This window comes from Staurois parvus, unplaced genomic scaffold (assembly GCF_062004578.1).
Source record: "Staurois parvus isolate SC_StPar_1 unplaced genomic scaffold, SC_StPar_1.0 ptg000698l, whole genome shotgun sequence".
NCBI classification, from domain to species: domain Eukaryota; kingdom Metazoa; phylum Chordata; class Amphibia; order Anura; family Ranidae; genus Staurois; species Staurois parvus.
This window is the reverse complement of record NW_028318494.1, coordinates 7,455,899-7,736,353: the sequence shown is the minus strand read 5'-3', so window position 1 is coordinate 7,736,353 and position 280,455 is coordinate 7,455,899. Positions and strand designations below refer to the sequence as shown.

General features: G+C 42.9%; 2 protein-coding genes and 1 pseudogene across 3 annotated transcripts; 2 read left to right on the top strand and 1 right to left on the bottom strand.

Annotated features, from left to right (window-relative positions):
• Positions 1–38,635: 38,635 nt before the first annotated feature.
• PEX11A (peroxisomal biogenesis factor 11 alpha) lies at positions 38,636–68,076 on the bottom strand. Of its 2 annotated transcripts, XM_089653106.1 has the most exons (5): positions 67,940–68,038; positions 66,076–66,130; positions 52,580–52,670; positions 52,266–52,381; positions 38,636–42,927 (listed from the first exon to the last, which is right to left on the bottom strand). In XM_089653106.1, exons 2-5 carry the CDS (start codon positions 66,098–66,100, stop codon positions 42,356–42,358), a joined length of 804 nt encoding a protein of 267 aa, XP_089509232.1. In that variant the 5' UTR covers positions 66,101–66,130; positions 67,940–68,038; the 3' UTR covers positions 38,636–42,355. The 2 variants fall into 2 exon arrangements, with proteins under 2 accessions (XP_089509232.1, XP_089509233.1); XM_089653107.1 differs by lacking the exon at positions 66,076–66,130 and having other exon boundaries at positions 67,940–68,076.
• Positions 68,077–68,123: 47 nt separating this feature from the next.
• WDR93 (WD repeat domain 93) lies at positions 68,124–173,440 on the top strand. The gene is made up of 16 exons (XM_089653105.1): positions 68,124–68,261; positions 69,446–69,779; positions 74,400–74,601; positions 77,125–77,189; positions 77,913–77,991; positions 79,838–79,944; positions 87,577–87,658; positions 90,281–90,464; positions 98,357–98,424; positions 102,250–102,336; positions 126,560–126,694; positions 126,792–126,987; positions 134,776–134,836; positions 138,959–139,115; positions 153,787–153,949; positions 172,793–173,440. The coding sequence occupies exons 2-16, from the start codon at positions 69,516–69,518 to the stop codon at positions 172,893–172,895; spliced, it is 1,953 nt and encodes a 650-aa protein (XP_089509231.1). The 5' UTR covers positions 68,124–68,261; positions 69,446–69,515; the 3' UTR covers positions 172,896–173,440.
• LOC149446055 (U2 spliceosomal RNA) lies at positions 120,812–120,982 on the top strand (annotated as a pseudogene).
• Positions 173,441–280,455: the final 107,015 nt, after the last annotated feature.

Genomic DNA, 280,455 nt, shown 5'->3' with positions numbered 1-280,455 from the left:
CATTTACTGATCTTCCTCACATCTACCCATCGGCACACACCATGCTGGTTCTGGGTTCGTCGATGGGCGTAGAACCTGGAAATCCAGTGAAAGGAGGAGCTAAGATTGTTGGTGGGGGGATATCAGAAGAGAAGGTTTATAGCCACCTTTTAGGATTAGTTCACCTTTCCGCCAAATCTGTCAATGCATATGTTCACCTTTCACAAAAAAAAAAAAAAAATATATGCAAATATTTTTTAATACGTTTTAATGGCTTTCATTTTTTTACTCTTTTTCTATTTAACATCTAAAAAAAAGGAGCGTGATTGGCCGGCTATAAGGGGAGGAGGAGGCCGGATATTTTTTTTTTTAAACCATCTTGCATAAAAGAGAAAGGAGCATGATTGGCAGGCTTCTTACTTCTGCACCCCCCCCCCCCCCCCACCTAATCTGCCCACACATTAAAAGAAAGGGAGAGCCAGAATAGAATTGCCAGGCTTAGTAGTTGATAAGCTGGAGGATGGTAGGGCGGGATGGCTTACTAGTTGGTGAACGGAAGGGAGGGCAGAAAGTGCCAGCGCCATGTGTGTGGACACTGCACCCTCCCCATTCAGAGGTGCAGAGATAAAGAGGCTAGTTAGAGGTGAAGCTGCAAGAGCTTAAGTCACTGGAATGAATAATGTGAGTGCCGTGCATTCTGTCTGCACTGTGTGCAAGGGCAGGGAGAGCTGTAGGGAGCCGCCCGCTGGGTTAGCTCAGCTGTGCTGTCACAGGGGAGCCGGGCAGTAGATAGTGGTGAGCACAGGGCTAGTGTTGGAAGTAGCGGAATACCATTCCGCCATGTTCCAGCTGAAAAAAAGCCCTGAATATCTCACATTACTAGTTTCTTCCCTGGCCAGAAACACCAGGACCGGGAAATTACATTTTACATGCCACAGAGAATAGGTGGAGGAACTCAATTCCGGAGTGTGGGGGGGGGGGGTTGAGGGGTGAAACAGAAGTAGTGATGTGGTCTGCATCATCGAGCGGGTGTGACCTAATTGTACAGTGGGAGTTAAAGAGACATTGTTCCACCAATGATCTCTGTATGCTATTCTGTATGTATGCTGTCCCTGCCTACCAACTAAAAATCTTCCCCAGTGAAAACTTTACAACTTTTATTCCCTAAAAAACCAACACCCATCACTCACCTATGCAACTCCTATCTGCTGCTCACTTCTCCCCCATGTCCAAAGCTCTCCTCTGTACCACTGTTCAAAGCTCACACCTGTCCACAGCTCACCCCTGTATCCCTCTCCAAAGCTCACCTCTATATCTCTGTCCAAAGCTCACCCCTGTACCCCCGGCCACAGCTCATTTCTGTACGCTTCTCCAAAGCTTACCTCTGTACCCCAGCCCACAGCTCACCCCTGTACCATGACCACAGTTCACTTCTGTATTCCTCTCCACAGCTCATCCCTGTATCATGACCACAGTTCACTTCTGTACTCCTCTCCAAAGCTCAGCCCCATACCCTGTTCACAGTTCACCTCTGTACCCTACCCACAGCTTAACAATGTACCCGTCTACGGCTCACCCCTGTACCCTGCCTGCAACTCACCCCTGTAACCCTGTCCACCTCTCACCCCAATACCCTGCCCATAGTTCACCTCTGTAACCTGCCCTCAGCTCACCTCAGTACCCAGTCCACCTCTCACCCCAGTACCCTGCCCATAGTTCACCTCTGTAACCTGCCCTCAGCTCACCTCAGTACCCCTGTCCACCCCTCACTCCAGTACCCTGCCCGCAGCTCACCCCAATACCCTGGCTGCAGCTCACCTCTGTACCCCTGCCACAGGTCACCCCTGTACCCCACCCACAGTTCACCTCTGTACCCCTTTCCATCACTCACCCATGTACCCTGCTGGTAGCTCACATCTTTACCCCTGTCCAACCCTCACCTTTGTACCTTGCCCACAGCTCACCCCTGTACCCTGCCCACAGATCACCCTGTACCTTACTCGCAACTCACCCCAGTACCCTTCCCGCAGATCACCCCTGTACCTTACTCGCAGCTCACCCCAGTACCCTTCACGCAGATCACCCCTGTACCTTACTCGCAGCTCACCCCAGTACCCTTCCCACAGATCACCCCAGTACCTTGCCCAAAGTTCACATCCTGTACTCCTCTCCAAAGCTCACTTCTTCACCCACCAGCAAAAGAAGAATTTACTTTTATGCTAAAATAAATATAAAAGTTAAACTTTCACCAGTGCTCATCTCTGCCCTCCACTCATTTCTCATCAATTCTTACTTCTGCACCTCCCCACCTAATCTGCCCACACATTAAAAGAAAGGGAGAGCCACAAAAGAATAAATAAAATATATGCATATATTTTTTAATACATTTCAATGGCTTTCATTTTTTTACTCTTTTTCTATTTAACATCTAAAAAAAAAAGGAGCGTGATTAGCCGGCTATAAGGGGAGGAGGAGGCCGGATATTTTTTTTTTTTTTTTTTAAACCATCTTGCAAAAAAGAGAAAGGAGCATGATTGGCAGGCTTCTTACTTCTGCACCCCCCCCCCCCCCCACACCTAATCTGCCCACACATTAAAAGAAAGGGAGAGCCAGAATAGAATTGCCAGGCTTAGTAGCTGATAAGCTGGAGGGTGGTAGGGCGGGATGGCTTACTAGTTGATGAACGGAAGGGAGGGCAGAAAGTGCCAGCGCCTCGTGTGTGGACACTGCACCCTCCCCATTCAGAGGTGCAGATATAAAGAGGCTAGTTAGAGGTGAAGCTGCAAGTGCTTAAGTCACTGGAATGAATGATGTGAGTGCCGTGCATTCTGTCTGCACTGTGTGCAAGGGCAGGGAGAGCTGTAGAGAGCCGCCCGCTGGGTTAGCTCAGCTGTGCTGTCACAGGGGAGCCGGGCAGTAGATAGTGGTGAGCACAGGGCTAGTGTTGGAAGTAGCGGAATGCCATTCCGCCATGTTCCAGCTGAAAAAAAGCCCTGAAAATCTCACATTACTAGTTTCTTCCCTGGCCAGAAACACCAGGACCGGGAAATTACATTTTACATGCCACTTCTGGGTCATTAACAGAAAAGGAAGATCCATTTACTGATCTTCCTCCCATCTACCCATCGGCACACACCATGCTGGTTCTGGGTTCGTCGATGGGCGTAGAACCTGGAAATCCAGTGAAAGGAGGAGCTAAGATTGTTGGTGGGGGGATATCAGAAGAGAAGGTTTATAGCCACCTTTTAGGATTAGTTCACCTTTCCGCCAAATCTGTCAATGCATATGTTCACCTTTCACAAAAAAAGAAATAAAATATATGCATATATTTTTTAATACGTTTCAATGGCTTTCATTTTTTCACTCTTTTTCTATTTAACATCTAAAAAAAAAAAAAGGAGCGTGATTGGCCGGCTATAAGGGGAGGAGGAGGCCGGATATATATATATATTTTTTTTAAACCATCTTGCATAAAAGAGAAAGGAGCGTGATTGGCAGGCTTCTTACTTCTGCACCCCCCCCCCCCACCTAATCTGCCCACACATTAAAAGAAAGGGAGAGCCAGAATAGAATTGCCAGGCTTAGTAGCTGATAAACTGGAGGGTGGTAGGGCGGGGTGGCTTTCATTTTTTCACTCTTTTTCTATTTAACATCTAAAAAAAAAAAAAGGAGCGTGATTGGCCGGCTATAAGGGGAGGAGGAGGCCGGATATTTTTTTTTTTTTTAAACCATCTTGCAAAAAAGAGAAAGGAGCATGATTGGCAGGCTATAAGGGGAGGATGAGGAGGCAGGATTCTTTTTTGTGACACTAAATGATATCTATATTTTTCAAAACAATCCATACACATCTATTACTTAATGTCTGTATAATCAATTTTTCTGCCTCCATGTAACATCCTCTGTGAGCTCCAAAACATCTCATTTTTCCTCTCACTTCTGTTTTTGAAAAGAACGTGAGGTGGGACCGGCGTTTTCTGAGATATGTGGATCGATCTGGCAGAAGTGCTTGAGTGTAACTAATTTTTTTACATGTTTTTTACTAAACTTTCTAAACTTTTTTTCTATCACATAGGGACAAAAGATCCCTATGTGATGCAATTTTGGTGACAGGTTCTCTTTATTGAGACATTAGGGTCTAAAAACTCCCTGATGTCTCACCTGCGCTTCAATGACACTAATAGAGTGCAGACTGCACTCCATTAGTTTCTTCACCAGCCATACTGGCTGGGGAAAGTGACATTTGATATGTCGCTTCCATGTCATTAACAGGAAGGGGAGATCAGCAAGCATTCTGTTAGGACTTGGGTCTGAGACTGCGACTTCTGCGATGTTCAGCTGTGGCTCTTCTCGCTGTTCTACCCGAGATGCTGGACAGTTTCCTGTCTGATCCTATGGACAACCTTGCCTTGCAGCTTGTTTCTGGGGAACCTTGAACTCCTTTCTCTACCCATGGACTTCCTGATTTAAGCCATGTCCCTGCACTTTCTATTAGCCAGATTATTGTGCTCTTCTCCAGCCCGTATGTTGCTTCTTTCACTACTGTTGTCTTCTGTATCTTCACTAAATACTCGTTACTGACCTTGGCTTGTATATCAACTTCACTTCTGCTTGATCCCAAACTGAAACCATTCATTATGGACCTTTGGCTCATTGCTCGACTTCGCTTCCACCTAATCCCAAACATAAACCACTTCTTACTGACCATTGGCTTGTTTACTGACTAGCTTTCTGCTTGATCCCTACCTGCTACATCTGCGACCAGACTCCGGCTTAATCACCTCCTGGTGGGGTGATTCTGAGGAGCACGAGCTTGCACTAGCATGCAGCAAATACTATCTCCACAATCACACGTATATTAAGATTAAGAGAAACCATACTGGCAAATTTAAAAAACAACTTCAGAATTTAGTTATGAAAGCAAAAGATGTGGGAATCCTAGATGAGAAGGAAGCAAAATATCTTATTCCTTCCAAATGTAAAATCCCAGTGTTCTATTATCTGCCAAAAATCCATAAGAGTTTAAGTCAACCTCCTGGGAGACCCATTGTCAGTGGGATAGGGTCCATACATTCCCGGATTGGAGAGTATATAGATTTATTTTTGCAGCCTATTGTAAAACAAATGCCTGCCTATTTGAAGGATGGACAGGATCTCACTGAATTGATTGAGAATATAGAGGTCACACAGAATACCATACTAGTTACTATTGATGTAAATTCATTTTATACTAGCATCAGACATGAAGAGGGTATTGGAGCAGTTAAATGGGCTCTAAAGAACACACTGAGATCCACAGGAGGCAGAGGAAATTCATCATTCAATTACTAGAGTTCGGCATGCTTAACAATTATTTCTGGTATGCAGGAGATTTTTGTCCAGAAAAAAAGTGTGGCAATGGGTGCAAAATTTGCACCTAACCTAGCAAATATTTTCATGGCGAGATGGGAACATGAAGAAATGTTTGGGAAGGTATGGAAAGGGTTAAGAACATGGAAGAAATGTATAGATGATATCCTGGTGATATGGAGTCACTACAGGTTTTTTTTTTAAAACACATAGAAAATAATCCACAAGGATTGGGTTTTTCCCGGACAATAAATATCGAATCAGTAAATTTTCTAGATTCATGTATTTTTAAAGATAAGGAGAGATTATATACGAAAACATACTTTAACCCCTTCACGCCTAAGGGTAAAACAAATCTAAATGCCTAAGCACAATTCTGCAACGTTGACGTGTTAGTAAAACCGTACATATCGTCACAACTACTTTGTACATCCAGGTGGATTATACCTTGTTTTTTTCAGGACAAATTGGGCTTTCATTTGGTGGTAAATGGTCATGGATAGCTCCTAATTTTTTTTTTATTATTAAAGGAAAACTGGGCCAAAATAGTAAAAAAAATCATTTTTTTTAATTTAACTGTGTGTTTCTTGTTACGACCATAACCTACCACCAAAGAACAACCCAAAATACATTCTCCAGTTCTTGACGATCACAGCCATACCATATATGTGTATGTTATTTGTTGTTTGTACCCGTAGTACAGTCCAGAAACAACAGTGCGTATTTTGTTTTTGTCTTTTTTTTTATTTTTTTTTTTTACATAAAACACACTGTCACTGACATTGACATTAACACTAACTGACACCAATTTTTTTTTAAATCCTGACCTTTGCCCTTGACCCTGACCTTTGACCCTGACCTTGACCCAAACACTAACCCTGGTACTGAACTAGATCAAACCTTGATCTAGGTATTTTTCTTTATTTTTTCTTTTCTTTTTTAATATTTATTTATCTTTTTTTTTTTTTTTTACAAACTTTTTTTTTTATCTCTCTATGTCAGGAGTTCGAGAGATACAATGTATCTCTCTTCTCCATTCATAGAGAGAGAGAAAACAAGGGGGCCGGGCTGCACAGTGATTGATCACTGTGATAGCCAATCAGAGGCTATCACAGCGATCACGTGACCCGGAATCGGGAGTCCCGGGTCCCGATCGTTAGAACGGGACCCGGGGCTCTCAGTGACACCGCGGTCTTGGTGCTGGGAGCGCACCGAGCGACGCGCTCCCAGCACAAAGACAGGTACGCAAATATGCGGCCCCACGGAAAAAAGCCCAGGTCCGTGAGGCCGCATATTTGTGTTACGTCGGCGTCAAGGGGTTAAGGAGACAGATAGGAATGGATACATTCCTACCTCCAGTTGTCACCATCCACAATGTATTCAGGGGATACCGAAGGGGCAGTTTAGTCGCATAAGGAGAAATTGTTCGACGTTTACGGATTATATTGATCAATCTGAACTGATTAAACAAAGGTTTTTACAAAAAGGGTATGATCCAGGTAGATTGGAAAAACTGAGATTTGAAATCAGTAAAGGATACATGGGAAACAGAAAGATAAAAACACAAAGAAATGACACCTAAAAAAGACGATAAGAAGCTGGAATTTGCTTTTATTTCTAACTTCAGTTGCCAATATGGAGATGGAGGGGATTATGTGTAAGTATTGGCCTGTATTAAAAAGGGATACAATTTTGGGCTCATTGTTACTGTGAGGGATCGTCCCCTTGCTGATGAACATCTTTATGCCGGTGCCGGATCCCTGTCAGCCGAGGCGGTGCGCGGGATTGTGCGGTTATGCTCATGCGCACCGGCGTGCATGTTATCGCAAGGCGGGCTATTTAAATCACCAGCACACTTTAGCCCAGGCCTTGAAATTAGATTGGCAAAATACTCACCATGCCTCTTTTTAAATTCCTTGGGGTGCTATCCTGGCATTTCAGGGCCTCCAAAACTGTGATAGGTAGTGAGGAAGTGAAATCAGGAAGTTACGCACCGTCAAACTTTCAAAGTGGTCATTGGATTTCAGGCTCCTGTATGTGGCTAGGCTCCCAAAAAGTCTCAAACATGTGGTATCCCCATACTCGGAAGTAGCAGAATGTATTTTGGGGTGTAATTCCACATATAGCCATGGCTTGTGTGAGCAATATATCATTTAAGTGACTAGTGACTGGTATTTTAGAACCTCAAGAAATGTGATGGGCAGTCAGAAAGTAAAAGCTGTGTGAATTCCATTCTCTATACCATAGTTTGTAGATATTATAACTTTCACACATAGCAATCAATATTCACTTACTGGGATTTTTTTTCATCAAAAACATGTAGCAGAAAAATAGCACAAAAAAATAAAAAGCACACAGGTGATCAAATACCACCGAAAGAAAGCTCTATTTGTGGGAAAAAAAGGAAGGAAATTTCATTTGGGTACAGCTATTTTCTTCTTGTAGTAGTTAATAATTTAAAAAAAAAAATAAAATTAAAAAAACAAAAAAATTATACCATTATTGTTTATATTATTAATATTATACACTTTTTTGCTTTGAATCTAGGAGCCAGCTAAAAAAGTTGAGAGACATTTTTTTTTAGCTTAGTGTGCGTTGCCAGCACCTGGGACTTCACGCAATGGGATTTGCCATGTGGCAATCATTGCATAACAGCACCATGTTTTTAGGTGCCATTAAAAATGGAACCTGAACCTGCACTTTGCGATCACAGTGATTCTACTGCAATCCCAAACGCCCAGATGTGAATGGAGTCACCTTAATTCACATATGCAATTCTAGATTAAATCCACACGCACTGTGTTTTGGGTGCCATTATGAAAAGGGTCCTGTGCGTTCCAGACTCGCAAGTGATAGAGCAGACTGGCATATGGAGATAAGTGTTCACATAGGATTGCTATTGACAGAAGTTTTCCCATTAATGTCCGTGGGAGGCGTTCTCCCATAGAAGTCCACGGGAGATGTTTTTCCACTGAAGCCCACGGGACGCGATTTCCCATTAAAATGCACGGGACACGATTTCCCATTAAATTGCATGGGAAACGATTTCCCATTAAAGTGCAAGGGGCATGATTTCCCATTAAAGTGCAAGGGGCATGATTTCCCATTAAACTGCACGGGGTGTGATCTCCCATTGAAGTGCAGAGGTCACAATTTACCACTGAAGTCTATGAGGTGCAATTTCCCATCGAAGTCTACGGGCGTGCAGGGGCAGACTGACCATTTGGAAACTCGGGCGCAGCCCGAGGGCCCGGGGTCAGTAGGGGGCCCCATGAGATGACCCTGGTACCTTTTTCATAGGCTTTGAGTTTGGGCAAAGACACAGGGGCCCCATGATCCCCTATTGCCCGGGGGCCCCATGAGTTGTCAGTCCGCCCCTGCGGGCGTGATTTCCCTCTGAAGTCTGCAAGGTGGGATTTCCCATTGAAGTCAATGCAAAGCAGTGTGTGAACCTAAGTGCAAGGAAGCAATTTCTAATCCTGGGCCTAGGATTTGTTGAGCCCTGTGCAATTGTAAATCTTATATCTCCAGGGCTTTTTTTCCTCAGAAAATAGGTGCAGGAACTCAATTCCGGAGTGGGGGGGGGGGGTGTTGAGGGGTGAAACAGAAGTAGTGATGTGGTCTGCATCATCGAGCGGGTGTGGCCTAATTGTACAGTGGGAGTTAAAGAGACATTGTTACACCAATGATCTCTGTATGCTATTCTGTATGTATGCTGTCCCTGCCTACCAAGTAAAAATCTTAACCAGTGAAAACTTTACAACTTTTATTCCCTATAAAACCAACACCCATCACTCACCTATGCAACTCCTATCCGCTGCTCACGTCTCCCCCATGTCCAAAGCTCTCCTCTGTACCACTGTTCAAAGCTCACACCTGTCCACAGCTCACCCCTGTATCCCTCTCCAAAGCTCACCTCTATATCTTTATTCAAAGCTCACCCCTGTATCTATCTCCAAAGCTCACCTCTATATCTTTGTTCAAAGCTCACCTCTGTACCCCCGGCCATAGCTCATTGCTGTACCCTTCTCCAAAGCTTACCTCTGTACCCCTGCACACAGCTCACCCCTGTACCATGACCACAGTTCAATTCTGTACTCCTCTCCACAGCTCATCCCTGTACATGACCACAGTTCACTTCTGTACTCCTCTCCAAAGCTCACCCCCATACCCTGTCCACAGTTCACCTCTGTACCCGACCCACAGCTCAACAATGTACCCCTGTCTACGGCTCACCCCTGTACCCTGCCTGAAGCTCACCCCTGTACCCCTGTCCACCTCTTACCCCAGTACCCTGTCCATAGTTCACCTCTGTAACCTGCCCTCAGCTCACCTCAGTACCCCTGTCCACCTCTCACCCCAGTACCCTGCCCGCAGCTCACCCCAATACCCTGGCTGAAGCTCACCTCTGTACCCCTGCCACAGGTCACCTCAGTACCCTTTTCCATCACTTACCCTTGTACCCTGCTGGTAGCTCACATCTTTACCCCTGTCCAACGCTCACCTTTGTACCCTGCCCACAGATCACCCCTGTACCTTACTCGCAGCTCACCCCAGTACCCTTCCCGCAGATCACCCCAGTACCTTGCCCAAAGTTCACATCCTGTACTCCTCTCCAAAGCTCACTTCTTCACCCACCAGCAACAGAAGAATTTACTATTATGCTAAAATAAACTTTCACCAGTGCTCATCTCTGCCCTCCACTCTTTTCTCATCAATTCTTACTTCTGCACCCCCCCCACCTAATCTGCCCACACATTAAAAGAAAGGGAAAGCAAGAATAGAATTTCCAGGTTTAGTAGCTGATAAGCAGGAGGGTGGTAGGGCGGGATGGCTTACTAGCTTATGAACGGAAGGGAGGGCAGACCCATCGGCACACACCATTCTGGTTCTGGGTTCGTCGATGGGCGTAGAACCTGGAAATCCAGTGAAAGGAGGAGCTAAGATTGTTGGTGGGGGATATCAGAAGAGAAGGTTTATAGCCACCTTTTAGGATTAGTTCACCTTTCCGCCAAATCTGTCAATGCATATGTTCACCTTTCACAAAAAAAAAAAAAAAAAATAGATATGCAAATATTTTTTAATACGTTTCAATGGCTTTCATTTTTTTACTCTTTTTCTATTTAAAAACTAAAAAAAAAAAAGGAGCGTGATTGGCCGGCTATAAGGGAGGAGGAGGCCGGATATTTTTTTTTTTTTTTTCTTAAACTATCTTGCATAAAATAGAAAGGAGCATGATTGGCAGGCTTCTTACTTCTGCACCACCCCCCACCTAATCTGCCCACACATTAAAAGGAAGGGAGAGCCAGAATAGAATTGCCAGGCTTAGTAGCTGATAAGCTGGAGGGTGGTAGGTTGGGATGGCTTACTAGTTGATGAACGGAAGGGAGGGCAGAAAGTGCCAGCGCCTCGTGTGTGGACACTGCACCCTCCCCATTCAGAGGTGCAGAGATAAAGAGGCTAGTTAGAGGTGAAGCTGCAAGTGCTTAAGTCACTGGAATGAATAATGTGAGTGCTGTGCATTCTGTCTGCACTGTGTGCAAGGGCAGGGAGAGCTGTAGAGAGCCGCCCGCTGGGTTAGCTCAGCTGTGCTGTCACAGGGGAGCCGGGCAGTAGATAGTGGTGAGCACAGGGCTAGTGTTGGAAGTAGCAAAATGCCATTCCACCATGTTCCAGCTGAAAAAAAGCCCTGAATATCTCACATTACTAGTTTCTTCCTTGGCCAGAAACACCAGGACTGGGAAATTACATTTTACATGCCACTTCTGGGTCATTAACAGAAAAGGAAGATCCATTTACTGATCTTCCTCCCATCTACCCATCGGCACACACCATGCTGGTTCTGGGTTCGTCGATGGGCGTAGAACCTGGAAATCCAGTGAAAGGAGGAGCTAAGATTGTTGGTGGGGGGATATCAGAAGAGAAGGTTTATAGCCACCTTTTAGGATTAGTTCACCTTTCCGTCAAATCTGTCAATGCATATGTTCACCTTTCACAAAAAAATAAATAAAATATATGCATATAGTTTTTAATACGTTTCTATGGCTTTCATTTTTTTACTCTTTTTCTATTTAACATCTAAAAAAAAAAAAGAAGCGTGATTGGCCGGCTATAAGGGGAGGAGGAGGCCGGATATTTTTTTTTTTTTTAAACCATCTTGCAAAAAAGAGAAAGGAGCATGATTGGCAGGCTATAAGGGGAGGATGAGGAGGCAGGATTCTTTTTTGTGACACTAAATAATATCTTTATTTTTCAAAACAATCCATACACATCTATTACTTAATGTCTGTATAATCTATTTCTTTGCCTCCATGTAACATCCTCTGTGAGCTCCAAAACATCTCATTTTTCCTCTCACTTCTGTTTTTGAAAAGAACATGTGAGGTGGGACTGGCGTTTTCCGAGATATGTGGATCGATCTGGCAGAAGTGCTTGAGTGTAACTAGTTTTTTTACACGTTTTTTACTAAACTTTCTAAACTTTTTATTTTTCTATCACATAGGGACAAAAGATCCCTATGTGATGCATTTTTGGTGAATGCTTCTCTTTAATGAGACATTAGGGTCTAAAAAATTTCTGATGTCTCACCTGCGCTTCAATGACACTAATAGAGTGCAGACTGCACTCCATTAGTTTCTTCACCAGCCATACTGGCTGGGGAAAGTGACATTTTATATGTCGCTTCCGTGTCATTAACAGGAAGGGGAGATCAGAAAGCATTCTGTTAGGACTTGGGTCTGAGACTGCGACTTCTGTGATGTCCGGCTGTGGCTCTTCTCGCTGTTCTACCCGAGATGCTGGACAGCTTGTTTCTGGGGAACCTTGAACTCCTTTCTCTACCCACGGACTTCCTGATTTAAGCCATGTCCCTGCACTTTCTATTAGACAGATTATTGTGCTCTTCTCCAGCCCGTATGTTGCTCCTTTCACTACTGTTGTCTTCTGTATCTTCACTAAACACTCGTTACTGACCTTGGCTTGTATATCAACTTCACTTCTGCTTGATCCCAAACTGAAATTATTCATTATCGACCTTTGGCTCATTGCTCGACTTCGCTTCCACTTAATCCCAAACATAAACCACTTCTTATTGACCATTGGCTGGTTTACTGACTAGCTTTCTGCTTGATCCCTACCTGCTACATCTGCTACCAGACTCCGGCTTAATCACCTCCTGGTGGGGTGATTCTGAGGAGCATGAGCTTGCACTAGCATGCAGCAAATACTATCTCCACAATCACACGTATATTAAGATTAAGGGAAACCCTACTGGCAAATTTAAAAAACAACTTCAGAATTTAGTAATGAAAGCAAAAGATGTGGGAATCCTAGATGAGAAGGAAGTAAAATATCTTATTCCTTCCAAATGTAAAATCCCAGTGTTCTATTATCTGCCAAAAATCCATAAGAGTTTAGGTCAACCTCCTGGGAGACCCATTGTCAGTGGGATAAGGTCCATACATTCCCGGATTGGAGAGTATATAGATTTATTTTTGCAGCCTATTGTAAAACAAATGCCTGCCTATTTGAAGAATGGACAGGATATCACTGAATTGATTGAGAATATAGAGGTCACACAGAATACCATACTAGTTACTACTGATGTAAATTCATTATATACTAGCATCAGACATGAAGAGGGTATTGGAGCAGTTAAATGGGCTCTAAAGAATACACTGAGATCCACAGGAGGCAGAGGAAATTCATCATTCAATTACTACAGTTCGGCATGCTTAACAATTATTTCTGGTATGCAGGAGATTCTTGTCCAGAAAAAAGTGTGGCAATGGGTGCAGAATTTGCACCTAGCCTAGCAAATATTTTCATGGCGAGATGGGAACATGAAGACATTTTTGGAAAGGTATGGAAAGGGTTAAGAACATGGAAGAGATTTATAGATGATATCCTGGTGATATGGAGTCACTACAGGTTTTTTTTTTAAAACACATAGAAAATAATCCACAAGGATTGGGTTTTTCCCAGACTATAAATGGTGAATCAGTAAATTTTCTAGATTCGTGTATTTTTAAAGATAAGGAGAGATTATATACAAAAACATACTTTAAGGAGACAGATAGGAATGGATACATTCCTACCTCCAGTTGTCACCATCTACAATGTATTCAGGGGATACCGAAGGGGCAGTTTAGTCGCATAAGGAGAAATTGTTCGAGGCTTACGGATTATATTGATCAATCTGAACTGATTAAACAAGGTTTTTACAAAAAGGGTATGATCCAGGTAGATTGGAAAAATTGAGATTTGAAATCAGTAAAGGATACATGGGAAACAGAAAGATAAAAACACAAAGAAATGAGACCTAAAAAAAGACAAAAAGGAGCTGGAATTTGCTTTTATTTCTAACTTTAGTTGCCAATATGGAGATGGAGGGGACTATGTGTAAGTATTGGCCTGTATTAAAAAGGGATACAATTTTGGGCCCATTGTTACTGTGAGGGATCGTCCCCTTGCTGATGCACATCTTTATGCCGGTGCCGGATCCCTGTCAGCCGAGGCGGTGCGCGGGATTGTGCGGTTATGCTCATGTGCACCGGCGTGCATGTTATCGCAAGGCGGGCTATTTAAATCACCAGCACACTTTAGCCCAGGCCTTGAAATTTCCACTTGCCTGCTCGCCAATGGCAAGTGGAAATTATGGGGGGGGGCGAGCGTGTCACCCAGAGGCGTGTTTGCCTAGGGCGGCACTTTTTAGGGGGCGGCGCAGCGGCAACGCCGCCCCTACTCTTTCCCACGGAAGGGACACTTAGTACAGGGGCGGGCTGCTGTGTCTTACCTGGGTCCGCGACTCCATGTCCCAGTCCCACGTCGATCCGGTCCATGAGGCGCTGTTGGAGTCCCAGTAGGGAGGTTGTCAGCGGGTCCGGTGTCTTCATTTTCTTGGATCATGATGTGTGCCGCCCGTCATCTTGCCACACCCCTGGGATCACTCAACAGCCTATGGCAGCTTGTCCCTCCCTGTGCAAGCTCCGCCTTCTCGCTGATGATTGGCCGCCGGAACTGTAACTCAGGAAAGGCACACACGCGGCCAATCACTGGTGAGGAGGCGGAGCTTGGAGAGGAGGAGCCGAGCAGCAGCGCAAAGATCAAAGAGCAGCCAGCGCAAGTGAAGAGGAGAACGGCCGGAGAAGGAAGACAGCTGACCGGTAAGTGTCTGTGCCGTGCAGATGGTGCTGCTGCTGGCTTTGGATGGGAGAGGGAGGGAGTGAGCCCAGGCTGGAGCAGGGCTCAGCAAGGTAAGTATCATTGGTGTCAGTGGGAGGAATAGTGCCCCATCATTGGTGTCACTGATACCAATGATGGGGCACTATTCCTTCCACTAACACCAATGATGGGGCACTATTTTCCCCCCACTGACACCAACAAAGGGGCACTATTCCTCCCCCCACTGACACCAATGATGGGGCACTATTCCTCCCCCCAATGACACCAACGAAGGGGCTCTATTCCTCCCCCACTAACACCAACGATGGGGCACTATTGCTCCCCCCACTGACACCAACGATGGGGCAGTATTCCCCCCCACTGACACCGATGGGGCAATATCTCCCCCACTGACACCAAAGATGGGGCACTATTTCCCCCCCCCCCACACTGACACCAATGATGTACATGTGTCTGTGTGTGTGTGTACATGTGTCTGTGCATTTCTGTGTATGTACATGTATCTGTGTGCATGCGTGTCTGTATGTGCCTGTGTGTGTATACATATGTCTGTATGTGTGTGTGTGTGTACATGTGTCTGTGCGTGTGTATTTCTGTGTATGTATATGTATCTGTGTGTATGCGCGTCTGTATGTGCCTGTGTGTGTATACATGTGTCTGTATGTGTGTGTGTACATGTGTCTCTGTGCGTGTGTGTACATGTGTCTTTGTGTGTGTATGTGTGTATGTACATGTGTCTCTGTGTGTGTGTATGTGTGTGTGTACATGTGTCTCTGTGTGTGTATGTGTGTATGTACAGGTATCTCTTTTTGTGTGTGTTTGTTGGTGACGAGTAACTCTTAAGGCCTGGCTAGTAGCTCAGGAAAATTTAAGCCCTGCTTTAGCCTATGCCTTCTGGTCTACAGCGTCCTGCACTCCATAACCTGATTCTGCTGCTTGTATCTGATCTGACCCTAAGAAAGAAATCTGCCTGCACCGACCCGGCTTGTTCCTGACTATCCGCTTGCCTGCTCCCTTGTACCTGATCTGCCCGATTGATCCTGACCTGGCTTGTCTGACGATGCTGCACCTACATTCCTGAATCCGCACCTGGCCTGTATCCTGGTTACCGCCATACCTACCTGCTGCTGCACCTACGTTCCTGAATCCGCACCTGGCCTGTATCCTGGTTGCCGCCATACCTACCTGCTGCTGCACCTACATTCCTGAACCCGCACCTGGCCTGTATCCTGGTTGCCGCCATACCTACCTGCTGCTGCACCTACGTTCCTGAATCCGCACCTGGCCTGTATCTTGGTTGCCGCCATACCTACCTGCTGCTGCACCTACGTTCCTGAATCCGCACCTGGCCTGTATCCTGGTTGCCGCCATACCTACCTGCTGCTGCACCTACGTTCCTGAATCCGCACCTGGCCTGTATCCTGGTTGCCGCCATACCTACCTGCTGCTGCACCTACGTTCCTGCATTCGCAACTGGCCTGTATCCTGGTTGCCGCCATACCTACCTGCTGCTGCACTTACGTTCCTGCATCCGTACCTGGCCTGTATCCTGGTTGCCGCCATACCTACCTGCTGCTGCACCTGCGCTCCTGCACCCACACCTGGCCTGCACCCGGGTCTTCTGGGTCATCACCTGCCTAGAGTCATCTCAAGACCCACCAGGCACTCGTGCCACTCCTTGCTCGGTGCCCTCTGTCCCTACTATCAGGGGCAAAGAGCGGGAGTAATAAAAGGACGCCCTCCTCTCCACATCAGGCTCCCCAACCAGGTACGTGACAGTACCAGAAGGCCATGTTACAGCCTGAGAGAGGGGCCTCTCCTCTAGAACAAATCTGTCAGCACATTGTGGCACTGACACAAGCCGTCAAGGGCCTGCAAGAGGGATATAACCAACTTGAAAATCATTTTCAGACACTATCTGCACCCGCACCTTCTGCCAGTGCCACAGCGACATCTGCTCCAACTGTCGCTCCAGGAGCTATGATGAACCCTGCAGTGATGATGCTGCCCCCGAAGCCAAGGGTCCCCAAACACGAAATGTTTTCTGGTGATCACAACAAATTCAGGGCAATTCGCAACGCATGTGAACTGTATTTTGTGTTATAATCTCGCCTATTGTGGATAACCCGGCCATTATGTATGAAATTGTCCCGCAAAACTATGTAAGTCTCTGACTACCCTGCCTGCTAAACTACCACCTGCAACCATCAACCCTGCTCACATTGCCATTTCCGTCTCATTCCAGCTTCCGGGAAGAACCCTGCCAGTGTCCGCTATCGTTGATTCCGGGGTCTGCAGCTGCTTTAACGACCTAACTTTCGCCCTGCAACATCAGATGCCCTTAAAAGCCAAAAAGCAGAGACTGACAGTATACTTGGCTGACGGATCCAACATTAAATCTTGGCCTACTGCCACAAGCATTGCTTACCTCAACTTGCTGCTCAACCTTTGCCCCAAATCGTTCCTGCAGCCTACCATGACTTCCTGGACGTGTTTAGTAAACGTGGTGCAGACAATCTCGTACAAATCCGGGAGGGAGATGAGTGGAAGACGGCCTTCCGTACCAGATTTGGGCATTTTGAGTACATAGTCATGCCCTTTGGACTATGTAATGTAAAGATACACATATAAAATTATAAATAAACCGTAATAAAAAAGAAATCTTTATTGCATCTTAAAGTTTCCACCATCCCTGAGATAGGGTTTTTATGAAGTACATTTTATAATTATAATTGATGTTTATGTATATTATAGAGCACCTTTTATGCCGCGGATGGATAGCTATATAAATTTATTTAGGCATTTTAGGTACCCTACAGGATTACCATCTCTTGTTATATGCACTATATATTGGGGTTATGGTCTTGGTGTTTTTTTCCACCTTTAATACTCGATTTGTTATCCTATATGACAATAATCATACCATTGTCAGTTTTATATGTATTCCCCCCTGGGTTTCGGCCACTCGCTTGTGGCTCTGTTTGTTGTTTCTTTCATATTCTCCACTATATCCAACATCCAGAGGAGGGAGCCCTGTATCCCGGTTGTTCACCCACACATCCTTAAAGGAGTCCTCTGAGTCCAGCTGACCATCACTTCACCCAAGCTTGATGACCTTTTCTCCTGAGGGATGCCTCACCATCTACCTGCTGTTTTACACTCGATGGTTTTACATTTGATGGTTGCTTTTATGCGCATTTCCTATGCGCGGTCGGTGAGTGCGCATTTCTGCCATTTTCCTGTCACAAGCTTTTAGGAGATATCTACAGCTGTGGAAGTTTTTATTGGTGCTATATATGAGTTTTACTGATTGCACAGACTTTTAAACAAACTTTTATCCATTTATTTATTTTCATTTCAGCGCTGCACTTCATTTATTTATTATAAGTATATGAGGTTATTGTGATTTCCTCAAGTGTTTTAGCCGCAATTTCCTTTATGAGCGCTCGCTTTACCTTCCTTTGCATTGGGAACACTACACATTCTATTCCAAATCCAAACATGAAGAAAATTATGTCAAATTTGTGTTGTTCCTCTAAAAAAAATTGAAGAAAAGTGAATATTAGACTGTTCAAAAAAATAGCATTGTTTGTATTCTTCTTTACAAACTCAAACATCAGTATATAAACTGAAAAATGTTTGAAGATTTTGCTTTCCTTTGAATCAATTAATATTTAGTTGTATAAGCACTGTTTCTGAGAACTGCTGTACATCTGTGTTGCATGGAGTCACCCAACTACTGGCCCCTGTGATCAGGTATTCCAGCCCAGGATGATTGGACTACATTCCACAGTTCTTCTCTATTTCTTGGTTTTGCCTCAGAAACTGCATTTTTGATGTCACCCCACAAGTTTTCTATTGGATTCAGATCCGGGGATTGGGCTGGCCACTCCATAACGTCAATCTTGTTGATCTGGAACCAAGATGTTGCACGTTTACTGGTGTGTTTGGGGTCGTTGTCTTGTTGGAACACCCATTTCAAGGGCATTTCTTCTTCAGCATAAGGCAGCATGACCTCTTCAAGTATTCTGATGTATTCAAACTGATCCATGATCCCTGATATGCGATAAATAGGCCCAACACCGTAGTATGAGAAACATCCCCATATCATGATGCTTGCACCACCATGCTTCACTGTCTTCACAGTGTACTGTGGCTTGAATTCAGTGTTTGGGGGTCGTCTGACAAACTGTCTCCGGCCACTAGACCCAAAAAGAACAATCTTACATTCATCAGTCCACAAAATGTTGCACCAGTTCTCTTTAGGCCAGTCAATGTGCTCTTTGGCAAATTGTAACCTCTTCAGCACAATTCTTTTTTTCAACAGTGGGACTTTGCGGGGGCTTCTTGCAGATAGCTTGGCTTCACATAGGCGTCTTCTAATTGTAACAGTCCTCACAGGGAATTTACACCTTCTTTGATCTTCCTGGAGCTGATTGTTGGCTGAGTGCTTGCCATTTTGGCTATTCTTCTATCCATTTGAATGGTAGTTTTTCGCTTTCTTCTACGTCTTTCAGGTTTTGGTTGCCATTTTAAAGCACTTGCGATCATTTTAGCTGAGCAGCCTATCATTTTCTGCACTTCTTTATATGTTTTCCCCTCTCCAATCAACTTTTTAATCAAGGTACGCTGTTCTTCTGAACAATGTCTGGAACGACCCATTTTCCTCAGAATTTCAGAGAGAAATGCACTGTAACCAGCATGTACAACATTTGCTGCCTTCCTTCCTTAAATAAGGGCAATAATTGCCACCTGTTTTTCAAAGAATGAATGACCTCACTAATAGAACTCCACACTGCTATTATTTTGAACATGCCCCTTTCAATTAGTGATTCAATTACACAGAATCAGCAGCATGCATGTCATGACTGTTGGGTCTGTTGGATTTCTATTACTCTACTACACCTGCTAGGAAATTATTTGCCATGTAGAAATATCGTTTCTACCAAAAACAGAGATTGATTCGGTTAGTGATGTCTGACTGCTATTATTTTGAACACAACTGTATATAATACAACTCTCAAAAACAAGAACTGGACGTGCCCCAACTCATGCACATGCATAAGCACATTAGCATGGTCAGTACACTCACACACATTAGTATGAGCGAGCATGGGTGTTTGGCACCCACTTGCCTATTTAAAGCTGCTGTAGAAACCAGAGGATTGCTGAGTGGTCATCAGCTCCTACTGCCTGTGACCTGATTCTGTGCTCACTCCTGTGTTTGGCCCGACCTGTTTGACTCCGCTTGTTCCTGATACTCTGTTGTTGACTCCGGCTTGTGACCGGACTCTGCCTCCTGCCAGCTGTTCCCATACCTTCTCTGCTAAACTTTACTTTCCCTGGCCTGGCTCTGACTACGCTCTGGCTCTCGATTCTGTACCTCGGCTACCTGGCTACTACCGACTGCTGCCCACCCGAGATCCTGCATCCACCTGCTCACCAGCTTGACTACTGCCTGCTCTTCTGCACCTGCTACAGTGCCTTCTGTATCTGTAAGTTCACCAGTCTGCCTGCTGTCCGGCATCTCTTCCAGCCAGGATCTCCAGCAAGGCACCCATGCCCCTCCATGCCCTCTCATCAACCCCAGGTGAAACAGGACAGGAGGTGTAAGGGAAAGCCCTCTCGTCAGCTTGGTCTCGACCAGGTACGTGACAGTCACCTAGGAGGAGATGCCATTGAGGGACGAGACCATTGAAGGAACAGTAAGGTTAGCTCCATTTTAAATGCGAAAACAGGAAAATGTTTCTTAAAAACAAACAAAAAAACACTGCTTTGATAGTGATTTTTATTCTAGGGCCTCATATTCTATCACGTTGAGGGTTTTTTCTTTAGAAAATATACCGTATTTTTCGCTCCATAAGACGCACCTTACCATAAGACACACCTAGGTTTTAGAAGAGAAAAACAAGAAAAAAAATATTCTGAACCAATGGACTGCAGACATAGTACAGGAAATGACCAGAGACTGCGGACATAGTACAGGAGATGACCAGAGACTGCGGACATAGTACAGGAGATGACCAGAGACTGCGGACATACTACAGGAGATGACCAGAGACTGCAGACATAGTACAGGAGATGACCAGAGACTGCGGACATAGTACAGGAGATGACCAGAGACTGCGGACATAGTACAGGAGATGACCAGAGACTGCGGACATAGTACAGGAGATGACCAGAGACTGCGGACATAGTACAGGGGATGACCAGAGACTGCGGACATAGTACAGGGGATGACCAGAGACTGGACACAGTACAGGAGATGACCCGAGACTGCGGACACAGTACAGGAGATGACCAGAGACTGCGGACACAGTACAGGAGATGACCAGAGACTGCGGACACAGTACAGGAGATGACCAGAGACAGCAGACAGTACAAGAGATGACCAGAGATTGCGGACATAGTACAGGGGATGACCAGAGACTGGACACAGTACAGGAGATGACCAGAGACTGCGGACACAGTACAGGAGATGACCAGAGACTGCAGACGTAGTACAGGAGATGACCAGAGACTGCAGACGTAGTACAGGGGATGACCAGAAACTGCTGGCCTAGGGAGGGAGGGGGAGCGGGTACCTGAATTTGACAGGTACCCCCTCCCACTTCCACGGAGTTGTCCTCTCTTTAGTGTGGGCTCTCGGCATCGGAAATACCGGACCGGCCGCTTATATTCGCTCCATAAGACGTACTGACATTTCCCCCCCTTTTTGGGGGGAAAAAGTGCGTCTTATGGAGCGAAAAATACGGTAATTTTTATTATTATTATACAGGATTTATATAGCGCCAACAGTTTGCACAGCGCTGTACAATATAAGGGAGACAGTACAATTACAATACATTTCAGTACAGAAGGAATGTGAGGGCCCGGCTCATGGAGCTTACAATCTAAAGGAAGGAGGAGGGGATACAAAAGGTGATAGCTGCGGGGGATGATCCGGTGGAGGTGATTCAAGTACAGTTCTTAGGTGGAGGTGAGGTAGGCTTCCCTGAAGAAGTGAGTTTTCAAAGATCGCCTAAAGGCAGACAGGGTGGGGGCTGATAATAAAGATATATATCTTCTATAGATCTTGTCGGGTGATTCATTTAGATATTTAAGCCTAATTATACACTCAACGGCCACTTTATTAGGTAAACCTGTTCAATTTCTTGGTAACACAAATTGCTAATCAGCCAATCACATGGCAACAACTCAATACATTTAGGCATCTAGACATGGTCAAGACGACTTGCTGAAGTTCAAACCGAGCATCAGAATGGGGTAAAAAAGAGAATGAAGTGACTTTGAACGTGGCTTGGTTGTTGGTGCCAGATGGGCTGGTCTGAGTATTTCAGAAACTGCTGACATACTGGGATTTTCAGGCACAACCATCTCTAGGGTTTACAGAGAATGGTCTGAAAAAGAGAAAATATCTAGTGAGCGGCAGTTGTGTGGGCGAAAATACCTTGATGATGTCAGAGGAGAATGGGCAGACTGGTTGAGTGACATTCAGATGGTAGGGTTAGAATTTTGCATAAAAAACATGAAAGCATGGATCCATCCTGCCTTGTATCTATGGTTCAGGTGGGTGGTGGTGGTATAATACACACACACATCAATTCAGGGAAGTCAACCCTCTTGCTCTATATGTTGAATTTATTCCAGGTAACAACTGCACAACAATGGTTGAGCTTACCTGCACCTGGTGAAGAGTGGGGACACTTGAGACGGTTGTGCAACTGTTAAACCTGAAATTAAACATACTGAGTGAGACATTTTGGAATGCAACGACTTTCCTGGATTGATAGGTCTATGTGACAGTTTGGACCCTGTCAGTTACCGGCTATATTTATATATACTGTATCTCTAATCTTAAAAATGTATTCCCCCCTTATGTATTATACATGTAGATCATATCCCCCCTTATGTATTATACATGGTGATCATATCCTCCCTTATGTATTATACATGGTGATCATATCCTCCCTTATGTATTATACATGGAGATCATATCCCCCCTTATGTATTATACATGGAGATCATATCCCCCCTTATGTATTATACATGGTGATCATATCCCCCCTTATGTATTATACATGGAGATCATATCCCCCTTATGTATTATACATGGTGATCATATCCCCCCTTATGTATTATACATGGAGATCATATCCCCCCTTATGTATTATACATGGAGATCATATCCCCCTTATGTATTATACATGGTGATCATATCCCCCCTTATGTATTATACATGGAGATCATATCACCCTTGATCTCCCCTTCTCAAGAGGGAATAAATTCAGTTCTTCTAATCTTTCCTCATAGCTGAGCTCCGCCATGCCTCTTCTCAGTTTGGTTGTCCTTCTCTGTACTTTCTCCAGTTCCCCAATGTTCTTTTTGTGAATTGGTGCCAAAAACTGAACTGCATATTCCAGATGAGGTCTTACTAATGATTTGTACCGGGGGATGATATCTCTCTCTCTGGAGTCTATACCTCTTTTAATACAAGAGAGGATTTTGCTCACTTTAGAACCCAGAGCTTGGCATTGCTGCCATTATTAAGCTTGTGATCTACTAGAACTCCCAGATCCTTCTCCACCATTGATTCCCCCAGTTGTACCCCCCTAGTATGTATGATGCATGCATCTTCTTAGCCCTCAAGTGTAGAACCTTACATTTATCAACATTAAACCTCATTTACAAATGAATGAAATAGCCTTTTTGGTTTGTAGTGCTCAGATGCAGTGCAGTTTTTCAATTTTTAAAGACCTCTAAGCCCACCATTGGGAGATCTTTCAAATTCCTGGAGGCAGGGTTCAAGAGCAATCCTATCCATATAGTAGGTGGGGTCCTTAAAGTGGTAGTAAACTCATTTTATTCAGTTGTACCTATAGGAAAGCCTATAATAAGGCTTACCTGTAGGTATAGGGAGTATCTCCTAAATGTGTACTGTTTAGAAGATATTCACTGTTGCTGCAGCCGATGACATCACTAGCGTAAGCGCTCTGGAGGAATGACATACCCATGCCGTTTCTTCAGAGCTCTGTGCCGTTCCCATAACGCATGGGAGTGACGTCATCGTTGCTCGGCCATTCAAAGGACCTGAGCCCGCAAACCTGGAAGCAAGACTGGGCAAAGATGGAAGCCTCTACAACAGTGACAACATGCCACTGGATGGCTTTATTATAAGGTAAGTATTTCATAAAGTGTTAGTATGCGATGCATACCAGCTCATTATGGCATTGTCTTACAGGGGATTTCTTAATTTTTTTTATGGGAAGAGTTTACTACCCCTTTATAGTGATCTAAAAATTAAATCTGGGCTTAACAAATATTGCCCAAATACAAGAGCCATGTGTATTCTAGATATGTGCATTTGGATTCGTTTTTCAGACAAAAATTACATTTCCTGAGACTGGGATGTATACGAATCTTCGAACTGACATAGGAACGAATGTCAACAAACCTGAAAAACGTTATAACGAAATTAACAAATGCATTTATTTCAACCGGATAATGTCACACGATGCGATTGTAGTTTGGGCCCATTTCTTCCATAATTTGGATAAAAAATGTATCTGAATTTCGTTCCATTCATTAATTCGGATGCACATGATGCCTGTCGATATTGTCCAATCAGCTCATGCCATTTCTTATGGTGGGTTGTACTAGTGTCCAATTAGTCAATATATCAATTACACAGTAATCTTCCGGAAAAACTGCTAATGTTTTTCGAATCCCCCCGGACCAACGAATATACAAAATGAATGCGGAAGATACGAAACAAATCCTGAAAATGAACCGGTTCAACATAATGACAAATGCATCGGAACAAAATGAACACTTTTGGCGTGCACGTCTAGTGTATTCTTACTTGATTCTTGGTGTGCTTTGTGTATTTCTTCAAGATCTGTGTATCAGTCCAGCATGACCGCCCACCATACAGATTACCCTCCCTGCCCACATCCAATTCACCCAGCTGACTGAGCCCTCCTGCTGGCCTGGGTCCTGTACAGGAGGACTGGTGGTACCCCCTTATCCACTGCCCTGGGTATTGGTGGGGAAAGTAGTGCTCCAATCATTGTAAGTCAGTGGGAGAACTAGTACCCTATTAGTTCTCTTGCACATGCCACATTGTTTTACTGAAATTAGATGCATTGTTGTCTATGGAACAATGCTCAAAGCTGAGTAAAGGCCAGTAATACAGCTATGATTACCCACTTGACCTCCAGAAGGTTTTACCCCCTTTATGATAATTTTCTGCTATTCAGCACTGTGCTACTTTAAGTGGCAATTGATCGGTCATGCAATACTTTATCTAAATGAAATTTATATCCTTTTTTACCACACAAATAGAGGTTTCTGTTGGTGGTATTTGATTGCTATTTTTTAAAATTATATAAATAAAAATAAAACTGGAAATTAAAAAAACAATATTTTCAACTTTCTGTTATAAAACATATCCAATAAAATCACATTTCTTCTTAAGTTTAGGCCAAAATGTATCCCATTATTTGTCTTTGGTAAAAAAATAAAATAAATCCCAATAAGTGTTTATTAATTGGTTTGCGTTAAGGTGATCGTGTCTACAAACTATGGTATATACTGGCTGCTTTAGTAAGTACATCTGTAAAATTTTTTGGTAACACAAATTGCTAATCAGCCAATCACATGGCAGAAACTCAATGCATTTAGGCATCTAGACGTGGTGAAGATGACTTGCTGAAGTTCAAACCGAGCATCAGAATGGGAAAGTAAGGGGATTCAAGTGACTTTGAACATGGCATGGTTGTTGGTGCCAGACATGCTGGTCTGAGTATATCAAAAAATGCTGATCTACTGGGATTTTCACACACAACCATCTCTAGGGTTTACAGAGAATAGTCCGAAAAGAGAAAATATCCAGTGAGTGGCAGTTGTGTGGACAAAAATGACTTGTTAATGTCAGAGGTCAGAGGAGAATGGGCAGACTAGTTCGAGATGATAGAAAGGCAACAGTAACTCATGTCAATATGGACCAAAATCTCTGAGGAATGTTTCCAACACCTTGTTGGATCTATGCCATGAAGAATGAAGGCAGTTCTGAAGGCAAAAGGGGATGCAACCCAGTACTAGCAAGATGTACCTAATAAAGTGGTCAGTGAGTGTACATGTATATTTGAAAATCAATCTTGATGTACTGACGGCCTATCTCATTTCTTGAGGCCCTTCAAATGCTAGGTACAAATACCCCCCAAATGACCCCTTTTTGGAAAGTAGACAGTCTGACGCATTTAAGAGGCATGGCGAGCTTTCTGAAGTTGTGATTTTTTTTTTTCACAATTTTTTTGAAAATTAAATTAAATAAATGAATAATATAATTGAATAACCTTTTTTTTTCAATTTGTTAAACTTTTTGTTCTTGTAAATTTTTACATACTATCCTTAGAGTAGTTCAATGTCACCATAGTGATACTGTACTACTTTGGGGGTTGGGGTAAGGGATCAGGGATTGCTGTTACAGTGATGAATGCCGTAGCAGCAATTGTTTGAGCTGTCATAGATGGGATTCCATTCATGACAATTTGCTTTGTGTTGACATGCTGTGATTGGCTACAGCTAATGACATGGTACAGGGTGCTGTGATTGACCCAGGTACCATGTGATAGCTATGGGTTAATCACAGCATCACTAAAAAAAAAAAAAAAAAAAAAAAAAATAATCACAGCTCTTGTGAATGAAACTCATTCATAGCAGTTGTATACACATTGTGATCATGTGATTGCATAGTGATCACATGATCCCCAGGGCGCTCAAATCGGCTGGGTACCGGGAACCATAATCCATTGTGTCCCCAAGAGGGGCACACCAGTGCACATGTGCCAGGCAATGAATTTCTACATTGCTGAGCGTGGCCACGCCACCCTTCCACAGTAAATGTACTGTGGGTGGGCGGCAAGTGGTTACAGAGCCGTAAAACAAAAATAGAAAATGTTACATTTGAGCCCAGTAAGTTACGCACATAAAAGTGCTTATGTGTCTGTAAACATTTTTACATGAGCATAAATGAGTATATTACAACACTGGCAATGAAGAAAAATTTTACTTGTCTATACATTTACGCAACTTTGCCTATTCGCGTGTTTGCGCAAGGTCTTTATGGAACATTTTACTCAAAATCTGTCAACAAGATCCTGAGTATAAACATTAGTAAATTATTACGCCCTTGTGTAACTGGCCTTCGTGGTGTCAGCGGGATTTAGCAAGTCCCATTCTAATAGTGCTTGGTGGTCACAGATCTTTATATATTTTCTATATGGAACTCTGCGCCTCCACCCGCTCCCACTCTGCATTCAACATCTGTGGTGTAAAACGAAAGGGCAATGCACGCTTGTAAATGGCAGACAACTGGCTGTAGTTTGAAGACAGATGCTGTTTGGGTTGGACCCGTTGGGTCTCTCACAGCTCTATCAGTGCACAACCTATGAGCATACACTGATGACGTGAAAGCTTCCACTACAAGGTAATGTTTGGCTATTAAGGAATATATTTATTTGACAGTTTTTGTGCCTAGAGTTCAACGGTAAAGTATAACTAAAGGCAGAATTTTTTTGGAGTGGAGAGGGATTAGACCACTTGTCAAGGTTTTATTGCCATCTGTCCCCCGTTAGGGAGATTCACCCTCTCAGTTTGTCCTGTTTACAGGTATTAAAAAGAATGAATGTGAAAGAAAATCCAAAATTTTTTATTTTGCGCACCACCACAGCAGGAAAATACGGGAAATCTTCCAATGGCGACACTATTTCTGGTGATAACCAGGGTTTCCCTAGTTTTGAGGAATTTCCTCTAACTTTCTGTTTTGGCCATGGGACAGGAAGTGAAGGGAAATCTCCCCATTGAGACAGATGGCTAAAATAAAAATTACGGGTTATGACTCTATCACTCTATCCAAAATGAAAAAAAAAGGTTTTGTCTTTAGCTCTGCTTTAACACTACGCCTTAGGTGAATGAAGTGCACCCTACCCACTGTGCCTCCTGGGATATGTACATCACATATCCCAGGAGGCATAGCCTTTCATTGAGGAAAGGAGGAGGTGGCAGGCCTGTCGGTGCATCATCAGGAGCCGTGCCACCTGAACCTGGAACACCCGGCAGCCTAGCGATGAAGTCACAGGAAAACATGGCAGTGTGGGACTGAGCGATGCCTAAAGAGAAGAGGCTCTCAGTTGGACAGCGCTGGATCTGCTGGGTGGGTGAGTATCGAAAGTTCGTAGAACTCACCATCAGGTAGGAAAGGATTAAAAAAATATGAGGGGGGGGGGGGAGGGTAAAGTTCTGCTTTAAAAGTGTATTTCTAAAACATTCTTTTTAGCTTTGTATAGAGAATGGAAAGGTCCCTGTCAAGTTTTTCCTGCTGTGTTCCCACTGGGAAGTTTCACCTTTTTTTTTTTTATTGGCAGCCAGTAGAAATGGCACTTTTTTCAACTCACAGCGGGACTGCGGCAGGCATTCTGACACTGGGGGAGGACTGACTGCCACTGACATCCCCAGGGACACCAATACAGTGATCAGTGCTAATAAAAAGCACTGACACTGTACTAATGGCACTGGGCAGAAAGCTGTTAACATCTGGGCAGATCAAAGGATTAATAGTGTGCTGTGTGTGTTTTACATTGCGTGCTGTTTTACTTGGGAGATATGCTGCTTTGTATATCTCTGTTGATACAAAGCAGCATGTCCATGCTGACAGGAAAGAGACCTGTGTTGTTCACACACAGGTCTCTCCCCTATCAGCTTTGCTGACAATCACCGAGTCCCGGCCGGGAATCAGTGATTGACATCTCCAGCCACCAATAGCTGCGCGGGTAAGACAGCGCACACATGCCCCCTACCCGTAAATGCAAACCATGTATATATGTGATTTTGCGCAGCCGTGCCGCTCTGTAGCAGTACTTCTGCTATAGGGAGGATGGCAGAGCAGAACACTTTGACCGAGGTTGGTTGCGGGTGTGGGGATCCTGTACCCACAATCACCTGCGATATAGCCTTATATTGGTTAGAACACTCTTACCTTCACAGTGATGGGCCAATATCAAAACTCAGGAGACAGAAGGCTGTTTACACAGAAAGTGGTTGATTTTTACATGTCAGAGCATCCCAGAATTCAGTGGTTAATGGATGCACTCTACTGAAAGTCTGGCAACAGATTCTAGCCCAAGGAGATGCATACACTACACTGTAGGTTCCATTCTGTAATTATATGTATAATTTGTGAGAATTAAATGTGAAAGCGCCAACCCATAAAATGTGCTGAAATTCCAGATGATGTGCGGATGCGTGAAAATGCATTGAAGCTTGAATCGCTGACGTAATTTCCAGTCTCCACCCGTACGCCATATCTGGTCTATGAAATGCATGCTGGCTCTGAACATACAAGCTGCGGTGTGAGGGACTGGATCCCCTTAGTGAGCAGCTTGTGTTGGTGTCCCCTCTGGCACCTTTTACAAGTGAGTGCATAGCGATCTTTACTTTTTATTCTCCTACTTTTTTTTTTTTCCTTAATAAACTTTTTATTATTTCCCAAGAAAATTACAAAAATAACATATAATCATACATAGACTAAATAGAAATACAGTAGAAGTACATAAGAAAAACCGGAATAAGCAATGTTAAGGTATAGGTATCAAAATAACAATTTCTTTTGACGTTTCAAGAGACCGTGTTTTCTATAACATAACCTTTTATAAAGAAGCATCTGTATAATGAATTTGTGAATACGAGTTTTCATAATAAAATACTACACTATATTGTTTTTGGGCTTTTTCCTCATTTATCCTTGAGCTTAGGAGAATCTTCCATTCAAGAAAAAAATGTGCGAAGTGGTTTAATATATTCTGCAGAAGAGATTATTCCTTAGACACAGGATTTCATCCAAACTGCTTGTTGGCTGCTGCAATTTGGTGAGTTGGCAATTTAGCTGATCACACGGTGGAGCACATTTGGGTTATCTTTTGAAGAGTTGGTCACCTTTTAGGAGATATTGGTGATTTGGGGCTTTTTCTAATCTTGATGTGGATATTGGAACAAGTATGTTTGGATATGTTGCTATGTGAAACTTATTATCATGGTTTATATATAACACAAAAAAATCTTTGTTTGGCACATTCATTTTTGCACATCGAGTTAAAGAGCCAGTGCTTTCCTTATGATATATAATTTACTTATAGAATATGTATAATTTTAGTTTGAAGTAAGTGAAAACTACCAATTATTTAAGTAACACAGGAAACCTTTACCACATTGGTAAAAGTATTCAGAACAGGGGTGGACTGACAACTCATGGGGCCCCCGGGCAATAGGGGATCATGGGGCCCCTGTGTCCTTGCCCAAACTCAAAAAAGCCTATGAAAAGGTACCAGGGGCATCTCATAGGGACATCTCATAGGGACATTTATTAAAGATAGTTATTAAGAGGTCGTACAATAAATTACCGTATCACCCAGTAAATGGTCTCCATTCAGTAGCCAAAAAAGGCATGCAAAAAAAGGGGGTTGTGAAAAGAAATTCACAAAGAAAGCGGCTACATTATGAACAGAATGTGATACTCAGAAAAATTTCCAAAAATTATGCTTTATTACACATACAAATTTGACATATGGGCAATCGCCCTGGTTTACCATCACCTCAGTATGAGACAATACACACAGACCTAAAACCATATAAAATGACACCAGTACCGGTCTAAATGCATGTGCAACAAGGACAATGACTACGAGAGTCTAAAGTCCCTGTAGCACTGGCGCATAGGTGAACACTTCCCAAAGGAAGTGTATACAAAAATTATACCATAGGTATACCATAACACGTGTTATAAATATGTAGACTAAGCTACTACCAGAATGGTTATATCCCAAACAGGGAGTTTCAAAAAATTATACCATAGATATAAATATCACATGTATGCAATGCAGCAAGCACAGTATGCGTCAAAAAGAAGGCATGCCTCTAGGCCTATAAGAGACAAAACATAAATGTCATGTAAATGATGCAACACATTCCTATGCCGGCACAAGTGGTTGGGGCCCATTCATCTGTGATTATTACCAGCTGTTTCCTAGGGCTCTTGAATAAAAATATGCCCCATTTTTTACCAGGATGGAAGGATAGATGCATAAAGCAGCGCACTGCTTGAAATGGTTTCTTCACCACTGCATGTGGACTACATACCACTTTCTGTGAGAAAAACAAGACACATCCCAATAGATCTTCTGCCTGTTGAAATACATGTGGTATATCTTGTTTCTTATATAAAGCACCATGATGTCCCCATCCTGTAGTGAAACAAACAATATGTGGAAAGTCACTGAAAGAGCTTTCACTCTATATAGGATATATAGGTCATATATGTCACATAGGACCATATATCTAGTGTCCCGCAACAGTCCACTCACCACCTGTGTAATGGATAATAGGAGAGGAAAGAATATCCTTCATAGGTGCTGCCATACAAGGCCGGGGAGGCCAAGGAACCACCGCTGACATCCGCCGATATACCGCAGGTTCCAGCCTCTTCTCGGCGCCTGTGCTGCCTAGGCTTGCCTTTGGGAAATGTTCACCTATGCGCCAGTGCTACAGGGACTTTAGACTCTTGTAGTCATTGTCCTTGTTGCACATGCATTTAGACCGGTACTGGTGTCATTTTATATGGTTTTAGGTCTGTGTGTATTATCTCATACTGAGGTGATGGTAAACCAGGGCGATTGCCCATATGTCAAATTTGTATGTGTAATAAAGCATAATTTTTGGAAATTTTTCTGAGTATCACATTTTGTTCATAATGTAGCCGCTTTCTTTGTGAATTTCTTTTCACAACCCCCTTTTTTTGCATCTCATAGGGACCCCTACTGACCCCGGGTCCTCAGGCAGTGCCCGAGTTTCCAAATGGTCAGTCCACCCCTGATTCAGACCCTTTGTAACAACACTTGAAATTTAGCTCAGGTGCCTCCCATTTCTCTTGATCGTTGCTGAGATGCATCTACACCCTGATTGGAGTCCACCTGTGGTAAACTACATTGATTGGACATAATTTGAAAAGACACACACCTCTCTATAAAAGGCCTTACAGCTGACAATGCATACTGTATCAGAGTAAAAGCCATGAGGTCAAAGGAACTGCCTGTAGAGCTCAGAGACAGGATTATTGCAAGGAACAGTTCTGGGGAAGGCTACAAAAAATTCTGCTGCACTGAAAGGTTCCCTAAAGCATATTGGCCTCCATAATTCTCAAATGGCATACCCAAGACTCTTCCAAGAGCTGGTCATCCAGCCAAACTGAGCAATGGGAGGAGAATGGAATTAGTGAGAATGGTGACCAAGAACTTGATGGTCACTCTGAGTGAGCTCCAGAGATCCTTTGTGGAGATGGGACAAAGTTCCAGAAGGACAATCATCACTGCAGCCCTCCACCAATCTGGGCTTTATGGCAGAATGGATAGATGGAAGACTTTCCTCAGTGCAAAGGTGGACTCCAATCAAGGTGTAGAAACATCTCAGCAATGATCAAGAGAAATGGAAGGCACCTGAGCTAAATTTCAAGTGTTGCTGCAAAGTTTCTGAATATTTATGTCAATGTGATATTTCAATGAAGGGAATTTGAATACTTTAGGAATGCACTGTATATGAAATGAATACCATATATATTTTATCAGATATTATTAGCGGATCTATATTAAAAAAAACACGCACAAATTGGTAATTGTTACAGAAATAGTTTATTAGTTTCTATCCAATTTCCACATGCATTTTTTAAAGATCTAAATATATTAAAAATATTAAAACATTAAAAACTTGTTCATAAACCAGTTAAAGAGCCCATACTAGTACAAAGCAGCTCTTTAGGTTCTATAAATAATAATTACCAAAAATCTTCACTATATTAAATACAGCATTCATTCAGAAAAATACACGCACTCTCTACAAACACCAATCTCTCAATAAGGCAGCAATCTATAACTAAAAAATATTCTGCATAGTTTAAACAATGGGGGTTATTTACTAAAACTGGAGAGTGCAAAATCTGATGCAGCTCTGCAAAGAAACCAATCAGCTTTCAGGCTTTATTGCCAAAGCTTAATTAAACAAGCTGAAGTTAGAAGCCGATTGGCTGCCATGCACAACTGCACCAGATTCTAAGTGTTCCAATTTTAGTAAATCTCCCCCAAAGCATGTTTATTCCTGAATTCCATTGTACTAACCTACTTCTATGTAATAGGTTTTTGTTGATATGTATATTATTACTAGAGTCTGTTGGAAGCAGGATTTCTCTATGTAAAGAGTTTACTCCACTTCCATCAGCGCCCTCTTGTAAACAGCAGCAGCATCTGCCTCTACAGAGGTCTGCTTACAAAAAGTCTCATTTGGCTCACAAAGAACTCAGGTCTTAGATCACATTGAAGAGTGTGCATATAGGCGTGATGCTGTAATGTTACTGAACCCAGGACCCTGCATTCACTATATCTGGTCTCCCCGGACCCTGCATGCTCTATATCTGGTCTCCCCGGACCCTGCATTCACTATATCTGGTCTCCCCGGACCCTGCATGCACTATATCTGGTCTCCCCGGACCCTGCATGCTCTATATCTGGTCTCCCCGGACCCTGCATGCTCTATATCTGGTCTCCCCGGACCCTGCATTCTCTATATCTGGTCTCCCCGGACCCTGCATTCTCTATATCTGGTCTCCCCGGACCCTGCATTCTCTATATCTGGTCTCCCCGGACCCTGCATTCTCTATATCTGGTCTCCCCGGACCCTGCATTCTCTATATCTGGTCTCCCCGGACCCTGCATTCTCTATATCTGGTCTCCCCGGACCCTGCATTCTCTATATCTGGTCTCCCCGGACCCTGCATTCTCTATATCTGGTCTCCCCGGACCCTGCATTCTCTATATCTGGTCTCCCCGGACCCTGCATTCTCCATATCTGGTCTCCCCGGACCCTGCATTCTCCATATCTGGTCTCCCCGGACCCTGCATTCTCCATATCTGGTCTCCCCGGACCCTGCATTCTCCATATCTGGTCTCCCCGGACCCTGCATTCTCCATATCTGGTCTCCCCGGACCCTGCATTCACTATAACTGGTCTCCCAGGACCCTGCATTCTCTATATCTGGTCTCCCAGGACCCTGCATTCACTATATCTGGTCTCCCAGGACCCTGCATTCACTATATCTGGTCTCCCCGGACCCTGCATTCACTATATTTGGTCTCCCCGGACCCTGCATTCACTATATCTGGTCTCCCCGGACCCTGCATTCACTATATCTGGTCTCCCCGGACCCTGCATTCACTATATCTGGTCTCCCACAGTACACACAACATGGAAATGCAGTTATTATAGTAAATATAAACTGCTAAACACCTTTTCTCATCAGCAGTATATAGCAGTCTTGTGACTTCTATCAGTGTCCGGCTGAACACTGGTTAGAGGAGCTTCTTGTAAGAGAAGCTTTCATTCTCCTCTCACTGTCCTATGAGGTTGCATGACCCCTGACCTTCTGTCTGGACAGTGCTGATTGGCCCTGTGCTGATCACATGCACCCTCCCAAAGGAAAAAAAAAAAACTTCTCTAGCAATACACACTAAACTGAGCATGCGCAGAGTGACTCCTAGAGCTCTGTATTATCAGCAGATGGATTAAGGGCAGTAGAAGGGGAGGATCAGAGAAGACAGGATCAAACAGCCTTTTTACACAATGTGGAGGATTAACCCCTTAGGTTCCATAGTGAGTATAACAAGCATGCTTTACTGTATATACAGACTGATTTTACTGTTGTGGATTTAGAAACACTTTAAAAAACAACCAGAAGATGTGGCTTGCCACGAAACGCCTATTTCATGACGTCATCAAGCACACTGTCGTCGGTGGGCGTCGCCATTTTACATGCCTGTATTTTACTATGTTTTTAAGTACCACAATATAAAATAAACATATGCTGTGCTAGATATTGGGCCATTTTATTTTTACACTGGCACTTTCCCTGGAACTGAAACTGTTCAGAGATGTGACTTTTAGTGCTGTTCACATGAGATCGCACTGAAGGGATCGTAGGGACGCACTGAAATTTCGGTGGCCGAAATGTTTCGGCAGAAAACATCCCTTTTGGCCGTCAGCCGATATGAAAAAAAGAACCGATACAGGTACAAAAAAAAAAAAAAAAAAAAAAAACGCGCTCCTCGCCGCCGTTTCCGCCACCCACGGGCTGCCGCTTGGTAGTTCTCAGCCTTACCTGAGAAACCATCGAACAATCCCGGCACTGGGCATAGAGATTAGTGAAGGAAAGATGCATTCAATTTGATAAGAATAAATGTGATTACATTTTTTTTTTAAAGGAACAGTGCAGAAAAAAAAAATGTAAATACATTAAAAAGAAAAAAGTTTCAAGTGCCCCCGTCCCCCCCGTGCTCGCAGGTAGTGGTGAACGCATACGTAGGCCATGCCCACATATGTAAACAATGTTCAAACCACACATGGGAGGTATCGCCATGAACATCAGAGCAAGAGCAATAATTCTCGCACTAGACCTCCTCTGTAACTTAACACTGCTAACCTGTAGAAATTTTTAAAGCATCACCCATGGAAATGTTTAAGTACCGCAGTTTCACGCCATTCCACAAGCGAGCGCAATTTTAAAGCGTGACATGTTGGGTATCTATTTATTCGCAGTAACATCCTCTTTCATATTTTACAAAAAAAATGGGGTATATATTGTGGGTTTTTTTAATCAAAGTGTATTTTTTTCCAAAAATATATATATTCATTTTTAAAACCTGCGCATTTCGGTTTCAGTTTTTGGCGCAGTGCATTTTGAATTTTCGGTTTCAGCACCAGAATTTTTATTTCAGTACACCACTAGAAAAAGGCATAGATACCAAACCAGCCGCCATCCAAAATATATAATATATACAGGGGTCAGACCAAAAAAAAATCAAAACACTACATGATTTGCAGGTATAAAAGTGACGACATGTTTCGCGTTGAAAGGAGAAGGAGCCATACGCGGTGACGTCACGCTGCCGCCGAGACCAGGAGGAGGTCCGGCGGCCATCTTTAATACCGCACATAGTCAGTGCTGATTCCTTTTGCTGTTCATACTGAGTTGCTATACTTCGAAAAAACGTTTTGGATGTTTAAATACTTTACTATGGGCATTCTTCTTTCTGGCTCTTTATGAGCCAACACCATCGCAGAGGCCATTCCTGAAGGACGATAGCGGTGGGGCAGAGTACCAGGGAGGAAGGAGAGTTCTTGGACCTGACCAGGCTGACCACCTCTTAAGGGGGACCTCCGGCTTTATCTTACATACCATGCACTACATGATCTTTCTTCTGGTGAGTGTGCATTTTTAACATCCCTTTGACACATCACCTGATTGATCTTCTGAGAAGCACGGATCACTCACTATCAATTACCTTGGAGCACATCAGTCACTTTTTATGTGTGGACTGTTCACATTTTTTACGCTTTATTGATGCATATTTATGTCACATGCACGGCATCGGAGCATATGTATACAATATAATTTTGTCATCTCATCTGGACATTTTATCAGTTTTAGCATATATTTCACATATTTAAGCGCTGCACCTTTTGTATTGAACACCTGTTCAATTGCTTAGTAACACAAATTGTTAATCAGCCAATCACATGGCAGCAACTCAATGCATTTAGGCATCTAGACATGGTGAAGACGACCTGCTGAAATTCAAACCGAGCATCAGAATGAGGAAGAAAGGGGATTTAAGAGACTTTGAATGTGGCTTGGTTCTTGGTGCCAGACAGGCTGGTCTGACTATTTAAAAAACTGCTGATCTACTGGGATTTTCATGCACAACCATCTCTAGGGAAATCGAGACTCATCAGACCAGGCAATGTTTTTCCAATCTTCTATTGTCCAATTTTGGGGAGACTGAAAATTGTAGCCTGTTTCCTGTTCTTAGCTGACAGGAGTGATCTTTGTCACCTGGTGTGGACATGTTGTGCGCTCAGAGATGGTATTCTTCATACCTTGGTTATAACGTGTGGTCATTTGAGCTACTGTTGCCTTTCTATCATCTCGAACCAGTCTGCCCATTCTCCTCTGACATCAACAAGGCATTTTCATCCACACAACTGCCACTCACTGGATATTTTCTCTTTTTCAGACCATTCTCTGTAAACCCTAGAGTTGGTTGTGCATGAAAATTTCAGTAGATCAGCAGTTTTTGAAATACTCAAGACGTCTGGCACCAACAACCATGTCACGTTCAAAGTCACTTAAATGCCTTTCTACACCATTTTGATGCTCAGTTTGAACTTCTGCAAGTCGTCTTCACCACATCTAGATGCCTAAATGCATTGAGTTGCTGCCATGTGATTGGCTGATTAGCAATTTGTGTTACCAAGCAATTGAATAGGTGTACCTAATAAAGTGGCTGGTGAGTGTATAAGGTGCACTATGCCAGGTTAAATTCAACACTTTGGTTTGCACTGTTTATTGAAAACAGGTCAGTTTTGTTACTATATTGTATATTTTATCTTACAATGTCTGCAGTGCCATTCTAGGAAAAATTGTCCCTGATAAACAGCAGCCCTTTGTTTATAGGACATTATGCAACATCCAAAACAGGTAATCAATAAATGTGAATATCCTGACAGCTCTAACTTGGTAAACTCTAGTTTGGTTAAGATAAGTAAAGACTAATCTCATGATGTAACAGCGCAAATAATAAAAAATAAAATTATAATATACAAGTCCAAGAAAAGTCCCAAATTAAAGTCCGCTTTCCCAAAAAAAATGTGATATAAAAGTGAAAGAATAAAAGACTTTCATAAATTTTCCAGCGTGCTCATATGTGAGCATGCTGGAAAATTTATGAAATAGTCTTTTGTCTTTCGCTTTTTTATCAAATTTTTTTGGGACACTGGACTTTCATTTGGGACTTTTCTTGGACTTATAATAAAAAATAAAATATATAAAATTATAAGTCCAAGAAAAGTCCCAAATTAAAGTCCAGTATCCCAAAAAAAATTGATAAAAAAGTGAAAGACAAAAGACTATTTCATAAATTTATGAAAGTCTTTTTTCTTTCACTTTTATATTACATATATTATAATTTTATTTTTTATTATTTGCGTGGTGTTACATCGTGAGTTTTGTTTGATGTTTTGTCATTTTTTGAACAGCAGCATTTATTTTTGTTTGTTATTTCTTTGGCGCAAGGTTTCAATTTATCAAGTAAAGACTAATGTTCACTGCTTTTTGCATTGCCTTATTAAATTAGACCAAACAAATGGTAAAATCCAATATGTGTCCTTAAAAATGCTGTCATTAGAAATATTTGAAATGCCTACTGTCTGCTATAGGTCAACACTCGGGGATAACTTGGTTTTTGATTATTTACTTGTATATTCTCCCTGTCAGAGGAGACATATAAGCCAAACGTCAGACTGTGCTATCAGTGCTCATAGCAGATGCCCAACAACAGTCATAAAAGTGTTTTGTTAAAATGTCATTAAATCCACATCATTAAAAACTATCAATAAATGACGTATTACATGCTGTTCATACTCACTCATTCACTATGGGATTTGCTTCCTGTATTCTGGAAAAAGCCTGCTTTATCCTGCTGTTCTCTGTCTTCGTCATTTAGGCACAGTGTTGTATGACCACGTAATTGTCAGTAAGTAGCACAGTGATGAATAGCAAAAAAAAAAAATCCTGATCATCCTGGTCATGAAGGGGGCAAAACCTTCTGGAGGTAAAATGATTATTGTGCATTAACAATTCTATAGAGTTAATATGTGTTTCAGATGCATTGCACACGCACACTTTTTTTTTTCCTGTAATCAAAGTCAGTGACGGTGGTTGCAAAACTTCCACAGCCACCTGTCAGACTCTGCAGGCAGCATTACTTTAGCTTTACCATGAGACAACCCGAAAGCATGCATGTGTACAGCTCTATCCATGTCCCATTTTACACAATAAAGACTGCTGCTAGACAGTAGGGAAGCGTAAAAAAAAAAAAAAAAAAAATAGCTGCAACATAATCAATTCCTACAGGAGAGTTAGATACTCAAATGTTTATGCTCTTGACCTACATAAACACACTGCTCAAAGTGATTAAAGGAACACTTTTTAATCAGAGTATAGCATCAAGTCAATTAAACTCCTGAGGTATTGATCCCTCCTAGATTGTAAGCTCGAAAGAGCAGGGCCCTCAATCCCCTCATGTTTTGCATTGTATTGGTATTGTTCTGTCACATGTTCTGTCCCCCTTTGTAATGTACAGCGCTGAGCGAACCATTGGCGCTTTATAAATACTGTATAATAATAATAATAATCTGGTCAGTTAAGTAGCAGAGGGGGTTGTTAGTTTCAGCTGCTTTGGTGTTAATGAAATTAACAATAGGTGCACTAGATGGGCAACAATGAGATGACCCCCAAAACAGGAATGTTTTTACAGGTGGAGGCCACTGCCATTTTTTCCCTACTCATCTTTTCTGACTGTTGTTCACTAGTTTTGCATTTGGCTAGGGTCAGTGTCACTACTGGTAGCATGAGACGATACCTGGACCCTACAGAGGTTGCACAGGCAGTCCAACTCCTCCAGGATGGCACATCAATACGTGCCATTGCCAGAAGGTTTGCTGTGTCTCCCAGCACAGCCTCAAGAGCATGGAGGAGATTCCAGGAGACAGGCAGTTACTCTAAGAGAGCTGGACAGGGCCAAAGAAAGTCCTTAACCCATCAGCAGGACCAAGTATCTGCTCCTTTGTGCAAGGAGGAACAGGATGAGCGCTGCCAGAGCCCTACAAAATGACCTCCAGCAGGCCACTGGTGTGAATGTCTCAGACCAAACAATCAGAAACAGACTTCATGAGGGTGGCCTGAGAGCCTTACGTCCTCTAGTAGGCCCTGTGCTCACTCCCCAGCACCATAGAGCTCGATTGGCATTTCCCATTGAACACCAGAACTGGCATGTCCGCCATTGGCACCCAGTGCTTTTCACAGATGAGAGCAGGTTCACCCTGAGCCCATGTGACAGACATGAAAGGGTCTGGAAAAGCCATGGAGAACGTTATGCTGCCTGTAACATCGTTCAGCATGACTGTTTTGGTGGTGGGTCAGTGATGGTCTGGGGAGGCATATCCATGGAGGTATGCACAGACCTCTATAGGCTAGAAAATTGCACCCTGACTGCCATTAGGTATCGGGATGAAATCCTTGGACCCATTGTCAGACCCTACGCTGGTGCAGTGTGCCCTGGGTTCCTCCTGGTGCAGTGTGTCCTGGGTTCCTCCTGGTGCACAACAATGCTCGGCTTCATGTGACGAGAGTATGCAGGCAGTTCCTGGAGGAAGAAGGAACTGATACCATTGACTAGACCCCATGCTCACCTGACCTAAATCCAATAGAACCCCTCTGGGATATCATGTTTCGGTCCATCTGATGCCGCCAGGTTGCACCTCAGACTGTCCAGGAGCTCAGTGATGCCCTGCTCCATATCTGGGAGGAATTCCCCCAGGACACCATCCGTGGCCTCACTAGGAGCCTGCCCCAACGTTGTCAGGCATGCATACAAGCACGTGGGGGCCATACATACTACTGAGGACTATTTAGAGTTGCTGCAATGAAATTTCAGCAAAATGGACTAGCCTGCTGTATAATTTTTTTCACTTTGGTTTTTGGGGTGTCTTTCAATTCAGTCCTCTGTAGGTTGATAATTTTCATTTACATCTAATAGATATCCAGCAGGAGATTTTTTCCCCATTGAGATCTGATGTGTTTTTAACGTTTTCCTTTAATTTTTTTGAGCAGTGTATTACTGTATGCAATGTAATGCTCCTTGGTATGCCGAGGAGCAATTCTATTTCAATTAGGGATGCACCGATACCCTTTTTTGATCGATTGAGCGAATACAAGTACCAATATTTTCGGGGAAGTACTTGCCAATATCGAGTATCAATACTTTGCGGTGCAATTTTCATCAATCCAAAGTGTATGGACACAAACTGCACTGCAAAGAATAGCATGCAATTTGAACAGGAACGCAATGTCCATGCGGTTTCACCACTGCTCCTGTGTGAACCCGGGCTCGTCACAGCAGGAAACCTCCCTGCACTGATCCCATGCTGTCACAGAAGGAAAAACTGGGGATTTGAAATCCCTGCGGCTCTCTCTCCTCTCAGTGCAGGGGTGACATTACGGGCTAGATGGCTTTGGCCAGCACCACCACGGTGCTGACCAATTAGAAGCTGTCTAGCCCATACAGTCATCCCAACAATGAGAGGGGAGAAAGCCGTTTCACAGGTCTAGGGATTTGAAATTTCTGCAGTTTTCTTTCCTCTCCTTGGAGGGATAACAGTATGGGCTAGACGGATTCTAAATGGTCAGCACTGTGATGGTGCTGACCAGGGGTGGACTGACAACTTATGGGGCCCCTGGAAAATAGGGGATCATGGGGCCCCTGTGTCCTCGCCCACACTCAAACCACACCCAAAAAAGCCTATGAAAGGTACCAGGGGCATCTCATGGCGCCCCCTAATGACCCTGAGCCCTCGGGCAGTTCCCGAGTTCCCAAATAGTCAGTCCGCCCTGGTGCTGACCAAAGCCATCTAGCTCGTGCTTTCATACCTGCACTGAGAGGAGAGACAGCCGCAGGGATTTCAAATCCCCAGTTTTTTATTCTGTGACAGCATGGGATTGGTGCAGGGAGGTTTCCCGCACCGCTCCTGTGTGAACTCAGGCTGTGACAAGCCTGGGTTCACACAGGAGCAGTGGTGAAACCGTAGGCGATTTCGACCATGGCAGTGCCAAGCAATAAAAAGCTGTCTAGCCTGTACTGTCATCACTGCAAGGAAACGGGGGGGGAAGCCGCTTCACGGGTCTGGGGATTTGAAAGCCTTGCAGCTTTCTCTTCTCTCAGTGCAGCGATGACAGTACAGGCTAGATGGCTTCTGATTGGTCTAGCCCAGGGGTAGGCAACCTGCGGCTCTCCAGCTGTTGCAGGACTACAAGTTCCATCATGCCTCTGCAAGTCATAGCTGTAACTGTCAGTTTTGTAATGTTGCAACGCCTCATGGGAAATGTAGTTCCACAACAGCTAGAGAGCCGCAGGTTGCCTACCCCTGGTCTAGCCTGTACTGTGATCCCTGCACTGAGAGGAGAGAAAGCCACAGAGGAGTTCAAATCCCCAGCTTTTCCTTCTTTGACAGTATGGGATCCCTGCAGGGGGGTTTTCTGCATTACCCCTGTGTGAACTCAGGCTATGACAAGCTTGGGTTCACACAGGGACAGTGGGGAAACCGCATGCGTTTTGGACAGGAATCGCATATTCCTGTTCAAATCATATGCTATTCTTTGTGGTGAAATTTGCGTCCATACATTTTTTATTGACGCAAATCGCACCGCGCAGTATCGGTTTCAGGTATCGAGAGCATTTTCATGAGTTCGAGCAATAGTGAAAATACTCAGTATCGGTGCATCTATAGTTTTAATCTGTTATAATATACTACAGCAATGTTTTTAGTCAGATCTGAGTTTTTTTGAGCATGTTAGAATTGTCACTCAGGAAGCCATAGAGGCTATTTCCTCTCATTATCAGCGGAGGTTTTCTCAAAGTTAATTTAATGCATGTTTTATACCTGAATGTAGACTAAATGTGGCGTATGAGCAAACTAAGACTGGTCTATGGCACTAGTTGCTGTCCCTCCATTGCCCAACATTTTTCTTTAACCCTTTATTTAGTACACATTTTTATAGATCTCATTTTCACCATTAGTAATTAGCAGCATTGGGAATCTCATTGTGCACCAATTATTTTCCTCTTTCTTGGTTATATTAATTTTTAAGTTTTAATGCAGGTTGTGCTACTGTAATAATGCCTATAATGGAAGACACCAGGCCACATACACCAATGAAGCCCTGATTGGTTTGGTAGACTCCTAGCCGGTCAAGAGGACTAAGCAGGTCACAGACATTTTTGACTGTGTCCAGTAATACAGGTGGGTTGTTTCCAAGGCTCAGGTAGAAGATGGTTAAAAACTTCTCAAGGACTTTTCGGATGGAATTGCTGTGGTTGAGATCCGGTCCTCTCTCACAAACATTACCATTTTCATTTTGCTTCCTCCCTTTTCTCTTGTCCTCCATGCACCTTTTAATTACATATACATCCCTGGCCAGGTGAAAGAGGAGAGAATAGAAATAGCAGCGGGTAGCTCGAAGCCTCCATTTATCCTTGCTGAGGTCGGACACCAGCCCCACGCTGATTGCCCAGAGCACACTGTCGCAGATGAAGTAAAGAACTCGGTTTACATTGGCAGCCGTCAAGCAGTAGCACAAGGTAGGATCTGAGAGCTGGATAGCGGCTTTTGAAGCTTCGATGGCATGGATGAAGTTGCCCAGTCGGAACACTGAAAGACAATAAACACATTTAATCATTTATTTGTTAGATCTGTAATGTGAAAATGTTCAGCACAGTGCAACCAGGTTCACTGGATGCGTCCAAATAATTTGAAGTGCATTCTCATGTTATAAAAGTGGGTTGATGCAAACACTATACAGAACGAAGAGGAAGAAGTCTACAAGCTTTAGCCCTTTCGCTGCCAGAGCCATTTCTGCACACATTTTAAAAATCATTTTAGGTCTGGAGATTACATAAAACCCCCAAAACATATTTTCTGAAAGCAGACACGCTAGAGCACGTGTGTCAAACACAAGGCCCGTAGGGTCCTCCCACCTCTCCTGCAGCTGGGGCACCCTCAGGGGCGGACTGACAACTTATGGGGCCCGCGGGCAATAGGGGATCATGGGGCCCCTGTGTCCTTGCCCAAATTTAACAAAGCCTAAGAAAAAGGTACCAGGGGTATCACATGGGGCCCCCTACTGACCCCGGGCCCTCGGGCAGTGCCCGAGTTTCCAAATGGTCAGTCCGCCCCTGGGCACCCTTCATCATCTCAGCCCCCACCTTGTCTCAGCAGTAAAGCGGTGGACAGAACTCCTCCACCAGATCCTGTGATTCTCTGTGCAACCAGCTCCTGTTTGCCTGTCTCAGCAGTGGGCAGCAAAGAGGAGAACAGAACTCCTAGTTCCTGCACCTCTCTGTGCAGCCCCACCACTCCCTCATCTCCATATCCCTTAGTTTCAGCAGTTAGCAGACTCTGACAGCTAACTCCAGCCCTCCACTGGTCCCCCTCCAGACCCTGCAATTTCTGCTTCCCAGCTCTACTTCCAACTTCTTCGGGGCGGCAGCACAAGGTACGGGGGACTCTTGACTTTTGATGGTGGGAAGGCTCTGATGTAAGGGGTGGGTGCTCTGGACACCTAGTCTTATAAATACAACCGGCCCTTTCATGGCAACCATAATGTTGATGCTGCCCACAAAGGAGTTTGACACCCCAGCCTAGAAAATAACGTAGCGGTAGTTCCAATTTTTTTTATGTCACACAATATTACCGCAAAGGTCTAGGAAACGTAAAATTTCAGTAAAAAATACACTAAAGGTAATTTTCTGGCATACAAACACAATAAATTACCCAACTGTTTGGTAAAATATAAAAGAAGAGGTTGTACCAAGAAAATAGATACCCAACAAGACAAACTTTAACCATTAGCTGACCGCAGATAGCCGAATGACGGCTACACTGCGGGGGGCCAGTTCTGGGAGGGCGTCATATGACGTCCTCCCAGAACGTGCTCTCCTGCGCACCCCCGGGGCGCCCACCCGGCGATCTCTGTGATCGCTGTGTCCTACGGACACAGCTAATCACGTGATGTGGTAAAAGGCCAATCACAGCGGCTTTTTACCACGTGATTAGCCATGTCCAATGACACAGGGAAATGCAATTGACGGTTCTCGGCTGCGCTTTCCTCACGCTGTCAGAACGTGGGGAAAGTACTGCCAAGAACCGGCAGTTGTCAGAGCAGGCATCGGCACCGATCATCAGGGCACTGATGATCAGTGCCCTGATGATCGGTGCCCAGCAGTGCCACCCACCAGTTCCACCCACCTGTGCCCAGCAGTGCCGCCCACCAGTGCCCAGCGGTGCCACCCAGCAGTGCCACCCACCTGTGCCCAGCAGTGCCACCCACCTGTGTCACCCACCTCTGCCCATCAGTGCCACCCACCTCTGCCCATCAGTGCCACTCATCAATGCAGCCCAGCAGTGCTGCCAGTCAGTGCCCAGCAGTTGTGCCAGTCAGTGCCCAGCAGTTGCGCCAGTCAGTGCCCAGCAGTTGCGCCAGTCAGTGCTGACTATCAGTACCCATCATCAGTGCCGCCTATCAGTTCCACCTATCAGTGCCGCCTATCTGTGCCACCTCATTAGTGCTGCCTATCAGTGCCCTTCAGTTCTGCCTATCAGTGCCCATCAGTGCTGCCTATCAGTGCAGCCTCATCAACGCACATCAGTAAAGGAGAATAATTACCGGTTGCAAAACTTTTATAATAGAAGCAAATAAACCTTTTTTTTTCAAATTTTTTCGCTCTTTTTTTTGTTTATAGCGTTTAAAATAAAACCCCCGGCGGCAAGTAAATATCACCAAAAAAAAGCTCTATTTGTGAGAAAAAAATTATAAAAATTTCATATGAGTACAATGTTGCATGACAGCGCAACTGTCATTCAACGCGTCAGCGCTGAAAGCTGAAAATTGGCCTGGTAAGGAAGGGGGTATAAGTGCCCGGTAGGCAAGTGGTTAAATTTGCGTGCACCCATGAAATGGCAACAAACCTCAATACCCCTGGTTTTTCTTAGGTAATACTTTAACCACCTTCCGCCCGCCCTATAGTACAATAACGGGCGCAAGGTGGTTCTCTCGTTCTGATAGGACGTCATATGACGTCCTACCATTCTCACTGCGCATGCACGGCTCAGGGAGCACGCAGAGCGGCGATCGCTGGTGCGCTGTGTCCCTCGGACACAGCGGATCACGGAAAGAGCCGAAGAGCTGTGATCAGCTGTGTCCAATCACAGCTGATCACATGTAAACACGGAAATGCCGGTTATCGGCATTTCTCTCCTCTCGAGCTGTCACTGCTGGATGTCACTGCTATCCCTAACAGTCGGAGGGCAGACCATCTGGGAGGGGTGGTGAAGGTAGTGCAGGAAGGCCTAGACAGCTGGTGGTAGTAGGGGATTCTATAATCAGGACTGACAGATTAATTTGTCACCAGGATTCCCTCAACCGAATGGTTTGCTGTCTCACTGGTGCCAGGGTTTGGCATGTGGTGGACTGGGTCGATAAGTTACTGGGAGGGGCTGGGTATGACCTAGCTGTCTTGGTCCTTGTTGGAACCAATGACAGAATACATGGAAGGTGGAGGCTCCTTTAGAATCAATTTAAAGAACTAGGCTGCAAGTTGAAGGGAATGACCTCCAAGGTGATATTCTCTGAAATATTACCTGTGCCGTGCGCAACTCAGGAGAGACGGGGAGATTAGAGAACTCAATGCATGGCTGAAGACCTGGTGTAAGAGGGAAGGATTTGGGTTTCTAGAGCACTGAGCTGACTTTTCATTGGGGTGCAACCTATATGCTAGATATTTTGCACCTAAATGAAAGGGGGTCTGCTGTGCTGGGGGAGGGGTTTATGGGAAGGCTGGAGGAGTATTTAAACTAGGATTGAGGGGGGAGAGAGAATTATATTATAATGGGGTAGACAGATCGGACCGGGGTCAGTACTTATTGGTGGGTGGAATGGGGGAGGGCTATGGCAGATAAGAATGTTCCCATGTTACAAACAACCAGTAGAATTGCTACCATTTGTATGAAAATAAAAAATATGCAAAAGACATTTGCACAAGGTGTCAATGAATTAAAGTGTTTGTTCACCAATGCAGTAGCAGTATTTCTGTTATAGGGCGGTGGTTATAAGCAGGTGAACATTTGTGTTTGCAAAAATTTTAAAATTACATTCCAAACCATATAAAAGCTGCTATAGCTGACTTGTTCCACAGTCCAAAATATTAAAAAATGAAGAATGTTAAAAGGGCATTTGTCAGGTAAAATGTTTTAACTTATGTCTGCACTTGACAACAAGGGGGAGATTTAAAGTGTTACTACACCCAGGACCCGGCATTCGCTATATGTGGTCTCCCCGGACCCGGCATTCGCTATATGTGGTCTCCCCGGACCCGGCATTCGCTATATGTGGTCTCCCCGGACCCGGCATTCGCTATATGTGGTCTCCCCGGACCCCGCATTCACTATATCTGGTCTCCCCGGACCCCGCATTCACTATATCTGGTCTCCCCAGACCCCGCATTTACTATATCTGGTCTCCCCAGACCCTGCATTCACTATATCTGGTCTCCCCGGACCCTGCATTCACTATATCCGGTCTCCCCGGACCCTGCATTCACTATATCCGGTCTCCCCGGACCCCGCATTCACTATATCTGGTCTCCCCGGACCCCGCATTTACTATATCTGGTCTCCCCGGACTCTGCATTCACTATATCTGGTCTCCCAATTAACCTTTTGCAATAAAACCTGAAAGCGGATTGGTTTCTATGCAGAGTTGCACCAGATTTTGCACTCCTCCATTTTAGTAAATGAACCCCCAAGTGTCAGTATAAACCCAGGAAAGAGAAGCGAATGTACAACACATTTTTAAAATCCATCTGTGTATTGTACTTTGTTACAATAATCAGCATATGATCTGAGAATAGGACATGCTCCTCTTCTTTACAGTACTGGCTGACCTTTCACTCACTTAGTTAACCTGTGCACGTCATATAACTAACTGATCCAGCCCGGCACACAGATGACAGAGATGTAATCAGACATTCTTTCTCTAGCAGCCTCCCCTGTGAAATGAGACAAATGCTTAATGTGACTGCAGCCTCGGTGTACTACAGCAAGGGGGAATTGGGATGGCAGCGTTGCAGAAGATCAGAGCAGATGCGTATTTGCACACATCACTGCACAGGAGTTCCTCTGAGGACACAGGATGTAAGAATCTGAGTCTACATGTGTAGTGAGATGAAAACTGGGAACAATGGGTAATAAAAATAATAGCCACAAAAAAGTACCCCCCCCAAATGATATTTTTACAACCAGTGACGTATCGTCCATGGGTGCATAGTGTGCAATGCACATGGGCCCCGAGGGGGGAAAGGGGCCCACTGTGCTCTGACCCACTCTGCACCCATTGATGATACAAGTCTCAGGCACCACAGCCATGCCTGTCACTTCCCTCTCTCTCTCCTGTCACAGAGGATCTGTGCACCTCCATTCTCACTCACACAGATCCTGTCACTGGAGTGGAGAGCGGCTGTCTGCGGACCTGTACTGATGTCATCCACTGGAGTCCGGAAGAAAGAAATCTGAAATTTCCTTTGACAGATGTGCCTGAACCTGGTGAGGTCTGCGAGTTTGAGGAGGAGGGAGGGGGGGGGGGCTGTGCAGAATGCAGATGAGCTGGAGGGGTGCTAGGACAAAAGAGGATGGGGAAGGTTGGGAAGCCTGAGAATGGTGGAGAGGGGCTGAGAAGACTGAGGATAGGGAGGACTGTGAAGCCAAAAGGTAGGGGGGACTGTGAAGCTTGAGGGTAGGGGCGCTGTGAAGCCTGGGGATGGTGGGGTGCTGTGAAACCTGATGATGGAGGGGGGGGGGACGGACGGACGGACTGTGAAGCCTGAAGATGGTGGGGCAGGGGGGGGGCTGAAAAGACTAAGGATGGGGGGGAGGACTATGAAACCTGGGGATGGGGGAGGGGACTGTGCAGACACTGCTCTGTCTATTTTCAGTGTATCATATGTAATAGAAGAGTTTTAATTTTTTTAAATAATTGTGCTGAGGTTTCTACATGTCTGAGACCTTACTTGTCGCACAGCATATTTTATGGGTACAAGGCGGCTTTTGTTTTAGTTGGCAACGCCCCTATAAGTCCCACCCACTGTTAACACAATTTGGCCGCACTCACCATTCGCTGCGGCACGCTATGCACACAGCATTACTACTCTACAGCTATGCCCCAGGTCTTTAACAACCCTAGCAGCACCCCAGCCACAATAAAAACCATGCCCACTCTTTGCCACAGTGCATGAAGCATGCCATATATTTTTTTTGTTTTATCAAACAATAGGCCCAGCTTATGATCTTTCACACAGGCCCATTCATTTTATAAATCATGCCTTAGATCAGTGGTTCTCAACCTTCCTAATGCCGTGACCCTTTAATACAGTTCTTCATGTTGTGGTGACCCCCCACCATAAAATTATTTACCCAGAAATTATAATTCATGAGTGTCGTTTTACCTCCAATACTGCTGCTTTCAACACAGTAGCTGCTTTTAACAGAGTAGCTGCTTTCAACACAGCAGCTGCTTTCTACACAGTAGCTGCTCTTTACACATCGGAAATATGTGTTTTCTGATGGTCTTAGGCGACCCCTGTGAAAGGGTTGTTTGACCCCCAAAGGGGTCGCGACCCACAGGTTGAGAACCATTGCCTTAGATTAAATCCTACAGTCTCTGATAAGGAATATCCACTGAATTTTATATGTAGTCTTTTGGTGATGTCAGAGGCTGCACTTGAGGTGCGCCCCCCGTATATCAAGCAAGTTGACCACCACTGCTCTAGGGGCTCATTTACACATAGTGCAGTGACTGGTGTGTGTCTGTTCTGGATGAACTACAGTCACTGCTAGAGCACAAAGAAAACAATAGTTTTCTATGTGTCCCCTGTTAGCACTGCAATGCAGCGCAGAGGTGTGGTGCAGTGAGCTGTGGTAAAATGCAGACATGATGCATTTTATGCCAGCACACAGCTAGGCACCGCATGTCACCACAGTAGCGCAAAGCACTGCAACATGATTGAAGTGTCAATATGAAGGGAAAAAAAAAAAAAGAAGGAAATTGTGTGATGCGCTGAAATGCACACTGTGAAGGACCCTAAATGGCGATGAGAAATAAACGATACCGTACATAGGGGTTTTTTTTTTACTACAACTGGAGGGCAAAATCTGGTGCAGCTCTGCATAGAAACCAATCAGCTTCCAGGTTTTATTGTCAAAGTTTAAAGTGATATTAAAGGTTTGGTTATTTTTTAATACTTGCCTGCTACATGCAACGATTTTGCACAGAGCAGCCCCAATCCTTTTCTTCTCCTCTTCAATTTCTTGCTCCTGGCTGCTCTCCCTTGACCAGTGCCCCCAATAGCAGACTGCTTGCTATGGGGGCACTGGTGTGTGCTCGCTCCAAAGGCCCACTCGATGCGCCATAAGACACATAAAGCCACGGCTCAGCCCCGCCCCACTCTCTCCTCATTGGCTGTGATTGACAGCAGTGGGAGCCCATGGCTCCTGCTGCTGTCTCAGCCAATGAGGAGAAAGAGTCCAGGGATAGCCGAGGCTGCCATGCACATTGCTGGATTGAGAGGGGGGCTCGGGTGGGTGAGTATTAGGGGGACAGCACACAGAAGGTTTTTTGCTTTCATGTATAGAATACATGAAGGTAAAAAACCTTCAGCCTTTACAATCACTTTAATTGTACAAGCTGATGCTAGGCAGGCCATAGATCAGGTGTAGGCAACCTTTGAGAGGTGGAGATCTACCTGAACAACATGAAAGATCAAAGATCACCGGGGTTCAGCGCCATTTAAAAAAAAAAAAAATAGCAAGGCCTAACTAAATGGTAAGGAAAATGTAGAAAAATATAATAAAACAAATGTCACTGTAAAAATACAAACTTAGCCTACCTTAAAAATGGACAATATCAGTCAGTAGGGCAGAGGTTGTTGTCAGCCAGTAGGGCAGTGGATGGTGTCAGTAGGGCAGAGGTTGGTGTCAGTAGGGCAGAGGTTGGTGTCAGTAGGGCAGAGGTTGGTGTCAGTGGAGTAGTGGACAGCATCAGTAGGGCAGAGGTTGGTGTCAGTAAGGCAGTGGATGGTGTCAGTAGAGCAGAGGTTGGTGTCAGTCGAGCAGTGGACAGCATCAGTAGAGCAGAGGTTGGTGTCAGTCGAGCAGTGGACAGCATCAATAGGGCAGAGGTTGGTGTCAGTAGGGCAGTGGATGGTGTCAGAAGTTTTTATTTTTACATTTTTATACTTTTCACAATTTCTTTAGGAGCCCTGTTGAATGGGGAGCATTTGGGGGAGGAGCCAGGCAGGTCTACCTGCCCATGGTTGACAGGTGGACCGCGATCGACAGGTTGCCAAACCCCGCCATAGATGATGCAATTTTCTTTCCTGCAACCACAGGTCAGTGTTGATGGGGGAATCCCTCCCACGGAGCTATTGTGTTCTCTTGGCCAGAGTTGGTTGCCGAAGGGATTCGTCCCTGCCGGGAGAAGAGTGATTATTGCTAGCTGCTATAGTTGCTGGCAATAATCTCCTGTAATAATCTCTCATGCTCATTGTACCAAAGTCGATCAATGGATCAACTTGGGTACAATCAGCCTACCTATACATGGTTCAAATATTGACCAGTCCCTGCTGAACCAGCTGAGGTTCAAACCATCTATGGCCGGCTTTAAAAGATGAATGGCTACCATGCACAGCTGCAGCAGATTCGGAGTGCTCCAGTTTTAGTAAATCTAACTCATAATTTATTTATTTTATTTCAGGTACTTATATAGCGCCGTCCATTTACGCAGCACTTTACATATATATTGTACATTCACATCAGTCCCTCACCCTCAAGGGGTGTACAATCTATATTCTAACAGCTTCCTCACTGACAGCTCTGGATGTTTCCAAATCTGGTATCACAACTGCATCTACCTCAGCAAAGGCCAAGGTGAACAAGCCAATGACCAGAATGTAGATTACAACACAAAGGGCATTGACCGAAGGATTTTGGGGGGGTAGCAGGAAAACATCTGGCACAACAGCATAACAGATGTAGTGACATTTAAAGCCTGGTACACACAATGAGAATATGCATGCTAGTCTCATATGGAAAATGAAGAGGTTACTAAAGTTATGAAAAGTCTCATAAGACAGAATACAACTTCGGAAGGGATGTGATGTATTGTATTGTAATGCATTCTTTCATTACTGAACATGTGCGGTCTTGCTCAGTCAATTTTTTTTTTTTGTTAGCCTTGGTTCACACTGATGCAGTGTAGAATTTGCAGCAGTTTCAGTGCGAATTCCGCACCGCATCAGAATCGCACCCCATTCATGCGAACCGCTGCGGGTGTGTATGTTAAGGTAACACTCTGAAATCGGTCCGCAAAACACAGTGCGACGTGCAGAATCTGATCGCATAGGTGTGAATACCCATGCGATCCGATTCTAGTGCGGACCCAAAAAAGGGTTCTGCACATTTTGGTGTGGTGTGATTAGAGGCACACAAATCGCATGTGATTTGCACAGGAATGAGGTGCGGTTCCTGTGCGAATCACATGCAATATACCGCACCGCACATATGTGAACACGGTCTTACAGACGAATACTGTACTGATTAAATGAAAATTGTTTGTTCTGTTCTCTTCCGAGTCATGCTTGTCCCTCCAGAAAATTTAGCATGAACTGTTGTGACCGGATCTCGAAATCCGAGTACGATCGATCAGATTATTGGACGACCGCTCCATAAACCTTTTCATCATCCGATTTTCTCATCGTGTGTACTAGGCTTTAGTGCAAGCCTGTCTAATTATTTTGCGCATATCCAGATTTAAAAGCAGAACACACAAATGCAAAAGGGAAAATCACAATCAGGTTTGGGAATGCAATGATTAGAGAACAGGGGATTATTTATAACTATGGCAACTAAGGGAAAGTTCCACAGCCAATTCTAGTACTTACATTTACGGCCAGAGCCCATGTTAGATTCCACTCGTTTGAGCTTCATTACCACTTTCTCTCTGCCAGCTTTATTCTCTAACATATAACTAAGCAACATGCATGCATACTGAGTAGCTCTGAAATGGAAAAAAATGAGTGATGGTTTTCATGGTAAAAAAAAAACAAGAAAAAGATTTACTGTTTGTTAGATCAAAACTACATCTACTTTATAAAAGGCCTAACCAACCTACCGATGACATTACCTGACAGACATGACATGACATTACCTGCACACTGACAGATCAGACAATGAGACAGGTCCTGCAAAGTTGTACCTGAAAAGCCGATCTCTTCCTTGGCTTTGGTTCATGAACTTCACAAATCCATCCATAGTAGCCGCTTGTGTCAGACACATTCTGACTACGACTGTAAGAAATGAAAGGAAAAACATTTATAAAGGCCAAGTACTGAAATTTCTGTTTTGTTAAAGCATAGCCGAACCCTTTTGATACCCTTTTTTTGATCGGTGAGTATGAGTACTGATACTGAAAATGTGGAACAGACTCCCTCAAGAGTTAGTTCTGGCCAGCTCAGTGGATTGCTTTAAAAAAGTCCTGGATTCTTTCTTAGATACACAGAATATAACTGGATACTAACATTTATAGATAAAGTTGATCCAGGGAATATCTGATTGCCTCTCGGGGGATCAGGAATGAATTTTTTCCCCTGCAGGAGCAGATTGGATCATGCTTTGCTGGGTTTGTTGCCTTCCTCTGGATCAACTGTGGGTGTAGGATTATAACTTATTTTTTTGGTAGAACTGGATGGACTTTTGTCTTTTTTCAGCCAGACTAACTATGTAACTATGATACTTTCTGTCAAGTACACACAGATACCGAGTACCGATACTTTGCTGTGTGATTTCGTCAATACAAAATGCATGGATGCAAATTTCACTGCAAAAGAATAGCATGTGATTTGAACAGGAATATGATTCCTGTCCAAATCGCATGCAGTTTCCCCACTGCTGCTGGGTGAGCCAGGCTGTCATAGCCGGAGTTCACATAGGAGGAAGTTTCCCGCAGCGGTGAGTGGGCAAATGGGCGTGTGGGGATGTATACCATGGAGGCAGATGCTCAACAGCTGGAAGGCCACCAGTTTGACACCCCTGTGCACAGCAATCCAAAGCAGTGTGCACGAGCTGACAGGGAGGAGAAAAGTTTTGTTTACAAACAACTCTCCTCCAGCTGGGACCCGGTGATTGACAGCCACGAATGGTGGTGTGGGTAGGGCGGGTGCGCCCCCAACCGGAAATGCGAAATCAAGTATACACACATGTGATTTTGAGCACCCATGCTGCCCTGTAGCAGTATTTCTGCTATAGGGTGGTCAGGAAGCGGTTAAACAGCTCTCTGCCTTCACTTACTCAATAAAAGAAGTTAAAGTGCCACTAAACCCACATAATTAAAAACGAACAATAAATGCTGTATTACAATTGATTTCTGTGTTCTGCAAAAAAACAAATCCTGGTTGATCCTGCTGTTCTCCATGTCCCCCTCCTCTCCATGTCCCCACTATAGTTTGGGATTTTGCAAAACAGTGTTGGAAGCTACTGCACATGCTCAGTTTCTATCCCTCCCTATCACATCTGAGCAGCCCCTGTGACTATAGTCACACATGTGGGAGTAGTATACACAGTTGTAAATGACAGCCCACTCCTTCCCTCCTCCTCCATGCCCACTAGCCAGATAAACACAATGAGGGCAGATGTCAAGGATCCGGATGTGACCAGAGATGTGTGGACTGACACAGGGAATAGCAGGCTTCAGGAGTAATGTAATAATAATATAGTTTATTTGTGTGACACACCAATATACAAACGCACCGTCCAAGTAAAAACCAAATAATCAGAAACCTTCACCCAATATATACAGAACAAAAGAGTAGTCAGGGCTAGCCGGGGTCATACACAGTTGATCAAGCATGGGGTAGGGAGAGGCAGACAGGACACTGAGCAGATCACAGGAGCAGGTTCAGGAAAACAGGTTATCACAGGCACATGGGAACAAAACACCAAGGCACTGGTTACAGGCATGATTGCTGCTTAAATACACCTCCTGCAATCAGCCTCAGGTGATGGCTTGATTGCAGGAAGTGAGATCCTGGCTGCTGAAAAGCACCCGCTGGCAAGAACTGGTACTGCAGCCCATTAGCACCAGCTGCGATGAGTCCTTTCCTGACAGCAGGATATTACATCTTGATTAATAAAGTCTTCGCCTCCATTTTTCCAAGACACAGGCTGCAGGAGCATGACATAGCCTGTGACTGGTAGAACTCCATTCACAAGTTAGTTCAAAGAAATAATAAAGAATTGATTTCAAATATACATTTGTCTGACAATTTCAAACAGCTTATTGATATTAATAAATTTATATTTTTACTTGTTATTCCAAAGGCTGTTATTTTAATTATAATTTTGAACATATGACCAGCAGCAGAGGACTAGAAGCTCCTCCTGCCACTGTTTCCCTGCAGACAGCCTGTGGAAGAGCTGGGTCATGTGACAACTGTATATTGATTAGGAAAAAAGGTACTTCTATATTTTTTTAATTAAAATAATTACAGTGCCATCATCCATATACAATAAGAGAAGGGATAATGTAAATGTAAAAAGCTGTGTGTTTAGTATCACTTCATGCTCTTTACAGAAGCAGGGTAATTACTATTCAGGGAAGTCTAGCCTACAATCTGAATGCTGCTGCAATATTGTATGCTGTTGGCAATATTTTATGACATGGCTGGCTTAACCACCAGTACCCGTACTTATAATACCCTTTCATTACCAGCCAGTTTTCAGTGATATGATTTGACTGACAATTACTCATACAAAATTGTACCCACATTCAGAAAACAGCTTTCTTTTGGTGGTATTTATTAACCACTGTTTTTTGTATTTTTTTACCATATAAAGGAAAAAACAAAAAAGACAAAACTAGTGGTGCACCAAAATGAAAATTCTGGTGCCAAAACTGAAAACTCAGGATGCACTTGGCCGAAAACTGAAATGGACTATATTATATATATATATTATATATATATATATATTCCAATATAAATCAATTTGAATTTAAAAATTACAATCCAGTAACGTAAAATACCTTTTATTGAAAGGAACACACAAAAATTGGATAGAAAATAAAAAAATAAACAGAATGCCAGAAGGCCGTTATTCTGTTTCACGTAAACATATTCATTGAATCAACTTATTGTGCAAAATAATAAAGAAATTAATCAACGACCGCAACTGTGCCCCATGGACCAGGGCAGCTAGCAAGTTAAACGCCTCATGGGGACGCATATGACCGGGCACCTCTAGTCTGTGTCAGTGTACCCGTGGCCGTCAGCCCCCCACTTCAGTGGGGAGAAGGATCTATTACGGGAGCTACACCCGCACATTTTGCTGGATCAGTAAGTAGCGGCCCCTCTCCAGGACGCGTTGTGGGGCGTGGGTTCTCCCTAGGGTGGACAGTCCTGCGGGGTCCCCTGTCACCTTACCCATCCTCCACCCCCCCTCCCTGTAGCAACGTCCTGGGAGACCTGGCTGTGGGGACGTTGCCAGCCACAGTGGAAGCGTGGGCTTAGGCTAGGTACCTTATTACTGGCATGATCCTGGTAGTGTGGGCTCCCTGCCAGTGGTCTGGTCTGGGACTCACCTGGGGATGAGGGGGCTTTCTTTTGCTGTGGGTGGAGGTGTCTACTATTGATTCTGGGCCTACCTATACTTAAGCTGCACGGGTCACGCTGACATGCGGCTCGGATGGCTGGCAGACATATTGCAGCCGTGGTGGTCATTTTCATGGAGGTTTTTGGCTGGTGGCCTATAGTGTCCAGCGCAGAGGCCATTTTCTTTGTGTCAGAGGGCCTATCAAGGGATTGAGGCTGGCTGGGGGAGGTCCTTATTTTTTCATTTTTTCCATAGTCCGCGGCAGGGACTTCCCTAATGCACCTCGGGCGCAGTCACTACCATCCTAAAGGAGGATGGGGCAGCGCAACCCACATCTCCCCAGTAAGAACGGAGCAGGACGGAACCATGCACCGGCCAGCTGGTAGCGGCTATTTTCAGCACCTGTATCAGTTCCTATTTTCATATTGGCCAAATGCAGATAGGGCCATATTTGGCTGACACGTTTCGGCCACTGAAAGTTTGGTGCATCCTTACAAAATCCCTCATGTGGTATATTTCTTGGGGCCCTAAAATTGTTTAGGACATAGGTCATAAGTCAACTTGGGTACAATCAACCAACCCATACATGAATCAAATCATGGCCAATTAAGCAGGGACTGGCCGAGACTCAATCTATCTTTGGCTGTCTTAAAGTGTTCCTAAACCCAGGACCCTGCATCCAATAAACAGGTGAAACTCGAAAAATTTGAATATCCTGCAAAAGTTCATTTATTTCAGTAATGCAACTTAAAAGGTGAAACTAATATATGAGATAGACTCATTAGATGCAAAGCAAGATAGTTCAAGCCGTGATTTGTCATCATTGTGATGATTATGGCTTACAGATCATGAAAACCCCAAATCCACAATCTCAGAAAATGAGAATATTACATTCAATCAATAAAACAAGGATTGTACATAGAACAATATCGGACCTCTGAAAAGTATAAGTATGCATATGTACTCAGTACTTGTTTTGGGCCCCTTTTGCAGCAATTACTGCCTCAATGCGGCGTGGCATGGAAGCTATCAGCCTGTGGCACTGCTGAGGTGTTATGGAAGACCAGGATGCTTCAATAGCGGCCTTCAGCTCTTCCGCATTGTTCGGTCTCATGTCTCTCATCTATCTCTTGGCAATGCCCCATAGATTCTCTATGGGGTTCAGGTCAGGCGAGTTTGCTGGCCAATCAAGCACAGTAATCCCACGGTCATTGAACCAGGTTTTGGTTCTTTTGGCAGTGTGGGCAGGTGCCAAGTCCTGCTGGAAAATGAAGTCAGCATCCCCATAAAGCTCGTCTGCGGAAGGAAGCATGAAGTGCTCCAAAATCTCCTGGTAGACGGCTGCGTTGACCCTGGACTTAATGAAGCACAGTGGACCAACACCAGCAGATGACATGGCTCCCCAAATCAACACAGACTGTGGAAACTTCACACTGGACTTCAAGCACCTTGCAGTGTGTGCCTCTCCATTCTTCCTCCATACTCGGGGTCCTTGGGCCTCTCCATTCTTCCTCCATACTCTGGGTCCTTGGTTTCCAAATGAGATGCAAAAGTTGCTCTCATCAGAAAAGAGGACTTTGGACCACTGAGCAACAGACCAGGTCTGTTTTTCTTTAGCCCAGGTCTGACGCTTCTGACGTTGTTTGTTGTTCAGGAGCGGCTTGACAAGAGGAATACGACATTTGAAGCCCATGTCCAGGATTCATCTGTGTGTGGTGGCTCTTGATGCACTGACTCCAGCCTCAATCCACTGAGGCCGGAGTCCAGCGGGACTTGGCACCTGCCCACACTGCCAAAAGCACCAAAACCTGGTTCAATGACGTGGGATTACTGTGCTTGATTGGACAGCAAACTCGCCTGACCTGAACCCCATAGAGAATCTATGGGGCATTGCCAAGAGATAGATGAGAGACATGAGAGACAGGAGGCCGAACAATGCAGAAGAGCTGAAGGCCGCTATTGAAGCATCCTGGTCTTCCATAACACCTTAGCAGTGCCACAGGCTGATAGCTTCCATGCCACGCCGCATTGAGGCAGTAATTGCTGCAAAAGGGGCCCAAACCAAGTACTGAGTACATATGCATGCTTATACTTTTCAGAGGTCCGATATTGTTCTATGTACAATCCTTGTTTTATTGATTGCATGGAATATTCTAATTTTCTGAGATTGTGGATTTGGGGTTTTCATGAGCTGTAAGCCATAATCATCACAATGATGACAAATCACGGCTTGAACTATCTTGCTTTGCATGTAATGAGTCTATCTCATATATTAGTTTCACCTTTTAAGTTGCATTACTGAAATAAATGAACTTTTGCACGATATTCTAATTTTTCGAGTTTCACCTGTATCTGGTCTCCCCGAACCCCGCATTCACTATATCTGGTCTCCCCGGGGCCTGCATTCACTATATCTGGTCTCCCCGGGGCCTGCATCTACTATATCTGGTCTTCCACAGTACACAGAACATGGATATGCAATTATTTTAGTAAATATAAACTGCTATAAGCTTTTTCTCATCAGATGTTAGAGCAGTCTTGTGTATTTTACCAGTGCCCAGCAGAGCACATGTTAAGGCTTGTAGGAGGAGTTTTCTTTCTGCTCTAGGAGGATGCAAACCCCTGACTTCTATCAGAACAGTGCTGTTTGGCCCTGTGATGATCAGATGCACTCTAAAGAAAAAAAAAACTTTAGCAATACACACTAAACTGAGCATGTGCAAAATGCATATGGTTTAGTCTGTCTTATCAGGAAATAAGCTGTGGTCACTTGAAAAAGGGAAGGAACAGAGAAGAAAGGATCAAACAGCCTTTTTACACAATGTGAAAGATTAACCCCTTAGTTTTCCACAGTGAGTATAACAAGCATGCTTTACTGCATATACACACTAATTTTACTGTTATGGGTTTAGTAACACGAAGTCTAACTAGTTTTAAAGAATATGTAAACCCAACATTTCATATTCATGATATATGTCTGCTGTACCAAAAAAAGTATCCTGTTCTCTTTGTATTGCTTCCTTTGTGTGAAATCCCTGGTGTTCCTACCAGTTCCACTGCTTTCCTATTAAAAACTGACCGCACTAGGCATGAGAGCACAGCGTGGTCAGTTCTCTAGCTGTGCTGGGAACTTAGCCTGTTCTCCTTGAATGATCACACTTTTGTTGAAACAACCTTCCTGCACAGGCATTCACTGGGAAGATCAGTGTGCTGCTATTTCTCCTCTCCACCTCTCTAACCTTAATATGCAGCTGAGAACAGAGGGTATGTGATCACTTATAAAAAAGGGAAAATAAGGGTATTTATGTTTTTTATATATACACACAAATGTTTTGCCTTTCATTTCTATTTTAATCTTAATTGTTTTACAAAGAGATGGTTTGCATACAGTATCTCCCAAAAGTGAATACACCCCTCACATTTTTGTAAATATTTTATTATATATTTTCATGTGACAACACCGAAGAAATTACACTTTGCTACAATGTGCCGTAGTGAGTGTACAGCTTGTATAACAAAATAACTCAACACACAGCCATTAATGTCTAACCTGCTGGCAACAATGCAGGGCCCGGGGAGACCTGATATAGTGAATGCAGGGTCCGGGGAGACCTGATATAGTGAATGCGGGGCCCGGGGAGACCTGATATAGTGAATGCGGGGTCCGGGGAGACCTGATATAGTGAATGCGGGGTCCGGGGAGACCTGATATAGTGAATGCGGGGTCCGGGGAGACCTGATATAGTGAATACAGGGCCCGGGGAGACCTGATATAGTGAATGCAGGGCCCGGGGAGACCTGATATAGTGAATGCAGGGTCCTGGGAGACCAGATATAGTGAATGCAGGGTCGTGGGAGACCAGATATAGTGAATGCAGGGTCGGGGGAGACCAGATATAGTGAATGCAGGGTCGGGGGAGACCAGATATAGAGAATGCAGGGTCCGGGGAGACCGGATATAGTGAATGCAGGGGCCGAGGAGACCGGATATAGTGAATGCAGGGCCCGAGGAGACCTGATATAGTGAATGCAGGGCCCGGGGAGACCTGATATAGTGAATGCAGGGCCCGGGGAGACCTGATATAGTGAATGCAGGGCCCGGGGAGACCTGATATAGTGAATGCAGGGTCCTGGGAGACCAGATATAGTGAATGCAGGGTCGTGGGAGACCAGATATAGTGAATGCAGGGTCGGGGGAGACCAGATATAGTGAATGCAGGGTCAGGGGAGACCAGATATAGTGAATGCAGGGTCGGGGGAGAACAGATATAGTGAATGCAGGGTCGGGGGAGACCAGATATAGAGAATGCAGGGTCCGGGGAGAGCAGATATAGAGAATGCAGGGTCCGAGGAGACCGGATATAGTGAATGCAGGGTCCGAGGAGACCGGATATAGTGAATGCAGGGTCCGAGGAGACTGGATATAGTGAATGCAGGGTCCGGGGAGACCGGATATAGTGAATGCAGGGTCCGGGGAGACCGGATATAGTGAATGCAGGGTCCGGGGAGACCGGATATAGTGAATGCGGGGGCCAATGTTTAGTAACACTTTAAGGCCTCCCATACAGTGGAGTACTGCGATGTATACAATAGAGCATTGTCCTGCATAATTATCATGGTCTACTTGAAAGATGAAGATTTTTTTCTTGTACCACGGCTTGAAGAAAGTGTCTTCTAAAAACTGGCAGTAGGTTTGAGAGTTGATTCTGAGTCCATCCTCAACCCGAAAACATCCAACTAGATCATCTTTAATACCACCCCATACCACTACCCCACCTCCACCCTGCCGGCATCTGAGTCAAAGTGGAACTCTGTGTCCCCGTTACTGATGCAGCCACAGGCCCATCCATCTGGTCCATCGAGAGTCACTCATCTCATCAGTCCATAAAACCTTTGAACACTTTGTCTTCAGATATTTCTTGGCCCAATTTTAACATTTCAACTTCTATGTCTTGTTCATTGGTGGTCGGGTTTCAGCCTCCCTGACCTTGGTCATGTCTCTGAGCACTGAACACCTCGTACTTCTGGGCACTCCAGGTAGGTTGCAGTTCTAGAATATGACAGCACTGGAGGATAATGGGTTCCTGGTAGCTTCACATTTGATTCTTCTCAAATCTTTGCCAGTTAATTTGCGTCTTTTTTTTCTCAACACGTTTCTTGTGACCCTGTTGACCATTTGCAAGAAAACGTTTGATGGTTCTGTGATCACGCCCCAATATCTTAGCAATTTGTGCTGCATCCCTCTGCAAGCCTTTTTACAATTTTTGACTTTTCAGAGTCAGTTTAAACTCTTTTTTGGCCCATTTTGCTGCCTAATAGTTATGCACACCTTAATATAGGGTGTTGACCTCCTTAGGCCACTCCCACCCACATTACACAAGTACACCACCTGATATGCTTACATCCAATAAGCAGTCACGTTTATACAGCTTGAAGTTGGACAATATGCTTAAAAATGATGATTTGGTCAAAATACTCACTTGCCTAATAATTGTGCCCACAGTGTATGTCATATGAGAACACACCTATACAATCCAATCAAATTCTATCCAAACACACAGGCTCCTATATTACACAGGTGTTTTTAGATGCAAAAGTGATTGTACAATCAGATTGTATAGTCAGCTTTCTATAAAATTGCGTGACCCATTTCTGTTGCATTTTGCAGGCTTTTGTACTACATACCTGTTGATAGATCTGTAGGAGATTGGACAATCAGATTGTATAGTGTATGCAGGGTCAGGACTAGGTGGTGGGACGCTCCTCCTGCTCCTTACTGACAGAAGTGTGTGCAGTGTCACTCCTGTCAGAAGGAGCAGTGGCTGATAGCTGCTGCTGGAGGGAGGATTTGGCTTTCTCTTCCCCCCCAGCCCTCCCCACATCACCTGATAATGCTTACATCCAATAAGCATTCAAGTTTATACAGCTTGGAGTTGGCCAATATGAATAAAAACGATGATTTGGTCAAAATATTAATTTGCCTAATAGTTGTGCACACAGTGTATGTCATATGAGAACACACCTATGCAATCCAATCAAAGGCTCTTGTACTACATACCTGTTGATAAATCTGTAGGAGATCGGACAATCAGATTGTATAGTGTATGCAGGGTCGGGACTAGGCGGTGGGACGCTCCTCCTGCTCCTTACTGACAGAAGTGTGTGCAGTGTCACTCCTGTCAGAAGGAGCAGTGGCTGATAGCCAAATCCTCCCTCCAGCAGCAGCTTTCTCTTCCCCCCAGCCCTCCCCACATCACCTAATAATGCCTAAAACCAATAAACATTCACGTTTATACAGCTTGGAGTTGGCCAATATGCATAAAAATGATGATTTGGTCAAAATACTGACTTGCCTAATAGTTGTGCACACAGTGTATTTACTATTGCTTGCAGCATAAGGATTAAAAATAGTCAATGCAGACTGAAAGAGCGATGTTCCGCTTTAAAGGCCAGTTCACACCACATGCATTTCAGTGTGCTTTTCCTCCTGCATCCAAAAACGCACAAAGTAGGTCATATGGTAGTCAATGTCAAAGTTCACATCAGTGCTTGCAGCTACAGTGCGTTCTGGTTGAAGAAAAGAAAAAGTAGAACATGCCGCATTTTTCCTGCACAGAACTGTACTGGAACGAGGTAAAACAAACACACGTCCCTATTTGCATTGAAAAAAAAAGAAAGGGGAAAAAAATGAACCGGAACGCATCAAAAATGCACCAAAAACGTGCATACGAAGATGCATCTGAACTGCGTTTCTATGGTGTGAACCGGCCCTAAGTGGTTATAAATGCTGAGGACGGGTTGTTAAACAAAATACCCTACTAAAAAAAACACACGTATGAGTATTTGAGTCAGTACCATTGAAGTCGACTGAGTCAAAAGCACACCACAAACTTTTTTTCAAAAACGCACTGCAGGAAACTGCATAGAAGTGAAGGGGTCTCATAGTGAAAAAATGTTAGGTGGATTGCAGAATGTTTCTGAAAGTTTGCAAACACACTAAATTACACACAGATGTGAACCTAAGTTTAGGACAGGTTCACATCTACGCATGTCGGGAATGCATGAAAGCTCATGAGCTTTCCTGACACGCACAGAACTGAGCGGATCTTTAGGAAATGCGCGGCAGTGCCATTAATTAATAATGACACCTCCAAGTGTCTGCGGACGTGCTCTGTGAACGCGTTGGAAAATATTTGGAATCAAGGACTTTTTCTTGTGTGCAGGACAGCTCTGTGTGTGACGCACATGCGCACCTGTAGATGTGGACCTAGAGCAGGGGTGGGCAAACTTTTTGACTTGAGGGCCGCAATGGGTTCATATATTGGACCCGGGGGCCGGACCCATAGTAATTCATCCCCCCTATAGTAATTCATCCCCCATATAGTAATTCATCCCCCCTATAGTATTTCATCCCCCCTATAGTAATTCATCCCCCATAGTAATTCATCCCCCCTATAGTAATTCATCCCCCCTATAGTAATTCATCCCCCATAGTAATTCATCCCCCATAGTAATTCATCCCCCACTATAGTAATTCATCCCCCACTATAGTAATTTATCCCCCATATAGTAATGCATCCCCCATAGTAATTCATCCCCATATAGTAATTCATCCCCCATAGTAATTCATCCCCCATATAGTAATTCATCCCCCATATAGTAATTCATCCCCCATAGTAATTCATCCCCCATATAGTAATTCATTCCCCATAGTAATTCATCCCCCATATAGTAATTCATCCCCCCTATAGTAATTAATCCCCCATATAGTAATTCATCCCCCCTATAGTAATTCATCCCCCCATAGTAATTCATCCCCCATATAGTAATTCATCCCCCATATAGTAATTCATCCCCCACTATAGTAATTCATCCCCCATATAGTAATTCATCCCCCATATAGTAATGCATCCCCCATAGTAATTCATCCCCATATAGTAATTCATCCCCCATAGTAATTCATCCCCCATATAGTAATTCATCCCCCATATAGTAATTCATCCCCCATAGTAATTCATCCCCCATATAGTAATTCATCCCCCATATAGTAATTCATCCCCCCTATAGTAATTAATCCCCCATATAGTAATTAATCCCCCATAGTAATTAATCCCCCCTATAGTAATTCATCCCCCCTATAGTAATTCATCCCCCATAGTAATTCATCCCCCCTATAGTAATTCATCCCCCCTATAGTAATTCATCCCCCATAGTAATTCATCCCCCCTATAGTAATTCATCCCCCCTATAGTAATTCATCCCCCCTATAGTAATTCATCCCCCCTATAGTAATTCATCCCCCATATAGTAATTCATCCCCCATATAGTAATTCATCCCCCATATAGTAATTCATCCCCCATATAGTAATTAATCCCCCATATAGTAATTCATCCCCCATATAGTAATTCATCCCCCATATAGTAATTCATCCCCCCTATAGTAATTCATCCCCCCTATTGTGTCAATTCACTTACCTTTGCTCCGCGCGTTCCTCTCGCCGTGTTCCCGCGCCGTTCCGGTCTTCAGGGCGGACTGTGAGAGGAGCCTAGCTCCCCTCACGTTCGTCACGCTGCCGCGCCTACATCCTGACAGCCAATGTTTGCCACGCTCCGCGGGCCGGATTAAAAGGTCCGCCGGGCCGTATACGCCCCGCGGGCCGTAGTTTGCCCATTGCTGACCTAGAGTAATACCTGTGCGTTTTGCAGAAACAGACTACAATCCATTTCCTAAAGATCTAACAACCTAACAACTAACCTCCTCCACTCCTCCCACCACTCCATCCCCCACAGCCATCTCCTCCTGTGCCACCTTCCCCTCCCTCCTAGATTGTAAGCTCGAAAGAGCAGGGCCCTCGAACCCCTCGTGTATTGTACTGTTACTGTCTTGTCTCATGTTCTTTCCCCCTTGCTACTGTACAGCGCTGAGCACACCCTTTGGCACTATATAAATACTGTATAATAATAATAATTTAACATGATTTTCTATGGGACAGGTCCACATCTCCGCATTTTCACCCGGTGCGTATTTTGGAAAGGATCAGGGACTTTTTGTAACCTCCCTAGCGGTCTGATTATGTCTATATTTCTGTGCTCAAAGCGGTACTTTTTTTGCATGGAATATGTTTTTTTTTTTTATTGTAGGCCTGTAATTCTTAGGAATAACTCACTGAAATCTGTCCGAACAAGAGTCTAGTAAACATCCCGGGTATGATAAAATTTGGAACACGTAATCATAAATTATAATATAATAAATAATCATAAAAAATAATAATATAATAATAATACATTTAATTCAATAATATAATCAAACCAAAAACACTGAAATTTGAAATATAGCGCCAAGTTCGCACATCGCTGAGCAAAGTCGCAACATCGTTTTCAGTGTCTGATGACGAATTTCCCCCACGAATCATTATCACTCAATTCTGCAAGTGGTTCTGATTTACTATCGCTGTTCTCTAGCCGGTCTAAAACCGCTTTTGACCTAAAGGGACACTTTTTGGACGCCATGGACTTTTCTCAGTTTCCAGGCAGAAAGAACAGTAAATATGCAGGCAGGGCGCAGGACAAAGCACTCGGGACAAAATGTATGTGAAATGGTTTGATACAGTAATGTTATACTATGTGATTTTAGTGAATGTCACTTTTTGTCATTTTCAAATTTCCCGCCGTTCCGTCCCTCATATGTCCCGACGTCGCAGGGAACGGAACCCAGATGACAGATGCCGGCATCGGCCGGAGGACATTGCCGGGGACACTGCAGGAGGGACATTACGGGAGCGCAGGACAAGATAAGTGAAGAAACTTTACCCCGAGCGACACTTGGGAATACCTCCAGGGGAGGTTAAACGCAAAATGTTGCGTTTTGGTACAATACACGTCAATGGAGACGCTACAGAAATGCAAGTAGTGAGCTTTTGATGCGTTTTAATCTGGCCAGCAGCAAGTTGGAATAAAAAAAAAAAAAAAAAAAGCAAAACGCATCAAAAACATGTCAAACACGCATGTGCAAAAAACACAAAATGCACCGCAAAAAGCACTTCAGAAAGTGATCAAATGCAAACTGCATAGGTGTGAACCTAGACTAAGGATGGTTTCCTGGTTTACCAATATCCTGTGTGCTTTCATTCATATGACGGTCTTCCCCTGCTGCAGTGTTAGCCTGGGGAAAAAATAAAACCTGCGATAAAACAACATAAAAATGTGTGTCCAATCACACTCAGAGCTCTGTGTTTACAAAACACACAGAACTCTGTGTACAAAGAACAGTGATCTGGCTGTTTATTCTCCCTGCAAAGCTTGGAAGATAAACAGCCAAACTGAAAAGCAAAAGCAGCACATATTACACATTGTTAGGCGCACAATGAGCCCCTTGATTGCCCCTAGATGTTAACCCCTTCCCAGCCAGTGTTGTCAGTACAGTGTCAGTGTGCCGTATTATTACTGATCACTGTATTAGTGTCATTAGCGATGCCAGTGTCAGTTAGTGATCCTCCCAGATAGTGTCTCCTAGCGCCAGATTTCCCGCCACACTATCACAGTACAAGTCACTGATCATTGTTATTACCAGTATAGCAACACAGCTGTGTAAATTCCAGTATCTATCCCGTAGTTTGTAGACTCAGAACACACAAACCAATTCATATACACCTTACTGGGAATTGGTTTTCTTCCCAAAGACGTGTAGCAGAACACGCGTTGTCATTTATGAAGATGTCTGATTGGATAGAAGTATCAAATATTTATGTTATTTATAAAATATTGTTTTTTTTTCCAAAATTGTTGGTATTTTTACATTTATGTTTTAAAAATTGATCAAATACCACAAAAAGAAAGCTCTACTTGTGTGCAGAAAAGGACGTACATTTCATTTGGGTACAGCGTTGCATGACAGTGCAATTACCAGTAAAAGTAGCACAGTGTTGAATAGCAAAAAATGCCCTTGTAATGAGGGGGGGAGGGGGACCTTCCGGAGGTCAAGTGCTTACGTAAGGTCAGTTTTTTAGTGAATTAAGTACTATTGGAGACAAATGTCGCAGGAGCAGTTTTAGGGGAAAAAAATCCTACGTTATTCACCTGTCAGTGACATGTGCCCTCTGTGTGTACAGGACAGGACTCCGCACACAACCAGCTCACATGTCTACTCCACATACTGCAGCCAGGAAGATCCTCATCATGCACATAGAGCCCCCCCCCCCCCAGATCAGAGTCCCCCCACTTACAGATCAAAGTCCCTGCTTACAGATCAGAGCTCCCCAACGATCGGAGTCCTTTTACATATTAGAGTCCCTCCCTAAAGATTGGAGCCACTTTACATATTAGAGTTCCTCCCTACAGATCAGAGTCCCCCCCATGATTGGAGACCCTTTACATATTAGAGTCCCACCCTACAGATCAGAGTATCCCCCCCCCCCCCCCCCAACGATTGGAGCCCTTTTACATATTAGAGTCCCTCCCTACAGATCAGAGCCCCCCCAACGATCGGAGCCTTTTTACATATTAGAGTCCCTCCCTACAGATCAGAGCCCCCCCCCCTCACATAATCTGGAGACCCCACCATACATAAGCGATGGGATGGTGTCTTTTGGTCAGATGCTCAGTTCTCTTTTCCTGATCACAAGCCATGTGTGGGGAGAATGCGGGGCACATACATCACCATCCGTCACACCACTACAATACATATATTTTTTTTTTCTGCCACAACCAATCAGATTGGATCAATCACACCTGTCACAACCTATCCCTGCCGCCACATGTCTGCCTGGATGGATCAGATTGGATCATTGGGTCTCATCGCAGCATGTATGCCCATTTCCTCTCCACTGATTGGCTCAGAGCTCCGACAGCTACAGGTCTTCTCCATTATATAACCAGAGCCAACCACTCCACACCTCCTCACCGACCCCCTCCGCTCAGACTACCTGAGAGAGACAGAGGTGTCACCAGGAATGTACCCCCGGTCTGTACTCACCTGCACGGTGACACCTCCCACCACATTCACAGCCGTGTCACCGGAGCCTCTCACTGCATTCCCTGCCTGCGCGGCCACGCCTCTCCACCTGCCCTACTCAGCGTGCGCGCTCCCGGGAGGAGTATCATGTGACCCGACTCCGAACCTGCTCACTGGTGCGTGCTATTTCCTAGCCCCGCCTCCGGTGCTCATTACTCCGGAAATGGGTACATGCTGCTTCCGAGATCGCGTGGTTACCATGGTGACAACCATCAACAAGTCGGGACTCATAGGGATGTTGTGTAGAGGAAATGCTGAGTGTGGATGAGAAGAGCTGTGACGGGTGAGAGACGTCCAACTATTCTATACCATCCCCATACAGTGACGGGGGAGAGACGTCCAATTATTCTATACCATCCCCATACAGTGACGGGGGAGAGACGTCCAACTATTCTATACCGTTCCCATAGAGTGACGGGTGAGAGACGTCCAATTATTCTATACCGTTCCCATAGAGTGACGGGGGAGAGACGTCCAATTATTCTATACCGTTCCCATAGAGTGACGGGTGAGAGACGTCCAATTATTCTATACCGTTCCCATAGAGTGACGGGTGAGAGACGTCCAATTATTCTATACCGTTCCCATAGAGTGACGGGTGAGAGACGTCCAACTATTCTATACCGTTCCCATAGAGTGACGGGGGAGAGACGTCCAACTATTCTATACCGTTCCCATAGAGTGACGGGGGAGAGACGTCCAACTATTCTATACCGTTCCCATAGAGTGACGGGTGAGAGACGTCCAATTATTCTATACCGTTCCCATAGAGTGACGGGGGAGAGACGTCCAACTATTCTATACCGTTCCCATAGAGTGACGGGGGAGAGACGTCCAACTATTCTATACCGTTCCATAGAGTGACGGGGGAGAGACGTCCAACGATTCTATACCATTCCATAGAGTGATGGTGGAGAGACGTTCAACTATAATATACTATTCCCCCCCCGCTTCATCAGGTGACCCCAGCAGAGTTCCCCTCCCCTCTTTGCATCAGGTTTTCCCAAAAGAGTTCCCCTCCCCCCGTTGCATCAGGTGTCCCCTGCAGAGTCCCCCCCCCCCCATTGCATCAGGTGTCCCTGGGAGAGTCCCCCTTTACATCAGATGTCCCCAGGAGAGTTTCCCTGTACATCAGATTTCCCCAACATTTTCTATTCTATTCTGCAGCCTAAATAAGAATTATCATCTTATTTCATTTTTTTTACCTTACTGTATTTATTGTAATATATTTCCATTTCTAATTCGCATTTGACTATTTTATTAAGAATGCGTTGAAATTCATTACTGTTGTGATTTGTAAATTCGCAAACATCCAAATCTCTGAATAGTGAAAATTTTGTCCAAATTCCGATTAGTAACAAAACGAATTGCACATGTATATGCATAAAATTTCCATACCTGTAATTCTTCCACTTTCTATGTTTTTCCATGTAGAACTTCTTTACCTATTTTTTTTTTTTTTTTTAGGTAACATCCCGTGAATTTCTGAAGGGGTCAGTTTGCAGACTATTGTATTCCCAGATCTCCAGCCTGCAGGATGCCGATTTACATTAGGAAGGGGCCCTTAGAAATCCCTCCGGGTTCCGAGAAGGACTGGGCCAGTGAAGAACATGAGGATTATTTTTTGAGGGATCCAGACCAAGCACGAGATTTGCTGCCACAGCCGTATCGCATGATAGCAAAGGTGGTAGAACTCTTGATTGACCAGACCATTGAGGTCATCGAGATACGGGAACAAAACCGTGAAGAGGAGAAACTCAAAAAGAAAACTGACATCTTACAGCCAGCTTCTGAAATCCAAGTAATTATGTTTATGGCACTACAATTTTTTTTTCAAATCAAATAAAGTTTTATTAAAAGTAAGAGAAGATAATTGTGCAGCACTTCCAGAACTTCCTCTCAAACATGATATAAACATCATCAAAAACTTGGGGCAGAACAAAAGGCCAAAGGAATACGACTCCAATTAGCAGAATTCTTACAGGTCAGAGGTAGATAATTACAGTGCAGCTGCTGCTATACCAGTTGTTTCCGATGGGCAGGAATACCACCCATAGGTACCTATTATAGAGATACAGACTCAACTTATGAGAAGTCTATCCATAACGAAGTCCACCAACTCAAACCTGGAATTTCCAACAAGCCCCAAAGATTTTCAGATTTACGGAAACAGCCTTCGTGTTGGTAAATGTACTTCTCTAGGGTTTCACCCATGCATTGTACCCACTCCATATGGGAAGGGGGGGTCAGATGATTTCCAATGGCACAGTGTAGCCCTCTGAGTTTGTAAAGTGCTCTAGCAACAGCCTCCCTAATGAGAGCTTGTAATTGAAAATCGCCTAATATACAATCTACAGGGTGTAGGATCAAGTGGGATGGAGGTTTCAAACACTGTATTTAACGTATGCACCACCCGTGCCTAGTAGATATGTAAATGAGTGAAATCCCCATGATCTCTGGAACACCTACTACAGGTGGGGGAGTCCAAGATACCCATTCTATATAGCCTGGCCAGGGTGAAGTGTGCTCTCCAGATTATGTATAGTTGCCTAAGCCTTTGTGTCACATTAAGAGAGCATTGGGGAACTACACTGCAATTTTAATATGAATTTCAATATGAATCCCCTGTATCATGTTGCTTTTAAGCCAAGTGATAAGCTGTCTTATGCTGGCTGTAATGAAACCGTCCCAGCCTGCACTTGGGTATTACCACTTCCTCGTCCCCACACCGTCCACAGACACCACCGCTGACCATACGAGACTAGACAAGACCAGTCTTGAAATAAATCAGGAAATAGACTACTTTATATTAACACAGATACAAGATATATACATTCAAGGGAACAATTCCCCCCTCCCTGCTTAACGACACAGGGCGGGGCAAACCACATCTAGCAACAAAAGACACATCAGCAGACACCCCCCCCCCCCCACCAAGCCAATACACAAACACATACATCCCATAATAGTTTGCTCCTAAGCAAGACACACAATAGAAACATGGGATACAACCACATGGCATTAAACAATGAACAACCCCCCCCACCCCAATATTAGGACATTTCACCCTGTATCCCTAACAGACACAGGGTGACTTACACATAATAGGGATATGGGGAGCTGAGGCAGGAGTCTCCCCACCTCTCCACAGTGAGCTGTGTTCCATGGGCCCCCCACCCAAAGTGACTCCCGTCACACTGGCCATACACTGCAAGATTTCTCTCGTTCAGTCCCTCAACCTGAATGATAAAAATCTACTGCTTCCCCCATCCACGCTAAACAGTGTAGATGGAAGAATCTTCTGCTATTGTGCTCTACCACCGCCAATGACTGTTAGAATTACCAAACAGTAGCTTCATCTCATTGGATGCAGCTGCTGTTCAGTCAACATTTTTCTATCCAAATCCTTAGATTTTCATATCAATGGCTGTCAGGTGGGAGGGTACCAACATGGCCACCCATGCCTTGAAATTTAACTTGCTCATCAAGAACCATCCAAAATTTGCTTTGTGTATGACCATCTTTAGGTTGATCTTACTTTTCCTGGCTTCTTCTGCTTGCTATGCCATCTCTTCTGTCCTTACCACCCTAACAACCCTTTGTTGGCTGGATGTCTCCAATCCATATGTGTGTGTCCTGTGGACATATACAGTTTGTTTCATTCTGAATCAAAATTCGAACAAAATTTTTGTTATTCAAAGATTCAGATGTATATGAATTTCCGAATTACAACTAATTTAAACAAATCTAGCATATTGCTGACTATTGTTGATTTCCTTCAAAGACTGCGTGTATTAGTGTTAGAATAGAGCTGTCTTCCAAAATTCGAATATTGAAAAGAATAGAATGGAATAGAATAGAACAGAAAATAAAGAAATAGAAAAGAATAAAGTAGAATATAATATAGCTGTCTTCCAAAATTTGAATTTAGAAAAGAATAGAATGGAATAGAGTAAAATAGATTGAATTGAAATCAAAAGAATAGGCAATAAAATAATAGAATAGAATATAAAGGAATAGAAAATAATAGAATAGAGAAAAAATTTAATAGAAAACAAAAGAATAGATTCGAAAAGAATAGAATAAAAAAAAAAAAAATACAATCGTAAGTAGCCATCTTCCGAAATTCGAATTCCGAATACAATTGAAAAAAAGAAAATATAGTTGTCTTACGAAATTTGAATTTCAAATAGAATAGAAAGACTATAGGAATTTTCCCAAATTTGAATTTCCGATAGAATATAGCTGTAGAATAGAACCAGCTATTCTTCTATAGAAGAGAACCAGCTATTCTTCACAATGAATTTGCATTCATTCTATTTTTTTTTTTAATTCAAATTTGACTCGAATATTTCTAATCCATTGGAAAAATTCAAAACTAGTAAACAAAATTAAATTTTTTTACGAATGCAACTAAACAAAATTAGTAACTTAACTAATCGAAACGCAGGTTTTTGCTATGCACATGTCTAGTGTCCTGCTGAGGCTTGCTTCCACCAGTCTCCTCTAGCTTTGACGTTGCCTTGTTTAATGCTGCTAGTACTTATCTCTGGCTTTGCACTTTTTCATACTTCTTTACAGCTTCCTTTGTTGCTCACTAGTTTCATCGTTCTTTGTTTAATTACTTCCGGCAACCTTTTTGCCTAGAGGTACCACCCTTGAGCATCTACTCCTATTTTGGTACAGCTGGTGATCACCTCTGGCGAACATTTTGCCTGGAAGTAGCACCTTTGAGTGTCTGTTCCTTGGCTTACTCTTTGTTGATTCTCCTTTACCTATCTGAGATGACGTTTGTTTATTGTTTCCTTTAGGGAAACCATTCTCAACCAGGGTTCTGTGGAACACTAGGGTTCCTGCAGAGGTGACTTGGAGTTCCTTGAGCTGTGGCTAACTGACCTCCCATCTAATGATGTGTTCATAATTCCAGGTCTAATGCCACTTGGCTGAGCCAACAAGGGTGATATTCTGGCCATAACTGGAAGTAGTACATCCTCACCAATATAAGGGGCATTTTTCCAATGACACCTGATGAGCAAATATTAGTGGGGTTTACCTGAGGCATGAAAAATATATTAAGGGTTCATTTTGGGTAATAAGGCTGAGAAAGTCTCCTTTAGAGTGTCCTGATCTGGCCAAAGCCTTTTTTTGCCATACTTCTCTTCTGGATCACAGGAATTCACTTATTTCTGCACCCAGATTTAGCCAATGGGTGAAGTCTGCTGACGTTACAGAACCAGTCCAAGTTCAGCACAGATCCCAACAATAATGTTGAGATTCCTGTAGATGCCTGCCCAGCAGCTGCCTTAGCCTTTCACCGCGTCACTGAAAGACTAAGACAGCCACTCCTGCCCCTTCCACAGCATGGTGTGCCAGTGAGAGCTGGAGGGGCAAAGCAGAGAGTGTTGACTGACAGTCTCTTTTCAGAGAAGACGGAGAACTGAGCAATCAGCGGTTATTTGATCGCTCAGTTCTCAGTCTTAGAGCTGGTGGGGGACAGCTGCAACATTGGACTGATGCTGCAGCCACTTAGGTAAGTATGTATGTTTCTCCTTTAATTAGTTCCTCCTTCTGTCTTTACCCTTAATGTTACCTAGACCTCATTCAATTAACTTGTGCTCAGTGGCTGTCCAGTTTTCCGTAGGTTCTAGGATCCTTGGCTACCAAGGGTTGAACAGTCAGACCTAAGGCCAGCAGAGTACTGTTGAAATCTGGTAGTTCATAAATCAAGATTTGCATTGATATGCATTACACTGCAAATTTGCACTATAGAGCAGCCATTCTAAATCATTTTTAACATGGAGGAACCCTTGAAATAACTTTCCAGTTTCAGGAAACCCCTGCTAATAGTCTCTATATCTACAGATCATGGTGCATGAGCGTGATGGTCACTGGGAAGGATGTTCCTTATATTTGTGGTTATTGGGAAGAAATCCACCCCCCCTTTCCCCTTCCCCTTCCAGATAGCTAAAAACAATTGTTGCTGTCAGTACTCATTGCTCAAGGAACCCCGGGCAACCTATATAGAAATCCACAGAACCCTGGTTGAGAAAAGCTGCTATAAAGTAATACTGTGGAGAGTGTTCCTCCCAAAAAGAGATTAGAACTATAAGAGCCTGGTGAATCCCATCCATCCTCCGAGTTCTCAGACAGCCATGTATTCCTGGCCACACTGTGTTGCTCCACAGATTAATCTCCTGAATATCATATCACGGATTGCACATCCTAAATATGCCAAGCTACTTGTTTTATGGGGCAATAGATGCTGTATATTGGTCGATCTATTATTTTTAAAGTGCATATAATCCATTTAGCTTTTTTTTTTTCAAATAAAAAAATCTGATACATGATTGTGTTCCTTTTTTTAATATATTTTTTTCGCTTATATCTTCACCTTTTGAGATGTTTCTTTCATTACTTTTAGGTATCCAGAAGAGTTAATTGTGTTTCTGCAGGGACAAATGGATCGTTTTTATTTGTCGGCCTTTCTGAGGGTTTGATGGTTTACAGCTTGTCCGGTGGAGACTGGATTTGCGGCTGGGAAGCAGATAAATTGGAAGTGTGCAGCCTGAGTGTGTGCCAAGTGAAAAATCAGACCTACCTTGTTGGCACGGTGGATGACATGGGTAAACATCTGTCCTACATACTGTTAACATGAATACTTAAAGTAATACTAAAGGTTCAAATTAAAAGAAAACAAACAAAGAAAAACCAAACAAACATGTTATACTTACCTGCTCTGTGTAATGGTTTTGTACAGAGCAACCTCAATCCTCCTCTTCTCAGGTCCCCCGCCAGTGCTCTTGGCTCCTCCCCCCTGCTGAGTGCCCCCTTAGCAAGCTGCTTGCTTGGGGGGCACTCCTGCATACTTGCTCCCTAGCTGGCCCTGTATGTCCATAAGACCTATAGAGCATGGCTCGGCCCTGCCTCCGCTCCCTCCTCACTGGCTGTGATTGACAGGAGCGGGATCTTTGTCTCAGCCAATGAGGAGCGAGAGACCCAGGAGAGCTGCTGCCCTCGTGCATCGCTGAATCGAGATTTTTTTTTTCCCTTCATATATCTTTTGCTTAAAATGCATAAAAACCTTCAGCCTTTAGAACCACTTTAAAATATGGTTTAAAAAAATGTTTCCAACTACAGTCAGATTTTTAAAGGCATTTTTATATTTCAATGGTTTTTATTAATTTTAATCAGTATAAAACAGAGGCAACAAAACACGCCCCCACAGGGGCTATCAATTGCACCGATAAGAAAAAACATAATAGAGAAACAGTGCTCTAACTCCAACAAGGCAGAAGGTACGCCCACATAGATTACAACAACATTAATGAAACTCTGACTATAACAACTAAAGGCAGCTGTCCACTGTCACCCAAAAACTAACAGAAAAAGGGAGAGAGAGAGAGAGAAAGAGAGAAGAAATAAAAAACAAAAAAAAAAAAAACGGGTCCAAGAGCGCCACCACCGAACGCCAATGCCAAATGCCATTACATCCCCATACTAGCCAGAGGGAGCGTGGGAAAGGCATATTGCAACCACGGTTCCCATATTTTCGAAAATTTACGTTGAGAGTCGTTGCATATACTCAACATCTGTTCGTTGAGCATCATAGTGGTCATACGATCCCGCACCCCCCTGAAGAGGGACAAACGGACTCTTCCAGGCCTGAGCAATTTTTCTAGTGGCGGATAAAAACAAATAGGATGCCAACTTCTGCTGATGAGCCAAGAGGCCTGGTATAGGGCAATGAAGCAAGGCATACCGAGCATCCCGGCGTATAGAGAGATGAAACAAAGTGAAAAGGAGGCCAAAAAAACGAGACCAAAAACAAACCAGTTTTGGGCATGACCACCAGATATGCAAGACATCACCACGATGGCCACAACCCCGAAAACATTGATCACTACAGGCAGGGTTGGCCTGGGCCAAATGAGCCGGAACCCAATACCAACGAAACAATACCTTATAGGCTGCCTCCAGCGTGGTCGTATTAAATGAGCATTTAGCTATGAGTGACCAGGCCTTATTCCAGTCCTCGGGATCCACAGCCACTCCCAGGTCACGCTCCCACTGAACAACATATGAAAGAAGTATGCGACGAGCGTCTGTTCAAAGCTGCATAAAGAAGGGAGATAAGGCCTGGGGCGCCCGGACGCTGCTGGCAAAGCTGTTCAAAGGCAGATTTCTGGTATGGGAAAGTAGAAGTGCCCCGCAGCGAGAGCAGCCAGTGCCGCAATTGAAGGTATCGAAAAAATTCCACCGGGGGAACATCCCGGGACTCCCGAAGAGGATCCCAGGTGGGGAAGGACCGAAAAACCAAAAAGTGTCGCACCTGCGAAAAACCATTAGCCACCCACTAAGAGAACGCCCCTGGGTGATCCAAACCTGGTGGGAAAAGAGGATTATTAACAATTGGGAGCAAAGGCAGAAAGGGTGACATCAGGCCACTGGAGTAACGTACCGAGTCCCAGACTTGTAAGCCATGGAGCAACATCAGGCTCAGCGCCATAGGGCGCATTTAAAGGCATTTTTATGCGTTTTTGGAGCAGTGTGCCATGGAGGAGCTTCTTTGGGGCTGGTGTCTTTTTGGATCTATTGACTTTTATTGTGAGAATGTCTGGACAACATACATGACATGCATTTTCGAGCATTTTTTTCAGGTATTCCCATTGATTCCGTGGGGCCAAAGATTCCCAAATCTGTCCGAAAATAAGCTGCTGGACTATTTCAAGTGACAGATGTGAACAGGCATGGTTTAAAAATATTAGGATGTTTATCATGTTTTCAGTTGAATCTTAGGGCTACAAAATGCTCAGGTGTGGAGGGGGACCATGGGCTAGCCATATACTATGCAATTTTCTTTCCTTCAACCACAGGTAGAAGGGAATAAAATCGCTGGATTCCCCAATCAACACAGTTAGTTTTGATGAGGGAATCCCTCCCATTGTGCTATTGTATTCTGATGGTGGGAGGTGGGAAAAAAACCTGATAGGCTGGCTGTACTGGAGTCAATTCTGCTGTACTGGCCAAATTTTGATCTGTCTATGCCCAGCTTTAGTGTATCATGAATATCATGGATTTTTTAAACATTATTGTATTGCTACTGTGATAACTTCTATGTAATCAGTATACTTTTCTTCTGTTATCAGGCATTGCTCGTCTCTTTTACTTTTCTGAAGACAACCTCCATTTTGTGAAAGCCATAAATGAAACCGTAAGAATTATTTGTTCTACAATTAGATGTAGATTAGATCGGTGGGAGGAACACTCCTAAAGTTTGTGGTCAGTAGGAAGAATCCCCTTAAAAATACCTGAAAAGACCTTTGGGGGTTTATTTACTAAAGCTTGAGAGTCCAAAATCAGACTCCCTTCTGCATAGAAACCAATCAGCTTCTAACCTCAGCTTGTTCAATGAAGCTTTGGCAATGAAACCTGGAAGCTGATTGGTTTCTATGCAGAAGGGAGTCTGATTTTGGACTCTCCAGCTTTAGTAAATAAACCCCTTGATGTCAGTGGTTACTTATCTGAGATAAAAAGTTGCTCATAGCTCAAGGAACCCCTAACAACCTATGGAGGAACCTTGGTTGAGAACTGACTGTCTAAAACAGCCTTAGAGGTTCGTCTATTGTGTGTGGAGTGGGGTGGTATTCTGGCCTAGATCAGGGAGAATTGAAGACCTGGAAAGAAGATCTCGGTCTTGTTCTAACATATGCATGCTGAGAGCAAAGCTGCATTTTCCAAATATTCCCTATAGAGAGTCCACCAAAGGGTGAGGATATGCTCTTTATGTGCCCTATGTCCTCCAGTATACTCTGTCACAGTTGTTATGTACAGAGTTTTATTTGTTAGTGAATGCTCCTTTTTTCCTTCAGAGTTTAATGGAGTTTTAGTCCTGTAGAGATGATCTTACTAATGATATGTTTAATGTTTTTAACAGGAAGATATAATCAAGCGCACCGTTTGTATTACATTTAAGCTGTCCCATGGAGGTGACTATGTTGGAGTTCTTTTAGAAGGTATGCACTTTATAATAATGATAATTAATAATAATAAACTGTATATAACATTCTAATAGTACCAACTACATTGGTTAGTTGTGTTAAAGTGATACTAAAGGTTCAGCATTTAAAAAAAAAACAAAAAAAAACAAACATGTCATACTCGCGTGTTCCGTGCAATGGTTTTAGACAGAGCAGCCCCAGACCTCCTCCTTCTCAGGTCCCCTGCTGGTGCTCCTGGGTCCTCCCGCTTGCTGAGTACCCCCAGGGCACACTGCTTGCTCTTTGGACACTCGTGCATGCTCGCTCCCGATACTCCTGTGTGTGTCTATAAGCCTCCCGCTCCCTCCTCACTGGCTGTGATTGACAACAATGGCAGCCAATGGCCAGTCATATGATGACACTGAACTCCATTGGTGACAGTATGTTAAAAAAAAAAAAAGACAAATTTTATTTAACTTCTTAATTTTCCCCCAAAAATTACAACTTCAAAAAACTCACCATTCCTCTTAAAGTTGAGCTCCAGGCTCCCCCCAAAGAATTTAAGGGCAGCAGCTACAGTACGTGTAGCAGCTGTCAGGGATCCAGCTCTATCCTCACCCCTGCTGATTCTTCAATTGGCTTTGGATGTGTAGAGGCCGACATCTTAAGTAAGGGGAAACCAGCAGATTCCTACTGTACATGCATCCTTTCACCCCCAGAAGGCTGTGGGGGAAGGAAGGGGGCTGAACGTCCGACTCAGATCACTGCAGCGCATCTGACTGGAAGTGGAAGCGGGTACCTGTAAAAACAAGGTATCCGCCGCCCCCTCATGGGGGGGGGGGGGTGTAATGCAGACAGAAGGAACTTCCCCTTTTTGGGTGAAGTTTTGCTTTAAATACCTCAGACCATCTGCTTTCCAAAAAAGGATCATTTTGGGGGTATTTGTACTGTCCAGGCATTGTAAGGGCCTCAAGAAATGAGATGGGTCAGTACACCAGGACTGATCCATTTTCAATGATACGTACCATAGCTAGTACACTATAACTTTCACACAAACCAATTAATATACACTTATTGGATCTTTTTTTTACCAAAGACATGTAGAAGAAATCATTTTGGCCTAAATTTATGAAGACATTTGACTTTTTATTGGATATGTTTTATAACAGAAAGTAGAAAATATAATTTTTTTCCCCAAAATTCAGTCTTTTCATTTGTATAGTAAAAAAGAAAAAAAAAACGCAAAAAAGATTATATACATTTCATTTGAGTATAGTATTGCATGACTGAGCAATTCCCAGTTAAAGTAGTGCAGTGCTGAATAGCAAAAAAAAATGCTCTGGTCAAGAAGGGGGGTTAAAAACCTTTTGAAGGAGAAGTTACCTTGTGTGGTCATATTTTGTTTGCTTTGTTGTGAATATCTGAAGTACACTTTGGGGTTTATTTACTAAAGCTGGAGAGTCCAAAATCAGACTCCCTTCTGCATAGAAACCAATCCGCTTCTAACCTCAGCTTGTTCAATGAAGCTTTGGCAATGAAACCTGGAAGCTGATTGGTTTCTATGCAGAAGGGAGTCTGATTTTGGACTCTCCAGCTTTAGTAAATAAACCCCTTTGTGTCTATAGTAGATATTTGTGGGTTGTAAATCCTGGCAATTCTGTTTGTTTCATTAATCAAAGCCATGTTATTATTTTATACAGAGATGTCTTTTTAATTAACCTCTTACAAAAATATAAATGTACAAACTGTAATTACGTCTATGATTTATAAATGAAACCACCTCCTCTGACTTCCATAACTTGTATGTGTGATCATCGGTTGTCTTTTATGTAATATTGGTTTAAATGGTTTGTTTTTCTCCAAATACAAATCTATGTTCCAGGTTCTGGAGAATGTTGGTTGGAAGTGTACAAGCTCCCCAAGGATTCCTGGCTGAAGGAACTGGATCATGCCCATACCACTATGCTGAGTACACCTTTAAGTACCGAGGTGGGCTCTCTAACACACATATTTGAAATGCTTTTCTAAATAGTAATATTTACCAAAACTGATATTTTTCTTATGGGGACAGTGCTAAGCTGAATCACTTTTGTTAATGCTTTTCCTAGACTCCAGAATTGTCGCCACCCCATCAGAGTTATGGTTTTGCAGTCCCTTGCCATGAAGACAACCTTGACCTGATGCAATTTCAATAATCTGAAGTCCCGATAAAAACTTTATGAACATTTTTGGGTAGATTACAGAAGACTAAGGCCTTCTGACAGGTCATGACACTATTGGGAAGATATCTCTTTTGCTTTCTGTCCCTGTGACACATGGAAATAAGAGAGAACAGGTGTTGCTGAGACAAGAAGGCACTGACAGCAGTAGAGGTTCTTACTCTTCCCCACCCTACTTAAAGGGGACTTTCACCTGGAAAAAACATTCAGCAGCTACAAAAACTGTAGCTGCTGACTTTTAAAATACAGCCACTTACCTGTCCCTAGGTCCAGTGATGTCCTCACCATGACTGGTTTCACCGGCCGTCTTCTCTCCCCGGCACCGGCATCTTCAGTGTGGCAACCGGCTGTGACAGCTACGGCCGGGTGCCCACTGCGCATGCGTGAGAAGCGCTGCACTTTGTGAATGGCCTTGTAGTCTTCTGGGACCTGTCGCATGTCCCAGAAGACTACGGGGAGGGAGGACAACGTCTGCTTCCTATCTCCTTGGCGATCGCAGCGGAAGTGGGAGCGGGTACCTGTCAAATTCGGGTACCCATCAAATTCGGGTACCCACTCCCCAAAGGTGCCAGTCCTTAATGGGGAGCGGGGGACAAAGGCTTAAAGCGGAACTTCCCCTTTTGGGTGGAGCTCCACTTTAAGAACTTTTTTTTTTTTTTTATTACCTTTTGGAAAGATTTCACCTCATGTTTTGTCCTTCTATCCCTGGAAAGGAAGTGAACATCGTTTCGATAGGGACACAACTTTTCTTGTATGAGGCTACGCAATATATGTTGTCCTTGAGGCAGGAATATTTGGGACAAATATATGGTTACATAGATCAGATTTACTGTGTATAAGGCAGTCTTCCAAGACCTCATGCTGCATTCAGTAGATTATTAGTCAGTTATAAATTGGCCAAATTACTTCATAAATGCAGATCAGTTATTGACTAATCTAATTAACCACAAAACCTGTATATATACACCGTGCATTCATAAAGTATTCAGACCCCCTTAACGTTTTTCAATTTTGTTTTCTTGCAGCCTCATACTACAGTTAATTAAATTCATTTTTTTTCTCATTATTCTACACTCAGTAACCCATAATGACAAAGTGACAACAGGATTTTAGAAATGTCTGTGAATGTATTAAAAAGAAAAAACAAATATGACATGTACTTAAGTGTTCAGACCCCTTACTCAGAACTTTGTTGAAGCACCTTTGGCAGTTATTACAGCCTCGAGTCTTTGGGTATGATGTGACAAGCTTTGCACACCTGGATTGGGGGATTTTCTGCCATTTTTCTTTGCAAATCTTCTCAAGCTCACTCAGGTTGACCACCACTATGCTTTACTGTTGGGGAGGTATTGGGTAGGTGATGAGCAGTGCCTGGTTTCCTCCATATAATGTTTAGAATTGAGGCCATACAGGGAACCCCTGCTAATAATTACTATATCCACATGTAATGGTCAGTGGGAAGGATGCACTTTACATTTGTGAACACTGGAAAGAATCCCTCTTTTTGATAAAACTAAAAGGGGTATGGAAATTGAAAAAAAAAACTACTTGCCTAAGGGACTAAAATGGGGTCCCAATCTACTTGTCTTGATAAAAAAAATATTTTTTTTCCCCAGAGTGGAAAATATGAAGGGTTGATGTTTCTTATTAGGCAGAGGTGCTTTTAAAAACGAAAACGGGCTTTATGGTGACTTAAACTTTTTTAATATTTTTTAGTTTTTGCTGAAAATGTCCTAGAACCCTCAAACGTTATACATTTTTTTAAACATCCCTTGTGACAGCAGTAGGCAGTAAGAGGTACTCCTTATGGATCCCTCCTCTGCCCTTAAAAGCATTTGATCACACCAAACTTGGGTGATCAAATGCTTTCCATTTTTAAAAATGGTGCCGGAGAAACCAGTGGTGATGTATGCTCATTGCTTCCTTTTTTTTCTATATCAGAGGCAGACAGAGTGGTTCCGGTTCTGAGCCGGCTGGTTGCTCGGGTGCCCCGTGGGACGGGAAAGCTCACCAGGGCTTTTTTTTTGCTCACAGAATAGGTGCAGGAACTCAACCACACCCTCACTGCACCGCTGCCTAACAGTGGGAGGATCCTAATGGAGAATTGTTAAATACCAGTAGTGCATATTGCACAGGGCAGACTTCAGGAGTGCACTGCAGACAAAGTGCAGAGTTGAGGAGAGTGCTGCGTACAGAGTGCAGGGTTGAGGAGAGAGCTGCGTACAGAGTGCAGGTTTGAGGAGAGCGCTGCGTACAGAGTGCAGGGTTGAGGAGAGCGCTGCGTACAGAGTGCAGGTTTGAGGAGAGCGCTGCGTACAGAGTGCAGGGTTGAGGAGAGCGCTGCGTACAGAGTGCAGGGTTGAGGAGAGCGCTGCGTACAGAGTGCAGGGTTGAGGAGAGCGCTGCGTACAGAGTGCAGGGTTGAGGAGAGCGCTGCGTACAGAGTGCAGGGTTGAGGAGAGCGCTGCGTACAGAGTGCAGGGTTGAGGAGAGCGCTGCGTACAGAGTGCAGGGTTGAGGAGAGCGCTGCGTACAGAGTGCAGGGTTGAGGAGAGCGCTGCGTACAGAGTGCAGGGTTGAGGAGAGCGCTGCGTACAGAGTGCAGGATTGAGGAGAGCGCTGCGTACAGAGTGCAGGGTTCAGGAGGGCGCTGTGTACACATATTGCCATACATGTTTAAGTTGGCCAACTGTCAAAGTAGTCCCTCTATGGCCAGTCCTACTCTGCTCTGCAAATGTTAAAGTGGTTGTAAAGGCTCAAGGTTTTTTTACATTCATCCAGTAAAGCTGGAGATCAGCTTTGAAGAAACCTCTGTCATGTATTGTACTCCAGGAAATAGGTTGTACTGTAAGTAAATTATCTTTTTTTTTCCTAAACACACACTTGCTGACAAATCATAGTCCCCTACTGCTATATGTCATGTTTTATTCATATTAATTATGTTTTCCTTGAGTACAGCAGATGTCATCACTTATCTTAGTAATAATCAGAAATGTAAATCTCCAAAGATTTGAAGTGAAATATTTTATGCTAAATGTTATCTTTTTGAACCTTGGGACTAGATTTCTGCAGCTGCCACATTATTTTGTTATTCCAACACGATAGTTTGGAGAAATTCAAGACCTATACAGCTAATTCCAAGCATGTTCAGTTTTTTTCACCTGTATTCTGTGTCCACCAGGTGGCAGGATTGTACACAATTTTGACTTGTATCATAATTCCGGAACTACAGTACATTCATAAAGTATTCAGACCCCTTCAATTTTCCAGTTTTGTTATGTTGCAGCCTGATACTACAGTTGATTAAATTATTGTTTTTCTCATTAATCTACACTAGTACCCCATAATGAAAAAAGTGAAAACAGACTTTTAGAAATGTCTGTGCATTGAATAAATTGAAAAAAACCCTGAAATATCACATGTACTTAAGTATTCAGACCCTTTACTCAGTACTTTGCTGAAGCACCTTGGCAGCCATTAGTCTTTTTAGGTATGATGTGACAAGCTTTGCACACCTGGATTGGGGGATGTTCTGACATTGTTCTTTGCAAATCCTCTCAAGCTCAGTCAGGTTGGATGGGGATCGTCGGTGGACAGCCATTTTCAGGTCTCTCCAGAGATGTTCAATCGGGTTCAAGTCAGGGCTCTGGCTGGGCCACTCTAGAACATTCACAGAGTTGTCCCTAAGCTACTTATGTGTTGTCTTGGCTGTGTGCTTAGGATTGTTGTCATGTTGGAAAGTGAACCTTTCACTCAGTCTGCTCCTGAAAAACACCCCAACAGCATGATGTTGCCACCACCATGCTTCACTGTTGGGCAGGTGATGAGCTGAGAGTCTGAGAGTCCTTTTAGGTGCTTTTTGCAAATTCAAAGCAGGCTTTCATGTGTTTTGCACTGAGGGGAGGCTTCCCTCTAGCCACTCTGCCATAAAGCTCTCAATCTTTCTAAAACTGATCTTCTAATATTTCCTCCTCCCCGATTCCCCCACTCATGACTTTACCATTGAGATCAACAGCACAACCATTCGTCCCTCCCTACATACCAGGGTGCTAGGCGTAATCCTAGACTCTGACCTCTCCTTCAGGCCCCACATCCAATCACTGGCTAAATCCTGCTGCCTCAACCTCTGCAACATTTCCAGAATTTGCCCTTTCCTGACTAACTACACTATAAAACAACTTTTCCATGCCTTGAATATATCCCACCTTTATTACTGCAACTCCCTCCTCACTGGCCTACCTTTACACGGGCTATCCCACTTTCAGTCTATTACGAATGCTGCTGCCAGGCTTATACACCTTACCAACCGATCAGCAACTGCTGCCCCTCTCTGCCAAACCCTCCATTGGCTTCCACTAACCCAACATATAAAATTCAGAATACTAACCACAACGCACAAAGCCATCCACAACACTGCCCCTAGCTACATCACCAACCTCATCTGCAGATATTGTCCAAATCATCCGCTCTGCTCCTTCCAAGACATCTTGCTCTCTAGCTCCCTTGTTACCTCCTCCCATGCCGGCCTCCAGAACCCTTCCCATCCTCTGGAACTCCCTACCTCAGTATGCCTGGTCAGCCCCCACCCTGTCCGTCTTTAGGCAATGTTTGAAAACGAAAAATAGAACCCCCCCCCTGCTATTCGTACTCACAACTATAAATAAATAATTTGAAGTCAAATTTAATCAGGAAAGCAGCTACCACCCAACTGTGCAATCCCTCTACTGTGTTACTGAAATCAAAATCAAATACTGGTGAAGCACTTCCAATATGACTTAACAAATCAAAAATCATATAACCTCATACAATAACCTTTTTATCATAAACAGACCCCCCCCCAAGTATTCAGTATACTTTTGTGAATGTGCAAAAATTAAAATATATAGTGTCACCACCATGCACTTCACCACACCTCATTGGGTATCTCCTCACCTGTAAAGTGCTGCACAAACAGTTGATGCTATATAAATCCATAATAATAAAGTCCAGATCAGCGGAGGGCTGCAGTGATGGTTGTCCTTCTGGAATTTTGTCCCATCTCCACACAGGATCTTTAGAGTTCAGTCGGTGTGACCATCGGGATCTTAGTCACCTCTCTTACTAAAGCCCTTCTCCCTGATTGTTTAATTTGGCTGGGTGACCAGCTCTTGGAAGAGTCCCGGTTGTGCCAGACTTTCCTTTGAGAATTATGGAGGCCACTGTGCTTTAGAGAACCTTTCAGTGCATCAGAAATTTTTTGTAGCTTTCCTCAGATCTGTGGCTTGCAATAATCCTGTCTCTGAACTCTGCAGGCAGTTCCTTTTTGACCTCATGGCTTTTGCTCTGATACAGTATGCATTGTCAGGCGGGAGGCCTTTAATAGAGAGGTGTGTACCTTTCCAAGTCATGCCCAATCAATTTAATTTATCACAAGTGGACTCCAAGCAAGGTGTAGAAACATCTCAGCACCGGTCAAGAGAAATCGGAGGCCCCTGAGCTAAATTTCAAGTGTTGTTGTAAAGGGTCTGAATACTTATATTAATGTGATATTTCAGTGTTTCCTTTTACCGTATATACTCGAGTATAAGCCGAGTTTTTCAGCACATTTTTTGTGCTGAAAAACGGCCCCCTCGGCTTATACTCGAGTCAACGTCTGCAGGGGGGGCGCGAGGCTCCGTCAAGGGGGGCGCGTACAGCTGTGGGCAGAGGGCTGCTCATACCTGGCTCCCACGATGATCCATCCAGGAAGCGCTGCTCCATCCGTCACTCCGGCCACTCCCTCACTCCTGCCGCTCGGCTCCGCCTCCTCACCGGTGATTGGCCGCCAGAACTGTAGCTCAGGAAAGGTACACAGGCGGCCAATCACGGGCGAGGAGGCGGAGCCGAGCGGACCCGCGAAAATCGAGTGAGGGAAAAGCCGGTAAGTGTGCAGTGCAGAGCTGCTGCTGCAACCACATATGCTGGCTGCAGCAGCACCATACTGCAACAGGTGTCAGCAAGTGTCATTGGTGTCAGTGGGAGGAATAGTGCCGCATCATTGGTGTCACTGATACTAATGATGGGGCATTATTCCTCCCACTGACACCAACGATGGGGCACTATTCCTCCCCCCCACTGACACCAACGATGGGGCACTATTCCTCCCACTGACACCAATGATGGGGCACTATTCCTCCCACTGATACTAATGATGGGGCACTATTCCTCCCACTGATACCAATGATGGGGCACTATTCCTCCCACTGACACCAACGATGGGGCTCTATTCCTCCCAGTGATACCAATGATGGGGCACTATTCATCCCACTGACACCAATGATGGGGCACTATTCCTCCCACTGACACCAATGATGGGGCACTATTCCTCCCACTGATACCAATGATGGGGCACTATTCCTCCCACTGACACCAATGATGGGGCACTATTCCTCCCACTGATACCAATGATGGGGCACTATTCCTCCCACTGACACCAATGATGGGGCACTATTCCTCCCACTGATACCAATGATAGGGCACTATTCCTCCCACTGTAACCAATGATGGGGCACTATTCCTCCCACTGACACCAATGATGGGGCACTATTCCTCCCACTGATACCAATGGTGGGGCACTATTCCTCCCACTGATACCAATGGTGGGGCACTATTCCTCCCACTGATACCCTCGGCTTATACTCGAGTCAATAGTTTTTCCCAGTTTTTTGTGGTAAGATTAGGTACCTCGGCTTATATTCGGGTCGGCTTATACTCGAGTATATACAGTACATACATTTGCAAACATTTCTAGAATTCTGTTTTCACTTTGTCATTGGGGTACTGAGTGTAGATTAATGAGAAAAAGTGAATTTAAACAACTGTAGTATTAGGGTGAAACATAACGACATTGAAAGAAGTGAAGGGGGTCTAAATACCTTATAAATGCACTGTATAAATTGTGTGATTTGAACAATAGGCTTAAGACCTGCAGGCATCATTCTGTAGGTATAAATTGTTGGTATAACCATTTTTTTCTATACCTAACTCTATTGACTCCTTTTGTCAACTCATACAAGCACACCAACCATGTCAATTGCAACAAAGAGCTAAGTGCCGTACCCTACAGCAACCAATGAGCAAACATCGTTCATTGTCTCAGCTGTTTAAGTTTGATTGGTTTCTATGGATTATTGCACTTTGCAAATCATCCCTGCTATTACATTGCCTTAAATAATTCTGTAAATGTGTAAAGCATAAATCACTATTGGATTTCTGTCCCTGGCAAGCAAGCTTTCTAAAATGATAAATTGACCACCGCTTACTGTAAAAACCCTAGGAGCTATTTTTTCAAAAGATCATTTGAGGTTACTTGATTATTTTGTTTTCATTTTAGCTTTTATTTGTAATGACAAGTAACAATTATTTGTGGCTGTTTTGATTTTAGTCTGCTGGTATGCATCTATCAGAACCAAAGATTGCACAGCCAGTGCTTTTAATGAAGATTAAGCCACCAAAGCCAATTACAGGTAATGTGACTTAATTGTTGATCTCTGACATGACACATTGCTTGTCAATTTCACTTTGCAGGACAGAGATCCTAGATTCAGTTCCCATCAGGTCACTGCATGCATGGAGTTTGTATATCCTGTTTACAGTTGCAAAGATGAACATATGGCACATTGGGGTTTATTTACTAAAGGCAAATATACTGTGCAAGGCAAGTGCAGTTGCTACAGAGCTTAGTAAATGAGGTAAAGCGTCACTTTACAAAGAATACCCAATCACATGCAAGGAAAATAAAAAAACAGCATCTTTGCTTGCACATGGTTGGAAGGTAACAAACAGAATACCCTTTTCATACTGTAATCTGGAGTGATGAGACCAAATAGAGCTTTATGGTCAGAACCATACGTGCTGTGTTTAGAGAGGGGTCAACAAGCCCTATAGTGACAAGAATTCTATCCCCACTGTAAAGCATGGTGGTGGTTCACTAATGTTTTGGGAAGGTGGGGGTTGAACTCTAAAGGCATGTATTCAAACATGTATTCTCATGTTTTTGGTCACTAATAGCACCATTGACACTTTATATCTGTAATTGATTTTGAATGATCCATCATTTTCCATTTGCATTAGCACTTTATGTATATGTTTATTTGATATTAGCGCTGCACCCATTTATTATTATCATTTACCTAGGAGGTCTTTTTGGTTACCTTTTTGGTGTCTCAGCAGCTTTTCTTGTAGCGCTTGCTTAGCCCTTTTCTGTTTTTATCCAGGCAGGTGGTGCTGTGGTTGGGATTCGGACCAACGACCCTAGTACTGCCAGGCAGAAGTGCTAACTATTTAGCCACTGTGCTGCCCGATGGGCATTAAAGCAAACTAATTGCTTTGCCTTACATGAAAAGGCACAGGTGGGGTTTGAGCTGTGTTGATCTGCACAGATCAGTGCAGCCTCAATGCATAGGCATTTGTTCAAACCATAACATTGCACTGATAGCTGATGTGCTGAATAAGGATGCAGCATGTCTGCATCTGCATTTTTGAACAGTGAAACACATGGCACTGCATGTCAGCACACTGCCACACGTTGCAATGCTCTGCAGGGCATAGACTTGAATGTAATGTCATTTTGTGACACTTAAAGCAGAAGTGAGGTGTTACTAAAAAAATTAACACACATATCCACCTCTATGCTGCAGCATCTCTGTGATGCTGCAGCCATCCCCCATCAGCTCTAAGCCCTCTGATTGGAGAATGGTGACTGTCAGTCACTCTCTGCTCTGCCCCACTAGCACTCACTGGAGCATCAGGCTGAAGAGGGGGCAGGAGCAGCTGACTCCAGATCGCTCTTACCCAGCTGTCAATCAGGCAGGTGGATGGATCCCAACAAAATATTTGGGATCCTTCCAGTGGTAGTGCGGCTCTTCTCTGTGACCTCAGCCAACAGTAGACGTTATCCCAATGATGACCCATTTTGGGTCGCAGGAGAGAAAATGTAAGCATGGAAAAAGGCTTTGACTGTTTTTCTCTTTTAAGCAAGGCTAAAAAAGTAAACATTGTGATACAGTTGCAAGAAAAAGTATGTGAACCCCTTGGGATTACGTGGAGTTTTGCATGAATTGGGCATAAAATGTGCTCTGAATGTCATCTAAGTCACAACAATAGAAGAACGCAGTCTGCTGAACATAATACTACACAAACATTAGATGTTGCCATGGTTTAATTGCACATAACATGTAAACATTCACAGTGCAGGGAGGAAAAAGTATGTGAACCTTTGGACTTAATAACTGGTTGACCCTCCTTTTGGGAGCAATAACCTCAACCAAACGTTTCCTGTAGTTGCAGATCAGACCTGCACAACGATCTGGAGTCATTTTGGACCACTCCTCTTCACAAAACTGTTTCAGTGTAGCAATATTCTTGGGATGTCTGGTGTGAATCGCTCTCTTAAGGTCATTCCACAGCATTTCAATCGGGTTGAGGTCAGGACTCTGACTGGGCCACTCCAGAAGACGTATTCTGTGCTGTTGCAGCCATTGTTTTGTTGAATTACTTGTATGCTTTGGGTCATTGTCCTGTTGCATCACCCATCCTCTGCGGAGCTTCAGTTGGCGGACAGATGGTCGTACATGCATGTCAACAATTCTTGATCGTAGGTCTTCTGAGAGCTCTTTTCTGCGAGGCATGGTTCACATCAGACAGTGCTTCTTGAAACCAGTAAACCCAAAACAGGTGTGTGTTTTTTAAGGGCAGGACAGCTGTCAGCAACACATCCAATATCATCACACTGATTGGAGTCAAGGTTGGCTCACTCCTGGCTCCAATTAGCTCTGGGAGAAGTCATTAAGCTAGGGCCTCACATACTTTTTCCTCCCTGCACTGTGAATGTTTACATGACGTTCAGAGCACATTTTATGCCCAATTCATGCAAAACTCCACGTAATCCCAAGGGGTTCACATACTTTTTCTTGCAACTGTATGTTTTAACAATGTATAGTACCATCCTTACACAACGTACACCAGCTCACACAGGTTTTAGCATTCTGTCTGGAATGAACAAGCCCTTTAAGTCAAGAAGTCACTAAAATGAAAAAAACAATGCTGTTTGATTACTTACAAATGTCTACTTTGTGTTTGTCACATAGGAAGCACATTTAAATCTGTTCAAGAGGCTGTGCAGAAGAGTGATGACAGCAGTGTGTTTGGTACTGGACAGAATCACAACATCAGTTCTCATCAATGGGAGCAGCAAGAAGCGATATTTATGGACATGTATGAAAAATATTTTAGTATAGATATGCCAAAAATCCCAGAAGGAGAAAAATCAAGGTAAAGGAGGTTACAGCTGTGTAGGAAAATATTGTTATGGCTTTATATGATGGTTTGCAACCCAAATAAATACAGGCAAAACCATTATTGATCGTTTCTACTTTTAGGTGACAATGCAGTTCGCAGCTGTAAATGCAGACATTATGGGGTTTATTTACTAAAGCTGGAGAGTCCAAAATCAGACTCCCTTCTGCATAGAAACCAATCCGCTTCCAGGTTTCATTGCCAAAGCTTCATTGAACAAGCTGATTGGTTTCTATGCAGAAGGGAGTCTGATTTTGGACTCTCCAGCTTTAGTAAATAAACCCCTATCTGTCTCAGAGGACAGTATGATCTTTTAGTATTGATCTATTCCAAAAAAAACTTTATGCTGCCATGTTCAAGACTGCAGCATAAAGCTGTTTTTGGAATAGATCAATACTTAAAGATCATACTGTCCTTTGAAGTAGATAATATCTGCATTTACTGATGCAATCTGTATTGTCACTAATCATACTACATTTATTTAAAAATTTTGTTTAACTGGGAAATTCAAAATAGAATATCTTATTCCTGGGCAAATTCTGCTCCGGTCAGCAGAGGATCAGCTCACAAATGCCCTGCCAATCAGAGTGGGTGGACGACACATCCGTGTCCGCTCAGTTTCTGCAGAGCGGACAAGGAAAGAGCCCGCACTGCTGTATGGCTGGCCAGGAGTAAACAGACGCCGCTGTCCGTTTGCACCCTATTACCTCAATCTGCTCTGCCTAAACGAGAGACGACGGAGCACCGTTTCATTTTTTGTGGATCTGATCGGACCCGGAGGTGGGTGGATGTAATCGGACACAAGTCACCCACACAGACCTATCTATAGCGATGAATAGAACTTCCGATTAGGTCAGCCTAAAATAACTGACAGACTGATCTGATTGGAATGCCTGTGTGAAAGTGACCTTAGAGGCAGGATGCTGTCAAACCTATACAAATTGGACTGTTTAGTTTGCCAATCAAAAATGTGCAAAAACAAAAGTCAATCTTAACCACTTCCTGTCCGGACACTTTTACCCCCTTCCTGTCCAGGGCAATTTTCAGCTTTCAGCGCTATCACACTTTGAATGATAATTGTGCGGTCATGCAATAATGTACCCATATGAATTTTTTACCATTTTTTTGAGACAGATAAAGCTTTATTTTGGTGGTATTTATTCACCGCTGGGATTTTTATTTTTTTTACTATGTAAATGAAAAAGTCCAAAAATTTTGAAAAAGTGTTTTTTTTTTATAATATTTTGCAAATAAATAATATTTCATCATAAATCTTGGCCAAAATTTATTCCGTTATTTTTTTAGTAAAAAATAAAAAATCCAAATTAGTTTATAACCAAAAATTATAATTTTTAAACATTTTTTTTTTTACATTTTTATTTTAATTTTTTTTTTACATACTGTCACCCTAGCAGTACAGTGTCACCATGGTGACACTGTACTACTTGTGGGGGGTGATGAAGATTTTTTTTTTTTTACACTGATTGCTTTTACACCCATATAGGATGTAAAAGCTATCATTTCTCTTTCTCTCTGTCTGCATTCTTGCAGTCATTGAGAAGTATTGAGTGAGCTGTGATTGGTCACAGCTTGTCACATTGTACAAGGCTGTTGTGAATAGCCCTGTACCATGTGACCTCTGTGATCATTTACAGATTTCACACGTAGTAAGCAATGATGTCACAAGTGACATCTTGCTTACTACTTTGCATGTGATCACTGATTGGCCAATCAGTGATCACATGATCGGGACCTCGTACAGAGGTCCCGTCCGACGATCGGTGTTTCACTGTGTCCAGAGGACACAGCGGGCACCGGATCGCGGTGCTGCGCGCTCCCAGGGAGCGCGCACAGCTAGAAAAGGCAGGTGCCGTTTCTGAACGGCAACCCGCCCCTGGACTGCCACCGCCCTGCCGTTTATAAACAGCAGGCGGACGGCAAGTGGTTAAGGAGATCCTCTCTACTCATTCAGGGCAAAGGGAGAGTGTCTTCACATAGACCACCCCTATGCATGTGTGTTTACCAATGACAATTCATCAGACCGTACCACACAGACCTCCATTGTGAAGGGTGGGTGCGTGGCTTTACGGTAGTACCGTACAGAATCCAGCAATGAAGAGAAAACTAGCACACCAAGTAGATTCTGAATCCGGATTTACTGAAGTCCCATGTCAGCAAAATAGTTATTAAAAAAAGAAAACTTTTTTGCTGATATGGCACTTTAGTAAATGTATACTTATGCCTGGTCTGCACATTCATTTTACATTCTTATATGAGAAATCCGACGATAAAATAACACATTTGGAGCAATCATCCAATAATCTATTCATTAGTACAGGAATTAACAGAATAAACAATTTTCGTGTACTTAGTGTAGTATTTGTGAACAAGACCGCGCTTGCTTGGAAACAAAAGAATACATTACAATATAATACAATACATTACATCACTCGTGAAGTTGTGTTCTGTCTTATTAGAATTTTTGTAACTATAGTAACTTGTTCTTTTTTGATATGAGACTAGCATGCAAAAAATAAAAATGGACGATCATTAATCCGATATTCTCATCATGTATGCTAGGCATTACCCAACCACACTTCCTGGCTCCCTCCCTGCACTGCAAGAGCTCTTGCTATCAGAGTGAGGCTTCTCAGATAGGGAAACGTCTAATGTAACAGTGCTTGGACCTGAGCAGCCAATCATGAGGCCAGAACACTGTCATGTGGCGTGCCACGACTTTACCCCCTTGCCCAAGCTTCAACACCAGTTGACACTTAGACAGGTAGGGATACTGCAGCAGAGAGGGGGAATGGCTGGGCAAAGCTGTCCATACACTATTCGAATTTTGGGCAGCTCCTGATGTACTGGGTGAAATTCTCTTAGTGGATTGCCCTGTCAGCCCCCTCCCACTGGCATCTTTCAGTTGATAAATCAGGAAAATTGTTGGCCAAACAGCAGCTGCATCCACCAGCGGCTGTCAGAATACAATAGCCCAGCAGGAGATCTGTTCATCTGTGCTGTATAGTGTGGATGGAGGAATCTTTTTTTTTCTGCAGCCTGTATATTCTGTACATGTTACACAATACCTGCAAATTATACTGTCATTTTGTTATTTCAGGATTTTTCTGATGAAATAAAATGATTATATTATGAAATTAATGATTAAATTCCCATGTATGGCCAGTCTTAATCTACTGCCCTAGACCCATAGGAGTCCTATAGCACATGAATCCCTGCTGCAAGTAGCTGTAAAGCAGAATGAGACCTAAAAGCAAACATTGTATACCAATTCTTGGACGCGATGGCTGCATTAGATTCTTTTTAGACTTACTTTACTTTATTTTTCACTGGTAATCTGGCCAGTAAGTCTATTTTTCAACAGACCATGGTGTCCTGCAGATGTAGCAGTCAAAGGGTTGAGACAAACAATTTACCATGGACAGGGGTTCTTACAATGATCAGCTCTTATTTATCTATGTAAAACCTTTATCTCATAAGAAAAAAATCTTTACTGTAACTGCTTAAAAAATTTTAGCGTTTGTCTTCAATTTGTTAGATGTACTAGCTGATTTAGTTACACTAACACTCCCCTCCCCCTAGACCAGGGGTAGGCAACCTGAGAGCCGCAGGACTACAAGTTCCATCATACCTCTGCAAGTCATAGCTGTAACTGTCCGTTTTGTAATCTTTGCAATGCCTCATGGGAAATGTAGTTCCACAACAGCTAGAGAGCTGCAGGTTGCCTACCCCTGCTCTAGACTAACACTGCTGCTGTCCAAAGGAGTCTCTATTGCTCCTTCATCCAGAGTGGGGGCACTGTATTACTGGCCGGATCACCAAAAAAAGAGAAAACTAATGCAGCCACCACATCTAAGGACTAGTACACTTCAATATATTACATTTTTGGTTTTGGGTTTAATGGAGCTTTAAGAGGTGGAGCAATTTCTCTTGAGCTGATCATACTTTCTTGTGCAGACAGGAGCGTGCGTGCTGTGAATCTCAATTCTAAACATTGCAGAGTGCAAAAATGCCCCTCTGACCTGAGCATGAAGGAGGAAGTGTTCATGGGGCTGGTTTGTAAATCCTATATCAAAGGAGAAATACATCTTCTCATTACAGCCTTGTACAGCCAGTTTTGACTTTCATCCTTTTAAGCTACATCTGGAAGATAAAACACCGCATTTTGCATTGCTCTGACTTTCGGAAATCACATTTTCCCCCAACCTCTGCAAGTTTCTTTAGATGAAAAGTCAGCATTACTAAGGCCTGGCTCACAATTTATTTTTATTTAGTTATTTGTTATCTCATTTTGTAATAAATGGTTTAAAAGGGAAGTATAATATATATCTTCAGCAATTGTATTACAGGATTTAAATTGAATTCATTTTTGATGTGACTTACATTTTTACAAGTTTCCTTGTCCATATTTTTGTAATTATAATGTGCCTAGAAATGTGTATATTTAGCTTTCAGAAAAAACTTTTTAACTTCTGCTTAAAGTGATATTCCAGGATAACACCACTTATGCTTACTAACCTGTGGCTACATTAGCCAGCTACAGGGCAGAGGAGAGAGTGCTTGTCAGCAGCTAGTAAAGCCTGGACTTGTGACGTCATCCATCGGCTTACTGTGGCCCATTCATTGTCTGTGCTCCCTCCTCTCCCCTGCAACAGCTTTGGCTGCCACAGGGGAGAGGGATCACATGTCTAGACCAGAGCGGCCTGAACGTAGGTAAGTATATGCATCTTTTTTACAAAGGTTAAGCTGACCACAGATGGAGTGATTTTCTTTCCTGCAAACAAGGGTTGCCTGTGGAGCCATTGTGTTCTCCCTGTAGGTAGGGGGATGGGAGGTGGGGGATGTCCCACCCCTCTGCTAGCAATAATCACATGTAAAATCAGACAAGCTGGTTGTACCCAAGTTGATGGATGATCAACTTGGGTACATTCAGCCTACCCAAAAACGGTTCAAATTTCTGCTGGTCCCTGCTGAATTGGTGAACTGGTCGACATTTGACATAGCTGGCTTTACTAAGTGAGGTGTTGGGGAAGGGGGGGGGGTTGTTTTTAAGAGTAGTTTGTGTTATCCTGGAATTCTACTTTAACATATACTAAGATAAGGTATCAGTCATACAGATAATGGATTGTATAAAGAGTCAATGTGTATATCCAAAACTTTCCATTTTAGTTTTGGACAGGGTTAGGATGGGTTAAAAAAACCCTTTCAGGTTATTGTTTGCTACATGTGTCCAACTTGGAATTTGCGTTTACTTAAATGATTTTAGAGCAGCTTTTTACCCCAGAAGAATCCATGAAATACCCTCAATCTTTTTACCCCAGAGGAATCCATGACATAATTATTAGGTCTCCAAGAATCCCTGCTCAAACTAATTAAATGGGGGTCAGTGGAAAAAAATACCTCTTGTATAGGTGGTCAGTGGGAAGAATGCCGCTTTACAGTAGTGGTCCGAATGCAGCCCTTACACATAGTTAAAAAGATCATTGCTATCATGCAGCTGGCCTACCCAAGCAGTGTTGGTCCCGGAACTATGCAAGCACCATCAAATGGGAGGTCAATCAGCCACCGCTGAATCAACCCCAAATAACCTCTAGGGGAACCCTGGTTATGAATGGCTTCTCTAGAGCAGTGGTGTTCAAACTGTGGCCCAGGGGCCAGATGTGGCTTTTTGCTTGCCTTTATCAAGCCCTTGGAGCACTATTCCTCCCACTGACGCCAACAATGGAGCACTATTCCTCCCACTGACGCCAACAATGGAGCACTATTCCTCCCACTGACACCGACAGTGGAGCACTATTCCTCCCACTGACGCCAACAATGGAGCACTATTCCACTGACGCCAACAATGGAGCACTATTCCTCCCACTGACACCGACAGTGGAGCACTATTCCTCCCACTGACGCCAACAATGGAGCACTATTCCTCCCACTGACACCGACAGTGGAGCACTATTCCTCCCACTGACACCAACAATGGAGCACTATTCCTCCCACTGACGCCAACAATGGAGCACTATTCCTCCCACTGACACCGACAGTGGAGCACTATTCCTCCCACTGACACAGAGAGTGGAGCACTATTCCTCCCACTGACACCGATAGTGGAGCACCATTCCTCCCACTGACACCGAGAGTGGAGCACTATTCCTCCCACTGGCACCGAGAGTGGAGCACTATTCCTCCCACTGGCACCAAGAGTGGAGCACTATTCCTCCCACTGGCACCGAGAGTGGAGCACTATTCCTCTCACTGACACCGAGAGTGGAGCACTATTCCTCCCACTGGCACCGAGAGTGGAGCACTATTCCTCCCACTGGCACCGAGAGTGGAGCACTATTCCTCCCACTGGCACCGAGAGTGGAGCACTATTCCTCCCACTGACACCGAGAGTGGAGCACTATTCCTCCCACTGACACCGAGAGTGGAGCACTATTCCTCCCACTGACACCGAGAGTGGAGCACTATTCCTCCCACTGACACCGAGAGTGGAGCACTATTCCTCCCACTGACACCGAGAGTGGAGCACTATTCCTCCCACTGACACAGAGAGTGGAGCACTATTCCTCCCACTGACACAGAGAGTGGAGCACTATTCCTCCCACTGACACAGAGAGTGGAGCACTGTTCCTCCCACTGACACCGAGAGTGGAGCACTGTTCCTCCCACTGACACCGAGAGTGGAGCACTATTCCTCCCACTGACACAGAGAGTGGAGCACTATTCCTCCCACTGACACAGAGAGTGGAGCACTGTTCCTCCCACTGACACCGAGAGTGGAGCACTGTTCCTCCCACTGACACCGAGAGTGGATCACTATTCCTCCCATTGACACCAACAATGTTGCTCTACTCCTCTCACTGACACCTACAATAGGGCATTATTCCTTCCACTAATATCAATGATGAATTATTTACTCCCACTGTTGCCAAGTCATTTTTTACTCTCACTGGCCACAGCCCCCCCCCCCCCCCAAAGTTTGAAGGGCAGTAAACTGGATCTTTGTTTAAAAAGTTTGGAGACCCCGAACCTAGGTTGAAGAGCATTCCTCCTTTAGTCTGTTGTTGCTGGGACAGAGTCCCCATTAGAGGATATCACCTCACCTTCTGTTCTGGTCTAATATCCAAAATTTTGGCATTCTCATTCTGACAATGGACACCTGTCAGAGTGTGAAATTCCACAGCGGAGACACAGACAGGAACTCATCCGTGCTCTATCCAAAACTAGGGAAAAAATGTTTGCTTGTACATACAGTTTAAAGCGATTTTTAAAAGGTACATTTTTTTTTTTTTTTTGTGGAAAATAACAAACATGTCTATACTTACCTGCTGTGTGCAATGGTTTTGCACAGAGCAGCCTGGATCCTCCTCCTCTTGGGTCCATCACAGGCTCTCCTGGTTCCTTCTGTCTGTCTGGTACCCCCACAGCAAGCAGCTTGCTATGGGGGGACCCACTGCTCCATGTATTCATTCACACGGAGCCGCGGCTTGGCCTCCCCCCTCCTTATTGGCTGACTGGCTGTGATTGACAGCAGCGGGAGCCATCAGCCAATGAGGAGGCAGAGACCCGGGGCAGCAGAGGCTGTCATTCACACCGCTAGATTGCAGTGAGGCTCAGGTAAGTATTGAGGGGAGTGGGGGGATGCTGCACACAGAAGGTTTTTAACCTTCATACATAGAATGCATGAAGGTAAAAAGACTCGAGCCTTTACAACCACTTTAACACGAATAGGAAAGAATATTTACATCGAGCTGATCTCTTTTACTTGTGTTACTAAAAACGAAATTAAATTCCTGTGTTGATTCCACGTTGATGCACATGTGACTTGTAAATAATCTTTCTGTTTTGTTCAGGCACACCATGTTTCATATACTTCAACCAAATAAAATACTGCACAATGATACAGAAACCATGCAGTCAGGTAAGTGTGTATTTTTACTTTTCTACTCACTAAGGCTGGCCATAGATTATGCATATTACCATGGGTTGAAGGAATGAACCCAGTCAGTATTGAATGGACAATCCCTCCTACTGCATTATTGTATTCTAACAGCGGGAGATTTCCTAGCCATCAGAATACAATGATCATAGCGGGTGGTTATAGTTGCTGGCAGTGATCGTACGAAAAAACACCTAACAGGCTGATTGTACTGAAGGCGATTGATAGACCAGCCTGCCCATAGACCAGGGGTGTCAAAATCAGTTTCATCAGCATTATGGTTGCCCTCAAAGGGCTGGTTGTATCTGTAAGACTAGATGTCTAGAGCACCCCACCCCCCAATATCAGATGTCAAAAGCCCACCCACCATCATAATTCAAGACTCCCTCACCCTCCCTTAAATCACCGTGCACCCCCCTTACCTTGTGCTGCTGGGAAGAAGCTGGCTGGGGAGCTGGGAAGCAGAAAGTGCAGGGTCTGGGGGGAGGATCAGAGGAGGACTGGAGTGAGCTGAATGCTGAGACCAGGATAGGCAGAAACAATGGGGTGCAGAGAAGTGCATGATCTAGTGGAGGAGTTCTGTCCTTCTCTCTGCTGCAGAATGGTGAGGGTGGAGACAAGGGGGGGCTGCAGCTGCAGGAGAGGTACAAAGACCACATGAAATGGCCAGGTGGGCCAGATTTGGCTCGCAGACCTTGTGTTTGATACATATGCCATAGATGATTTGAAATTTGTTCGGTTCCTTCTGCACTGGTCAAATTTCAGCTTAAGGGCTCATTGACATTAGCAGTTGAATGCACAGCTGATGGCGTGGTCTGGGAGGAATAGTGCAGATGTGCCAATCCTGGAGCGTCGCACTGTTAATTTTTCTTTATGTAGAAAATGTATTAAAATATCACAAGTTAAGTTTATCGAACATACTATGTGGTGGTATGAACCGACAGGACAGGAAAAAAGGCTTTTTTCCTTGTCTTGCATTGGCACTGCAGTGTGCAAGACTGTTACAAACTCTGTAAAATTGGATTCTTAAAACGAGTGATAAGGGGAGGAAAACATGGGAATACGAGGCCTAAAGCACCACCTTCTGGCTGAATAGAAGGCTACACAATATTTATATGCAATGTTTCACATTTACCTGCCTAATAAAAGGAAAAATTACTTAACTACGTATAGCCATAATAAATAAATATATTATTTAAATATTTAAAAACAAAAACACTATATGTTTTTTCAAAGAATAGATGCCCACAATATGTAGTTTAACATTTTAGAATCAAAAATTGTGACAGTGTAGTCTTATAACTAGTAACCAAATGCAGCAGAGTCTAAGGCTGGCCATACATTATACAATTATCTGGAGATTTTTGGTTTAGATTTACCAAAAAACATATAATAGGAGGACAAACCTAAACAACACTTTCAGTTGTATCCAATTAGGCAGGCCCTTGCACTACACAGTTGAAGGTAAATCTAAAGGAAATTGGGCAGAAAATTGGAAGATAATTGTATAATGTATGGCCAGCCTAAGACCATGTTGTTCCTGACAGCGTCGGCATGGTTCACGATTATGTGACCACCATGACAGCTGATCATGATGATTACATGGGTTTGTTTACTAACTTGGCCACTTCAGCTGCTGGAAAGAGGCAGATGCCTTAATAAAAAAATGCCATATTTTTATATTTTTTTCAGCTTACAATAAAAAAAAAGCCTTTATCTTCTTTTTTGAAACAATGTAAAAATTAAGTTGGCAAATTTGTCTTGCAATTACTGTGAAGTTTCCTGTTTTGCTGTTTTGTTTCCTGTTTTGTTATTCTTTTTAAAACTTTTTGCTGTCTTAAGGCTCAGTTCACACTAGTGTGACTTTCAACACATAAAGTCGCATGGCCCTCTTATTCCTCCTGTATTATATTGTATTGTAACTTTCCTTGTCTGCCCTCATGTTGTAAATCACTGTGAAAACTGTCAGCGCTATATAAATCCTGTATTATAATAATAATAAGTCAAATCCCATTTATTTTAATGGCACCCATTCCAATCTATGTGACTATAGTCATAGCGTCTTTAAAGAAGGTTCCAGCACTATTTTGATGCAGCTTTGTTGTGACTTGAGTGCCATAGAGTGTAAAAGTCACCTGAAAGTTGCACTATGTATTGTGCGACTTTGGAGTCGCATGTAGTGCGAACCGAGCCTCAAAGACCTAATGTTCTCATGCTGAAAATGTATATATTACTATAATGGTACAGGTTTGTATTGCTGTAAAATGATGAATCATTTATTAGATTTAAGGGTTGTTACCATAAATAATGCTGTAAGTATGTACAGACCTCACAGTGCCCAGTAAATGTGGGAGTCCAATCAAAACTTTTTTTTTATTGTTCAGTGTTTAAAATGTCTGCCAGGTTTTTCTTTTTTTTCGCAGCCTGTGCCCTTTTTTTTTTTCTTACAGTGATGTGTACAGCAGTAAATACAATACATACCTTCTGTGTAGAATTTGGAAGGAGTAGAACCTCTGACAGGTAGACCTCCTTCCAGTGCATAGGATAAATCTCCCATTAGAGGACACAGGCAGCAGTAACTTCCTGACAGCAGTTTTTTGCCATCTTGGTTGGAATTTATACTTTAACTCAGCCATTTTCAACCAGGGTGCCTTCAGGTTTTTTCAGGAGTGCCTTAGTAAAAATGCCTAAAAGTGGCCCAAAAATTGTATACAAATCAGCAGGTGGATCAAACCTGCCTTTTAGTTGTATAAAGCCACAGGTTTCCATTGTGCACAGGGGCGGACTGACCATTTGGAAACTCTGGCACTGCCTGAGGGCCCGGGGTCAGTAGGGGGCCCCATGAGATGCCCCTGGTACCTTTTTTCATAGGCTTTTTTGAGTTTGGGCAAGGACACAGGGGTCCCATGATCCCCTATTGCCCAGGGGCCCCATGAGTTGTCAGTCCGCCCCTGATTGTGCACCATTACAATGACATCATTGGTTGATGAGGAGGACGTCCGGTGCCTGCTCAGAATCCTTGTTTGCCCCTCTCCGTCAGCACTGGGGTCACATTAGCAGAGTGAGGGAGAGAAACTGAGGGAGAAAAGAAACATTGGATTAGTAGTCAGTACCAGTATGCAAAGGTGTGTTTGCTTGGAAGAATAAATCATCTCTAATGTTGTGTGTCCTATATGTGTGGATGTTGCTGCATTCAGTAAAACTATTCGTTAAATTTTTTTTTTTACATATTAGAATGGGTTATGCATAAATTTAAAGGGTTCCTTAAAGTAGAAGTATAGGCAAAACATGTTTTTGTTTGTTTTTTTTTTTTTCATTTTGGATAGCGTAAGGGAGGATTATAACCCCTGTTAGTTTATATTTTGCCATCCGTGTCCCATTGGAGATATTTACCTTCACTTCCTGTCTCATAGCCAAAACAGGAAGTTAGAAAATCTCTGCAAATTAAAGGAATTCCTTGGGGACCCCCAGGTCACAAGAACTAGTGTCCCCATTTGGAGATTTCCCTCTATTACTTTTCTGGAGACAAGCTCAAATTTGGGGTTTCTTATACTTTCACTTTTGATGATAATGGTAAACATGACAAATTTTCCCCTGGCACAGACTGCAAAAAAAAAAAAAAAAAAAAAAACCTGAGGGGTGTACTTTAGTTACACTTGTGAAATGGTGCTGTACCTATGGTTTTTGACCACTAGATGGCGCTACCAGCTACATTCTCTATTCATTTTTGTTTGAATACACAATATAAACATAAAATATACCGATTATAACATTCTGTTTAAAACCCATTTATTTCTCTTTCTGTAGCTTTACCTAATGCCATAAGTGTGCACTGGAGTGGATGCCACAATTTCTTCATCTACCCGCTGGCCAAATCTCTTAAGGATAAGGCAGGTAAATACTTTTAAATACCTATAACAATTTGCTGGGTTAGAAAAAGAATAAAATATAAAAACAATATTATATAAAAGTATTACTGCTAAACCTCCTAAAAGATGAGTTTTGTGAATTTGTGTTCCTTTAAGGATTTTTTTCAGAATTCGGTTAATTGAAGCTACTAATATAATGTTTACATATATATTACATAATTTTTTTTTTTTAAAAGGTGTTTATTTATTTTGCATTTATAAAACACAAACAATACCAAAAAAAAAAAAGAAACAAATGATAACAGGAACCCCAAACTAAAACCTTAGAGCAAGGGTACACAGAAAGGGATCAGAAACAAATAACAAATTATTGCCAGGCCATGAGCCCTTTACAGAGAACAGTAAGAGTTACAAAACAAAAAACAACAACATAACAGATCAACCATCAAAAAACAGTCAAACACACACAGCAGACACAAACAGCCACAAACACCCACACCATCAATTATACAGTTACATAATTAGTCTGGTTGAAAAAAATACATCCATCCAGCTCAACCCACAGATGAAAACAAAAACAAACAAATACACAAATAGAAAACCTGCAAATACACAATCCTATACCTACAGTTGATCCAGTGGAAAGCAAAAAACCCCAAGAAAGCATGATCCAATTTGCTCCAGCAGGAGGAACAAAATTTCCTTCCTGATCCCCCAAGAGGCAATTGGATATTCCCTGTATCAACTTTACATATACAGTGCCTTGAAAAAGTATTCATACTCTTTAAAATTTTCCACATCTTGTCATGTTACAAGCAAAAACGTAAATCTATAACCTAACCCTGCTTTAAACTTCTCCACAACTTTATCCCTGACGTGTCTGGTGTGTTCCTTGGCCTTCATGATGCTGTTTGTTCCCTAATGTTCTCTAACAAACTTCTGAGGGCTTCACAGAAAGCTGTATATATACTGAGATTAAAGTACACACAGGTGGACTCTATTTACTAACTAGGTGACTTCTGAAGGCAGCTGGTTCCACTAGATTTTAGTTAGGGGTATCCGAGAAAAGGGTCTGAATATAAATGCACGCCACACTTTTCAGATATTTATTTGTAAACAATTTTGAAAAATATTTATCATTTTCCTTCCACCTTATAATTATGTGCCACTTTTGTGTTGGTCTATCACATAAAATCCCAATAAAATACATTTACGGTTTTTGTTGTAACATGACAAAATGTGGAAAATTTCAAGGGGTATGAATACTTTTAATGAGTAGGCCACAACCAGTTCTTCAGGGAGTTTATTCCACATTTCACCGCTCTTACTGTGAAGAGGCCTTTCTGTATTTGGAGGTTAAATCTCTTTTCCTTCAGACATAAAGAGTGCTTCCTCGTCCTCTGTGATGCCCTTATCATCACATCATATCCCCCCTTATGTATTATACACGGAGATCATATCCCCCCTTATGTATTATACACGGAGATCATATCCCCCCCTTATGTATTATACATGGAGATCATATCCCCCCTTATGTATTATACATGGAGATCATATCCCCCTTATGTATTATACATGGAGATCATATCCCCCCTTATGTATTATACATGGAGATCATATCCCCTTTATGTATTATACATGGAGATCATATCCCCCTTATGTATTATACATGGAGATCATATCCCCCCTTATGTATTATACATGGAGATCATATCCCCCCTTATGTATTATACATGGAGATCATATCCCCCCTTATGTATTATACAAGGTGATCATATCCCCCCTTATGTATTATACATGGAGATCATATCCCCCCTTATGTATTATACATGGTGATCATATCTCCCCCCCCCCCCCCTTATGTATTATACATGAAGATCATATCCCCCCTTATGTATTATACAAGGTGATCATATCCCCCCTTATGTATTATACATGGAGATCATATCCCCCCTTATGTATTATACATGGAGATCATATCCCCCTTATGTATTATACATGGAGATCATATCCCCTTATGTATTATACATGGAGATCATATCCCCCCTTATGTATTATACATGGAGATCATATCCCCCCTTATGTATTGTACATGGTGATCATATCCCCCCCCCTTATGTATTATACATGGAGATCATATCCCCCTTATGTATTATACATGGAGATCATATCCCCCTTATGTATTATACATGGAGATCATATCCCCCCTTATGTATTATACATGGAGATCATATCCCCCCTTATGTATTATACATGGAGATCATATCCCCCCTTATGTATTGTACATGGTGATCATATCCCCCTTAATCTCCTCTTCTCAAGAGAAAGGTGGTGGGCGGAGGCAGTGGAGGGCGAAGTGGAGAGTTGAAGGTAGAGAAGAGTTGATGGGGACTGGATGATGAGGTGTTAATGAGAGTGATAAAATAGGTTTACTTGGCAGCGTGGAGGCAGGAGTAGTATTTTTGAAGGGCAGATCTATATTGGTTGAAATCTTTCTGAAACCTAGTCTTGCACTACAGGCGCTCAAGAGCACGGCTAAGTTTTTTCAGACTTCTGGTGTTCTCTTTTTGGCAAGATGCATTGTTTATCAAAAAATAATTCCTGCCTGAAGAAGAGTAAACTCTGCAGATGGATGCAACTCCATGGGTACATAAGGTACCATATTTTTTGCTCCATAAGACGCATCTGACCATAAGATGCACCTAGGTTTTAGAGGAGGAAAACAAGAAAAAAAATATTCTGAACCAATGGACTGCAGACATAGTACAGGAGATGACCAGAGACTTTGGACATAGTACAGGAGATGACCAGAGACTGCGGACACAGTACAGGAGATGACCAGAGACTGCATACACAGCACAGGAGGTGACCAAAGACTGTGGACGTAGTAGAGGAGATGACCAGAGACTGCGGACACGGTACACGGGATGTCCAGAGACTGCGGACACGGTACACGGGATGTCCAGAGACTGCGGACACGGTACACGGGATGTCCAGAGACTGCGGACACGGTACAGGGGATGTCCAGAGACTGCGGACACGGTACAGGGGATGACCAGAGACTGCGGACACGGTACAGGAGATGACCAGAGACTGCGGACACGGTACAGGAGATGACCAGAGACTGCGGACACGGTACAGGGGATGACCAGAGACTGCGGACACGGTACAGGAGATGACCAGAGACTGCGGACACGGTACAGGAGATGACCAGAGACTGCGGACACGGTACAGGAGATGACCAGAGACTGCGGACACGGTACAGGAGATGACCAGAGACTACTACAGATGACCAGAGACTGTGGACCTTTGGGGAGGGGGGGGGGGGGAGCGGGTAGCCGAATTTGACAGGTACCCGCTCCCACTTTCACAGAGTTGAAAACTCTGGCCTGCGTCAGCTAAGCAAGTATCGCACCCTCAGGGTCTCCAGGTACCAGGGGGAAAGCAATCCTCTCACCAGCAGGGGGAGCCTGTCTCACCATACATGCAGTGGCCACCAGGTCATCCTTATATGCCTTGAAAAGGGGGGGGGGGCTCGGGAGTAACGAGCCAGAACACAGAAGAATCTGATAGTGTAGTACTTTAATGGAAACCACGGGGGTATAATATACAAGCATAAACTCACATGCAGTAGTTGAAAGGCTGGCAAGGAGAAATCAAAATGGCCGCCGTCCGTCCACACGAGGGCCGTGCGGTGCTACGTCACAGGATTTAGGGCACCTCGCTAACGCGTTTCGTGCTCTTGCACGTTCTCAAAGGGAGAGATTCATGTAATATCCACCGTATATACTTTATTACTCCAGAAATGTGCCTCCACTATTCCACACATCATTACCACACAGGAGCCCAATCTGAACCTGAAGGAATCAAACTGGAAAAAGTAATTTACACTGACACACACACTATCTGTGCCATACAGTTCCCAAGAATTGCAGTGTATAAACCTGATGGTACAGATGCTCATCAGATAATTTGATCTGCAGACACCTCCTACAATGGGTGTACCAGTTAAACTTAGTATATAAAATGGAAGAGCTAATCTTCTGGGAGAAAGCTGTTCAGAGTTGGATCCCACAAACCTTGATCCACTGGGTACTGTTCTAGTCTTCAAGCAACTGTTAATTTTCTTAGCCGGTATAGTACTAGCATCACAAGTTACCATGGCTTTTCTGATCTTAAAGTATAACTAAAGGCAAAACATTTTTTTTTAGTTTTGGACAGACTGAAGATTAGAACACCTGCTAGGTTTTATTGCTGTCTGCGTACCCATTAGGGAGATTTATCCTCTCTATTTGCCCTGTTTACCCTTATCACTGAAAGCGAAAGTAAAAGTAAATCCCAAATTTTAGGTTGTCTCCAGAAAAGTAATAGAGGGGAAATCTTCCACTTGGGATGCTAGTTCTGTTGACCTGGGGGGCCCCAAAGGATTTCCCAAATTAGTAGGGATTTCCTCTTACATCCTGTTTTGGCTATGGGACAGGAAGTGAAGGGTGAAGGCAAATTTCCTTAATTGGACACAGATGCAAGATACAAGAAAAAAATTGACAGGGGTCATAACCCTGTCTTTTTTTTTTTTTTTTTGTGAAGTGCCGTCAACTTGGGTCTGAGTCCTGGTGACTTAAATAAGAGTTTAAAAAGAAGTCGGTTTTGTGCTAGTTTGAGATCTTGCGATGTCATCTCCACAGCTGTATTCAAAGTGTCCAACCATCTAGTTGTTGGTCTCTCTCTTTGCTTTGTGCATTTGATCTTCCCAAACATGATATCCCTCCTCAGTGATTCTCTCTCTCTCTAACAATGTGACCAAAATAGGACAGTCGTAACTTCATCATGTGGGCTTTTAGTAACATAGCAGCCCAAATGATGAAGTTATGACTGTCCTATTGTGGTCACATTGTTACAGAGAGATCACTAAAGAGGGAAATGATGTTTGGGAAGACAAAAGGCACCAGGCAAAGAAGGAGACCAACTACTAGATGGTTGGAAACATTGAATGCAGCTGTAGGGATGACTCTGGAAGATCTCACCAGACCAGCACAAAACCAACTTCTTTTTAGAACTCTCATTCATTAAGTTGCTAGGACTCTGATTTGAATTGACGGCAAACACTCCCTTACTGTATACCAGTGCTTCTCAAATAGTGGGGCGCGTACAGGGATGGGCAGAGGGCTGCTGTCTCTTACCTGGCTCCCACGATGATCCATCCAGGAAGTACTGCTCCTTCCGTCACTCTGGCCACTCCCTCACTCCTGCCGCTCGGCTCCGCCTCCTCACCGGTGATTGGCCGTCAGAACTGTAGCTCAGGAAAGGTACACAGGCGGCCAATCACGGGCGAGGAGGCGGAGCCGAGCGGACCCGCGAAAATTGAGTGAGGGAAAAGCCGGTAAGTGTGCAGTGCAGAGGTGCTGCTGCAACCACATATGCTGGCTGCAGCAGCACCATACTGCAACAGGGGTCAGCAAGTGTCATTGGTGTCAGTGGGAGGAATAGTGCCGCATCATTGGTGTCACTGATACTAATGATGGGGCATTATTCCTCCCACTGACACCAACAATGGGGCACTATACCTCCCACTGACACCAATGATGGGGCACTATTCCTCCCACTGATACTAATGATGGGGCATTATTCCTCCCACTGACACCAACGATGGGGCACTATTCCTCCCAGTGATACCAATGATGGGGCACTATTCTTCCCACTGACACCAATGATGGGGCACTATTCCTCCCACTGACACCAATGATGGGGCACTATTCATCCCACTGATACCAATGATGGGGCACTATTCCTCCCACTGACACCAATGATGGGGCACTATTCCTCCCACTGATACCAATGATGGGGCACTATTCCTCCCACTGACACCAATGATGGGGCACTATTCCTCCCACTGATACCAATGATGGGGCACTATTCCTCCCACTGACACCAATGATGGGGCACTATTCCTCCCACTGATACTAGTGATGGGGCACTATTCCTCCCACTGACACCAATGATGGGGCACTATTCCTCCCACTGATACTAGTGATGGGGCACTATTCCTCCCACTGACACCAATGATGGGGCACTATTCCTACTTATAACAATTTTATAGACAAATGATACTATTTACAGTCGCGCGGGGGGGCGCAAAATGTTTTCTTCTTCCTAGGGGGGGCATGACAGAAAATAATTGAGAAGCACTGCTGTATACAAAATTTAGAAAAAACTATTTCCTATAGATCTACTGGGATATTACCTGCCTTTTTTCCTTTTTTGTTCCCTTTTCATTCCCTCCCTTTCATTCCATCACTTCCCGCTTTTCACTGTTCACATGGTTCTCATCACTAGCCCCTTATTTCTTCTCTTTTCTACAACCAAGAATGGCCAATGCATATAGAAATATTTGTAATATAAAAGTAACCACATCAATATCTTTTCTGTAATAGAACTTTTTTATAGTTCAGTAGGGTTCACCATTTTACTGTTACCAAAATATTTCCTATATAATACAAGATCCATGAAAACTAGACTACGAGTTATGGATTATACTGATGTGTTAAACCATATTGCACTCTGTTCCCAATGATATGTTCAATGTAAAATGTCATACTTCTTCTTTCTAATTGTAAACTATTAAAACTGACAAAGCAGTATATGTGTAATATGCTGGAAGCAGACATGCCAAGATAAATGCAGACGGTACCTATAGCTTGAGTTATACATTCATTTTTAGATATAGATTTGTTTATATGTTTATTCTTGTTAGGTCCATGTTTTAGTCAGAATGTACTATTAAGATTATTAGACTCCCACATTTGTCTGATGTTCTTGTATATTAGTTGTTTGTTCAACATTACATGATTTATGGATTGTTATACATCCAATAGTATTGGATATGTGGTTTTGAACTATGACCCCAACCCGGGGATACTGTATTGATATGGAGATGTCCCTGTTGTTTTTACATAGCTCTGATGAAGGGGCAGTTTTGGCTACTCTTTCATTTGTCCCTCTTAGACACGTACGATTAATTTTGTTATGAATCGAAATTCAGACATTTTCATTATTCAGAGATTTGAATGTTTCTGAATTTCCAAAGCACAATAGTAACAAATTTCAGTGAATCCAAAAGAAATTATATTGAAATGAAGTATTTGAATTTGAAAATGAATTTGAGAATAAATTTAAATTCGAAAATGGGTTTCAATTCGGAATGGAAATAAATACAGTAAGGTATAAATCTGAAATAAGATGAAGATTCCTTCTTAGGCTGCTGAATAGCATAGAATAAAACAGAACAGAATAAAATAGAATAGAAAACAAAGGAATACAATGGAAAAGAATAGAATATTAAAGAAATAGAATAGAATAAAATAGAATAGCCATTTGACCTCCAAGCCTTTTTCTGACACTTTTTGTTTACATGCAGAAATCAATATTTTTTGCTAGAAAATTAGTTAGAAGTTAGAACCGCCCAAACATTATATATTTTTTAAAGCAGAGACCCTACAGCATAAAATGGTGGGTTTTGCAAATTTTTATGTCATATGGTATTTGCCCAGTGATTTTTCAAACACAATTTTTTTGGGAAAAAATACACTTTTTTGAATGAAAAAGAAAAACCATAACCCAATTTTTCGTAAAAATCTAAAAGATGATGTGATGAGTAAATAGATACCAAACGTGTTATGCTTTAAAATTGTGCACGGCTGTGCAATGGCAATAAAGGTTGTAAATTGTACTATCCATAGATGACGCTTTGAAAGCCTTTACAGGTTACCACTTTACACAGGAGTGCTAGAATTACTGCCCATGATCTGACATTCACGGTGATTCCTCACATGTGGGATGATCACTGTTTGCATGCGTGTGGGACCAACGCGTGGAATGGGAGCACTTTACTTTTTTTTTTTAAATTTAATTACTAATTATTTTTTTTATATTTTTACATTGTTAATTTAATTTTTTTTTTAATAACTTTTATTGCTGTCACAAGGAATATAAACATCCTTGTGACAGCAATAGGCAGCTGACAGGTACACTTTACAGAGGGATCTGGGGTCAATATGACCTCATATCCTTTTTCTGCACTTAAAAGCATTCAAAACACCAAGATCAGTGTTTTTGAATGCTTGCAATTATCTTAAAAATGGCACTGTTTAGTGCCATGTAAACTGGTAGCGATGTCAAGTCATTGCTTCCGGGTTACTGTAGCGGATAGCATATCAAAGCCGATATTGGCTTTGTTCAGCAGTCTGGCTAGTGGTAGATGTAGTGGCTGGTAGCTCGGATCTCCCCATGTGACGGGAGAGCCCAAGAAAGGGGGGGAGGGGGAGTCCCCTCCTGCTACTTGTAAAAGCAATCGAACAGTTTTTAGCTGCTCCAGTTGCTTTTACAAGAGAGTCAACTGCGGGCTCTAAAAAACGGTAGGTGCAGGCATCATCCCAGTATAATTGCTTAAAGTTGGTCTTCAAGTGAAGAGAATAGAAAATAAAAGAATATTGTAGAAAAGATTCTAATAAAATAAATTAAAACAGAATAGAATGGAAAACAAAAGAATATTATTATTATTATACAGTATTTATAAAGCGCCAATGGTTCGCTCAGCGCTGTACATTACAAAGGGGGACAGAACATGTGACAGAACAATACCAATACAATGCAAAACATGAGGGGATCGAGGGCCCTGCTCTTTGGAGCTTACAATCTAGGAGGGAGGGGATGGTGGTACAGGAGGAGATAGCTGTGGGGGATGGAGTGGTAGGAAGAGTGGAGGAGGTCGGCAAGTTAGCAGGGGGTGGGGTAGGCTTCCCTGAAGAGATGGGTTTTCAGGGTGCGCCTAAAGGAGAGGAGAGTAGGTGATAATCTGATGGGTTGGGGCAGGGAGTTCCAGAGGAAGGGTGACACCCTGGAGAAGTCCTGGAGGCGGGCATGGGAGGAGGAGACCAGGGAACTAGAGAGAAGGAGGTCTTGTGAGGAGCGGAGTGTGCGTGTTGGGTGGTACTTGGATATTAGGTCAGTGATGTAGTTCGGGGCAGTATGGTGGACGGCTTTGTACGTCAGCGTTAGGATTTTGAATTTGATCCGTTGCGCAATCGAAAGCCAGTGGAGGGATTGGCAGAGGGGGGTGGCGAAAACGGAGCGGTTGGTAAGGTGAATGAGTCTGGCAGCCGTATTCAGGATCGACTGAAGCGGGGATAGCCAGCGGCGAGGCAGGCCAGTGAGGAGGGAATAGAAAAGAATAAAACAGAAGAGAATAGAAAACAAAAGAATAGAAATTAGTAGAATAGAATAGAAAAGAAAAAAAAAATTGAAAAAAATAAAATAGAATAAAATGGAATATAGCCGTCTGTGGAAATTTGAGTTTCAAATTTTGAATTTCAAATCGATTTGAAAATAAAGACTATATGAAACTAACCCGAATAGACAAAAACTGATTCTGAAAATGAGAAATTCTAACATTAGCACTATTAATAATTACATTCTGCAGCATGCCTGTCTACTGGAGTTTGATAGGACATGAGTTACTCTCCTACCTGACCTCTCCAGAGCCAACCATTCTATATGTACAGCAGTGAAACCCCAGCTCAACCTCATCTGAGATCATGGGGTGCTTTACAAGTGGGGTCACACTTTTCATATCCTGGTATGTAGGGATGGGGACACTTTTCCACGGCACTCTCCGGATCAGCTTCCCGGCCTCTTTGGCTTTCTAGGTGCAGAGTCCATTGATGTACCAAACTGGCTGGATCTCTCTGAAGAAGACAGTCCTTGCCCATCATCAGCTGCTCTACCGCAGCGGTGGAGGAGATCCAGATCTCAACACCCTTTGCTCTCCTTTGCCTGCAGAGCATGAACTGTTTCATACTGTACAGACTGAGGGCTAGTGTATTTGTTCTGCACAGCTGGACAGCAAATGTGAGTACCTGCTGTTTGCTTTGTATTCTCTTTCTGGAGACTGCTTTCAGACAAGAATCCATTGCCACACCCCTTGCACTCCTATCCCAGGGTGATACATTCTATTCTGCTGTGGACTGTTTTGGTGGGACTGTTTTCATGCTGTGTGAAGGAGTTCCCTCTCTTTACACCTGAGCTTTGCCTGGACTAGACATTGGACTGAGTGCCTTCATCCCCACCTGCATGGACCGAGCACTCTTCATGCTGTATGTCCCTATCCTTCCCATTTTGCTCGCCTAGTGTGAATGGCTATGACTTGAACTCTTACAGTGTGTGATCTATGGTTTTTGTTTTTTATGCTATGTAAGCTCCTCCATGTTTTACTGTTGTTGATTTTCCTATGTCTCTCTAGGTTACTGTATATAGATCTCAGGTGCCTATCACCATTGCTCCAGAGTGCTATAGCTCTGTTTGAAATGTTCTCTGTGCGTTTAACCTCCCAGATGTGTACTTGTACTTGTGCCACCTGTGTTTTTCCCAAGTTAATTTCTGGGGGCAGACCATTACATTGCTATCATTGCCACAAGCCTCATCTCATCTCAACTTGGCTCTCTTTAGGCTTGGCACAGTGTCAATTTTGCCTGAGCGCTAAGGCTAACCTAGAGGCAACGAACATTTTTAGGCAGGATCCTCTATGGCTGTTTGTTGATTTCCCTAATTATGTGACCAGTTTATTGAATCATACACCAAGTACAGCCTGTTAAACTTCACTCTACCATTCTTACTCAGTTATTAATATGTGTTCATATTTTGTTTGCTCAATTGTTTCTGTATTGGCTTGCTGGGAGGATCACTCTTCCTAATTTGGTTGTCACCCCTTGAATTTCCCTTCCTCCTCCCTGTTGTCTCTATTGTTTACCTATAGTATACTGTATGTCTCATGTTTACCATGCACGATGGCAATATTGCAGTCCTCCCACCTGGATCTTCTGTTCTCATACCTTCTCCTCATATAATAATATTATTTTTATATAATATATTAATTTATTATTAATATTATATTACAGAATTTATATAGTGGCAACAGTTGTGCAGTGCTTTACAACAAGAGGGCAAACAGTACAGTTACAATACAATTCAATACAGGAGACATCAGAGGGCCCTGCTCATTAGAGCTTACAATCTAAAAGGGAAGGGTCAACTGATACAAAAGTTAATAACTGTGGGGGATGAGCTGATGGAAAAATAAAAAGTACAGTTGTTAGGTGGAGACAGGATTTCCTTCTCCTTAAGAGAAGTTTTTTTCATAGGAATTCCATAGAATGGGAGAGGCTCAGGAGAAGTCCAGCCCTCCCAAATTGGAGGATTTCAGGTTTCCCCATTCGTACCGTAGCTACTCCAACAGTTCTAAATCCATTGTCCTAGCCAGGTCCCTGTCTTGAATGTTTGAAGATGTGATGGCAGATGCACAGGGCAGGTATCTTTTTCTGATGGGCAGGATCTATGGACAATTTGTTACTTTGGCATATGTTTACTTACCTAATACATCACAACTCACATTTTTGGAATCATGTTTGTCGAACCTTTCCAGTATTGCAGCAGGAAGATCATTTTAGGCGGGGACTTCAATGTAGCTCTTGATCCCCTAATAGATTCCTCTAGAATCCTCACATTTCTTTTATCCCTACTTAAAGAAATGTAAATTGTGTCTCCATGAGGCATTCTTCGTCGATGCCTGGCATTCTTGGCACCACAACTCTCAGGACTATACCTTTTTCTCCTCAACGCATTTATCCTACTCCAGGGTAAATTACTTTTTTGTGTCTCATGCCCTTCTGGACAACATCTCTGAATCCACTATTGAACTAATGCTCATCTTTGATCTTGCTCCAATCCTGATAATCGTTTATCTCACATCCTAACCATCTCAGAACTCCTGATGGCGTCTTAATGAGAAAATCCTTCAAGATGAGCAGCTGAAGGCTGAACTGCAGACAGATTTCTTTTTCTTTTTTGCTTTAAACAGTACCCCTGATGTGAGGCTGCTCTTTACCTGGAAAGGGTATAAATGCTTAATCAGAGGTTCTATCATTAAGTAAGGTGCTAGGCATAAAAAGGAACGCTTTGAGAAACTGAACTCTTTGATTTTGCAGCCCTTGATTACCTCCCTTGAAGCCCAACATAAAAAAACACATGATTAGATTGCCGACCAAACTGAAAGTCCTGCGGGAGCAAGTTAACTCCCTGCTTCTAAGGTAGAAGTGAAAATGTTATATAGTAGGCATATGTTTTACAAATTTGGTAATAAGTCTAGAAGGCTCTTTGCTTGGTCCCTTAGAAACCCTTCCACATAGGTCTTTGTTCAGTTACTTTCTCCTCAAGGCCATAAACTTACCAAATCCTCCAAAATTGCAGACTGTTTAAGGATTTTTACTCATTTGTATATAATCATTCTGATGCCGTAATGCATCTGCCTCCAGAAAATAGGGACATTTTCATCACCCATTATCTCTCGGAATCCTCTCTCCCCAAACTCTCTGGAGCAGAACACAAAGCCATTATTGGCCCAATTATGGACAAGGAATTCCTTTTTACTGTGAGATCCATGCCCTTTTGAAAGGTGCTCAGTCCAGATAATCTCACAAAGGTTTCCTACAAAACATTTCAACAATCTTAAGCTCATCTTCACAAAAGCATTTAATTCCATACTACAATGTCACCCTTCAGTCTTATCCAGTTTTGCTACTCCATTTTCTTACGAATGCTTTGGCTCTCTATGGACATTGAAAGGGTGTTCGAGTTAGCTGGCGGTTCATGAAACTTACCATCCAATAAATTGGGATTGGAACCGATATGTTGAAATGGATTAACCCTGATTTTGCCTTGGCCTATTCATTTTAGCCCTAGTGCTCTTAATACATCATATCAGTGTGAACCTGGATACTAAGGGAATGCAGGAACACAGGACGCAACGCAAAGTGGCTGCATACACTGATGACTTACTCTTTGTCTTTCTCTTGTCTACTGACCTGACATAACAGTTTCTAACCTGATAGAAGAAATGGACTCTTACTGTTAACTCTAATTACAAAATTAATTTCTTCAAATTAGCAGGGCTAAGTGTAAAAGTCTCCCTAGGCAGGCTTGTAAAGTTAAAATCAAACTTTCCATTTAAACAGATGGCCGGGAAACGTTTCTCATTCAGACCCCAACAACCACATTGCAGGAATATTTTCACCAGTTACTCTCAGCCATTCATAAAGATCTTCTGAATTGGCACGTATTCTCTCACACATGGTTCAGGAGGAACAGCATTTTAAAAATGAATGTGCTTCCCTGTTTAATGTACCTTTTCCAGACCCTCCCAGTAGCCATCCACCCAAACTTTCTACGCCAGATCAAAAGAGAATTCATGCAGTTTGTTTGGGCAGACTGCCCCCCCAGAAAAGAAATGGATACCCTTTGTTTGGGGGCTATGCGTTTCCCTGATCTGGTATGATACTATCAAGCTATCTTTTTGGCCAGAGTGTTGGACTGGTGCAAACATGCCAAACCATGAATTGGGTGACTCTGGAACAGGTCATGTCCCCTGTTCTTCTGGGAGCGTTCTCTTGGTTACAGTGTTCTTGTCTGGTGTCTGTGCAAGACCACTGTATGCTGGGTACTACACATAAAATCGTTCTCAAGGCTGAGCCAAAAACAATTGGCTCAACAATAAACTCCCCAACAATATGTACCCTGTGATTGGAAATCCAGATTTCCCGCCTGAGCTCCATGATGTCAGGTTCCATCCGTTCTTGCTGCCAAACAAATTTAGATTACAAGACTTTTGGGATAACAGGAGATGGAAATCTGTCTCAGCTATTACACTACTGATATGGCAGGCCTATCCAATTAGACACTATGTTCTTTCCATCCTGCTCCGACGAGCTACTCTTTTGATTCTTACTTCCTTTGAAAAAAGGTTATGCTAACACTCTACCCCTTAGGTGCAGTCTTTCAATTGTCCATGTTAATTGCTCCCCCCTGAAGACCATGTTCCCTTTTTTCTTTTTGCTCAAGAGAAGGATTTGCTCCAACTGACTCCTGACCAAAGAGATTTTATCCTCTTCTTTTTTTTTTTTTTTTTTTTACACACAAATCCTCTATTTCTTCTAGACTGAAGGATTTTGGCTACAAGTTACTCAGCACATGGTGTCAACATCCAGAAATATACGGTATCATTTTTATGGAACTCTATACCAAGTGTTGGAGATGAGGAGTATCCAGGAGTACAATACCACAAAGTTTTTGGACTTGTCTGCGGATCTGTCCATTTTGGTAAACTATTTGTACCCTGACCCAGGATCTCCGGGGTCTTAATCTTGATCAAGGCCAAGCGGCCTGCCTATTGCATCTCAGCTTGCTATCCAAGCTACTAGGGCTTGTGTCCTTGTTCAATGGAAATTCACCACGCGTCCCACAACAAGTCAGCGGATCTCGTCTGTAAACAATATTATGCACATGTAAGAACTCACTTCTTCTCTGAAGAAACAAGAAACCTGTTTTCGCAAGACATGGTTTAATTCACCTTTTCAAGTAAGTACAAAGAACTCCATGGCGTTGATTTACTAAAACTGGAGAGTGCAAAATCTGGTGCAGCTGTGCATGGCAGCGAATCAGCTTCCAGGGCTATTTTGTCAAAGCTTAATTGAACGAGCTGAAGTTAGAAACTGATAGGTTACCATGCAGAGCTGAACCAGATTTTGCACTCTCCAGCTTTTAGTAAATCAACCCCCTTGAGTCTACCCTTGCATAGACAGAGATGTACTGGATCAGAGAAGGGTAACCTCCTTAACATTTTCCTCCCAAAGCCCTTTTCCTCCCAAAGCCTTCTCTCGCTCCCTCTTTGCTCCCTTTTTCTCTTTTTTTTTCTTTTCTTCTTCCTTTTTCTACTTACTCAGGAAAACACTTTTTTTTTTTTTTCGGGTGTCCTTGACTTTCCCTCAGATTTGCGGCTTATGTCCTTAACAGCCTTTCTATCCCTCACAGTTGTTTAACCGTTTCCATACCGGGCACTTTTACCCCCTTCCTGCCCAGGCCATTTTTAGGTTTCAGCGCTCTCACACTTTGAATGACAATTGCACGGTCATACAACATTGTACCCAAACTAAAATTTTATCATTTTCTTCACACAACTAGAGCTTTCTTTTGGTGGTATTTAATCACCGCTGGGGTTTTTATTTTTTGCTAAATTAACAAAAAAAGACTGAAAATTTTGAACAAAAATACACGTTTTTCTTTGTTTCTGTTATAAACGTTTGCAAATACATAATTGTTCTTCATAAATTTAGGCCAAAATGTATTCTAGCACATATCTTTGGTGAAAATAACCCAAATTAGGATGTATTTTTTAGTTTGTAGGAAATGTATAGAGTTCACAAACTATGGTATAGATCTGAATATTGATCAATCCTGAAGTACTGACAGCCAATCTAATTTCTTGAGGTCCAAGAATGTCAGAATAGTACAGATATCCCCAAATGACCCCTTTTTGCAGAGTAGACAGTCCGACGTACTTCATAAGAGGAATGGCGAGTTTTTTGAAGTATTTTTTTTTTGTCATACTTTTTTGGAAAATGAAAAAATTATTTTCACTATTTTTTTTTTTTACATACTGTCACCAGTGCAGTACAGCATCATCATATAACTGGCATGGCGGTGATCAGGGACACTGACTGGTGACAATGTGAAAAAAAAATATATATAATTTTTTTTAATTTTTAATTTTTTATTACTTTTTTTTTCTTTTTTTAAGATTTTTTTTTCATATTTCACTATGTCCAAAGTAGTACAATGTTACCATAGTAACATTGTACTACTTTGGGGAAGTGATCAGTATTTTGTTTTTACACAATTTGCTTATAGCAAAGAATTACTTTGCTATAAGCAAGCATTTACCTGAATGACATCGATTCATTCAGGGTTTTTTTTCTTTTGTGCTTAGCTGTGATTTGGCCACAGCTAATCACATGACACAGCTGGGCTGTGATTAGCCCAGCTTGTGCATGTGATCGCTGTGACCAATCACAGCTACACACACTAGTATACAATGGATGGCATGAATGAAGCCATCCATTGTAAACAACTGTCATGTGACCTGCTGTGATTGGTCACAGCAGGTCACATGGTATAGGCAACGGGGCCGGTACTCAGATCTGCGCATGTACGGGAGGACGCCATATGGCGTCTACCCAGAACGCTAATGGATTTTGCACGCGGCCATTTGGCTATTGGCCAGGCGACTAATGGTTAAGTAGTCCTATTACTTGAGGCCTAGCCCTGGACAAATTTTACCAGACCAGATTGTGATACTTAGACTATTTAGCTCTACTCCTCACATTGTTAGTTATTCCCTGTAATATGCTGATATTGCAGCATCAGGGTCAGCATTGATGGTCAAATGATTGAATTTTGGAATGTTTGTTCATATTGATGCTATAAATAAATAATTTATATAAGAAAAAATAAAAGATGTCGTGAGCCAGGAGGGAGAATATTTATTTATGTTATGATCAAACCTGCATTTATCCTTTAACAATTGGTTTATATTGCATCCTGATTTCTGCAATAGTGAGCTGGGAGTAATCATTTTGGAGTTTCCTCAACTGTCTGGGCGGTATTGTTTGCTGTATGTGGTAAATTAAATATAAAGTGTACCCATTTAAATTTGTTGAGGACAACACTGGAAACCGATCCCTAGCAGTTGCACAGCCATTGCGAATATTCCTCGTAATGCATTTAATACGTTTTTTTTTCTATGATTGTCAGCTCCATCTAATTGCAATAATCAGAAAAATACGGCATTATGGCCTCTAGATAAATCTGATTATTAGCACAACCACCTTCTTTTTTATAAATGAACCTCAACTCTTATAAATAGTTGTAGAAATGAAGGAATGAATGAATGTCACACATTTTGTGCAGGTCAGACAAATGTTCCCCATACTTTCTGTAATAGATTAATTCCTGTGATCATCAGCTCTATCTAGTAATCAAAATGTCACTAGTTTTCCAAAATACCTCAATGGGAAAATATACCGCATTGGAATTAATCTATTTCAGAAAATATGGTGAAAATCCTTTCAATTTACACAACTGTGTGTGACATTCGTCCAAAGGATGTTTTATAAATAGATCCCTATGTGTATACAACATTTTCCCGATTAAATATGCTTGGTCTTGTGCTCTTCTGTTGCTTTCAAAGTGGTAGCCCAGGAAGTTTGGAGAAGGGTCAGAAGTCACTTCACCTATGGAGAAGGGTCAGAAGTCACTTCACCTATGATACAACATTGAAGGATAACAAATGATTGAAAAAATGGTTGTAGCTGGCATATAAACCGCTATCTGTGTTCCCACACTGTAGAAAATAAATAGCGTGTGAATCAAAGCTTGGAGGGTGAAGGACTAGTCCGTGTGCTCTAAAAATGGCAGCAGAAATACATTTGAGAGAAGTCATCGGCTGTTACCATGTGAGCGTAATTCACTTATAAATAAAATAGCTGTCTATTAGCAATGGTCCTATCTTTCATGTGTCACTTGGATATTTCAGTCTTTCCTGCATTGATTTCTACTCCCTAAGGTCCCGGCCTTTATTTTGCAACAACATCTCCAAGGCAGAATGGGATTTATTACTCTGGATACAATCTCAAGATTTCTTTTCTCTATTTTTTTTTCTTACATATTTTGTAGAAACTGCAGATACAGAAACTGTTAGAATGCTGCTGAATGAGACACATCTCTTTCTTAGGCTATTTTCCTGCCCATGGCACAGCATCACTTTCATTTTGGGACTGTTTACATCAAAAATCAGGCTGAAGATAAAATTGGCCTCCTAGCATGTTGGGTCACTGCTTTTCAAGACCAACACCTCCAAAATCAGTTTAGTGGAAGGGGTTGGAGTTTGTTCATCAAATTCCACTCATCTTTGTCCCCTTGTTCCATCAGTTTAAAGTCCCTCTGTGTAACAGTGGGCTACAGAGCCCCCTGCCTTTTGTAAAAGCTGAACTTCAGTCCTACCTTCAGCACCGTAGAGGGGAGAAGGGACGCAGTAGGTGAGAACATCACTGGACTCTGGGACAGGTAAGGCTTCGGCTGATCATAGGGAGCAGGTCCATCGTGCCTTTTGGCTAGATGGACCTGAGTATGACTTATCCTTGTCAGGAGCCTGACTTTTAATAAACACAAAAATGGCTGGAACTCCACTTTAATCACGGAGGCTTAGCATCAAACATGGGCAGTACCCAGGGCAGTCTTCAAGCAAATGCAACCTGCCTAGGAATGCCAACTCTTACAGACTGACATCCACCCACCGAGGCATTTTAATATTTGCATCACTCTTTCAAAGAGCTAGCCTGCTGCTTCCTTCAGGGCTGGGGGCTCTTGAAAGGAGTACTGAGGCAAGGCGCTGTGATGTTTTCAGGAAATTATGTGCAGGAACCTGATGGTCCCTCCCACCAGCTATGATCTGCCCACATTACATAGAGAAATACAAAGACCCAGTGATGACATCACTGGGTCTGAAAAAAGTTTGTAAGGTTTTATATAGGAATGGCATTAGCATGTTGATGAATAACATCATCGCTTCTTGGCCTTTTGGCTAAGATCAAGTGTAGTATCTGTTGTTAGCAGTGTCCAGTAGGGGTGCTCTGCCATCATTCTGGCTTTTTGGCTGGGGTGGCTGGCTATATGGTATCCCTGCTGGCATGATCTGGATCCTGAGGGATCTCCCCTGTGGGAAGCAAACCAAAATTAGAGTGTAGCAAGTAGGGTGTGGGTCGGCAGTACTTCCCTAGTCTGGGAGATTCTAAGGGGCCCAGTGCCTCCTGATTTGAGCAGTGCTACCTGGTCTAGCCAGGGATGGGAGGGCAGGGAGCCTGCGAGTGCCTCCCCACCCCATGTTGAGAAAGGGCACTCAGACACAAAACCACAACTTTTATCTGCACAATGTCTCATGGGCTAGGTCTTTTGGTTGAGACCAGGGTAATTTTTGTTACCAGGTTGCAGTGCCTAGTCATTGTCTTGCACATTGGCACTTTTTATTTATATCTCTCCACAAGTCTGTCACTTCACTTTTTTGCGTGTCCCCTTTTCACTAAAGATTGTAGGATGTGGGTCTTTGGGCCTACTCAGAAGTCCAGGTGGAGGATGTATGGCCATCTGGTTCGTTCCTCCTCTGCCTTGGGGGGTCTCTCTTTAAAAGAGCCTCTCACCCAGTACTCGTTCATAGGCTTCGGCTGATCATAGGGAGCAGGTCCATCGTGCCTTTTGGCTAGATGGACCTGAGTATGACTTATCCCTGTCAGGAGCCTTTTCCACCAGCAGGGTCAGGGAGGGGTATTTCCTTTTTGGAAGGGGACCTTTTGAAACACCCTAGTGCACTTTTTGTGTGTTCACATGCACTTTTTGGTTCACTTTGATGTTTTTTCGGGGGGTTTTGTGTAGCACACTGAGGGCTCGAAAAAGAAAACAATTAACATCTTGAGGGAAGGAGGTACCAGGGTAGGCAAAATGGAAAAATATTAGCAGATCAAACTTCAGCTTTAAGTAGGAGAGGATTAGAAATTTGTGGGAAGTTCAAACACTCAGACAGATGGAACTGTAAAAAAAGAATGGAACACCAATGTACTTGGCTTGCCATTTCAAAGATTTGGTTTAGGCAAAAGTGATATTTCATATGGACCAACACAAACCGAATGAATCCACCACCAGCTATATATATCTGTAATTTCATAACCTATATCCATGTGGGTGAGATCTGAATCTTTCACCATGCCTGCCCATCATGGCTTTGATCTCTGTACTTGTTCCCCAACAAGAAAAGTGAGGTTCAAAGGCAGAAACAGGAACTATGAAGGAGATTTCAACAGGGTCGTTATAAGGTAAAAGAAACCAATGGGTGATTCAAGCAACCAACATTCTTTCATATCTGAAATGTAATTTCTGTGTTTTATACTTCCACAATGACTGTACAAATGTGAGCACTATTTCTTCTAACCATCTCAGTGGAATTATTAAGAGGAACTTCATTTCTCCCTCCACCATTATTTTTTTTTGTCTTCTGTAACCAAACGAAGGGCACTGCATGTTTGGGCCTACGCTGCCATCTTTACTTACAAAATCAAAGGGCTGGCTGTTTTGTCGAGATTCTAGCTGCTGGACCCCTGTGGCCCCCATCACTGCACATGCACAGTGTGTTAAGAGATTGCTCCAAAGCTTCCTGGGATGCAAAACATGAGAAAGCCAGGAGCCTTCAGGCAATCTAGAAGGTTCTTTCTCACCTTGGTGAGAAAGGTGGAAATGTGGACTGCACTCACGAAAAAAGGTATTCACCCACCCAAAAAAATTTGGAATTGGCAATTTTTTAAAAGGAGGGAACATGAAACAATATTAGTTAATGCCCAACTCCAGTAAACCTTTAAAGGGCTAATTGCTAGTTTAGGTCAGAGAAAACATAAGAAACTATTTACTTAGTTTATCCTCCACTCCTCTGTGCTGCCAGACCGGTAGCCACAGCTTTTTCTTCCCCATGCTCCTGTAGTCTAAGATTCTGACACCATCAAGACCAACACAGTGTCCATAGTCTTGCAGTGGACATGATGATGGTGAGGGACATTCCACTGCTGGAGACTTGGAGAGTACTGTCTGCCAGGGGAACAGAGCCTCAAGTTAGTAAAAATGCTTCTCTTTGCTAGATAAAATGAGCAGTTAATCCTTGCAGTGCGGCGCAGCTTCATTGCAAGGGATAGTTTCAAATTTTAGAGTTCAGCTTTAGGGAAGAAAAAGGGAGTGATGGTCCTCTTTATAAAATGGTTTTGCCAACAAGCTTAAAAATAAATTCCCTGGCATTTTTTAGGACTACAATTTAGTTGAGCATTTCTGGTGTAGCTCCAGAACGATCCTCCTAGAGGGACAGTCATTAAAGATGCTAAGAGAATTTTAACCATCAAGTCTTGGTTCAAACAAGCAGGAGCTCTACCTTAAAGAACACCTGTGTAGATAAACTCTGGAATCTATACTGGAAAGTAAGCCTGGAAAGTCCACAGAGAAAAGTAATTTCATTCCTGTACACTTACACAATCAAGAAGAGAAAGACATTAGTTTACTAGGAAACTACGGTTTTTATCCAGACATTGAATTGTAGACATTATCAACCAGTTGAAATCAAGTTCAATTTCTCTGCCTACTTAAAGCTGTATACCTTTGCTTAATTCATTTAAATTTATGCAGTCCCCTTCATCCCATGAACCCAATAAGTTATTCAATATGCCAAATGTGAAGTCTTTCTTATATCAACGTCCATATATACTAATATAAAAAAGATCTTCCACAATCCAGTAGATTCTTGTAGTGTAATGAAAACACCAAGTGCCACCACCTTAATTAAATGCACATTTACCAGACCATAAGCTGTAATAAGTGCAGCAGACACGGCATGTTTCTTGGGCACAAATCTTCCCCAGGTGTATGCACTTCCACTCAGGAATCATTCCTCTTAGGGCTCGTTCACGCTTGACTTTTTTTCCAACTCTTGCCAAACGCCCCTAAAGCGTTTGACAAGCGTTGGTCTGGCGTTTGCGGAGCGTTTTTAACGCTCCGCACATGCTTCAAAAACACCGCTTGCGCGGTTTAGCGGCGGTTGCTAGGCGTTTGCCAAGCATTAAAAACGCCCCACAAACGCCTATAATGAAGTTTGAATGGTGTTAACGCTCCACAAACGTCTTGCAACCACGTCACAATTGCACCGCAAACGCCGGCCGGGCTTTGCGGAGCGACACCATAGACTTGAATAGGAAGCTTCAACTCCTCCTGACTCGAACCAGAGGCATCCATTTTTCCACGACGCAACGCTAACGCTCCCCTTTGAACAGCACTATGTGCTGCAATGTGCAGAATTTTTTCGAGATGTTCGGAAAACTGTAAAAACGCTTCCCAAACGCCAGACTGCCGCTTGCTAACAAGGCTAGTGTGAACATAGCCTTCGACAGCAAAAGGCAACTCTCACTGGAATGGACAGAGCTCACCAAGGAGCCAACAGAAAGCAGTGATAGTGTAGTAGTTTAACTACTTGCTGACCGCAGATAGCCGAATGACAGCTACACTGCGTTCTGGGAGGGCATCATATGACGTCCTCCCAGAACGCGCTCTCCTGCACGCCCCTGGGGGCGCGAACCCGGTGATTTCCGTGATCGCTGTATCCTACGGACACAGCTGATCATGTGATGTGGTAAAAGGCCAATCACAGCGGCCTTTTACCACGTGATCAGCCGTGTCCAATGACACGCTGATCACCGGGAAATGCAATTGCCGGTTCTCGGCTGCTCTTTCCTCATGCTGTCAGAGTGTGAGGCAAGTACTGCCGAGAACCGGCAGTTGTCAGAGCAGGGATCGGCACCGATCATCAGGGCACTGATGATCATTACCCTGATGATCGGTGCCCAGCAGTGCCGCCCACCTGTGCCACCCAGTAGTGCCACCCACCTGTGCCCAGCAGTGCCACCTACCTGTGCCCACCAGTGCCACCTACCTGTGCCCACCAGTGCCACCCACCTGTGCCCACCAGTGCAGCCCAGCAGTGCTGCCAGTCAGTGCCACCAGTCAGTGCCCAGCGGTTGTGCCAGTCAGTGCCCAGCAGTTGTGCTAGTCAATGCCTAGCAGTGCCGCCAGTCAGTGCCCATCAGTGATGCCAGTCAGTGCCACCTATCAGTGCTGTCTATCAGTGCCACCTATCAGTGCTGTCTATCAGTGCCGCCTATCCGTGACACCTCATTAGTGCTGCCTATCAGTGCCGCCTATCTGTGCCACCTCATTAGTGCTGCCTATCAGTGCCGCCTATCCGTGCCACCTCAGTGCTGCCTATCAGTGCCCCCTATCAGTGCCCATCAGTGCTGCTGAAAAATTTTATAATAGAAACAAAGAAACTTTTTTTTTTTTTTCTAAATTTTTACACTTTTTTTGTTTATAGCACAAAAAGTAAAGCGCCCAGCGGCTATTAAATACCACCAAAAGAAATCTCTATTTGTGAGGAAAAAAATGATAAAAATTTCATATGGGTACAATCTTGCATGACCGTGCAATTGTCAATGAAAGTGCGACAGCGCTGAAAGCTGAAAATTGGCCCGGTAGAGAAGGGGGTATAAGTGCCCGGTAGGCAAGTGGTTAAGTGTTTATTGTAGAACAGAGACAGTCATTCATTTAAAACAATGTGACAATGAAAAAACGTAAAAACTCACTTAGCTGCTGATGACGGAATCATACAGTGGCGTAACAGCTTAGTGCTGTACAATTCCAGGTCATCATCAGCTCCCTATATGAGTTTTTACAATTTTTTTTGTTGTCGCGTTGTTTTATGTGGATGACTGCCTCTGTTCTACAATAAACTTTTATTTAAACTACTACACAATCACTGGCTTTCCGTTGCCTCCTTCTCTTTCAGTGAGAGTTGACTTTTACTGTGGTTGAGGGGGAGTGATTCCTGAATGGAAATGCATATATCTGGGGAGGATTTGTGCCTGAGAAACATGCTGTGTGCTGTACTTATTACAGCTTGTGGTCTAACGAGTGTGCATTTGATTAAGGTACTCTGTTTTCATTACACTACAAGGATCTACAGCAGTGGTTCTCAACCTGTGGGTCGCGACCCCTTTGGGGGTCGAACAACCCTTTCACAGGGGTCACCTAAGACCATCGGAAAACACATATTTCCAATGTGTAAGAGCAGCTACTGTGTAGAAAGCAGCTGCTGTGTTGAAAGCAGCTACTCTGTTAAAAGCAGCTACTGTGTAGAAAGCAGCAGTATTGGAGGTAAAACGACACTTCATGAATTATAATTACTGAGTAAATAATTTTATGGTTGAAGGAAGGGGCGGACTGACCATTTGGAAACTCGGGCACTGCCCGAGGGCCCAGGGTCAGTGGGGGGCCCCATGAGATGCCCCTGGTACCTTTTTCATAGGCTTTTTTGAGTTTGGGCAAGGACACAGGGGCCCCATGATCCCCTATTGCCCCCTGGTTGGGGGTCACCACAACATGAGGAACTGTATTAAAGGGTCGCGGCATTAGGAAGGTTGAGAACCACTGATCTACAGGATGGTGGAAGGTGGACTTTGATTTAAGAGCGACTTCACGTTTGGCCCATTGAACAGTGTTTTATTTTTTATATGATTTTGTTACATTCACTGGAGCTGCATCCTTTCTGAAATTGTACGTCATTAGATTTGGGTATATCAAACTTTCTTTTGCCACCTGCCAAACGTGTTATCACAGCACAGATTCCTTACAATACACTTATTAGTCATATTTGCTAACAATTACCTTTTTCCTTTTAGATGTTGACCCAAAAGCTGATATCGTGTGGCCATGTGCTGCTCCTATTAAATTCTCAGCAGTCAGCTCTTGCACCTCATACCTAGCGCTTTCCCTTGAAAATGAAACACTTGCAGTATGGGACATGAAGTACTCTGGTAAGAGTTATACTTATAGTTTCAAAGTTGGTTGCATCAACTTGGTTGCATTAACTGATTTACTTGTAGACTAATACTGAAAATTCTTGTTTCCCAGGTTTTCTATTGGCTGTTGTTGCTCTCCCAGAGGGACGGCATATAGGTAGCCTTTATTTTTTAGAACACAATGCTTCCAGTAAAGAACCTCCTGCTGTCTCTAGAGCCCAGATCTTGGTGTGGTGTACTGATAAATCTCTATACCTCGTCACTGCGGCAGGGGGCAGGGAACACAGCACGGTTCTGCTTCGAGAAAGGTGAGGCCTCTGTATGATCTATATATTTTTCCAGGTGTCCATCAGTTTTTCCCATCTGACCTGCCATTGCTTACAATCCAGATTGGGGTCTTTTGCAGGATCCATATAAAACTGACCTTTTTCATGCTGACCTCCTGTCTTCAATTCACTGTATAAAACAAGTTTAGAAGATTTTGCTGCATGCTTGATCCTAGTCAGTGACACGGTTAGTATTGACAACGTAGATCAGCCCACATTTTTCTCAGTATTAGTTTCATCAAATACGTTCACCATAACATGGTCTTTAATGTGGTTGCAAACCACAGACATGAAATATGGAGAAAGCATATCCCTCTATAGTGTCTACTTGTCTCAATCCAGAACATTAAGTGTCCTTTCTGTCTGCTGCCTCATTCCTCTTATCTGTTTGAGTTGCTTCTGACAAGTTTTCCTGACACCAAGAGAAAATAGGTGATGGGGAGGGATCTCTAGCACACAGCCTGTGATGGACAGCCTCCACTCTGTTTTTGTGAGCTGTGTGAAAGGGAAGGGGAGGGAGGGTGTCCCTTCTCTTTAAACAGCTATCAGAGCTCTTCTCACTGAGATCTGCAGAGTGTAACTTCAGCTCCCTACCCCCTGCTTTTTGAAGGCTCAGACAAATAGTAAAAAATACTGTACTTTGAATTTCTGTAGAGAAAATATGTCTGCAGATAAACAGGTACAACTTATGTAGGATGATTTGTTTTATCTTTGTGTAGCACCTGAGGCCAGTCACTTCACTGGGTATATGAGAATGTTTGCAACGAGTTTAAGGCCGCATGCCCACAGGCACATTAAGTGCATACAACATAAAATTCTGTATGTTTTCTGTGTCGTAGAACCCAGGTGTCGTGTACATTTTGCCCATAGACATGAACGGCTATGTGCGGGTAAATGCTGGTACTCACACACACAAGCGTATAGTGTACAGATGTATTCCCCAAGCACAGACTTTCTGCGTTTGGAGAATACATTCGTACACTATACACAAATTTATGGGAGTACTGGAATATACCCTCACACAGCCGGTCTATTCAATAGGCAGCTGTACACAACACTTGGGTTTCCTAGGTGCGGGAAAAGACAAAATATTGCATTGTACGCTTGCAACGCATCCATGTACATGAGACCTTAGTATGTCAAGTGTCCTTTAGTGCTGGTACCATGGTATATTAGAGAGAGTTTGTGTCAGGGCAGGATCTGTGGAACGGACAGGCAGGCGTAGTGGCAGGGTCACGCATTGACGACAACCACCACCCACAGACCGGAGTCCCTCGGGGCGGGGAGTCTAAGTCCCAGGCTGCCCTTCCTCCTGGGATGCGGATCTCCAATGTCTTCCATGTATCCCTGTTGAAGCCTCTGGTCTGCAATCGCTTCACTACCTCTCTGCCTCGGCCCCCTCCCATCCAGGTTGAAGGTCATGAGGAGTATGACGTGAGCCGGATCCTGGACTCTCGATTGGTGCGCGTTCGGGTGCAGTTCCTGGTTCATTGGCGCTGTTATGGTCCCGAGGAGCGTTCCTGGGTTCCTTCTGCGGATGTTCATGCTCCTGCCCTCCTCTGCGCTTTTCATGCTCGCTTTCTTCAGAAGCCTTTTGTTGAGCCGCAGAAGGGGAGGGGCCCTTGAGGAGGAATCACTGTCAAGGTCCTACCTTTTCCCAGAGGTTATGCTGCTCCATGTGCTGGCATCCATCTTGGGTTTCTGCAAAGAACACGGTGGGAGTCTTTTTATGCCTTCAGGCCTCTGCGGTCCATCCCCCAGAGGGGTTGATCACATATAAGCCTGTTGTCCGCACTTGCTCTTTGCATTCGTGTCTTGTGTGTTAGTGTTGCAACAGCTCTGTTTATACTCTCGTGACTCTCCTGGAATCTGACTCGACTTTTGACTAGACCATTCTCTGCGTTTTCCTTTGATCTGACCTCCCGTTGCTGAACCCGGCCTGTGACCTGTTATTCTTGTCTACTGTTCTGTACCGTTTGTCCCGTTGTTGTCGACCCGGCCTGCCTGACTACGCTATTGTCTGATCTGGTTCCTACCAGCTACACGCCATTGGCGGCGGCCATTACCGCAGCTGGGTGTCTCGGGGGCCGCGACCTGGTTCCTGGCTGCGTCAAGTCCATCCCCACCATCAGGGGCCCTGGTGAAGGGCAGCCTGGGACTTAAACTCCGCGCCCTGAGGGATTCCTGTCTGTGGGTGGTGGTTGTTGTCAGTCAGTGCGTGACCCTGCCACTAGGCCTGCCTGTCCGTTCCACAGCTCCTGCCCTGACAGTTTTTGCTTATTTAACCACTTCCCGTCCGGCTCACGTATGTAAACGACCAGTGCAGGAACAGGTGGCTGTTTATAAATGTCCTCCCGCTTCCCTGCCTGTGCGAACTCCCTAGGAGCTTGCGGCACCGCGATCCAGTGCCCACTGTGTCCTCCGGACACAGCGGAACACCGATCGCTGTACAGGACCTCTGTGTGAGGTCCCGATCATGTGATCACTGATTGGCCAATCAGTAACAACATGAATAGTAGTAAGCAAGATGTCACTTCTGACATCATTGCTTACTTCTAGTGAAATCTGTGAATGAGGTCACATGGTACAAGACTATTCACAACAGCCTTGTACCATGTGACAAGCTGTGCCCAATCACAGCTCTCACAATATTTCTTAATGGCTGCAAGAATGCAGACAGAGAGAAGGAGAAATGATTGCTTTTAGAGCCTATAAAAAAGCAATGTAAAAAAGAAAAAAATCTTCATCATCCCCCACAAGTAGTACATTGTCACTATGATGACACTGTACTGCTAGGGTGACAGTATGTTAACAACAACAAAAAAACATAAATAATAATATAAAAAAATAAAAATGTTAAATTTTTGAAAAATTATAATTTTTGGTTATAAACTAATTTGGGTTATTTTTTTTTTTTTACTACTAAAACAATAGATGAATACATTTTGGCCAAGATTTATGAAGAAAGATTATTTATTTGCTAAATTTTATAAGAAAAACACTTTTTTTTTCAAAATGTTTGGACTTTTTCATTTATATAGGCAAAAAATAAAAATCCCAGTGGTGAATAAATACCACCAAAATAAAGTTTTTTATCTGTCTCAAAAAAATGCTAAAAATTTATATGGGTACAGTGTTGCATGACTGCGCAATTGTCATTAAAAGCGTGATAGCACTAAAAGCTGAAAATTGGCCTGGACAGGGAGGGGGTGAAAGTGTCAACACTTGAAGTGGGTAATCAGTGGACAGGAAGTCCATAGACTTTGCCTGGCCCTGCTTTTACTTCTTATGGCAGTGTAAATGATTATCACCAGGTGGTAATCAACCCACACTTTATATTACAATATATCTAAAAGCAAAACTTCTCTATTCCTGATCAAGTTTCAAATGAAGAATGTTATATTTCTCAGTAGAGACACAGTCTCGTCTAGCTCTCTCCCTCCTGTCCTGACTGTCACTGGCCTGCCCCTTTCATTCATTAAATTTCAGTGTTGCAATCATGGAGGGCGGAGGCTCAAAACCACATGAGGGCATTACCCAGGCAGGCATGTACAGTTTGCTTATCCATGCCAACCCATCAAGGCATTTTGACATTTGACACCTCCCAAGAGCCAGTCCATTGCTTGCATCAGGGCTTTGGGCTTTTGAGAAAAGTACAAGGCAGTGTGCTGTGATGTTTGCAGGAAGCTATGTACAGCGCTCTGCTGGCCCCTCCTACCAGCCAAGACCTGCTTGCATTGCATGAAAAAGTACAGATACCCAGTGATTATGTTATTGAATCTAAAATAAGGTATGTGATGAAAAGGAAAGGTTTTATTTAAAAATGTCTTTGACATGTTGATGACGGAAAGAGAGGAACCAGGAAGGTCAAAATAAAAGTATATTAACCAATACACGCCTGGCCAATAGCCAAAAGGCAGCTGGAAAAATGTATTGCATTTCCGAGTTGGACGCCAAATGGCATCCTCCCACACGTGCGCACTTTTCGCGCTTGCAGAGCCGCGCAGCGGCGCGATCGGTCACCGGCCGTGTACCTCAGACACGGCCGATGACAGATCTGAGTATCGGCCCCGTTGCCGGTACCATGTGACCTGCTGTGGCCAATCACAGCAGGTCACATGACAGTTGTATACAATGGATGGCTTCATTCATGCCATCCATTGTATACTACTGCCTAGCTGTGAATGGTCACAGCTAATCACATGCACATGTCATGTGATTAGCCGTGGCCAAATCACAGCTAAGCACAAAAACAATCCTGAATGAATCAATGTCATTCAGGTAAATGCTTGCTTATGGCAAAGTAATTCTTTGCTATAAGCAAATTGTGTAAAAAAAAAAAAAAAAAAATACTGATCACTTCCCCAAAGTAGTACAATGTTACTATGGTAACAATGTACTACTTTGGACATAGTGAAATATGAAAAAAAAATATTTTTTTTTTCATACTGTCACCAGTCAGTGTCCCTGATCACTGCCATGCCAGTTATATGATGACGTTGTTCTGCACTGGTGACAGTATGTAAAAAAAAAAATAGTGAAAATCATTTTTTGCATTTTTTCATTTTCCGAAAAATTATGACAAAAAAAATACAACTTCCAAAACTCGCCATGCCTCTTATGAAGTACGTCGGACTGTCTACTCTGCAAAAAGGGGTCATTTGGGGGATATCTGTACTGTTCTGACATTCTTGGACCTCAAGAAATTAGATTGGCTGTCAGTACTTCAGGATTGATCAATATTCAGATCTATACCATAGTTTGTGAACTCTATAACTTTCCTACAAAATAAAAAATACATCCTAATTTTGGTTATTTTCACCAAAGACATGTAGCAGAATACATCTCGGCCTAAATTTATGAAGAACAATTATTTATTTGTAAACTTTTATAACAGAAACAAAGAAAAATGTGTTTTTTTTTCAAAATGTTCGGTCTTTTTTTGATAATTTAGCAAAAAATTAAATCCCCGGTGGTGATTAAATACCACCAAAAGAAAGCTCTAGTTGTGTGAAGAAAATGATAAAATTTTAGTTTGGGTACAATGTTGTATGACTGCGCAATTGTCATTCAAAGTGTGAGAGCGCTGAAACCTGGAAAATGGCCTGGGCAGGAAGGTGTAAAATTGCCCGGTATTCAAATGGTTAAACCTCAGATTTAAAGTATAACTTTTCTTTTGTTGTTTTTTTTTTAAGTTTTGGATAGAGTGCAGAAAAATTACGCTTGGCAGGTTTTTATTGCTGTTTGCGCCCTGTTAAGGAGAGTCACCCTTTCTATTTCTCATGTTTGCCTTTATCATTAAAAGTAAAAGTAAAAAAATCCCAAATTTTGTGTTCTTCACGGAAAAGTAAAAGAGGGGAAATCATCCAATGGGGACATTAGTTCTGGTGACCTGGGGGTCCCCAAGGAATTTCCTTAATTCGCAGGGATTTTCTCTCACTTCCTGTTTGGCTATGGGACAGGACGTGAAGGCAACTCTCCTAAATGAGACACAGACGGCAAAAAAAAAAAAATTCTAACGGATTATAACCCTCTCTTGCGCTATCCAAAATGGGAACAAAAAGTTTTGCCTATAGTTCTACTTTTAAGGCAATGAAAGGCACTTCCCAGCAACTACATCCACTGTAGATACTGAGGATGGAAATCTTTATTGAAATCTGTCCAGAAAAACAGAGCACTAATTGTACGTATTAAATCGGTAGTGTACAACATTTTTTATAAAGTAATACCAGATTCTGTGTGTGCATATATTTTATATAAGGCTGATCTTTACAAAATATTGATTTTCCACTGCTGATTAATTCATGACAGCATCATAAATGTAGACGGGAAGATATTGACTACAAGTCATGTATGAACAGGGACTGTGAGGACAGCACACAAACACACAATCATTAGCGGGTTCAGTAATACACAATGAGGGAGAGGTACAGTGGATATAAAAAGTCTACACACTCCTGTTAAAATTTTCTGTGATGTAAAAAATTAGACAAAGATAAATCATCTCAGAACTTTTTCCACCTTCAATGTGACCTATAAACTGTACAACTCAGTTGAAAAACAAACCTAAATCTTTTTTTTTTTTTTGGGGGGGGGGGGGGAGTAAACATAAAAATCTAAAATAATGTGGTTGCATACGTGTGCACACCCTCTTTTATAACTGGGGATGTAGCTGTGTTCATAATTAAGTAATCACATTCAAAATCATGTTAAATAGGAGTCAGTACACACCAACCATCATTTAAAGTGCCTCTGATTAACCCCAAATAAAGTTCAGCTGTTCTAGTAGGTCTTTCCTGACATTTTTTTAGTTGCATCCTACAGCAAAAGCCATGGTCCACAGAGAGCTTCAAGTATCAGAGGGACCTCACTGTTTAAAAGGTATCAGTCAGGAGAAGAGTACAAAAGAATGTCCAAGGCATTAGATATACCATGGAACACAGTGAAGACAGTTATCATCAAGTGGAGAAAATATGGCCAACAGTGACATTACCAAGAACTGGACGTCCCTCCAAAATTGATGAAAAGACAAGAAGAAAACTGGTCTGGGATGTTGCCAAGAGGCCTACAGCAACATTAAAGGAGCTGCAAGAATATCTGGCAAGTCCTGGCTGTGTGGTCCATGTGACAACAATCTCCCGTATTCTTCATATGTCTGGGCTATGGGGTAGAGGGGCAAGATGGAAGCCTTTTCTTACGAAGGAAAACATCCAAGCCTGGCTAAATTTTGTAAAAACACATCTGAAGTCTCCCAAAAGCATGTGGGAAAATGTGTTATGGTCTGATGAAACCAAGGTTGAACTTTCTGGCCATAATTCCAAAAGATATGTTTGTCGAAAAAACAACACTGCACTTCACCAAAAGAACACCATACCAGTGAAGCATAGTGGTGGCAGCATCATGCTTTGGGGCTGTTTTTCTTCAGCTGGAACTGGGGCCTTAGTCAACATAGAGGGAATTATGAACAGTTCCAAATACCAGTCAATATTGGTACAAAACCTTCAGGCTTCTGCTAGAAAGCTGAACATGAAGAGGAACTTCCATCTTTCAGCATGACAACGACCCAAAGTATACATCCAAGTCAACAAAGGAGTGGCTTCACCAAAAGAAGATGAAAGTTTTGGAATGGCTCAGCCAGAGCCCAGACCTGAATCCGATCGAAAATATGTGGGGTGATCTGAAGAGGGCTGTACACAGGAGATGTCCTCGCAATCTGACAGATTTGGAGTGTTTTTGCAAGTAAGAGTGGACAAATATTGTTAAGTCAAGATGTGCCATGCTGATACTCATACCCAAAAAGACTGAGTCTGGAATCACATCAAAAGGGGCTGCAGCAAAGTATTAGTTTAAGGGTGTGCACACTTATGCAACCATATTATTTTAGGTTTTTACTTCCCTCCACCTAACAGATTTCAGTTTGTTGTTCAACTGAGTTGTACAGTTTATAGGTCACATTAAAGGTGGAAAAAGTTCTGAAATTATTTATCGTTGTCTCATTTTTTTTTTACATCCCAGAAACCTGACATTTAAACAGGGGTGTGTAGACTTTTTATATCCACTGTAGATGCCAATGTCTGCAGGATTCAGCCACTAATCAAATATGATTTTTAGTTGTATGGCTTGTTTGATAAGCACCAAATCTCCCATGTATTGTAGGCCTAAAAGTGGAATGTCAAGCTATTATAAAGGCCAGATTTACAGATAATAGGATTCCTTTCCATCTACTGGCAGATTAACACACTTTTTATCTCTAATATTGTTTTTCCAAAGTTCTGACTCCTCTGATAACCAGATCAGTGCAGTATCTCCCATCCACTCCCTTCCAAGTATGGTAAGATTTTATATACATTCAGTCAAGTTAGTATTCTTAAGAAATGTTTTTGTCTCTTTCCATATGTCTGTGCTTTCCTTGCTTGTCCTGACATTGTTTTTTTTTTTTTTTGTGTGAGGTTCTGTGACATTTAACTTTTGTTATAAATACGTATGCATTGGCCTTGGAAACTAGTGTTATTCTAGCTGTGTTTTTTAGTGCACATTGGATTGGACTTTAAAAGCGGAACAAAAGTCAAGGATACTCACCTATTTTCCAACAGTCCAACAGTTCCGTGCAGGAGTACAATCTTCCCGACATGAACAGTATGCCAGAATGTAAACTGAGCTGTGCATGCGCAGTTCTGTGTACTTTTTGCAGAGGATTGTGAACAGGCAGGTAAGTGTACTTTATTACAGAAGAAACATTACATGTCTCTTCTGCAATAGGGAACCTGTCTGTTTACAGTTTTTTTTTAGCCTTTTGTGTGTGTAAAGCCAAAATTTCTTCCTTTTTTTTTTTTGCGTTAAGCTGTCCATACACCGATTGTGTTTTTTCTCACCAAAAAGTGCAGTGAAACATTTGCCAACCACCTAAAGGGGAAGTTCCACTTTAAGGTCTCTTCCCCCACTCCTCATCAACTAGTGGCCTTTATTGGGGGGGGGGGGGAATACCTGGATTTGACAGGTACCTGCTTCCACTTCAGCTCAGATTGCCTAGGCCTCTCCTCCTGTGAAGACTGTGGGACCATTCACAATGTGCAGCGGGCACCTGGCTGTGAAGCTGCAAGCTGTAACATTCGGTAAGTCCCTCTTTAAATCCCATCAATGTGACTCTTACAAATATCTCTAGTAAATCATATCCTTTACCTTCTATATGTATATATGCTTTATATAAAAAAATACAAGATTATGCTGTATATTAAAAAACAACATTAAAGTGTCATCACCAAATAATATCTTGTGTATTATGCACACCAGTATTCCATGAGATGACATGCACTAAAAGTCATCAAAAAAAGTCCTTAAAAATATAAAAATTATATTTGCTGTATCTTCTTTTGCTCCTCATACAATTTCTCCAAGTATGTTCCACCACCATTCCCATCGTGCGCTCACCTCATTGTATTGACCTATTATATAATTATACATCATCATGTGCATTCCCCTTCAAGGGGTCTCATACACCTCCTCGGGATGCCTCCTGGTCACCTCTTCGGCTCTTACCAATAGGGTCAACAGTATACTTAATTCATCCACTGTCTACTCCACTCAAAGGGAATAAAAATTTACATAGTGTTTAACTTCATAAAAAATATAGGAAGTTTATTAAAATGAATAAAAATACCATTCACATAATCGAGCACTGGAATCATCAGTTCACCACCATAAAGTTCAAAAAACATGTAGGTGCATTGTCTCCTTTAAATTAGAGACCTCAGCATCGCCTCAACAAGAAATCTAGCGGCTACGTCCATATCACGTACCTGGTGATGGAGGCCAATGGAGAGAGGGCTTCCCTTGCGGCTAAGTTCCTGACTCCCCTGAGAGTGGGACAGCGGGAGTCAGGCCCAAAGTTGCATAGGTCGCCTGTAGGAGTACTGGTTGGTGGTCCGTTCAGAAGCACAGCTGGTGCACGGAGATTGGTCTGCAGACAGGAGGCGCCTGTGCGTGGTATGCAATCCCTGCCGGGATTTAGATTTTTACTTGGTAGTCGGTTCAAGCCAAGGTCAGGTACCAGGTGGGAATCAGAGCAGACGTAGTCAGATGGGATAGCCGAGGTCATACACAGAAGTGTGAGAGAGAGAGAGTATCTGTAAGCCAGGCCGAGGTCAGATCAGGGGTACGGCAGAGTCGGTAACAGGAAATCACGGGTCAAAGTCACAGGAAACAGAAATAGGGCACGGAGAGCTAGAGATCATCCAGCAACTTGAGGAAGTGATGAGCCTCCTTACAAAGGCCATCTGGCACCAGACTGAGGCTGATGTGTCCTTCCGTGGCCATGCAGAGTACTGGCAGAAATGCCAGATCTTCCAGAACCTCTGCCGTGGACAGGACCCTGACAGTCCAGGTAACGTGATAACATCACTAGACTCCATCCTGGCATGTTTCATCACCACCCCACATGACTTCCTCAAGGGTTAAGTTTTTTTTTTTTTTTCCAGTTCAGGCTGAATAAAAAAAACTAATAGAGCCCTACATCCTTGCTATACAACGCAGAACAATGAACAATGAATTTCATACTGTGGCTATTGTATTTTTACAGCCAGCACTGCTGGCTGTCAAAGTACCTGAGCAGCATCTACATGTGATTGAATGCAACCCCGTTTTGGCTGACAATTTCCTTCCACCTCATAAAACTTTAGTGACCTGTTCATTAGTAGCAAGGTCAAAGGAGGAAAGTGTTGAGGGAGGTTCAGTATAAGGTATGCTAAGTGGGATGGATGTCTGTGCAGTAGAGATGCCCCTACGAATTGCATCAGTTGTGTTTTTGAAATGATTTGCAATCTCGTGAGCAGTGAGTGAGGTGCTGGGTGAAGGTGAAGGTGGAGAAAGTAGAGAGTTAAAAGAAGAGAAGAGACGTCAAGGACTGGATGACAAGCTATTGATGAGATTGACAAAGTAGGCTTGTTTGGCAGCATGGAGGGAGGAATTGTATGTTAAGAAAGCAGATTTATATTGGGTGAAAGCTTGGTGAGATTTGGTTTTACGCCACAATCGCTCCAGCACACGACTATGTTATTTAAGATTTCTGGTGTTGTCAGTCTGCCAAGGTTGTAATGGTCGGGGCCTGATGCTTCGTGCGGTTAGAGGAGCAAGTGAGTCTAATGTGGATGAAAGCAGTGGTCAGGTCAAGGCAGGACAGGGGAGAGATTCTGTCATAGAGGTGGTCAGTTGCAGAGTAGAAAAGAGAAGGGTTAAAGTTGTGAAGGTTTCTGCAGGTAATTGTTTGCCACTTGGAGGGATAGGTGTTTGAAGACGAGGAGACTGTGAAGGTGATGAGCTTGAGATCAGAGAGGGGAAAGGGGGTGTTTGTGAGGTTGTAGGGAGTGCAAAGACGGGAGAAAACAAGGTCTAATGTATTCCCATCAGAGTGAGTGGAGGACTGTGTCCATTGCGTTAAGGCATCTGATCATCAGCTTGGCCCTCAGCTAATAATGGAATCTTCTACTCCTCCTACCAGTTCATCCCTTACAGTTACTACCTTTTGTACCACTAGCCCCTCCTTCCTAGATTGTAAGCTCCCAGGATCAGGGCTCTCCTAACCCTCTTGTATTGAACTGTATTGTTGCTGTATAGTCTCCCGTTATATTATAAAGCACTGAGCAAACTGTTAGAGCTATATAAATCCTGTATAATAATAATATCTATGTAAGGGCCCGCCTAATTGGATACAATTGAAAGTGTTGTTTAGGTTTGACCTCATATTATATGGTTTTTGGTAAATCTAAAGCAACATTCTCAAGAAAATTGTATAATGTATGGCCAGCCTAAGTCCAATTTTAGAGGTGAGGGAAAATCTACTAATAGGGATCGTTGTAGAGGTGACAGCTGTTTAAATTAAAAGGGTGATTTCCCTTCATTTTTGGAGAAATTTTCTCTTACTTCCGGTTGTGTGTTTAGGACAGGAAGCAAATGAAGATCTCCCCAATGGAACATAAATGAGAATAAAAAAACCTTTACCTTCTCTATTCAAAAGGGGGAAAAAAAGATTTGAATTTAGATATACTGTACTGTAAACATTTAATTGTTAGCTGTGAATAACTAATACGTTTTTAAGCATTAATGTAGTTATTTATTATACTAGATATCAATTTCCCTTGGATTAATAAATCTGCAAGCAAAATTCAGAGTAGACCTAGTTTATGTGTATGTTAATTCTGAATGTCTGTATATAATGTGAGTAGCATTGAAGACATAATGGAGGTTATTTATTAAAGAGAGTGCAAAATCTGGTGCAGCGCTGCATAACAACCAATCCGCTTCCAGGTTTTATTGCCAAAGCTTAACTGAACAAGCTGAAGTTAGAAGCTGATTGGCTACCATGCATAGGAGTTCCAGATTCTGAGTGCACTAGTCTTAGTAAATCTCCCCCAATATGTGGCCGTGCTTGCTGACACGTGTTAACGTTACTGTATTATAGGTGCTCTTACATTATTGGAACAGTACAGTGGAGCTTTTCGATGTTGCCAGATGTGAACCAGTTTGTCAGTTTGGTCTGCCATCAACTCATATGCTTACAAGCCCTTGGCAGCCAGTTTGTGCTCTTGATACGGATAATCTCAGCCTTTTTCTTAAAGGTAAATAATAGAGTGCACATGTGTATAGCATACATATTGATGTTGAATCATCTTGTGTTTTTTTTAATGTATATGTAAACCTAGTCACTAAAATCTCATATAATTTTTTTTTTGTTTTTTAATTCTTTGTATTTAAATTTAAAAGGTGTTGAAGTATACAAAACAGAGCCTATAGGGCATACCCAGGCTCAGCACCACAAGGGTACAAGCTTATTAACAAAGAAAAACAACAATAAAAGTAACAAGTTAACTGTATGCTCAATAAAGTTCAAGACAGTCCTAGACACCAAAAAAAAAAAATATACCTTCTAGGAAGCGAACACAGATCACAACTCCAGGGCCCTTATACCAGTGTTAATAACATAACCTCAGAGATCTCCATGAGATCACTAAGGGATATCACTTACATTTTTCCAAGCTAAATGGAAGAATTTTGCTCCTCATTCGTGTCTGGCGAGTCTACCCAAATATCCCAAACCTTGTGGGATTTATGAGGACATCCCCTTGACAGATAGGTGGCCTCATACAATGAAATTGTAGAGTTAGTTATCCTCTTCCAGGAATTAGAGGTGGGGGCATTTGGAGACTTGCGCTTCAACACGATGGCTTTTCTAGCATAAAACAATAACGTTCTGGAAGCCCTACTGTGTGTCAGAGAGTCAACTAGCCCCAATAGACATGCATGCACTGATAATGGTACTTGAATGGTGGTAACCGAGAAAATACAGGCCTCCACTGATCTCCAGAAAAGCTGAATATGTAGACACTGCCAAAAAATATGAATGAAATCAGCTGGGGAAGCCCCACATCTCCAGCTTTTAGCTGGAACTGAGGAATATATTCTAAGGAGACTTATAGGGGTGAGATAAATACGGTGTAGAATTTGAAACTGTATTAGCTTGTCTTTAATGGAGACCAGATGTTGAAAGGAACATTCCCATACATCTTCCCAATCTTCATCATCCAGGTTCGGAAAATCAACTAGCCACTTAGTTTTAAGTGCCTCAAGTCCCTTATGGACTGAGGGAAGCAATTCCTTGTATATATTGGATAGTGGTTTGCCCAAAGTGTCATCTCTGAGCAAACTCTCCAGATCCACAAAAAACAACAGGTGTTATTGGAAATTTAGTACGAAAAGCGTGTCTAAGTTGTAAGTATCTAAACAAATAAGTATTTGGGAGACCATATTGTTGTTTTAGGCTGTCAAATGTGCATAATTCCCCTCCAGAACAGATTTGGTCAATGTACTTAATGCCCTTCACTGGCCAGACATGAGGGTCAGGGATCATAGCAAATTCAAGCAACCTTGGGTTACACCATAGTGTGGTATGTTGAGATAAAATTCCCGTAGGAACCCACTGATCTGTATAGACCATGCTCATAAAACTGTTTTCATTGCCCCGGTTAATAGAAGAGGAGTCATTGGGCCCCAGTAACTCATATAATCTTTACCATGTGAATTTCATTTCAAAAAGCATTTTTTTAATCTGCAGATTTCACCAAAATGAATACCTAGTGATCCTGCCATCAAGGCACTTGTTATGCTGTAGGGTGACAACACTTTATCGCTATCTCCAGTTTGTGCCTCTATGCTGTCACCATATCACACAGTGGCTATTTCAAAACACATTATGCAGGCACTGTCCACAGTCATACCCATCAGGAAAACCTACCTTAAGAAAAAAAAGACAGGAATTGACTGTAAAGAAGCTTCAGGATAAAAGAACCAGATATGACAAAAGATATAAAAGGTGAAAGCAGTAATTGTGTGAAGCACAGTGATAAGTGATCTCTGTATCATTTAGTTTACAGGGTTTATGTACTTTAGGATATCAAAATTTCAGCTATTTATTGCTAAAGCTGGCCATAGATGGATCGAAATTCAGCCGGTTCAGCAGGGACCATCTGAATTTCAATTTGTGTGTAGCCGCTCTTATTTGACAGAAATTGATCATTAGAACGGGAATGTTGGAAAACTTTTGATGCCCGGTGGCTGCAGCCACTGATTAATGTATTTTTACAGTGGAGATTCCTGTTGCCAGAATACAAACATTACATATAAATACAATACATTACATATAAAATCAGGCAGCTAGGTATGCAGACTGCTTCTAAAAAAATTTGTGAAAGAATAGGTTGCTCTCGGGAGCTGAATTCAAGCGTGGTCCCGTGATAGGTTGCCACCTGTGCAATAAGTCCATCCGTAACATTTCCTTGCTACTAAATATTCCACAGTCATCTGTTAGTGGGATTATAACAAAGTGGAAGCAACTGGGAACAACAGCAAGTGGTAGGCCACGTAAAATGACAGAGCGGGGTCAGCATATGCTGAAGCGCACAGTGTGCAGAAGTCGGAAACTGCAGTCAATAGCTAAAGACCTCCAAACTTCATGTGGCCTTCAGATTAGCACAACAACAGTGCGTAGAGAGCTTCATGGAATGGGTTTCCATGGCCGAGCAGCTGCATCCAAGCCTTCCATGCAAAGTGTCGGATGCAGTGATGTAAAGCACGCCGCCACTGGACTCTAGAGCAGTGGAGACATGTTCTCTGGAGTGACGAATCACACTTCTCTGTCTGACAATCTGATGGACGTGTCTGGGTTTGGCGGTTGCCAGAAGAACGGAACTTGCCTGACTGCATTGTGCCAAGTGTAAAGTCTGGTGGAGGGGGGATTATGGTGTGGGGTTGTTTTTCAGTGGTTAGGTTTGGCCCCTTAGTTCTAGTAAAGGGATCTCTTAAGGCAGCAGCATACCAAGACATTTTGGGCAATTTCATGCTCCCAACTTTGTGGGAACAGTTTGGGGATGGCCCCTTCCTGTTCCAACATGACTGTGCACCAGTACACAAAGCAAGGTCCATAAAGACATAGATGAGCGAGTTTGGGGTGGAGTTACATGACTAGTCTGCAGAGTCCTGACCTCAACCCCATAGAACACCTTTGGGACGAATTAGAGTGGAGACTGTGAACCAGACCTTCTCCCCCGACATCAGTGCCTGATCTCACGAATGTGCTTCTGCAAGAATGGTCAAACCTTCCCATAGACACCCTCCTAAACCTTGTGGAAGGCCTTCCCAGAAGAGTTGAAACTGTTATAGCTGCAAAGTATGGGCCAACTCAATATTGAAACCTACGGACTAAGACTGGGTGCCATTAAAGTTCATTTGCAAGTAAAAGCAGGCATCCCAATACTTTTGTCAATATAGTATATGTGTATGTTTGTTAGTTGTTGTTTGTATGCGTAGTATGGCACAGATACAATAGTGCACATTTTGCTTTTTTTTTATCCTACCTAAAACATACTGACACTGATACTAATTTAAAAAATGCTTTTTAAAAAAAAATGTACCCCAAACATACTGTGACCTTTGACCATCAACTTAGACCCTAACACTAACCCTGGCACTGACCTGGATGAAATCTTGATCTAGCTGTTTTTATCTTTCTTTCCTCTTTTTTTTTTTTTTTTTTTTTTTTTAAACACACTTTTGTTTGTTTATATCTTCCTCTGCTGCAAGAAGAGAAAGATATAATGTATCTCTCTCTTTATTCAGAAGAGGAAGTAAACACAGGGGTGACTGATCATTGTGATGGCCAATCAGAGGCTACCATAGCGATCAGGTGACCCAGAACAGGGAGTCCCAGGTCCTGATCATTAGTACGAGACCTGGGGCTGTTACTGAGAGCCTGATCTCTGTGGTGGAAGCGCAATGTGCGGTGCCCTCCCAGCACAAAGAGAGATACGCATATATGCAGCCTCACAGATAAAGACCCACTTCCATGAGGTTGCATATATGCGTATGGTCAATGGAAAGGGTTAAGATTGCACCACAGTTGATTGCCTTGGTGTACATGCAAACTCTCATGCCCATGTATGGTTGTTTTTTTTTTTTTTTAATTCAGCCAGCCAATGAAAACAGAACTGATTCCCCTTTCACACATTTGGTGTGGATGCGGGAATCCTCCCCACTGTTGTCATTGTGTTCTGACAGTGGGGAGAGTCCCCCACCTCCCCTCTGATCAGAGCTACAATGTTGATCTGTGTATTCTGATAAACTGAAAATTTTCAGCAGTCGCGTTCGTGAGAAGTCGATCTATAGATTGACTTTTCATGAACTGGAACACAGCCCTCCATGGATTGAAATTTGCCTGGTTCCTGCTGAAACAGCTTATTTTGATCTGTGTATGGCCAGCTTAACTGTATATCTGTAAAAAAAAAATACCTTGCTCAGATTAAGTAATAAATATTGGTATTTATATTTTTCTTACATTTAGGGTTAAGTAATCATTTATTTAGTTCCCTTTAGTTATCCCTTAAAAAAATAAAGAGTGAATGAAAATCCCACATTTGTGGTTTCCCCTGAATAGGAATAGAGGAACAAATTTCCAGTGGGGACACTAGTTCCGGTAACTAGGGATTCCTTTGCTTTGGAGGGATTTCCTCTAACTACCTGTTTTGGCTATGGGACAGGAAGTGAAGGAAAATCTCCACGATTAGACAAAGATGGCAAAAATCTGACAGGGGTTCTAACCCTCCCCTACTCTATCCAAAATAGAAAAAAAAAAGTTTTGCCTTTTTCTACTTTAACCCCTTCACGCCAGCGCCTCCCAACCCTTTAAGAGTTTCAGAAGCAGCAGGGTTTAGGGCCATGTGACCACCATGACTCGTCATCACGGCGGTCACATGATCAGGAAAGGTCCCGATTGAAAGAGGAGATCGGGACCTTTCCATGAGTACCGGACATGTGTGCTGGGACCGCGCTCTCGGCACATATGTCCTTTTTTAATAGAACGCAAATGTGCGGCCGCTCGGCATCTAGGCCCAGACACCGGGAGGCCGCACATTTGCGTTCAGCCGACGTGAAGAGGTTAACCACTCGCCCTCCTGAGGATTTACCCCCCTTCCTGAGCAGGCAATTTGTTGTGATACGGCACTGCGTTATTTTAACTGACAATTGCGTGGTCATGCAACACTGCACCCAAATTAAATGTATGTCCTTTTTTTTTCCCCACAAATGGATTTTTCTTTTGGTGATATTTGATCGCCTCTGTGTATTTTTTTATTTTTTATGCTATAAGCAAAAAAAGACCGACAATTTTGAGAAAAAAAATATTTTTTGCTTTTTGCTATTAAACATAAAATCAAATTTCATCATAAATTTAGGCCAAAATGTATTTTGCTCCATGTCTTTGCTAAAAAAAAAAATACAAATATGTGGAAATTAATTGGTTTACATGAAAGTAGCATCTACAGATGGTGGTATATATTTGCTCTGCTATGCAGAGCCATACAAAGCAGTGTGCTGGAGCTGACAGGGAAGAGATCTGTATTGTTTACATACAGACCTCTCCCCCATCAGTGATACTCGGCAATCGCTGGGTGCTGGCGGGGAATCACCGGCCAGGACCCGGTGATCGACAGCTGAAGCCGCCAATGGCAGAAATGCGAAATCACATGCGTGTATTTATACACATGATTTTGTGCAGCCCTGCCACCCTGTAGCAGTATTTCTGCTATAGGGCAGCGGGCAAGCGGTTAATCGGGTAAATGTAAAATATTGTGCATAAACGAATCATCGTTTTATTTACATTAAGCCAGTGTAGCTTTTAGCATGATTTCACATATTTATCTTTATTACTGAAATCCTAGCTCAAGCTAAAATTTATATAGGCAACTGAATGGGTCAGAGGAGTGAATCTTCTCCCTTCTCGCCTGCCCTTTGCTGGTGATCCCCTAGAATTTAAAACTGATAGAAAAGCAAGGAGTTTATGCAGTACTGTTTCCTTTGTAAACCCCCAATACTCTGTGACATCAGTGTCAAGGGTAAATCTTGGGGGTAATTTACTAAAACTGGAGAGTGCAAAATCTGGTGCAGCTCTGCATAGAAACCAATCAGCTTCCAGGCTTTATTGCCAAAGCTGAATTCAACAAGCTGAAGTTAGAAGCTGATTGGCTACCATGCACAGCTGCACCAGATTCTGAGCGCTCCAGTTTTAGTAAATCTACCCCATAGGAGAACATGGAGGTGAGTTTACAGACAAAAAAAAAAAGCATGGAAAGCAGTGTTTTTTAACCTCCCTAGCGGTCTGATTATGTCCGTATTTCTGTGCTGAAAACGGTAAATTTTTTTGCATGGAAATATGTATTTTTTTATTGTAGGCCTGTAATTTTTAGGAATAACTCACTGAAATCTGTCCGAACAAGAGTCTAGTAAACATCCCGGGTATGATAAAATTTGAAGCACTAAATCATAAATTTTAATTTAATAAATAATCATAAAAAATAATAATATAATAATAATAATAATACATTTAATTCAATAATATAATCAAACCAAAAACACTGAAATTTGAAATATAGCGCCAAGTTTGCACATCGCTGAGCAAAGTCGCAAAATCGTTTTCAGTGTCTGATGACGAATTTCCCCCATGAATCATTATCACTCAATTCTGCAATTGGTTCTGATTTACTATTGCTGTTCTCTAGCCGGTCGCTTACAGGGGACAGAACCCAGATGACAGATGCCGACATCCGCCGGATTACATTGCCGGGGACACTGCAGGAGGGACATCGCGGGAGCGCAGGACAAGGTAAGTGAAGAACAGCTGCCAGAGCAGCGCCGCATGGTAAGCCCGAGTGTAGCTCGGGGTTACCGCTTTTGGTACTGAAACTATACCCCGAGCTACACTTGGGAATACCGTCATGGAGGCTACGCCCAGTCTGTATATATTAGCCTGAAGATGAACTTTTAGCAGCATTAGGGCTGATATCCATGGGCATCCTTTTCAAAAGATATGTTTTCCATTTGAATGCAAATGCATGGTAGCCAATCAGCTTCTATCTTCTGCTTGTTCAATTAAGCTTTGGCAATAAAACCTGGAAGCTGATTGGTTTCTATGCAGAGCTGCACCAGATTTTGCACCCTCCAGTTTTAGTAAATATCCCCCTATTTGTCCATACACACACAAAGGCTTTTACAGGCATATTAGAAAAACAGTGTTTACAGGCTGAAAAAAAAAAATCACCAGAGTGTTCAGAAGAGGAGCTTTTGGGCAGAAAAATGTTAACCAGGGGCGGACTGACCATTTGGCTCGGGCACTGCCTGAGGGCCCGGGGTCAGTAGGGGGCCCCATGAGATGCCCCTGGTACCTTTTTTCATAGGCTTTTTTGAGTTTGGGCAAGGACACAGGGGCCCCATGATCCCCTATTGCCCGGGGGCCCCATGAGTTGTCAGTCCGCCCCTGATGTTAACCCGCCTAAACAACATGTGCAAACATACCTAAACGCTAGGCACGTTTTAGCGCTGGAGTGTTCACTCTTTCAAATGGTCAGAATAAATTGATATTCTGGCCAGTGGAATGACTGAACGCTCAAACACTTGATGTGCCTAAATGCATGTGCAAAATTCCGCTTTTCTCCTGCCAAGAGAAAATGTGTTCAGGGAAGTTGAGCAAATGCTCATTGTGCACTAGCCCTTTAGGCTCCATGTACACTGCAGCTGATAAACTCACGTTTAGGAGCTTTTCTGCGGTTTTTTTTCCAGCATCCCCTGAACTCTCCGTAATGTTTTCCTATGTGTCCATGTACACATCATCGTTTACAGGCAGTTGAGTTTACAGTAGTTTTTTGAACGCACCAAACTTGCATTCAGGAGTAGATTTTAGCAGCGTTTCAAACGCCAAACGCTTGTAGACGTGGCTAACCATGTTTATAAGGGTTTGCGTTTAGGAAATTTTTTAACTCTTCCATTTCCAGATGCTGCCCAGAGCCTTTTTTCATCATGAAAAATGCATGCAAAGCATTTTCCCGGTACTCAAATGGACCCGGCACACCATACGTTGAGGTTTCGCATGAAAGAAAATATGTTAGACGCTGCTACCATAATTTCTACACAGAAATGAGCCGGAACACATCCAAACACCACAACAAAAAAAAAAGACAGCTAATCTCAACAAATACTGCTCTCTCTGCTTCTGCTCTCTCTATTTCTCTCAAAATGTCTGAAATAGTAAATTTTTTACTGTTTTTCAGTGCGTTCTGGGCATTTGGGAAGGTCTCCTGAGGTTAATTTTTAAAAATGTTTCTAAACGCAAATACTCATAAACGTGGTATGCAAACGCAGCTAAACATACGTTTTGTAACCTAAGTTTTCCAGCAGTCAGTTTCCATCATTCAGAAGTGTTTTCCAAACATCCCGTGTACATGGAGCCTTAAAGAGTAACTCCACTTTTGTTGAGAAAAAATAAAAACCTTCCCCTCTGGGTGATCTATGTACATAGCAGGGATTTTAATAAACATTGTTGCAAATTCCTCCCTTTTGTTATTCAGAAGAAATAGCTGTTTCTTCTTGTGCAGAGTGAATCTGTATGGGAGAGGTTTTACAAATATCAATCAGCTGCTGAACCTGTAGGGTCCTAATGAGGAACATTGCAGGGTCTGCATCCCTTTAGATGTGATTTCCCTTTGGGAGTATCTTACCATAAATGAAAATTTTGTTGCAGGGGATGCCAAAAAGCAAACTTGTATCTTAGTGCAGACTTCAGGGAAAATCAGTGAGGCAAGCAGGAATTGACACCATCTGTGTACAGATCACCTGTAGCCAATATTGCACTTTACAAAAAATCACAGCGCTGCAGATTGAAAAGGAAAAGTCATTTTTAATACTATTCAATCACAATATGACTTGAGTCGCAATTGTATGTGCCATATTTTTTTTTTTTTTTTTTTATTTGCTAATTTTTTTTCCCATGAAAGTGGAGTTACCCTTTAGGTTTTATTCGCCTGCGTGGCATTAGCATCCCCCTATATTCCTCAAACACAATGCAGGAGGCTATTCTCTCAAGATTTGGGGTCTTAAGCTTGTTAGATTATGAGGTTTATAAGGGCTCATGTACTCTGCAGCTGATAAACTGACATTCAGGAGCTTTTCTGCATTTTTTTTCAGCAGCCCCTGAACTCTCCCTAATGTTTCCCTATGGGTCCGTTTACACATCATCGTTTACAGGCAGTTGAGTTTACAGTTGTTTTTTTGAACGCACCAAACTTGCGTTCAGGAGTAGATTTTATCAGCGTTTCAAACGCTTGTAAACGCGGCTAACTGCGATTATAAGCGTTTGCGTTTAGAAGTGTTTTTTAACTGTTCCATGTCCAGATGCTGTCCAGAGTCTTTTTTTCCTCATCAGAAATGCATACAAAGCGTTTTCCATGTATTCAAATGGACCCGGTACACCAGCGCAGTCAGTTCCAGGTTTTGTGTGAAGGAAACAATGGTAGAACGTTCCGCATTATGCTCATGATGGGATCCATAGTGAATACAACCAGAAAAGACAGGTCATCTCAACACATACTGCTCTCTGCTTTTGCTCTCTCTATTTCTCTCAAAATGTCTGAAATAGTTATGTTTTTCAGTGCATTTTGGGCATTTTGGAATGTCTCCTGATGTTATCTTTAAAAAACGCTTCTAAACATAAACGCGGTATACAAACGCGGCTAAACAGATTTTTTTTTTAATCACTTGCCGTCCGCCTGCTGTTTATAAACGGCAGGGCGGTGGCAGTGCAGGGGTGGGTTGACGTTCATAAACGGCACCTGCCTTTTCTAGCTGTGTGCGCTCTGCGATCCGGTGCCCGCTGTGTCCTCCGGACACGGTGAAACACTGATCGTTGGACGGGACCTCTGTACGAGGTCCCGATCATGTGATCACTGATTGGCCAATCAGTGATCACATGCAAAGTAGTAAGCAAGATGTCACTTGTGACATCATTGCTTACTACGTGTGAAATCTGTGAATGATCACAGAGGTCACATGGTACAAGGCTATTCACAACAGCCTTGTACCATGTGACAAGCTGTGACCAATCACAGCTCACTCAGTACTTCTCAATGACTGCAAGAATGCAGACAGAGAGAAAGAGAAATGATTGCTTTTACATCCTATATGGGTGTAAAAGCAATCAGTGTAAAAAAAAAAAATCTTCATCACCCCCCACAAGTAGTAGTGTCACGATGGTGACACTGTACTGCTAGGGTGACAGTATGTAAAAAAAATAAATACAAATAAAAAATAATAATATAAAAAATAAAATAAAAATGTAAAAATTATAATTTTTGGTTATAAACTAATTTGGATTTTTTTTTTTTACTAAAAAAATAACGGAATAAATTTTGGCCAAGATTTATGATGAAATATTATTTATTTGCAAAATTTTATTAAAAAAAACACTTTTTCAAAATTTTTGGATGTTTTCATTTACACAGCAAAAAAAATTAAAAATCTCAGCGGAGAATAAATACCACCAAAATAAAGCTTTATCTGTCTAAAAAAAATGGTAAAAAATTCATATGGGTACAGTATTGCATGACCGCGCAATTGTCATTCAAAGTGTGATAGTGCTGAAAGCTGAAAATTGCCCTGGACAGGAAGGGGGTAAAAGTGTCCGGACATTAAGTGGTTAACCTGTGTTTTCCAGCAGTCAGTTTCCATCGTTCAGAAGTGTTTTCCAAATGTCCCGTGTACGAGCCCTAAATCTGCAAGAATACATTTATGACATGTCACAATATACAGCAACACTATATACCGTGTGTGTAATATATATATATATATATATATATAAAATATACATTTTTAAGCCATTTTGTACCCATTATACTCATTATATAAGTTGCTGTGACTGTGCCTGAGAGGAGCTTTTCAGACGACTGATGTAATCTCTCTGCCATGCCATGGGCTGAGGAAGCATTTCCTCAGTCTCCTCGCACCTAATAATCAAACGTAAAGACTGTAATTTTTGTAACAAGTTAGTGACCAGTTAAGTGAGAGGCAGCATCTGAGAAATGATGTAAAGGATATGACTGTCATCACTAAGGCTTCATCTCAGTCTAGGAAGCAGATGCTGACCTATGTGGAGTGACAATAACCAAATGCAAGCAGAAGTTCCTTTTGCTCCCCAGAAATTTCCGAGTTGAAGTAAAAAAAATAGTGTCTGCCTATAGTGCTGTTACAAACAAAGTACAGGAAGATCACTTGCACCCATATTTTTTCCCTACATAGCTTCCTGCTGCACAATAGTGGCACTCAGATCCTGCCTCTCGTAATGCAAGTCTATGAATAAAACAACAAACTCCCACCAGAACATACCCATCCTATCATTTATGGTCCTCTGACCCTCATGCCAAGGGTGTGATCTCAGAACTTTATAGATGCCTATTGTCAGGTCTAACCACCAATTTATAACACTTATGTTAGTGACTTATGTCACTTGCTGGGCAGCGGAATAATCCATAAACCTGATACTGGAGGAATGGTCTGACATTTGGGTGTCTACTCCTAAAGCTTTGCAAAATATAGCAGCACAGGAAACTAACTATAAGGTGTTGTCTAGATCCGTGGTCTCCAAACTGTGGCCCAGAGCCCTGATGCAGCCCTTTGCTTGCCTTTATCTGGCCCTTTGGCACTATTCCTCCCACTGTCATTAACAATGGGGCATAATTCCTGCCACTGACACCAACAATTAGGCACTGTTCCTCCCATTGACACCAACAAGGGAGCACTATTTTGCCCACTTACACCAACAGGGGGGCACTATTCCTCCCACTGACACCAACAAGGGAGCCTTATTTTGGCCACTGACACCAAAAATGGGGCACTATTCTCACTGACACCAATGATGGGGCACTGTGCCTCTCAGCGAACTCCAATAATGGGGCACTATTCCTCTCATTGACTCCAAAAATAGGCATTATTCCTCTCACTGACACCAACAATGTGGCAGTATTTCTCTCACTGGCACCAATGATGGGGGACTATTCCTCCTACTGACATCAATGATGGGACACTATTCCTCACACTGATACAAATGAATGGGCACTATTCTTCTCACTGACACCAATGATGGGACAGTAATCTTTCTAGTGACACCAATGATAGGACAGTAATCTTTCTAGTAACACCAATGATGGGGCATTATTACTCCCACTGAGACCAATGATGGGGCAATATTCTTTCCAATGATACCAATGATGGGGCACTATTACTCCCACTGACACCAAAGAAGGGGCACTATTCTCCCACTGATACCAATGATGGGGCACTATTCCTCCCACTGATACCAATGATGGGGCACAATTCCTCCCACTGACACCAATGATGGGGCACTATTCCTCTCACTGATAACAATAATGGGACACTATTCTTTTTATTGATACCAATGATAGGACACTATTCTTTTTATTGATATCAATGATTGGGGCACTATTCTTTTTTATTGATACCAATGATGGGGCACTATTCTTTTTATTGATACCAATGATGGGGCACTATTCTTTTTATTGATACCAATGATTGGGGCACTATTCTTTTTTTATTGATACCAATGATGGGGCACTATTCTATTTATGGATACCAATGATGGGGCACTATTCTATTTATGGATACCAATGATGGGGCACTATTCTATTTATGGATACCAATGATGGGGCACTATTCTATTTATGGATACCAGTGATGGGGCACTATTCTTTTTTTATTGATACCAATGATGGGGCACTATTCTATTTATGGATACCAATGATGGGGCACTATTCTATTTATGGATACCAATGATGGGTACTATTTCTCTCACTAACAACAATGATGGGGCACTATTCCTCTCATGGACACAAACAATGGGGGACAATTGTTAGCAATGCTTGAACATTTTGTACTCCTACTGGCCACAGTCCAGCCCCTCTAAACTCTGAAGGAGACCCCCTGGTCTAGATAGTACCTTGTCCACTTGACAATAGCAAAATACATCCTGGGTACTCCACCCTTTGTTTTAGAGGCTGTGGTGAAACAGGAACATACCTGTATGTTTGGTGCACTTGCCTCTTGGTGGGCTCTTTTTGGTTGGAGATTTTTGAATCATCAACTTATTTGGTACAGCCCTGCAACCCGACCCTCTGATTGCTCTACTGAACCATAATGTCCCAAACTTGACCAAAGCCCAGTTTACAATTTTGATGCAAATTACAAAGCGAAGCAAACAATAGGAAAATCCTGGAAACCGTCTGCCCTCTGTGTTTTAGCTGTAAAGGATAGAGTCACCCAAGCAATCAACCATGCCAAAATTGAAGCCACTCTGCAGGACAGAATCCGCACATACTTGAAGACTCGGAACCCTGGGTAGACAACTTTCTTTACCCCGACTTCGATACGAACCTATTGGAGTCTTGACCCTCAATGTTGCTCAATCCTTACATCAGAATGTTGGGCCACTTATCGGGATAACCTAAGGATACCCTTCCCCCTTTTTCTTACTCTCTATCCTGGATCTACTTGATGACTAAATGTCTCAAACCAATCTCGAGCTATGGCTGGGATGGAACATTTCGCAAACACTCAGTTTGCAATGTCTTTGATGTTATCCCTGTGTGGAGTTTGGCTCGGCTCTATATTGGCCATACATGTGTTCAATGTATACATGATTTTACGTCAATAAATTTGAACCAGAAAACAACAAACTCCTATATGGTAGATATCTTATCTCCGCCATTTGCTAAGAATGGAGGCAGAGTGTTTGCAGCAGATTGAGTGTTTGCTTCCTCTAGTAGCCAGTCATGAAATCTTTTCATTTAATACAATAAAAAAGGAAAGAAATCGCAAGTAAAAATGTGAAAGTCACATCATAAATCATTTTTAATTAAACAATACATTAATAACTTAAAGGACAACGCCACTTTCATGGGGAACAAAATATAAAATTAAAAAGAAAATAATAACGTATACAATTGCTACACAAGTCATATTGCGATTGGATGTTATTAAAATTACCTTTCCTGTTCAATCTGCAGGGCTATAATTTTCTGTAAAATGCAATATGGCTACCTGGAGGCATTCTGTACAATGGTGGTAAACGGAACACCCCCCGGAAATGTAATTCCTGCTTGTGTGATTGGCTTACTGATTTTCTCAGAAGTCTGCACTAAGATACAAGTTAGATTTTTTGGCATCCCCTGCAACAAAAATGTGATTTTTGGTAAGATACTCCCAAACGGAAATCACACCTAAAGGGATGCAGACCCTGCAACTTTCCTCATTAGGATCCCACAGGTTCGGCAGCTGATTGATATTTGTAAAACCTCTCCCATACAGATTCACACTGCACATAGACACAAACAGCTATTTCTTCTGAATAACAAAAGGTAGGAATTTGCAACAAAGTTTGTTAAAATACCTGCAATGTACAAAGATCACCCAGAGAGGAATGTTTTTTTACAAGTCAGATTTTTGGCATCCCCTTCAACAAAAATGTAATTTTGGTGAGGCATTCCCAAAGGGAAATCATGTCTAAAGGGATGCAGACCCTGCCACTTTCCTCATTAGAACCCTGCAGGAGCTGCAGCTGATTGATATTTATAAAAACTCTCCCATTCTCCTTCACTCTGCACAATAGCTGTTTCTTGGTTATAACACAAGGTAGGAATCTGCAACAAAGTTTGTTAAAATCCCTGCAATGTACATAAATGATCTAGAGTGGACTGTTTGTTTTTCCTCAACAAAAGTGGAGTTACACTTCAGATAGGTGTTCAGTGACGGTACACTACATTTTATTTTTAACAAACAGCTGGATGGGCTTTCATAATCCAGAGGGTATTTCATGCTGTTAGATGTAATGTTTTTTTTATTTTACAGGTAATGAGAAAGTGACACCTGGAGAGGCTTTATCTGCAAAAAATGACAGTTGCACAATCTTCGTCTTCAGTCTGAACATGCTAGTAAAAACACAAAAACCTGTTGGGGTCTCGTCCCAAAATTTACCATGGGAACAGAAGTGCAAACTACTTTTACAGTCAAGGTGAAATAATATAAATATATAAAATAAAGAAATGACAGTTCATGGAAATATAAAAGTAGAATGACATTCTGGTGAAAGAACCCAATACTGATTATATATACAGTGGGGATCGAAAGTTTGGGCACCCCAGCTAAACATTTGTATTAATGTGCATAAAGAAGCCAAGGAAAGATGGAAAAATCTCCAAAAGGCATCAAATTACAGATTAGACATTCTTATAATATGTCAACAAAAGTTAGATTTTATTTCCATCATTTACACTTTCAAAATAACAGAAAACAAAAAAATGGCGTCTGCAAAAGTTTGGGCACCCTGCAGAGTTAATATCTTGTACTGCCCCCTTTGGCAAGTATCACAGCTTGTAAACGCTTTTTGTAGCCAGCCAAGAGTCTTTCAATTCTTGTTTGAGGTATCTTTGCCCATTCTTCCTTACAAAAGTCTTCCAGTTCTTTGAGATTTCTGGGCTGTCTGTCACGCACTGCTCTTTTAAGGTCTATCCATAGATTTTCAATTATGTTGAGGTCAGGAGATTGTGAAGGCCATGGCAAAACCTTCAGTTTACGACTCTTGATGTAATCCCCTGTGGATTTCGAGGTGTGTTTAGGATCATTATCCATTTGTAGAAGCCATCCTCTCTTTAACTTCAGCTTTTTCACAGATGGCATCAAGTTACCATCCAAAATTTGCTGAAATTTTATTGAATCAATTTTTCCTTCTACTCGTGAGATGTTCCCTGTGCCACTGGCTGCAACACAACTCCAAAGCATGATTGATCCAACCCCATGCTTAACAGTTGGACAGAGGTTCTTTTCATTAAATTCTGTGCCCCTTCTTCTCCAAACGTACCTTTGCTCATTCCGGCCAAAAAGTTCAATTTTAACCTCATCGGTCCACAGAACTTGTTTCCAAAATGCATCAGCCTTGTCTATATGTTCATTTGCAAAGTTCAAACTATGATTTTTGTGGTGAGGACGTAGAAGAGGTTTTCTTCTGATGACTCTTCCATGAAGACCATATTTGTACAAGTATCTCTTTATAGTGGAATAGTGTACCACAACTCCAGTGTCTGCCAGATCTTTCTGGAGGGATCGTGCAGTCAAACGTGGGTTTTGAATTGTTTTTCTCACAATCCTGCGAGCTGTTCTGTCTGATATTTTTCTTGGTCTTCCAGATCTTGCTTTAACTTCCACTGTTCCTGATGACTGCCATTTCTTAATTACATTCCGAACAGAGGATATTGACATCTGAAAACGCTTTGCTATCTTCTTATAGCCTTCTCCAGCTTTGTGAGCGTCAACTATTTTCAGTTTCAGTTTTCTAGACAACTGCTTAGAAGAACCCATGGTGCTGATTGTTGGGGCAAGGTCAGATGAGTCTGGGCATTTAAAACCTTTGAGATTGACATCACCTGGTCTTCCCAGACAATGATTGAGAACAATCCATGACACTGGCAGGTCTCAGCTTTGCAAAGGGGGCAGTGCATGCTATAAATTCTGCAGGGTGCCCAAACTTTTGCAGACGCCATTTCTTTGTTTTCTGTTATTTTGAAAGTGTAAATGATGGAAATAAAATCTAACTTTTGTTGACATATTATAAGAATGTCTAATCTGTAATTTGATGCCTTTTGGAGATTTTTCCATCTTTCCTTGGCTTCTTTATGCACATTAATACAAATTTTTAGCTGGGGTGCCCAAACTTTCGATTCCCACTGTGTGTGTGTATATATATATATATATATATATATATATATATATACACTAAATCTGTACTATTCATTCTATTATAAACCAGAGCAGTGTTTCTCATCCTGAGGCACCCTTATGGCGAACCTGATCCAGGGATGATGCACACAACCACCTTGATGAAATTAAAGTGGTATTAAACCCCCAAAACTTGCATTATAATGCAGCTTATCAATCATTTGATGTGGTGGCTGAATTCGTTTTTTTTTTTTAGGTTTCTTTCCCTCTGTTTACACCTGATCTGGCCAGTAGCACACCTCCTGTATTAGAGTGCCTCCACTCTGGGTGAAGGCGCACAGGGGGCACATTAGGATAACAGCATTGTCAGTCTGGGGGGGGGGGAGGGTTAGATGTACTAGCAGATTTACATACACAAGCATACTGAAACCAAATTTCAGTGAATGCTTTATAAGCAGGCTGTTTATTTTTATTATTTGTGTAAAACCTTTATCCCAAATGCAAAAAAAAAAAATGATCACTGTAAGCACCCATAACCAGGAAATCTTGCGAGCAACCACACAGAATATTACAAAACAATAATTCAATGGAGAAGCAGCTCACATCTACACATACCCGTATCACTGTGCCAAAATATAAAATAAAAATAATAACGCCACGCTTCTCAAACCTCATGTACTTTACATATACATTAATAAATACAAACACAATACATAACGGTGATTCAAAGTTCATGAGTCCTCAATATTGTGATTGAGATATAATAAATGTTGTGAAATCCTCTTCTGAAACCTATATCCGTATTCCTACGAAAACATGCAAATCTTCATATTACAATATGAGTTCTCCTAAATCAAACACTACAACTGCGCCCTCACCTGAATATTTTGATCTCACATGTAATGCTTGATCATAATACGCTTGTGTCCCTTTAATGGACTGGGGTGGTGATGAACCATGAGGAGGAATCTTCTTTCTAAATAAACAGATCACCTTCTTCACACACCTCTTACTACTCCTTTTCTCCTCCAATTGACATAAAATACGAAAGACTGATAATGTCTTATCTTACTAAAACATCGGTTTTATAAAACTTAAAATGGTCACTCACATAAAAAGGTGCTGAAAGACACTACATATATTTAGCATAATATGCACAATATGGATCCATATATCTCACTCACCTTGTGTTCCTCTATTCTCCAATGACCGCAAGTGTGACGTCACAAGCCCCTCCCCTATGCGTTGTGCCACAGGGTGACGTGGCTTCGCCAGGCGGATATTATGACAACAAGCTGTGCAGTGGAATAACGTCCTTACAGGATGTCTCCAACTTACAAGCCGACCTCAATGCTCTGTGTAATTGGGCAACTATGTGGCAAATGAGGATTAATGTTGATAAATGTAAGTTTCTGCACTTGGGGGCTAAGAATATGCATGCATCATACATACTAGGAGGGGTGCAACTGAGGGAATCAATGGTGGAGAAGGATCTGGGGGTTCTGGTGGATCACAAGCTTAATAATGGCAGCAATGCCAAGCTGTGGCTTCTAAAGCGAGCAAAATCCTCTCTTGTATTAAAATAAGTATAGACTCCAGAGAGAGAGATATCATTTCCCCCGGTACAAATCATTAGTAAAACCTCATCTGGAATATGCAGTTCAGTTTTGGGCACCAATTCACAAAAAGAACATTGGGTAACTGGAGAAAGTACAGAGAAGGGCAACCAAACTGATAAGAGGCATGGAGGAGCTCAGCTATGAGGAAAGATTAGAGGAACTGAATTTATTCTCTCTTGAGAAGAGGAGATTAAGGGGGGATATGATCAACATGTATAATACATAAGGGGGGATATGATCTCCATGTATAATACATAAGGGGGATATGATCTCCATGTATAATACATAAGGGGGGATATGATCTCCATGTATAATACATAAGGGGGAATATGATCTCCATGTATAATACATAAGGGGGGGATTTGATCACCATGTATAATACATAAGGGGGGATATGATCTCCATGTATAATACATAAGGGGGGATATGATCTCCATGTATAATACATAAGGGGGGATATGATCACCATGTATAATACATAAGGGGGGATATGATCACCATGTATAATACATAAGGGGGGATATGATCTCCATGTATAATACATAAGGGGGAATATGATCTCCATGTATAATACATAAGGGGGATATGATCTCCATGTATAATACATAAGGGGGGGGATATGATCACCATGTATAATACATAAGGGGGAATATGATCTCCATGTATAATACATAAGGGGGGATATGATCACCATGTATAATACATAAGGGGGGATATGATCACCGTGTATAATACATAAGGGGGATATGATCTCCATGTATAATACATAAGGGGGATATGATCTCCATGTATAATACATAAGGGGGGATATGATCACCGTGTATAATACATAAGGGGGGATATGATCACCGTGTATAATACATAACGGGGGATATGATCGCCATGTATAATACATAAGGGGGGGGGGGGATATGATCGCCATGTATAATACATAAGGGGGGATATGATCACAATGTATAATACATAACGGGGGATATGATCACCGTGTATAATACATAAGGGGGGATATGATCTCCATGTATAATACATAAGGGGGGATATGATCGCCATGTATAATACATAAGGGGGGATATGATCTCCATGTATAATACATAAGGGGGGATATGATCTCCATGTATAATACATAAGGGGGGGATATGATCTCCATGTATAATACATAAGGGGGGATATGATCTCCATGTATAATACATAAGGGGGATATGATCTCCATATATAATACATAAGGGGGGATATGATCACAATGTATAATACATAACGGGGGATATGATCACCGTGTATAATACATAAGGGGGGATATGATCTCCATGTATAATACATAAGGGGGGATATGATCACCATGTATAATACATAAGGGGGGATATGATCTCCATGTATAATACATAACGGGGGATATGATCGCCATGTATAATACATAAGGGGGGATATGATCTCCATGTATAATACATAAGGGGGGATATGATCACCATGTATAATACATAAGGGGGGGATATGATCTCCATGTATAATACATAAGGGGGATATGATCTCCATGTATAATACATAACGGGGGATATGATCTCCATGTATAATACATAAGGGGGGATATGATCTCCATGTATAATACATAAGGGGGGATATGATCTCCATGTATAATACATAAGGGGGGATATGATCTCCATGTATAATACATAACGGGGGATATGATCTCCATGTATAATACATAAGGGGGGATATGATCTCCATGTATAATACATAAGGGGGATATGATCTCCATGTATAATACATAAGGGGGGATATGATCTCCATGTATAATACATTAGGAGGGATATGATCACCATGTATAATACATAAGGGGGGGATATGATCACCATGTATAATACATAAGGGGGGATATGATCTCCATGTATAATACATAAGGGGGATATGATCTCCATGTATAATACATCAGTGGTTCATATAGTGAACTCGGTGTAGAGTTATTCCCCCTGAGGTCATCACAGAGGACAAGGGGGCGCTCTTTACGTCTGGAGGAAAATACATTTAATCTCCAAACACGGAAAGGTTTATTCACAGTAAGAGCTGTGAAAATGTGGAATAGACTCCCTCAAGAGTTGGTTCTGGCCAGCTCAGTGGATTGCTTTAAAAAATTCCTGGATTCTTAGATACACAGAATATAACTGGATACTAACATTTATAGGTAAAGTTGATTCAGGGAATATCTGATTGCCTCTCGGGGGATCAGGAAGGAATTTTTTCCCCAGCAAATTGGATCATGGTTTGCTGGGTTTTTTGCCTTCCTCTGGATCAACTGTGGGTATAGGATTATAACTTTTTTTTATGTGGTTGAATTGGATGGACTTTTGTCTTTTTTTCAGCCAGACTAACTATGTAACACTTATGTATTGTGTTGTTGTTTGTATTTATTAAAGTATATGTAAGGTACATGGGTTTTGGGAAGCGCAACATTATTATTTTTACTGTAAGCACCCATGCCAGTGTGAAATGGTTTGTCTCATCTCTCTAACTGATAGATTTCCTGGAGAGCTTGTTCTCTTGAAAAACAGGCCTACCGGCCAGGTCACAAGATGAAATTAGAAGAAATAATGCCTAAAAAAAAAATGAATGCAGCCATCACATCTAAGCTGTGATTTAATAAATATTTGCCTTGGGGTTTAATAGCACTTTAAAGTGGAACTTCACTCTCTCAATGAACATTGAATATTGTTGATCCCTATGATGCTAGCATTAGTTAATAGATAGGAAAGTTTATCATATTTACATGTTTTAGACTTTTTGTTTTACATTTCTTCCTGGTTTCGAAGCCCAGGCAAATGTCATACATCACAGGAGTCGTCCTCAGGAGGGAAAGTGGGAAGGAGGGGTGTTCTTAGCTAAGCACACCCTCCTGTATGCATGCCTGAGCGAAGGGCTACATAAAGTAAATGCTATGTTAAAAATCTGCCCTTACTCAAGATGGCCACAGCCAGAAATGCTAGGAGAATAGTTTACAAAGTGATTTATCAGCGCAGGAAGTCATGGAGAAATGGATGCATGGGTGAGTTTGCGTTGAATAATAAAAATGAATTAAGTAGCGTTTTTGCTTTGTGGTGCTCAGACACAGTGTAGTTCCATTTTAACTTCACATCAGAAGCCCCCCTTCACATCAGAGGTACCCCCAGCACATCAGTGCCCAACTTTAACATCATTGGGTTAGGGACCTTAGATTGTACGCCCCTTGAGGGTTAGGGACTGATGTGAATGTACAATATATATGTAAAGCGCTGGGTAAATTAATGGCGCTATAGAAGTACCTGAAATAAAATAAAATAAATTGGCTCCATCATATTAAAGTCCAGCCCATATATTAGAGGCCTCCCCTCCCCATTACTACAGAGGCAGAAGCCCCCCATCACATCAGATTACCTCCCCCACACACACACACACACAGACACATATGTGAGCCACCCATCATGGTTCCTCCGTGACAGAGTGAGTCTACCCATCACATCAGAAACCTCCATCAGCACAAAGTTCCTTACATCACAGAGTCCTCTTATCCATCTATGATCCAGGCCAAGCTGGGTCTTGTGCTTGCGGCATCCCAGAGGAACCCAAATGGCACCCTGGATACCACGGCACCCCAATTGAGAAGTATTGAACTACAGCCTGTTCCAAATTATTGTGCAAATTCTATTTAAGTGTCACAAAGATTAAATATTTTGTATTTCAGTTTAACTCATGGATGGCATTGTGTGTCAGGGCTCTTTTGATCACTGAAAACAATCTCGGACACCTGTGATAATTGGATTGGCAGATGAGCTCAATTTAAGGAAAAACTACTAAAGGACGGTGTTCCACATTATTAAGCAGAGCACCATTTTCAAGCAATATGGGGAAGAAAAAGGATATCTCTGCTGCTGAAAAGAGTGAAATAGTTCAATGCCTTGGACGAGGTATGAAAACATTAGATATTTCATGAAAACTTAAGCGTGATCATCGCATTATTAAGAGATTTGTGGCTGATTCAGAGCACAGACGGGTTCGTGCAGATAAAGGCACATTGAGGAAGATTTCTGCCAGATCCATGCATCGGATCAAGAGAGCAGCTGCTAAAATACCATTACAAAGCAGCAAACAGATATTTGAAGCTGCTGGTGCCTCTGGAGTCCCACGGACATCAAGGTGTAGAGTCCTCCAGAGTCTTGCAACTGTGCATAAACCTTCTATTTGGCCACCACTAACCAATACTCACAAGCAGAAACGGCTGAATTGGGCAGAAAAATACATGAAGACTAATTTTCAAACAGTCCTGTTCACTGAGGGGTGCCGTGCAACCCTGGATGGTCCAGATAAATAGAGTAGTGGATGGTTGGTGGACGGCCACCCTGTTCCAACAAGGCTGCGACGTCAGCAAGGCGGTGGTGGAGTCATGTTTTGGGCTGGAATCATGGGAACAGAGCTGGTCAGCCCCTTTAGGGTCCCCGAAGGTGTAAAGATGACCCTTGCAAATTATGTGAAGTTTATGACTGACCACTTTCTTCCCTGGTACAGAAGGAAGAACTATGCTTTCCGTAATAAAATCATCTTCATGCATGACAATGCACCATCTCATGCTGCAAAGAATACCTCTGCATCAATGGCTGCTATGGGGATAAAAGGAGAGAAAGTCATGGTGTGGCCTCCATCCTCCCCTGACCTCAATCCTATTGAGAGCCTTTGGAGCATCCTCAAGCAAAAGATCTATGAGGGTGGGAGGAAGTTTACATCCAAACAGCAGCTCTGGGAGGCTATTCTGACATCTTGCAAACAAATTCAATCAGAAACTGTCCAAAAACTCACAAGTTCAATGGATGCAAGACTTGTGAAGCTGCTATCAAATAAGGGGTCCTATGTTACAATGTAACGTGACCTGTTAAAATGTTTAATAAGTTAAAATGCTGTTAAAAGTTTGATTGAAATAGCTTTTGATTTCAGTAAAAATGCTGCAAACACAACAAATGACAATTTTCAGTTCTTTACAACCTATAAAGTGTTTTGAAACTTACTGTGCGGAATAATTTGGAACAGTCATTGGAAGTGTTTTATGTTTAACAAAAATCCTGTTATCATTAGGAGGTTTGTTCAATAAAATGTGAATTAACTTCCGGTTCCGGCGCTGATGCTGTGAGGAGGTGAGACCCGCGGCTCCCGGGTTCCCCGCATATAAAGCCGGCATTCTGCGCAGGGGACTCCTGTCAGCTGCTTCAGGAGCTCCCCACTGGCCCCCCCCGCACGATCCTCGGTCCCTTCGGCATGGAGCGATTCCTCCTGCCGAATCCACAGGGCTCAGGTCCCACCACGAGGGGAGAGGGATGCGGCTCTCCCCCTCCTGCAGCCAAGATGGCCGCCGCCCATAATATCTCAATGGACACAGGCACAGAGGCTGTTACACACGCTGGTGCAGATGTACACACCCTCCCTGCACACAGTGATAATACTATACCAGCCCTGACCTCTACTCCTGGCACCTGTAGTTCCACAGAAATATATGACCAGATTGCACAAGCAGTTGCTGCCATTCTACTGCCCACAATCACACAAGCCGTGGATCATGCAGTAGCCACAGGCATTGAACAGATCAGAAAAGACATAGGTGATCATAGTAAACGTTTAACTGAAGTGGAACAGCGTCTGTCAGATTTGGAGGACGATGTTCACTCGCTGCGCTCAGGTGCACTTCAAACCAATCGTACGCACCAATCCATCCTAAACAAGCTGGATGATTTAGAAAATCGCTCACGCAGAAATAATCTGCGCATAGTGGGCCTTCCAGAATCATTTTCAACCGGGGTGCTTCCAGAATTATGCTCCACACGTATACCCTCAGCTCTAGGTCTAACCACTTTGTGTCAGGTCGAGAGAGCTCATCGCCTGGGGCCGCCTTCGAATGACCGCCGTACACCGCGATCGGTGATAGTCAAGTATCTCAACTACGCTGATCGAGTGGCTATTCTTAATTCTTTCCGCAATTCTCGATCCCTACAAGTAGACGGTCACAAATTACTCCTATTTGCCGATTACTCGCAAGAAGTATCCCGCAAACGTAAGGCCTTTCAGGAAATATGTGCCACGCTCCACCAAAGGGGCTACAAATTCACCCTGGCTTATCTGGCTACTCTCCGCTTTACTACACCTTCGGGTGATACAAAGTCTTTCATCCACCCTGAAGAAGCTGCTCAATATCTACAAGATTCTTTGATGGCTACGGATGGTGTGCCGTCTCCTCACCCTCGCAACTCGGGCCCTAGAGATCAGCGAAGCCCTCGCAAAGATCCACCGAAACGCCCACGTACTAACTTTGCTCCCTCTAAATCTCGCCAATCCTGAGCTGGCGCACTCTCTCAGGCGCTATACGGTTTACCCCACGAATTGGACCACCTGCCTTGTTTAACTGAATTTAAGTTTCTTGTGCCTTTAGCTATCATCTTCAGTCCACAGATAGCTATACCAGTTGTTAGAAAGCAATAATTTAGTTGGTCCTGTGGTACTTTCCTCTCATTTTGCTTGATAGCATATACATATACTGACTGTGTCATCCCTTCTCTGTGCCTTGCCTCGACCACAGTTCCGCTCTGGTCATTCGATTTGTTGAGCCTCTTCTCCCTTTGGCGATGCCATTTAGGCAAGGGGGTCATGCTCCCCTGCCCTCTCAACAACTCCAATGAGTCACTGCTGCAGATCACTACTCTGCTATTTCCCGGACACGTTGGTCGCAGTACAGGGACAGCATGCAGATTTATGTGAAGTCCAATACACTGTTATGGTTTTTTGTTTGTTTTGCTCTTCTGATAGGCCCCAGTTGGGCCACCATGTTCCACTCTCTCTCTCCCTTCTTCTGCTCTCCTTCCTTACATTTTTCTGGAGAATCACCCCTTCCTTGGGAGTTGACCATACTTCTTCAGAGATTGGGCGGTAATGGGCGGATAGCTGGCTCCACCCTACAAAACTGTAAGTCCACTACCTTTGTATTCACCTCATATCATGTGACCTAATGATTCATATTTATTCTTGGAATGTCAAGGGCTTAAGATCACCTCATAAACGAATGGCTATTCTCCGCCATCTCCGCCGACTTAGAGCAGATGTAGCACTACTCCAAGAAACACATTTAGGCCAATCTGACTTTGTTCGTATGAAGAAACTTTGGGTAGGACACGTTATAGGTTCTCCCTCACTCAATAATAAAGCAGGTGTGCTCATTCTGATTCACAAAAAGCTCGCACCTGACATAATCTCGGTAAACACTGATGAGGCAGGCAGATTCCTAGCGGTACACCTCAAAGTAGGCTCTCAATCATTGGTCCTCACCAATATTTATGCTCCAAACTCGCCGTCAAAACAGTTTTTTCAGGACCTGTCCTCAAAGCTGTCCGCCTACATACATCTACCTTTAGTAGTCGGAGGGGACTTCAACTCACTTATGAATGCCTATGAAGATAAGTCAAAATCACTAGAACACAATCACCGCCCACTTGCGGAGTCCCAATCAACACTCACACTACTGTCTACATTTGCGGAAGCAATGCAACTAACAGACATTTGGCGTTTAGCCCACCCAGATGGGAAGGAATTCACTTTCTTTTCTCCGGTACACCATTCGCTTTCCAGAATAGACTATTTTTTTTGCAATTCTATTGCTTTGCAATACGAATCTTCCTCAGATATACATGACATAGTTATTTCGGATCATTCTCCCATATCCATAACCCTCAACTATCTCCACAACACACAATCTCACAAAACGTGGCGCTTTCCTTCTTTCTTAGCAAATAACCAGGAGGTGTTACGTCAACTCCAAGATACTTGGGCAGACTTCCAGATCACCAATGCAGCTCACTTATCCAATCCTAACCTATTTTGGGAAACAGGAAAGGCGGTTTTACGTGGTAAAATCATCGCCTTTACATCTGCATATAAGAAAAAGGTCGCTCTAAAATACACAGAAGCTAGTAACCGACTCCGACAGACGCAAAAAAATTTGGCTGACTCCAACACACATGAACACAGGAAAGCTTGGCTAGAGGCAAAACACCAATTCGAAACATGGGCAACAGCACAAGAATCCATGCACCAATCACATCTTGACTTACAGTATCATAAATTTGGCAACAAGCCGGGCAGACTCCTGGCTCGCTTGTGCCGTAAACCGTTTACTCCTACACAATTTACCTCCCTCAAAGACTCTCAGGGTATATTGAAACACTCCCCTGAAGAAATTGTTTCCATATTGGAAAGTTTCTACACTAAACTATATGGCCCCGACCCTATTGACCAATCAAAGGCTTTGTCTTTTCTAGACGGCATTGCTCTTCCTCAAATCGATCTCGTAGCACTCCAATCTCTTAATGCTCCTATATCTCAATCCGATATTCAATCCGCTATAAAAACTCTAGCTAATGGTAAAGCCCCTGGCCCAGACGGATACACTTCTGAGTTCTATAAACTCATGGCTACAACCCTTTCTCCTACCCTGCAATCAGTTTACTGCTCTATTCAAGAAGGGGGTGTCTATCTTCCATCTGCCTTTCAGGCACATATAAAATTGATAGCAAAGAAAGACAAAGATCCGTCTGACCCAGGTTCCTATAGGCCGATCTCCCTTCTAAATTTAGATGCCAAAATTCTATCGAAAATTATCGCAAATCGTTTAGCTATTGTTTTACCTTCCATCATTCATCCCTCTCAAGCGGGCTTCATACAAGGACGTTCTGCTGCCTCAAACATCCGCAAAGTACTAGCAGTGTTAAATCATGCTAAAATCAATCCTCACCTAGATCTAGCGATAATCTCTCTTGATGCTGAAAAGGCCTTCGATAATGTTAACTTTCAGTGGCTGCAGATGGTTTTACATAGATTTGGCTTCTCAGGCCCTTTCACTCATGTAGTCCAAGCTATGTACTCAGCTCCTACAGCACAGGTGGTTGCTGCAGGACACACATCTACCCCTATTAAACTGCATAAAGGAACAAGACAAGGGTGCCCCTTATCCCCCTTGCTCTTCAATTTGGCCCTAGAACCTTTAGCCCGCTTCCTTCTGTTCCACTCACAGCTGCACGGAGTCCAAATAGCTCAACAAGATCTACGTTTAGCCTTGTTTGCCGATGACATTTTAATTTTCACTGCCAACCCAACTCACGACTTGCCTTATATACAGGATATTTTCACAGCCTTCAGGCACTGTTCGGGTCTTCGTATTAACTTCACGAAAAGCGAAGTCCTTCCCTTATTCCGTGCACGCACTCCCTCATGGGCTCATAATTCTCATTTCAAAATTGCTCCTCATCATATTACATACTTAGGAATCAAAATTGGAAAACTTGCCTCTTCTCTCTACTCGCTCAATTTTTCACCAACAATTCAAAAAATTATAGGCGAACTAGAGGTATGGAAAGAGTTACCACTGTCACTTGTAGGGAGAGCCCACCTCTTCAAGATGGTGAGCTTCCCGAAATTGTTATACCCTCTTCAGACCATCCCTCTACTACTTAAGCATACGGACATTCTTAGACTAAACAAAGCGCTCTCTACATTTATTTGGAAAGGACATCGGTCACGCATTGCCCTGCATAAGCTATATCTGCCTAGATGTGAGGGGGGAATTGGTCTTCCAAATATCAGAGTATATAATCTCTCATGCATCTTACGGGTGTGTATAGATTGGCTGACCAAATCCTCCAACTATTCTAATCTGCAAATAGAATCTGCCATGGCCCATCCTTTCGATCTTGCAGCCCTTTTACATTCAAACCCTAACTCCCTCCCTCCACACTTAAAATATAATCCACTCATCCGTGATACCCTTATCACATGGAGGGAGATCAGACGTAAATTAGGCGTATCCCCATGGGTTTCCCGTTTCCTCCCCATACATCATAATCCTGCTTTTTCTGTCCCTCAACAACACGCAGCTTATGATCTATGGTTGGAAAGGGACCTCAAACTAGTTAGCCAATTATACGATACGGCCTCTGGCTTTCCTTTATCTTTTTCTCAGATTTCAACTTCTTTCAATCTACCACCTCATCATTTTCTGTATGTTTTGCAAGTTTGTAATTATGTGAACAAGATAACATTGGTTAAATCTAGTTGCTTCCTTTCCTCGTTCATAGATATCTTAGTTAGAAATCGGAAATACAAGATATCCCATATTTATGGACCATTAAACCTACACTATGTACACCCTCTAGAGGCCTCCACTCCTACTTCTCCTTGGATCAGAGACTTTGACGATACACTCTCAATGGATCAAATCCTCACTGGTTTCAACAATACCTGTGCCTTCAACTCCAATGAGTTCTGGCGGGAGCAACAATTATAGTTAATGCACCATGCCTATATGCCATGCCTATATGTCCGTGGGAATCCCTCGGTCTCTACTTGCACTTTGTGTGGGCACTATAAACCTTCGCTAAAACACAGATTTTGGGATTGCCAACTAATATCTACTTTTTGGTCCCAACTACTCAGCTATATCGCCTTCATCACTTCTCTACAACTACCAAGGGACCCTTTACCTCTTCTCTTCGGCAACTTGGAATCAGTCTCCACAGGGGCTCATCCACTTCAGCTTGCCATTCTCCGAGCCACAAAACCGTGGCTGTCCTCTTGCCTGATGGTCGCGAGGAGAGCCATATTGAAAAAGTGGGTCTCCAACAGTCCTCCTAATATCTCGGATGTCAAGTCAGCTCTTAATGCACTTCTTCGTCTGGACCAGCTTAACTTCCTCACCTCATCCCTCCAGCACAGTGAGGATCAATATAATCGAAAATGGAGACTCTATGTTCAAAAATCCTTTCCAACCACAGAGCTTCAGTTTTTCCTTCATGGCTCTTCTGTGATGCCCCAATCTGGAAACATGATCCAGTAAACCCGGACTTATTGTTTTGATTTATGAGGATTTAAGGTGTGCATGACTATATCTAAAACATTTACAATACTCGTTTGTTGCTGCTCTCACACCGCTTCTAGCCAACCTAGGCAACCAAGCCACATTTCCTTTCATCTATTTCCTTTACCATTTTCTTTATACTTCATCTTCATCGCACATTCTTTTATAACTTCTCCCCCCACTCTTAATCAGCGAGGACTCACAACACGTATATCACTTTTTGTTACAGGGAGTCGCCTCTAGCTCTATTTTTCTCTCAAACCACAGCGCTTGGCTCATTACCAAATATTCTTAACGACTTCTTGGGAGGGGATCCTCTGGCCCGTTCCAACATCATTTTCCCACCTCTTTCTTTCTTTTTTTTTTCTTTTTCTCCATCTTTTTCTCCATCTTTTCTCCATACTAGCTTCCTTCTCAACTTTTTTCTTTTTTCTCCTTCTGAATAGATCTACCTATCTCCCTGATCCTTCTTCTTTGATTATCTCCTCTACATACGCTTCTTTCCTACTTCAACATTCATGTCTTACGCATGACAACTGACATACTCTAAGCACCCCAGTTCTCATTCAAAGTTCAGTGGTATGTCCTGACCTTCTTATCTTTGGATATATATCATAGCTTACCATTACACATTCCCTACACTCTATACTGACTTACAATGCCTCCCATCTTTTGTCTCATTTGCCTTCAGAGTTTCTGTTCAGAGGTTCTAACTGCTGACATATCGTGAATCTTTCTGATCAGTTTTCTATGCAAAATTTTGTATTGCTCATATTGGTCAATCTATCAGTACTGTTAAAAAAAAAAAAAAAAAGGTTACTTTGTTGCCAAGAAGCATCTTTGGAGTGTTTCATCCGCTGAGTTTATGTAAATTGAAAAATTCAAATAAAGCTTTGTTTAAAAAAAAAAAAAAAATGTGAATTAATAGTTGATAACATGAGAATTATGCTGACTGTTATTTACATCAATTATTTAGGTAAATGAGAAAAATATCATTTGCATAATAATTTGGAACACGGTGTAGAGACAGAGGATTTATTATGCTGCAAATGTCTAGTGAACTATTTGCAGCTCTGATCACATCTTTCCAACTTGCAATACGAGCAGCTGAGCTTCCTCTATTAGTCCAGGTCTATCTTGAAGAGACACTGACACATTCATTTATAACTATTTCTCTCTGCATACATACGTATGTGTGTGACAGATCACATCAACAATCTTTCCTCTGTATAGAAAGGGAGAGCGATAATATAGAAGCCAAAGTGGGAAACCCAGATATGAAAACCTCATCCAAATTTGATGTTTTTGGTATTGCTTGGAAAAATAATTACAATTCAGTCCCCTGCCAGATAGCAGTCTTTTGTCAACCACTCTGTACTTTCTTTTCCATGAAAAATTTACTTTGGTCAATGTCCATATTTGGTTATGGGGACAAATCTAGCCAAAACTGGGCAGGGATGATGTCCTCCTCATTGCCCCAGAAAGCTCAAAAGACATTATCGAGGATAGAAAGCTGTTCCACTTCTTCCACAGCAAAGAAATTAACCCAGAACTACCCTGCATCTGAGCATTACAAACCAAAAATGCTATTTCATTACTTTTTAACCTCCCTAGCAGTCTGATTATGTCCATATTTCTGTGCTGAAAGCGGTACATTTTTTTGCATGGAAATATATATTTTTTTACTGTAGGCCTGTAATTTTTAGGAATAACTTACTGAAAACTGCCCGAACAAGAGTCTAGTAAACATCCCGGGTATGATAAAATTTGAAACACGAAATCATAAATTATAATTTAATAAATAATCCTAAAAAATAATAATATAATAATAAATTTAATTCAATAATATAATCAAACCAAAAACACTGAAATTTGAAATATAGCGCCAAGTTCGCACATCACTGAGCAAAGTCGCAAAATCGTTTTCAGTGTCTGATGATGAATTTCCCCCACAAATCATTATCACTCAATTCTGCAAGTGGTTCTGATTTACTATCGCTGTTCTCTAGCCGGTCTAAAATCGCTTTTCACCTAAAGGGACGCTTTTTGGACGCCATGGACGTTTCTCAGTTTCCAGGCAGAAAGAACAGTAAAAATGCAGGCAGGGCGCCGGACAAAGCACTCGGGACAAAATGTATGTGAAATGGTTTGATACAGGAATGTTATACTATGTGATTTTAGTGTATTTAATGAATGTCACTTTTTGTCATTTTCAAATTTCCCGCCAGTTCCGTCCCCCGTATGTCCCGACGTTCGCAGGGGACGGAACCCAGAAGACAGATGCCGGCATCCACCGGATTACATTGCCGGGGACACTGCAGGAGGGACATTGCGGGAGCGCAGGAGAAGGTAAGTGATCGAGGGATCCCGGAGCAGCACCTCATGGTATTCCCGAGTGTAGCTCAGGGTTACCGCTTTTGGTACTGAAACTTTACCCCGAGCTACACTTGGGAATACCGCCAGGGAGGTTAATAAATAAATATATATAGGCTGCATAAGCAACCTATATCTCCGCTCTTAAATGGAAAGAATAAAAAAGCTCTCAATTAATCAAATGAAATAATCTCTAGCAGAGCAGCTAGATAAAATAAAATAAAACAAATTATTATTCAGTATTTATATAGCGCCAAAAGGTTTGCTCAGCGCTGTACATTATAGTGGGGGACAGTACATGAGACAATACAGTAACAATACAATACACGAGGGGTTCGAGGGCCCTGCTCTTTCGAGTTTACAATCTTTGAATGAATGAATATTAGGACTGTCCTCATAAACAGCGCTCAATTTTTCAAAAACTAGATATACAAATATCGCCTAAGAAAAGTATAGCAAAATAATGTAAAAACTTCCACCAAAGTGCACAGATGTGAAGAAAGTTCAGCTCATTTGAATTGTTTAGATATTCCCTTCAAATAATTTCATCCACCATCATAGTGATCTTGCTGTGATTAAGGCTAGATTCACATCTGTGCAGGTGGTGCTGCTGTGGATCCGCACGAAAATCTGTGCAGCCGCACCACCCACACCGAGAATTGCAGACCTGTGGGCGGATGCCATTAATTCTAATGGTACGCCGCCTGCACTGGAAAACGTACTGGGAACCGAGGTTCCAGTGTGGGCTGCGTTTTCCAAAGAAGTGCAGGGACTTCTTCCCTGTGTGTCACGGGCACGGGGGTCCATTCAAATGATTGGGCTCTCATGCCCGAGCAAAACGCGGCCCACATGGCTGCATAGGTGTGAACCGGGGCTAACACTCCATTAGAATGTACACTCACCAGATGCTGGTGATTAACCAGCAGTGGAAAATCAACCTCCTTGATGTTAAATGATTGGAATCAAACCAGGAATAACAAAGACCAAGAAGCCATTTTTCTCCAATGGATATTGATCAATCTGCCTCCAGCTTCATCACCATCACACTAGATTATAAGTAATTCAACTCCATATGTGTGCAAAGTGAAAGACAACCACACAGTGTGATTCCGTATAACACATTTATTAGCCCAAACCCCCCTTAAAAGCAACACACATTGGGTCAGACAAACAAGCACATTTTATGGGTATAAACTTCAAAGCGCTCCAAATAGCCGCTTGAACAATAGTTGAGAATCTCACCACAGGCTTGTGTATGAGGAATCTCGCAGCGGCGGTCATGTGATCCCACCACATGATCCCAATGTGCGTGCTGACATCACAGATGGTCACGCCCTAAACTGAACCCCCCTGGCGGTATTCCTGAGTGTAGCTCGGGGTAAAGTTTTAGTACCACAAGCGGTGACCCCGAGCTACACTCGGGAATAACATGCAGCGCTGCTCCGGGATCTGTTCTTCACTTACCTTGTTCTGCGCTCCCGCGATGTCTCCCCTGCAGTGTCCCCTGTAATGTCCTCCGGCCGATGCCGGCATCTGTCTTCTGGGTTCCATTCCCTGCGACGTCGGGACGTTTGGGGGACGGAACGGCGGGAAATTTGAAAGTTGTAAAAGTGACATTCACTAAATACACTACAATCACATAGTATAACATTCCTGTATCAAACCATTTCACATACATTTTGTCCCGAGTGCTTTGTCCGGCGCCCTGCCTGCATTTTTACTGTTCTTTCTGCTTGGAAACTGAGAAACGTCCATGGCGTCCAAAAAGCGTCCCTTTAGGTCAAAAGCGGTTTTAGACCGGCTAGAGAACAGCGATAGTAAATTAGAACCACTTGCAGAATTGAGTGATAATGATTTGTGGGGGAAATTCATCATCAGACACTGAAAATGATTTTGCGACTTTGCTCAGTGATGTGCGAACTTGGCGCTATATTTCACATTTCAGTGTTTTTGGTTTGATTATATTATTGAATTACATTTACTATTATTATATTATTTTTTATGATTATTTATTAAATTATAATTTAGTGTTTCAAATTTTATCATACCCGGGATGTTTACTAGACTCTTGTTCAGACAGATTTCAGTGAGTTATTCCTAAAAATTACAGGCCTACAATAAAAAACGACATATTTCCATGCAAAAAAATGTACCGCTTTGAGGACAGAAATTGGACATAATCAGACCGCTAGGGAGGTTAATATTGGGATTTTAATGTATAGCATCTCTTATTTTCTTTTTTTAGGCTACAGAGTCTACCAGAGCGGAGAAAACAGATTGCAGAATCCTGGTCTGTTCTAAGGAAACAAGCTTCTGATTTAATGCATAGAGACACCCTGAGAAGATGATGGTAGAACAAAAGTGTGCAATGCATTGTGCATACGGGAAATATCTCAATTTGTAACATTGACTGATAGCTGGAAACAAGTGCAACTTAAATGGCTTTTCCACTATCTGGAATACTAAACCCTTAATTTAGACAACTTCGTCCTTCCTTCTGTCACATCCTGAAGCTTTACTCAAAAGAACCATAGAGTTCCAGGACATATTACTCCCTGCCCCAACCCATCAGATTATCACCTACTCTCCTCTCCTTTAGGCGCACCCTGAAAACCCACCTCTTCAGGGAAGCCAACCTCACCCCCTGCTAACCTGCCGACCTCCTCCACTCTTCCTACCACTCCATCCCCCACAGCTATCTCCTCCTGTGCCACCATCCCCATCCCTTCTAGATTGTAAGCTCGAAAGAGCAGGGCCCTCGATCCCCTCATGTTTTGCATTGTATTGGTAATGTTCTGTCACATGTTCTGTCCCCCTTTGTAATGTACAGCGCTGAGTGAACTATTGGCGCTTTATAAATACTGTATAATAATAATAAATAATAATATTAACTCCAAAACTGATGGCCTCCAGTGGAATAAAGTGTTTTTGCTCTATAGGGTTGAGTTACTAAAACTGGAGAGTGCAAAATCTGGTGCATGGTAGCCAATCAGCTTCTAAGGGATTTTCCCTTGTATTTTCTGCGCTAGAATAATTCCTATGGTCATCAGCTCCATCTTGTCAAAATTCGGTATATTTTCTCATTGAGGTATTTTGGAAAACTATACTGCATTTGGTCACTAGATGGGGCTGATGATCACCGGAATTAATCTATTAGCCCTCATGCACACGGGACATTTTTACAGCGACTGTTTTTGGCTTTTGATGTTTTTTCTACAGCTAGTAAACCCCCCAGCATGTTATCCTATATGTCCATACACACATAGACTGTAATTAATGTTTTTTGGCTGGGAAAAAAACCCAGGACTAGTGGGTTTCTAAAGGAATTTTTTAGCTTTTTTGTTTGCTAAAAAAAAGCAAATGCGGAAAAACGCAGCTAAACGCTAAAAAAAGCTGGAAAACACACGTTTTTAACACGACTTTACACAGCTAACGTTACCAGCGTTATCAAGACATCCCGTGTGCATGTGGGCTTACTGAAAGTATGGGGAAAATACGTTCGTCCTGCACAAATATGTGACGTTAATCCCTTCATTCCTACAACTCTATTGGGTTTATTTATTAAAAAAAAAAAGAGATGTGCTAATAATCAGCAGATCGATCTAGAGGCCATAATGTTGTATTTTGGCCATTAGATGGAGCCAACAGTCATAGAAAAAAAACATATTAAACACATTGCAGTGGCTGTACAAATGCTAAGGACCTGTTTCCAGTGTTATCCTAAACAAATTTAACAGGTACACTATATTTTTAATTTTATCCCCTACAGCCTCCCGCAAACAATACCATCAAGACTGCGGAGGAAACTCTAAAATGATTACTCCCATCCAGGGGCGGACTGACCATTTGGAAACTCGGGCACTGCCCAAGGGCCCGGGGTCAGTAGGGGGCCTTATGAGATGCCCCTGATACCTTTTTCATAGGCTTTTTTGAGTTTGGGCAAGGACACAGGGGCCCCGTGATCACCTATTGCCTGGGGGCCCCATGAGTTGTCAGTCCACCCCTGCTCCCAGCTCACTATTACAGGATACCCTATAGACCAATTATTAAATGATAAATGCAGGTTTGATCATCAAATAAATAAATAGTCTCCCTTCTGGCTGACGTCATTTTTTTTAATACATTCTATATTGATAGTAGCAGTATGAATCGGGCGGACTGACCATTTGGAAACTCGGGCACTGCCTGAGGGCCCGGGGTCAGTAGGGGGCCCCATGAGATGCCCCTGGTACCTTTTTCATAGGCTATTTGAGTTTGGGCAAGGACACAGGGGCCCCATGATCCCCTATTGCCCGGGGGCCCCATGAGTTGTCAGTCCACCCCTGCTCCCAGCTCACTATTACAGGATGCCCTATAGACCAATTATTAAATGATAAATGTGGGTTTGATCATCAAATAAATAAATATTCTCCCTCCTGGCTGACGTCATTTTTTTTTAATACATTCTATATCGATAGTATCAGTATGAACAAATATTACAAAATTCCATTGTTCGACCTTGATGCAGTAATATCAACACATTACAGGGAATAACTAACCATGTGAGGAGTAGAGCTAAATAGTCTAAGTATCACAATCTAGTCTGGAAAAGTTTGTCCAGAGCTAGGCCTCAAGTTATCGGATTATTGAAACAACTATAAGGGATAGAAAGGCTGTTAAGGACATTCTGTAAGTCGCTAGTCAGGGGGAAAGTCAAGGAACCCACCTGAGAAAGCATAAAAAGGAATAAAGAAAGAAAAAGGGAGGAAGAGAGAGAGAAAAAGGAAATGGTGTTGGGGGGGAATTGTTGGAAAAATAGGAAGTAGGAGACCATTCTGTGATCCATTACATCTCTGGCTATGCAGTGGTAGATTCAAGGGGGCTGATTTAATAAAACTGGAGAGTGCAAAATCTGGTGCAGCTGTACATGGTAGCCAATCAGCTTCTAACTTCATCTTGTTCAATTAAGTGTTAACAAAAAAAACCTGGAAAATGAAGAATTGAAGGGGCAAAGGTGCTGTTTATGTTGTAGGTCAGAATTGTGAAATGATTTACTTTATTCTTAGTGATTTTAGAATTGATTTACTAAAGACAATCAAACTGTTCACTTTGCAAGTGAGGTTGCATTCTGCAAAGGAATCTTGGCCAGAGCTTAGTGTTGTGCAGTTGCAAAGAATACCCAATCACGTACAAGGAAAATAAAAAAAAAACAAAAAAACAGCATTTTTCCTAGAACATGGAGGTCAGCAGAACTTCACCTAATTGATGAAGCTCTAGGGAAATTCCCCTGCAAAGTGCAACATACCTTGCAAAGTGAATAGTCTATTTGCCTTTAGTAAATCAACTCCTTTGTCACTCTTTTAACCACTTGCCTACAGGGCACATTTACCCCCTTCCAGGCCAATTTTCAGCTTTCAGCGCTGTTGAACTTTGAATGGCAATTGTGTAGTCATGTGCCCAAACTAAAGTTGTATCTTTTTTTTGAGACAAATAGAGCTTTCTTTTGGTGGCATTTAATCACCACTGGGGTTTTTTATTTTTTGCTAAACAAATGAAAAAAGACCAAACATTTTGTAAAAAAAAAAGTTATCCCTAGTCTCAGTTATAAAGTTTTGTAAATAAGTGATTTTTCTCCTTCACGGTTGTGCACTGATGAGCACTGATAGGCTGCACTGATGAGGAGGCACTGATGAGGCTGCATCCATATGTGGCATTGACAACCAGCACTGATGGGCACTGATACTAAGCACTGATGGGATCTACACTGATCATCAGGGCAATGATGATAAGTGTCCTGATGCCCCCTCTGAGAAATGCCAATTACTGGCCCTCCTCTCTTCATGAGGAGAGGACTGCTGATAACCAGCATTTCCTATGTACACTGTGATCAGCTGTGATTGGACACATGGTAAAGGGCAGCTCTGATTGGCCCTTTACCTGGAAACGTGATCAGCTGTGTCCATAGAACACAGCGATCACAGCTCGCGCACAGTGCGCACCCCGGGGGGTGTGGTTCTAGGAGGATGTCCATGGACGCCCTCCCAGAACTAGCCAACCGTGCTGTAGCTGTTTTTTGGCTATAGCACAGCCGGGAACTGGTTAAATTGGTTGTAAAAGCTTAAGATTTTTTATCTCCATGCATTTTATTCATGAAGATAAAAACCTTCTGTGTGCAGCCCCCCCCCCTTCCCCAGCACCCTCCTTAAAACTTGCCTGAGCCCAATCTCAATCCAGCGATGAGCAGGAGAGCAAGCTGCTTGCTATGGGGGAACTAGGCAGAAGGGAGGGGCCTGGAGTGTCAGCAGGAGACCTAAGAAGAGGAGGATCAGGTTTTGCACAGAGTAGGTAAGTATGACAAGTTTGCTATTTAAATAAAGCAAAGCAATTGACCTAAACCCCAAACCAAAAGCATGCCTGAAAATAAAAGATATAATACCCCCGCCACCACCTGCACTGCTGCTCTCCAATGTCTTCATTGGACTGCCTGAAAAATCTTCAGTATCTGACATTATTTATTGTTTATTAATTGTAAAATAATACTCACAAACCGCGAATAAAATCAGGCATATAGGTCCTCAAAGGGACTTGAAAAGTAGAAAGCCAGCGCGGATCCCATCGTGGGGGTAGATACTCAGTACAGCTGGTGCTTTTCGAAGGGCATCCCTTCTTCATCAGAGCTGACTGAACTGAGAGTGCTCACTCCCATATATACCCAAGAACTGGAAATAAGCCCTCCCCACTGGGTTGGGCAGTCTCGGGTTGGGAGGAGGGGCCAAGGTGTCATCAAAATACCATAGCCATTTGTAAATGCCAACAGAAAGAAATAAATAAACATGAACAAAAAACCACTCAATATAGATACAGTACATCACTGAGTATCTACCCCCACGATGGGATCTGCGCTGGCTTTCTACTTTTCAGGTCCCTTTGAGGACCTATATGCCTGATTTTATTCGCTGTTTGTGAGTATTATTTTACAATTAATAAACTTTGGTTACTGAGGTAATGCGCAAGGTTGGTGCGCTTCTCGTTTTTGTTTCGATTTGCAGTATTGGTCGGGCTTCCCCAGCCTTATTTGGAGCTGCACAACTCTACATGCATTGGTGGTCGATCTTTCCAGGTCTGGTTCCATCTATTCGCCACCCGCCTGGGTCCTTGAGCGCAGGAGATTTCGCTTATGATCTGATACTTCTGGGTATGTCAGATGCCTGGTCCTCCTCTATCCTCTGTGGTTCCAGACCCTTTTCTTTGCAGGCATGCAGGGGTATATTTACCACAAGGTAAACAAGGCATTTGCCTAGGACAGCATTCTTCGGGGGGGGGGGCACCGCCCCCCCCCATGGAAGAAGGGACGGAAGAGGGGACACATGCGGCTTGGGGACCGGATGGGAGCTGAGAGAGTCTGTGGGCTGCTTGATTCTCGTTCCCAGGGATGTCCAGGGCTGTGAAGCCGAGTGTCTTTCTCTCTCTCTCACTGGGAGATGAGCGGCCGGTGTATGGGGGTGATGGTAGTGGGGGGCCAGGGGTGTTCTTGGTCAATTTCACGCTCTCTCCGGGGGGGGGAATTTTTGTGTTGCCTAGGGCAGCACAAAACCTCTGATACACCTCTGCAGACATGTCTTAGGTTTTGGGTTTCTTAATGACAAAGCAGTGTTCAGTTTGACCACCCAACCATAAGCCTTTCCTCTACATTTTTCTTTACAGCATTTCTATTCTGACTTCAGTGTGCATAATGAACCCACTTGTCCATAGTTAGCTACTGTTTTTTGTTTTGTTCTAATAAGTACTTCTCTATATTGTATATATGCTCTCACCACCCCCTCCCCCCCAGTATTTTTTGTGACCATGACGGGAGAGGCATTTGAAGTATTCAGAATGCCTAATAATGGTAAGACCATTTTCTTTGTTGTGGAGAAGAAAGGCTTTTTTGGAATTTAATTATTTTATGCAGAGAATTCAAAGTTAAGATACAATCCTATATTGGTGAAGCCTGGGCCCCGAGAATGCTGGATATAAGGTATAACATATGAGCTATATTTATACAAAACTAGAACATCAAAGTTCCTCTACAAAGCCGAGGAGATCCCCTTTCCTCCAACTGCTAGATAATAGACCGACCTCCATCCATCCAAATACTAAAACTGGAGAGTGCAAAATCTGGTGCAGCTGTGCATGGCAGCCAATCAGCTTCTAACTTCAGCTTTTCAATTAAGCTTTGACAATAAGGCTAGGTTCACATCTGTGCTGGTGGTGCCACTGCGGATCCACACGAAAATCCGTGCAGACGCACCACCCGCACAGAGTAATGCGGACCCGCGGGCGGGTGCCATTACTTCTAATGGCACGCCGCCCGCACTGGAAAACACAACCGTACTGGGAACCGAGGTTCCCGTGTGGGCTGCGTTTTCAGAAATAGCGCAGGAACTTCTTCCCCGTATGACACGGGGCACGGGAGTCCATTCAAATGAATGGGCTCTCATGCTAGCGCAAAACACGGCCCGCACGGTCGCATATATGTAAACCAGGGGTAAGAAGCTGGTTTCTGTGCACAGCTGCACCAGATTTGGCACTCTCCAGTTTTAGTAAATCAACCCCACTGTGTTAAGCCTATTATACATTATTATTATTATTATTATACAGTATTTATAAAGCGCCAATAGTTCGCTCAGCGCTGTACATTACAAAGGGGGACAGAACATGTGACAGAACAATACCAATACAATGCAAAACATGAGGGGATCGAGGGCCCTGCTCTTTCGAGCTTACAATCTAGGAGGGAGGGGGATGGTGGCACAGGAGGAGATAGCTGTGGGGGATGGAGTGGTAGGAAGAGTGGAGGAGGTCGGCAAGTTAGCAGGGGGTGGGGTAGGCTTCCCTGAAGAGATGGGTTTTCAGGGTGCGCCTAAAGGAGAGGAGAGTAGGTGATAATCTGATGGGTTGGGACAGGGAGTTCCAGAGGATGGGTGACACCCTGGAGAAGTCCTGGAGGCGGGCATGGGAGGAGGAGACCAGGGAACTAGAGAGAAGGAGGTCTTGTGAGGAGCGGATTGTGCGTGCTGGGCGGTACTTGGATATTAGGTCAGTGATGTAGTTCGGGGCAGTATGGTGGACGGCTTTGTACACATGATCAGAAAATCGTACAAAAAATCCCGCTATTGAAGCGATCGTACGATAATCTGATTGTTAGTGCACAGCTTTCATCCGAAATTATTTCAAGGGACAAGCCCGAAAATGTTTCTTGTACAATACCACATCATACGATTTTAGTTTAATCAGTACAGTTTTCATCTGAAAATACAATACAAATACTTTACATCATTTCCGAATTTTCTTTCTGCCGTGGAAGAATTTTCGTAACTTTAGTAACTTCTTCACTTTCGATATGAGACTAAAAAAAAAACAGATGATCATTCACCCAATATTCTCACGTGCTTTACTGATGGAACGCTTTGGTTCGTTATCCGTTATACTGATTACATCACTGACATACATGAATCAGTTCATGGTACAGCATGAATCTCACAACTGATGTATATACTTATTTTCTGTTTATCTGTTTTTTTTTTCATTGAAAATACAATTAACCCCCCTGGCGGTATTCCTGAGTGTAGCTCGGGGTAAAGTTTCAGCACCACAAGCGGTAACCCTGAGCTACACTCGGGCTTACCATGCGGTGCTGCTGCGGGATCTGTTCTCACTTACCTTGTCCTGCGCTCCCGCGATGTCCCCCCTGCAGTGTCCCCGGCAATGTCCTCCGGCGGATGCCGGTATCTGTCTTCTGGGTTCCGTCCCCTGCGAGCATTGGGACGTACAGGGGACGGAACGGTAGGAAATTTGAAAATGACAAAAAGTGACATTCACTAAAATCACGTAGTAAAACATTACTGTATCAAACCATTTCACATACATGTTGTCCCGAGTGCTTTGTCCTGCGCCCTGCCTGCATTTTTACTGTTCTTTCTGCCTGGAAACTGAGAAACATCCATGGCGTCCAAAAAGTGTCCCTTTAGGTCAAAAGCGGTTTTAGACCAGCTAGAGAACAGCGATAGTAAATCAGAACCACTTGCAGAATTGAGTGATAATGATTCGGGGGGGAAATTCGTCATCAGACACTGAAAACGATTTTGCGACTTTGCTCAGTGATGTGCGAACTTGGCGCTCTATTTCAAATTTCAGTGTTTTTGGATTGTTTATATTATTGAATTAAATTTACTATTATTATATTATTATTTTTTATGATTATTTATTAAATTATAATTTATGATTTAGTGTTTCAAATTGTTACATACCCGGGATGTTTACTAGACTCTTGTTCGGACAGATTTCAGTGAGTTAATCCTAAAAATTACAGGCCTACAATAAAAAAAATACCATGCAAAAAAATGTACCGCTTTGAACACAGAAATATGGACATAATCAGACCGCTAGGGAGGTTAAGTAATTTATTTCATATACTAAACATTATTAAACAGTTGGTTACTTTGCAGATTGCCTATTCGTTTATCTCTATTCAAGTTGGGGTTATTGACTTTTCATGGCTGCAATAACAGGCTCCCCAGGAGAACATTCCATAATAATGCATACATGGCTTTAATAATATAATAATGATTTATAGTCAGATGGGTTTTGATGTAAAATAAATAGCTTATCTATTAGCAATATCAATAGATGTAATTTTATATACTGTATGTAAGTGTATGGGTTATTTAGGTACGTTGTAGTCCACATGTTCATTATTCTAACATTTCATGATTTCTGTCCTTGTCTGTAAAGCAAAATCAACAAAAATAAAATATAGTATTTTTTTTGTATGTCTTTATTTGTGAAAACTATCATTTTAATTTCATGGCTCATTACACCTGTGAGTTCTGTTCTTTGTTCAGTAATGTGTATAATAGTTGTGCCTTAGGCCACCCATAAATGGGCTGATAAAAATAATCTATGCTCCCGATTTACACTTATAAATGCCCAATTTAACTCTCATTTTAAATGTTGTAAAGTATCAGTAAAAACAATAAGGGGTGTTTTTATAAAATATCAATTTTCAGGCAGACATGATTAGAAGGTCCATGGAGTCCTATGGACAGGCAGGTGTAAATGGGTTTGTGTCCGTTTACAACCACCTATCTCCAGGTCTGTCCAGGTGCAGTAAAAAAAAAAATGGGAAAGGACTGCATCCTTTTCCGTTTTGAAGGACCAGATGGAACGTAGTCTGATTTAAATGGACAGCAAATTAAATTCAAAATACTAAACTAATAATGCCCCCAGCTACATCACTAATCTTGTCTCCAAATATCACCCAAACCATCCTCTCCACTCCACTCATGTTCTCATGCTCTCGTGTCTCCTCTTCCCATGTTTATCTTCAGGACTTCGCCAGAGCCTCTCCCATCCTCTGGAACTCTCTACATCAATCTGTCCGGCTAGGCAATCCCTGAGAACTCATCTTTTCAGGGAAACCTATCACACCTCCAATTAAACATTTATCACTTCCATCAGCTCCTCCCCCACAGTTATAACCTTTTGTACCACTTGCCCCACCCTATTAGATTGTAAGCTGTTATGAGCAGGGCCCTCTTTATCTTCTTGTATTATATTGTATTGTATCTGTATTGTCTCTCTTTATATTGTAAGGCACTGTGCAAACTGTTGGCGCTATATAAGTCCTGTATAATTATATTAACAGCAGCATCTGTTTACACCTGACCACCCATAGAGCTTAGTGGGGTCTGCCTGTGTCTGCTCTGCATAAACTGAACAGGCACATATGTTACCTCTGTCCCACTCAGTTCTGATCAGCAGGGGTTCTGCTCACAGCTTCCCTGCTGGTCGGAGTTGGCTTCACTCAATGTGAAAGGAGTCTAAAGCAGGGGCGGACTGATCATTTGGAAACTCGGGCACTGCCCGAGGGCCTGGGGTCAGTAAGGGGCCCCATGAGATGCCCCTGGTACCTTTTTCATAGGCTTTTTGAGTTTGGGCAAGGACACAGGAGCCCCTATTGCCCGGGGGCCCCATGAGTTGTCAGTCCGCCCCTGGTCTAAAGCCATCTTCACATGAGTGGACAGGTCTGGGACCGCTCAGTTTATGCAGAGCAGACACAGACAGAGCCCGCTTTGCTGTATGGGCAGGTGGGATTAAATGGACTCTGTTGTTCATTTACCATCCGACTGTCCTCCAATCCAATTCAATTTTTTTTTTTTTAGCGAACTGGATTGGAGGTAGGCTGGTGAAATCAGACACAAGTCTATATACATTTGCTTGTCCATAGGGCTGCAGGGACATTACAGTCAGGTCCGCCTGAAAAACTGACGGGCAGACCTGACCGATCCCTTCCCATGAAAGGGGCCTAAGGCCCTTTCAGACAAGCATTCCAATTTCAATCTGGCGGACCTGACCAGACCGTCCCTGCAGCCCTATGGACAGGCAAATGTAAATAGACTTGTCTCTGATTTCACCCGCCTACCTCTGTCCAGGTCCAGCAAGAGGAAGGTAAAGGTATTGCGTTCTTTTCCGGGTTAGCAGCCTTTGTGATATAGGAGCGCTGAACCAACTGGAGATGTGTTATAATGCAATGGGTAGTTCGAGGTCCTGGAGGCTGCACACAGGCTTTTTTTGTTATCCACGTTGTGGCACTGGTTGGGTAGAAGCGTTGGAGGCTGGTTTCTTCCAAATGGTGATGGTGTTACCTATGTGAAATAATCACTTGCCAACCGCCCGCCCGCCCACATTTTACTGGCTCATACAGGTACACTCACGTACCTGTATGTCGGCAGTGGCTTCTGGGTTTAGGGTGCACAATTCTGGGTTTTGTTTTGTCAGCAGGTTTCGGCCAGTGAATTATGGCTGAGACCTGCTGACCTGCTGTGTCCAATCACAGGCCAAATACCTGTGTTAACAAACAACAGGAGGTTCTGTACGGAGGGAATGATCTCTTTGTTTCTTCTCCCCCCAAAGCAGGGAGAAAGAGCAAACTGATATTTTGTAAAAAGCAGCACATATCACACACATTACACATTGTTAGGCACACAGTTAACCCTTCGACAAATTGAAGAGAGAGGAGAGAAAATTAATTGCAATGCATAAAAAACGCACTGGAAGGCGTAAAAAATGCATAAAAAATGCACCGGAACACGCTAAAAACGCGTCAAAAACGGTCATGCAAAAATGCATCTGGAACACATCTAAACAGCATTTCTATAGTGTGAATCGGCCCTTGGACTTGTTCCCACCATTTGTGGTGCAGAAACGCATGCATTTTCCTGCACAGCAAAGAAACGCAATGCCCTTTGCAGATGTGTGCAGGTACCATGGACACTTAATTGCACCTCCACACGTCTAGTAAACACAGATGCATTCACAGCCACCAAAACGCATGGCACCACACTACTGTGCGGTTAGGTCAACACACTTTTAAAATAATATGCTTGCAGTATTTTTGCATGTTCCCACACGTTAGGCAGCCCACTGAAATGAATGGGCTGAGGAAAAAAAAATGGAAAAAATGCCACATTCACACAGGTCCTCTGGCCTGTACAGTATGAATGAGGGGGTTGTTCATGTGGCTGGAGCCACCTGTTACACTATGAGGACACACCAGCTATATGAACACAGGCTTTCATCTGTCAGGCGTGGGGAAGTGGCCATGAATGCTCACTGAGTTCAGGGCTGTACACCTACACCCATATGCCTGTCAAATTAGGACCTGCAGCATTTCCATAGTGTAACATAGGTTGCCTGAAAATGGCTCCAAGCTGCTCCAGCCACATAAACAAACCACTGATTCACACTATCCAGACCACAGCACCCATGTGAATGAGCCCCAAGACCTCAATTACACACACAGCTTTATTTATTAACTCAGTACAGTTTTATCATTTAGATTTAACTGATTTTTGTTGGGATTGTGTACATTAATAGCGTTTTGTGTATTTTTACCATAAATATAATTTTTATATTTTCTCTGGCGGTGGGGGGAGGCCCTGTCAGGTAGGCTGTACGGGGCCCCATGATATCTAACGGGCCCTATCTCTGATCACTGCATTAGTGTCACTGGTAGTGTCAGTGTACCTCCCAGCCAGCGTCAGTTAGTGTCAGATTGCCTGCCACACTATTACAGTCCCACTATAAGTCGCTGATCACCGCCATTACAAGTATTAAAAAATAAATAAAAATTGCAGTATATATGCCATAGTTTGTAGACCCTATACCTTTCACAGAAACCAATCAGTATACACTTATTGGGATTTTACCAAAGACATGTAGCAGAATACATTTTGGCCTACATTTGTGAAGTACAGGCGTACCTCGGTTTACAAACACCTCGGTTAACGTAATTTTCGGTTTTCGAATGAAAATCCATTGAAAATAATGCCTCGGTTTCAGGGGCGGACTGACAACTCATGGGGCCCCCGGGCAATAGGGGATCATGGGGCCCCTGTGTCCTTGCCCAAACTCAAAAAAGCCTATGAAAAAGGTACCAGGGGCATCTCATGATGCCCCTGGTACCTCACTGACCCCGGGCCCTCGGGCAGTGCCCGAGTATCCAAACGGTCAGTCCGCCTCTGCTCGGTTTACAATTTTATTTCGCAATACGAAGCAAGTTTCCTCAGGATGCATTGTGCCTGGAAGGTTTATAGCGCCTGCCCCGTGCCTTTAAAGTGCACTTTTTCTGACCGATTAATTGGTTTTCAATGCATTTACAAATTTTTTTCGCAATACGAAGCAAGCTTCCCCAGGATGAATTGCGCCTGGGAGGTTTATAGCGCCGGCCCCGTGCATGCTGGAGTATGTGGGTAGCACGTGGCGTCGAGTGTGGAGGTGTTGGAGCGGTTTTTGCATCGAATTTTGCAGCCATTCTGGAAATTTTTAATCATGTCTCTGTACAGTAAAGTGCACTTTATAGTTTTGAACAGATAAAATATATATATTTTTTTACTTTTTTGCTGACCTCTGGAACAGATTAATTGGTTTTCAGTGCATTCCTATGGAAAACTGTGTTTCGGTTTCTGAATTGTTTGCAATACAAAACGTCCCAGTGAACACATTAAATTTGTAAACCGAGGTACGCGTGTAATTAGCTTTTATTTTTTAATGGATATGTTTTATAGCAGAAACTTAAAAATTGGTTTTTTTTTCAGTCTTCTTTCATTTATATAATGATAAATAAAAAACTCAGTGGTGATTAACCATTAGCCGCCCGGCCTATAGCCGTTTGGCGGTGGCAAAAATGCTTCACCTTTCCGGGTGCACGCCATTTGGCGTGCTCCCACACATGCACAGTTCGTGCAGTTGCAGAGCCGCGCAGCGGCGCAATCTGTTACCGACCGGCCATGTACCTTGGACACGACCGATGACAGATCTGAGTACTGGCCCCCGTTGCCGGTACCATGTGACCTGCTGTGACCAATCACAGCAGGTCACATGACAGTTGTATACAATGGATGGCTTCATTCATGCCATCCATTGTATACTAGTGCCTAGCTGTGAATGGTCACATGCACATGTCATGTGATTAGCTGTGGCCGAAGCACAGCTAAGCACAAAAAAAAAAAAACCTGAATGAATCGATTTCATTCTGGTAAATGCTTGCTTAAATACTGATCACTTCCCCAAAGTAGTACAATGTTACTATGGTAACATTGTACTACTTTGGTCATAGTAAAATATGAAAAAAAAATCTTAAAAAAAATTTAAAAAAAATGTAATAAAAAATTAAAAAAATAAAAATATATATATATTTTTTTTTCATACTGTCACCAGTCAGTGTCCCTATTCACCGCCATGCCAGTTATATGATGACACTGTACTGCACTGGTGACAGTATGTAAAAACAAAATAGTGAAAATAATTGTTTTAATTTTTTAATTTTCCAAAAAATTATGACAAAAAAAAATACAACTTCAAAAAACTCTCCATGCCTCTTATGAAGTACGTCGGACTGTCTACTTTGCAAAAAGGGGTCATTTGGGGGATATCTGTACTGTTCTGACATTCTTGGACCTCAAGAAATTAGATTGGCTGTCACTACTTCAGGATTGATCAATTTTCAGATCTATACCATAGTTTGTGAACTCTATAACTTTCCTACAAACTAAAAAATACATCCTAATTTGGGTTATTTTCACCAAAGACATGTAGCAGAATACATCTCGGCCTAAATTTATGAAGAACAATTATTTATTTACAAACTTTTATAACAGAAACAAAGAAAAATGTGTTTTTTTTCAAAATTTTTGATTTTTTTTGTTAATTTAGCAAAAAATAAAACCCCCAGCAGTGATTAAATACCACCAAAAGAAAGCTCTAGTTGTGTGAAGAAAATGATAAAATTTTAGTTTGGGTACACTGTTGTATGACCGCGCAATTGTCATTCAAAGTGTGAGAGCGCTGAAACGTGAAAAATGGCCTGGGCAGGAAGGTGTAAAATTGCCCGGTATTGAAATGGTTAAATACCACCAAAAGAAAGCTCTATTTGTGTAAAAAAAAATGTAATTTGGGTACAGTGTTGCATGACCGCACAACTACCAGTTAAAGTACCGCAGTGCTGAATATCAATAAATGCCCTGGTAATGAAGGGGCAAAACCTTCCGGAGCTCAAGTGTTTAAGCTGCATGGGCAGCAGAGCAAGCAGAATACATATTCCAATGCAAGCTGATGCTTGGTCCTAATCCAATAAATAGATTCATTTCCATCACCTCACCTGTAATCTCTCAGACAGCTTTAAAAATACAATTATATAGATCTCTCTAATATGTGGTGATGGAAATTTAGGCTGTTCTGGAAGTAAAATATTTGCCTGGCAAGTCAGTGATTATATGGAAAATATGGGGCGGTTTTTATGTTGCATCTGCAGACACGAGGGAAGGTTTTTAATGCATAGTACAGGGAGCTACTGTACATCATTTTATTTATTATATTTTTTATGTTGCTGCCTCCATCAATCCTGGTGATTTGCTGTTCCAGTTTAAGGCCATTCTGTAACAATAGTCATGACTTTTTTTGGTGGTATTCCTTTGCACTCTACATCACCAGAATCAAACCACAAATACTGCCATATCACATGGATTGATGGACATTCTTTATCACTTACATTATTTCTGTTATTATTTAAAGTGTTACAAAACCCACAACAGTACAATCAGTCTGTACATGCAGTAAAGCATGCTTGTTATACTCACTGTGGAACCTAAGGGGTTAGTCCTCTGCATTATGTAAAAAGGCTGTTTGATCCTGTGTTATCTGATCTTCCCCTTCTTTTACTGTCCCGAGTCCATCTGCTGATAGTACAGAGCTCTAGGAGTCACACTGCACATGTCAGTTTAGTGTGTATGGCTAGAGGTTTTTTCTTTTTTTTTTTGCGAGGGTGCATATGATCAGCACAGGGCCAATTAGCACTGTCCAGAGGATCAGGGGTAATGCAGCCTCTTAGGACAGTCTGAGGAGAATGAAAACTCCTCCTACTAGTTTTAACCAGTACTTGGCTGGACACTGATAGAAGTCACAAGACTGCTATATACTGCTGATGAGAAAAGGTATTTAGCAGTTTATATTTACCAATATAATTGCATTTCCATGTTCTGTGTACTGTGGGAGACCAGATATAGTGAATGCAGGTTATGGGGAGACCAGATATAGTGAATGCAGGGTCCGGGGAGACCGGATATAGTGAACGCAGGGTCCGGGGAGACCGAATATAGTAAATGCAGGGTCCGGGGAGACTGGATATAGTGAATGCAGGTTATGGGGAGACTAGATATAGTGAATGCAGGGTCCGGGGAGACCAGATATAGTGAATGCAGGTTATGGGGAGACCAGATATAGTGAATGCAGGGTCCGGGGAGACCAGATATAGTGAATGCAGGGTCCTGGGAGACCAGATATAGTGAATGCAGGGCCCGGGGAGACCAGATATAGTGAATGCAGGGTCCTGGGAGACCAGATATAGTGAATGCAGGGTCCTGGGAGACCAGATATAGTGAATGCAGGGCCCGGGGAGACCAGATATAGTGAATGCAGGGCCCGGGGAGACCAGATATAGTGAATGCAGGGTCCTGGGAGACCAGATATAGTGAATGCAGGTTCATGGGAGACCAGATATAGTGAATGCAGGGTCCTGGGAGACCAGATATAGTGAATGCAGGGCCCGGGGAGACCAGATATAGTGAATGCAGGGTCCTGGGAGACCAGATATAGTGAATGCAGGGCCCGGGGAGACCAGATATAGTGAATGCAGGGCCCGGGGAGACCAGATATAGTGAATGCAGGGTCCTGGGAGACCAGATATAGTGAATGCAGGTTCATGGGAGACCAGATATAGTGAATGCAGGGTCCTGGGAGACCAGATATAGTGAATGCAGGGCCCGGGGAGACCAGATATAGTGAATGCAGGGTCCTGGGAGACCAGATATAGTGAATGCAGGGTCCTGGGAGACCAGATATAGTGAATGCAGGGCCCGGGGAGACCAGATATAGTGAATGCAGGGTCCTGGGAGACCAGATATAGTGAATGCAGGGCCCGGGGAGACCAGATATAGTGAATGCAGGGTCCTGGGAGACCAGATATAGTGAATGCAGGGTCCTGGGAGACCAGATATAGTGAAGGCAGGGTCCGGGGAGACCAGATATAGTGAATGCAGGGTCCGGGGAGACCAGATATAGTGAATGCAGGGTCCTGGGAGACCAGATATAGTGAAGGCAGGGTCCGGGGAGACCAGATATAGTGAAGGCAGGGTCCGGGGAGACCAGATATAGTGAATGCAGGGTCCGGGGAGACCAGATATAGTGAATGCAGGGTCCGGGGAGACCAGATATAGTGAGTGCAGGGTCCGGTTAGACCAGATATAGTGAATGCAGGGTCCTGGGAGACCAGATATAGTGAATGCAGGGTCCGGGGAGACCAGATATAGTGAGTGCAGGGTCCGGTTAGACCAGATATAGTGAATGCAGGGTCCTGGGTTTAGTAACACTTTAAGGCTGAACTCTGGTGAAAACAAAACTACTCTCCTTCAGTGGGACTGCCTCCACACTGCAAGGGTTAAAAGCTCTTTCAGGTCTAGGGTATTGGAACAAAAAGCACTTATATATACCCAATTCTCTGCTTTTTCAGGGTTCCTTTATACTGCTAGACTGGTCCCTGCAGCCTCTTCTCCCCTACGCTCTGGTGGACACAGGTCCTCTAACAATATCAAATACATTGCAGAGAATCTAAACCTTGAATTGGACATGAGAATCCCAAGGGACATTCTGTCGCTGGAGTGTAGGGAAGAAGAACTCTGGCTTTCAGAGGAACAGGTAAGTAAAACTGCTTTTTCCATTACTCTACACCTAGATGAGCATTTAACCCTTGTAGTGTGGGGGCAGCAAGGGAGGGTTTTTTCTTTTCCAGAGATAGGCTGTAAAGATAATGTAGAATGGTTCATGAATGTCTATTGTGGTAAAAGCTAAAAAAGAAAAAAGTTTAATTTTTGGCTGAGATATATTAAATATCGCTTATAAATATTTTTTATAAAAGTCAAAAAATATTTTTTGACAAAAGGGCACCTCTGGTCTCCTTTTCAGAGGTTTAACTATACATAACTGCTTTGCTGAAAAAGCATTTTTTTTTTTATAAAAGAGCATAATAGCTCTAGCTACAGTTAGAGAGACTGACATACGAATACATCAACTCCAGATTTCAGTCAAACATGCAATGCCTCAGGACAAGTTGGTTCTACTGTGTTGGCTTTTTAGATAACCCATAGAGGTTGATGTAGTAAAGGCAAATAAACTGTGCACTTTGCAAGTGCAGTTGCTCCAGAGCTTAGTAAATGATGTAAAACTTCACTTTGCAAAGAATACCCAATCACATGCAAGGAAATAAAAAACAAATTTTTTTTTTGCTTGCACGATTGTGTGACAGAAATCAACAGAGCTCCTCACTCATTTCAGAGCTTCCCCTCATTTTGATTGTACGCCCCTTGAGGGTTAGGCACTGATGTGAATGTACAATATATATGTAAAGCACGGCGTAAATTGACGGCGCTATATAAGTACATGTAATAAATATATAATTTCAGAGCTTCCCCTCATTTTGATTGTACGCCCCTTGAGGGTTAGGCACTGATGTGAATGTACAATATATATGTAAAGCGCTGCGTAAATTGACGGCTCTATATAAGTACCTGTGATAAATATATAATTTCAGAGCTTCCCGTCACATCTAGAGGAACGGCACTTGCAATGCACTTACAGCCCTGGCAAAAAGTTTGGAGAGTGACACAAATATTAATTTACCTGCAAGGAAATGTGTAGTCATCATCGCTTTGCCCAAAAAGGGATTCACAGGCAAGGATCTTGCTGCTACTAAGATTGCACCTAAATCAACCAGATCTTCAAGGAGAGAGGTTCAACTGTTGTGAAGAAGGCTTCAGGGCGCCCAAGAAAGTCCAGCAAGTGCCAGGATTGTCTCCTAAAGTTGATTAAGCTGCGGGAAGCTTGCTCAGGAATTGCAGCAGGCAGGTGTGAGTGCATCTGCATGCACAGTGAGGCAAAGCTTTCTGGAGAATGCCCTGGTGTCAAGAAGGGCAGCAAAGAAGCAACTTCTCTCCAGGAAAAGCTTCAGGGACAGACTCAATGAACTGTGTAATTGGGCAACTATGTGGTAAATGAGGTTTAATGTTGATAAATGTAAGGTTCTGCACTTGGGGGCTAAGAATATCCATGCTTCATACATACTAGGGGGGTACAACTGGGGGAATCAATGGTGGAGAAGGATCTGGGGGTTCTGGTAGATGACAAGCTTAATAATGACATGCAATGCCAAGCTGCGGGTTCTAAAGTGAGCAAAATCGTCTCTTGTATTAAAAGAGGTATAGACTCCAGAGAGAGAGATATCATTTCCCCCAATACAAATCATTTTCTTTGATGAATCCCCTTTCCGATTGTTTGGGGCAACTGGAAAAAACCTTGTCTGGATAAGAGAAGGTGAGCGCTACCATCAGTCCTGTGTCATGCCAACAGTAAATGATCCTGAGCCCATTCATGTTTGGGGTTGTTTTTCAGCCAATTTTACCTAAGAACCCAGCCATGAATAAAGAATAGTAAAAAGACATCCTCCAGGAGAAACTTCTCCCAACCATCCAAGAACAGTTTGGTGATGAACAATGCCTTTTCCAGCATGATTGAGTACCTTACCATAAGGCAAAAGTGATAACTAAGTGGCTCGGGGAACAGAACATCGAAATTTTGGGTCCTTGGCCAGTAAACTCCCCAGACCTTAATCCCATTGACAACTTGTAGTCAATCCTCAAGAGGTGGGTGAACGAAAAAGACCCCATAAATTCTGACAACGCATTGATTATGCAAGAATGGGCTGCTGTTAGTCAGGATGTGGTCCAGACGTTGATTGACAGCATGTCAGGGTGAATTGCAGAGGTCTTGAAAAAAGAAGGGTCAACACTGCAAATATTGACTCTTTGCATAAACTTCATGTAATTGTCAATAAAAGCCTGTGACACTTATGAAATGTTTCAGTATACCATAGTAACATCTGAAAAAAAAAGATTTAAAAATACTGAAGCAGCACACTTTGTGAAAATGAATACTTGTGTCCAGGGGCAGACTGACAACTCATGGGGCCCCCGGTCAATAAAGGATCATGGGTCCCCTGTGTCCTTGCCCAAACTCAAAAAAGCCTATGAAAAAGGTACCAGGGGCATCTCATGGGTCTCCCTACTGACCCCGTGCCCTCGGGCAGTGCCCAAGTTTCCAAATGGTCAGTCCGCCCCTGCTTGTGTCAGTCACAAAAATTTTGGCCACGGCTGTACAGTGCAAAGTATGCTTGCCTTTAGTAAATCAACCCCTGCATGTCCTATGGTATTGTGGGAAGATCCATTGGCCTTTCAGTAGATGCATCTGCTGCGCAGTTTCATTGTTTGTGCTGCACAGATCACTGACGCCCCTGAGAATTTAGCACGTTGACATAACTCTAGCCAGCAAGCACACAACTGATGTTTTAGTTCTGAGTGGAGCTGGCTTTAATAATGCACAAACACTTGGTATTATATACACTGCCTTATGGGCAGGTTTTCCATTGCAAATCACTTAGTTGTAACATTTTTAAAAAAAGAAACGCCCTCATTCACCTTTTCGGATGGAGTCTAACACAGAGATCTCTAATACTTCTGATTCAATCAGAGACCCTCCAGAGGATACGTTTTTGTATGCTGAGTCCCTCCTGTCCCTAAACAAAATGGATTCCAGTAGCCGAATTTCAGATGGAGACTATCCTTTCTTGGCCAGGTAGTACATTCCCCTCTGAAATTCGAATACTCCATCATTCCTTCCACTAATATGGGTCTAGACTCAGTTCTCACAGACCTAAACACTCCACCCAAGTATTTCCTCATCACACCCTTGTAGACTGGAATCACCCAGACAGACATTTCCTTCCCCGGTAAGTGGTTGATCGCACTCTATCCTTATGCTGAGGATTTTTGTCAGGAAATGGTCCACTTCTATATTACCTTAACCAAGCTTTGTGTCGGAGATCGCCGCGCCGCTGGGCTCGGCGCAGGCGCAGTACACCTCCCTGTACGCGAGCGCCGGGACTTGGTCGACCGCGGCAATCAGGTTCGCGCATGCGCAGTAGTGACCACGGGCGCGCGCCTGGCACCAATGACAGCGCAGGGCGGGATATTTAAACGGCCCTGAGCTGTCATTCAGTGCCTTTTGGTCTCTTGTATCCTGTGAACCTGTGAACCTGTTTAAAGTAAGTTGCTGACCCGGATTGTGCCCTGACCTTGCTGTTTTCTCCTGTTTTGACCCTTGCTTGCCTGACCTCTCTCCTGAATGCCCCCTATTGGATCTGACCTGCTGTTGCTGACCTGGCGTGTGACCCGACTATTCTTTGCCCGCTGCTCTGTACTGCACCGTCCCCATAGTTACCGACCCGGCTTGTATGACCCTGCACCTGCTCAGCCATCCATCCATCCCTCTCAACGGGGTCTCCAGACCTCCTCATACCTGGCTCTCTCCCGTGGGAGCCCCTGGCGAATACCCCTACCACTGACGGGTGTTCTCAGTAGTCACGACCTGGTCCTGGGGTACTCCAAGTCCATCCCCACCATCAGGGGCCCTGGTGAACAAGTACTCTGGGGCTTAGACTCCGTGCGCTGGGAACATCCGATCAGTGGAGTGCTAGTGGTACCGCCGGGTGGTCCCTTACAGTACCAAAAGGCCATGACTGAGCCTAGAGGAGGGCCCTCCCCGCTAGAGGAAATTTGCAGGCACCTAGCTAATTTGACGCAGGCCGTAACGGCCCTGCAGGACAGATGCATGCAGCTGGAGAATCGCATCCAGACTGGCTCTATTTCTGACCCTGCCCCACAGGCCCCAGTTTCTGCACCCCCGGCCCTGGTAGCTCAGGAGCCAGTTTCAGGGGCTTCCGCCCCGCTCCCTATGGCAGAACCCCGAGTACCCTTACCGGAGCGTTTTCACGGGGACCGCACACGCTTCCGGTCATTCCGTGATTCCTGTCTCCTGTTCTTTGAGCTACAACCCCGTACCTTCCTGACCGAAAACGTGAAGGTAGGATTCATTATTTCACTATTACAGGGTGAACCCCAGGATTGGGCCCACCAGCTAAGGGGAAACAATGATCCTCACCTGGGATCGGTCAATAGTTTCTTTGAAGCAATGGCCATCTTGTATGATGACCCACAGTGGGCAGCCTCTGCCGAAGCGACCTTATATGCGCTCCGACAGGGCCGGCGGGCAGCAGAGGAATACGCCTCTGATTTCAGGCGGTGGATGGGGGACACACGCTGGAATGAGTTCGCTCTATTGCACCAGTTCCGTATGGGGCTCTCCGATCCCTTGAAAGATGAGCTGGCCCGGGTGGAGGTTCCCGAGTCTCTAGAAGACCTTATTGCCCTGACAATTAAGATTGACCGAAGACTGCGGGAACGCAGGCTTGAGAGGTCCGGCCAGGGTCGCGGAAATACCTGGGGTCCATTCCTAGGCCCCAGTCCACCAACCCGACAAAGCATCCAGAACCCACCACCAGGAGATGTTCCGGAACCTATGCAGCTAGGTCTGGCACGGCCTAAATTATCACCGGAGGAACGCCAGCGCAGACGAGCCCAGAACCTCTGCCTTTACTGCGGTGAAGCTGGTCATATGGTGCGATCCTGCCCTCAGAAAATTAGTAAGTGCACCCGTTTTTCTTCCTTGTCTATTAGCAATACCTGTCCTTCGCAATACTTAGTAGTGCCCCTCTCCTTTCAGCTTCCAGAAAAGATCGTGGAGGTGACAGCCATAGTTGATTCGGGGGCATGCAGCTGTTTCCTGGATCTAGAGTTTGCTCACCAGCAGGGTATCCCTCTCCAACACAGACAGAAGGGCTTCAACATCTTTTTGGCTGATGGTTCCCAGATAAAATTGGGGGTAGTTAATCAGGAAACTCCCCCCATTGCCACTATCATTGCCAACCAGCACCAGGAGTTCCTCCGCCTGGACGCTATTGCATCACCTCTTTTCCCAGTCATTCTGGGGCTCCCATGGTTACGGGCCCATAACCCCCAGATTGACTGGGAAACCGGTCAACCTCGTTCCCTTCCCCATACTGTCGGGAACATTGTCGCACTTCGGGCCCCGCAGGGCCCCGAGTTCTCCTTTGCTCCGAAGGAGACTCCGATTTGAAACAGGTTATTCCCGCAGCCTATCATGGGTTCCTGGACGTGTTCAGTAAGCGGGGAGCCGATACTCTGCCCCCCCACCGCCCGTATGACTGTCCAATCGACCTGTTACCAGGCTCTGAAATCCCTTTTGGGCGTATTTTCCCCCTATCTGAGCTTGAATTGGGGGCCCTAAAGGAATATATCGAGGACAGCCTCCAGAAGGGATTCATCCGCCCCTCCACTTCTCCAGCAGGAGCGGGAATCTTCTTCGTGGAGAAAAAAGACAAAACCCTGAGACCTTGTATCGACTACCGGGAGCTGAACAGGGTCACGATCAAAAATCGTTACCCACTGCCATTGGTACCAGAACTGTTTCAGAGCCTAAAGGCTGCGGTTATATTCACAAAGCTTGATTTAAGGGGGGCCTATAACCTGGTACGCATAAGAGAGGGGGACGAGTGGAAAACGGCTTTCCGTACCCGGTTTGGCCACTTTGAATACTTGGTCATGCCATTTGGGCTGTGCAATGCACCAGCCACCTTCCAACACTTTGTGAACGACATCTTCAGGGATTTTTTGGATGTCTTCGTTATCGTCTACTTGGACGACATACTAATTTTTTCACCCTCTCTAGAGGATCATAGGATACATGTGGCAAAAGTTTTGGGGCGATTGCGGCAGCATGGGTTATATGCTAAGGCGGAGAAATGTTGCTTCGAGCAATCTAGCATCACGTTTCTAGGCCTGATTATCTCCACTGCGGGGGTCGCGATGGACCCCCAGAAGGTCTCTGCAATTTTAGATTGGCCTGAACCCACGGACAAAAAAGGTGTCCAACGGTTTATAGGGTTCGCAAACTTTTATCGGAAGTTCATCAAGAACTTCTCGGGTCTGGTCTCCCCCATTACTCAACTAACCAAACTTGGAACCCGGTTCAAATGGACACCAGAGGCTCAAAGAGCTTTCGAAGCTCTGAAAAAGCTATTTACCTCGGCACCCATCCTGGGCCACCCGGACGCGGCCCTGCCCTACATCTTGGAGGTAGATGCATCGGAGAATGCGGTAGGATCCATCCTGTCTCAGCGGAAAGGCACCAAAGAGTTACTCCATCCCGTAGCATTCTTCGAGGAAACTCACCTCAGCGGAGATGAATTACGATATCGGGGATCGAGAGCTGCTGGCTATCAAAGCAGCGCTAGAAGAATGGAGGTACCTGCTGGAAGGTGCCTCACACCCCATATTGATTTTCACAGACCACAAGAATCTGTAATATCTGAGGACTGCCAAGCGTCTACGCCCACGGCAGGCAAGATGGGCCCTGTTCTTTTCCAGATTTAATTTTCACATTACTTACAGGCCCGGATCTAAAAATACGAAGCCCGACACGCTATCTCGTATGTTTGAGGACTCCGAAGAAGAACTGGTACCCGACACTATCTTGTCTTCTGGGAACTTCTTGGCGCTCCAGACGGACCTTCACTCCAAGTTAATAGAAGCATCTACGGCCACACCAACCCCAGTTGGGGTATCCCTCCAGAACAAAGGGGGACTCCTGTGGAAGGAAGATTCTATCGTGGTACCCGAGGAAGTCCGGACCCTGGTTTTGGGGCATTGCCACGATCACCCGCTGGCAGGTCACTTTGGCCCAGTTAAGACTCTGGAGCTTCTCCGGCGCTCGTTTTGGTGGCCAAACATGGCTAAGGATTGCAAGCGCTACGTGAGATCCTGTACCATCTGCCAGAAGAGCAAACCATCGAGGAGCAAAGCCTGGGGGCTGTTGCGACCTTTGCCGATTCCCGAACGGCCTTGGCAGAAGATCGCGATGGACTTCATAGTCGAGCTCCCACCGTCGCAAGACCACACAGCAATTCTGGTGGTCATTGATCGCCTATCCAAAATGGCTCACTTCGTGCCACTAAGGAAGACTCCGTCAGCAGCCGAGACGGCGCGAATATTTATCCGGGAGATCGTTAGACTTCATGGTGTACCTGAGGACATCGTCTCTGATCGAGGGGTCCAGTTTACATCTAAGTTTTGGAGGGCTCTGTGCAAGGCCCTGGACATCAAGTTGTCCCTCTCCTCCGCGTTCCACCCTCAGACCAACGGTCAGACCGAGAGGACAAACCAGACCCTGGAGCAATACTTGCTTTGCTACACGTCTTTCCTGCAGGATGATTGGTTGTCACTCTTACCCCTGGCGGAGTTCGCTTATAACAACGCAAGCCATTCGGCAACGGGGCAGTCCCCATTCTTTTCGAATTATGGGTTTCACCCTGTCTTTCTCCCTGATTTGGTCTCTGAATGCCCAGTTCCAGCAACGCAGGATGCGTTGACCTTCTTCTCCGTCAATAACAAATTACTCAAGGAAGCCATCGCTCGGGCCCAAGAGGACAATAAGAAGGAGTTTAACAAGAAACGAAGAGGGGATTTGGCGTTGCGGCCTGGGCAGAAGGTGTGGTTGGCCACAACCAACTTAAAGATGCTTTGTCCCTCGAAAAAATTGGGACCTAAATTTGTAGGGCCTTTTCAGGTAAAGCGGATGGTCAACGAAGTGGCATATGAGCTTATCCTTCCGGACACGTTCAGAATTCATCCTGTCTTCCATGTATCCCTGTAAAAGCCAGTGATCCCGGATGCCTTCCCAGAACGGGAATCCAGACCCCCAGAGGCCATAACGGTCGAAGGACAAGAGGAATTTGAGGTGGAAACGATCCTTAAGTGCCGAAGAAGGGGGGGCCAGACCCAATTCCTAATTAAGTGGAAGGGCTATGGTCCTGAGGACAATTCCTGGGAACCGGCTCCTAATGTCCACGCACCTAGACTAGTCCGGGAGTTTCTTCGTGATCACCCGTGGTGGAGAGATCGGGTGGGCATCCGGAGGTTGCCCGTAGGGGGGGGCAATGTCGGAGATCGCCGCGCCGCTGGGCTCGGCGCAGGCGCAGTACACCTCCCTGTACGCGAGCGCCGGGACTTGGCCGACCGCGGCAATCAGGTTCGCGCATGCGCAGTAGTGACCACGGGCGCGCGCCTGGCACCAATGACAGCGCGGGGCGGGATATTTAAACGGCCCTGAGCTGTCATTCAGTGCCTTTTGGTCTCTTGTATCCTGTGAACCTGTTTAAAGTAAGTTGCTGACCCGGATTGTGCCCTGACCTTGCTGTTTTCTCCTGTTCTTGACCCTTGCTTGCCTGACCTCTCTCCTGAATGCCCCCTATTGGATCTGACCTGCTGTTGCTGACCTGGCGTGTGACCCGACTATTCTTTGCCCGCTGCTCTGTACTGCACCGTCCCCATAGTTACCGACCCGGCTTGTATGACCCTGTACCTGCTCAGCCATCCATCCATCCATCCATCCCTCTCAACGGGGTCTCCAGACCTCCTCATACCTGGCTCTCTCCCGTGGGAGCCCCTGGCGAATACCCCTACCACTGACGGGTGTTCTCAGTAGTCACGACCTGGTCCTGGGGTACTTCAAGTCCATCCCCACCATCAGGGGCCCTGGTGAACAAGTACTCTGGGGCTTAGACTCCGTGCGCTGGGAACATCCGATCAGTGGAGTGCTAGTGGTACCGCCGGGTGGTCCCTTACACTTTGACTATTCCTAGAAGATGCATTTTTGTCAGTGGGGTTCTTTAAGAACCCTACTGATAAAAAGCTGCTGGCATTGACTCTCCAATTATTGTGTTGATCAGGTGATCGTCACATTAAACTTTCTGTGTGTTGCGGCGCTGGATACTAGCCAGGTTATGTCTCTTTCTTATGTTCAGATCTGCAAGGCTCTTTGGTGCTATTTGGCGAAGGAGCTGTCTTTTTGGCTCTTCAATGGATAATGTATAATGTGACTGTGTGTGTGTGTGGGGCGGGGTTAGATTACTCACCCCAGACATGAATAGCTAAGGGTCAATGTCACAGGTCGACACCATCCTATCCTGCAGTAAAACGTTTCTTTCATCCTTCAGCAGGGGCGGACTGACAACTCATGGGGCCCCCGAGCAATAGGGGATCATGGGGCCCCTGTGTCCTTGCCCAAACTCAAAAAAGCCTATGAAAAGGTACCAGGGGCATCTCATGGGGCCCCCTACTGACCCCGGGCCCTCGGGCAATGCCCGAATTTCCAAATGGTCAGTCCGCCCCTGTCCTTCAGGTTCCAGTTCCCAAACCCACAGTTCTTCCAACCTATTTGTGGCATACCAAGGAATCTAATGGCATATACACATCATAAGAAAGTCATATAAAAATGTTGCTACATCTGATTGTTCGTATAGTGTTTTTGACAGCCGATTTTGACTTTTCAGGCAACAAAAACCAAAGGTGCAAGCTAGAAAATTTTTATTGTACAAAAACACAACATTCAATTTTATTGTACAGAAATAATGGAATAGAGAAAAATGTGCATGATCAGAAGCATTGCACAACCCCACACTACTACTACTACTACTATGCTAGTACGTAGCTACATTTGCCAACGTTTGCTTTTGCTGGCCGAGAATTTTCTTACAAGTCAAACTATTCCGACTGCAGCATGATCAGGGGCGGACTGACAACTCATGGGGCCCCCGGGCAATAGGGGATCATGGGGCCCCTGTGTCCTTGCCCAAACTCAAAAAAGCCTATGAAAAAGGTACCGGGGGATCTCATGGGGCCCCCTACTGACCCCGGGCAGTTTCCAAATGGCCAGTCCGCCCCTGATCATGATATGCACCTTTGTGGAAAATCGGACAATCGCTCGTATGATTTTCTAATAGTGTGTTCTAGAGGAATGAAAAAAACCACCGCTTGATGGACTGGCCCCACTAATTCCATCAGAGGTGCAGGGATGCCTAATGGCTTTTGCAGAGATTTTGGAAGCTTGTATAGCTGATATGTAAAAAGGTGGGTAAGTGAGCGCAAACAGATCAGGTGAGCAGCTAACATACAGGGTAATACTCAATACCTTAAAGTATAAAAATGCAAATGGGGTATGTAGTGCTAAACAGTGAATACCAAGCAAAAACGGTGTTACCATATACAATAATAGTTCAATAGTTCATATGATATGGCAAAAGGGATGTGATATGATCCAATAATGCTCCGAATCCCATTCAGTAGAATAAGAGAAAATTAGTAAGGTTGTGCGCTTACCACAAGTACACACAATATGAGCATTGTATGCAAAATAAACAGCAACCGAACATCACGGTCTGGTCAGCAGCCTGGGCAGCATCTGGTCAAATGTGGACATCACAGGTCCAACGCTGTCCACGCCCACTCTGGCTCTCAAATCCAAATCGCCACCTTGCAAGGCTCATTAAAAAACGAGCCGGGAGGCAAGAAAGTGCTAATAGTGAAGTACGTTTATTAAGAACATGAGCAGTGAGCTAAAACAACAAGAACTCACATTGGTAAAAGCATACATCCAGGCCCAATAGATAGGCTCCCTGGTGGTTAGTGGCTCAAGCAACATGCAAACCATATACATCCAGATCCAATAGATAAGTCCCTGGTGGCTAGTGGTATCATCAGCATAAAACATGAAGTGAAATGTGTGATCACAAAGATACTCATCCAGGTCTGGTGAAGGTATTCCCTGGTGGCTAGTAGCTCCCTAGTAGTAAAGGCGTCAATAGGGTGGATCCCCTAACATGTTTCGAGCTAATGCTCGTTTTCAAAGGGGTAAATCCTGCCCCTAGACGCCGAATTTAAAATACCCGCGTTCGCGCATGCGCATTACGCACCACGCGCCGCTCCGGGATACTGCGCATGCGCGAATGATGTTACACGCTACCGTGTAACTACTGCGCATGCGCGAGCGCATCATTAATATGGACGCTGAAGTCAAATAGCAATACCTGCCCACACATAGGCAGGCTTAGGGCGGATCTAAACGGCTGCTCGTTCCTCCATGAAACCGGAGACCAGAGTAGCATCTAAATAGTATAGACACAGTCTAGATACACTAGACTACCAGGGAAGTATATCAGAGCCAAGGGATATATCCAAATCTATAACAGTGACATAAAATTTAAAAGAACAGCATATATTAAAATGTTATACATATATAAAGTCCTTAAAATGATCCATCAGTTAATACACCCAAAATAAACCATATAGTGAATGCATCATTATTAGACTATAAAATCATAACTCATTACAGTAACTTTTATATAATAATTAGAGATGAGCAAATTGAACTTGGCGAAGTGGAATTCGTTTCGAATATTAGGAAAAATTCGATTCGCATCGAATCCGAATTTTAGCCAACTTCGGATGCACGAATCGAATTTTCCCCGATCAGCCGGCAAAAGTGTCACTGCAGAGAGCTCCGCTATTTCTGACAGTTCTCTGACAGTTCTGACAGTTCATTTACAGCGGTTGAAACATTGTATCTATTTGTTTCCATTTAGGATACAGATGTTTTTATTCAGAAATAAATAGATACAATGTTTCAACCGCTGTAAATGAACTGTCAGAACTGTCAGAGAACTGTCAGAAATAGCGGAGCTCTCTGCAGATACACTTTTTGCTGTACTGGAATTCTTCTTCTTTTCATTCTTCTTCTTTTCATTCTTCTTCTTTTCATTCTTCTTTTCATTCTTCTTCTTCTTCTTTTCATTCTTCTTCTTCTTCTTTTCATTCTTCTTTTCATTCTTCTTCTTCTTCTTTTCATTCTTCTTCTTCTTCTTTTCATTCTTCTTTTCATTCTTCTTCTTCTTCTTTTCATTCTTCTTCTTCTTCTTTTCATTCTTCTTTTCATTCTTCTTCTTCTTCTTTTCATTCTTCTTTTCATTCTTCTCATTCTTCTTTTCATTCTTCTTTTCATTCTTCTTCTCATTCTTCTTCTCATTCTTCTTTTCATTCTTCTTCTTCTTCTTTTCATTCTTCTTTTCATTCTTCTTCTTCTTCTTTTCATTCTTCTTCTTTTCATTCTTCTTTTCATTCTTCTTCTTCTTCTTCGTCGTGCCCCGTGACTGCCCAAATGAGTGAAGTGTGCGGTGATTCTAAGATCGACGGCACTCATCTGCATGTCATACTGACTGACAGTATTATTTCTCTTCCCCAGCAGACTCCAAGGGCATTTAAATTAAAGGTACAGTGTTCTGCACTAATATAAAGGCTCTCTGAAGCCTAGAAACCCTTTAAATAAGTTAAATTCGCGGTGAATAAATTCGCATCAGCGAATCAGCCGAATCGAATTTTTGAATAATTCGCTCATCTCTAATAATAATACCATAAATAGATGTCGCATATATATAGCGAATAATCAAATCAATAATAACAGTCATATAATTAATATGTAAAAAATTAAAATACTCAAACTAGCACAATTAATATTATTAATTAAATAGAACAAATGTTCAAAAGTGCAGAGAGGAACACCCATTACGCACAATAGTCTAGATCTCCCTATTTAAAGAGAACCCATTTGTGTCAAAGGGGGGTTTGAACCATCTACAAACAGTGAATCCAATTATATGCATATAGCTGGAAATAAAAATGATTATTATTACCCAGAGTTTACATAAATCAATGTAACTTTAAAACAAAGAGCACCGTTCCATCACGCAATGATGAAACCATGTAATAAATGCACCCAATGGCTAGAATAGAATAAAATTGTTATGGAAAAAATAAAGCCATAATATAAATAGCACGGTGGACAGATACAAATCTATAATCATAAAAGCCAAATGGAATTATTGAGATTTCTAATAACACGTAAGAAGAATAAACTTTCTTATCTTGATAATGAGATCAATTTAACACGCGAGAAGTTGCGACCCCATATGAACAAAGATGAATATAAAACCAAGTCAGATCGGGTCAAACACCTTTTGGAAAAAACCGAAAAGGAACAAAAAAGTAAAAAGAGGAAGAAATATAATAGGGATTTATTGGATTAGAAAAATAATAATGTATTTGGTTGGCAGGATTCCAGCAGCACCAGGAAAGACGGGGCTTCTGATCATAACCATGAAGGTCCTAGGGTGTCTGGACTGCAACCTCCCCATTCTCATAATAATATGGGTAATAACTCCAAACCTCCTTCCTCAGTGCCCAAATCGGCTAAACGTGGTCCTCATAGGGAGGAGTATAACGTCTCTACTTATAATAGATATAATGATCTTTATGACTACGATGATGAAGAAATAGGGAATAGGGATATGAGATTACACCCTTTAGATCAATACCCTAGGACAGGAACCCAGCATTTCCCTTATTCTGGAGGTTGGGAGCAGCTACCCAGACAACAGAGTGTCTCATGGAGGGACTCACAGAATGGATATTATAATTCGGATTACAACAGGAGCAATAACAGGGGGAATAATCAACCATACTGGAGACCTCCTGAACCAATGAATCGTGGCGGTCCCTTTATGAATCCTAATAACAGGGGAAGGACCAATTATGGTAATCAAAATTCTTATAATCCATCTTATAATAGGAAGGGTAATCAGAATATACGAAACCCCACCCCCCAGGTTAATATGGGACCTGCCCCTCGCAACCCCCAATCCAATCATTTTTTAGGGGGAAATACAACGCGAAAAAGAAGCACGCGTACAGAGGAAAACGAGGAGGAAAAAGAGTTAATAGACCACAAAAAGAGGAAAATGTAATACCTAAAGGTATCTTTAACTTAAGTAAGGTTACTCTTAATAATGATGAACTCAATTTACTCAACAAAGGTTTGAAATTTGCACCCAAGAAAAAATTTGATAAATTTAGCACGTATGTGGACATCCATAAATTTACACGCCGACTATCTATAAAAAGATATTTTTTAAATACGCCTTCTGTACATAACTCTTCCGGTAATGGGAATGATGTTGTTAAACATTCCAACTTACGGAATGCTTCACTTTTTAATCCCCCAGCACAGTCACATATTAACACTTTTAAAAGTATGGTTTTAAAGGATTTGGATAATATTAAAGTTAAGAATCTACGAAATCAACATAGGATTAATGATAGTATTAAATCTCTGCTGGCCAATAAGGATTTAGTGGTCAGACCCGCTGATAAGGGGGGAGGCGTGGTTATTATGGATAAGACAGATTATATGACACAGGTATATCTGTTGTTGGATGATAGGGAGACATATCGAGTGTTACCTAAGAACCCAATGTTTTCTTATAAAAAGGAATTGAAAGCTATTATTAAACGGGGTTTTGAAAATAATATAATAACTAAAAAAGAAAAAGCATATTTATGCCCATCAGCCCCGCGACTTCCAATAATGTACTGCCTTCCAAAAATACATAAAAATTCACGCTGCCCCCCTGGAAGACCAATTATTAGTGGCATAGGGTCACTGAATTCCCGTATAGGGGAATATGTTGATATCTTTCTTCAACCTCTGGTTAGATCCACACCTGCATTTCTGCGTGACACGAAGCAAATATTAATGGATCTAAAAGACTTTAATATTAATGAGAAAACCTATTTAGTTACTGCAGATGTTTCTGCTTTATATAGCAACATAAAGCACAAAGATGGAATGGAGACGGTCCAGTTCTATCTGGATACTGTTTCCGATATTCCCAGACAGCAAAAAGAGTTCATCCTTGAGCTTCTGGATTTTGCTATGCAAAAAATTTTTTTCTGGTTTGATCATACTTTCTACTTACAAGTCATGGGTGTTGCGATGGGGGCTAGGTTTGCCCCCAGCCTGGCCAATTTGTTCATGGCCAGGTGGGAGGAAGATTTAGTTTATTCACGTGATTGGCCTCCCCTTATATTTTATCGACGCTACATCGATGACTTGTTTCTTTTATGGCAGGGGGATGAGTTTTCTCCAAAAAATTTCTTCACTACTTTGAACAACAATGATCTTAATATCAAGTTATCATATGAATATGATTTTAAAGAAATCAACTTTTTAGATCTGGTTTTGATTAATAGTGGTACTAAGGTTGTGACCAGGACGTATTTTAAAAGTACGGACAGGAATGGGTATATACCCACTGACAGCTGTCATCATCCGACCTGGTTAAATAATATTCCCAGGGGACAGTTCCTCAGGCTGAGGAGGAACTGTACTAGCTTGCCTGATTACCATTACCAATCAGAATTACTCAAAGCCAGATTCATGGAGAAAGGATATAATTCTCACACTCTGGATCAAACCGCTAATGAGATTGGTTTATTGGATAGGGAGGATCTGCTCACTATGGAAACAAGAGTAAAACCTGAGAGATTCTGTCCTTTTATAACAGATTTCTCCATCCAATTCAAAGAAGTTACCAGGATTATTAAGAAAAATTGGGCTGTCCTTAGGAATGACCCTATTTTGGGTGACTCTCTACCAGAAGTCCCAGAGATTACTTTTAGGAAGGCACCCCCACTGAGACTCTTGGTGGCCCCTAATGTAATCGATCAGCCAAGGAGTATGACTTCACCATTCGGCCTTAAAGGGTTCTTCCCGTGCAATAAATGTATTGCCTGTAGATATAATGGGGTGCACAAGACCAAGGTTAGGGACTTTGGATCGAGTATTACCGGCAAAAGGTATACCATACATCAGACTATAACATGTAATACTACGCATACAGTATACCTTCTGCAATGTCCCTGTAACCTCCAATATGTGGGTAGGACTACAAGACGTCTGAGGGATCGCCTCAGGGAACATTACAATAAAATTAAAAAGGGTTTTGAGTACCACTCATTATCAAAGCATTATAAAGATTATCATGCCAAAGACCCCTCAACTCTTAAATTCACAGCTATTGATGTGATTGATCAGCATTGGAGGGGGGGACATAAGAGGAGAGCAGTGTCCCGTCTTGAGACAAAGTGGATTGTAGAGCTTAAGTCCCTTCAACCCAAAGGCTTGAATGTGGACTTGGACATCAACTGCTTTATTGATAATAGTTGATTTCTGTTTTTAGTAGGTTTTATTGTTTTATGCATTTGGCTTTTATGATTATAGATTTGTATCTGTCCACCGTGCTATTTATATTATGGCTTTATTTTTTCCATAACAATTTTATCCTATTCTAGCCATTGGGTGCATTTATTACATGGTTTCATCATTGCGTGATGGAACGGTGCTCTTTGTTTTAAAGTTACATTGATTTATGTAAACGCTGGGTAATAATAATAATTTTTATTTCCAGCTATATGCATATAATTGGATTCACTGTTTGTAGATGGTTCAAACCCCCCTTTGACACAAATGGGTTCTCTTTAAATAGGGAGATCTAGACTATTGTGCGTAATGGGTGTTCCTCTCTGCACTTTTGAACATTTGTTCTATTTAATTAATAATATTAATTGTGCTAGTTTGAGTATTTTAATTTTTTACATATTAATTATATGACTGTTATTATTGATTTGATTATTCGCTATATATATGCGACATCTATTTATGGTATTATTATTAGAGATGAGCGAATTATTCAAAAATTCGATTCGGCTGATTCGCTGATGCGAATTTATTCACCGCGAATTTAACTTATTTAAAGGGTTTCTAGGCTTCAGAGAGCCTTTATATTAGTGCAGAACACTGTACCTTTAATTTAAATGCCCTTGGAGTCTGCTGGGGAAGAGAAATAATACTGTCAGTCAGTATGACATGCAGATGAGTGCCGTCGATCTTAGAATCACCGCACACTTCACTCATTTGGGCAGTCACGGGGCACGACGAAGAAGAAGAAGAAGAATGAAAAGAAGAATGAAAAGAAGAAGAATGAAAAGAAGAAGAAGAAGAATGAAAAGAAGAATGAAAAGAAGAAGAAGAAGAATGAAAAGAAGAATGAGAAGAAGAATGAGAAGAAGAATGAAAAGAAGAATGAAAAGAAGAATGAGAAGAATGAAAAGAAGAATGAAAAGAAGAAGAAGAAGAATGAAAAGAAGAATGAAAAGAAGAAGAAGAAGAATGAAAAGAAGAAGAAGAAGAATGAAAAGAAGAATGAAAAGAAGAAGAAGAAGAATGAAAAGAAGAAGAAGAAGAATGAAAAGAAGAATGAAAAGAAGAAGAAGAAGAATGAAAAGAAGAAGAAGAAGAATGAAAAGAAGAATGAAAAGAAGAAGAATGAAAAGAAGAAGAATGAAAAGAAGAAGAATTCCAGTACAGCAAAAAGTGTATCTGCAGAGAGCTCCGCTATTTCTGACAGTTCTCTGACAGTTCTGACAGTTCATTTACAGCGGTTGAAACATTGTATCTATTTATTTCTGAATAAAAACATCTGTATCCTAAATGGAAACAAATCTATTTATGGTATTATTATTAGAGATGAGCGAATTATTCAAAAATTCGATTCGGCTGATTCGCCGAATTTGCGGGAGAAATTCGATTCGATGCAAATTTATTTGCCGCGAATTTAACTTATTTAAAGGGTTTTGTAGGCTTCAGAGAGCCTTTATATTAGTGCAGAACACTGTACCTTTAATTTAAATGCCCTTGGAGTCTGCTGGGGAAGAGAAATAATACTGTCAGTCAGTATGACATGCAGATGAGTGCCGTCGATCTTAGAATCACCGCACACTTCACTCATTTGGGCAGTCACGGGGCACGACAAAGAAGAAGAAGAAGAATGAAAAGAAGAATGAAAAGAAGAAGAATGAAAAGAAGAAGAAGAAGAATGAAAAGAAGAATGAAAAGAAGAAGAAGAAGAATGAAAAGAAGAAGAAGAAGAATGAAAAGAAGAATGAGAAGAAGAATGAAAAGAAGAATGAAAAGAAGAATGAGAAGAATGAAAAGAAGAATAAAAAGAAGAAGAAGAAGAAGAATGAAAAGAAGAATGAAAAGAAGAAGAAGAAGAATGAAAAGAAGAAGAAGAAGAATGAAAAGAAGAAGAAGAAGAATGAAAAGAAGAAGAATGAAAAGAAGAAGAAGAAGAATGAAAAGAAGAATGAAAAGAAGAAGAAGAAGAATGAAAAGAAGAGGAAGAAGAATGAAAAGAAGAATGAAAAGAAGAAGAAGAAGAATGAAAAGAAGAAGAAGAATGAAAAGAAGAAGAAGAAGAATGAAAAGAAGAAGAAGAAGAATGAAAAGAAGAATGAGAAGAAGAATTAAAAGAAGAATGAGAAGAATGAAAAGAAGAATGAAAAGAAGAAGAATGAAAAGAAGAAGAATGAAAAGAAGAAGAAGAAGAATGAAAAGAAGAAGAATGAAAAGAAGAAGAATGAAAAGAAGAATGAAAAGAAGAAGAAGAAGAATGAAAAGAAGAAGAAGAAGAATGAAAAGAAGAATGAAAAGAAGAAGAAGAAGAATGAAAAGAAGAAGAAGAATGAAAAGAAGAATGAAAAGAAGAAGAAGAAGAATGAAAAGAAGAAGAATGAAAAGAAGAAGAATTCCAGTACAGCAAAAAGTGTATCTGCAGAGAGCTCCGCTATTTCTGACAGTTCTCTGACAGTTCTGACAGTTCATTTACAGCGGTTGAAACATTGTATCTATTTATTTCTGAATAAAAACATCTGTATCCTAAATGGAAACAAATAGATACAATGTTTCAACCGCTGTAAATGAACTGTCAGAACTGTCAGAGAACTGTCAGAAATAGCGGAGCTCTCTGCAGTGACACTTTTGCCGGCTGATCGGGGAAAATTCGATTCGTGCATCCGAAGTTGGCTAAAATTCGGATTCGATGCGAATCGAATTTTTCCTAATATTCGAAACGAATTCCACTTCGCCAAGTTCAATTTGCTCATCTCTAATTATTATATAAAAGTTACTGTAATGAGTTATGATTTTATAGTCTAATAATGATGCATTCACTATGTTTATTTTGGGTGTATTAACTGATGGATCATTTTAAGGACTCTAATAAAATATGATCCGGAAGTTTATATATGTATAACATTTTAATATATGCTGTTCTTTTAAATTTTATGTCACTGTTATAGATTTGGATATATCCCTTGGCTCTGATATACTTCCCTGGTAGTCTAGTGTATCTAGACTGTGTCTATACTATTTAGATGCTACTCTGGTCTCCGGTTTCATGGAGGAACGAGCAGCCGTTTAGATCCGCCCTAAGCTTGCCTATGTGCGGGCAGGTATTGCTATTTGACTTCAGCGTCCATATTAATGATGCGCTCGCGCATGCGCAGTAGTTACACGGTAGCGTGTAACATCATTCGCGCATGCGCAGTATCCCGGAGCGGCGCGTGGTGCGTAATGCGCATGCGCGAACGCGGGTATTTTAAATTCGGCGTCTAGGGGCAGGATTTACCCCTTTGAAAACGAGCATTAGCTCGAAACATGTTAGGGGATCCACCCTATTGACGCCTTTACTACTAGGGAGCTACTAGCCACCAGGGAATACCTTCACCAGACCTGGATGAGTATCTTTGTGATCACACATTTCACTTCATGTTTTATGCTGATGATACCACTAGCCACCAGGGACTTATCTATTGGACCTGGATGTATATGGTTTGCATGTTGCTTGAGCCACTAACCACCAGGGAGCCTATCTATTGGGCCTGGATGTATGCTTTTACCAATGTGAGTTCTTGTTGTTTTAGCTCACTGCTCATGTTCTTAATAAACGTACTTCACTATTAGCACTTTCTTGCCTCCCGGCTCGTTTTTTAATGAGCCTTGCAAGGTGGCGATTTGGATTTGAGAGCCAGAGTGGGCGTGGACAGCGTTGGACCTGTGATGTCCACATTTGACCAGATGCTGCCCAGGCTGCTGACCAGACCGTGATGTTCGGTTGCTGTTTATTTTGCATACAATGCTCATATTGTGTGTACTTGTGGTAAGCGCACAACCTTACTAATTTTCTCTTATTCTACTGAATGGGATTCGGAGCATTATTGGATCATATCACATCCCTTTTGCCATATCATATGAACTATTGAACTATTATTGTATATGGTAACACCGTTTTTGCTTGGTATTCACTGTTTAGCCCTACATACCCATTTGCATTTGTATAGCTGATGTTTGGGTGTGGAAGTTGTTTCTAAATATTACATAAAAGCGTTTCACCATCATCCTCCACCTCATTTTTTAGTGTCTTCCTGTGTCTCGGCACAGAAAGGTGGAACAGACCTTTCAGCCATATAGAGATTGCTCTCCTTTGGGTTATCATTTTTTATTTCGTATATTTACTCAGATTCAAATGAATTTTAAAACAGATACAAACTCTTCCACATTTCCTATTTATTCTGAACCTTCAAAAGTCAGCGTAGCTATGAATGATAACAGCCCTGTTATGTAAGGAATAAAAATGTATATTTATAGCACTGATTAAATCAGTTTCCTTCAAAGAAAGCTTCAAAAACTAATCAGTTGAGTTTGCCAGGCTTCTGCCGTTTGTGAACATACATTTTAAAAGCTAAGTTCGCCTTTTACTTAAAAAAAAAATAAATGCACAACTTTTTGCAAGTAAAAAATGTACAATTATTATTTACACTGCAACCTGTAAGGCATTGCACCTGCGATCAGCAGATCATGGGTGCAATGTAGTGGTGTATGTAGGTTTTGTGCTGACCTAGGCAACATAAAAATTGGCCTGACACTGAACAACACCCCCACCGCGAGAGAGATTGACACAGACCAACACCACCGCCCCTGTGGAGAGTGATTGACACAGACCAACACTAACCCCCCCATGGAGAGTGTCTAACACCGACCAACACCCCTCCCCCCCTACCCCCACTCCCCACTGCGGAGAAAGCCTGACAACGACCAACACCCCCCCCCCCCCCCCCCGTGGAGAGAGACTGACTGAAACCAACCAACACCTCCACCACCCACGGAGTGAGATTGACATTGACACAGACCAACACCACCCACCGTGGAGAGAGATTGGCACTAACCAACACTAACCCCCCCCCATGGAGAGAGCCTGACACCGACTAACACCACCACCCCTCTCCTCCACCCCCACTGCACAGAGAGCGTGACACCAACCAACACCACCCCCCCACAGAGAGAAGCTGACACCGACCAACACCCCCCCTTCCCCAGACGTAGAGAGGCTGACATCGACCAACACCACCACCCCCTCTCTCCCCGCAAAGAGAGACTGACACCGACCCGCACCATCACCCCTCCCACCCTCCCACAGAGACTGACACTAACCAACACCCCCACCCTCCCCGCAAAGAGGGACTGACACTGACCCGCACCATCACCCCTCCCACCCTCCCACAGAGAAAGACTGACATTGACCAACACCTCCACCCTCCCCGCAAAGAGAGACTGACACCGACCAACACCACCTTCCACTACCATCGCCCCCCCATACACCAGCAGCCCCCCCAGCAAGAGAGAGAAAGACACTCACTTTCACAGTTCCGGACATCCCTGGGAACGAGAGTCGGGCTCTGCATACACCATCAAGCAGCCTGCAGTCTCTCTCGGATCCCACCTGGCCCCCATGCTGCGCATGTCCCTTCTTCTATCTCTTCTTCCAGGGGGGCAGTGCTGCCCCCCCAGAAAAAAGCCACCCTAGGCAAATGACTTTTTTGTGGTAAATACGCCAATGGTGGCAATGGTCAGGTGTCAGGATCCTGCAGGCTGTCAGCTGTCTGCCTGTAACTCCTGAGTGCTTACCAGCGCCCTTGCACTTCACTGAAAACTACAAGCTGTCGGTCGCAGTGGCTGACGATACTTGTAGTTCATTCATTCACAGGACTCTGTAAATGAATGATGTGGCCGTGTGGGTGGACCCCCACACGGCCACGCAGATTTTAAATAGTGAAAGCGGGTGCAGGCAGAGGATCCCCCACCCACTGTCACAAGGAGAGGGGGGTCGGGGGGAGAGGAGGCAGGAGCCACCCTAAATACCGTGTTCTAAAGGTGATTGTTTAAAGCTCACCTCTGGGATATTCAATTTTTTAAAAAAGGTTAAAATACTTGTTACCTCTGGGGATATAGGAAGAGTTTGTATTACTTTCCCCCTCGCTCAGGCAGGCTCTAGCACTCTCCTTTTTTTCTTCTCTGCTCCGGGCTGTAGCAATCCCCCGGCATGTACAATGCAGGACTATAAGTGTGCGACCACAGCCAGGAGTGTCTTAGAGAGGAGGCTATGGGAGACCGGTTGCACAGATGGAGGGAGCATTCCAGAACAAAGAATAGGGTAAGCATTACTCTGAACTGCTCTTCCCCTTCACAAAAATTAGAATTTAATCATTGCAGTGTGAAGGGGCCCACTGAAAGGGTATTTTTTTTTCTTTTTTGTGCCTAGAATTGGACTTTAAATTATAATTTATCATTTTTGTTGTATAGCTACTTGCCGACTGCCTAACTGGGAAAATACGTCAGTATGTTTAATACCGGGGTTATGGCAGTACCTTGGTTTACGAATGTAATTCGTTCTGTGGGACTTTGTCGTATTGCGAAAAATTTGTAAACCGAAACGCGGTTTCCCATAGGAATGCATTGAAAACCAATTAATCCATTCCGGAGCTCAGAAAAAAGTAAAAAAAAAGTCTTATTTGTTCAAAACTCTTTATAAAGTACACTTTAAAGGCATAAATACTGTGATACTGTACAGGGACAGGATTAAAAATTATTTGTAAATGCATTGAAAACCAATTAATCCGTTCCGGAGGTCAGACAAAAGTAAGAAAAAAGTCTTATCTGTTCAAAACTCTTTATAAAGTGCACTTTAAAGGCATAGTAAGGTACAGGGAGATGATTTAAAAAAAAATCGTAAATGCATTGAAAACCAATTAATCTATTCATATTGTGAAAAAAATTCATAAACCCAGGTATTATTTTCAATGGATTTTTATTCGTAAACTGAAATTTATGTTAACCGAGGCAATCGTAAACTGAGGTATGCCTGTATTCATTTTTCCCTCAGGTGCCGGACTTTCTGTTAAAGTAGTTGTAAAGGCTCAAGATTTTTTACCTTTGTGCATTCTATGCATGAAAGTAAAAAACCTTCTCTATGCAACATCCCCCCTAGCCCCCCTAATACTCATCTAAGCCCCCTCTCAATCCAGCAATGTGCATTGGAGTCTTGGATATCCCGGTACTCCCTCTCTTCATTGGCAGAGACAGCAGCGAGAGCCATTGGCTCCCACTGCTGTCAATCACAGCCAGTGAGCCAATGAGAAGAGAAAGTTGATGGGGCCAAGCCGCGGCTCTGTGAGTGAATGGATACACAGAGCAGCAGCTGGGGAGTGCACATGTTGGGGCACCCTATAGAAAGCTGCTTGCTGTGGGGGCACCTGACAGGAGGGAGGGGCCAGGGGTGCTGGCGGGGAACCCAACAAGAGGAGGATATGGGCTGCTCTGTGCAAAACCACTACACAGAGCAGGTAAGTATAGACTAGTTTGCTATTTAAAAAAAAAGCTTTTAGAATCACTTTAAAAGTGATCCGAGCAGCAGATTCGCCACTAGATCACTTTTAGAAGCGTTGGGAGTGGTCACCCCCCCGATGCTGGCAGCAGATGAACATAGAGATGTGTTAAGGAAAGATGGCCTCCACTCATCTCTATGACCTAGGAGGACCGGAGTGACGTCATGACTTCACTACTGGTTCCGACGCCATGTCAAAAATGCCATTTTTTTTTTCAAAATCAAGATAAAAATATTTTTTTGGTCTTTTCCTTTCAAAGGTAGAGGAGAGATCGGGGTATTATAGACCCCTGATCTCTCCATAAAGAGGACCTGTCATGGTGTATTGCAATCGCAAGAGATGTCTACATTCCTTTCGATAGCAATAAAAGCGATAAAAAAAATTAAAAGGGGCAGTGTAAAAATACATTTTATATATATATATTTGTTTTTTAAAGGGCCCCTGTACCCCTGTGGTCACGCACAGTGGTGAACGCATATGTAGGTCCCCCCCATGTAAATTGTGTTCACGCCACACATCGCCACGAACATTAGAGCAGGAACAATAATTCTAGCACTAGACCTCTTCTGTACCTCAAAACTGGTAACCTGTAAAAAATTTTAAATCGTTGCCTATGGAGATTAAGTACTGTAGTTTGGCACCATTCCATGTGCGTGCTCAATTTGAAAACATGACATGTTAGGTATCTATTTACTCGGCGTAACATCATCTTTAATATTTTACAAAAAATTAGGGTATATATATTTTTTTTGTTTAATTAATAAATGTTTTTTTAAACTATCTGCACTATGAAAGGCACTTTTTAAATTTTTATATGAATTTATGCCAACCTTATGAGATCAGGACTGTCTGAAGAGCCTTTGATGATACATGTGGTCTGGATGGAAGTGTTGTAATAAGACGTATGTTGACCCCCTTTAGCTAAGGGGTCAAAGGATCTGGTAAGCCTCCAACTTGTCATCACGGTGGTGCAGTGTTCATGCTGGAGGTTATATTGGAATTAAGAGTTTGGACTATTTATCGCAAAAAAGGGATTGTTCTATATACCCCATAAGGACTGGCACATATATGCTAATCAATTTTGCACATCAACTTTTGGTATTGGTTCACTATTGAGCACTTTATTCACTGTCCACAATTGTTTTTTATGTATTGTTTGTACATATTATGTATATTATTTTGTTTTTAATTTAGCATAACACTAGAGATTTATTTGCATTTGTTAGAGAGGATATCCTCTTAGTGTGTTTTCTGCTTTATATACAATCTAATTTAACCGCTTCCCCGCTGCCGTACACTGCTACACGGCAACATGGGTGCGCAAAATCACGTATATATACGTGATTTTAATTTCTAGGTATGGGACGCACGTGAGTCGCAACGCTGGTCGCGATGTCAATCACCGGGTCCCAGCAGGTGATTACTCGCCGGTGCCTGGTGATTACCGACAATCACCATTTGTTTACAGTCTTCCTCCCCATCAGCTTGGGCACTCTGCTTGGGATGGCTGTGCACAACACAGCCATCCTGATCGGTGTGCTTACAGTGAAACACATCCGCCCCCTAGTAAAACATTCCCTACATATAGTTAACCCTTTGGACGCCCCTCACATTAACCCAGTGTTTCTCAACTCCAGTCCTCATGGACCCCCAACAGGTCATGTTTTCAGGATTTCCCTCAGATGAAACAGCTGTGGTAATTACTAAGGCAGTGAAACTGATCAAATCACCTGTGCAAAATAATGGAAATCCTGAAAACATGACCTGTTGGGGGTCCATGAGGACTGGAGTTGAGAAACACTGCATTAACCCCTTCCTTCCCAGTGTCATTAGTACAGTGTCAGTGCTGTTTTTTAGCACTGATCACTGTATTGGTGTCATGGGGGATGTCAGTGACACCAAGTTAGTCCCCCCCCAGTGTCAGAATGCCGTCGCAGTCCCGCTAAAAAAATCTCTGATTGCCGCCATTACTAGTAGGGAAAAAAAATCCCAGTATCTATACTGCCATTTGTAAACGCTATAACTTTCACATAAAACAATTCATTTTCACATATTAGGATTTATTTTCTAGCAAAGACATGTCGCAGAATAAATTTTGGCCTAAACTTATGACGAAATTAGATTTTTTACATTTTTTACTGGACATGTTTAATAGCAAAAAGTCCAAAATATTGTTTTTTTCTCAAAATTGTCGGTCTTTTTTTTTATACAGCAAAAAATAAAAAACGCACAGGTGGTCAAATACCACCGAAAGAAAGCTCCATTTGTGGGGAAAGAAAGGACGTAATTTGAATTTGGGTGCAGTGTTGCATGACCGTGCAATTGTCAGATAAGGTAACTGATACTTACCGAATTCCTCTGAATAGCAACAGTAACGCAGCACCGTAACGCCACAAATGGCCTGGTAAGGAAGTGGGGGGGGGGGGGGGGTAAATCTTCTTTAGGGTAAGTGGTTAAGTAGTGACAGGAGAATACAAGTACCTGCAGAATATTCTCTGGATGCTTTGGGTTTCCTGACTCTGCATTGACATGTGACCCCTGACCTGGACAGCGGTTGTGTTGCAGTGTCAGTAGTCCTGATTCTATGACATGATGAAGAGCAATTGATTTCCTTTTTATCTTTGATGATCCATTGGGGTGGGCTTGTCACGGCTGATTTCTAGAGCTGCCAGCGCTGCTATTAGCACGTCAGTAGTAGTGAAGATTTCAGATCATTCATTACATTATACAGGACATTGAGCATAGATCATCATAAATCTTCTATAAAAAAAGGAAAACAGCTCTAGGCGTTGTCACTGTTCTAACTGAAATCACATATTGGGCTTGTTTATCAAAGTGCCTGATGGAAGAAATGTCACAAACAATGCCTTTCCCACAGCAGCCAATCATGTGCTCTCTATTGCAGTTTAGGAAATGAATGCAAAAAAGGATTGGTTGCTGTGGGAAAACATAGTGTACAAGCAGGTTAAAGACATCAGTATATTGTCCAATATCTATCATTTCAGTAAGTCATATAACTGGGATGGCCCAATAAAAGTTGGATTGGAATTTAAATCTGATAAATTACATAGTTACATAGTTAGTTTGGCTGAAAAAAAAGACAAAAGTCCATCCAGTTCAACCAGTAGCCTCCCCAGCGGTCTGATTATGTCAGTATTTCTGTGCTTTTCTGTGCTTTTAGACCCTGGATGTCTCATTAAAGAGAGCCTGTCAGCAAAAAATCATCACAGAGGGGACTTTTAATCCCCATGCGATGAAAAAAAGTTAAGTACCCCACCCTCACCTAACGGCCATCCTCCCTCATTCCTCCTACCACTTCATCCCCCCCAGCCACTTCCTACTGTACCTTTACCCCCTCCCTCCTAGATTGTAAGCTCGTAAGAGTAGGGCCCTCTTACCCCTCGTACGCTGTCTGTCTTTGTTGTACTGTGCCATGTATTGTCCCCCCCTATTGTACAGCGCTGAGCAAACCCTTTGGCGCTATATAAACTCGTAGTAATAATAATAATAATAATAATAAGTAAAAAAAAAAATGTTTTAATTGGAAATTGTGCCCTACAATGAAAGTTAGTGTATTTTTTACAGAAAGTTTGCATTTCCTGGACTTATGCAGTAATATTGTGTAAAAAATTGGAGCTACCACTATTGTTTTCTCTAGAGCACGTGTCAAACACACAAACAGAAGGCCATTACATGTGGTCCTCACGCCTCTCCCGTAGCTTCGGCACCGCCCCCCCCCCCCGGTGTCTGCCCCACCATGTCTCAGCAGTTGGCAGCAGAGAGGAGGACAGAACTCCTTCCACAGACCCTGTGCCTCTTTGTGCATCTGTAGCGCCCCCTCTTCTCCGCCTCCCCTGCTCTCAGCACTTAACAGACTCCAGCCCTCCTCTGGTCCTCCTCCAGATCCTGCCCTTTCTGTTTCCCAGCTCCATCTCCAGCTTCTTGCCGACAGCAGCACAAGGTAAGGAGGATGCGCTGTGATGTAAGGAAGGGCAGGGGACTCTTGATGTCTGATGGTGGGGGGTGTTGGGAATACAACAGCATGTACTATATAGTATTGTGTGTTAATATCACTTGACCAGTAGATGGCACTGTACACTAAGGTTACCAGTTGTGCATATGTGTAAAACTTGTTGGTTCTCTCTCTTCTTTTTCCTCTCTTCTAAACCAAAGATGTCTGCTGAAATGTGTTCTGTATGTTTGCAACTTAAGCCACACAAGTAAAACAGAGTTCTGCCTCATCGCTACCAGTGTCTTCTCTAACACATAACCAACAGGGGGCACTTGACATCTGATGTAAGGGGGTTGGGGTGCTCTGGACATCCAGTCATAAAGGTACAATCGGCCCTTTGAGGGTACCCATAATGCTGATGAAATTGAGTTTCACACCACTGGCCTAGGGTGTCTGCTTTCAGAAAATATATAATGTTTTGGGGTTTTTATCTAATCTTCAGGCCTAAAATTATTTTTTTAAATATATGCGCAAAAAATGCAAAAACAGATCTGGCAGCAAAAGGGCAAAATGACTACATTTACAGACACATGGCAACCTTACAGCATAAAGAAATGTTTTGTACCCTCTATCACGGCAAGGATTTCAAACATTTTCAGTAGAGTTTAAGTCCTCAGATCCTTAATATGATGCGACAAGCTGTTCTTCAAAGTGCTCCACATACACTGTCATCTTGACCCAGTAAGATTTATAAAAAAAAAACTCATCAAACTTCAATATGTACACTGATGAAATGGAGCCTGCTCACTGTCAGGAGGGAGCCTCTAATTTCATCTTATTTTCCAAATATAAGAATGGGTGTAATAACAAGAGGTGCTTTAGTGCTCCATTAGGCACTATACGGCAGGTTTGTATATTGTATTTCTATGCCGTCATGTTTCAGATGAGTTCACAATAGTTCAACTTTTTCTAAAAAAGCAAGGAGCCAAAAATGGCAAAAAATAATCTGGGAGTTATGGGCAAAGAGAAGAACTTTCTTTTTAATTTTGTTTTTTTATTAGTGGAGGAAAAGAAAAAAACAATCTACTGCCAAGACTATAGGTAAACTATATGTTATGATGGTGGAGAACATTAATAGGAATCATTTAAAGATTAGAAAGATAAACACATTTGTCAGACAAATTTACCCTTTTACCTGTCAATCAAGCCTAAGAGGACAGAAACTACATCTACTGTATCCCAAAAAACACTCAACTGTAGGAGGTTCAAGATGGAGACCACAAGCATACTAAACTGGAGTCTTTCCCCTGCAGTGTCCCCTAGCCGCAGAAATGCATATTCCTCTCAGTTTGAAAACTGCATTGACAAGTACAGTGTTACTTGAATTGTATTCCAGGATTTGCTTGTCCTCAGCAATAATTTAGATTTCAGAAATCTTTCATTAAGATCTTCATGTTATATAGTTTAAAAACCATGTCATATATATCTTATTTAACCCCCCTGGCGGTATTCCCGAGTGTAGCTTGGGGTAAAGTTTCAGTACCACAAGCGGTGACCCCGAGCTACACTTGGGAATACCCTGCAGCGTTGCTCCGGGATCCCTTCTGCACTTACCTTGTCCTGTGCTCTCACGATATCCCCCCTGCAGCGTCCCCGGCCATCTCTTCCGGCCGATGCCGGCATCCGTCTTCCGAGTTCTGTTCCCTGCGACATCGGGACGTATGGGGACGGAACTGGCGGGAAATTTAAACATTTTAAAAAGTGACATTCACTAAATACACTAAAATCATATAGTAAAACATTACTGTATCAAACCATTTCACATACATTTTGTCCCGAGTGCTTTGTCCTGTGCCCTGCCTGCATTTTTACTGTTCTTTCTACCTGGAAACTGAGAAACGTCCATGGCGTCCAAAAAGCGTCCCTTTAGGTCAAAAGCGGTTTTAGACCGGCTAGAGAACAGAGATAGTAAATCAGAACCACTTGCAGAATTGAGTGATAATGATTCGTGGGGGAAATTCGTCATCAGACACTGAAAACGATTTTGCAACTTTGCTCAGCAATGTGTGAACTTGGTGCTCTATTTCAAATTTCAGTGTTATATTTCAATAGTATCCTCCCTAGCGGTCTGATTATGTCAGTATTTCTGTGCTCAAAGCGGTACATTTCTTTGCATGGAAATATGATGTTTTTTTATTGTAGGCCTGTAATTTTTAGCAATAACTCACTGAAATCTGTCTAAACAAGAGTCTAGTAAACATCCCGGGTATGATAAAATTTGAAACACGAAATCATAAATTATAATTTAATAAATAATCAAAAATAATAATAATAAATTTAATTCAATAATATAATTAAACCAAAAACACTGAAATTTGAAATATAGCGCCAAGTTCGCACATCACTGAGCAAAGTCGCAAAATTGTTTTCAGTGTCTGATGACGAATTTCCCCCACGAATCATTATCACTCAATTCTGCAAGTGGTTCTAATTTACTATCGCTGTTCTCTAGCCGGTCTAAAACCGCTTTTGACCTAAAGGGACGCTTTTTGGACGCCATGGACGTTTCTCAGTTTCCAGGCAGAAAGAACAGTAAAAGTGCAGGCAGGGCGCAGGACAAAGCACTCGGGACAAAATGTATGTGAAATGGTTTGATACAGTAATGTTTTACTATGTGATTTTAGTGTATTTAGTAAATGTCGCTTTTATAATTTTTGAATTTTCCACCGGTTCTGTTCCCCATACGTCCCGATGCTCGCAGGGAATGGAACCCAGAAGACAGATGCCTGCATCGGCCGGAGGACATGGCCGGGGACGCTGCAGGGGGGACATTGCGGGAACGCAGGACAAGGTAAGTGAAACGGGGATCTCGGAGCAATGCTGCAGGGTATTCCCGAGCAGGGGAAGACTGACAACTCATGGGGCCCCCGGGCAATAGGGGATCATGGGGCCCCTGTGTCCTTGCCTAAACTCAAAAAAGCATATGGAAAAGGTACCAGGGGCATCTCATGGGGCCCCCTACTGACCCCGAGCCCTCGGACAGTGCCCAAGTTTCCAAATGGTCAGTCCGCCCCTGTCCCAAATGAAGCTCGGGGTTACCGCTTTTGGTACTGAAAGTTTACCCTGACCTACACTCGGGAATACCGCCAGGGAGTTTAAAATAATTCATATGAAGTCCTCTCCTTACCATCTTGGCCTTTCTTGCCATTATGAGCATATATTGGAAATATATGGAAACTGCTTTTTCTTTCATGTAGATTATTGCCGGAAGAAGCTGGGAGGCCGTAGGACCACCAGCAAACCCAGGACCACCAGCATTTCGCTGCTGCAGACCCTTCTAGAGTTTACTTTAGTTCTTTTGCGTCCTCATGAATATTTACTAGTATGTTTTTTTTATTGCTTTACCTGTACAACAAAGATAGTTTTGATTATTAATAAGATCTCAATAATGCATATAGCTTTAGGTTTCATTAAAAATGTATCAGAGCTGTCACAGAACAAACATACATAAGCAACATATTCACAAAGAAATGAGGACGGGTACGTGAACTAAATTATTGATCCCTAACAAATACGATTTAACACAATTAAGTTTTACTCTAAAGAAGCCCCTATGATTCACAATTTCACCTAATTTCAGCTCTTTACTTGTCAAGTCATTTACATTTGGGGAATTATTGCAGCCTTCAAGCAGAGGTCATTATGTGGCTTCCAATAGCACTTTGAATACATAGGTCACCGAATTCTCGGAGGTACTGCTTATTTATTTTCAAAGAGGAATTAATAGTTTTTGATGTTTTATGGATGCATTGTAGGTTAACAAGGTTGTGCATTGTGATCCAACTAGCTGACCTCGTTAGCAGTGGTGTAACTAGAACCTTCAGGGCCCCGGTGCAAGGAACCATGAAGGGCCCTCCCCTTACCACCGGCTTGGGCCCTTCCCTCTGAGCCCAGTGGTGGAACGCCAGGGCCCAGTCGCAAGTGCAACTTTTGTGACCCTGGTAGTTCTGCCTTTGGTGCCAGTATTTTTTTTTTAAATATTATTTTTTACAATTTTTTTTAAGAGCCCCGTTGGGGGGCTTAGGGAAGATATCAGGGTTCGGAAGGAAAGAAGGGAGAGGAAAGGAAAAAGGCGGAGACCACTCGCAGTGCATGGATGGATTGGCAAGCGGCACCTTTCCTCTTCTGCCTGGGCTTCAAACTTCCTGCTCACACAGTGGGGGCGGGGCAGACAGAGGAGCAGAGGAAGGGGTGGGAGGAGCAGAAGCAGCTCTCTCTCCTCTCCAGGGCCATGCAGGAAGGGAGGGGGCACTGTCAGCTCAGAGCCCTGCATGCTGCAACCACTAGGTACAGGAGAAGAACACAGGGAGTGCAGCCGAAAGAAGCTGGATAGGAGGAGCGTCTGGGCGGGTGCATTCAGAGGAATCCATCCCTTTATGTTCCTCCTGCGGGAGTGAAATGCCTGCTTCTCCTCCTCCCCCTCTCAGAGGCGTTCAGCATCTGCAGGAGTAATGTGGAGAGATTTGTCCCTCTACATTCAATCGCTCCTTACCACTCTTCCTATTCCATGCATACAGGGGGCCACACGGGCCCCCTGCAGAATGGGCCAGTTCACAGTTGCAACCCTTGTAGCTACGCCCCTGCTTTTCAGAATGATGCCATCTTAAAGAAGAACTGTAGTCTCTGAGAAATTGCAATATTCAATTGTATGACCATGCATCAAACGTGTACACTACTTTGCCCCTCCCATGAGGAGCTACTAGAATGTCATAGCTTCCCTGGGGAATGGCTAAAGGGTCCCTGGAGCCCTTTTCACCAGGTGGGTCTGTGAAAGATGAAAAATAAAATTTGAAAGCTGAATTCCAGGTATAGCTTTTTTTTTACAGTTTTAATGGTCCAGCTTGGACCTGTTAGGTGTCTGTGATAGTAAGCTCTTGTAGATCATCAACTCAGGGTTCCCCAGGGCACAGAGTCTAAGCCCCAGACTGCTTCTTCACCAGGGCCCCAATGGTGGGGATGGACTTGCAGCAGGCTGGAACCAGGTCACGGCCCCCTAGGTACGCCCAGCTGAGGATGTGGAGACAACCCGTGTGTGCAGAGTACAAACAGCAGGAGACAGAAGAAAATCCATAAACCAAGCCGAGGTCAAGGTGGGCAGCAGGCAAGTACAGATGATAAATGAATCTGGGGCCAGTACACAGGGAATCAATTACTGAATACACAAATAGAAGGCAACAGCGAGCTCAGAGAATTGGGAAGTTGTTCAGGCAATGCTGACTGCACTGAGCATGGCTCATATAGGGAAGCAGACTGTGAGGCAACCTAGAAAGTGATAGAAGCAAAAAGGATAAAAATCCATAGTAGAGCAAGTTGCACCCATAGGTGAAAAGAGAACCCAGCAGCACATGTACAGTAAATGGATAAATCATAGGTCTAGCAGAAACACTGCAGCAAGGAGGTAAGAATTTCACAAACAGAAATCTGCAGGCTAGACCATGACAGGACCAATGTAAGAATGCATATGCCATACCTGTGGTACCCCTCTAGAACAGTGGTTCTCAACCTTCCTAATGCTGCGACCCTTTAATACAGTTCCTCATGTTGTGGTGACCCCCAGTCATAAAATTATTTACCCAGTAATTATAATTCATGAAGTGTCGTTTTACCTCCAATACGGCTGCTTTCAACACCGCAGCTGCTTTCTACACAGCAGCTGCTTTCTACACAGTAGCTGCTCTTTACACATCGGAAATATGTGTTTTCCGATGGTCTTAGGCGACCCCTGTGAAAGGGTCGTTCGACCCCCAAAGGGGTCACGACCCACAGGTTGAGAAACACTGCTCTAGAAGCTGGAAACCTTTAGAGTAGGCACCGCTCCTACAGTGATCTTCACTAGCATCCAGGTCCTGCACCATTCAGAGAACATTTTGCATTTTCTCAATAAATACAAAGTGTTTTCATATTATACCACATCCAGATTATAGCCAAAGTAAAAAAACTACTAGTCCATCCCCCACAGTTACTACCTTTTGTACCACTAGCCCCTTCCTCCCTCTTAGATTGTAAGCTCCAAGGATCAGGCCCTCCTATCCCTTTTGTATTGAACTGTATTGTTGCTGTATTGTCTCCCGTTATATTGTAAAGCGCTGAGCAAACTATTGGCGCTATATAAATCCTGTATAATAATAATATAATACCACATCCAGATTATAGCCAAAGTAAAAAAAACTACTAGTCCATCCCCCACAGTTACTACCTTTTGTACCACTAGCCCCTCCGTCCCTCTTAGATTGTAAGCTCCTAGGAGCAGGGGCCTCCTAACCCTCTTGTATTGAACTGTATTGTTGCTGTACTGTCTCCCTTTATATTGTAAAGAGCTGAGCAAACTGTTGGCGCTATATAAATCCTGTATAAAAATAATAATAATAATATATTACCACATCCAGATTATAGCCAAAGTAAAAAAAACATCAAACAGACTTTACTACTGATATTACTTATGGATAATATATCAAATCAATAACTTCTATTGATATCAATACATCAGATTAAAAGACTGCATTTATTTTTAAAAGAAAGTAAAGCCATAGATGATGCAATTTTCTTTCCTGCAACCACAGGTGTTAATGGGGGAATCCCTTCTGTAAAGCTATTGTGTTCTTCTGGCAGGTGGGCACAGGAGGGTAGGGGGCACGGGTGGTCATCCCCGCTGGAAGAATGCAGTGATTATTGCTAGTGACTATAGCCGCTGGCTATAATTGCATGAAAAATCCAACAGGCTGGTTGTATTTAAGTTGTACAACAATCGATTTGGATACAATCAGCTTGCCCATAGATGGTTCGAATCTTGATGCAAACCATCCGTGGCCGGCTTTAGTATATCGCCTTTTATCATTATGTACATGATTCTGTTTCAGATGGTATGTCTAACTCCACTGTAAAGTAAAAAGCATTTGTATGACTTCCATATAGGTATTAGATATTATACTACCATATATACTTTACAGTGTTGTAACTAATGGTGGAATGGCGTGCCATCTCAACATATTTTACAGACTTTGTCTGGTTCATCAGGATGGAATGGCAGTTTCATGGTTTTAGAACTGTACATACAGGTGCAACAGATGGGCAAGTCTAAAACTATTCCCCAGGCAGGCAAAGGGCAAGGGAGGGACAACATGAGGAGAAGAAGGAAGATTTAGGGGAAATATATTTTTCCCACATGCCAATGTTTTATACCTTGGAGTATCAAAGAAAGGCTCGCATAGGACACTCAACTTATTATTGTAAGGATGGACAATTCTTTATTTCATATACACCGAACAGCCATAACACGATGACCCTCCCATTTAGTGGAAAAAAAGCCCTGACCCATTGAAGCAAGGACTCCACTAGACCTCTGAAGGTATGTTGTGGTATCTAACACCAAGCCATCAGTAGCAGATCCGTTATGTTTTGTAAGTTGCAAGGTGGGAACTTCATGAATTGGACTTGTGTTTCCACAGATGCTCAATTAGGATGACATCTGGAGAATTTGGAGGCCAAGTCAAACTCGTTAAGTTTCTCAAAATATTCAGTCAGCAACAAGGTTTAGGTAGGTGGTACATGTAAAGTAGCATCCATATGAGTGGCAGAACCTAAGGTTTCCCAAAGAACTTTGCCTTATGCCTTGCGAGTTCTGTGGCTATGCAGCCCCATACATGTCTATGCCCATTTTTTCTGCTTTCAACACATCACCTTCAGGAACAACATGTTTACTTGCTATCTAATATATCCCACTGACTTTCAGATGCCATTTTAACTGAGATATTCAGTCTTATTCACTTAACCTGTTAGTGGTCATAAAATTATGGATAATTGGTGTATACCTCAATAATATAAAATGAGTCACCCTGAGCCATCCAGGAAAAAATCCCAGAGGGATCTTCTAACTAGGGGGCCCACAATAAGCATTCACCTATTAATAATGCTTCAGAAAAGACTAAAGTGTGCTCCAGATGTTGGAGGCTAAGTTAAGTTATTGATTTTATATTCTATCCCCAAGTAGTACTAGTAAAGTCCAGCTCAAATGTTTTATTTTGTTCTCTGATTGGACAAGGTGGAGAAGCAAGTGGTGAATTCACAAACTACGTTGTCCAATCAGAGAATTCTGCATTAATAAAAAAACCCAATGTCTTCTCTTAATGGCGCCCATGCTGAGTGGGTGACCTCCTGTGTTCAGTAAGCAGCAGGGCAGTCAATCAGCATGGCACCCACAAGCTAGCAGCTGTCACTGGTATGGCACATAAATATTTATACTGGTCTAACTGGGACCAAAGCAACTATGTAAAAATTACCATTCCTGGAGTCCAGCTTTAAAGTGGAAATTTAAGTAACTTTTTTGGCCGTACTTCTATGGATCACAGGAGTGCAGATAGTTCTGCACACCTGTGACGTGTTTTCAGCTGACGTCACAGAGCTGGTCCAGAGTCTGAAATTATCCCAATCATATGGTTGGGATTCAACCAAGAGTCTTGACCAGCAGCTGGCTCAGCCTCTCAAAAAGCCACTGAGAGCCTGACCCAGCCCTTCCTGCCCCTCCACAGCTCCAGTGAACTCTGTTGGGGCTGAGTACAGAGCTGGTGACTAACTGTCCCTGCTCTCTGCACAGAGCGGAGGAGGAGAACTGAGTGATCATGGTGGTTGATGCTGCATCCATGTAGGTGAGTATATATTTTTTCTACAGCCCATACTTTTTCTACAGCCCATAAGGCTAGCTTTAACTATTCTTAAAAATGTCCCCTCCCACCTCCTCCTACCTATCCTGCATAGAATGTAAAAAAAAAGATCTGTATATCATATTTTAATCTGTTCCAGTTTGCTCACATGATCCAGCAGCTCCTGCTACCCTGTGTTGGAGAGCAGCTGCTGCAGGGGAGAGGAGGGAGCACCGACAACGGCTTGGCCATGGAAGCCTATGGGTGATGTCACAGCCCCGAGAAATCACAGCCATTGTCCAGTGTCGCCTGAATTGAGTGGCTGCACAAGATTAAAAAAATCTGGGGACATTAATGTCCCACCTCTCCAGCTCATCCAATCGCCTGTTTGTGCAAAGGGGCAAGCTGGACAATCCATTAACTCAAATAACCTCTCAGAATACACTGTTTTCTAAGAACAGCCTAATTGGATATAGCGAAATAGCTTTTAATTATTTTTTATAATTACTCAAAGTCATTATTATTTAGCTATAAGGAAACGGAAATGTTAGAAGCAGAATAAAAATATATTAATCAGTTTAGTGATTTTGTACATTTAATATATTTTAATCAGTTTAGTGATTTTGTACATTTAATATGTTTTCTTGATGTGGCAAAGAAGTGGAAGGAAGAGACCATCAAAAGGTATAAAGTGTTCCGAATTTGTGACTGCTTCTATTTCCACAAGTGCAGAACTTTGTGCTCCAATCTGTAAGCTGGTAAGGACACCTCAAGGTCATGTACTGATAGAACACAATCATCAGAACAATCCACAATTATCTTGATTACTTTCCTCACTGTACATACTCTGACATGCATGGAAAAGATTTGTTCATTTTTATAACACAAATCACTTTGTAAATGACTTACTGCTAAACTGACATTAAACCAAGGGCATGGATTATATTTGTAATCGGCCCTCAGGAAGGATGGCAGGCGTCAGAGTACACCCACATGGAAGTAGGCTAGTAGTGTTGTTGACAGGCTTTATTGTTCACCACTTGGAAGGGATAACAATCCAATCCATAGCATGACAAATTATCAAAAATGTTCCACTCCAGATTTTTGAAGACAAGCATTTGAGAAATCCACACTATTCATTAGGCTCCACCCTAAAGAAGACAATGGACCTATTGAAATGGTTGTAATATGTAGATACTAAGAAAGGATCCCTCAATGTATGTAGCTGGGATACTTCAGGCAATGACAAGTTTCTTGAATTCGGCACTTTGCAAGTCTCCCACTACTCATCTCTGAACATTTGAGAACATATGACTGAAAATGCTCACACCGTAATGGTTTCTCAAACTGGTCCCTTTGGTCACAGTCCAGCACTGTCAGCACAAGAGGTGATGGGAAACCTCTCCAAAAGGGTCAGGACTGGTTGCCAGGTCACCAAAGCAATGAAAAACCACTCCCAGTCACCCAGGTATTTGAGTATGCCGTTTCTTTGGTTGCAATTCCAACACAAGACTTCTTTAGTTGATCGACTCGCACAAAATAGTGCCTAGTAGAAATAGCACTTCCTCAATTATTAAACACTCCCAAAACAAGAACTTAGTATTAAAAAGCAGGGCAAGGTAAGTGAGCGCAATAGTAAATGAGCAGCTAGCATACAAGGCAATCCTCAACACCTGGAAAGATAAATAACAATAAAAGGTATGCAGTGCTAAATGAGGTATAAAATCGCATAAATGGTCTATGAAACGACAGTATGACCAGAGTCCACATAACAAAATTCTTGGAAAATTATCCACACGAACAGTCCACAATAAGGAGTAAATGGTGATAAAGGCAAAGGTAACAATAATACAGCAGCTAATGGTGTATTCCAATTCCAGTTAGACCCGTGGAAGAATCCAGTAAAATTATACGCTTACCACAGAGACATACAAACTGAGCGTTGTATGCATATTGATGAACATCATGGTCTGGTCAGTAAATGGAGCAGCATACAGTAACCATGGTGGACACTCGGGGATGACTGGATCCACAGACAGGGGCCACCTCAGGTTCCACCAGCAGGTCCAACGAAGTCCACTCCAGGTAATAATCTCCAAAAAGGTCCACCTTGAGGGGGCTCGTAAATAACGAGCCAGGGGGCAAAGTGGTAGCAATAGTGAAGTATGCCTTTATTGAATACAGAGCAATATAAACATGTATCCACTCACATAACAAAAGACCTCCAGGTCTAATGTCTAGGCTCCCTGGTGGCTAAGAAAATTCCCTGGTGGTATAATGGCATCAGTTGGGTGCATCCCCTAACATGTTTCGTTGACAACGAGCTTGTGCTCGAAACATGTTAGGGGATCCACCCAACTGACGCCATTATACCACCAGGGAATTTATTATTCTTCTGCTGGAGAAAACTGGATCATGCTTTATATAGGGTTTTTTGGCTTCCTCTGGATCAAATGTGGGTATAGGGTTCTGTATATGGAAGTTTTCTATTTATTTATTGTTTATTTTTTTCTGTTGGTTGAACGAGATGGTCTTTTTGCAACCTCACTAAATATGTAACTATAAAACAATAAAATAGAGCTGATTCCTCAGGAAAGATTGTTTATTTGTTCAAAATAAAGTAAAATTTCCCCTTGAAAGGGGAAAATCCTCTTCAAGTCCTCCTCCCTCTCTCCACTTCCACATTTACCATCTCATCTTTTTTTGTGGGAGGAGCGGGTACTTAGTTTTGACAGGTACCTGCTCCCACTTCTGCTTAGATCACCTAGGCGATCCAAGCAGAAGTTCTCCTCCCCCCTCCTCGCAGTCTTCTGGGACACATCACAGGTCCTAGAAGACTGCAGAACCATTCACAAGGCACAGCGTGGCTCGTGCATGTGCAGTGGGCAGCCAGCTCTAAAGCCAAAAGCAGCTGGCCATGTCATTTGGGCCCCCATTATTATGGACCTCAAGTGTGGGATGGGTTCTCAATGGACTAAGCATGTAACCACTGGTAAAGGAGAGGCCTCTCAAATAAACTGCAAGTGAGTAATTCTTACCTAGGATTAGGGCCAAGTGAGGAATGGGACCTGAGATCGTGTGTCACCAGTGAATGGCAAGTAGGTTTTTGGATTCAAACCAAACCAGAGAAAAAAATAGGGTTTTTTAAAAGAACTCTCAAATATTAAAATTCACATATAATATTTTATTACAAATATCTTAAAAGTACAGATCTCACTATGAACACATCATCTGCAGGATATACTGTACATAATGTAGAATTAAGCATTAGTTTATGACGCATTTCTCTGTCATTACAGATTCTTCAGAACACAATGCTCATATGTAACAGGTATCCATTACTTATCTGAAATAAAAAAAAATATATACAGTATATAACATATATAAATGCATCAGTGTTCATTTTCAATAGGGTAACCTATATACATACATACATACATACATACATACATATATATATACAGTGGGGATCGAAAGTTTGGGCACCCCAGCTAAAAATTTGTATTAATGTGCATAAAGAAGCCAAGGAAAGATGGAAAAATCTCCAAAAGGCATCAAATTACAGATTAGACATTCTTATAATATGTCAACAAAAGTTAGATTTTATTTCCATCATTTACACTTTCAAAATAACAGAAAACAAAAAAATGGCGTCTGCAAAAGTTTGGGCACCCTGCAGAATTTATAGCATGCACTGCCCCCTTTGCAAAGCTGAGACCTGCCAGTGTCATGGATTGTTCTCAATCATCGTCTGGGAAGACCAGGTTATGTCAATCTCAAAGGCTTTAAATGCCCAGACTCATCTGACCTTGCCCCAACAATCAGCACCATGGATTCTTCTAAGCAGTTGTCTAGAAAACTGAAACTGAAAATAGTTGATGCTCACAAAGCTGGAGAAGGCTATAAGAAGATAGCAAAGCGTTTTCAGATGTCAATATCCTCTGTTCGGAATGTAATTAAGAAATGGTAGTCATCAGGAACAGTGAAAGTTAAAGCAAGATCTGGAAGACCAAGAAAAATATCAGACAGAACAGCTCGCAGGATTGTGAGAAAAACAATTCAAAACCCACGTTTGACTGCACGATCCCTCCAGAAAGATCTGGCAGACACTGGAGTTGTGGTACACTATTCCACTAGAAAGAGATACTTGTACAAATATGGTCTTCATGGAAGAGTCATCAGAAGAAAACCTCTTCTACGTCCTCACCACAAAAATCATCATTTGAACTTTGCAAATGAACATATAGACAAGCCTGATGCATTTTGGAAACAAGTTCTGTGGACTGATGAGGTTAAAATTTAACGTTTTGGCCGGAATGAGCAAAGGTATGTTTGGAGAAGAAGGGGCACAGAATTTAATGAAAAGAACCTCTGTCCAACTGTTAAGCATGGGGTTGGATCAATCATGCTTTGGGGTTGTGTTGCAGCCAGTGGCACAGGGAACATCTCACAAGTAGATGGAAAAATGGATTCAATAAAATTTCAGCAAATTTTGGATGGTAACTTGATGCCATCTGTGAAAAAGCTGAAGTTAAAGAGAGGATGGCTTCTACAAATGGATAATGATCCTAAACACACCTCGAAATCCACAGGGATTACATCAAGAGGCGTAAACTGAAGGTTTTGCCATGGCCTTCACAATCTCCTGACCTCAACATAATTGAAAATCTATGGATAGACCTTAAAAGAGCAGTGCGTGACAGACAGCCCAGAAATCTCAAAGAACTGGAAGACTTTTGTAAGGAAGAATGGGCAAAGATACCTCAAACAAGAATTGAAAGACTCTTGGCTGGCTACAAAAAGCGTTTACAAGCTGTGATACTTGCCAAAGGGGGCAGTGCATGCTATAAATTCTGCAGGGTGCTCAAACTTTTGCAGACGCCATTTTTTTGTTTTCTGTTATTTTGAAAGTGTAAATGATGGAAATAAAATCTAACTTTTGTTGACATATTATAAGAATGTCTAATCTGTAATTTGATGCCTTTTGGAGATTTTTCCATCTTTCCTTGGCTTCTTTATGCACATTAATACAAATTTTTAGCTGGGTTGCCCAAACTTTCGATCCCCACTGTATATATGTATTCTGATATATATGTACCCTGACCCCAACAGAAAAAAAGCAGGAGGGCATAGATCAGAATAAAGAGAAAGAAGAAAAAAAAAACCCCAAACACACACCACATAACAACAAACTTACAAAACCAAAATGCATTTTTTTATGCCCCCCTGATATAATCTATTGATACCCCACCGCTGCTTTGTCAGCCCCACCTTTACACTTCTAATTTGTTTCTTAGTTTTTTGGATCCGCTATCTAGAAACACTCACTATGGGCCCTGCTACAGTGAATACACATTCATAGCTTCAAACTGTTACTCATTTCGAAGGACTGTTCCTCCTGTGAAGAGGTGGGCAAACTGGGGCCCTCTGTTGTGGAACTACATATCTCATGAGGCACTGCAAGACTGACAGTGACAAGTAAACATGTGCAAGCCGGAAATTTTCGTTTTGCTTCGGATGCATTCCTCCATTCAATAATTTCATTTCATCATATTCATTACATTGAACAGATTTTGTTCCAGAATTTTTTTCAGCATTTGTTCCATATATTTGTAGGTCTGGGTGGTTAAAGACATTTTGCAGTTCTTTCAGAAGATTGCTATATATTTTGGGAGGATTCGATATTCATTTATCAAAACTATTCGGGAGGATTCAATATTATTGGACGCAGTGGAATAAATAATGCAAAATTCAGCATCCCCGAGTTTTTCAACCCTAAGAATTGCATTAGACTGTGGAACTGAACTGACTGACTGTGACAATTCCAAATTCAATTAAATCACGAATGTAAATACTCTATGTTTTATACATCAGCGATAAGTGGTGAAAAAGCACTTGTGGATTTAACTGTTCATGTGTAATAATTCTTCATGGTTTGTGTCACTGGGAGTGTGCATTACAGGATTATCAGTGAGCAGGGGCGGACTGACCATTTGGAAACTCAGGCACTGCCCGAGGGCCCGGGGTCAATAGGGGGCCCCATGAGATGCCCCTGGTACCTTTTTCATAGGCTTTTTTGAGTTTGGGCAAGGACACAGGGGTCCCATGATCCCCTATTGCCCGGGGGCCCCATGAGTTGTCAGTCCGCCCCTGTTAGTGAGTGTGAAGTATCACAAAGATGCATCAAGAGGAGAACAGAAAACACATGTGGCTCACTTGCTCATTCCAAGTTTAATGTGACAAACAGAAATGGATCACATTATACAGATAATTACTTTCTTTTTTAGAGACAGGCCACATTTAAAAGAGCATCAATTTGTGTTAGAGAGTTAAATAAATAAACAACAGTATATTGTGCTTGGGTCTATTTAAATTCGATAGGTATACCCCACACAAGCAGCTACAGTTGCAAGAAAAAGTATGTGAACCCCTTGGGATTACGTGGAGTTTATGCATGAATTGGGCATAAAATGTGCTCTAAACGTCATCTAAGTCGCAACAATAGAAGAACACAGTCTGCTGAACATAATACTACACAAACGTTAGATGTTGCCATGGTTTAATTGCACATAACATGTAAACATTCACAGTGCAGGGAGGAAAAAGTATGTGAACCTTTGGACTTAATAACTGGTTGACCCTCCTTTGGCAGCAATAACCTCAACCAAACGTTTCCTGTAGTTGCAGATCAGACCTGCACAACGATCTGGAGTCATTTTGGACCACTCCTCTTCACAAAACTGTTTCAGTGTAGCAATATTCTTGGGATGTCTGGTGTGAATCGCTCTCTTAAGGTCATGCCACAGCATTTCAATTGGGTTGAGGTCAGGACTCTGACTGGGCCACTCCAGAAGGTGTATTCTGTGCTGTTGCAGCCATTGTTTTGTTGAATGACTTGTATGCTTTGGGTCATTGTCCTGTTGCATCGCCCATCCTCTGCGGAGCTTCAGTTGGCGGACAGATGGTCGTACGTTTTCCTGCAAAATGTCTTGATAAACTCTGGAATTCATTTTCCCATCAATGACAACAATCCGTCCAGGCCCTGAGGCAGCAAAGCAGCCCCAAACCATGATGCTCCCTCCGCCATGTTTCACAGTGGGGATGAGGTTTTGATGTTGGTGTGCTGTGCCTTTTTTTCTCCACACATAGTGTTGTGTGTTCTTCCCAAACAACTCAATCTTGGTTTCATCTTCCACAGTATATTTTGCCAGTAGTGCTGTGGAACATCCAGGTGCTCTTTTGCAAACTTCAAACGTGCTGCAATATTCTTTTTGGACAGCAATGGCTTCCTCCGTGGTGTCCTCCCATGTACTCCATTCTTGTTTAATGTTTTCCTTATTGTAAATGTGTCAACAAAAATGTTAGCATGTGCCAGAGATTTCTGTAGGTCTTTAGCTGACACTCTGGGATTCTTCTTTACCTCATGCAGCATTCTGCGCTGGGCTCTTGCAGTCATTTTTACAGGACAGCCACGCCTAGGGAGAGTAGCAACAGTGCTAAACTTTCTCCATTTGTAGACAGTCTGTCTTACCGTGGACACATGTACATCAAGGCTTTTGGAGATACTTTTGTAACCCTTTCCAGCTTCATGCAAGTCAACAATTCTTGACCGTAGGTCTTCTGAGAGCTCTTTTCTGCGAGGCATGGTTCACATCAGACAGTGCTTCTTGAAACCAGTAAACCCAAATCAGGTGTGTGTTTTTTAAGGGCAGGACAGCTGTCAGCAACACATCCAATATCATCACACTGATTGGAGTCAAGGTTGGCTCACTCCTGGCTCCAATTAGCTCTGGGAGAAGTCATTAAGCTAGGGCCTCACATACTTTTTCCTCCCTGCACTGTGAATGTTTACATGTTATGTGCAATTAAACCATGGCAACATCTAATGTTTGTGTAGTATTATGTTCAGCAGACTGTGTTCTTCTATTGTTGTGACTTAGATGACGTTCAGAGCACATTTTATGCCCAATTCATGCAAAACTCCACGTAATCCCAAGGGGTTCACATACTTTTTCTTGCAACTGTAGAACAATATTACAGGTTACAATACATAAAGCATGAATAAATAGAAGGTGTAGCGCTAAAAAATATTTAAATGTGCTTTTCCATATGTTGGAAGGTCCAATCCAAAGATTTTTTTTTATGCAATAAAAAGTCCATGTCACCATATCCATAAAACGACTTGTTTCCAATCCATTAAGATGGCCGACATGTTCCGGGGTACTATGACGTCATACGTTCTGGCTCCAGCCAATGCGTTTCGTCATCAGGGGTGAAATGCTGTTTTTAAATTTTTACTATGTACGTATAATACTGTTTTGGACATTAAAAGTTTAGTATTTACTACACTATAAGTATTCTTTTTTTCCTTCTACTTTGGATTATCCTCCACGAAGTAATACTAATCTAGGTGTATCCGCTACAAGTTTCATATTGAAGATTAAGATCCTTAAGGAGTAAATTTAGTCCAGTGGTTACCTCCAGGAAGCATACAGCACATATTGACCTTTCCTTTGGGGGTCAAAACCTTCTAGTAAGGGACAGTGTGTTTGGTGTTCGTAAAGGACTTGTCCCTTTGATGGTTTCCTGGACACCTATTGAATATATGTTGATTCTTGGATGATGGACTTTTAATTGCATATATAAAATCTTTGGATTGGACTTTCCGATATATGGAAAAGGATATTTAAATATTTTTTTAACGCTGCACCTTCTATCTATTCATATCAGAAAGTTACCATTACTAAAATAAAGGATACTGAACAGAGGAAGTGAATGTCAGAACAAACAATTGTATTGATTACATTGCCCCTTTACAGTGCAGTCCCGTTTATATCACATTGCCCCTTGACATTACAGTGCCCCTAGAATTCACAGCCCCCCATCACAGTGTTCCTTGCAGTCGTGCCCCCCCCCCCTTTTCTCTTTAATTACAGTGCCTCCTATATATTCAGCAAGAGATTGCCCAATCCAGCAAAAAGGCATCCCAATATAGCAAAGAGACATCCCAATCCAGCAAACAGACAGCCTGCCCCATATATCTCAAAGACAGCTCAATCCAGCAAAGAGACAGGCCCATCCAGAATAGATATATCTCCATATAGCAATGAGACAGCCCGATCCAGCAAAAAGACATCCCCATATAGCAAAAAGATGGTCCAATCCAGCAAAGAGACACCCCCATCCAGCAAAGAGACAGCTTAATCCAACAAAGATATATCCCCATATGGCAATGAGACAGTCCAATCCAGCAAAGAGACAGCCAAATCCAGCAGAGACATCTCCAACCATCAAAGAGACATTCCATCCAGCAAAGAGACATCCCCATATAGCAAAGAGACAACCCTATCCAGCAAAGAGACATCCTCATAGAACAAAGAGACATCCCCATCCAGCAAAAAGACAGCCCCATCCAGCAAACAGACATCCCAATCCAGCAAACAGACATCCAATCCAGCAAAGAGACAGCCCTATCCACCCCCACATCGCCACTACAGAGCGGGACTTTTTGGGTGTCACAATGTGCCAGCTGGTGAAGGAGAGAGGCCACTGTTGTCCCTTCAGTGCCACTGTATCTGCAGCAGCCAGCCTGGGAGGAGTGTATCCCCTGTAGGTACTTCTTGTTTGCAGCTGGAGCTTTGCAGCTTCTCCTGTCAGCCCTGCTTTAGGAGTAGATGCATAGCGGGAGGTAAGTGGCAGTCATGGTCTGTGTTAGCCCTGTCCACACCTGAGTCGCCGCTTACCTCCTGCCCGGTCATCAACAGGCTGCTCTTTTTAGGCTTTGGTGTACAATATATATATGTATGTAAATTGACAGCGCCATATAAGCACCTGTAATAAATAAATAAATTATGGTAAAAAACTTTTGACAACCATCTCCCCCCTCCAGCCCCCCTTATAGTTACCTGATTCCTATCTTGATCCAGCAATGTGCATGAGAACAGTTGCTCTGCGGGCTCTCTCACCACATTGGACAGCGAGGTGGGAGCCAATCATAACCAACAAGGAGCAAGCACAAATAAGTGCCCCCCACAGCAGGTGGCTTGCTATGGGGACACTCAACAGGGAGAGGAGCTAGAGGCGCCAGCGGGGCCCAGAGAAGAGGAAGATCAGGGCTTCTCTGTGCAAAACCATTACACAGAGCAGGTAAGTATAACATGTTTGTTGTTTCATTTTATTTACCTTTAGAATCACCGTGTGCAAATGGATGGACATGGAAACCCATCTGCAGAGATCTCTCCAAGAGAGTCCCTGAGAGAAACAAAATTGGTGTATGAGTCAGTCTGATGGTAACTATGCAAAATTGACGTATCACTTTTGTGTGGACTGGCCCTTTAAATATGTCATAATGAGTTGGCTGGATCCAATACTGGTTTAACAGGTAACTTTTCAGTACGTTTTGTCTAGAAACACATTTAAATTCATGACCTTGCTGCACAAAACCTTGGATTCCCATTTCACACAGGGAGATTGGAGTGACCGTGACATATTCACTACAACCTCAGCTTATTAGTAGAACAAGAAAATACATTCATATCCACTTTTGTAATTACATTAACATCCTGTTCATGAATGGAAAATGAACAGATGTCTAAGAAAGGATCAATATAAAGGTGACATTACATGAACTCTGTGATGGATCTAGAGTATGATCCGTGTGTAGTAACGTATATAACGAATATTTTATGCATTAACAGAGCCAGACATGGCATATCTTCTTAGATAACCCAATAAATACTAAATAGGTAAAGGAGCTCTGAGCACAAAATGAATAAAATGCAACCCCAAATCCATAAAAGTGTTCCGTTATACAGAATGTATACTTATCAGCAGGGGCGGACTGACCATTTCGGAAACTCGGGCACTGCCGAGGGCCTGGGGTCAGTAAGGAGCCCCATGAGATGCCCCTGGTACCTTTCATAGGCTTTTTTGGGTGTGGTTTGAGTGTGGGCAAGCACACAGGGGCCCCATGATCCCCTATTGCCCGAGGGCCCCATGAGTTGTCAGTCCGCCCCTGCTTATCTGTCATGTACTCAGACTTTTCAATTCACCAGATCCAAGTAGCTTTATAATATTATTTATTTAATTACTCGTGTTTGTTTCACGAATTATCTTTTGTGTTGTAAATTGAATTTCAGACATGTGGGAACAAATTTTCGGGGATTCCCAAATTCAGGGCTTATTCTTTGTTAGGGGCTGCATCAATCCAAAGTGCTTGGTGGGGACTTGCAGCCTTACATTAACTACTTGATGTCCACAAGGTTTTACCCCCCTTCATGAACAGGCCACTTTTTTCCTATTTATCACTGCTCTATTTTAACTGGTAATTGCGCAGTCATGCAATGCTGTACCCAAACGAGATTTATATAATTTCACACAAATAGAGCTTTCTTTTGTTGGTATTTGATCAGCACTGGGTTTTTCATTTTCTGCTAAATAAAAAAAAAACCCCCGAAAATTATTAAAAAAAAATCCCGTATTTCTTACTTTCTGCTTAAAAAACAATTATCCAATAAAAACATTTAAAAAATCTAATTTCTTCATAAATTTTGGCCAAATGTATTCTACCACGTCTTTGGTAAAAACAAAAAATCCCTATAAGTGTATATTGATTGGCTTGCATGAAAGTTATAGCATCTACAAACTCTAGTATATATATTGGAATTGTTTATTTATTTATTTTATACTACTAATGGCAGTGATCACCAACTTATAATGGGACTGTGATAGTGTGGTGTGCAATCTGACACTAACTGAAGCTGGGGGAAATGCCTAACTGCCACTGACATCACCAGTGACACTGTAGCACCCTCCTAGTTAGGTGCTAGGATTTCTATAGTTAGGTTAAGCATAGCTGTGTTTCTCGGCTTAACCTCCCTGGCGGTCTGATTATTTCAGATTTTTGGTGCTAAAAGCGGTACCATTATTTTGCATGGAAATATGTAGTTTTTTTATTGTAGGCTGTAATATTTAGGAATAACTCACTGAAATCTGTCCGAACAAGAGTCTAGTAAATATCCCGGGTAGGATAAAATTTGAAACACAAAATCATAAATTATAATTTAATAAATAATCATAAAAAATAATAATATAATGATAATAAATTTAATTCAATAATATAATCAAATCAAAAACACTGAAATTTGAAATATAGCGCCAAGTTCGCACATCGCTGAGCAAAGTCGCAGAATCGTTTTCAGTGTCTGATGACGAATTTCCCCCACAAATCATTATCACTCAATTCTGCAAGTGGTTCTGATTTACTATCGCTGTTCTCTAGCTGATCTAAACCCGCTTTTGACCTAAAGGGACGCTTTTTGGACGCCATGGACTTTTCTAAGTTTCCAGGCAGAAAGAACATTCAAAATGCAGACAGGGCGCAGGACAAAGCACTCGGGACAAAATGTATGTGAAATGGGTTGAAACAGCAATGTTTTACTATGTAAAATCGTTTTGAAAAAAATGACATTTTTTTTAAATTTTCAAATTTCCTGCCGCCGGCGGCGCCCGTACGTCCCGACGTCACAGGGACTGGAACGCAGGAGCCGGATGCCGGCATCAGCCGGAGGAGATGGCCGGGGACGCTGCAGGGGACACATCGGAGGAGCGAAGGACAAGGTAAGCTCTGCAGGGACTCCCTATGCAGCGCCGCATGGTAAGCCCGCGTGTAGCTCGGGGTTACCGCTTTTGGTACAGACATTTTACCCCGAGCTACACTCGGGAATACCGCCAGGGAGGTTAACAGAGAGACTCTTAGGAAAATCTATTCGGGCTTTCTGCTTAACAGAGTGCTGTGATGGATTAGTCAGGTCTGCTCATGATGCTCTTGTGCTGCTGAGTTGCCTTGAGTTCTGCCTACCTTCAGGAAGCTATGAGAGCCTTCCAGAACCTGGGAGGGAACTAGGAAAATGAGCAGCATGAATGTGCATACAGCCCTGGCCAATTGCAGGGGAGGACAGCCTCATTGCATGCTAGGAGTGGTATTTATGTTCAGTGAGCACATGGGTTCAGCATTTTTCCCAGAAGAGGATTGAACCAAGCCAGGCTGGAAGCAGGCTTGCCTTTCCTGGCACTGGCTGCCACGTGGGCCTCAGGTGGTCGACCTGAGGGCCTGAAGTTAGAGAGAGTGACCCTAGTCCTACAGTTAGGTGACTGAGGGGAGCTGTCTGCCAAAGCTCTGTCTAGTATCACTGGAGGGTTTCACTTGGATAATTGTAAAGAAGCACTTGCCCTCCAGAGAATTTACCCCCCCCCTTCCTGACCTGGCTATTTTTTGCTTACTTACAATTGCGCTGTCATGTAACACTGCACCCAAATTAAGTTTACGTCCTTTTTTTCCTCACAAATTGAGCTTTGTTTCGGTGGTATTTGATCGCATGTGCGCTTTTTATTTTTTGTGCTTTAAAAAAACAAACGAAAATTTTTGTGAAAAAAAACAACATTTTTGACTTTTTGCTATTAAACGTGTCCAGTAAAAAAAATGTAAAAATCTAATTTAAAATAGCGTTTACAAATGGCAGTACATATACTGGGATTTTTACAAATTTTTACTAGTAATGGAGGCGATCAGCGACTTATAGTGGGACTGCGGAACTGCGGCGGCCATTCTGACACTGAGGGGAACTGACTTGGTGTCACTGACATCCCCAGTGACACCAATACAGTGATCAGTGCTAATAAAAAGCACTGACACTGCACTAATGGCACTGGGCAGGAAGGGGTTAACATGTGGGGCGATCAAAGGGTTAACTGTGTGCTGTTTTACTAGGGTCTGTGTGCTCTGCACAGCCATGCAAAGAAGTGTGCAGAAGCTCACAGGGAGGAGAACTGTTTTGTTTACTAACAGTTCCCCCCCCCCCCCGGCGGAGATGCAATCTCTGGGCACCAGTGAGTAATCACCGGCTGGGATTTGGTGATTGACAGCCGTGGCCACGCCCCCTACCTGGAAATGCAAAATCACGTATATATACATGATTTTGCGCACCCGTGCCACCCTGTAGCAGCATATCTGCTGTAGCGTGGACGGGAAGCCGTTAAATAAAGTAATAAATATTATTATACAGGATTTATATAGCGCCAACAGTTTGCGCAGCGCTTTACAATATAAGGGAGACAATACAATTACAATACATTTCAGTACAGAAGGAATGTGAGGGCTCCTGGAGCCTACAATCTAAAGGAAGGGGGAGGGGATACAAAAGGTGATAGCTGCGGGGGATAATCTCATGAAGAAGACTCAAGTACAGTTCTTAGGTGGAGGTGGGGTAGGCTTCCCTGAATAAGTGAGTTTTCAAAGATCGCCTAATGGCGGACATGGTGGGGGCTGAATGGACATACTGGGGTAGGAAGTTCCAGGATTGAAGACTTTCTAGAGAATCATGGAGGTGAGCATGGGAAGAGGTGACAAGGGAGCTAGAGAGAAAGATGCCTTGGGAGGAGTCGAGCAGATGATTTGGGCGGTATCTGTAGATGAGGATGGTAGTGTAGCTGGGGGCAGTGTTGTGGATGGCTTTGTATGTTGTGGTTAGTGTTTTGAATTTTTTATTTTGGGCTAGTGGAAGCCAGTGAAGGGATTGTCATAGAAGGGCAGCAGTCGCTGATCGGTTGGTAAGGTGTATAAATCTAGCGGCAGCATTCATAATAGACTGAAGGTGGGATAGCCTGTGTAAAGGTAGGCCAATGAGGAGGGAGTTACAGTAATAACGGTGGGATATAACCAAGGCGTGGAGAAGTTGTTTTGTGGTGTCATTGGTCAGGAAGGGGCAAATTCTGGAAATGTTGTGGAGGGTGAGGCAGCAGGATTTAGTCAGTGATTGGATGTGGGGCCTGAAGGAGTCTACAATTACACCTAGCACCCTGACATGAGGAGAGGGACCAACGGTTGTGCCGTTGATCTTAATGGAAAAGTCATGGCAAGGGGATTGGGCAGAAGGAAATATTACAAGCTCAGGTATAGAAATATTGAGTTTGAGGAAGCGGTGTGACATACATACTGATATGTCGCTCAGTAGATTTGTGATACGTGAGGAGATCTACAAGATGAGTTGGGGAGTGGATAGATAGATCTGGGTGTCATCAGCATAGAGGTGGTATTGGAAACCATGAGAAGTTATCAATTGGCCCAGGGAGGAGGTGTAGAGAGAGAAAAGGAGGGGCCCAAGGACAGAGCCTTATGGTACCCCAACACTGGTTAAAGCTTGTAGGAGGAGTTTTCATTCTCCCCTGATTGTTCTGTGAGGCTGCATAACCCCTAACCCTCTGTCTGGACAGCGCTGATTAGTCACCACCACACTCCTGCTACAGAGCAGACTCTAACACTTTTAAAGGGAATCCAGCCCCTTGCCAAGCCTCCTGTTGGGGATTGGCTTAGGTCCCTCAATAGTGCAACCAACCACTCCTCAGATCCACCCACTGCTTCCAAGGCCCTCCTTCGAAAGCCTCAGAGCAGGGGGAAATTCCAGAGGGATTGGACTACAGAGTCTCTCAGTCCTGACCAGAATTTGACCCCTCTGGCTATCTCACCTGAGCTGCTAATCAGCTCCTAACTAACCATTAGGGTCTAGCTCACCCTAGTTAAACTAGGAGGGTGCTAAATTTTCATAATGATCTCCCGCAAATATGATTTTTTTAATGCAAGCCTTAGACAAAAAAGCAACACAACTACAAAAGTTACTTTTTGCTTTTTCAACCAGTGTTAATTTAAAAACATTTGCAGTAGATAAAAAGTAAGGTTTTATTCTATAATTTGTCTTAAATATGACATTGAAATTATGATTCTAGTACAAAGCTCTACACAGTTATTTACATATAAAATAAATTTTTTAAGCTCCCCTGTCAGTGATAAATAGTTTGTCTCAACCCTCTAACTGCGCCCCTTTTGTGGAATAGCTTGGTCTGTTAACCCGGAACTGTGATACAACTCAAATTACAAGGAATTAGTTATGGACTCAACCAGGAATTGTGGGTTTTCAAAATATCTGTCAATAAATCATCAAAGTGGTATAAATATATATATAAATAATCCCTTTAATTAAACACAATTGTAAACACACACATATAAGATTCTTATTTCTTTTTTTTAAAAACATCTCAATGAACCTCCGGCAATACACATGAAGGAGCTTTTTGTGATGCCTTGTGTGTTATGAATGAATTGTAGATCTTACAATTGTAGATCGGTCCTTGATGGTGTTAGACATGTCTAATTTAAAAAAAAACTGGATTTGGCGATTGATCAGTTGGGCTCATCCAGACAGATTAATGTTAGTAGATTTGATACCCCTTAGAACGTACACCTTGGGAAATAGCAAAATAGGGGTTTCCATGCAAGGTTGTAATTGCGTAGTCCAGAGGAAGAATATACATGCTATATGGTGAGCTTTTCCATACTGAACCTCCCTCATATACTTAGCACGAATAGGTAAGTAGGGTCCCCATTAGGACTGTACAGTGTTGGAGTCCCAAATGGTGTCATTGCCTTTCCAAATAGGTGTTATCCAGGCGAGGAAGCAACAATGGTGCAGACTCCCTTTACCTCCCTCAGACGTCTTTGTGAGCTCCGGCATTCTCTCCTCGATGACGTCACTTCTCCGCATGCGTTGCAGGAGTCCCGGGCCATGGCACACAGCTCTGAAGGAACACACGGGTATGCCATTCCTTCAGCGCGCATGCGCCAGATTAAATGAAGGGAGAGTATCTTCTAAACAGTGCACATTTAGGATTATCAAATATCTGTGTGACTTGCGAGCCAATCTGTATCCACCCAATATTAACCTCTCAATATCAAGAGAATGGACACTCACTGTCCAAAATATATATAGGATCGCAAACACTCAACACAACACTACCTAGGTGTCCAAAAAGTCATAAATATATAATGTGTTGCGCTCCCAGTGACAATATCTTTAATGTATGTATCTAATTACCCTTAGTATACAAATAATTCTAAGGTGATGAATAAAAATATACAAAATCAAAATATGAAAGTGATTTAAAAAAATTAACCACTATAGTGTATATAAGTTTGATGATAATAACCGCAAAACCAATAGATAGTGCATTGTATACTAAAATATATAAATGAAAGGAATAAACATCATAAATAATGAATACTCAAAAATTATATATATACTGCCAAATAATTGTGATATAAATGTCCTTTAAATTCAGTGACTTTGTGCTTGAATAAATCTTGATTTGGTGACTTTTTTGTGAATCTGTGACTTTCTTTGAATCCTCAATTGGTAAAGATGTATGCTCACCTCCTTGTTAGCCTGCAATTAGGCTATACACACTTGTGGTTCTCCTCCTATGGAATCTGCTTAGATGGAATTCCTCCCTTATGGATGGTAAGAACGTGGATATGCGTTATCCTCAATTAGCCCATGTGCGTTTTTCCATATGTGGGGACAAATTGCCAGACATAGTGTTTTATCCTTATAAAAAGGTTTCTCCTTTATTGCTTTCCAACAGGTACACTCACATATATGATATGCGGTATAGGATGAAATTGCTCAGCTCTAATGATCCGCCAGCCGTCCGGCCATGCACCTGCCGTCTGTCAGATACTCCAGCTCTCTCCGAGTGACACCGCTGCGTCACCAAATCAAGATTTATTCAAGCACAAAGTCACTGAATTTAAAGGACATTTATATCACAATTATTTGGCAGTATATATATAATTTTTGAGTATTCATTATTTATGATGTTTATTCCTTTCATTTATATATTTTAGTATACAATGCACTATCTATTGGTTTTGCGGTTATTATCATCAAACTTATATACACTATAGTGGTTAATTTTTTTAAATCACTTTCATATTTTGATTTTGTATATTTTTATTCATCACCTTAGAATTATTTGTATACTAAGGGTAATTAGATACATACATTAAAGATATTGTCACTGGGAGCGCAACACATTATATATTTAGTGCACATTTAGGACATATTAATTTTACCTATAGGCAAGCTTTATTATAAGCTTTCCTGTAGGTGAAATTAAAAAACAGAGTTTACGACCACTTTAAGGAGAACTTAAAAATTCGAATTTCTTCATGCTCTGATTGTGAGATTGGCTGAAAAGAAAAATACCAACCAATCACAAATAATTGTATATATCAAAGCAATTCCAGCATATATAATAATAAGGATGCCTTCATTCAGCATTCTGAAAAATGTTGAGAGCTGTCAAATAACTGTTATTTAGGATCACAAATGCCAGAATGAGTTGTTTTTTTCAATAACTTCTGAATCAACTCTCAAAGCTCTGATTGAAATGTCAGAGTAACCTTACACTGTAATATTAGTTTTACATATGAATATGCTGGGTCACAACATGTTAAGGCTTAGCGGTGCCACATCTTGTAAAAATTGTTAACCCCTTATAGACCAATAATGGCTCTTAGAAATTGATGGCTAATGAGGTGAGCTCTCATTTATCAGTAGGAAAATTTGCTCTATTAAATACTTCTCCTGTTGCATGGCAATATGGGTAACTATGAGGTTGAAAGGCAAGCACAGGAGCTTGCTAAAGCCGGCCATAGATGGTTAGAATCTCTGCCGGTTTCACAGGGACTAGCCGAGATTCAAACCATCTATGGGCAGGCTGATTGTACCCAGATCAATTGTTGTACAGTGAGGAACAGAAGTATTTGAACACCCTGCGATTTTGCAAGTCCTCCCACTTAGAAATCATGGAGGGGTCTGAAATTCACATTGTAGGTGCATTCCCACTCTGAGACAGAATTAAAAAAAAAATTCAGGAAATCACATTGTATGATTTTTAAAGAATTTATTTGTCTTGCACTGCTGAACATAAGTATTTGAACACCTGAGAAAATCAGTGATAATATTTGGTACAGAAGTCTTTGTTTGCAATTACAGAGGTCAAATGTTTCCTGTAGTTCTTGACCAGGTTTGCACTGCAACAGGGATTTTGGCCCACTCCTCCACACAGATCTCCTCTAGATCTGTCAGGTTTCGGGGCTGTCGCTGAGCAACACGGAGTTTCAGCTCCCTCCAAAGATGTTCTATTGGATTTAGGTCTGGAGACTGGCTAGGCCACTCCAGAAACTTGATATGCTCCTTACGGAGCCACTCCTTGGTTATCCTGGCTGTGTGCTTCGGGTCGTTGTCATGTTGGAAGACCCAGCCATGACCCATCTTCAATGCTTTGACTGAGGGAAGGAGATTGTTGCTCAAAATCTCACAATAAATGGCCCCATTCATCCTCACCTTAATACAGTGCAGTCGTCCTGTCCCCTTCGCAAAAAAGCACCCCCAAAGCATGATGATGCAACTCATCCTTCTTTTTCCTCCAAACACGACGAGTGCAGTTTAGAGCAAAAAGTTCTACCTTGGTCTCATCTGACCACATGACTTTCTCCCATGCCTCCTCTGGATCATCCAGATGGTCATTGGCAAACTTCAGATGGACCTGGACATGTGATGACTTGAGCAGGGGAACCTTCCGTGCAATGCATGATTTGAAACCATGACGGCGTAGTGTTCTACCGACAGTGACCTTTGAAACTGTGGTCCCAGCTCTCTTCATGTCATTGACCAGCTCCTCCCTTGTAGTTCTGGGCTGATTCCTCACCTTTCTTATCATCAGTGATACCCCACGAGGTGAGATCTTGCATGGAGCCCCAGTCCAAAGGAGACTGCCAGTCTTTAGCCTCTTCCATTTTCTAACAATTGCTCCAACAGTTGATCTATTTTCACCAAGCTGCTTGGCAATTGCCCCATAGCCCTTTCCAGCCTTGTGGAGGTCCACAATTTTGTTTCTGGTGTCTTTTGACAGCTCTTTGGTCTTGCCCATGGTAGTAGTTGGCGTCTGACTGACTGTGGGGTGGACAGGTGTCTTTAAAGAGCTCAGACAGGTGCTACTAAGTTAGATTAATGAGTGGAGTAGAGTTGGACTTTTTAAAGGCACAGTAACAGGTCTTTGAGAGCCAGAATTCTTGCTGTTTCTTAGGTGTTCAAATATTTATGTTCAGCAGTGCAAGACAAATAAATTATTTAAAAATCATACAATCTGATTTCCTGAAATTTTTTTTTAAATTCTGTCTCTCAGAGTGGGAATGCACCTACAATGTGAATTTCAGACCCCTCCATGATTTCTAAGTGGGAGAACTTGCAAAATCGCAGGGTGTTCAAATACTTCTGTTCCTCACTGTATGACTTGGGTACAACCAGCCTGTTGGATTTTCCATGCAATTATTGCCAGCAGCTATTGCCACTAGCAATAATCACTGTTTCTTCCTGGAAGGATTGGGTGACCCCAATAAATTTGTAAAACATTATTGTTATATACGATATACCATTTTTGTAGAAAAGCGGAGGTTTCCTTCATTTACAAAATTATTTTAATATGTGTATCTCAGTGGGTTCCTTAGTCATATGAGTGTGCAGTTCCACTTGTGAGGAGGTGCAGAGTGGTGCAGCGACAGAGAACACACAGAGTCCGGTTGCAATAAACTTGAAACTTGTATTAAACAGAATGCCTGTGTTACAAATACCCTAGTGGGCAGGGCCGGCGATACTAGGCAGCCACTGCCGTCTAGGGCACAGCCACTACTGTTGGTTTCCCCACTGTCATTGGTAGTGGGAAGACGATATATCAGGGTCCCCACTGGAGGATCGGTTGGTCAGGGTTCCCCCTGGTGGCCGGTGCGGAGTATAGCGGAAGGAGGAGGCGACCGCTCCTGTCGCTCCATCTGGCCGGCTGCTGGTGCAGAGTTGCTGGGCGGGGTGAAGGAGCAGGCAATGCCCCCGGAGCTCACCATTATCCATTGGCTGTCGCAGTGGCTCAGGCTCAGCCTTTTCTCTTTGGGAATATGGATCGAGGTGAGTCAGTCCGGCCAGGTAAGTGGGGGAGGGGGGATTTCTGGGAGCTCTACCGATCTCACCCTCCCTCCAATCCCACCTGCTCCGGCCCAGGGAAGGCCTGGACATGTGAACGGGTGGATGATGATGGCCATGGCGTCCCGATCGGATTGGTTACCATACACAGCTCCGATCACTCCCCAGCAGACCAGAGGAGCTACTACTGTGTACTTAGATGGGGGATCAGAGGAGGTCCAAGCCCGGCTCTCCATCATTCATCTCACCCTGGGGCTCAGGTGCAAGGTGACCCTGCTCATCATCACTGAATGTCCGCTCGCTTGCTCACACTCCTCATGCCCACAGCAACTATGTCTTCCGGATGAGTGTAGTAAATCCCCGCACACCGCAGCCGAAGCCTAGGTCCATCTGAGTCGCTCCTCTATCAAGCCAGGGGAACTACCATGCAAGTTGGAGATCATGCCACTGTCTGATTACCATTGCTTTCTTATATTTCCAACTATGAGAAGCCCTACTGTGTGTTTGTTATGTGCTCCATTCACACCGCTTTAACCCTTCTAGTTGTGCCTTTGGAGCAGTTTATATACAGGACTCTATAGGCGGATTGTATTGTTCACGATAGTTTACAAGGAAGGAGACAGACTGAGGGACAGGTTTTTTAGCACAAAGTGTTATTATAGCATTCATTTTACAGCCACCTGGACTGCAAGAAATTTAGCAGTTTCATTTTGTTTTGTTCTAATATTTTTAACAATTTAATGTTTTTTTTTAGGAGGGGAGTAGCTTGTCTTGCCTAGGGTGCAAAATGGTCTCGCATCGGCCCTGCTAGTGAGGGGGTGCTTCTTAGGGATATAACTCACCATTCAGTTCAGTTCAAGATGTGGAGGAGAGATGTTGACAGTGTCTGTCTCAGAGGTGGGAAATGTGGCCTGGCCAGTCCTATCCCAAGCTATACGTTAGCGACTCCCTATTCTATCCTCATCTGGAACCTTTCCCTGCCGCTAAGTGCTTCCCTACCAAGCAGGGTTTCTCTACCTACATTAGTCAAAAAGCACGCCAAAATCCTGGGGGCAAAAAATTCAATTGTATCTGAGGATGAAACCATTTTACTCTGGAAGCATCACTAATTGCACCCCAACACACAGCCCAAACTTGATACACCCACCTTCCTGACGGTCCCACCCATGCCACACCCACTTTTCAGGTGGTCCTGCCCTGACCACACCCATTTACTGGTCAGCCCCACTCCTAGTTATATAGGAACCGCTCACTCACAGCCGCAATCCCATGAGCTAATACCATTTTTTACTGTATATGCTCAGTAACTTGAATAAGAGTGATCCTGTGATCTTGGGACACAGCCCAGGACACAGTATCATCAGGACAGAGGATAGAGTTTTGAGTCTGTCCATATTTTGAATAGTTGGCATCTATGCAAGTGGAAAATATGGATATAGTCTAAATTAACTTTAATGTTAACGGGACAACAATTAATGAGATTTCCAGTTTCTGTGCACAGAATATGGTATTAACTCTTTACAATTTCATGTACATGAAGTTTATTTTTATTGAAGTCAAAGGTCATCACCTTTTGGGGGGCTACATGTAGATGTAAATGTATTCATACCCATGGACTGTTCTGCTGTCATTAATTAGAATCCCAAGCTAAGCCTTTAATTATTTAGCTAAATCCGATCAAAGCTAGTTGTTAGGTAATATTGATGACAAAAATGACTTAAGCTGGGTATCAGACTCCACCATGCATATTTAGAACTGTTCAGCGTAATTGAATACAAATGGTGCTAATTGAACAGCCACATCATACGAAAAGGCTTTAAAAATAAATATAAATAATCTCCTCCCAGAGTCCATTTTAAAGGAAGTTTTGTTTATTGGCAGGATCTCCAGGATAAAAACTTTGCAACAGATTCCCAAAAAATGATTTGCTGAATTAAACTCTAGTCTACACAACCAGACATAATGCTAAACATACTCATACATATTGATTATTACAGGTACTTATATAGCGCCAGCAATTTACGTAGACCTTTCCATATACAGGTGAAACTCGAAAAATTAGAATATTGTGCAAAAGTTTAATTATTTCAGTAATGCAACTTAAAAGGTGAAACTAATATATGAGATAGACTCATTACATGCAAAGCAAGATAGTTCAAGCCGTGATTTGTCATAATTGTGGTGATTATGGCTTACAGCTCATGAAAACCCCAAATCCACAATCTCAGAAAATTAGAATATTACATGCAATCAATAAAACAAGGATTGTACATAGAACAATATCGGACCTCTGAAAAGTATAAGCATGCATATGTACTCAGTACTTGGTTTGGGCCCCTTTTGCAGCAATTACTGCCTCAATGCAGCGTGGCATGGAAGCTATCAGTCTATGACACTGCTGAGGTGTTATGGAAGACCAGGATGCTTCAATAGCGGCCTTCAGCTCTTCCGCATTGTTCGGTTTCATGTCTCTCATCTTTCTCTTGGCAATGCCCCATAGATTCTCTATGGGGTTCAGGTCAGACGTGTTTGCTGGCCAATCAAGCACAGTAATTCCATGGTCATTGAACCAGGTTTTGGTGCTTTTGGCAGTGTGGGCAGGTGCCAAGTCCTGCTGGAAAATGAAGTCAGCATCCCCATAACGTTCGTCTGTGGAAGGAAGCATGAAGTGCTCCAAAATCTCCTGGTAGACGGCTGTGTTGACCCTGGACTTAATGAAGCACAGTGGACCAACACCAGCAGATGACACGGCTCCCCAAATCAACACAGACTGTGGAAACTTCACACTGGACTTCAAGCATCTTGCTGTGTGTGCCTCTCCATTCTTCCTCCATACTCGGGGTCCTTGGTTTCCAAATGAGATGCAAAAGTTGCTCTCATCAGAAAAGAGGACTTTGGACCACTGAGCAACAGACCAGGTCTGTTTTTATTTAGCCCAGGTAAGACGCTTCGGACGTTGTTTGTTGTTTAGGAGCGGCTTGAGAAGAGGAATACGACATTTGAAGCCCATGTCCAGGATCCGTCTGTGTGTGGTGGCTCTTGATGCACTGACTCCAGCCTCAGTCCACTCCTTGTGAAAGTCCCCAACACTTTTGAATGGCCTTTTCCTGACAATCCTCTCCAGGCTGTGGTCATCCCTGCTGCATGTGCACCTTTTTCTTGCACACTTTTCCCTTCCACATAACTTTCTATTAATGTGCTTTGATACAGCACTTTGGGAACATCCAACTTCTTTTGCAATTACGTTTTGAGGCTTTCCCTCCTTATGGAGGGTGTCAATGATGGTTTTCTGCACAACTGTCAGGTCAGCAGTCTTTCCTATGATTGTGATTCCTACTGAACCAGACTGAGAGACCATTTAAAGGCTCAGGAACCCTTTGCAGGTGTTATGGCTTAATTAGCTGATTAGAGTGGGACACTTTGAGCCAAGAATATTGCACCTTTTCTCATTTTCTGAGATTGTGGATTTGGGATTTTCATGGGCTGTAAGCCATAATCATCACAATTATGACAAATCACGGCTTGAACTATCTTGCTTTGCATGTAATGAGTCTATCTCATATATTAATTTCACCTTTTAAGTTGCATTACTGAAAAAAATGAACTTTTGCACGATATTCTAAAATTTCGAGTTTCACCTGTATATATATATTATACATTCACATCAGTCCCTAACCCTCAAGGGGCGTACAATCTAAGGTCCCTAACTCACATTCATACATATACTAGGGCCAATTTAGACCGGAGCCAATTAACCGACCAGCATGTCTTGGTATGTGCAAGGAAACCAGAGTACCCAGAGGAAACCCATGCAGACTCCAGGCAGTTGGTGCCATGGTTGGGATTTGAACCAATGACCCTAGTACTGCCAGGCGGAAGTGCTAACCACTTAGCCACTGCCCGAAAGAGATCTAGGGGTGTATATAATTGACATTCACACAGTTTGACCCTAATGAGAGTTTGCTTGCCTAAGGAACTATGGTTGGAACATAAGGTTTTTCTTTGGGACCAGAAAATGATGTAAATGGTATATGATCTTTGTAATGTTCTCTGAAAAGCTATATGAATTTAACCATTTGCTGACCACCCACACTAATTGTACTGCAGACGGCTCTCACAGGTACAATCATGTACCTGTATGTCGGGACCTTCTTCCAGCTTCAGGGCATGTGCGCGTGTCCGCCGCTGACTTCCGCTGTGATTTGACATGGCTTAGACCTGCTGATTGTCTGTGTCCAATCACAGCCCAAAGCCCTGTGTCGACAAACACACAGGGCTCTGTACAGAGGGAACGATCTGTTTGTTTCTTCTCCCTGCAAAGCAGATATTTAGTAAAAAAGCAGCACACATCACACCCATTATTGTTAGACACACAATTAACCCCTTTGATTGCGCCTAAATGTTAACCCCTTCCCAGCCAGTGTCATTAGTACAGTGACAAGGTATAGTATTATCACTGATCACTGTACTGGTTTCACTGATGATGTCAGTGTCAGTTAGTCAGTTAGTGTCCCTCCCAGCTAGCATCAGCGTCAGATTGCCTGCTGCACTATCACAATCCCACTATAAGTCACAGAACCCGCCATTACTAGTTTTAGAAAAAAAAAAGTAAAACTATATATCATAGTTTGTAGACACATTAACCTTCACACAAACCAATCAATATACACTTATTGGGATTTTTTTTTACCAGAGACATGTAGCAGAATACATTTTGGCCTGCATTTATGAAGAAATTAGATTTTTTTTATTGGATATGTTTCATAGCAGAAAGTAAATTTTTTTTTGAAATTGTCAATCTTTTTTCATTTATTTCGCAAAACCCCCCAAAAAACTCAGCAGTGATCAAATACCAAAGTTATATAAATTTAGTTTGGGTACAGTGTTGCATGACCGCACAATTAGCAGTAAACCACTTCCCGTCTGGCTCATGTACATAAACGGCAGGGCGGGAGCAGTGCAGGAGCAGGTGGCTGTTTATAAATGTCCTCTCGCTTCCCTGCCTGTGCGCGCTCCCTGGCAGCTCACGGCACCGCGATCCTGTGTGAGGTCCTGATCACATGAATAGTAGTAAGCAAGATGTCAATTCTGACATCATTGTTTACTACTAGTGAAATCTGTGAATGATCACAGAGATCACATGGTACCTGGCTATTCACAACAGCCTTGTACCATGTGAGAAGCTGTGACCAATCACAGATCTCACAGTATTTCTCAATGGCTGCAAGAATGCAGTCAGAGAAAAGGAGAAATGATTGCGTTTACAGCCTTTATGGGTGTAAAAGCAATCAGTGTAAGAAAAAAAAAAATCTTCATCACCCCCCACAAGTAGTACAGTGTCACCATGGTGACACTGTACTGCTAGGATGACAGTATGTTAAAAAAAAACCATAAGTAATAATATAAAAAATTTTAAAAAAGTTTGAAAAATTATAATTTTTGGTTATAAACTAATTTGGGTTATTTTATTTTTTTTTACTAAAAAGATAGATGAATACGTTTTGGTCAAGATTTATGAAGAAAATTTGTTTATTTGCAAGATTTTATAAGAAAAACGCTTTTTTTTCCAACATTTTTGACTTTTTCATTTATGTAGCAAAAAAAAAAAAAATCCCAGCGGTGAATAAATACCACCAAAATAAAGTTTTATCTGTCTCAAAAAAATGCTAAAAAAATCATATGGTTACAGTGTTGCACGACCGCGCAATTGTCATTCAAAGTGTGATAGCACTGATAGCTGAAAATTGGCCTGGACAGGAAGGAGGTAAAAGTGTCCAGACTTCTAGTGGTTAAAGTAGTGCAGTGCTAAACAGCAAAAAATGTCCTTGTCTTGAAGGGGGTAAAACCTTCTGGTGGTCATGTGGTTAAAGAAACCTGAAGTGAAAGTTATGCTGGAGTATATAGATATGATACAGGATGTGATCATCTTTTAAATACTCTACTTGACTTTCACAGTCAACCCTCCGGGACGCACTGCCAGATCTCACACATGCGTATATGCAGCTCCAGCTGGATGTTGTAATTTAAAATCCACAAAATCCCTGCACTTGCTGTCCCTCGGCCTTCATCGATGTGTGATGTGGATATCCCAGGAGACTGTCCGCATCCAAGGCTACACCCAGGGGCGGACTGACCATTTGGAAACTCTGGCACTGCCCGAGGGCCCGGGGTCAGTCGGGGGCACCATGAGATGCCCCTGGTACCTTTTTCATAGGCTTTTTTGAGTTTGGGCAAGGACACAGGGGCCCCATGATCTCCTATTGCCCGGGGGCCCCATGAGTTGTCAGTCCGCCACTGGCTACATAACTCTGAGCCTAGATGAGAAATAAGAAAAGGGCCGGGGAAATCAAAAGAAAAATGAGGTATTACAAAATGAATTAATTTAAATTTAGAAATGACTATGTAAAGCAGAGTTAACGAGAAGAATTCCAATAAAATGAAAGTTCCACTTTATTAAGAAATAATATTGTAGAATGTTGCTTCAGGAAGGATTTTTTCTTTAAGCTTTGATACCCAAAGCACCCTGCATTTGTAGACCAGCATTGACAAGCCGTGGGCTACAAATGCAGGGTGCTTTGGATATCAGTTTAAGATGCTTTTGAGATCATTCAGAATTCACTGACAGGTGGTTGTAAATGTTGAAGGTTTTTTTTACCATCATGCAGTCTATGCATGAAGGTAAAAAGACCTTCAGTGTGCAGCTTCCCCCTTCAGCCCGTTAATACTTACCTGAGCCTGATCTTGATCCAGCAATGTGCACAAGAGCAACTCCTCTCCCGGGTCTCTCTCTCGCCCATTGGCTCCTGCTGTTGTCAATCACAGCCAGTGAGGAGGGAAGGGGGCATAGCCCAGCCATGATCTGTGTGTCTTATAGACACATGAAGATGGCTGGGGAGTGAGCACGCAGGAGTGCCCCCAGAGCAAGCAGCTTACTTCGGGGGTGCTCAGCAGGGGGAGGAGCCAGAAGCACTGGCTGGGGACCTGAGAGGAGGAGGATTAGGGCTGCTCTGTGCAAAACTATTGCACAGAACAGGTAAGTATGACACGTTTTCAACATGAGCAAAAGATTGATGACACTGGTCTTTATACAGGAACTCCAATCAAATGATTGAGCTGCAAAGATAGATTGGAAATCCCTGCAGTGCACTTTGCTTAAATTGTCACTAAATAAATGCTGGTTGTAAAAAAAAGAAACATTTTATTCAAGTATGTACTAAATCAAAAAAGTACCTTCTATTGCTCTCAGCCTGCATGTAGGAACACAGCCACGCTCTCTTACTTGTTCCTGAGATGAGCTAGGACCTATGGACTATGGAAGGGGTCTCCAAACTTTCTAAACCAAGGACCAGTTTACTGTCATGTAGACTTTAGGGGGAGTCGGACTGCGGCCATTGGGAGTAGAAATTTCCCCATCGTTAGTGGGAGTAGAAATTACAATGCATTATGTTTGATGGGAAGTGGAAGTATAAATTAAATTACAAAATTACATTGTCATTAGGAGGAGGAACAGAGCCCTTTGTTGGTATAAGTGGGAGAAATAATGCCCCATTGTTGGAGTCAGAGGGAGATTTTGTCCCCTATTGTTGGTTTTAGTGGGAGGAATGGTATCTCATTGTTGGTGTCAGTGGAAGGAATAGTGCCCCATTATTGGTGTCACTGGAAATAATAGTGCTCCATTGTTAGTGTTAGTAGAAAGAATAGTGCCCCATTGTTGGTGTCAGTAGAAGAAACGGTGCCCCATCGTTGGTATAAGTGGAAAAAACAGTGTCCCATCATTGGTGCCAGTGAAAGGAATTGTTAGTGTTAGTAGAAAGAATAGTGCCCCGTTGTTAGTGTCATTGGAAAAAATAGTACCCTATCGTTTGCATAGGTGGAAGGAATAGTGCCCCATTGTTGGTGTCAGTGGAAGGAATAGTATCCCATCGTTGGTATAGGTCAGGGGTCTGCAACCTTTAAGACATAAAGAGCCACTTGGACCCGTTTCCGAAGGGAAAGACTGGGAGCCACAAAACCATTGCAACATTTAAAACAAATCCGACACTGCATATATTGTTTCTTACCTTAATGCAGTGGTGGGCAACCTTTTTTTTCAACTGAGCCAAATCTCGCCAAAACCACGATTGAAATTTATTTTGAGAGCCGCATTTTTAAAACTGAAAATACATCCCCCATATAGTAATTCATCCCCCATATAGTAATTCATCCCCCATATAGTAATTCATCCCCCATATAGTAATTCATCCCCCATAGTAATTCATCCCCCATATAGTAATTCATCCCCCCTATAGTAATTCATCCCCCATATAGTAATTCATCCCCCCTATAGTAATTCATCCCCCATATAGTAATTCATCCCTCATAGTAATTCATCCCCCATATAGTAATTCATCCCTCATAGTAATTCATCCCCCATATAGTAATTAATCCCCCATATAGTAATTCATCCCCCATATAGTAATTCATCCCTCATAGTAATTCATCCCCCATATAGTAATTCATCCCCCATATAGTAATTCATCCCCCATATAGTAATTCATCCCCCATAGTAATTCATCCCCCATATAGTAATTCATCCCCCCTATAGTAATTCATCCCCCATAGTAATTCATCCCCCATATAGTAATTCATCCCCCATAGTAATTCATCCTCCATATAGTAATTCATCCCCCATATAGTAATTCATCCCCCATATAGTAATTCATCCCCCATAGTAATTCATCCCCCCATATAGTAATTCATTCCCCATATAGTAATTCATCCCCCATAGTAATTCATTCCCCATAGTAATTCATCCCCCATATAGTAATTCATCCCCCCTATAGTAATTCATTCCCCATATTGTGTCAATTCACTTACCTTTGCTCCGCGCGTTCCTCTCGCCGTGTTCCTGCGCCGTTCCGGTCTTCAGGGCGGACTGTGAGAGAAGAGGAGTTTGTCACGCTGCCCCGCCTACATCCTGGCTGCCCCGCCTACATCCTGACAGCCAATGTTTGCCACGCTCTGCGGGCCGGATTAAAAGGTCCGCCGGGTCGTAGTTTGCCCATTGCTGGGCTAGCTGCAAAATCCTGACTTTTGGGGCGGCCGCCCGAGAGGAGGGAGGGGAGCGGGCGCCCGGCACACAGAAGAGCGTGTAAGGAGGCCGCATGTGGCTCACGAGCCGCGGCTGCCTGTCACCTGGTGGGCAGTGTGCTCCGGAGCCGCAGCAAAGGGGAAAAAGAGCCGCATGCGGCTCTGGAGCCGCAGGTTGCCGACACCCGGTATAGGTGGAAGGAATAGTGCCTCATTGTTGGTGTCAGTGGAAGGAACAGTGCCCCATTGTTGGTGTCACTGGAAGGAATAGTACCCCATCGTTGGTATAGGTGGAAGGAATAGTGCCCCATCACTGGTGTCAGTGGGATGAATAGTACCTCATATCAGTGGGAGGAATAGTACCCCAAGCTCACAAGGCCAGTAAAGGGCCGCCGCCGTCCTGTACCCAGTGGAGACAACTGGACTATGGGATTTGTAGTGTGCCTAGAGCAGTGCACATGGCCGTAACTAATATAAACTGCTTGTTCCAAATAAAAGTATGTGTGGGGAAAAGGAGAGGTTTGGAAGCTCAAGGAGGCAAAAAAAAACACGGAAGAAACCATTTCTTAAAATAAATAAATAGATTACATGGCCATTAAATAGTAGATGTGTATATATTTTTTGGAGAATGAGGATATCCTTTAGAATCACTTTAAACTAAGGGAGAAAGATTTATGTTGGATCAAAGTGCATTATATATAATGGCTGCATGCTTTATGGATCCTACAGAAATATGTCATAGGCAGGATTCAATTTCTGCAACAGGCAGACATTTTTATAAAGCATTTGTTTCCCTATCCAGCACATTAATAACCAAAGCATTCACAGGTGAGCAATCTATCACTTCACATTTTCATTTTTTGCTGGTCTTGGAGATCGCCATTAAAAATACCAATTTTAAAGAAGGGAATGGACCTGGCCCTTTGCTGCTTTGTTCTTTTATGTTTCTTGTACATATAATAAACCCAGCTAGCCCACATCATTTATTTGAAACATAGATCTCTAACTATGTAGGCTATCTTTCTTTTCTTTGCCTTTAGCGGGTCACCTGCAATTCAGGAACCTCATGAATAAAAATGCAATTAGTGGCGATTCATTTAATTCCCTCTCATGTTCTATCTCTCTCTTGAATAGGGATTAGATGTCAAAAACTTACCACGAAAAGCATTCAGCATCTGCTTCATGAATAATTATATTGCCTTGTTTAAATTAATCTTTTCCTAATATCCTTTTTTTTTCAAATAATTACCACTTCGTGTGGTTTTGTCTTACCAAACCTCACATTATGGGGTTAATAACAGCACAACCCAGCAGGGAAAATAGTCTATGGCAAGGGACACTAAAGAGCTTTTTAAAGTGTTACTAAACCCCGGACCCTGCATTCACTATATCTGGTCTCCCCGGACCCTGCATTCACTATATCTGGTCTCCCCGGACCCTGCATCAACTATATCTGGTCTCCACGGACCCTGCATTCACTATATCTTATCTCCCTGGACCCTGCATTCCCTATATCTGGTCTTCCCGAACCCTGCATTCACTATATCTGGTCTTCCCGAACCCTGCATTCACTATATCTGGTCTTCCCGAACCCTGCATTCACTATATCTGGTCTCCCCGGGCCCTGCATTCACTATATCTGGTCTCCCAGGACTGTGCATTCACTATATCTGGTCTCCCTGGACCCTGCATTCACTATATCTGGTCTCCCCGGACCCTGCATTCACTATATCTGATCTCCATGGACCCTGCATTCACTATATCTGGTCTCCCTGGACCCTACATTCACTATATCTGGTCTCCCTGGACCCTGCATTCACTATATCTGGTCTCCCTGGACCCTGCATTCACTATATCTGGTCTCCTCGGACCCTGCATTCACTATATCTGGTCTCCCCGGACCCTGCATTCACTATATCTGGTCTCCCCGGACCCTGCATTCACTATATCTGGTCTCCCCGGACCCTGCATTCACTATATCTGGTCTCCCCGGACCCTGCATTCACTATATCTGGTCTCCCCGGACCCTGCATTCACTATATCTGATCTCCATGGACCCTGCATTCACTATATCTGGTCTCCCCGGACCCTGCATTCACTATATCTGGTCTCCCTGGACCCTGCATTCACTATATCTGATCTCTATGGACCCTGCATTCACTATATCTGGTCTCCCCAGACCCTGCATTCACTATATCTGGTCTCCCTGGACCCTGCATTCACTATATCTGGTCTCCCTGGACCCTGCATTCACTATATCTGGTCTCCCCGGACCCTGCATCAACTATATCTGGTCTCCACGGACCCTGCATTCACTATATCTTATCTCCCTGGACCCTGCATTCCCTATATCTGGTCTTCCCGAACCCTGCATTCACTATATCTGGTCTTCCCGAACCCTGCATTCACTATATCTGGTCTTCCCGAACCCTGCATTCACTATATCTGGTCTCCCCGGGCCCTGCATTCACTATATCTGGTCTCCCAGGACTGTGCATTCACTATATCTGGTCTCCCTGGACCCTGCATTCACTATATCTGGTCTCCCCGGACCCTGCATTCACTATATCTGATCTCCATGGACCCTGCATTCACTATATCTGGTCTCCCTGGACCCTACATTCACTATATCTGGTCTTCCTGGACCCTGCATTCACTATATCTGGTCTCCCTGGACCCTGCATTCACTATATCTGGTCTCCCCGGACCCTGCATTCACTATATCTGGTCTCCCCGGACCCTGCATTCACTATATCTGGTCTCCCCGGACCCTGCATTCACTATATCTGATCTCCATGGACCCTGCATTCACTATATCTGGTCTCCCTGGACCCTGCATTCACTATATCTGGTCTCCCTGGACCCTGCATTCACTATATCTGATCTCTATGGACCCTGCATTCACTATATCTGGTCTCCCCAGACCCTGCATTCACTATATCTGGTCTCCCCGGACCCTGCATTCACTATATCTGGTCTCCCCGTACCCTGCATTCACTATATCTGGTCTCCCTGGACCCTGCAGTCACTATATCTGGTCTTCCACAGTACACAGAACATGGAAATGCAATTATTTTAGTAAATATAAAATGTTAAATACCTTTTCTCATCAGCTGTATATAGCAATCTTGTGACTTCTAGCAGTGTCCAGCAGAGCACTAGTTAAAGCTTGAAGGAGGAGTCTTGACAGTGCTGATTAGCCCTGTTCTCATCACATGCACTCTCCCAAGAATAAAAAAAATAATAATCTAGCAATACACACCAAACTGAGCATGTGCAGCTTGCCCCCAAGGCTCTGTTCTATCAGTAGATGGATGGGGGTTAGTGGAAGAAGGGGAGGATCAAAGAAGACAGGATCAAACAGCCTTTTTACACAATGCGGAAGATTAACCCCTTAGGTTCCACAGTGAGTATAACAAGCATGCTTTACTGCATATACAGACTGTACTGTTGTGGGTTTAGTAACACTTTAAGGCTGTGCATTTGTACTTGTGATTCTACTAAATTAGAGTCTCTCTTCCTAAAAGAGCACCAAATCTGATAGGATCAAGACATTTCATATTGGCTTCCACACTATGAAGAGATCTGGCATGAGAAGGTGAAGAGTTATCCCAAGTTACCCTTAAAGTGGTTGTAAAGGCATTCGATGCACGAAGGTAAAAAACCTTCTGTGTGCAGTATCCCCCCCAGCCCCCCTAGTACTCAACTAAGACCCCTCTTGATCCAGCGATGTAAACTGGAGTCTCAGCTATCATGGGCCATTGGCTCCCGCTGCTGTCAGTTACAGCAAGTGAGCCAAAGAGAAAAGAGAGGGCGGGGTTGAGCTGCAGCTTTGTGTGTGAATGGACACGTGTGTGTTCATTCACACACAGAGCTGTGGCTCAGCCCCATCCTCTCTTTCTCAAGCTGCTCGCTGTGGGGGCACCTGACAGGAGGGAGGAGCCAGGAAAGGCAGCAGGGGACCCGAGAGGAGTTTTGCTCTGTGCAAAACCACTACACACAGCAGGTAAGTATGACATGTTTGTTATTTAAAAACAAAAAGTTATACCTTTAGAATCACTGTAGCCTCCCTAGCGGTCTGATTATGTCAGTATTTCTGTGCTCAAAGCGGTACATTTTTTTGCATGGAAATATGTATTTTTTTTATTGTAGGCCTGTAATTTTTAGGAATAACTCACTGAAATCTGTCCGAACAAGAGTCTAGTAAACATCCCGGGTATGATAAAACTTGAAACATGAAATCATAAATTATAATTTAATCAATAATCATAAAAAATAATAATATGATAATAATAAATTTAATTCAATAATATAATCAAACCAAAAACACTGAAATTTGAAATAGAGCGCCAAGTTCGCACATCACTGAGCAAAGTCGCAAAATCGTTTTCAGTGTCTGATGACGAATTTCCCCCACAAATCATTATCAGTCAATTCTGCAAGTGGTTCTGATTTACTATCGCTGTTCTCTAGCCGGTCTAAAACTGCTTTTGACCTAAAGGGACGCTTTTTGGACGTTTCTCAGTTTCCAGGCAGAAAGAACAGTAAAAATGCAGGCAGGGCGCAGGACAAAGCACTCGGGACAAAATGTATGTGAAATGGTTTGATACAGGAATGTTTTACTATGTGATTTTAGTGTATTTAGTGAATGTCACTTTTACAACTTTCAAATTTCCCACCGTTCCGTCCCCCGTAGGTCCCGACGTCGCAGGGGACGGAACCCAGAAGACAGATGCCGGCATCTGCAGGAGGAGATGGCCGGGGACATTGCAGGGGGGACATTGAGGGAGCGCATGACAAGGTAGGTGCAGAAGGGATCCTGGAGCAACGCTGCAGTGTATTCTCGAGTGTAGCTCAGGGTTACCGCTTGTGGTGCTGAAACTTTACCCCGAGCGACACTCGGGAATACTGCCAGGGGGGTTACCCACTCGAGGACCGAGCCTTTTATGACACTTTTTGTTTATATGTAAAAATCCGTATTTTTTACTAGAAAATTAACATTATATAAAACAACATTATATATATATTTTTTTTAAAACAGAGGCCCTAGAGAATAAAATGGAGGTTGTTGCAATTTGTATGTCACATGGTATTTCCAATGCGGTTTTTCGAATGCAATTTTTTTTCAAAAATAAACTTTTTTAAATTTTTATGCACATAAAGACGATATAATTAGAGATGAGCGAATTATTCAAAAATTCGATTCGGCTGATTCGCCGAATTTGCGGAATAAATTCGATTCGATGCAAATTTATTCGCTGCGAATTTAACTTATTAAAAGGGTTTCTAGGCTTCAGAGAGCCTTTATATTAGTGCAGAACACTGTACCTTTAATTTAAATGCCCTTGGAGTCTGCTGGGGAAGAGAAATAATACTGTCTGTCAGTATGACATGCAGATGAGTGCCGTCGATCTTAGAATCACCGCACACTTCACTCATTTGGGCAGTCACGGGGCCAAAACCAGAGTGTGGAGCCACAGTGTGGTGGTGGAGGCAGCAGCAATGGGAGGCCATACAGCACCTTATGACAAAATGGAACCCACCAGCAGTGTGAGGAGACCTGAAAGTGGCACATGGCAGAGTGTGGCGATGGAGACAGCAGCAATGGGAGGCCGTACAGGGACCCATGAGACACTCTGGACCTGGCAGCAGCATGAGGAGTCGGTACAGGGGCCCATGACAGATTACGGGCCTGGCAGCAGCATGAGGAGTCGGTACAGGGGCCCATGACAGATTACGGGCCTGGCAGCAGCAAGAGGAGGCGGTACAGGGGCCCATGGCAGAGTGGCGAAGCGTAAGCAGCTTAAATTGAAGGCCATACAGAGGCCTATGTTAAAAAGTCCCCCCAGCAGCAGTGTGGGGAGACGACTATCAAGAGTCCAATGGCAGAGTGGCGGAGCAGAAGCAGCTTCAATTGAAGGCCAATAGTGGTTGTGAAGCAGAAAGTCAGTTTATTGTACACAATCGGTCAATTGCAGCTTGCCGTTGGCTGGAAACTGTACGTTTGTGTCACTGGAATGCACTAATCACCCAAAAAATATTACCGCCAGCCGGCGTGTAAATGGATTTAACTCTTTGAACGTACAATAGTGGTTGTGAAGCAGAAAGTCAGTTTATTTTGCACAATCGGCAAACTGCAGCACCAACTGTGCACGACAGCCACCAAAAAAAAAAGGGTGTATGTCACTTTAAATTTTCGATTCTTTGATAGCTGTGGCCCTAAGTAACAATTCTGTGTCCCTGAGTAACGATTCTGTGTCCCTGAGTAACGATTCTGTGTCCCTGAGTAACGATTTTGTGGCCCTAAAGTCTCTGTGGCCCTAATGCAGGCCATAGATGGGTCGAAAATCGGCCGATTTTTCGGCCGAAAATAAAATCGGCCGATTTTCGGATCGTTAGTGGGCTATTTGGTCGGCCGTTTTTCGGTATTTTGGCCGTTTTTTTTTTCTGTAAAGTTGGAAAAAAAATCGGCCGATTTTGCCGATCGGCCGATTTTCGCGGCAATAGTGGGCAAATCGGACGATTTTTTGCCGATAAAAAATCTGCGCATGAGCAGTGACCTGCAAGAGGAAGACAAAAAGAAGAAAAAGAAGAAGAGGAAGAGGATGAAGAAGAGGATGAAGAAGAAGAAGAAGAGGATGAAAAAGAAGAGGATGAGGAAGAGGAAGAAGAAGAAGAAGAGGATGAGGATGAAGAAGAAGAAGAAGAGGATGATGAAGAAGAAGAGGATGAGGATGAAGAAGAAGAGGATGAGAATGAGGAAGAAGAAGAGGATGAGGATGAAGAAGAAGAAGAAGAGGATGAGGATGAAGAAGAGGATGAGGATGAAGAAGAAGAAGAGGATGATGGTGAGGAAGAAGAAGAAGAAGAAGAAGAAGAGGATGAGGATGATGAAGAAGAAGAGGAGGATGAGGATGAAGAAGAAGAAGAGGATGAGGATGAAGAAGAAGAAGAGGATGAGGATGATGAAGAAGAAGAGGATAAGGATGATGAAGAAGAAGAGGATGAGGATGAAGAAGAAGAAGAGGATGAGGATGAAGAAGAAGAAGAGGATGAGGATGATGATGAAGAAGAAGAAGAAGAAGAGGATGAGGATGAAGAAGAAGAAGAAGAGGATGAGGATGAGGAAGAAGAAGAGGATGAGGATGAAGAAGAAGAAGAGGATGAAGAAGAGGATGAGGATGAAGAAGGAGAAGAAGAGGATGATGGTGAGGATGAGGATGATGATGATGAAGAAGAGGATGAAGATGAAGAAGAGGATGAGGATGAAGAAGAAGAGGATGAGAATGAGGAAGAAGAAGAAGAAGAGGATGAGGATGAAGAAGAAGAAGAAGAAGAGGATGAGGATGAAGAAGAGGATGAGGATGATGAAGAAGAAGAGGATGATGGTGAGGATGAGGATGATGATGAAGAAGAAGATGAGGATGATGATGAAGAAGAAGAAGAAGAAGAGGAGGATGAGGATGATGATGAAGAAGAAGAAGAAGAGGATGAGGATGATGAAGAAGAAGAGGATGAGGATGAAGAAGAAGAGGATGAAGAAGCAGAAGAAGAAGAAGAGGATGAGGATGAGGATGAAGAAGAAGAAGAGGATGAGGATGAGGAAGAAGAAGAAGAAGAGGATGAGGATGAAGAAGAAGAAGAAGAAGAAGAGGAGGATGAGGATGAAGAAGAGGATGAGGATGAAGAAGAAGAAGAAGAAGAGGATGAGGATGAGGAGGAAGAAGAAGAAGAGGATGAGGATGAAGAAGAAGAAGAGGATGAGGAAGAATAAGATGAGGAAGAAGAAGATGAGGATGAAGAAGCAGAAGAAGAAGAAGAAGAGGATGAGGATGAAGAAGAAGAAGAAGAGGATGAGGATGAAGAAGCAGAAGAAGAAGAAGAAGAAGAAGAAGAAGAATAGGATGAGGATGAAGAAGAAGAAGAAGATGAGGATGAAGAAGAGGATGAGGATGATGAAGAAGAAGAGGATGATGATGGTGAGGATGAGGATGATGATGAAGAAGAAGAGGATGAGGATGAACATGAAGAAAAGGATGAGGATGAAGAAGAAGAAGAGGATGAGGATGAAGAAGAAGAAGAGGATGAGGATGAGGAGGAAGAAGAGGATGAGGATGAAGAAGAAGAAGAGGATGAGGATGAAGAAGAAGAAGAGGATGATGGTGAGGATGAGGATGATGATGATGAAGAAGAAGAGGATGAGGATGATGAAGAAGAAGAAGAGGAGGATGAGGATGAAGAAGAAGAGGATGAGGATGAAGAAGAAGAAGAGGATGAGGATGAAGAAGAAGAGGATGAGGATGAAGAAGAAGTAGAAGAAGAAGATGAAGAAGAAGAAGAGGATGAGGAAGAATAAGAAGAAGAAGAAGAGGGTGAGGATGAAGAAGAAGAAGAAGAAGAAGAGGATGAGGATGATGAAGAAGAAGAAGAGTATGAGGATGATGATGAAGAAGAAGAAGAAGAAGACGATGAGGATGAAGAAGAAGAAGAAGAGGATGAGGATGATGAAGAAGAAGAGGATGAGGAAGAAGAAGAAGAAGAACAGGATGAGGATGAAGAAGAAGAAGAAGAAGAGGATGAGGAAGAAGAAGATGAGGATGAAGAAGCAGAAGAAGAAGAAGAAGAGGATGAGGAAGAAGAAGAAGAAGAGGATGAGGAAGAAGAAGAAGAGGATGAAGAAGAAGAAGAAGAGGATGAGGATGAAGAAGAGGATGAGGATGATGATGAAGAAGAAGATGATGGTGAGGAAGAAGAAGAAGAAGAGGATGATGATGATGATGAAAAAGAAGAAGAGGCGGAGGATGAGGATGAAGAAGAAGAGGAAGAAGAGGATGAGGATGAGGATGAAGAAGAAGAAGAAGAAGAAGAAGAAGAAGAGGATGAGGAAGAAGAAGAAGAAGAAGAGGATGAAGAAGAAGAGGATGAGGATGAATAAGAAGAAGAAGAAGAGGATGAGGATGATGATGAAGAAGAAGAAGAAGAAGAAGAAGAGGATGAGGATGAGGAAGAAGAAGAAGAAGAAGAGGATGAGGAAGAAGAAGAAGAGGATGAAGAAGAAGAAGATGAGGATGAAGAAGAAGAAGAGGATGAGGATGAAGAAGAAGAGGATGAGGAAGAGGATGAGGATGAAGAAGAGGATGAGGATGAAGAAGAGGATGAGGATGAAGAAGAGGATGAAGAAGAAGAAGAGGATGATGGTGAGGAAGAAGAAGAAGAAGAGGATGAGGATGATGATGAAGAAGAGGAGGATGAGGATGAAGAAGAAGAGGATGAGGATGATGAAGAAGAAGAGGATGAGGATGATGAAGAAGAAGAGGATGAGGATGAAGAAGAAGAGAATGAGGATGAAGAAGAGGATGAGGATGATGAAGAAGAAGAAGAGGAAGAGGATGAGGATGAAGAAGAAGAAGAGGATGAGGATGAAGAAGAAGAGGATGAGGATGAAGAAGAAGAAGAAGAAGAAGAAGAAGTAGGATGAAAATAAGAAGAATTCCAGTCCAGCAAAAAGTGTATCTGCAGAGAGCTCCGCTATTTCTGACAGTTCTCTGACAGTTCCTTCACATTTACAGCGGTTGAAACATTGTATCTATTTGTTTCCGAATAAAAACATCTGTATCCTAAATGGAAACAAATAGATACAATGTTTCAACCGCTGTAAATGTGAAGGAACTGTCAGAGAACTGTCAGAAATAGCGGAGCTCTCTGCAGGGACACTTTTTGCCGGCTGTAGAAGGGATGAAAATCGGCCGATCGGGGAAAATTCGATTCGTGCATCCGAAGTTTGCTAATTTTCGGATTCGGCGCAAATCGAATTTTTCCTAATATTCGAAACGAATTCCACTTCGTCATGTTCGATTCGCTCATCTCTAGATATAATACCAGGGGCGGACTGACAACTCATGGGGCCCCCGGGCAATAAGGGATCATGGGGCCCCTGTGTCCTTGCCCAAACTCAAAAAATCCTATGAAAAAGGTACCAGGGGCATCTCATTGGGCCCCCTACTGACCCCGGCCCCTCGGGCTTTGCCCGAGTTTCCAAATGGTCAGTCCGCGCCTATATAATACCTACTTGTTTGGTAAAATTTAAAAGATGATTTTAGAAAACAAGGATAGGATTTAAGTAAATAGATACCAAACATGTCACATAAAATTGGGCACGCCTGTGCAATGGCGAAGGAAGTTTGTAAATTCTCTTATCCATAGGTGATGCTCTAAAAGCCTCAGGTTACCACTTTAGATTTACACAGAAGGTCTGGTGCTAGAATTACTGCCCTCAATCTGATGTTTGTGGTGAAATATCACATGTGGTGCGATTGCTGTTTACATATGTGTTCGGGACTGATGAGCGCATTCGCCTTTGCGCAAGACATGGAGGGACAAGGGCACTTAAAAAATTTTTTTAATTTTTTTTTGAATTTTTTATTTTTTTATTTGATCACTTTTATTGTTTTCACAGGGAATATAAATATCCCATGTGACAGCAATAGGCAGTGACAGGTAATCTTTACTGAGAGATCTGAGGTCTATTAGAGAGATATTATCTCTCTTCTCCCATAAAAGCTTTGGGTCATACCAAGATCCAGTATGTTCCAGTGCTTTTTTCAAACCACAAAGGGTTTGTTTACAACCATGAAACCGTAAGTGAAGAAATGCTTATGGCTCCTAGGTTCTTAGACCATTGAGATGATCAGAGCCATTCCTATCTCCGATCAGCTCTATGGTCAGTCTGCAGAACCGCTGGTTGCACTCTTGGGTTCCCTGGTGGAAAACCGAGGAAGATGATGGGGGGGAAACATACCCTCACGCTGCTTGTAAAAGAAATCCAGCAGCTAATTATCCGCTAGGATCGCTTTTACAAGAAGGTTGACCGCCCATTGAAAAAAAAAACAAATGCTGCAGGCATCATCCACAGTTATGACCACACAAAGTCCAGCAATGTACCAGTATGTCGCTGATCCACAAGTAGTTAAAGAAGAATTCCAGGTATGGATATTTCTGCATAACTACATTGGTCTAGCTAGGATCAATGTAACTATGCATATATCATACCCGTGGGACTCCCCTTGAAGCTAGAGAAAACTGCAGTAGGCACTGTGACTACAGTTTTCTCCTCTAGCTATTTTATTCATTGAGAAAATGGAAAGCAATCTCTGAATGGTGTCCATGCCAGGTGGGGGACCTCCTGGGTTCGGAAGGCATTAGGCAGGTGCTTAGCATGGGACCCAGAAGCAAGCGAAGATCACTGGAGTATCAGTGCCTACTAACAGCGATATCCAGCTTCAAGGAGATCTCACAGACATGGTATATACTGTATGTATTTCTATTGGTCCAACGAACCAATATACAAATATCCATACCTGGAGTTCTTCTTTCAGCTGGCAATACATGTGACATAATGGTGGATTCTATTTTTTTGTTGAAATTGCAAAACAATTGAAGACATAAAATGGTGGCTTCAATCAACCGTAAAGGAGAAGGAATCGATCTGCTGCGAATTAACTGTGTCAAAAATCGAATTCCTTTTAAACACAATTCCCTTTTTTTTCAATTCTTGATTCAGTCATTCAATTAACTGTATTGAAGCTGTCATGTTATTGCCCAGATTTGACTTTGCAATTGATCTCATTCTGGTGGTCAATGGAGCAAATGGGTTGTAGATTGCTTCTGGAGATAACTTCGTATTTGCAATTCCCAGTGGCTGGAACACAGTTGAAATTGACTGAAAATTGTCATGTGTATAGCCAATTTTATCTGTCAGATGATTGTTGTGATGTACAGCAGATTAAAGCCAGATCAAGTGACCTTCTGCATAGGTACCATTGGACCATTGAAGATACAGTTGTCCAACTGGCTGTTTTGGACTTGTTCCGCTGATGGTGGTTTTTGTGTAGGATCAGGCCACTGCCATGTATACATGCTTATTTTCCACCTTCACTCTTTCATAGGCATAAACATGCTAACGTGGTCAGATATGCATGTTTTTGGTTGGGTTCCCACCTCATCTCTTCAAGGCTTAATTCACAATAGCACATTCTCTGAAGTGATCTGTGGTGGATCACTTTGAGGAATCCCGCTAAGAAGCCACTTAATCTTTTTTTTCCTGAAAAGTAAATTACAATGGGACTAATGCCCCACAACAGGAAGCCAAGTGTTTTTTTTTTTTTATTTAAATATTTATTATTTTTTTTCACAGTAATAACAAAAAAAAAAGAACACTTTAATTCATAATAAATATACAATTTTTCTTATTACTTTACTTTTCCCTTTTATTTTTCCCTTCTTAAAACATTACCCCCTCCCCCTCCCCAGAACCCCCCCCCCCCCGTTCTGCATTTTTCTACATTCTACATTTCATTTTCTCACATTTGCTACAAAGTTTTCCCATTTCGCGGAAAATACCTCCATCTTATCTTCCTGCTTATAGTATAACTTCTCCATCTTACCAATCCAGTTTACTCTCTCTATCCATTCCTCCTCCTTCGGTACTTCTATTTTCTTCCAATACTTGGGTATCAGACTCTTTGCAGCGTTCATATAATACCCTAAACCTAATTTCTTATATTTGCTAACTGATAGCTTTGAACTGTGCAATAAACACATCCCTGGATCTAACCCGATGTTCATTTCAGTAATGGTCTCTATTAAATGTACTATTGTTTTCTAGAATATTTGAATTTTTGGACATTCCCACCATATATGATACACTGTCCTCACTTCCCCACACTCTCGCCAACACCATTGTGATTATTCCCCACTTATCTTACATTCTACACTCGGTGTAATGTGCCATCTTGTCAAACAGTTATAATTTATTTCTACTTCTCTCAAACTTACACTTTCATGGACTAGGAAGCCAAGTGTTTTGTAGCGTGGCCCCACTGACTTGAATGGCCAGGTGGTGGTGCCATCTGTCAACTTCACATGCTGCTTTACCTTTGCCATGGCAGTGGAATATGATCAGCCCTCTGGCTGTATTGTAGACTTTAGGTGGGCAGTCAGGGGGGCAGTAAAAAAGCAGCTCAACTGCCTATTTTTACAAGCCTCTGGCTGCCCATATGAAAGATGCCTAAACTGCATGAATTACACATGTTCTGATTAAGATGGTAATTTAATTAACTCAGTGCCTTAGCTGTTATTAATTGTAGGCAAACTCGGCAACTAAAAAATTATCCCTTGCACTGGGGCTGTGCCAGTACTGCAAGGATTAATTGCTCGTTTTGGCCTAGGGCAGGGATCTCAAAACTAAGCATAGGGCTAGTTTGCTGTCATCCAGGCTTTAGGAGGGCCAGACTGTGGACACTGGGTTTAGAAAATGGCCCAGAGACAGTTGGAATAAATAATGCCTCATCATTGGTCCTAATCAAAGGACTTGTGCCCCATTGTTGATATCTGTGGGAGGAATAGTGCCCCATCGATGGTGTCAGTGGAAGGAATGGTGCCCCATCACTGGTGTCAGTTGGAGGAATAGTTCCCCATTGTTGGTATCAGTTAGAGAAATAGTGCCCCATCGATGGTGTCAGTGGAAGGAATGGTGCCCCATCACTGGTGTCAGTTGGAGGAATAGTTCCCCGTTGTTGGTATCAGTTAGAGAAATAGTGCCCAATCGATGGTGTCAGTGGAAGGAATGGTGCCCCATCACTGGTGTCAGTTGGAGGAATTGTGCCCCATTGTTGGTTTCAGTAAGAGAAATAGTGCCCAATCGATGGTGTCAATGGAAGGAATGGTGCCCCATCACTGGTGTCAGTTGGAGGAATAGTGCCCAATCGATGGTGCCAGTGGAAGCAATAGTGCCCCATCATTGATGTCAGTTGGAGGCAGGGGCGGACTGACCATTTGGAAACTCGGGCACCGCCCGAGGGCCCGGGGTCAGTAGGGGGCCCCATGAGATGCCCCTGGTACCTTTTTCATTGGCTTTTTTGAGTTTGGGCAATGACACAGGGGCCCAATGATCCCCTATTGCCCGTGGGCCCCATGAGTTGTCAGTCCACCCCTGGTTGGAGGAATACTGTGCCAAGGCTGCATAAAGGAAAGCAAAGGGCCACATCTGGCCCCCTGGTCTAGAGGAACAAAAAAATAAGACTTACTTACCTGATCCTCTGCTCTTCTCTGCAGCTAGACCAGTCCCCCAAATTCTTCTCCTCCACACTCCAGCAGTCTAGGGTCCTGTCATTGTCAGGACCCAAGAAGGATCCACAGCCCTGCACTGGACATGATGACACTGAGGGACAGTCCACCACCGGTGGATGGGGGAGTGTTATTTGCCAGGGGAGCAGAGGATCAGGTAAGTAAAACTGTTTCTCCCTTGGCAACACAAACAATAAACCCTCGTAGTGCGGGCGCAGTCCCACTGCAAGCGGTGATATTACATTTTCCAGGAGTTGGGATTTAACAATCTGTGTAATTTATATGTGTTTGGATTTAATGGAATGAGATGGTAAATTTAGTTTATTGCTTGTTTTTTTTTCCAGTCAGATCATGCCAATGTATTCCTCTAATATTTTGGGACAGGGTTACCATCATTGTCTTATTCAAAAGGTTACTGCAAGTGAAAAGTGTGGGCATACAGTGGTACACCTTCCAAGACTCAGCAGAGCTTGGATATTCGTTCTCAGAATCCCAAAGCCAAAGCCTTTCTAAAGAGAGCTTACTGCGCACTCCGAGCCCAGTATATTCGGATTTGTTTAGTACATTTGATTTTTTACAAATTGATTCAAAATTAGAATTTAGGAACATGGCTTTATCTGTTCTATTATGTTCTATTCTATTCCAATTTATTATTATTATTATTATACAGGATTTATATAGTGCCAACAGTTTGCTCAGCGCTTTACAATATAACGGGAGACAATACAGCAACAATACGGTTCAATACAAGAGGGATCGAGGGCCCTGATCCTGGGAGCTTACAATCTAGGAGGGAGGGGTACAAAAGGTAGTAACTGTGGGGGATGGACTGGTAGGAGGAGTAGAAGATTCCATTGTTAGCTGAGGGCAGGATAGGCTTCCCTGAAGAGATAGGTTTTCAGAGATCGCCTAAAAGTGAGCAGAGTAGGCGATAGTCTGATAAATTGGGGTAGAGAGTTCCAAAGGATGGGGGAAGCGCTGGAGAAGTCCTGGAGGTGAGCATGGGTGGAGGAAACAAGGGAGCTAGAGAGCAGGAGGTCTTCTGAGGAGTGGAGAATACAATCTATTCTATTGTTTTCTGTTCTATTCTTTTCAAATCTATTATTTTATTTTCTATTCTATTCTTTCGTTTTTCCCTTTCTATTCCTTTATATTCTATTCTGTTCTGTTTATTCTATTATATTCTTTTCTATTCTTTTCTTTTCTATTCTATTCTGTTTTATTCTACTCTATTATTTCCTGTTCTTTTTGTATTCTATTCTGTTATGTTTTATTCTATTCTTTTCTATTCTTTTTCTTTATTCTACTCCTTTATTTTCCATTCAGTTATATCCTGTTTTATTCTATTCTATTCTGTTTCATTCTATTTTTTATTCTTTTCCTTTATTTTCAATTCAATTATGTTCTGTTTTATTCTATTCTATTCTGTTCTAATCTGTTTTATTATATTATGTTCTATGAAGCAGCCTAAGTAGAAATCATCATCTTATTTCACTTTTATACCTTATTGTAATTAGTGCAATATGTTTCCATATTTTCGACTTTGAATTCATTTTCAAATTCAGATCATTTGTTTCATTCTAATTTATTTTGGATTCATTGAAATCATTAGTAATATCTCATCTGGAATATGGAGTTCAGTTTTGTGCACCAATTCACAAAAAGAACATTGGGGAACTGGAGAAAGTACAGAGAAGGGCAACTAAATTGATAAGAGGCATGGAGGAGATCAGCTATGAGGAAAGATTAGAGGAACTGAATTTATTCTCTCTTGAGAAAAGGAGATTAAGGGGGGATATGATCTCCATGTATAATACATAAGGGGGATATGATCACCATGTATAATACATAAGGGGGGATATGATCTCCATGTATAATACATAAGGGAGGATATGATCTCCATGTATAATACATAAGGGGGATATGATCACCATGTATAATACATAAGGGGGGGATATGATCTCCATGTATAATACATAAGGGGGGATATGATCTCCATGTAGAATACATAAGGGGGGGATATGATCTTCATGTATAATACATAAGGGGGGATATGATCACCATGTATAATACATAAGGGGGGATATGATCACCATGTATAATACATAAGGGGGATATGATCTCCATGTATAATACATAAGGGGGATATGATCTCCATGTATAATACATAAGGGGGGATATAATCTCCATGTATAATACATTAGGGGGGATATGATCACCATGTATAATACATAAGGGGGGATATGATCTCCATGTATAATACATAAGGGGGGATATGATCTCCATGTATAATACATAAGGGGGGTATGATCACCATGTATAATACATAAGGGGGGGATATGATCTCCATGTATAATACATAAGGGGGATATGATCTCCATGTATAATACATAAGGGGGGGATATGATCACCATGTATAATACATAAGGGGGATATGATCTAGATGTATAATACATAAGGGGGGATATGATCTCCATGTATAATACATAAGGGGGGATATGATCTCCATGTATAATACATAAGGGGGGATATGATCTCCATGTATAATACATAAGGGGGATATGATCTCCATGTATAATACATAAGGGGGGATATGATCTCCATGTATAATGCATAAGGGGGGGATATGATCTCCATGTATAATACATAAGGGGGGCTATGATCTCCATGTATAATACATAAGGGGGGATATGATCACCATGTAGAATACATAAGGGGGGATATGATCACCATGTATAATACATAAGGGGGATATGATCACCATGTATAATACATAAGGGGGATATGATCTCCATGTACAATACATAAGGGGGGATATGATCACCATGTATAATACATAAGGGGGGGTATGATCTCCATGTATAATACATAAGGGGGGATATGATCTCCATGTATAATACATAAGGGGGGATATGATCTCCATGTATAATACATAAGGGGGGATATGATCTTCATGTATAATACATAAGGGGGGATATGATCTCCATGTATAAATACATCAGTGGTTCATATAGTGAACTGAGGGCTGGCAGTTCCATTGTTGTCTTTTGGGACGCAGCAGCCCCAAATGCACCCAGCAGCATTTAGGGCTGTGTGCTCACACAGATGTCATATCGGAAGCAGCAGCTGTGTCCATGCATCTACTGCATCCCAATAGACAATAATTTGGACTGCTGGCACGAGGATGCATGTAACACCTATACATCCCCATGCTGGGAAAACATGGCCCTGTACGGAACACGGATGTATTCACCCCGTGTGAAGGAGGTCTTAAATGGATGCTGGAGCTGGATGGAAAGGGGTTGAATTATGGGTGGAAAGTTGGATGCAATGTAGGTGTTTGTGGTGCCTCGCCATATGACTGTTTAGTAGCCTGGTTTGTTCATGTGCAATATCAATGGTGACTGATATAGCGCACTTTATTTATCTATATTTGAATTCATATTCTAACGTGATCTAAGCCTATAGCCTATAAATAATAAAGTTCATTGTTTACAGTCAGTGTTCATTTATTTGATGGACAGCACAGACCTGTATGAAGGACTAAGCCGTGTGCAAGGCAGGGGGTGAAGGGAATAAGAGAGACAAGGCTGCGATGTGAGAAGACCTCGGTGCTAGCCGAAAATGTCAAAAAGAATTTATCTCTCTTCATAAAGATTACAAAAACTGTGAAGAACATCTGCAATGTGTTATACGGCCTTTGTTATTTGTCTGTACCTTGCCTCTGCTGACATTTTGATAATAAATCTCTTGACGCCCAGTACAGGAACAGTTTTCTTATTCGGGTCATCAGATTCAAAAGTTTAAGATCCCCTGACCTAAGCTGATCCTCCCTAGATTCAACTTTCTGTATTTATCAATGCAGAAACAACACTCTACTTTCCCAACATTTTATTATTACACTGTCAAGCCAAGTTCACACTTTGCCTTCATCATACGCTTAACTAAAGCTGGCCATATATGGGTCAGTTCAGTGGTGGACTGACAACTCATGGGGCCCCCAGGCAAAAGGGGATCATGGGGCCCCTGTGTCCTTGCCCACACTCAAATAAGCCTATGAAAAAGGTACCAGGGGCATCTCATGGGGCCCCCTACTGACCCCTGGCCCTCGGGCAGTGCCCGAGTTTACAAATGGTCAGTCCGCCCCTGGGTCAGTTTTTATTTCCAAACAACAAAAAAATTGGCCTGATTTCCCCATTCACACAATGTGGATGCAGGAATCCTTCGTTATCTGTTGCTTAACTTCTGTTCAACCACACGTGGATTGAAATTTGGTCAGTCCCTGCTGAACCAGCCACATTTCAATCCATATATGGCCAGCTTAACTGCTTCCGTGCCGCCCTATAGCAGAAATATGGAATGGGTGTGCAAAATCACACATATATATATATACACATGATTTAGCAATTTTGGGTATGGGGCACGTGCAGGGGCGGACTGACAACTCATGGGGCCCCTGGGCAATAGGGGATCATGGGGCCCCTGTGTCCTTGCCCAAACTCAAAAAAAGCCTATGAAAAAGGTACCAGGGGCATCTCATGGGGCCCCCTACTGACCCCGGGCCCTCGGGCAGTGCCCGAGTTTCCAAATGGTCAGTCCGCCCCTGGGCACGCACCATTCACAGCTATTTGCGGCCTTGGCTGTCAATCACCGGGTCCCGGCCAGTGATGCCCCGCCAGCACCATGCAATCTCTGAATATTACCGACGGGAGAGACCTGTGTATAAACAACACAGATATCTCCCCTGTCAGCTCCTACACCCTGCTTTGTATGGCTCTGCATAGAAGAGTGTAAAGCACACACATAGCACACAGTAAAACAGTACAGTTAACCATTTGATCGCCCCACATTTTAAACCCTTCCTGCCCAGTGCCATTAGTACAGTGTCAGTGCTTTTAATTAGCACTGATCACTGTATTGGTGTCACTGGGGATGTCAGTGACACCAAGTCAATTTCCCACAGTGTCAGAATGCCCGCTGCAGTCCCACTATAAGTAATTGATCACTGCCATTACTAGTAAAAAAAAAAATTAATTCCAGTATATATATCAGCATTTGTAAACGCTATAACTTTCACGTAACCCAAATAATTTACATGTATTGGGATTTTTGTAGCAAAGACATGGAGTAGAATACATATTGGCTGAAATTTATGATGAAATGTGATTTTTTAAATTTTTTTACTGGACATGTTTAACTACTTGCCAACCGCAGATAGCCGAATGACGGCTACACTGCGGCCGGCTAGTTCTGGGAGGGCGTCATATGACGTCCTCCCAGAACGCGCTCTCCTGCGCGCCCCCGGGGGCCCGCGCCCGTCAATCTCCGTGATCGCTGTGTCCTACGGACACAGCTGATCACGTGATGTGGTAAAAGGCCAATCACAGTGGCCTTTTACCACGTGATCAGCCGTGTCTAATGACACGCTGATCTCCGGGAAATGCAATTGCTGTCAGATCGTGAGGAAAGTACTGCAGAGAACCGGCAGTTGTTAGAGCAGGGATCGGCACCGATCATCAGGGCACTGATGATTAGTGCCCTGATGATCGGTGCCCAGCAGCGCCACCCACCAGTTCCGCCCACCTGTGCCCAGCAGTGCCGCCCACTAGCTCCGCCCACCTGTGCCCAGCAGTGCACCCACCTGTGCCCAGCAGTGCCCACCAGTGCCACCCAGCAGTACCACCTACCTGTGCCCAGAAGTGCCACCTACCTGTGCCCAGCAGTGCCACCCACCTGTGCCCACCCACCTGTGCCCATATAACAAACATGTCTATACATGCTATGGGGGCACCCGCTGCTCTATGTGTCCATTCACACACAAAGCCGTGGCTTAGCCCCGCCCCTCTCTTCTCATTGGCTCACTGGCTGTGATTGACAGCAGTGGGAGCCAATGGCTCTCGCTTCTGTCTCAGCCAATGAGAAGGGGGAGTCCCAGGATAGCACATTGCTGGATTGAGAGGGGGCTTAGGTGAGTATTGGGGGGGTGGGGTTGTGCTGCACTCAGAAGTTTTTTTACTTTCATGTATAGAATGCATGAAGGTAAAAAACCTTGAGCCAGAACCAGTTTAACCCTTTCTTCGCCAGAGCCGTTTTTTTACTTTTTTTTTTGTACACATTGAAATAATCATTTTAGGCCTGAAGATTGCATAAACCACAAAACCGTTACATATTTTCTGAAAGCAAACACCCTAGAGAATAAAATAGTGGTAGATCCACTAAGTGGTAGTTTTAAATACCGGTAGTTCCTTTGTTTTGTCACAACTTGTCACATGCTTGATGAAGGGGTCCTGCGAGACTTCGAAACGCTGCTCTTACTGTAGCTGTGTGATTGCTTATTAAAGCTTTGGACCCATACTGGAGATCTTCCGTGTGCTGGTGACATTTTCCTTCTCCAATTTTTTATATCACATGATATTTCCGCAAAGGTCTGGGAAATGGGAAATTTCAATAATAAATACACTAAAGTTAATTTTAGGGCACACAAACGCAATCAATTACCCAATTGTTTGGTAAAATAGAAAAAAATGTGAGGTTGCATCGAGTAAATAGATACCCAGCACGACGAACCTTAAATTTGCGTGCACCAATGAAATGGTGACAAACTTCAGTAGCCTATATTTTTTATAGGTGACACTTAGTCTCATATAGGTCATTAGGTTGGTGCTACAGAAGAGGTCTGGTGCTAAAAAATATGTAAAGATATGAAACATTTGTATCGCAATCAACGTTTTCATGCGGTTATGTTTCGAGCACCCCCACCCATATATGTGGGGGTGGGGTGGCTCGAAAAAAATTGGGCGGGAGGGAGAATGTTATATGCTTCGGTGTATAATTAATTTGTTACAATTAAAAAATTTTTTTTTACCTTACTTTTTTTTTCATCACATAGGGGACAAAAAGTCCCAATGTGATGATTTTTTGTGGTGCAAGCTTCTATTTAATGAGACATCCAGGGTCTAAAAAGACCCTGCCTGTCTCCGCTGTACTCCACTGAATGTACTGCAGTGCAGATCGTATTGCAACACATTCTTTCCTGATCGGGGACACTGATGTGTGAGTCCGGAAGTGACGTCGCTTCAGCGTCACCAAGAAAGGAGAAATGCAGACGTGTCCACTCAGCTCCCTCCCCCCTGCCCAGCAATACCAGTTATGCCAGTCCCAGGCCCACAGATGGGCAAGTGGAGCCCAGAATACATGGCCGGAGCATGCTACAAGGGGGGGGGGTATAAAAGCAACCTGGATCTGCTGGTCTACTGTCATTTGACAGCCAGAAGTTGGCTTGTCAGATTTACACACAATCCTGGTGGCTGCAGCCACTGTGAGTGTGTGTGTGGACCACCCCCTGCTGTCATGTCTGGTTGACGTACAGACCTGGCAGTGAAGAGGTAATACCGTATCTATGGTTTGAATTTAAAGTTATGTATTAAAATATTAAATTCCACATTGGATTTCAATGATTTCTAGCCTACTCCTAATAATCTGCCTGATCTTACAGTTTGTAAACTTACGTTGTGAAGACCCCATACATTTCAGTCTTTGAATTCTGTGACACCTATTCACTATGCCCTGTAGGTAGGCACTGCTGTGTCACACATTTCACAGAGCCCGCCATCTGAGGAGCTGAAAGGAGGAGTTTCAGGAGTCAGTACAAGAATCACAGTTTACAAGAAAGAAGGTACCATGAGATATGTAGTCCCCAGGGGTGGACTGACAACTCATGGGGCCCCCGGGCAATAGGGGATCATGGGGCCCCTGTGTCCTTGCCCAAACTCAAAAAAGCCTATGAAAAAGGTACAAGGGGCATCTCATGGGGCCCCCTACTGACCCCGGGCCCTTGGGCAGTGCCCGAATTTCCAAATGGTCAGTCCGCCCCTGGTAGTCCCTACAATTTCAATGTAACCTTGCAGAAGAGAAGCTGCAAAGCATGCAGGGAATTCAGAAAGTTGTGGAAAGAGACCGCCAGTGGACAGGCAGCACTCACCACATGTAAGGAGATTTTTCAAGTCATCTTGTATTATATTATAATATTGTATTATAAAACTATTGTTTGAATTGTTATTACAGTGCTAATGCTATAAAATGAAAGTGCATGCTGTGACCTAATGTAGCACTCTCCTAATTAGCTAGGGGGAGCTAGACCCCAATTCTTAGTTAGGGCTGAGTAGCAGCCTAGGAGTGATAGCAAGCAGTCGTCAAATTTTGGTCAGAGCAGAGAGGCTCTACAGACAAGCCCTCTGGAATTTCCCCCTGCTCTAGAACTTTGGAGAAAGGAGGAGAAAGAAGGATCCTGGCCAACCCCAACAGGAGGCTTGGCAAGGGGCCATGACAACCTTTAAGAGTAACTGAGCCTGCTCAGCTGGGAAAGAGTCGGGTGGAAGATATGAGAGAGGAAAATATGCAGGAACACGTGAAGGGAGCCCAGATGTGAAAAGCACTCCCCTCCAGGCAGAGGGACTGGCTAAAGGATCGTATTCAGAGAGTAGTGGTTAATGATTCATACTCTTAATGGTCTGGGGTTATCAGTGGTGTACCCCAAGGTTCAGTGTTGAGATCCTTACTTTTTAATATATTTATAAATGATATAGGGTCTGAGATTATAAATCCCATTTCAGTCTTTGCAGATTACAAGATTACAAACCGACCTCAATGCTCTGTGTAATTGGGCAACTATATGGCAAATGAGGTTTAATGTTGATAAATGTAAGGTTCTGCACTTGGGTTGGGGGCTAAGAATATGCATGCATCATACATACTAGGGGGGTACAAATGGGGGAATCAATGGTGGAGAAGGATCTGGGGGTTCTGGTAGATCACAAGCTTATCAATGCCATGCAATGCCAAGCTGCAGTTTCAAAAGCGAGCAAAATCCTCTCTTGTATTAAAAGAGGTATAGACTCCAGAGAGAGAGATATCATTTCCCCGGTACAAATCATTAGTAAAACCTCATCTAGAATATGCAGTTCAGTTTTGGACACCGATTCACAAAAAGAACATTGGGGAACTGGAGAAAGTACAGAGAAAGGCAACCAAACTGATACGAGGCATGGAGGAGCTCAGCTATGAGGAAATATTAGAGGAACTGAATTTATTCTCTCTTGCAGAGGTGATTAAGGGGGGATATGATCTCCATGTATAATACATAAGGGGGGATATGATCACCATGTATAAATACATAAGGGGGGATATGATCTCCATGTATAATACATAAGGGGGGATATGATCTCCATGTATAATACATAAGGGGGGATATGATCTCCATGTATAATACATAAGGGGGGATATGATCTCCATGTATAATACATAAGGAGGGGATATGCTCTCCATGTATAATACATAAGAGGGGATATGATCTCCATGTATAATACATAAGGGAGGATACGATCACCATGTATAATACATAAGGGGGATATGATCTCCATGTATAATACATAAGGGGGGATATGATCTCCATGTATAATACATAAGGGGGGATATGATCACTATGTATAATACATAAGGGGGGATATGATCTCCATGTATAATACAAAATGGGGGATATGATCTTCATGTATAATACAAAAGGGGGTATATGATCTCCATGTATAATATATAAGGGGGGGATATGATCTCCATGTATAATATATAAGGGGGGATATGATCTCCATGTATAATACATAAGGGGGGATATGATCTCCATGTATAATATATAAGGGGGGATATGATCTCCATGTATAAATACATCAGTGGTTCATATAGTGAACTCGGTGTACAGCTATTCACCCTGAGGTCATCACAGAGGACAAGGGGGCACTCTTTACGTTCGGAGGAAAAGAAATGTAATCTCCAAACACAGAAAGGTTTCTTCACAGTAAGAGCTGTGAAAATGTGGAATAGACTCCCTCAAGAGATGGTTCTGGTCAGCTCAGTGGATTGCTTTAAAAAAGTCCTGGATTCTTTCCTAGATACACAGAATATAACTGGATACTAACATTTATAGGTAAAGTTGATCCCGGGAATATCCTATTGCCTCTCGGGGGATCAGGAAGGAATGTTTTCCCCTGCAGGAGCAAATTGGATCATGCTTTGCTGGGTTATTTGTCTTCGTCTGGACCAGCTGTGGGTATAGGATTATAACTTTTATTTTTGGTTGAACTGGATGGAATTTTGTCTTTTTCAGCCAGACTACCTATGTAACTATGGAAGGAGGAAAGCTTGGGACTTCACTGGCTCCCTGAGGGAAGACCACCTATGTGGCAGGGAAGGCCCAGCTAGAAGACCTGGTAGCAGCCACCAACCCACTGGCAACACAGGAGTAGGACCAAGTGAGTATACCT

Excerpts from the sequence above, each read along its gene's own strand:
- PEX11A (XM_089653106.1), bottom strand. The coding sequence starts at position 66,100 with ATGAATGAAAGCACACAGGATATTG. Across the intron at positions 52,671-66,075 it reads TGAAAGCACACAGGATATTG|TCGTAGTCAGAATGTGTCTG; the intron begins GTAAACCAGGAA and ends CATTTCTTACAG. Across the intron at positions 52,382-52,579 it reads GGAAGAGATCGGCTTTTCAG|AGCTACTCAGTATGCATGCA; the intron begins GTACAACTTTGC and ends TTTCCATTTCAG.
- WDR93 (XM_089653105.1), top strand. The coding sequence starts at position 69,516 with ATGCCGATTTACATTAGGAAGGGGCCCTTAGAAATCCCTCCGGGTTCC. Across the intron at positions 87,659-90,280 it reads GCCACCAAAGCCAATTACAG|GAAGCACATTTAAATCTGTT; the intron begins GTAATGTGACTT and ends TTTGTCACATAG. Across the intron at positions 139,116-153,786 it reads TCTCAGCCTTTTTCTTAAAG|GTAATGAGAAAGTGACACCT; the intron begins GTAAATAATAGA and ends TTTATTTTACAG.